The sequence below is a fragment of the Ursus americanus genome, chromosome 13 (assembly GCF_024610735.1).
Source record: "Ursus americanus isolate L20-20 chromosome 13, mUrsAme1.1.p, whole genome shotgun sequence".
NCBI lineage: Eukaryota > Metazoa > Chordata > Mammalia > Carnivora > Ursidae > Ursus > Ursus americanus.
Window position 1 is genome coordinate 51,974,319 of NC_142139.1, and position 288,358 is coordinate 52,262,676.

Genomic DNA, 288,358 nt, shown 5'->3' on the forward strand with positions numbered 1-288,358 from the left:
TCCATGGGTGTAAGAATTAAAAGGCTCTGAATTTGCATCCCCCTCTATTAGCTGCTAGCTTTGACTTTGAGCATGTTACCTAACCTCTGACCTTTATCTTTCTGCTCTAAAACGGCAACAGCAATGTCTGTGTCACAAGGTTATTGTGGAATTTGAAAGAAATGATGTATGTGAATATACCTGGAATACAAAGTACCCTCAATAAATTACCACTTTTGTTACTGTTCTCTGAACTTCCCAATCTCTTTATTGTAGGGAAATAAGTGAGCTGAGCTGCCGTATCTATATTTCCTTTCAGCTCTAAATGTCCAAGATTTAAAACAGTAATTTGACCCCTCCAATACATACACCTGTTCTGATTTAGAAAATATATCTACTGTGGTAGGACTCTAAGTCAGAAATGATAACCAACATTTACTGAGCACTTCCTGTATTCCAGGCACTATGCAAATGGCCTTACATACATATTATTTACCATCATAAACTCTTTTACAAAGGTACTAGATAAAACTTTGAGAAGTTAGCACACTGCTAATTGACAAAACCTGGTAAATCTGACACTATAGGGCATGTTTTTTTTGTTTTTTTTTTTTCATAGTGCATGTTCTTAAGAGTACTGGAGAAAGCGCAGCAGGTTTGGGCAGATGGAAAAGCGGACTGTAGATGCAGTCACACCCGCAACCTCAGCCAATAAGAGCTCTGGAGCTGGTGAGGGGCTGCGCCATTGTACTCCTGCATCAACCAGTCACTGGAGTCAGGCTGCCCCCAGGAAAGGGGGTGCGCCAGTGGGGAGAGGTGGCTCTTTGCCAACACTCAGTAGGTGAATGCCTGCTTCAGTCCTGAAGAAGGGGACCTGAGTGGTGCACTCCATGGCACCATTCACCGTCCTTCACAGGCCTCCTAAAGACAGGGTCCGACCACCCAAAGGGCAGATCCCATTTATTTTCATTTGATTTGACCTCACTGCCATGATACTTTACAGACATGTCTTTGTCAGACATGGGGCAGTTAGATGAGAGAGCAGAGGTCACTGAGCCTAATTAGAGACATACCTCAAGAGGGAACTTCCTCAAGCAGATGATAACCTGAATTGATAGGTGATGGGGAGGAGAGGGCTGATTATTTCAGACAGAAAAACCAGTTTGAGCATAGCCCTGAGAGAAACAACAGCATCCTGTTTCCTGAAACTACTGAATAGAAAGTGCCTTCCACTAGACCAAATTGTGCCTTTGTGCGAACTTTCAGAAGGTACTCTTAAGTTTAAATTCGTATGTTATTACACTGTACACGCTACCATTATTCCTCGTACACAAGTATTTTAGTGTTGGGAGATGGCTGAGATGAGGCCAACGCAGCACAGAGAAGTTGCAAGTGTGTGAAATTCTCTGTGCCCTGCACCGCGCCCCTCCCTGCCCCAGATCTTCTGGAGCTCCCTGTTCCCCTGGGGATTACACCACCTGGGCGCTCTCGCAGCCCACGCACCATCAGCCAGGTCAAGGCCTTAACCCCCCTCAGGGGAGCAGCCATCTGCCAGCTGTTACGTCAAATCATTTTCTAAACTTTTCCGAGCTTCCGGTTTTTTCATCTGCAAAATGGGGATAACGATAACTCTCTTGATGATCGCAGGATATATATTGCGTTGGAAATTCTCTCTCTCTCTCTCTCTATATATATATATATACATACATACATACATACTAGGAGTTTATTAAAGGATACTGGGGCCGGGGAAACAAGGAAGGAGAAGGATCTAAATCCAAGGTACACCAGAGAAAGGCGGAGCTATCTGTAAACACAAAACAGTCAAAACTGCATTTATGCTATTCTCTTCCCAGGTTTTGGCGAAGCGACTGCTACACAAATCACATCTAAAGTCGCGGGGAGGACGCCCTGGTACCCTCTTACAGGGACAGCGCTGGCACCACAGGACCTATGGAGGAACCCAGGTTGCCAAGGCAACTCGCTGCGGCGGCCTGCCCATAGTGGCCGTCCGGGTCCCGCCTCCTCACGCCGTCACGCGCCCTCGCGCTTCCCCGCCTCCAGGCCCGCTGCGTCGCTGGCTACTGGCTAGTCGCCTCGGTCTCACTATCCTCACTCCATCCGCAGAGCCAATGGCTGGGATCGCCAGGGATTCGTTCACGCGAGTCACACGATGCCAGCAACCTCGAGAACCAATCACAGTGCTGAGAAGGCGGGTTGGGAGCCCTCACAAGCCAATAACGGCAAAGGAAGCCGGCCTCGCGCTCTTGGCTCCACCCCCGACGCGGAGAGACAGGTTCCGAGGCTGCAGCACCTGGCCGGGTCCGGGTGACCGTGGCCCTCAGTTCCTGCGCGGCCGTCCAGGTGAAGGGTCTGGAAAAGAAGCCGGTAGGTCAGGAAGCGGGAGCGGCTGGCTCCGGGCAGCTGCTGTGTGGTGTTGAGGGGAGCGGGGTCCGGCGTGGATGCGCGCTCAGGGCTCCAGTGCCGGATGTGAGCACGGCAGCCAAGGGGAACAGGTGAAAGCGGTGTGAAACCTTAAATGATGGAATTGGGCTGGGGCATGTTTCCTGCCCTTAAAGAGTTTTATAGTCATCGAAGACGGGAGATATTAGGAGATAGTTAATAGCACAGGGTGAAAGAGTGATGACAAAGTTTTACAAAAACGGAAGCACTACCGGGGAGATAAGATCTGTTGTGTTTGTGCAGTGGAGGGTGGTGTGGTTGGGAAGGGCGTTTGTGAGGAGGTTACTGAAGGATGAATAGGAGTTGGATAGGGTGACATTACCGGCAAGGGAATGCTGTGTCCGTTACACGTGAGATATAAGAATATGGCGAGGTGGGAGATGCGAGAGAAGAGTGGGGAAGGCCTGGTAGGGCCTGTTGTGCGTGGCTGAGGGCCTTGGTCTTTGTCTTTAAGGGAGGCACTCCCTTGAAATTTGTTTAACGAAGGGGGTTAACTCACCTGTTTAGATAATATCCTGGCATTGTATCGATTCAGGAGGATAAGCGTAGAGATTGGGCAACTCCAGCAAATACGGGAACTTCTGCAGTTCGGGCTCAACTAGGGTATAGGGCCGAGGGACAGACACTGGCAGACCGTCCTCGGACAGCTAAACTTCAGGGTTTCTCAGAGAATCCACATATAACTAATTTTTTTTTTTCTGAGGATAGAGCAGGCTTTCAGTCAATCAGGTTGCACAAGGATGAGAAAAGGAAAAGAAACTTCACTCTTTATTTCCCCTCCCCTCTCCTCTCTAATTCCTAGGTTTTCCTTTTGCTCATTTGGCAAAGGTGTATCCACTTTCCTTTCTTGTGTTGGGAGAGTAAATGTTAATTAAACCAAGTATCTCTAAATTGGGCGGGAGTTTGAAGGCTTAATTTAGCCAGGAAAGACTTAGAACATTCTTTTGGAAATGACTAAATAGGTGATGGTGCAGTTTGCCAAATTAGAGGTTAAAGAAGAGAATTTGTCAAGGTTGCAGAGAGCAGTTGCTGAACTTTGGACCTGTTGATTTTGATGGGCTTCTGAACTGCCCGGTTGGAGATGGCCAGTAGAGTTTTAGATAATCAGAACCTGGAGTTTAGGAGAGTGGGCTAGGGATAGAAAGGTTGTGGAGATCAGTGTATTTTTAAAACAGGAAAGAGTTACCATCTCTGTAGGTACTCTGAAATAGTTAGAAAGGAGTAAGGAAAGCATTCTTGGGAAACTAGCCTCAATCTCAAGTCTTCCTTTCTCAAAAGCTGTAGCACAAACATACTAAATCAGAAAGTTGAGTTTTTGGATCTGATGTGCCTTCTGCTCAAAACGTTCCCTGTTCCTCCCACCCCACCCTACTTTACTCTCTTTTAATCAGGTCACCTCCCCCTTATGCTCCAGGTCTCAGTTTAGATGGCATCTTTGTTTAAGAACTCTTTCCTGGTCCTCTGTGTTCTAGCACTCTATATTTCCAACCTGTTATTGTTCTTTTTTTTTTTTTTTTTAAGATTTTATTTATTTGACAGAAATATAGACAGCCAGCGAGAGAGGGAACACAAGCAGGGGGAGTGGGAGAGGAAGAAGCAGGCTCATAGCGGAGGAGCCTGATGTGGGGCTCGATCCCAGAACGCCGGGATCACGCCCTGGGCCGAAGGCAGACACTTAACGACTGTGCCACCCAGGCGCCCCATCCAACCTGTTATTGTTCTTATCACATAATTGTATGATAGTCTGGTTATTGCTTTGTATTCCTCATTAGAGTTTGTAGTTTGAAGTCAGGTGAGGACAGCAGCTAGCACAGTAGCTGCATATAGTAGCACAAATTTCATCAGAGTGAATACATGGGAATCCCAGGAACCAAGGAAGGAGAGTATTTTAAGGAGAGAAGTATCAAATCTTCAGATTGGTCAAATAAAATAAAATGTAAAGAATGTTTGTTGGATTTGGCAGCTAGGAGATCCTTAGTGATTGTATTAGTAAGGGTAAATTCGGTGCAGTGATGAGAACAGAAAGCAGATTGTAATAGCTTGAGAGTCAATGGGAAATGTGAAAATGAAGACAGGCTATCTAGGATAATCTTTCAGGAGCCTTGAGAAAGCTGTAGGAATTATTCCCTTCTTACTGTAATATTTATTGTGTGCTTTATTATTTCTGATTACAGTAGGGCATAAGGGATGAGTGCATAGGCTCCGCCACTTAGTATTTTTGTAACTTGGGGTACAAAAGTTGTTTACTCTTTCTAAACCTCAGTTTTTCAGTTATAAAATAGAGATAATAAAATTACCTACTTCATGAAAGTGTGGTAAGGATTAAAGTCTTTGGAGAGAGAGCTCTCAGAACTCTTAAAACACAGTTCCTGGCATATAAGAAGTGCTCAAAATTGTTAGCTTCTTCTAGCTACTATGTGTCAGGTCCTGTGTTAAGTACTTCACATGTGCTAGGTCTTGGACCCATTAGAACTACTGTTTTTCTTTTTTCAGCTTTATGGAGGTGTAATTGACAGGTAAAGTTGTAAGATATTTAAAGTGTACATTGTGGTGATTTAATACACACACACACACACACACACACACATTGTGAAAAGATCCCCACCATCTAGTTACTGTTGTTATTCTGTACATTTTGCAGATGATAAAACTGAGGCTCAGGGAGGTTATATAACTTGCTCAAGGTCACACAGCTAGTAAGTGGTGTTGGTTCAACATTGCCAAGTTTGGCAATGACCTCATGAAAAATGAGGATTGGAATGACTGTTTTACCTTACAAGTGAGAAGACTGAAGATATCTTGGTGTGAGTGGGAGCTAGATTGCAAGTAGTTGAGTGAGTTGTATGGGTGAGAGCAAAGCAGGGGGAGGCTTTTTGTTGGTTTCTCCCTAGAGAAAGAAGTTGGTTCAAAGAAAAAGAGGAACAGTGGTTTGGGGAAGAGGAGATACAGGTTCGGAAAGCCTCACTAGAAATGAAGACTTGAGTATATTTTTTAACTTGAGGGGATGGACTTTGTGAAGAGAGGAAAAACGAAAGACGGGAAAGGATAAGTGACAGACAAGTTCTCAGGTAAGGTAAGAATATAAGACTAGTCACTCTCGGGGTGAGTGAGAAAACAATTTTGAGGTTGGCATGGCCCAGGATGTAACTGTAGCCTCCGTAGTATAAGTCATTTGAGAGTGAGTAGGACAAAAAAATAAGGATGCAGAGTGAATTCAGAGAGCTGAAGAAGCTGGCTAAGCTTCCCAGTATCCTCCATGAGCAACAGGTCGGAGGTCAATATGGGAAGTGGGGCATTTTAAGCACTATTAAGAGTGCGACCGAGGCTTAAAATAATTTTTTTAAAGTAGTCTATCATAGTTCATAGATTAGGAACAACAGTGAACATTTTTAGGAAAGTGACGTTCTTTTTAAACTTGTCTTTTTTGATTTGGTGTCGTATTACGCTTATTATAAAGGTAAAGCATACTTGTGAGAAAATGATAATTGTAGAAGGTATAAAATGGAAAGTAAAATTTTTCTCCTCTCCTCTCTAAACCCCCCCCCCCAACTGGGTGTGCACCTATGCAGAGGCGCGTTATTACCTCTTGATCTCTTTTCCCTAAAGGTCACCACTTTCAATTGTTCCCAGGATATCCTTCCATACCTTTTCTGTGTGTGTGTGTGTGTGTGTGTGTGTGTGTGTGTGTGTGTGTGTGTTGGGGGGGTTTGTCCATCTAGGCATGAAAGTGCACAATATATAACCTTTTCACAAAAACAAAAGGGGGGGGCACTCGTTATGTGCATTATTCTGCAACCTGCTGTTTCATTTACCATTGTATCTTGGACATCTTTCTCTGTAGAATGTAGAGATTTTCCTTTTCTTTTAAATGGCTGTATAATTGTCTATGGAAGAAGTTGACTTAGGTTTATTTAACTCCTTTCTTGTTGATGGACTTATTTCTGTTGTTTTTCTTTTTTCTTTGTTTTTGCTGCTGTTAGCAGTGTTTCTTTCAGTCTTAGTATGACTGAGAAAATTGCTGGGTCATAGGGTGTATTTATTTTGAATTGTGACAAATGTTGAATTTTTCTTCAAAGGCCTACTAATCCCTCCATCAACGATGTATAATGGTTTCTGTTCCCCCAAATTGTTACCCTTACCAGTGCCGGGTCCTGAACACTGAAACTTTTAAAGACTTTTGTTTTAGGGCATATTTCTTTATTTGAGTCAAACTGAGCTGCTTATTTGTTTAGTGAACATTTGTATTATATTTATCTTAACATGAACCCCTAGGGAATGGCCTTTGTCATTTTTCCATTGGGTTTTTAGTCTTTTTCTAAAGCACGCTTTGCAGCCTTTTGTCATAAATGTTGGAAATATTTTTTTCCGGTTTGCCATTTGATCTTTGACTTTATTTATAATTGTCTATTTATTCCCCAATTAGAAGTATTTCATTTTTATGTAGTCTTATCTGGCAGACTTTTTCTTTATACGTTTGTGTGTTTTGTTTGGTTTTGTTTGGTTTTAAGTGACACTCGAACTCCACAATTGCTAATTGAAATTACAAGTTTTTCCACGGAGACTACATTGAAAAATCTCTTTAAAGATAGTTTGAAATTCTTTTTTTTTTTTTTTAAGATTTTATTTATTTGACAGAGATAGAGACAGCCAGCGAAAGAGGGAACACAAGCAGGGGGAGTGGGAGAGGAAGAAGCAGGCTCCCAGCGGAGGAGCCTGATGTGGGGCTCGATCCCAGAACGCCGGGATCACGCCCTGAGCCGAAGGCAGACGCTTAACGACTGTGCCACCCAGGCGCTCTGATACTTTGAAATTCTTTTTCCACTTTTGTTCTTTTAGATCCTGCTCTTGAAAGTTAACGTGTGGCTTTTATTTTTTTTAGTTTTAGAAGAATTTATTTGTTTATTTATTTATTTATTGAGAGAGTTCCGTGCTCACGCCTGTGCCCTTGTAAGGGAGGGGGATTAGTGGGGAGGGAGGGCCAGGGAGGGAGAAAGAATCTCAAGTGAACTCTTAGTGCCTGTGGAGCAGAGGCTGGGCTAGATCTCATGACCCTGAGGTATGACCTGAGCGGCAACTAAGGGTCTGACACTTAACTGATTTAGCCACCCAGGTGCCCCAACTTGTGGCTTGCATATTTATTTATTTATTTAAATTCAGTTAATTAACCTATAATGTATTGTTTGTTTCAGGGGTACAGGTCAGTGATTCATCAGTCCTATATAATACCCAGTGTTCATTACAACACATAACCTCCCCATTGTCCATCACCCAGTTACTCCATCCTCCCACCCCCCTCCCCTGCAGCAACCCTCAGTTTGTTTCCTGATATTAAGAGTCTCTTAAATCAATGTCTTCAAATGGACATGGTGATGATATCCAGTAGACTTTTTTTTTTTTAAATCACATGTTTAGGACCTGAGAATTGGTACTTTAGTATTTGTTATTTTTTAAATGATCAGAAGATGAATTTAAAAAATTATGTTCTGGGAATTTCATTGTTTGGCTTACTTGGTTTGCTTGCTTGCTTATTTTTTTTTTATTTGCTTTTACAGAATTCTAAGGCTTTCTGCAGAGATTTGAAAAATGGCAACAAATGAAAGTATCAGCATCTTTAGTTCAGCATCCTTGGCTGTGGAGTATGTGGATTCACTTTTACCTGAGAACCCTCTACAAGAACCATTTAAAAATGCTTGGAACTATATGTTGAATAATTACACAAAGTTCCAGATTGCAACATGGGGATCCCTGATAGTTCATGAGGTCCTTTATTTCTTGTTCTGTTTACCTGGATTTTTGTTTCAATTTATACCTTACATGAAAAAGTATAAAATTCAAAAGGTGAGTGTGATGGACTTGCAATGAAATGTTATCATTCATGTTGAATATTTTAAAAGTAAATGTAACTTTGTTTTGAGAGAACCTAGATCAGGGTTGTGTAATAGAAATAGAAAGAAGAAACATGTAATTTTACATTTTCTGATAGAATACATAAAAAGATATAAAGAAATAGGGAAATTAATTTTAATAATTTATTTAATACAATAAATTGAAACATCATTTCAACAACTAATCGGAATTTAAAAGTACTTAATGGGATATTTTATGTTCACATTCTCACAAGAAGTCTTTGAAATCGGGTGTTTTACATTAATTTTAGTCCGTCTAGGTTTAGACTAGCCATATTTAAAGTGTTCAGTAGCCACATATTTCCAGTTCCTGCCACATTGGACAGCACTATATCATTATTGATAATGTTTCAAGAATAATTTGTTAAATTGTGCTTTCAGTAGATGTGGTATTTATCTAATTTAGGTTTATAATCTTTAAACTAGCTGGAAAGAGAAGTTATGGGGATTTGTAGCTACTTTGCAGTTCACTCCAACTCCTGATGTCTCAGCCACTAAGTGTATGTGGGCTATTAAAAGTTTTGTTTTTTCCTTAAATATATGATGGTGGTTCTGCAGGATTCATGTCATCCCAAATGAGGAGTCATGATGCTGCTAGATTCTAGATATTTGCTTCACTGCACTGAATTCCTTGAGATTCCCACCGTGCATGATAAAGTGTTGAGACAGACACACAGCCTCTTCTCAGGTGTAGTCACACAGAAAATAGTGAGCTCTACCACTATGAAGACTAGAGCTTGACAGGGTGCCCGGAACAGAATCTGGACTAGCTTATCAGAGGTGATTTATCAGCCCTTGGCAAACCCATGGTAGTGTCTAATACTTGCTCTAAAAAGTCATGCCAAACTAAAACTCAGGGGCGCATGGTCTTGGTAGAAAATGGACATCTTGAGCGCATTCACCTGTGGAGACTAATTTGTACTCACCAAGGGTGGCACTCATTGTGCACATTTTCTCCCATCAGTCTCTTAGCCCTCTTGCCTCTCCCAGGGAGTCTCACTTTAAGTGCTCACGCAGGTGCTGTTGTTGATCCACTCTGGGGATAGTGCACGGGGTCAGGCCACTAGACTCTAAGCCAAAGGAGAGAGGAGCAAAAGGAAAAGGAAAAGGGGAGGAAATAAAAAGGGACATGCCCAAAGGGGAGTATCCTGTTAACCCTAAATTAATAACAGGAGTTCCAAAATGTTTTTTATAACAGCCTGCTTTGAAAGGCAGAATTTAATTTGGATGTCTAAGTTCTCCTGTATGTTTGGGGTGATAAATAGGCGCCCCGAGACATCTCACTTTCTAAAGCATGTTAACTGACTGGTAGTTTATTCTGTTTGAAAGCTGCTATCCTCATCACCACTAGCAACTTCTTCCTGTGCTCTCAAGTGCTTCAAAATGCATAAACTTGTAATTAACTTTACTAATTTTGTTGCTTGTCTTTAAACCCTCTTGTTCTATGGGGCACCTGGGTGGCTCAGTTGTTAAGCGTCTGCCTTCGGCTCAGGGCGTGATCCCAGCGTTCTGGGATCGAGCCCCGCATCAGGCTCCTTGGCTGGGAGCCTGCTTCTTCCTCTCTCACTCCCCCTGCTTGTGTTCTCTCTCTTGCTGGTTGTCTCTCTCTGTCAAATAAATAAATAAAATCTTAAAAAATAATAATAATAATAAAAAAATAAACCCTCTTGTTTTGTGAAAACTTGTACTGATTTACACCACAATTCATTTTCGTATTGAAAAAGCTCAAAGCAAGGATTTTTAACAGTTGTGAAACTCGAAGAAAAAGACCTAGCTTTTAGTTAGTCCTGGTTCTAATCACTGCCTTTACGATCCTGGGCAAGGTAGTTGACTTCTTTGGGCTTCTGCCAATGAGCAGTAGTTTCCATACTTGGGATATTACATAATGTTTAGTAAAAAAAGTGTCACTGGCAGATGTTTGAATGTTTAAGTAAGGACATTTAAAACAAAACAATAACTATTATTTATTATCACCATCTTTTTGTAAAACCAAAAGTACTTTTTCTTATCTAACTGCAGCCATTTAAGGATTTATTATTTATTTGAGAGAGACCGCGCGTGCTCATTCGTGAGCACAAGAAAGAAGGGAGAGGGAGAAGCAGATTCCCCACTGAGCAGGGAGACATGTAGGGCTCAGTTTTTTATCTGCCTTGCTAAGCAAGTCGATATCCTGATGAGGTTTTTTGAACATTTACTACATTGATCTTACTTTTCTTGTTTTGGCTTTCATCTCTGAACATCGTTATCTGTGGGCAGTAACTGTCCATTCTTTGGGAACCACTGGACCCATTTCCCCATTTCTGAAGTTCTTCCAGCTCAGAGAGTTTATAATTCAATCATCAGATGCGAACAAAAATATGCTTATTTCTGGGAACAAGCACCGCTGAATGACTGGCAGCATCGATTTCCCTTTGTAGTAAAGGCTTCCGGCGCTGCCTGCAGCCTGCCGCAACAGTGGGGAGAACCCACCTGTGATCTTAGCATAACACACTGCTGCTCTGAAATTCCTGGGTGACGGAAGGAAATGGTCTGTGGGCCGCAAAGACTGGACAGTTACTCTGTAGTGTTTCTTTGGTTTGTTTGAGATCATTACGCCTGGGTTTGTCTGTTAACAGTTTCTTCACCTATTTAAACTAGTGATCACGTTGTCAAGAATTTAGAAGGGGAAGAGGCTGTGATTCCTGACTATGTGACAGTAACATAGTCACTGTAATATGGAATTCACATCATAAGATTAATTAAATAATGTAGAATTAAGGTCACCTAGAAATATTACAGAAACAATTAGGAATTCACTCTTAAGTTTCAAGTCAAACTACTGATAGCAGAGGCTAATACTAAATATTGTGATTTTTCTCCATAGGATAAACCAGAAACATGGGAAAACCAGTGGAAATGTTTTAAAGTAATTCTCTTTAATCACTTTTGTATCCAGCTTCCTTTGATCTGTGGAACTTATTATTTTACAGAGTATTTTAATATACCTTATGATTGGGAAAGAATGCCAAGATGGTATGTAGATAAAGATTTGATTTTGATACTCACTCATGGTTTATCGTCCAGTTAAAATATCCTTCATGTTTATCTTCTTTCTTCATTTGTTCTAAACTTTAGAAGTAAATAAAATGTAGAAAAGTAAGCCATAGTAGAAACTTAAAACATTCCCATTTTTCTTTCTGAGTTTTGATGTAATATTTTATTGGAAAGTTATATATTTATTTATTTGGGGTGTTTTTGGAAAGTAATTTGTTACCAGAAGTTTCAGTAGCATCCTTTATATGATTTTATACAGATACACCTGCTTATACCAAGAAAAACTATATTACATTTTAAGTCTGAAATGAATAAAAAGAAAAGAGAGTAATCTTGAGGTTTTTTGAAAGTTGTGTCTGTATAGACGCAAGGATATATAACCTGATCACTAGTAGTTTTGTTCAAATAATATTTGTATTCAACTATCTGCTCGTGACATAACCTGAATACAGATATACCAACATATAGGTGTATACTTTTTATTTGTAATATATATAATATAAAAGTTAGTGTATATGTTTATTTGTATATAAAATATATTTTGCCCATTGCACTTATGTCCCTCTCCGGTGGAAAAAAGTGATGATTTTACTATTGATAATCTCAGCTGAAGTCCCTCATCAATATTACTCTTTTCCTAGAAGCTTTGGACTTTGTTTCTTAACTTTGATTTTATACATGTGAAATTTTTTTGAGTTTTTGTTTTTGTTTTTGCTTTTTTTAAAGTAGGCTCCACACCAACATTCAGCTTGAACTCATGACCCTGAAGTCAAGAGTTGCATGTTCTACCTACTAGGCCAGCCAGGCGGCCCCTGTACATGTGAATTTTTAAAAAATTAATTAGAACTGGGTTAGTGGTCTATCTCTTTAACCCTGCCTCTGGAGGTATTCTCTAGCCACCTTGTACGTAGCGGTTGTGAGAGTCTGTTGATCTGTGTATCCAGGCCGGTCAAGCTGGTTAGTGCTTATTTGGTTTCATGTAATTCCTCAGTGATCCCAAGTAAAAGTTTAGATTGTTTAAGTAAAAGTTATTTTATACTCACTACAGTATTTTCATCCTAAAGGTGTACGCTTTTGGTAAGATGCTTTGGCTGTGCAGTGATCGAGGATACCTGGCACTATTTCCTGCACAGGCTCTTGCATCACAAAAGAATATATAAATATATTCATAAAGTTCATCATGAGTTTCAGGTATGTTAGAATTATTTTTAATACATTTTTTTTCTATTAGAAGCAAAATGCTTTTTTAAAATCTTCTGACGTTTTAAAAAAATTGTCAGTGATGTTTTTATTTCTCTCTCTTTGGCATAAACATGTGAAGAACATTTCACACACACACACACATGCACACGCACACGCACACACACACACGCAACCAGTTCTATACATTTTCAAGAAAAGTGTTACATGAAATAATTCAGTCTCTCATTTGGGCCCAGACCACTATCCTGTCACAGTTGGTACGTGGCAGATTAATAGAGACCATAGTGATGTTAAGGTCATTTAAATTGGACCCCAAAACAACCTTTCATCTTTCAATTTCTAAAACAATCACTGACTTGTTTGCTGAACACATTTCCACCTCATTCCGACTCCCATAAAAACCAATTTTATCAGAACTGCTTTGATGTACCTTTGGCAAACTGGTTATGTCGATATGTTCCACATTGCCCTGATTACATGGTATGCTAAATCAAATAGCCCTTTCTTGGCAGAACAAATTCAGAAGCATAAACCAAAATTAGAATTTAAGTCACTTGTTTAATGCCTTTAAGATCTTAAACCATCAAAGGCAGTTGCTAAGATTCTATTAAGGACATCCCTAGACCTTTTGATGTTTGGTAGGAACAAAAAGATGTTTTTATTGAGAATTACTGTTATTTGTTTATATATGTATGGCTAGATATATCTTATTTTATAAAACTGTATGCATAAATTAGAATATATGTATTTGTCACTGTTCTCCAGAGAAAATCAATAAGAGATACACACACACACACACACAGATTTATTTTAAGGAACTGGCTCATGTGATTATGGGGCTTGGCAAGTCTGAAATGCGTAGGACGGACCACAGACTGGAAATTCAAGCAGGGTTTCTATATTGCAGTTGTGAGAATTCTTTTTTCTTCGTGAAACCTCAGTCTTTGCTTTTAAGGCCTTCAGCTGGTTGGCTAAAGCCTCCCTGCGTTATCGAGGTGGTCTCCCTTACCCAGAGTCTACCGATTTAAATGTTAGGCACATCTACAAAATACCCCCACAGCAATGTCCAGACTGGTGTTTGACCAACGAAACAGTCGGGCACTGTTGCCTTGCTAAGCTGACGCATGAAATTCACAGCCACAATATATTAAGGAATTCTTACCTATTTATTTCAGGCTCCATTTGGAATGGAAGCTGAATATGCACATCCCTTGGAAACTCTGATTCTGGGAACTGGATTTTTCATTGGAATCGTGCTTTTATGTGATCACGTCATTCTCCTTTGGGCATGGGTGACTATTCGTTTGATAGAAACTATCGATGTCCATAGGTGAGTTATGGTTTCTAGTCAGGTGTAAGGTATCAAAATATAAAATATCTTTGTTTTCATGGTCACAAGACCATCTTTATTGCTAAGCAGACTATTAGGACAGCTTAACTGTAAAGGATGTCTCCTTCGTTCATTCTTTCCTTCCACGGTTGTCTTCTCCCTCCTGCCCTCTCAGCTTCCTGAGGAAGGGAGGAGGTGGGGGGTTCCGAGCTGTACGGTTGTGGCTATCAGAATCTAGATGTGTTGCTGGAAATAAAGGACACTCTAAAAGAGTTGCTACCTAGTGATTTTTAGGTTTAACCTTCTTAGTGCTCGATACTCATTTGACTTTTCCTAAAGGACATATACTGTTACAGGCATTACAAACGGTACTGAGAAAGCTCCTTTAAAACAGAAAAGAAAAATAATTCTTGAAAATCTTTGTCTAAAGATTCATTACTATAACTCCCCACTTTTCATCCCCTTTGTATAATAATTAAGTTTCGTAGTTCTTTCAAGGTTTTTATTTCAATTTCTTAAAATGGTTTCTAGAATATGTGCTGTTTTTCTGTGAGTTTTTGTCTTGTGTAAACCTGTCAGAAACAAAGTGACTTAGGTAACGTGGAATGTTATTTGAATTAGTTAATAGGCATATTACTGCCAATGCAAATGTCAGTTATCGGACATATATTTATTTCCTTAATAATCGTTATCATTTTTATTTCAGTGGTTATGATATTCCTCTCAACCCTTTAAATCTGATCCCTTTCTATGCCGGCTCTCGGCATCATGATTTCCACCACATGAACTTCATCGGAAACTATGCTTCAACATTTACGTGGTGGGATAGGATTTTTGGGACAGACTCTCAATTTACTGCCTACTGTGAAAAGATGAAGAAGATTGAGAAAAAGACTGAATAAGTATCTCATCTAAACCTTCCTGAAGATACACTTTCCTGAATTGAAGCGAGTGGCTAACATTGCTTCTGCGGAGCAGAAATAAACCTGTGTCTTGGCTGCTGAGTGATACAAAGAACGTTAACAACCTTTAATTATCTTCCTGGTGGGAACTTTTTCTACTTTACATAAAAGTCCTGTATGTGTAGAAATGAGTAAATATGTATTTAAGTACGATTTTCATGAGGAACTTGTAAAGGCCATGTTGCTAACCTTACGGAAAGGTTTTAAGTAATGGAAGAAGTATTAATCTAGGTCTCTCCCCACCCCATAGGCCTGAAGTTGAAATTGGTCTTTAAAATCTTTTAAATCTATAGTGGCCATTTCAGAACCTCTTAGTAGGGTGTTGGCCTCATATTGAACTTTAAACATTTTTTAGAATTTGCCTAAATATCAAAGTATCGTGGGTTGAACCATATCAAATGACAGTGTGAGTGAGGCTGCCGAATCAGGAACAGCCAGCACCGAGAACGTCCACTCTTGTCCTGAGCCGAACGGCTTGGGCTGATGCTTTCTTTGAGAAGTCCTTTGGGATTGCACTGTACTACCGGTATCTATGAATTAAAGCATTTCTGAATTGTTGTAAGTGGAATATTTTAGTCTGAAGGTTTTCAGGTTACTTGAATTTTTTAAAAAAATTGAGCTTTATTTCTGCTATTTACCCTTTCATTTTTGTATATCAAGTTTTCATTATACTTAAAACTGTATCTTGAAACGTGAACTGACTTGCTGTATTTGCACTTTGAACTATTGAAATAAATGTGATTTTTTTTGGTCTGATTATCCAGTTTCCAATTTTGAACATCAGTTGTTTTATTCTTGTAAGGAAAAGTACAGAAATCATTTAATTATTAAGTTTTGTAATAAAAGGAATAATTCTACTTTTTTTAAAGTGCTTCATTTGCCAAAATTTTGGGGCAGTTTTAACATCTATCTATCAGGCTATGATTGTGGGGAATTCCATTGACCTAGTGTTGAGACAGCTCTTTTCTCTGGTTAAAAGATGTATGCTTTCTGTACAGATGGAAGAGCATAGTTCAACTTTTTAAGGCTGATTTAAATCTGGTATCTAGATTCTAATTCAAATAAAGAGTTGATAATTCTAGCTTACTATATGATAGTACCAAATTGTTATTTATAATATGGAGCCATTTTCTGGTAAGTTTCTTTTCCTTCTTTTGAAAACACGGTAAAGAGATTCAAATAAGGATTCCGAAAATTAAACAGTCTTCTGCTAGATCATGTTTTCTAACTCGTACCTAGTCCGTACGACCTTTCCATTCTCCCTTCTGTCTTTCCCTACTTGCATGGGTGTGGGTTTAATATGTTAGCTCTTTATTCTCAAACCAATTTGGGGGCTGTGCTTAAAATCGTGTTGTTCAATTATAAGATAACCTATAGAAACTTATTTTCTACCTTTTGTTCTCTAATATTCATGGACTGCACAGACACCTGAATTAGTAAAAGGTGACTTTCAGTATTTGGGGGCAGGGTGACCTCTACTGTTGGGAATGGTGCTAAACAACTTGAATGCCTAATTCATTCTTTTCACACTAGTTAACTTACTGAGCACTTACTGTATACCCTGTATTCTGTGAGCTTTTTTTTTTTTTTTTTTTAAGATTTATTTATTATAGAGAGAACGCTGGCTATCAGGGGGAGGGATCAGGAGAAAAGCAGACTTCCTGCTGAGCATGGAGCCTGATGGTGGGGCTCAATCTCAGGACCCTGAGATCATGACCTGAACTGAAATCAAGAGTTGGATATTTGACTGAGCCACCCAGGCACCCCACTCCCATGAGATTTTATTTTATTTTATTTATTTTATTTATTTTAAGATTTTATTCATTTGACAGAAAGCCCACAAGCAGGGGGAGCAGCAGGCAGAGGGAGATGCAGGCTCCCTGCTGAGCAAGGAGCCCGATACAGGACTCCATCCCAGAACCCTGGGATCATGACCTGAGCCAAAGGCAGCCGCTTAACCACCTGAGCCACCCAGGTGCCCCTCCTATTAGCTTTTAATGCATGATCTCATTTAAATGTCTGAGGCAAATGCCATTTTGTCCATTTATATGTGAGGGATTTGTCTGAGTGGTTAAGTTACTCAAGATCCCAGCGGTAGCCTTTTGACTGAAGCCATGCTTGCAGCTACTATGTTCACAACACTGGAGACTTGCATCTTCTAGAAAAATCTCACAGAATAGGTTTCCGAATTTTCCCCCTCATTATGTGCAGTCTTCTGAGAAGAAAGTTCTAAACCAGTAGCTATCCAGAAAGTAAGGTTCATACACAACACTTTAGTACAAACAAATTTTAATATGATTTACTGGCCAGACCTCTTTTAAAATTATTTGGATTAAGCTTCTCTTTTCTATTTGTACTTGACAAAAATAAAACATGAAGACTAGAGTACAAATACAACACATAGCTCTGATTCTACTCTAGAAAATTGCAAAGTATTCTGTTTCTTGGATTATTGGACTTCACTGAAGTGGAAATTTGAAAGCTTAAGGTTAATATGGTAGCTAAAATAAACAGCAGAGTATAGATCTGTAATGTCACAATTAACTAGTATTTTACTCTTCTACATATTCTGGCTAAAGACATTTAGACCTTTAGAAAAGCCTCGGTTTGCAATATGTCACGAGAACTGCCCCTGTCTCGCAGCTCCCAATTCTCCTCACATAAAGCCTTGGGCTATGAAATCCATATTCAAGTCCCCTATCCCCCCTTGTTGGAGAACGACTAATCCATCCAGGAGCGGGTGGTCAGAGGGTTTTATGTTCATCTCTGAGGATTTAGCTCCTAATCCATTCATCCAAAAGGTTATAATCTCTGCCAGTATTCTGAAGAGTGACGTGCCTTTGGTCCCATGAATGGCAGGTGACTGTCCAATGCTGACATTCTTACCTAAAATCACAGGAGAACCATGTGAAATGTCTTTAGGATGTGTACTTAGAGGACTGTCGAGTTCCATGTGTCAAAAGGAAGGGGATGTGGGAGGCTAAAATCCAATATATGAAATTACCTTCAACCTACCAAGAAAATCACGAAACTCAGGGGACAAATGTTTGCTCACTGAGTACGAAAAGGAAAGCGCCGGTGGCAGAGAAGAAGGGCACAGGATAACCACCGAGCTGCTTGCTCATGGGAGACTGAAACCAGCACTGCAGGACGGTAACAGGAGAGACAAAGCCATGGATGCCGTGCCAGCAGCTCTCACTCCTTCCCTCCAGGTAACCGATGCACTTGCTAGAAAGCCTTTTCCCTGCCTCTTCCTCGAAACCCATTTCCTTACCTATGAAATGAGGCTAATCTTAATTCATAGGAGTTTTGCGAGGATTAAGATGCTCCATGTGAATATGTGCTGCCGTGTGCAACGAATGCTGGCTATTCTGTTAAAAATTCCCTACATTTCCTATTTTTAAGGAGCCGGCTCAAGCTTCGCCCCACCACCCCCACCTTCTTATTCCCCCGAAGGTCTTGTTCGCGCTTCAGGTGACCGCATCTCTCACCGCTATCCCCGCTCTGGCTTCTGCGACACTCCTATCACTGCGTGGCACACGCTACCGGGTACTGCTACCTCTTTTTAGCCAAAGATACCTATTTTGTACCACGTGCTTCCCCTCTGCGCCGTTGCTCACGCTAATCTCTCAGCCTGAAACAGAGGCTCAGTGAGGGGCATTAATAGGGTCCAAGGCATGCAGGTCAGGAGTGGCTAAGCTGCCTGCAGAGCTGGGGTTTTCCTCTTCTCTGTATTTTCCCCTGTATCCTTTGTGCATCTGATGTGATGCCTCGTACGGGATAGTTGAAGAATCCTCTACCGATTTAAAAAGGGAGAGCCTGTAACAGCATCTTAACGTAGGATTTAGCGATGGTGCTGCCATTGCAACAATCAGTTCGGAAAGTCTTAATAACAGCAAATGGTGGGGAGAGCAGAGGCGGAGAGGGGTTCTTGAAGTACACGCCGGAGGTTAGAAACCTGCGTCGGGGCTGCCTGGGTCCTCTGAGGTCTGGCTGCACTTTCACGCTTTGGCAGCTTAGAGTCTGACGTCATTAATGTGGATTCTTACGGAGTATGCAGCTAGATAGGTTCGGAGGGCTTGCATGTCTGTTGAACTTGACGAAAGACTGTGGCCACCTAATAACATTTAAAATTTGGTTTAGCCTTTTCGCAGATCTGAGTGAAACATCTTATATTCCACGAAGATTCAGTGAGGTTTCTTTTGCTATAAAATCGTTCATCTGCTGGGAATAGAAGAAGGAGAGAGTAAGAAGAACAAGGTCGCTGCTCAGGAGTAGATGATGGACTGTTAGCACACAGGGTCGCGTCTGAACTACTTGGCCCTTACACTTCCACGTCAAGGGAACACGATATGTCGCTGGGAAAGGAAGCAAGATTGCCCTGCTGAGAGAGAACTGAATCCCAGGAGAGAGGAGGAGATAGTTCATCAAGCGCCTAATAGCTTTAAATGCACTTTGAGATTTCCAAGTTCCTGAGCAGGGAAAGAATTGGCAAATGTGATGGCGAAACCTTTTTAGATAATCAGGCAGCAAGGAGTCATTGCAGACTTTGTCTTCTTCTGTAGGTTGGGTTCAGTTTCTCCAGAGAAGACTGTTCCAGTCTCTGTCTGGGGAAGAATATACCCTGATGCCCAGATTCGTTCTGGGAATCAAGTGTGGACAGGGCCTTTGGAGCCCTGGGGTCAGTAAGGGATTCACAGAATCCCTCTGTTCTCAGCCTCACACCCACCTCACCCACGACATCCTCAGTATCTGGGGATACCCAAGCCTCTTCTGCTCAATGTCCACTCATTTTCTCTAAGAGAATAAACCACTCTCTCAGGTCTCAGATTAGACATCATTTGTGGTGAACATTGTCTAACCTCTTCTCTTCAGGTCAGATGAACATACTTCTCCGAAGTACTCCCATAATACTGTTGACCGTTGACTTCACCTATCATGGAACTTAGCACACTGGATGCAAAGGGCAATGTGCTGGTCTGTGCCTCCCAACAGACCTAAACTCAGGGGTTGTCATAGTGGTTATCTTATCCAGAGTCGCCTTCCCAGTTCTTACACAGAGTCTGGGTGTTCCTAGGAATGCTAGATAAGGTTAAAATATGACTATTTTGGACTGAAGCCGGAATAGGCTGACAAAACTCTTCTAAAAAATGATTCATTGTAAATATGTATTAAGTGGATGAATATTTAATCAATCATTATTGACCAATATCAGGAATACCTGTAGGTATATAAAGTTTTTGAGAGAGTGAAAACACTTGACGGTGACCTGATAGCCTGAGTGAGAGAGAAAGAAGAGCAGTGTTTAAAATTCAGTAAAATGTGTTCTGTGAAACTGGTATTACCTGGATACCAAAACTAGACAATAATCTCAATAAAGAAAAGCTACAGAGCAATATCCCTTATGAGTGTAGATGTGAAAATCCATAAGAAAATACTAGCAAACCAAGTCCAGTATGATGTAAAGAAGGATTATTTATACATTATCAGATGGCATTTATCTCAGAAATGTAAGTTAGTTAGTTGTTAGTTTTAGTTGTTGTTAGTTTTGTTGTCACTGTTGTGTTTTTATTATATAAGTTTCAGGTGTATGTTTTAATGATTCAACATCTGTTGAATACACTACTACATAGTGATCCCCACCACAAGTCTAGTTACCACCCATCACCATACAGTTAACCAACCCCCTCACCCATTTCATCCACTCCCTGACTCCCTTCCCTTCTTGGTAACCACCAGTCTGTTCTTTATATCTGTAAGTTTGTTTTTGTTTTATTTTGTTTTCTTTATTCCACATATAAGTGAAATCATATGGTATTTGTCATTCTCTGTCTGATCTATTTCACTTAGCTTAATACCCTCAAGGTCCATCCATATTATTGCAAATGGCAAGATCTCTCTCCCTCCCTCCCTCTCTCTCTCTCTCATGGCGGAGTTATATTCCACTGTATAATTATACCATGACATCTTTATCCATTCATCTATTGATGGAGGCTTAGGTTGTTTCTATGTCCTAGCTACTGTAAATAATGCTGGAATGAATGTAGGAGCACATACGTCTTTCTGAAATAATGTTTTCATAGTCTTCAGATAAATACCCAGAATTGGAATAGCTGGGTCATATGGTAGTTCTAGTCTTAATTTTTTTGAAGAATCTCCATATTGTTTGCCATAGTGGCTACACCAATTTACAAGGGTGCATGAAGGTTCCCTTTTCTCTGCATCTTCTCGAACACCTGTTATTTCTTATCCTTTTGATAACAGCCATTCTAACAGGTGTTAGGAGATATCTCATTGTGGTCTTGATTTGCATTTCCCTGATTAGTGATGTTGAACATCTTTTCATGTGTCTGTTGGCCAACTGTATGTCTTCCTTTGAGAGATGTTCATTCAGGTCCTCTGCCCATTTTTAATTTTAGGTATATAGGTATGTATGTTTGTATGTATTTATTTTTATTTAAAGATTTTATTTATTTATTTATTTATTTATTTATTTATTTATTTATTTATTTGACAAAGAGAGAGAGAGAGAGCACAAGCAGGGGGAGCAGCAGGCAGAGGGAGAGGAAGAAGCAGGCTCCCTAATGAGTAAGGAGCTTGATGCAGGGCTCAATCCCAGGACCCTGGGATCATGACCTGAGCCGAAGGCAGATGCTTAACTGACTGAGCCACCCAGGCGCCCCATCTCTGCCCATTTTTTTAAATCAGAGTATTTATTTTTGTTGTTGTTGTTGAGTTGCATCAGTTTCTTACATATTTTGGATAATAACCCCTTATAGGATATAAGGTTTACAAATATCTTCTCCTGGGGGCGCCTGGGTAGTGCAGTCGTTAAGTGTCTGCCTTCGGCTCAGGGCGTGATCCTGGCGTTCTGGGATCGAGTCCCACATCGGGCTCCTCGGCTGGGAGCCTGCTTCTTCCTCTCCCTCTCCCCTGCTATGTTCCCTCTCTCGCTGGCTGTCTCTCTGTCACATAAATAAATAAAATCTTTAAAAAACAACAACAACAAAAAAAACCAAATATCTTCTCCCATTCAGTAGGTTGCCTTTTTGTTTTGATAATGGGTTTCCTGTGCTGTACAGAAGCTTTTTAGTTTGCTGTAGTCCCATTTGCTTATTTTGGCATTTGTTATCCTTGCCTCTGGAGTCAGATCCACAAAGTCGTTGCTGAGACTGATATCAAGGAGCTTACAGCCTATGTTTTCTGCTAGGAATTTTATGGTTTCAGGTATTACATTCAAGTCTTTAATCTATTTTTTTATTTTAATTTCTTAAGTATTTAATTTTAATGTGTGGTATAGAGTAGTGATCTAGTTTCATCCTTTTGCATGTGGCTGTCCAGTTTTCCAATTGCCATTATTGAAAAGACTGTCCTTTCTCTGTTGTCTGTTCTTGGCTCCTTGGTCATATATTAATTGTCCATGTATGTGTGGGTTTATTTCTTGGTTCTCAATTCTGTTCGATTGATCTGTGTGTCTGTTTTATATCAATACCACAGTGTTTTGATCACTATAGCTTTGAAGTGTAGTTTGAAATCAGGGAGATTGATGCCTCTAGCTTTGTTCTTCTTTCTCAAGATTGCTTTGGCTATTCAGGATCTTTTGTAGTTCCATACAAATTTTAGAATTTGTTCTAGTTCTTTAAAGGATAACATTGAAATTTTGACAGGTATTGCGTTGAGTCTGTAGATTGACCTAGGTAATATGGACATTTTAAGAATATTAATTCTTCTAATTCACGAACACAGAATACCTTCCCATTTATTTGTATCTTTTTCAGTTTCTTTCATTGGTGTCTTATAATTTTCAGGGTACAGGTCTTTCATAGTTGAGTACGATGTTAGCTGTAGGATTTTAATATATGACCTTTATTTTGTTGAGGTATATTCCCTCTATACCTACTTTGTTGTGAGTTTTCATCATGAATGGATGTTGACTTTGTCCAATGCTTTATCTGCATCTATTGAGACCAGGGATTGTTTTATCTTTTATTTTGTTAATGTGATGTATTAAGTTGATTGATTTGCAGATGTTGAACCATCCTTGCATCCCTGGAATAAATCCCACCTGCTTGTGGTATATAGTCCTTTTAATGTATGGTTGGATTCAGTTTGCTAATATTCTATTGAGGATTTTCTCATGTATATTCATCGGGTATATTGGCCTGTAATTTTCTTTTTTTGTTGCATCCTTATTTGGTTTTGGTATCAGGGTAATGCTGGCCATGTAAAATGGATTTGTAAGCTTTTCCTTCTCTTTAATTTTTTTGGAAAAGTTTGAGAAAGATAGGTATTAGCTATTCTTTAAATATTTGGTAGAATTCAACTGTGAAGTAACTTTTTTCTGAATATGCACCCCATCCCCTGCAAGGGAAACAAAACCAAAAATAAGCAAATGGGACTATAGCAAAGTAAAAAGCTTTTGCACAACAAAGGAAATCATCAAGAAAATGAAAAGGCAATCTAGTGAATGGGAGAAGAGATTCTCAAATGATATATGCAATGAGGGGTTAACATTCAAATCGTATGGAAAACTCCTACAACTCAACATCAAAAAACCAAATAGTCCAATTAAAACATGGGCAGAGGACCTGAATAGACGACTTTCCAAAGAAGACATACAGATGGCCAACAGGCACATGGAAAGGTGCTCAACATCACTAACCATCAGGGAAATGCAAATCAAAGCCACAATGAGACATCACCTCACGTATGTCAGAATGGCCATTATTACAAAAAAGAGGGTCACTTGGGTGGCTCAGCTGGTTAAGCATCTGACTCTTGATTTCCGCTCAGGTCCTGATCTCAGAGTCCTGGGATTGAGCCCTGTGTCAGGCTCCATGCTTAGTGAGGAGTCTGAGGATTTCTCTCCTTCTCCCTCTGCCACTCCCCCTGCTCATGCACTCTCTCTCTAAAATAAATAAATAAATCTTTAAAAAAGAAAAGAAAAGAAATAACAAGTGTTGGAGGACATGGAGAAAAGAGAACCCTCATACGCTGGTGTAGCCACCATGGAAAGCACTATAAAAATTCCTCAACACATTAAAAACAGAACTACCATACAATCCAGCAATTTTGCTTCTAGGTATTTATCTGAAGACAATGGAAACACTAATTCAAACTGACATATGCACACTTATGCTTATAGCAGCATTATTTACAAGAGCTAAGATATAGAAACAACCTAAGTATCCACCAATAGATGAATGGATAAAGAGGATGTGGTGTGTGTGTGTGTGTGTGCGTGCACGCACGTGCAATGGAATAATACTCAGCCACAAAAAAGAATGAAATCTTGCCATTTGCAACAACATGGCTGGACCTTGAAGGTATAATGCTAAGTGAAATAAGTCAGACAAATACTGTATGATCTCACTTATTTGTGGAATCTGAAAAACAAACAAACCAGCGTGGAAATAGACTCATAAATATAGAGAATAAACTGGTGGTTGCCAGAGACAGGGAAAGTGGGGGAAAGATGAAATAGGTGAAGGATTAAGAGGTACAATCTCCCAGTTATGAAGTAAATAAGACAAGGGATGTACAAGGGTACAGCATAGATCATAATCAATAATATTGTAAAAACTTTCTGTGGCACCACAGGCTTACTGTGGTGACCATTTCACAATGTATATAAATATTTAATCACTATGTTGTATACCTGATACTAATACAATATTGCGTGTCAATTATTCTTCAATAAAAAATCCCAGCATACTACGTGAAGTCATCCAGAATAAAAGATAAATGAATGAGCAAAAGAATGAATGATCTAGAGAATTCCATGGGTGTCATTCATTTCAGGGTTCTATGGAGCCCCAGAATGTGTGCTAAGCAGGGTGATGCTTGGATCCGTGGGAAATCACCACACACTGAACTAGGTGTTACTTCTCTTCCATCTCCTACTGAATCCACTTTTCCTTTTCTTCTTCTTTTTGTTAAAAGATTGATTGATTTGACAGAGAGAGAGCACAAGCAGGGGGAGCAGCAGGCAGACAGAAAGGAGGAAGCGGGCTCCTGGCTGAGCAGGGACCCTGATGTGGGGCTCAATCCCAAGACTCCAAGATCATGACCTAAGCTGAAGGCAGACACTTAACCAACTGAGCCACCAAGGTGCCCCCTGAATCCATTTTTCTTCTCATTTGCTGAGAGACAACTTTTCTATCAGATGAGAAGAATTAGGAAGGCAAAGATATGCCAGCACCCCCAAATACCAACTCCTTTTCTTCCCATAAAATAGGGTGCTAAACTCAGCACCTGGACGTCTGTCCAAGGATCATACTCAGCTGCTAAAACCTATGGGGTTCATCTGACCCGACTTCCTGGAAGTGCCCTCCAGGGATTCAGGGACACACCCAGGGCTTTGTTAAGTATTTTATTAAAAAAGAATGCTTCTGTGTGATTCAGTCACCTTAAAAGTTGTTTAATTTGATCATCTACCTAGACTCGAATCTCTTTTCTGTACTAGATAGCCACGAGAAAAAGCTTCGAGCTGAGAGCACGAGGGAGCCAACTCACCGTCCAGCAGTAGCTCCCTTGCCAGCGGGCGACACTATTTTGCTGGAAGGCATGAAGCCTGAGCAACGGATGGAGGAGCTGTGCCGACCTTAGCTTGAAGTCAGACTCTGGCTGTTTCCCTGGGATCTTGGACAGGTTGCTGGAGCGTCTGTTTCCTTGTCTGTAAAATGGCACTATTAATGCTTGCCTTACAAGGTTTTAAGGATTAAACACATTTAGCTCAGGTTGGGGGAAAAAAAAAGCAAATTGCCCAACACAAAATAGAAACAACAGCAACAAAAAGCTGAAAATTAAAGAAGACAACTGAGCCTTGATTTTCTGAATTAATTGACTAATATTTTTCAAATGAGCTATCAAGGAAATGGACAATTTGGAACTAATACTTATCCTTTTCATTGGAAGCTATTATTTTCCCCTATTTATACCAATGGATATACACAGCTTTAACAAATATCTTTCTATTAAATGTGGAGGGTAGATATATTCAATAAATTAAACTGAATCGATAGAAATACCAAATGCATATTTAAAATTCAAATAGTTATTAGTTCACTCTAACTTAGCAGATTTATTAAGAACAAAAACTTAAAAATTTTGTTTTCAACTCGATTGGAAGTTTTACATGAAAATTATATTTATCAGCCATCTTATCAGTTTTTCTTATTTTTGTCCAAATGAATCATGTTCTATTTTGCAGCATCTCTTACAAGACCTCTAAAATGAAGTGATTTCACTGCTGTGAGGAATGCTATGCTGGATTGAAAATGTAAAATCATTCTGGAACTGGATATCCAGGTGGCTATTGCCCCAGACAATTTTGTTTTACCAAAGCAAATGATCTTCTTAGGTCTTGCGGTTTATTTTTATCGTGTAGTCCGAGAATCGTCTACAGCCATCCTTTAGCTTATATATTAGCAATAATTTCTTTTTTAAAAAAGATTTTATTTATTTATTTGAGAGCAAGAGAGCGTGTGCACAGGCGGGGGGAGGGGCAGAGGGAGAAGCAGGCTCCCTGCTGAGCAAGGAGCCCAATGCAGAACTTGATCCCAGGACCCTGACATCACGACCTGAGCTGAAGGCAGACGCTTAACTGACTGAGCCACCCAGGTGTCCCTTAGCAAGAATTTCTCACACGAGACTGTGAGAACTGAGAAAAGAATGGCTTTCTAAAGTACTAATTCAGTGTAGTGAGCACAAGTCACGAGACGTCACTCCGAGACGTCACTATTCTGAGACTTCTACTAAAAAATACTCCCTTTTCACATGGCACCACGCCGGCTCTGCTGCTTTAATTGTTTACAGTCTGAAGAGTCCCAGACTGAGAACTTGGCGATGATTCCCATCTGATTCTGGCCAAGGGATGGTTGGGGAAAGTCTTCCAGAAACAAGGGTCGAGCTAGAAAAAAGTCACAAGAAGATCTTGACCTTAACTTAGATCATGAACATTATTTAAAGGCACAGCTCTATAGTCTATAAAGCCCCAAAACACAGACAATAATAATTTATTTTAATTACAGATCGAATATGTTTTGCATGACATAATGTATCTCTACCTGTAGTTTCTAGTCTTTATAGATACCCTGTTAGGGGCTTTACTTGTTACAGGCTTTTTAGATAAAAAAATTGTAGGTGTAACTTACCATAACGCCCCATTTGCTTATCTCCAGTGGTTAGCCTGAGAATAGGCACGTGACCCAAGTCGCAGGCTGATCCATCATCTTTCTTCGGGTATTTATGTATGGGCACTGACAGAGAGTGCTGACCGTGTCTGCAGAAATCCCTGCGGAAGTCCTTCTCGCTGGAGAGAGCGAAGCTAGCACAGAGGGGTGTGGCAAGGAAGGGACCCACAGGTGGATGGATAGCTAGATGGGGCTTCCTGGTGCTCGAGGAGTCCTTGGAAGAAGTTGGGAAAGAGGTGAGCTCTATTTTGTGAATTAGTTTTCCTCCTTCCTCCCTCCCCACCTTCCTCTGCCCTCCCTTCCTACCATCCTTCCTATTTACTTATGCCATTTTGAATTCAGTTTATTTTGGTTTCAACAAAGCGAGTCCTGACTAATTCAGCTACTCAGGACTTCAAAGTCAGTAGAGTTATAGTCCAGGTTCCACGTGAACTGGCAGAAGTAGGCAGTGGTGATGGGTTCTTCCTCAAGCTCAGGACAATACTTCCCTCAGATCTTTATACATTCATAACCGCGAGCTGTTTCCTGTAATTATGGAAATGGTCGCAGATTAAAGGATAGAGATTTTGAGCAAGTTATTTTTGGATGTTGAGGCTCAACTTAGATGGTGGAGTATCAGATGTCAACGGAGAAGCAGAGCTTGATCTCTTTGAGAATTTATGTATTGATCCAGTCAATAAATATTTGTTTAGTTTCAGTTTTGTAGCAAACTCTGCTAGGCCCTAGAAGACACTAGAAGGCACTAGAAGTCAACAGAGACATGATTCCTGCCTTCACAAAATTATGGCCAATTAAAGAATTAGTTATTAAGTTCTGAGAAGGGAGAGAGGCACAGGGAACTTTGGGATCACATAGACATGGGGCCTTCCCTGCCTGACGGAGGCTCTTAGGGAAGGTTCCCCCACAGGATGTTTAATCTGAGACCTGAATGACAACAGAAGTTACCCAGAAATGGAGTGGGGACAGAAAGCAGAGAACAATCCAAGTAAAGCAAACAACATGCCCTGTGATCTGGTGGTCAGAGAGTGTGGAATATTCCACATAACCGAGAGAAGGATAGAAGCGATGGGGGCGATGGTGAGTGAAGATGGAGAACAACGCTAGCTCACGATGTGCTTTGGAGTTTGTTTTTGAAGCACTTTAGACAAGGGAGCTTGCCTTGCTCTGAGGCGTGCCCAAGAGACAAGAAAGAATGGCCAAGGGGGCCTATGGCTTATTTCCCATCAGAGCACCTGCGTGTGACTCACTCTCACTTGCCCTCTATTTCCTCTCCTACATAATCCCATCAGTTCAAGGGACCACTTGAGCCCCTTCTCTACATGGTGCTGTTGTTCCGGCCCCGGCTGGCTGTCCAGCCAAGGGTGGGTTAGTCATAGACATCCTGGGACTGGTCACTGAAGTAGTGGATGGAACACCAGAGGTGTCGGGAGGCAACCTGAACACGATAAGGAGACAAGAAACTGCTCCCCAGCAAGAGTAGATTAAAAGAGGGGACAGTGGTTGGACTGTTGGGGTTTCTGCAAGTGTTAAGTAAAATTTAAACAAAGTCAAGGAGTCAACACATTCATGTGCTGAGGCAAGGAACCAGACAGAAAAAATAACACATTGAAACTTGAGAGAATCCTTCATGAAGCAATTTTGAGCAATGTGGCAGCTGAAACTAATTGTTTCACCCAACTAGGAAGGCTTAATGACTCAATGTGTTTGGTAACACTTCCTGCCACACGTGGGTTCCTAAGCAGCTGGGGTGTGGTGTGTTCTGAATCTGTGAATTAATTAGTTATTGGAATTTTTATTGTATATTATTTTCAAGGAGTTAAAAATACTCAACAAGTCAGTTCTTAACAGGACATGTTTTATCCAGATTTCAATTCTGCTACCTCCTAATTGAAATAAACTCTGATCGTTTCTAGCGAGAGAACACGTATATCGCTGGACAAAGCAGGCTTTTATCTCCACACTGGAGAGTGAGCTCTGAGCTCTTCTCTGGCAGGGACTACATGTTAATCCATTTACATTCCTCACTGACCACATCCCACCAAGTAACTACGAAGTACCTGACATAGAGTGGGTTCTAAATAAAAGTTTGTTGAATGAATGAATGAATGAATTGAAAGCCCATGCCTTGGAAATGATGCTCTCTTTCTCCATCAGCCTGACTTCATCACTTCTTGTTTATATAAACTAGTACTCATTATTTAACATCTCTAAATTTAGTCTTCTTATTTGTAAAATGTGGTACAAGGGGGAAGGTTCCAGCCAATAATTCGCATAGTGCTTAGTTTAGAGATTGTAGATATTGGGGTGCCTGGGTGGCTCAGGCAGTTAAGTGTCTCCCTTTGGCTCAGGTTATGATCCCAGGGTCCTCGGATGGACCTCTGCATGGGGATCCCAGCTCAGCGGGGAGTCTGCCTCTCACTCTCCCTCTGCCCCTCCCCCTGCTCATGCTCTCTCTCCCCTCCCCACCTCAAATAAATAAATAAATTCTTTAAAAAAAGATTGTAGATATTAAGTCTATTAGGGATGATATTCTTCTTTTAGAGGTAGATTGGTTATTTCCTTAAAATCATTGAAGTTTAAAAGGCGTAAAGTTCTTGTGGACATATATCTCATTGTTTTCAAAAAATATTTATTAAACCTCTTTATAGGTTAGACTCTGGTGGTAGGAACTTACCCTCACGGTGCTCATCTTCTCTAGGAGAGAAAAAAGAACATAAGTAAAGAAACAGCATTTGGTGATGAATGTGTTGAAGGCAGTGGACAAGAAGCTATGACGGATGGTCCCCGGGAGTGGCCACTGCGCATAGAGGTCCCAAGGGAGTGGCTCTGGAGGAGATGGGTGAGGTAGGCGGGAGATAGATTCTGCGGACTAGGAAAGTCGCGGTAAGGAGTTGGGAATTTATCCCAAGTACATTGGAAAGCTCCTGGGAAGTTTTAGCAGGAGGGTGATATAATCTGATTTACATTTTGAAAATGGACTACAGTATGAACAATAAATTTGGGGTGGGCAGGTACAGAAACAGGGGAATCAGGAGGCAATCGCAATTGTTGATGTGAGATAAGTTAGCGACTGAGATTAGGGTGGTGGCAGTGGTCATGGCAAGAAGGGGGGGATGCCATCTATCTGTCTATCTATCTATCTATCTATCTATCTATCTATCTATCTATCTATCTATCATCTACCTATCATCTGATGTATCTATACATATATATCTATACATATATATATATCTATATATCAAATAGAATTGATGGAAATTGTTGATGTGGAGCATGGGGAAAAAGGGAAGATCAAGGCTGTCAACTGGAATTTTATTGAACAAATAGAAAAAATTTCTTTATTTATTGATTTGAGAGAGATATCAAGGGTGTGAGTGGGGTGGAGGGAGAGGGAGAATCCCAAGCAGACTCCATGCTAAGTGTGGAGCCTGATGTGGGGCTGGATCTCACCACCCTGAGATCACAACCTGAGCCGAAACCAAGAGTTGGATGCCTAACTGACTGCAATACCCAGGTGCCCTGAAAATGAGGCCATTTCTGAGGTGAAATACACTGGGAGAAACACAGGGGTTTTGTGTGTGTGTGTGTGTGTGTGTGTGTGTGTGTGTGTGTGTGGTTGTGTGTCAGGAAGGGGTGTGGGGACCACACTTTGACCAGAGTATTAAAGATCCAAGTAGAAATGATTATCGATTATAATGAAAGAGTCGTGCACTGCTGTGGGCACCTGGGCAATGTTTAGAGTTACCACTGGAGATTCCTGAGCACCGTAACTTGATCCAGAATTAAAGACCTTATTTATTTACAAAATTTATTAACTTATAAATTTTAAAAATGTATAAGATGGCCAACATCTTACAGCTAAAGAGAAAACCAATCACCTTTTGTGACATTTGTCTCGTGAGAGCATGACACTTGATTTTCATTTTGGTAATTTCATTCCCAAACATGGGTATATAAGAGAAAATGCACTTTTGATTTTTTTTCTATGTATGATATTAGTGGAAAAATTAGAGGCTAAAAAGCAATACCTTCCCTTAGCTACTAGGGCTTACTATAACATATTATAAGCAAGTTATTATATTATCTTTTTTATTTCATTTTTGGTATTTTTAAAAAAGATTTTTAAAAATTTATTTGACGGAGAGAGAGAGAGAGCTCGAGCAGGGAGGACAGGGAGAGGGAGAAGCAGGCTCCTGGCTGAGCAGGGAGCCCAGTGTGGGGCTCCATCTCAGGACCCAGAGATCATGACCTGAGCCAAAGGCAGACACTTCACTGTCTGAGCCACACAGGCGCCTCATGGTATCTTTTTTTTTAAAGAGCAGAGTATGTCATTTATTTTTAAGATTTTATTTATTTATTCGACAGAGACAGAGACAGCCAGCGAGAGAGGGAACACAAGCAGGGGGAGTGGGAGAGGAAGAAGCAGGCTCCCAGCGGAGGAGCCTGACGCGGGGCTCGATCCCATAACGCCGGGATCACGCCCTGAGCCGAAGGCAGACGCTTAACCGCTATGCCACCCAGGCGCCCCCGAGTATGTCATTTTAATTTAAGTCTCATGAACACCACATTTTATAATTGTTAAAGGCACAGAAATAATAATTTTTTCATAGACGGGAGGAAAACACAGAAATTCAATTCGTTCTTGGCTCCCAGGAGCATGCTGAGACTTTGGATTTATGGTACATTTTCCTGAAGGAGAATCAGCTCAGGTCCAAAAAATTAAATGAAGGGGCGATTCTAAAATATAACTTTGAGTTAATAACATTTCTCTTTGATCTTGCGTATCCCTGCTTTTGAATTTATTCTCCATGACTTCAGGTGGCTTATCTGTGAAATGTGGATAATAAAATGAGGTCATCGTGAGAATCTAGCTGGAAAACGCAGGAGAAACACTTTGTAATCATTGAAATGCCTTATAAATGTTATGCTTTTGTTTTTGTTAGGCTACTGCGTGTCTTGCATTAGTTACAAAGATTCCTCAATTTGATTTAGGATTAATCATCCAAAAGGAAGGTAAATTTCCTACACTTTTCCTACTAAAGTAGATGAAGTTTATAAAGTTTCTGAGGCCCTTGAATAGAGATAGTACTGGATTTTCAACCACCTTACGTTTACTTTTTCTTCCCTTCTCTCTCTCTTTTTAAAGTAGACTCCACATCCAGCACGGAGCCCAATGTGAAGCTCGAACTCATGACCCTGAGATCAAGACCTGAACTGAAATCAAGAGTCCGAGGCTTAACTGACTGAGCCACCCAGCTGACCCTCTTCCTCTGTCTTCTTATTCTTTCTTATTCCCTTTCTCCCACTCCTCTTCTTCCTCTGCTTTTGTTCTCTCTTTCACTATTTCTTTCTCTCTCCATGATATACTCCCCACGCTTTGCCTACACAAATCTGAGCTAAGTTCTCATCTGAACTCTATTCTTTTGACCACAGGATTCCCACCAAAAGAGACAAGCTGTGAAGTCACTTGCGAGAAGGCAAACCTGGCCCCAAGACCTAGGCTCAGCCACCGATGGGACTCTGCTGGGAAGTGACCACTCCATGACTCCAGGCCCTTCATCTGCCCAGTGGAATGATCCATCCTCTCCTGAGCTACCTATCTGAGGATGCAGACCCCCGGAGTAAATCGGGCCACCACGTGGGGAGCAAACCAAGCCCCCTTCTTCAGTAACTCGGACTGACTCCACATATGGGTTACTTTTCAACAAAAGGGTCAATACAAGTGTTGTGTTCAGGGTGTAGGAGAATCCTGACTTAACTTCAAAGACCATAATCGGTCAGAACTGAGGTGCGTAACAGCAATAATTACATCATGGTACTCTATGGAAGCCATCGCTGTTGGTGAATATTGGTTGAGTGCCCACTTGATGAATGTGCTGTATATTTTTTTTCTTTTTTGCTAATAACACTATGACTGACCACTCACCCACCTACAGCCATCTGACCCAGGCTTCAGTGGAGCTGGGTTTGTTGTCACAAAACTTCTCTGAAATTAAGGGCGTAGTCTGGTCATGAATGAGAGGCTAGTTTGTTTTGCTCTCTGTGTACGTGATTAACCTCATTAATTTTGACTGAATTAGCATCTTGGTCAGTCCATCTATTAGCAGAGAGGCTTCCAAAATGTTGGGCAGGAGATATTCTATAGTCCTGTGAAGAAGTGAGCAGCTTTCACTAAATAAGAGACTGTTTCGCCCCAATGTCTTGTAAGTTGTATGAAACAAAGAGGTGAACCGCTTTCTTTTTCGGACACTTGAGATTTAAAAAGGTGCAAGAAATATGATGGATTGAAAAGTAACCCAATAGATAAGGCCTGGTTGTTGTTTATGGTGAAAGATTCCCGTACTTGTTCGTCCGTCTCTGTAATAGTTCGCATTCCTGAGCACCATAAAGTGTTAGCATCCCGTATCATCAAGTTATTCTGCATTGTTTGTACTGGTCAACTTCCAGCAGCTGAGGGGAAAACCAGTCATTCTTTGGCAATGGGAATTGGCAATCTGATTTTCATTCCAGCAGTTTGGTTTCCAAAGGTAAGAACCTAATAGAAAACCCACTTTTCTTTCCTGAGTATTGTATTTGTAGTGTGGTAGAATTGAAATTATAATACAGACAATAATAATGGAGAGAGAAATAGAAACTACATTGAATAAGTACACAGATCAAATGAGAAAATTGGCAAATGACTTATGTTTTATGCAAGCGACTTGGAAACTATGGTTGCTGAGTGAAGAGAAGGCTGTGGTGGTTGGGTCACACTGAGGAAAGGCTCCTGAAGGAGAAGGCGGGAATCCAGGAGCGTATTGAGTAAGCAGAACATTGCAAACAAGGGGAGAGGTCTGAGTGCCATAGTTAGGAAGGTACTAATGCCTTCATTCACATGCAATCATATTGACCTATGATTGTGGCTCCGCTGTGGTAGGCTGTGGAGACAAACATGCAAGGAAGGCAGACTCTATCTCTGAGTGGGGGGAATGGATATGGGACTCTGGATCTTGGGAGCAGGGAGGTGATAACTAAAACCGTGAGCATGGGTGAGACTACCCAGAGCCCGTGAAGCAGGAGAACACTAAGCCGAGTGTGGGGCCCTGTGGAAGCCCAGGAAAGGTCAATGAATGTTGAGTCTTATTAGATGCATAGAACCTCCAGAGTAGAATTGAGTGAAAGAGTGAATGAGATGTGACAAAGTTGAGGTGTTTGGGTGTTAGCTGGGGAAAGTGAACTCAAGTCGGAATTTCAGTTTTTTAAAAAAGAGGATAGGTGAGAATGGCGCAGAGGGGAAATGCAAGGAGAGAAAGAGGACCTGAAAGAATAGGAGAGGGGGACTGCCTGGTGGAGGAGAGGAGGATGGAAATAGGTTTAGGGGATAGGGTTGGCCATGGGGGGAGGGAAGACAGAGTAGGAGGTAAGGATGGTGTGTGTGTGTGTGTGTGTGTGTGTGTGTGTGTGTGTGTGTGTGTATAGTTGTAGTTTGGGGGATGGTGGTGCAGGAATTCAAAGTAATAGGTTGGGAGATAAAATGACCTAGTGAAAGAAGCAGCAGGAGATACACGAAGTTAAGATTTCCCAGGGCTCTCCAATAAAACTCTCTGAGGAAGGTGTTAACCTTAAAAATAAAGCTGCTAATTGTTTCACCAGCAAAAGAGGGGCGTATTCAGGAATAGCACCGAATTTTAATCCAGGACAAGCAAGCTAGGGCAAAGCCATAGGTAAGTCTGGAGAAGTAAAGAGAGGAATGCTCTTTTATGGAGAGGCAGGGGAGGTGTTGGGAGAGGCTGTTATAAACTGAAAGTTCATTGGAGTAAACCATGAGCTGGTAGTGTAGTGGCTTTTCATTGCCTGAGCTGTAACTGTCTCTCATTGGCTGGGCTGTTGCCAGGGCAGGAAGAAACCTTCCTTCCCTCTGCTGGGATGCAGGGTCTCTCTCTTCCTATTGCGTCTGCAATGGGCCAGGAGCGGTAGGGCTGCGAGCTCCCTCTGCTGGCCTCCTGACTCCATCCTAAGCAAGGTTCCCTTTTACTAATTTTCACAAAGGGGATGTCAGCTTTGGTTTTGATCCACTGAGTGATGGACATTGACAGGATGGTAGATAGTGTAATTAAGGTGAATGATGAAGCAGGTGGTTTTGGCAGCGAGATTTAAAAACTTGGATTAACCAGCGGTGGAGAAGAGTCCTATCCTGGGAAGGATGTTGCCGTAGTCCAGGCAAAGAAATAACCAGTGAGTGTTGGGACCACAGGATTAACCATGAAGATAAATCACAAGGAATAATTTTAGAAGATTGGAATGTAAGATCTGTCAGCTGTCCAATACAGTTGTCACTAACCACGAGTGGCTATTGAGCATTTTAAATATGGCTAGTTTGAATTGCACTGAAGTGCTATGATGTAAACCACACTGATTTCGAAGACTTGGTATGGAAAAATATTTCATTAATAGATTCTAAATTGATTGCAAGCTGAGATGATAATATTTGGGGTATATTGGGTTAAGCAAAATTTATTATTAAAATTAATTTCACCTGTTCCTTTTTGCTTTTTAAAAACATGGCTATTAGAACATTTAAAATTACACACATGGTTCACATTACGTTTTTGGACAATGCTGCTGCGAGGTCGGTAATTCTGGGGTGGCCTCTAGGATATAGTACAAGATAGAGCTGTAGAAAAACATTGATAAACCCTTTGGACTACGTTCAATTTGAGTCGGTAATTCGATATTTAGGTGGTGATAGTTGTAGAGGGAGTACTGTCAGTACTGATTGAAGAATGCATTTGGTTGTGACCCGTCTGCTCTGGTACACATCTACCTTCTTACCTAATGCAACTGGAACATTTAGTGCCTTGGTTAATGGGGAAAAATAATCAGTGAAAGAGGAAAATCATAAAAAAATGAAGCGTACAAGCACAATTTAAATAGTCTATTTAAATTTAGCATATAAGCATATGCTCACCCATTGGCTGGTTCTTGGTTGTTTTAGGAACAAGGCCTTTACAGGATAATGCTTTTCCTACTGTTATGGCGGTAACAGTGTCAGGTTCTTTATGGTAAAGTAACAGGTGTGGGGACAAATCTAAGAGTAGAAGTTTTAGAGATTTTTATAAGTTTTCCTCAGCCCTTCCCTGTTTCCTCATCCACGTCTAATTCCACTTTAAAAATTCAAGTGCATCCAAAGCTTTCAACTTTTTATTACTCTTGCGTTTATCCATTTGACACAACCACACGTGGAAGTGGCATGAAGTGATGTAGAAGTGATGCAGGAAACGGAGGCTTGGGTAGTTTAAGTATGCCCATACAGATGTTCACAAGTGACATGAAAAAGGATCTCTCTCTCTCTCTCTCTCGCACATACACAATTTTAAATGTAAGTTGCATACTAGACTGAACTCTGGCTACACAACGTCAAACACATTAGAGACTTAGCATGCAAGATTTTCTGTCTACCAGTGAGGATGAGTATGTAACCTTCTATATAACTGTCTACGAAGCCACAAACAAGTAATACACACTCCAGCGGGAGTGACCTACACCTAAAATAGCCCAGAAGTTCAAAGACCAAGTTTTAATGCCTTTGAACTGATTCCTTGGTGTTTGCGGTATGCTCCCAAATAGGCAAGGAGCTTTAACATCTATCAGATGAGCAGGGATTTTTTTTTCTAAAAAAACAAAAACAAAACAAAACAAAACAACCCTTCCAGAATCATAGTATTTTTAATTTTATTTTATCCTGTTTTATTTTAAAGATTTCACCCATTTGAAAGAGGGAGAGAGTGAGAGCATGGGGGGTGGGGGGCAGAGGGAGAAGCAGACTCCCTGCTGAGCAGGGATTCCCCATATGGGACTTGATCCTCGGTATCATGACCTGAGCCGAAGGCAGACGCTCAACGTACTAAGCCAGCCGGGTGCCCCAAGAATCACAGCATTTCAGATCTGAAAAAGGCCTTGGAAAACATGTAGGACAGTCTTTCTCAAAGTGCGGTTGTCAGTCAAACAGCAAAATCAGAAATACCTGGTGCTCCTGTTAAAACCTGGAGCCTCACTAATACAGGGAACACAGCTCAGAACTCCCGCGGTGATGGGGGCTTGGGAAGCTGCACATTTTACAAACTCGCGGCATGATTCTACTGCACCCAAATGAGTAATCCAGTCAAAACCTTTTGTTTTATACTTAAAGGAAACAAACTTCTAAGATGCAAAGAGATTCCCCCTTAAGTGAGTCTACATAGCTATTAAAATTCCATCCACTTAAAAAAAAAGCAAAACCGACCCATAAAATTGAAATTTGGGAAAAAATAGAAAGCACCCCCGTTGTTTAAAGAGATAGCTAGCTAAAGGGCAGCACAAGACTTCAATCGCTATTATGTTGCTCATGTGTGTAGTCACTAGTCCATATGCCCCACCTAGCCACAAATTCGTGTGGTTACCTTAAATTGCTAACATGAAAATCTTAACTTCCCACTTCTGAAGTTACTGGTTTTAGCTACTCTGTCTTCTTTTTCTGGGTTTCTAAGGTTGCTCTTTTGGGCATGATTTTAGAAATGTAATTATAACTCTGGTTTTATTCTTCTGGACTATGTAATCAAACACAGACGGGTCATAGTGGAACATATAACATTCTTAGCTCTGCTACATTGACAAGGAACGTGGCTGGCTTCAAATCTAACTGAGTGGCGTGTCTTCCTAGTGGCAGCTTCCTGCCCCCCCCAAAAATCCAGAAAAGATGCTGTAGGAAATGTAGGCAGAGGGGTGTGGAACCAGTTTTTCCAGAAACATTTTTCTTTTGATCCAATAAACTCATTTAAATGTCATTTTTCTGGGAGAAAATGTTTATTCAGTGTGATGCCTTGTTAGACAGGTGGAGAAAGAGCAAGTTAAGGAAAAAAAAAAGTCTCGGGGCGTCTGCCTTCAGCTCAGGGCATGATCTCGGAGTTCTGGGATCAAGCCCCGCATCAGGCTCCTCCGCTGGGAGCCTGCTTCTTTCTCTCCCACTCCCACTCCCCCGCTTGTGTTCCCTCTCTAGTTGGCTGTCTCTCCCTCTGTTAAATAAATAAATAAAATCTTAAAAGAAAAAAAAAGAAAAAAAGTCTAACACGGAAAATTACCCTCATGGTGTCCAATCTTTTTGCTTGATTGGAGTACTCGATGGATTATTTATTTATTTAGATTTGCACTGTTCTTAAATCCAAATGGCAACCTCTTCAGAATAACATGTTTCAGAATTGCTCCAGGAATAGAAATTTTGTCTAAAGGCTGGGCATTTAAAGCTCTAAGTGATTATATATTTTTACAATAACTTTAGGAGGGTTATGAAGGCATTATCCCTCATGATTGGAGTTTTCTTTCTATCACAGGATTTAATCTTTTTATTTTTGAATTTGTTCTTGAAAAAAATCAGCCCCAATCAAGCATTCAGATGACTGCAGTCCTGGCCAACATTCTGGTTACCATCTATTAAGAAACTCTAAGCCAGAACTACCCAGATAAACTGCTCCTGAAAGATTTAATCATAATTCAAACTAAATCCATTGTCCAGTGCATACCCAGTGTTGTACTTTGTTTTTCCAAGGGTTGCTACAGAAGGGGGTTGGCACAGGCACTGCCAAATGACAGCCTTATCGTTTTTTTCCCCCTGAAAGAATCCAGGAATGTGTGTTTAATACAATTAAAGACACTATCTGCAAAATGATAGAATGCATTTTTATTCTCTTAAACCTCTAAATCAAAGTGCACAATATTCTGTTTTCCATCCGGACCTTGCAATAAATGCAAACCCAACTTTTGGGTTTGTGTTTGGACTATCAATACCGTCATTAAAGATACGTCATAGGGAAAGGGTAAGTGGCTGCCAATCCTTCCTCCCCCCCCCCTTTTTTTCTGGAATATTCTCTAATTATTGGTGCATCCAAGATGGAAACCCTGGTCGGCTTAGAACAGATGTTACTTTAAAAGGCTCCCCCAGCAATCCAAGAGTATTTTTCCACACGCAATGTCTTGGGTCTGTCAATGACAATAACGTTCCCAAACGCTGCCCGTAGCTGTCACTTCACCTGGGTCGTCCCCGGCGCCATTTGGCTGTGGACGTGGTTCCGAGCCAAGCACGCAAGCCGCCCTCCCCATCCCCGCCGACTCCCGCCGGCGCGCGCCGGCCCCCTCCTCGCAGTGGTTTCTCCTGCAGCTCCCCTGGGCTCGGCGGCCAGTAGTGCGGCCCGCCCAGCCGCCGCTTCGCCCCTCTCCTCTGGGTGGCCCCCGCGCGCGCCGGCGCTCAGTCGGCCCGGGAAGGTGAGGCGTGCGGAGGCTGCTGCGGAACTTGGCGCCCGCCGCAGCGCCGGCCGGCAGAGTCCCGGAGTCCAGACAAAAGAGGCCGCGGGCGCAGGGAGGCACGGGCGGCGGCGGCGCGGGGCGATGGCCGCGCGAGGAGGCCGGGCGCTGCTGGCGCTGTGCGGGGCGCTGGCCGCCTGCGGGTGGCTGCTGGGCGCCGGAGCCCAGGAGCCCGGGGCGCCCGCGGCGGGCATGAGGCGGCGCCGGCGGCTGCAGCAGGAGGACGGCATCTCCTTCGAGTACCACCGTTACCCCGAGCTGCGCGAGGCGCTGGTGTCCGTGTGGCTGCAGTGCACCGCCATCAGCAGGATCTACACGGTGGGGCGCAGCTTCGAGGGCCGGGAGCTCCTGGTCATCGAGCTGTCCGACAACCCCGGTGTCCACGAGCCTGGTAAGGGCGCTGCACCCTGCCATCTCTGGGGGCGTCTCGGAGGGCCGCGGAGGCTTGGACCGCTGGCGGTGGGGGCAGGAGGGAAAGAGGTGGGCCCAGGGGTGCTTTTTGGGAAAGGGCGCCTGGGGTGGAAGGTGACAAGTGGAGGGAGGAATGGAGATGGACATGAACCTGACCTAGAGCGTTGCGGGTTGCCGGGTTCCCCATCTCTGCGGTCCTTCCTGCCCCCCCCCCCCAGTCTTGAGCCCACCCGCAGCCCTTAGTTCACCCCATAGTGAGCTTGGGCCCGGGGGGGGGGCGGGAGGGGTGGAGGTAGGAGCGCGAAGTACGCAAATCCGCACGCAAGCAAAATCCGGCGGTCACTCTCACTTCGCTTTATCAAAGACCGGAGGGAATGATTGAGAGTCCTCAGAGAGGAGGTCGACCTTCCTTGCAGCCAAGAGTAGAAAGATAAGGTGCAGAAGTCAGGGACTTAGAGGAAACGACAAAGAGTCCTTTCTCATTTGTTTCCTCATTTCCAGAGGACGAGCTTATTGGGTCCTGCAGGCTCTGCATACCCATCCCTACTTGTACGTGCGTATTAGGTATGCGCGCCTCTGTGGGCGCTCCAGGAGGGTGAAAGATACGGGCAACACTGGGTGGTGGTGGGTGCAGACGCATAGGTCTTCCTTCCAGGGTGGAAAAGTAGCCTCTGACTGGTATTTCCATTCTGAAACTGCATACGGCCTAAGGAAAAAAGGAATATCCCAATTTCTCTGCTTTAGCCAGTTGAGATGAGTAGTTCGTGACCAGGTTTTTATTTCAACTGATGTCGCCATATAGCCGTCGTACGCATCTTCCTTCTGAGTATGTCAAGGCACGTTTTATTTACGTTAAATGTGATTCATTTGGTATTAATAAATGGATTTAAAAATGTGCTTGGGGCTTTTTTCACTATGCTTCTGCTCTTTGGAAATGATGTAACTCTTCAAATGATATAAGGCCTGGTTTTAGTAAACGTACTGTTAAAATAATCTGGGCTAATAACATTAGCATAGGATGCTTGAGATATATATATATATATATATATATATATATTTTAATGACAGAGAAGGCTAAAAATTCTCAATGCAGGGCCAGAATAGTTTTGTAATGATATTTAGGAATCAAACTGAAGAATATTAAAATAAGTGAGTAATAGAGACACTTTGATCTTCAAAGGCAGAGCATATGGTTGATCAATAATAAATCTTCAAACAGGAAACTTTTCTTACCTTCAACTAATATGAGGGGAAAGGTTTGTATAAGCTTGCTGTCAAAACCCTAAAATGAGATCCTAGAAAACATTTTATGTAGTGAGGTCTAGCAGGTCTCAGCATGTAGACTTAGAAAGTTTGAAGATTAGTTTCATACCGTTCTCTGAACATAAAGACGAATTAGAAATGTGACAAGTCCATTTCAGTTATTTCAAATAACCAAAGCCATGGCATCATAGGCACAGATAAAGCTCACCTAAATGTTCGTGATTCTCCTACTGTCTGCTTACCTAGAACCTTCTGTTATTCTACTATTAGAGATGGCGCCTCAGAACGTGTTACACTGTCTCTTCAAGATTATAGGGAAGCGAATGTTAACTTTTATGTTGTTTTGTTTCAAGTTAAATACAACTCTAAAGAGGTGTTACTGTTAGGCTGCAGTGTGCTTTTGAAGATGAAAATAATAGTTCTTTTACTTCGATACCTGGAATGTACAGTCTTTCAAGATTTGCAGATTTCTCTTTTAGATTGCAAACTCTGTGAGGGGGAACTGTGCCTCCAGCACCCAGCCTGAATCAGGCACACCGCAGGCACTCAATACACATTACGGAGAAAACGAAATCAGTCATTAGCTGAATAAAACAGTGTTTTAAAATAAAATGTTTTATTCCTCATAAAGACACCCTCCCCCAGATTTAATTCATCTTACAGAAGTGAACTCGAATGTTTTGCATTATGTGCTTTATAGTTTCTTGTTAAATGAAGGGAACTTTAAGTTCATGGTTACTTAATAACAAAATACAAATGTCTATCCATTGTTTTTTTAATTTTTTTATCATTATTTTTAAGTAGGCTCCATACCCACTATGGGGCTTGAACTCATGACCCCCAAGATCAGGGGTTGCATGCTCCACTGACTGAGCCAGCCAGGTGCCCCTATCCATTGGATTTTTAAAAATTATTTATTTATTTATTTATTTATTTATTTATTTATTTATTTATTTTTAAAGATTTTACTTATTTGCTTGAAAGAGAACCAGAGAAAGCATGAGCAGAGGGGCAGAGGGAGAGGGAGAAGCAGACTCCCTGCTGAGCAGGGAGCCCTATATGGGGCTTGATTCCAGGTCCCTGGGCTCATGACCTGAGCCTAAGGCAGACACTTAACCTACCGAGCCAGCCAGGCACCCCTGTCCATTGTATTTTTAAAGGTAGAAATAAACTGTTATGAACCAACACTAAAAAGTCACAAGGGTGATTTTTCTCTCCACCACTTTATAAGAGGAGATTAAGTAAGTTAGAAATTTCAGTGAACTAGTGTTAACAAACAAAATTCAACTGACTAAATTTTAAAGATCTTCTTGGCTCTATTCACTGATTCATGAATGGTTCAGCATCCAATCTAGCAGGTAGAAAGGAGCTCCGAGGAGCTGTAAAAAAATGAAAGACTTTAATAGGCAGAAGGGAGTGGGAACAAGGAAGTTAATACTAGGCAAAAAAGCAGGTTGGTTATCGTGAGGTTACTTTCCTTTAGGCAATGCAAGGGTCTATCAGGCAGAATCCCTAACGAGTGCTGATCAGGTGATTCCTAATTGACTGGTTTAAGATTCCATTTCTGGGACAGATAAAACTGCAGGTAAGTTAAGTCTCAGTTTGGTGATGTGGGGCTTAGCACCAGTGACTCCACCGTGGGCCTGCTGTCTTATTTCTAACACTAGCGAACAGAGAGTTCTGATTAGTATGTAAGTTTGATAGTACTGTATGAATTAACTTTTTAGGACGTTGGAGAGTATTCACCATTCTTAAATGATTTTCAAATTCCTTCTACAGTAAAATATTTTAAGAAATGAAAAAGGAATATCCACCCTTATTCTGAGGTAGAAATAGATGAGTTAATGTTTTTTTGAGCACCCCACACTAGGTGGGCCAAGTTCGATGGGCTGTGCAGTGATACACAAGCTAGTCCTTGCCCTCTGGGGAATTGAGAAGTAGGAGTTGGAAGGACAGTATGAAGGCTGTAAGAACAGTGTGGGAGGACTGGAGAAAGGACACTGGGGACATTAGGTCACTGAAGATTGGATGACAAGAAGGCAGGAAACGGGCAGTGGAATTTACCGGTGCCAGTAGAGCTTGTACAGATGTGTGTTTTAACAGAGGCCCCTGCTCTAAGGGCAGTGTCTTAACTATTTTTCACTTGTAAGTATCTGTTTTTTGTTTGTTTGAAATAAAATTTCTGATTAAGCTACTAGGAAATAATATTTGGCTTAACAAAAGCATTTACTTGATTAAAACTTGGATCAACTAACCCGTATTCATTTTACCTTCCAGTAAGAGAGAGGTGTCAAGTTTGTTAGTTTTCCTAATCAAAAGTTCTTTTTTGGGGGGCGCCTGGTTGGCTCAGTGGATTAAGCATCTGCCTTCGGCTTAGGTCGCGGTTCCAGGGTCCTGGGATCGAGCCCCGCATGGGGCCCCCTGCTCAGGGAGGAGCCTGCTTCTCCCTCTCCCTCTGCTCTCCCCACCCTCTATGATGTGCTCTCTCACTCTTGCACTGTCTCTCAAATAAACAAATAAACAAAATCTTCATAAAAAACTCTTTTTTCTGAACTTTAAAAAGAAAGAGCTAATGCCTAAGGATTTAGTTATTATAATAGAAGAGCTCTCCCAAAACAAAACATCTCTACACAAAGCTTTCCCTGTGGTAGAACCGGCAAGTGAGAGGTTTACTTGGTTAAATTAGCAGGTTAGGGATGGAAGGTGTTCATTCACACCGCCAGCTCTCTTCCTGAGCAGGAAGAAGTGATCATAGTACTTTCGTGGTACTAGGCTGTGGCCTGAGCTGAAACTTTTCTACTGAAAATGATTCATTCCGTCAGATAGTCTACATTTGAATTTACCCAAAGGGAAAGAAGATTCCATTTTGAATTGATCGGCAAGGAATATCCGTGCCTCTTCTGTCCTGGCACCGTAGGAATCAATTTGATTCTTGACTCGCTGAAAGCTGGGTCTGTTATTATTTTGTATGACTTGGTGACCTGCAAAGCTGGATTGGAGGAGGGTTGTGGGTAGCGGCCAACCTCAGAAGAACAGCAAGTGGTCTTGGAACCGGTCTCATCTCCTCACACTCCGTGAGTCTGGACCCCAGATGCAGGAGTAGGATGAGGGCTGGGCTAATATTGAGTCTGTGTCAAACTGGGCTTTCGGCTGATTCTAGATGCTCAGATGTGTTCTCTTACTCATGACACCTGCCAGGCCTCATCCTGTTCCTTATTTTTCTTCCTGGTTTGCTTATATCTTATACTTTTAAAATATTTCTGCGCCTAGGGCCTCAAGTTCTCAAACGCAAACACACGCTCTCCTAGGAATGCATATCCATCATTGCAATACTCATAAAAGAAACCTATATTAATTTATGTCTAAACAATGGAATCTGTTTTCCCAGACCACTCCTCCCAGAATTAAATGGGAGTTAAGATTAGTTTATTTAAAACATGTAGTTTAAGATTGTTCTTGGGAAACAAATCTGATTTATAGCTAAAATGCTATCTTAGAAACATTCTTTAGAGCATAGATTTTTCTCTTTCAAAGGCTGGAATGATTATTTTGGACCTATTCCTTTCAAAATCTGTTAAAGTTTAAAGTGTATGAATACCAGTATGTATTTGCCAAATATTGTGATGGAACATTTAATGTTGGCAAAATTTCTATACAAATAAAAAAAGTGGGGATTTTGATTGTTTTGTATGACCTTTTTCATACCAGATTAGTATGTTATATATTAGTGGGAAATGCTTATAACTGAGTAGCACCTTACAGTTGGTGAACATAGATGTTAGATCCTGGAGAAGGATCTAGATGTGTACCACATATGGTCAAGAGTTATTTTTAGACCTGAGTGACTCATTGCAGCTCTTGCCAGAAATTGTGTATTTGATTGACTTGTGATTGGCGTATGGAAGACAGAAAATTGGACTGGCCTCTAACATTATATCCTGTGCTCAGGCAAAGTACCAGCTTTCTATGGAAACCGATTTAAGGGATGGCAAAGGAATCATCTGTCAGCATCTCCTTTATTGGCATAGCATGGGGGTGAAATCCCTACCTTTGCAGTCACTTCTTTTGGGAAAGATATTTTTGACAAATACAAAAATAACCCCTATAAGGGGTGACATATAACGCAGACTTTCCCAAAGTATATTCAAGGAACATTAGTTCAGCTTGGCTTGAGAAATATTAGGTAAGCAAAAATAAATAGGTTTGTTTATTGCACACCTTATCAGAGCCTTAAATAAGCAAACCTATATTTTAAATCTACAAGTTAGATATATACTATACAGTATTTTCCAATCTTTTTTCCCCATGGAACCCCCCCCCCCCCCTTTTCAAGGAACTTATTTTGGAACTAGTATTTCCTTAGTTTGAGAAACAGAGTATTAGCATATTGTCATTCATTAACATATTATGCAGGATTAATTGGGCAATTCTATAGCAGAGATTCATACAAGGAGTTCCTCAGGGGTGGAGAGCATGTGGTTTCCATCCCCTCCATAAACAGCTAGCATAGTGATTTGTGTAAAATCTTAAGATATGCTTATTGAATTGAGAACATGGTCCTGAGGCAATCAGGCACAGGACAGATCATTTTGGTAGGAAAGATGAAAGTAACAAGTGCATTCCAGTTCCTTCATTGGTAAGTTGCTTTATGCTTTTAACTCGTTTACCTGCTTTTCTTAGCTATAAAATAGAAATACTTAAAACCTCATACCTCACAGGGTTGCGATGAGGCCAAAGCAGTATAGTGTACAGAAAATAATTTCATGAAGTTGCTCGCATCTAGTTATTAAGAAGATGGGCTAATTTGTTAAAAAATTTTCTGCACCCTCAGTCGACCTGGAAAATGTTCTCCGTTGGCTTTGCCTACTTGGAGCGGGTCTCCTTGGCTGTGTGCTCCCATGAGAGCTGTGGATGCTTACCTGTGCTGATGGACAGCCCCGAAGGACTTTTTCTCTTTTACCACTGTTTCTTGTTCACAAATGTTTGCCTTTTCTCGATTTTTAGAATGTGAGGTGTTTCTGCTTCTCTTCAGTTTTACATCTTAATTTGCTTCCTTCAGTGGCAACAGTGAACGTGTTCATCGGTGTTTGAGAACGTCTTTACGGTTGTTTCTTCACGGAGCTAAATAAATCCAGGGCAATTCCAAGATTTACTTTGGCATACTAACTTATTTTCCCAAAAAATGTATAAGGAAACCGCTCAGGTCCTGACTCCTTCATTCTTCTACAGCGACGGTGTGAGTGAAAGCTCTTTAAAAGCTCCTTCCTCACCCCTCCCTAATTTTCTTAACTCCCTTTTCTTGGTTTTCCATAGTTCTTTGAAGAACTAGCACATAAAGGTTTCTACTATATGCATCGATGTCAGGGGGCTTTGGTTCAAACCCTGTCCCTTCCTATTTTTAATTAATTGCTCTTGGGTGAATTTAACTGCTCTGTAAGTCCTCAATTCGTCACCTATGAAATGACAATAATGTGATGATTAAATGAAGTAGTAGTTCAACATGTGTCGACAATTATTGTTACCTCTCTCATGGTCTTTCCCAATGTCCTGGTCTAAGTGCTCCCCAGTAGACTGTGAGCTTTTTGTGGTCACGGATGGTATTTATCCCAAGTGTTTAGTACTCTGTGTAGGACATTATGGCCACTCAGGGAATGTTTGTGGAATAAATGAAATTTCTCAAACAGGCCAAAAATGTGCATCACAAAACAAAGCTGTATTGAAGGCCAATGTTAATTTTATGCCTGTGAGCATACCGGAAGTATGATAATAAGAAAGGATAGAACTGGTGCTTTTCTTATGTATATACTTCTGTTTTATTGTGATGCATGCAGTTGTTTTGCATAACGGAAAGAAATCCTCCCACATGTCCCTGATGGCCTGCTGTGTTTGTTGTCTGCTATAACTGGACTCTTCCTCTTGAGACATTTTAGAAAATTAGGTGGCTTCTTAAGCATTTAATAAAAGTTCTAAAGATAACCAGTAAAAAATGTACTTAGTAAAATTTTTGACCTTTAAAACATCTGTATGAGTCCTTTAGAGTTGTGTCCTAAGAACTGTGTGCTCTTTTGAACCTAGAAGGCATACAGCCCACGTTTTAATTTTCCCTTCCCTCATGAAATGGCATTCAAATCATGCCCCTGAAAATGCCATAGGGAAGGTAGTTTATCTGAAAGCCAGCTGATGGGTCAAAAGAGCTCAAATTTGAAATACGTTTAAATTTACTCTTTCCTTCCCCTCTTGTTAATTACTGGAATTGCTGTCAGTCCATTCCTCTGAATGTTCCTCTTTCTTTCAAAATTCAGGATATGGTGCTTTGTAGGCAATCCAGCAGCCAGCTCTTTCTAATAAAATGTGGCTTCAGAGAAGATCCTGTTGTGTCACCCGTGCCTTTTATTATTTTCAAATGGTTACCTACATCTTTAAATGTCTTCAAATAGTCATCCCTGAAGGATAGGTGGCTCACGTAGACTGTTACAGAGCTGACTCTTAAATGAGAAATGAATGAGTTATAATGATAAACTCTGCAAAAATTCTCCACTGCCAGTAAGTATTTTGTGTTTTTTAATAGAAATCTGTTCACTATAAAGTCACTGCTGAGCATCAGTTCTATTATAATAATAACAATAATAATACCTCTCATTTTTAAGACATTTGCATTCAAACGAAGACTGATTATTTAAAAAATGGAAGCAGAGCACTCATTTTAAAAAATGAGACTAAATACAACCTTTAACTTAAATCCGGGTTCCTAAAAGAATCCCTTGCTGTGTTTATGTGCGTTCAGGGAATTGGGGAAAACAACAATGATCTCATGTATGTGCATTTGCAGGCAAGCACTCAGCTGTTCACCGCCCAGAGTGGTGCTGTCTGATTGGACTACCCAGTTTCTCTCACTACATTAAATTATTCAAAACCAGAAAGTCTTCACTTTACTACACAGCTGCTCTTCACTGCCGCTGTCCATTTTTTCCCCTCAAGAGATATTTTGTTTCTAGAGCTCAGCTCAACAGCTTGCACATGTCATCAGCTTGACCATGAGTTCAGGGTAGGAAAAGCTCAGTATAAATGTTGGACTGTCACCTCCCTGATCAAAATTCTGAAACCCTTTTTTCTTTCTCTAGCCAAGGGGTCATTTTAAAAGTGGCCTTTTCTCATAACCATTATAAAGAATTGCTGTGTTACATTCCAAGATGAAGGCAACTTTCCAAGATGAAAAGAGAATGTAGGCTTTTGTCAGTGTAGCTAATATATTTAATTTAATTTAGATAATATTTACAGAGTATCCACTATGTATATGCTATTTTATTTTCTCTGCCCGTCACTCTTTTTAGGCAGTGCCTTCGCATATCTTGAAATGAGTTATTTAGTTTCTTGACTTGGATTTACTTAAAAAAAAAGATTTATTTATTTGAGAGAGAGAGAGCGCGAGCACAAGTGGGGCAAGGGGCAGAGGGAGAAAGGGAGAGAGAAGCAGATTCCCTGCTGAGCACAGAGCCTGACTGACTGGGGGGGTGGGGTGGGGGGGGCTTGATCCCACGACCCTGAAATCATGACCTGAGCCGAAACCAAGAGTCGGACACTTAACCAAATGAGCCATCCAGGAGGGCCCGGTTTCACTCTTTCACACATGTTGAACTTAATTTACATGCTGTGTAACCAGTGGGCATGTTACTTTATTCTGTGTAAAATGTGTGATGCATAGAGATGCAAGGGTCCAAGAGTTCCCTATTCTGTTCTTGATGTAGCACGCGTGAAAACAGTCTCCGTAGGGGACACGACTGGAAATGTTAGACATTTGCAAAATAAAATGTCTTCTGTCCTTTTTTTGGTGTATTTAGTGTGGGATGTTTTAAAGTACGAACAGTCTTATTGAAATAGTTTCGTTTGTCTCAGACTGTGACATTGTTCAGCATAGATCCTTTTTTTTTTTTTTTTAAGTTTACTAGAAGAAACCAGTCTCATTCATTGTGGGAACTCAGTAAATGTTAAGCCAGATTCTTCCCATAATCAGCTTTATAGGAATTAAGTTAATGGACTTTTGGGAAACTGCACTAGCTCTACAGTCAGTAGGACCTTTCGGTGCTCACCCAAAGAGAAGCCTGCTTATTGTATTTTCTCAAGAGTCGAATTTAGTCTTTGGAGAATTCTAAAGCAATACAAAATATAGATAAATAATTCTCATGTGAATATTATATGGATGTGTAGTGAATGATACTATATAGATAAATAGACTAAAATACTATATAGACATATAGGTTTTGTCTAGATGATGGCAAGATAATCATGAATGCAGCAATCACTTTAAATTATTTTAACTTTCAAATTGACTTATTTCTATTTATAGATTTCAGTTACATCTGTAAAATAGCCTTCATTTTCCTTGTTTTTGCTCCTACCCATAGCTACTATCAGGAAATAAAGAGTCTTCTCTTTTATCTAAATGGCTTATTAAAAAAAAGTCTTGGGTGCCTCACTGGCTCAGTTGGTAGAGCTTGCAATGGTTGAGTTTGAGCCCCAGGTTTGGGGGTAGAGATTACTTAAAAATAAAATCTTGAAAAGACTTCTCTTAAAAGCTTTCTTCTTTCAGGAAGTTTTCTTGAGTTATTGTTGCTTTCTCTAAATCTGATCAGATATTCCACCAGGGTTTTAAATAGTTGGTCAAATTTGCCTTTACTTTTATGAGGATTCTAACTAGATCCCCTCTGAGATAGGTTTGGAGAACCTCACCGGTTAATGTGGTCCCACATTTTCTCCCCTTCCATTCTTCGGTGCATATTAAAATAGAGTAGTCATCTGAATAACACTTGAGAGGCTTTTGTCTGTTAACTTTGGGTTATAAACACGCAGGGATGTGTACAGGCTCATTTATGGCCACACATTTATTCCCTAGCTCCCCATGGCTTTGTAAACAACCTCCAGTTTGGTCCAAATGAGCCAATTTCCCATACCTGCTACAGGTGAGGAATTGGAGAATATTTATCTTTTTGGGAACTTCAAGATGCAGAAAAGTCTGCCTATTGTTGGAAAAAAAGAGCATTTAAAAGAAAAATTAAAAAAGTAAATTTGTTTTTTTTAAGAACTTGCCACAAGTGATCTTAATTAGTGCCCTGTAAAAATGCACGTTAATTGCTGTTATTTATGCATGAGGAAAGACTTAGCAAATATATTAAGAATAGTTACACTATAAAAAGGACAGGAGGAGTTTATTTTTTGAGATCAAGAGTCACATGCTCTATGGATTGAGCCAGCCAGACACCCCTCAGGGGGGTTATTTTTAAGCAGTGTAATGGGGCTGCAGAAGGAACAGTCTGAGTCTTTAGTAAGCACATTTGGGTTAAGTCTATCCTGCCTTTGTTTATCAAACAGGGACAGACTATGATCACCTATACAGAAAAGCCAAATTTTCCTGGCTGTGATGTCCTTAGCATTCTTTATTTCATTAATGACAAAAATCAGAGTTGTAAAATGAAGCCTCAAAAATATAGTTGTATATTCAGTCACAAGTTAATAATGTGAATCATTGCTTGTGCTAAGTTTTCCTTCTCTTGAGGACAAGCCTTCTTGCTAATTTCTTAATTTATTTGACAAATATACTAAAACTGTTAGAACGTTGTGATGACATCTAACCATTTATAAATTAAATTTTATAAAGTTATCTGGCATGTAAACACTATGAAAATGTCACTAAAATATCAATGAACAAATCCAACATCTAATGAAAATCATAGTTTCATTAAATTTAGGACTCATCGTATCATGTCAGTGCTTAATTTTCAAAGTGGCCAAATTATAAAGTGATGTGTCCTCCCCTTTTTAAAAGAGAGGTTTCCTAACTTGTCTGTCTTCTTCTGGACCCAGGATAGTGACTGCACCTTTCAGTGGGGACTGTTTGGTGTGTGTTGGGTCCGTAGTAGGTTCTCAATGCAGTGTTGAAAATGATGGATGAATGAATACTTCAGAATGAATAACACACATATTAGATACAGTTTTATACTCTTTGCCACACCATTGACTGTGGCCATGGAAGTACATCCTGCTTTCCACCACAGGGCAAATGTTATAGCAACGTACAATTCTGCCTTCTCTATGACCTTGAGGACATCTCTGCCAGGTTTACTGCTGTATCCACAGTGCCTGGGATTTGCATCTGATCACAGGCTGGATCTGAAGTTAATGCTGCACTCTAGTCTGGTCTTGTTTCTTGTTCTGGTCCTTTCTATATAGAGCCTTGACTTTGTGTTTCCTCCTGATTTGCTTCTTAGTAATATGCTGGTCCATGTTGTGTTGAGCCACATCATTCTGGCTGCTTTCTTGTATCAGAACCAAAGTGCTGCCTGCAAAGGGCTCATAGTCATTGGGAGGATGACCATGGAAGTTTTGACCAAAAGATCAAACAAAGCCACAAGTGGTATTTAGCATGCGATCGAATATTATTTCAGTATTTGTAAGAGCTCTTTGGTCCTGTCAAACAGGGTGATAATAAAAAGAAGGAAACTATCTCTGAAACAGGATGGAAATTACTTAATTATTTTAAGAGTCAAGGAGATACAAAGTCAAATTAGTGGTATAATCATCTGGGAGGGAATTACCAACTCCAATTTGTCTTGAAAATTAGATGAAGATGGGTTATAAAGCTAGGGATGTGGGTAAGTCATCGTTGCTCTCTTCTTTAAGTTCTGCAGTTCACAAAATAGAAATTATTACAGTGGTTCAACGTGGCAGTCAGGTGGTGAGAAAAATTGCCCCAAATATCTGCAGCTTTGAATGTCACATTTGACCAGAACTTCAGTCATCTGAGCTGGTATCCCCCAACATTACTTACATTTCTTTGGGAAGGTAACCTCAAAACTGTGTGGCTTGACATAGCTGTTACCCTTTGGAATAAGAATCTCACACCCTAAGAAAATGTATAAATAATTTATATATTATTGGGGTTTTAAGTGCTTTGGAAACTTAAAATATTTAATAAAATCTGGTAGATTCTGATGTCTAGATTAACCTTGTAATTCCAATAGGAAAATGTGTCAATTATGATTTTGAAGCTGAAATTTAACAAGTTTGTAAGCTGTATTAGAACACTGAGGGAACTTAAGAATCACCATGTATGGGGCAAGGGGTGGGAGAAATGGATGAACTGTTTTGTTGTGTTTTGTTTAGTTTAAATAAAATTAAAAGAAAGAATGACCATGTACATTTAATGTATTAGATTTACCACATTATTTAAGAAGTTAGGAATGTTTGTCAGTCAGTAGAACAGGGACTTAAAAAGGAAATTGAATATAGTATGTTTATTTTTACAGTTTGCATTTTTTAGGACAATTTAATGAGGTGACCAAATTTCCCTTTAAGGTAAGATTATAGAATCTGCTGGATTTGTAAATACAATCAATATGATTTGTAAACTGAACTTAAATGCTTATGGAATAAGTAGAATTTTGAATTTATAATTTGTACTTCTACTAAGTTGAATGTTGAATTTTAAAAACTAAATTCTAAATCTTTTCTATTCACATAAGTCACTCTCTAGGGCATCAGGAAGCTTGCATTAGCCTCAGTTTCTGCATGTCGTGGCTCAGAGCTCAGTCCCCTGAAAGAATTTTTGCTTCCAAATTCAGGAGCTGCAGGAGGCCTGGAGGTGTTGAGCATGTGCACAGTGTCTGATAAGATGCTTCCTTCTCTGTGTTACGGATTCTAGAAGCGCTCCCTAAATTAACTTTCTCCAAATTAGAACCACCTGTGGGCTGAGTGTTGCTTGGAAGAGTCTCCCCAATACACTTACCTGGTATTGGGTTGATTCCAGCGTTCCACTGTCCGCTCTCGTGTCTGGGATTAAAAAAGTTTCGTGTTTTCATATGTGTGAGTGATACACAATTTTACTGTACCTATCGAATCCATTTGAACAACTGATTTTCTCTCCACGGGTCACTGTGGACTGAACTGGAGAACCTTCATTAAAAGAGTATAATAATTTTACTCCTGTGCCTAAATTGGTGGTCTGTATGTTGAGGACAGCTCTAAGCTTGGCACGAACAGTAAACAACGTGAACTATGTGTCAATTATTTTTATTATTTCTGAGACCTTTTCCCCCATTACTTTTAGACTTCTGGGTATGCTTTTTTATTGTCGATTCAGATTGCTGGATAGAAGGGAGTTGGGGGTACTTGATACCGTTCTAATAAACATTTCTCCTTCTCTGACTCCTACTTCAGTTTGCACAAACAGTATCTTAAAAAGTTACATGTAACTTTCAGAAACATTAAGTATTTTTTCCTGAGTAGTTTTAAAACTCTTATCATTGGTGCTGTTGTTATTTTAACATAAAGCTAAGCCACTGATTGCTATCATTCAATGACCTGTGTGTACAGGGAGGGAGAATGAATGAGAGTGTGTTTCCTAAATGAATGTACAGAAAGGTGAGACTGGCTGGTTATTTCCCCCAGAATTCATAGACTAGAGCTAATGTATTTATGGATTCTGTAAAGACAGTAGCATAAGCAAAGCATTTATACCTCTGCCAACATTTCCAAGAGCCCAAGGCAGCTCTCCGTTGTAGACCATACCACATTTTCCATGATCTCAGTTCCCAGACCAAGGTAATAAGAACTTTATTATCAAAAAGGCCCTACTAACAACTTGCAGGTATAAATCACCCTAATTGGACAACTAAAGGCATTGATTCACTAGGCAAATTAGAAATACCCGATAGAAGTGCTTTTAAGCCACTTCTCATTTGGAAGTCAAACTCTGGGTAGTAGAGGACAGTAAATGATGTGCATCTTTTATTACTGTATTTTATTGTATTTGTATCTCTAATGGACCTAGTTAACGATAATAACCAGGTACTTGCTCTATGACTGACATTCTACAAATTGAAGAGATTCTTACAAGAGGGAGCAAGAAACAACAGTATTTTACCAAGTACTTAATGTGAAGGTATGGACTCAAATGCTACAAAGAGTTGAGAGAGCAATCATGAAGGGCTTTCAGACGGAGGGGGATTTGAGCAGGTCTTAAAGTGAATCACATCTGGAAAGTAGAAGATATATGCCAGTATAAGATTATTCCTGGGTCTTTTTCTTCAGTGCCCCTGTTAGGGGTGATATATAAACCTTCAATAACCGTTGTGACAGATAATTACATGCCATTAACATGTGAAATTTTCACCTTGTTGGAGAGAATATAATGTTCAGGGTGTTGTCCTGTGGAATTTCCTTCTTCAGGAGGTTAAAACTATTTGGGATGGAGCTGATGCTAACCTTCTGTATTATAACATAATGTATATGTATATATGTATATGTATATGTATGTATATGTATATGGGATGTATATGTATATAATATATACACATATGTATATGTATATAATATAACACATAATATGTAACATAGTATGTATACATTTATATATACATTATATATAATATTTATACATAAATTAGGCATGTAAAATGATATGGTTATATTAGATATTATATAATTATAGTAAGCATATAATATATATTATATTGTAATAAGCAACAATTGATTACCTATATTTTTTCACCTCTAGGTAGCTATTACTGGACACTGTCTAAAAGTTAATGGAGTAAAAAGATGTCAACTAATTTTGATTTTTTTAAGAAAGATTTTATTTATTCATTTGACAGATGGAGAGACAGTGAGACAGGGAACACAAGCTGGGGGAGTGGGAGAGGGAGAAGCCGGCTTCCCACTGAGCAGGGAGCCCAATGTGGGGCTCGATTCCAGGACCCTAGGATCACGACCCGAGTCGAAGGCAGACGCTTAACGACTGAGCCACCCAGGCACCCCGTGTAATTTTGACTTTGTCAGGCTGATTTCCTGCAGTTAGATCTAGCTCAATTATATTTGACTATACATTTCAAAAACTATCCTTAACAACAAAATAAAAGCAACACCAAAAAAATGATGTAGTTTGATATTGAAAGAGATTCAACCCATAGCTTTTCTCCATGCACTGGCAGACGTTCCAGAAATTTCATCCAGATGCATTTGTGTAACATTTGAATAATGATCATGTAATTTGTTGGATGCTTTTGGGAGAGAAATTCACTATGCAGAAATATTTACTATTTAACTAATTTCTCAAATTATAGGTTTTTGATTAGAGTAAAATTATTTTAAATTGCTCCTAATGTTAGACCCAGTCTTTATTAGTGTTACATAGAACTGTGAAGTGGAATCATATAATTTTTTTTTTTCCATTCTGGAAGGAACACTCTCATTTTGTAGATGATTACACTTTGCTCCAGAGAGAGATTAAACCACCTCCCCAAGCTTTTGTAGCCTAGGAGGCCTAGAACCCATTTCCTGATAGACAGTTGGGCTTTCTTTTTAGAGTATTTCCCATAACAATGTATACGGAAAGGGGAATCAATGTAACTATTTCTTATGTGGCCATTGAGGGACACGAGCTACCTGCATGGACTAAGTCTGGGAGGGAGTTTGCAGGAATGTAGCTTATCAGTGCTTTCAGTTCCTTAGAACAGAGTTTCCTGCCCTGTGTGCTATAAATGGGTATGGGTGTGCTGCAGGTGGATGGCCAGGGCTTGGGGTGGCCAGAGGGTGTGTTAAGTGGCAAAATCGGGAAAGGATTGAAATAAATCACTTTAACATACTCTAAGTATATGTAGACAATGTTTTTTGGGGGGCAGTAGAATCCACTCTCTAGGAAGAAATAGGCTTTTGTTGGAAGACTGCTTTAATGAACTCTTTGAAGGGCTGGGCCTTCAGTGCTGAGGAATGGGCTAATTGAATAAAAAGGAGAGGCACGTTTTCAGAGACTGTGTGGACAGTGGGAAAGGGAGAGAAAGACTTAATGGCTGGTGGCTTAAGAGAAACTTTGGGAATGACAGAAGTGTTGGATGGGGAAGTCAGCCGAATCTACTATGCTCTGTGATGCTTGGTGGAGGAGATTACTTTGGGAGATGAGACGAGATACAAGATGAGCACTGGCCAAACCAGAAGTTGTCCAAGAATGGACAGTTGCATATACAGTAAAATACACTTACGAGAAATTGTTAACAAAGGTCAGATATGCACTAAAATACATAAGGGCGGGGCACCTGGGTGGCTTAGTTGTTAAGCGTCTGCCTTCGGCTCAGGGCGTGATCCCAAGGTCCTGGGATTGAGCCCCGCATCAGGCTGCCTGCTCTGCTGCAAGCCTGCTTCTTCCTCTCCCACTTCCCCTGCTTGTGTTCCCTCTCTCGCTGGCTGTCTCTCTCTCTGTCAAATAAATAAATAAACAAAATCTTTAAAAAAATATACATAAAGGCAATTTTTTTGGGAATGTAATACAGACACCTCCCGTCTCACTGCCCATTTACAGTAAAGTCTTAAGATCCCTGAGTTGTATATTCCAAATTGGAATCCTAGTCCTGGGAGACTGTAAACATTGGGAGAGGGCCTTTGTGAGGGTATTGTGGTTCCTAAGCCACCTCAAGCTTTGTGCTCCGTGTGCAGAATGAATCATGTGTTGTTGGACGTTAGGGGTACGGAATATAAATAACTGATATTGGGTGAGGTTTCCTTTCAAAAATAGTACTGTGTCAGCCTGTTCATGTGTCTACATTAAATTTTAATGTGAAAAAAGTTACTTGTGCTAAAAAGGAGTACATATTTTTTGAGAATTTTTTCAAATAAACAGTCAGCACAGAGTTTCTTTCTTTTTTTTTTTTTAAAGATTTTATTTATTTATTTGACAGAGAGAGAGACAGCCAGCGAGAGAGGGAACACAAGCAGGGGGAGTGGGAGAGGAAGAAGCAGGCTCCCAGCAGAGGAGCCCGATGTGGGGCTCGATCCCAGAACGCCGGGATCACGCCCTGAGCTGAAGGCAGACGCTTAACCGCTGTGCCACCCAGGCGCCCCCAGCACAGAGTTTCTTAAAGAACTTTATTTCTATATTTGTGAGTGTTTTATAAAACATTACAGTGGTGGAAGAATTATTGATATTTTATTGCATATCTAATAAATAAGCTATATTAAAAGAATAAATATTTATAGGAACTATGGGAACTATACCTGGAAAAAAGTACCCCCTTAAATTATTGTACAGAAAATAACGGTATGCATTATTGTAAGAAGTTAAGCATATTTATGTAATACATATGGGTGAAACTTTTTTTGTTTTGTCTTTTGCTGTTTGTGAGATCCTACCAAGATGATTAGATGATAGATTCTGTTGGTAATTTACAGGCAGCATTTGGACAAGCAGCAACAATACCAGAATCTTTAGGACCATGTTTGAGTGACATCATGTGTTCTCATGAACAGGAATAGGGCTAATAATACAATGAAAAGACTTAAGATAATTTTGTAGTTAATTCAGGGTGAAATACTTTCCTTCTGATTATCATATTGTTTCAGGTGAAAGTATTTGGTCTGAATTATTCAGATCTGCTGTAATTCCCCATTTGATCTGTGCATGGTCATTGGGTATCGATAAGAGTGGGAGTCCAGAGCCCGGTGGGTGCAAGGCCAAGAAGAAGGGACGGGAGACAGTTCTCTGTGTGTCAAGGGTCAGTCAATAATACTGGTCCTGATTTGCTTGGACAGTTTTGTTAGCAGCTATTTCTTTGCCAAACGAATAAAAAAGTGACTTTTTAGGGTCATTTTCCAAGTTCTCCTGTAAAAATGGATTAGAATGAAGAGTGTGCACTAAATTTCATCTTGTTTCTTACTTTCTGTTAAGGATATACTTTGCTTAGAAGCTGGATAGACAACCGGGATGAAACTTGAAATCATAAATGCTGTGTATTCTATGTAGCTCAAAGGGTTTACATGTTATTTCACATGGAGAGTTGTGCAGACTCTTGGGAAATGTTTTTGTCAGAGAATGCTAACCGAGCACAAGGCCTGCTGATGACAGAAGTACTTCAGTGGTCGAATGACTAAAAAAATTTATAGTGAAAGGCTTGTGACAACCCAGTCTTGCACGTATGGCCCAGGGACCGGGCTAATTCTAATATAAAGAAGAGTCCCTCCTTGGCTTAAGTAAATAAACATTAGATTGACTTTTTATCCAGTCAGTTATTCTAACGTTGCAACTTTTTTCCTCCTCAAAAGAAGAAGAGCATTTTTTTCCTCATGAAAAGGAATTACCCCCCTACCAATGTTCTATTCCCCTCTCTTCAAAGGAAAAAAAAAAAGTGTGTGTGTGTGTTTATGTGTTTCTGTATGTTGAAATTTTAAATTGAGCATAGTTTTCATGAAAAAATACGTTTTAGTTAATCAAATGTGTTCTTTGTACTGAGGTTTTGGTTCCTGGGAGATATATTTATATCCCATTTCTGCATTAGTTTCTGGAGTCATCTGTAACTGGGCCGAGGAATCGCTCAGGTGAACGGCTGGAGTCAGACTCATCATGGTTTACGGGCTGGGGTCTCGCTGCGGTAGCTTAGAAGCTTTGAGGTTGGCTGAGCTACAGCCTGGCTTTGAGGTTGCTCTGAGAAAGTGAGGCATCAAATGTTCGATATGTCAGATAAGAAGGTAGTAAAGAGGATTAAAAAGATGATGTCAGACTGAAACATAACATTTAAAGTAAAAGAAGAAAGGGGAGCAAAGTTGAAAACAAAAAGCCCTGAACAGTGTAAATAAGGTAGAGTGAAATAGAAAACATAAGCAAAAATATTGAAATGTTGTGAAAATAATAGGAATTTATTTTATATTTTTGCTCATACTTATATAATGCTTAGTAAGTGCCAAACACTGTTTAGAGGCTTAACTCATTTAATCCTGAACCCCTATGGGATTGGTACTATTATTATCCCCATTCTACAAATTTGGAAACAGATGCAGAGAGGTAACATTTAACATCACAGGCTTGTGAGTGGCAAAATCAAGATTAGAATATACATGGATATATAGCTACATTGTTAAATAAATATACAAAATCAGTACATTAAGACCTGTTTGCTTTATCCCCTTCCCTTCTTCTGAGACCATTTCCTCTCTTCTTGCCTCTCTCTCTTTCCTTTTTAAGAAATTCTCCTTCTTCTTTTTTTTAATATTTTTTATTATCTTATGTTAGTCACCATACAGTACATCCCTGGTTTTTGATGTAAAGTTCAATGATTCATTAGTTGCGTATAACACCCAGTGCACCATGCAATACGTGCCCTCCCCACCACTCATCACTAGCCTATCCCATTCCCCCACCCCCCTCCCCTCTGAAGCCCTCAGTTTGTTTCTCAGAGACAGACGGAGTGAAGAGAAGGGCCTTATGCACCCCAGTGTTCGTAGCAGCATTGTCCACAATAGCTACATCGTGGAAGGAGCTGAGATGCCCTTCAACAGATGACTGGATTAAGAAGCTGTGGTCCATATATACAATGGAATATTACTCAGCTATCAGAAAGAACGATTTCTCAACATTTGCTGCAACATGGACGGCACTGGAAGAGATAATGCTAAGTGAAATAAGTCAAGCAGAGAAAGATAATTATCATATGGTTTCTCTTATCTATGGAACATAAGAACTAGGAAGATATGTAGGGGAAGAAGGGGATAAAGAAAGGGGGGGTAATCAGAAGGGGAAATGAAGCATGAGAGACTATGGACTCAGAAATTCTCCTTCTTATTATATGATTTGAGTGGAAGCTGCTGCCATATTACTATTATTATTTAAGATTTTATTTATTTGAGAGAGAGAGAGAGAGAGAAAGAGCACAAACAGGGGGAGCGGCAGAGGGAGAGAGAGCAGCAGACTCTTCACTGAGCAGGGAGCCCGATGTGGGGCTCGATCCCAGGACCCCAGGATCATAACCTGAGCCAAAAGCAGACACTTAACCTACTGAGCTACCCAGGCACCCCTGTGCCATGTTCTTAAACATGCTCTCTCTTTGCTTCCAAAGTCTCCTTGCTACCCCACCATCATATCTTGATTTTACAATATATTTCCAAACATTAGTTTCTCTGCATTTTCATCAGGTAAAACAAGATCATCTTCCTTGGGGCAAATTATCATTTCAACTTAAAAATGGAGCTATATTAAAAATAAGATTTAACTGTAATTTTAATCATTCATTTAAGAATATCATTCTGTTTTTTTCTTGATTAATCTGGATTAATCTCTTTAGTCAGACAAAAAATAACAGACTCATAAGAGTATGTACCAGTGTAAGTTTTCTAAGACATTAACACTTCTCATTTTATTTAGGACTGTCAGCATACAAGTGTATGCACACACACATATACACACACCTTTAAATGGAGTATGTTTAGGAAATCAAGAGAGTTAGAAACTGAGTATAGATAAATATTTTAAAATAGAAGGGCAAATGACTTTTCATAGGTAGACCTGGTGTGAGGTGACTCGAAAGACCTAGCCAGTTACTCTAGCTAAGCTGATCATTGTAGCTCGAATCATACTGGAGTTTTAAGATGCGTAGCTCATTTCATTGGAAAATTCAGTATTTTTTTCTGAAGTAGGTGTTGCCATGGTGACAGAATGGCTTAGCCACTGAAGACTAATTTCATTGGTTGAGTGTCTGCAGACTTGTTTGTTGAGTAACATTAATATGTTGCCTCCTGCTGTTTTTTATTGAGGAGACCATCTGGCATTAAGCCGTATTTAAAGGTACAGCTTTGAGAGACAAAGAATACTGGGTGACATACACTGAGGTGTTAAAAATAGGTTTTGCAGGAATTGGCTCTTTCAACTAATCGGTGACTAAGAAGTTCCACTCAAATCACTGCCTATTATAGCCAATTTTATTAATTCATAATTCTAGGCTTTGACACTAAGAATTAAAGACTTTACTTTTGAGCTTGCTTATATTACACAAATTTAATTGCCTAAATATACACCTTTAACATGATCATATTAATCTCGATGTGCCTAAAAATGAACCCACTTGATAAACTGTTCTCTCACATTGTATCTCCATAAGCCACATGTTAGAGCTATTTTGTAAAAATAATGATTACTGGAGATGTTTAACATTAGAACATAAATAGTTGTCAGTTTTCCTTTTATATTTGAAAGTGATAAAAATAATGGATTTTCAAGTACATAGTGAAAAGATGGCAAATGCATCTGTTATCTAAATGGTAACTATCCATTCTAAATAATAAATATCTGTTGTGTATATATTAAGAGACATACCTCTTAGTTTTGTTGACCGTTTCCTTTTCTGTGCAAAAGCTTTTTATCCTGATGAGGTCCCAGTAGTTCATTTTTGCCTTTGTTTCCCTTGCCTTTGGAGACGTGTCTTGCAAGAAGTTGCTGCAGCCAAGGTCACAGAGGTTGCTGACTGTGTTCTTCTCTAGGATTTTGATGGATTCCTGTCTCACATTTAGGACTTTCATCCATTTTGAGTTTTTCTTTGTGTATGGTGTAAGAAAGTGGTCTAGTTTCATTGTTTTTCAGTCTTCTACATGTGGCTGTCCAATTTTCCCAACACCATTTGCTGAAGAGACTGTCTTTTTTTCCCCCTCATTGGATATTCTTTCCTGTTTTGTCAAAGATTAGTTGACTGTGGAGTTGAGGGTCCATTTCTGGGTTCTCTATTCTGTTCCACTGATGTATGTGTCTGTGTTTGTGTCTTGATGATTACAGCTTTGTAGTAGAGCTTGAAGTCTGGCATTGTGATGCCACCAACTTTGGCTTTCTTTTTCAACATTCCTCTGGCTATTGGGGTCTCTTCTGGTTCCATACAAATTTTAGGATTATTAGGTTCCTCAAGAAGTTAACTCAGGAAGTTAAAAATAGAGCTACCCTACAAGCCAGGAATTACACTACCAGGTATTTACCCCAAAGATACAAATGTAGTGATCTGAAGGGGCACTGCTCCCCAATGTTTATACCAGCAATGTCTACAATAGCCAAACTGTGGAGGAAGCCCAGATGTCCATCGACAGATGAATGGATAAAGAAGATGTGGCACATATATATATATAATGGAATATTACTCAGCTGTCAAAAAGGATGAAATCTTAGCTTTTACATCAACGTGGATGGAACTGGAGGGTATTATGCTGAATGAAATAAGTCAATAGGAGAAAGACAATCATCATATGGTTTCACTCATAGGTGGAATATAAGAAATAGCACAGAAGATCATAGGGGAAGGGAGGGAAAACTGAATGGGAAGAAATCAGAGAGGAAGACAAACCATGAGAGACTCTTAACTATAGGAAACAAACTGAGCATTGCTGGAGGGGCAGTGGGTGGGGGGATAGTGTAACTGGATGATGGACATTAAGGAGGGTACATGATGTGATATGCACTGAGTGTTAATGTGCAACTGATTAATTACTGAACTCTATATCTGAAACTAATGATGTACTATATGTTGGCTAATTGAATTCAAATTAAAAAACTGGAAAAATAAAAAAAGAAAGAGACATACCCTCTTTTTAAGAAGCTTCCTAGTATAGTAGGAGGGGCTAAGATGCATATATATGATAATCAAGACAGAATATGGCAGATACCTTAAGAGAAATACAAAGTGAAATTTGAAATTAAAGGAAGGAGGAAGATATATTCAGTAACAATACCAAGATGTCTCTGTGAGAGAAGTGGTCCTGATAGGCCTGGATCCTAGCAAGTGGTGATGACGAGAGGATTCTAGAAGAAGAGCAGTACCACTCATTGAAATTATCACTCCAAGCTCTCTAAGAATGGGTTCCAAGGTAATTGATGTTCCGAGAATAACAACATCAGACTTTGTGTTCAGCGCTTACTGCACTTGGGAAAGAAGCAAAATCTTAACAGACAGGCTTTCGTCGTATTATGTGTCCTTGAGTAGAAATATATGAGCTGCTAATTTAAGAAAAAGGTAACGTGTGCTTTTGACAGGTTTAGTGAGGCGTGGTGGACCAACAACAAGGAGAGAGATGTATGGTCGTTAGTTTGAAATGAGGACCTATATTTCAGGGGAAAGCTTGAGGAGAGGAAGAGTTTTCAGAATCATCTGCAAGACTGGTGAAGGTGAAAGTGGTGATTGTGGATGGGACCAGTGAGGGAGAGAGAATAGACAGAGAAAAGAAGGTGTCCCAGGGCAGAGCCTTAGTAGATATATCAACATTTTTAAGATTAGAGGAGGTAGATAGAGCAGAGGAGTAGTCAGAGAAATAGAGACCATCGATGAAATTCAGTGCCATGGAAATCATGGGAAGAGAGTTTCAGGGGCCGGAGGTAGAGGGCAATGCCGTGGGCTGTGGTAGTTGATGAAACAGAGGTCTCAGGAAAAGTCACTTGCTTCCTGAACTGGCTGGAAATCACTGTGACGTGGGGTCAGGTTCAGTAGAACTTAGAAGAAGGACCAGACCAAGGAATAAGGAGTAAGTGGAGGATTGATTTCCCTCAAACACTATCCTTTTCTTATTCATCCATCAAACCAAGCATCTGGAAAGATTAATCTCTTTCTACCTCTTTATCACACTTATTCCAGATTCACAGCAATGTGGCTTCCTTGGCGTCATGCTGTTGAAACTGTTCTCGTGAAGGACACTAGTGATCTCCTCATAGGGTGACCTTGTGTCCTGGTGCAAAATGGGGCCATATTCTGTGCTCCTTGGGTATTTGTTACTAGAGCCCCCCTTCACTCTCAAAACTGTCCTGGTTTCAATGGAAGTTCTGAGTCACCCTGGCTCTTTTTTTTTTTTTTTTGAGTCACCCTGGCTCTTAACCACCAATTCCACTGAGCAGCTTTCAATCTTTATCGTACTCGAACTTATTTATTTATTTTTGCATCATACAGTTGATCACCTCGTTTATTGTGACTTGCAAATCTTCTTTGACTTGTGCTGGCTAAGTCTCCTGGTTCTCCTTGTATCTTCTCAGTCTTTTTTGAGACTCTGTCTACCCTTTAAGTGGTGGCATTGCCCAGACTTCTGTTATTGGTTTCTTCTCTTTGCATTACACACCTTCTCCCTGGACAAGCTCATTCACAGAAATAGGTGCAGCTAACTATAAGCCAATGCCCACAAAGCATAGCTCTAGTCTCTTCCCTTGGATTTTAGGTTTGCATGTCTATCTGCCTCGTGAACACCTTCACTGTAATGAAAACTTAACATATGGGCAAGAACTTGATGTAAGACCCTGGAGGGTTGCTGGCTCTGCCATTTAGCAGTTTAGAGAACTTGAAGAAGATCTTTAATTTCTCTGTGGCTCAATTTTCATTCTGTAAAATCAGAAAACCTATCACACAGGATTTATGTGGGTGTAAAATGAGATAGCACATGTGAAGTACTCTATATGGTTCATGGCACACGATGTGTGTTTCATAAATATTTTTATTCCCCAAACCTTATTCTTCTCCATATTTCCTGTTTTGATGTGGAACACCTGTTTGAGCAGAGGAAGGCCCATGTTTGGATATTAAGGAGGGCACACAAAATATTCTTTAAACAATTGGGTGGTACCTCAATATGGGAGACCCTGAAAGCTGGACAGAGGAGTTTAGATGTGATGACAGTAACAAGGGCTTCTGGAAACTTTTAAGCTAAGGGTGAATCTATGACAAGTGGTGTGTTCGTAAAATTAGTTATTTTAATATTAAGCCAGATGTCTTAAAAGTGGGGATGGGGTAGGGAGTCTGGCCAGGAGGCTGTTGAAGTAAGAGTAGGATAATTTGAGGAAGAAAAGATAGGTAAGGAAAGGTGATACATCTACAGATTGTTTTTTCCTGTTAGTTCTTCTTCAGAAGACTGCAACTTTATTTTCATTCACAAGATATGTTTAATAAAAACTGAGTAATTTTTTTTATAGATCAAGACATCACTATTGTTTTAAGCCAATCTCTTTGTGATGGAGAAGGAAAATGTGCCAATAATCATGATGGCAAACATTTTCAGCCTGATTGACTCAGTATTTACTTAGATGTTAACTTACCTCTTCAGAGCGTTGAATGAATTTTGTAAAGGCCTGGTCCCATTTGTGATAGGGTTATTATTCTTATAGATACAGTCTGTGCGTGATGCATAGCTCACTCTGGGAGGATGTTTGTACTTCAGGTGATTCTTGCCCGTTGCATGACACCGTGTGAATTAAAATATAAACTTTCAAATGTGTCACAGGAAAATTACTCTCTCTGAAGAGGAAAGAGTCAGTATGAGGACCCGAGAAATTTGGCAAGTTGAAAGTGGAAAGGAAAAAATACCCAAGTCTTTAAAAACATTTGTAAATTTCCCCCTTTTCTCTCTTTTTCTTTCTTTCTTTCTTTCTTTCTTTCTTTCTTTCTTTCTTTCTTTCTTTCTTTCTTTTTTTTCTTTCCCTTTCTTTCTTTCTTTCTTTCTTTCTTTCTTTCTTTCTTTCTTTTCTTCTTTCTCAATAATTATTGCTTTGAAATCTGGAATGTAAAAATGGCAGACTTTTTCTCCCCCTTTCGGGATTTGAAAGAACCAAACACTGGGAAATATTTGGTTCTGAACTGATAGCCCAAATTGAGCTCAGATTTAAAAAGTCAGCTCTTGGAAAAAACTAAGTTAATGGTGATTATGAAGAGTATTTAGGTGGCTACTTGATTCCTTCATAGCTCTGCCTAACTGTCCAGACAAGGTATTAAAAGGAAAAATTTGAATTGTGGACGGTTTATGTTGCATTTATATTACAAAGGAAACCATGCAACAAATGTTCAAGTCAACTAAGTATGAGAAAAGGACAGTGTAAGAAATTTAAGATAAAAAAAATTTAGGGGCACCTGGGTGTCTCAGTTGGTTGGGTGTCCAAAGGTTGGTTTTGGCTTGGGTCATGACCTCAGGGTTGTGGGATCCAGCTCCGCATTGGGCTCCATGCTCAGAGAGGGGTCTGCTGGAGATTCTCCCTCTGTTCCTCCCCTCATTCCCACTCTCTCTCTCTCCCCAAAATAAACAAACAATCAAACAACTACATTCTTGGGATCATGAAACCTATGTTCCAGAAGAGAGTTTATTAGAATTGAATTAAATAATGTTTGCACAGTGGTGGGGAAGAAGTGTGAAATGGAATGAAAAACGTGAGAGAAGTCTACTTTTGTAAAGTTTGGGATCTGAAATGGACAATCACTGAAGCCTCAGCTCTAAAATCCTGCCACCACTATTAAATGTGACAGTGATTTCACTGTTAAAATGTAAGTTACCACATATGCCACTGATATGTGTTTTCTGGCTTACTAGTAATATAAAAAGAAGAAATCTTACAATTCATATTTTTAATATTATTTTCGTCTTTTCTTTGTATTTCTTTTGATACATTATAACAAGGAGAATATAATTGAACTGACTTCACAGTTTATTCTTGAGATTTTAGAGTTACACTGCTGTCAAGCTCTGTCCTAAAACTTGCCTCTTTTAATGGCTGAAAGTCCTTGCTGTTTATTGTTTTTATTAGAGATCTATTGAGATAGACTTCACACACCAAACAATTCACACAGTTAAAGGATAAAATTCCGTGGGTTTTAGTATATTCATGGGGCGGCACAGCCACCATCACTTTCAATTATAGAACAATTTCATTCCCCGAAAAAGAAACTCCATCATCAAGTCACTCTCCATTTCCCAATTTCCTCCCCACATTTCCCCACCAGCCATAGGCAATCTTTTTTTTTGAGAAAGAGAGAGAGAACAAGAGAGCACATGCATGCACACCCGAGCTTGGTGGGGGGGGGGCAGAGGGAGAGGGAGAGAATCTTAAGCAGGCTCCATGCCTGGCATGGAGCTGGGCATGGGCTCTAACTGATGACCCTGAGATCATGACCTGAACTGAAATCAAGAGTCAAATGCTTAACCAACTGAGCCACCCAGGCACCCCTCCCCGGTAGCGTTTTAAATGACTTTCCTCCTCACCCATTACCTGTATCTATCAATGGTGTTGCTTGCAGGCACGTTATGGTTTGGTTCCCAATGGCTGTGCCTTTTCTTCTCATTTCATTCAGTTCATTTGCTTCAATTAAGTAAATAAATGTGAAGGACAAAGTATTTTCAGTGTTGACTAGATACCCGAGGTCGATGTTACAAAATACAGACGGAAGTGTAGATACAAAGACAGATGTTATTTGTCAGGCATTATTTAATATTCTTTCCATTTCATAGATGAGGTGGGGCCACTCAGAGATGTCAAATCACTTACTTCATGTCATCAATGGTACCGCAGGAATTAAACAAACAAACAAACAAACAAACTTAGATTATGTGCTTCCAAAACCCATAGTGATTCAAATATACCAGAGGCTCTCAAACTTGAGCCTGCATCAGAATCACCTGGAGGACTTGTTAAAACATAGGTTGCTGGGGCTCATCCCTAGAGTTTCTGACTCAATAGGTATGATGTGAGGCCTAAAAATTTGCATTTCTAACAACTTTCCAGGGATGCTGCTGCTGTTGGGAGCCACTGTAATACACTCTCATCATTCCCCCAGGTATGTGTGATTTCTGATCCTCAAAGGGCTATTAGGGTGGAAGGAGACTCAAGAGAGAATAATATAAAGTCAATAATAGTTACAAAGGGCTAAGAGTACATAGAGACAAAATCCCCCATCAATTCTGATCAGAGGGTTAGAACAAGTTTCTGCAGGAGACATTATGGGAATGGATTCATTTATGTTTATCTCAAGCTTTTACCTCCAACTGGTGAAATCACAGAGCAGCAACTGACCCTTCTTCTGATGTTCGTTTTGTCACAAACATGCCTAGAATGGCTCAGTACATGTAAGTGAGCTCATGGAAGGGGTGGTGGTTCTGGAGAAGTACAGGAAGCAGCCAGATTATGAAACTGAATACTGGAAAGTATGGTGGCCGAGGATGATTGGAAACCTCCTAGGCGCTCTTGTATCCCATGGTCAGTTTTGGTGACTTGATGCCATCTGTATGACAGAGTAAAAGTAAACTTAATTTGACGATTCTCTTTGGTTCTGAGTCTTTCAACGTACAAATGAAATCTTTTTTTTTAAATTCAATTAGCTAACATATAGTACATCATTAGTTTCAGATGTAGTGTTCAGTAATTCATCAGTTGCAAATAACACCCAGTGCTCATCACGTCACATGCCTTTCTTTATGCCCATCAAATGAAATCTTGATAAAGAAAATCTCAGGGCGCCTGTGTGGCTCAGTCGGTGAATTGTCTGTCTTCGGCTCAGGTCGGAATCCCAGGGTCCTGGGATCAAGCCCCGCATTAGGCTCTCTGCTCAGCAAGGAGCCTGCTTCTCCCTCTGCCCCTCCCCCCCAGCTTGTGCTTTCTCTCTCTCTCTCTCTCACTTTTTCTCTCTCAAATAAAATCTTAAAAAATGGGGGTACGTGGGTGACTCAGTCGGTTAAGCGTCTGCCTTCAGCTCAGGTCATGATCCCAGGGTCCTGGAGATCAAGCCCCACATCGGACTCCCTGCTCAGTGGGAGTTTGCTTGTCCCTCTCCGTCTGCCTGCTGCTCCCCGATTGTGTTCTCTCTCTCTCTCTGTCAAATGAATAAATAAAAATCATAAAGAAAAAATCTCAAAAATAGCAGTGTAACAATGCTTTTCTAAGAAGCTATGAAATACTGTGGTGATCTTCTCCTGCAGTGAACAGGGATAGGCCGGTCTTTATTGAATTGTTTTATGCTATAGTCTATTTAGGGTGTATGCTCACTCAGTAACCTTCGTATTGCTGAATTAATGTAATAATATAATAGTGCAGTATTAATGGGATATACATAATCTCAGGATTGTGTACCAGTTGCCCCTCTTCCTGAAGTAGTTTTGTCTGTTGACTATACAAGGCTTTTAAATTAATTAAAAAAAATCAGAGACCTTAATGTGTCAATTTGAACAGTATGAACAATTCACCCAGAAGAACAACTTCAGTTTATAAAGGATCAAAGAGAGTAATCATTGAAACCTAGTGCTATGAACTGACCCCTTTCTGATGCGGGCTGACTATTGATGGAACTGTTCACAGCTGTGCCCCAAGTAGAAATCACACCCGAGCTGGTGAGTAAATGAAAGGGACCAGTGACTCTCTCGGCTGCTAAAGACCCAGCTATTAATGGACATTTATTTTTATTGCACATTTGGAATCTTGTCATCCCAGAGGGTGCTGAAATAGAATCTCAGTACTACTCGATTTAAGAGGCAGAGGCTTTATACATGCAGTTACTAAAAAAAAAAAAAAAAAAAAAAAAAAAAAAGGAGGGGACCATATTTGTCTTTACATTTGTTCCTTTCTCATAAGGGAAAGTGAAATAATTTCTTAGAAGGTGTTTTAAAGGCCCAGCAGAAAACGTGGCATTAGTTTAGAGAATGGGAAAATCTTGCTCAGAATTAATTTTCTTTTCATTGATGGTGCTGCCATGTCTTGTGTGTGTGTGAGTGTGTGTGTGCCTGTGTAGGCGTATGGTTGGGGTTTCTGCGGATGCTGTAGGATCTGGGGCTAAAGGCCAACAGTTCCGCAGAAAGCCTGGTTTTGGGGGATGTCAAAGGTCCTTTCCTGGCGGCACTAGTAGAGGAATCCAGGACCAGAGAGAATGGTGAATGTAGGACATTATATCGTCTTTCCCATCTTCAAGGAATAGGGAAGTGATTCTTTTAATATTATCATATGGGATCTTGATCCCAGTATTATTTAAGATCAAAATCTAGCTCATTGTTTCTGAGAGTTGGTCTCTTTCTCCTCTCTAGGGGAAATATTCCCCCCCTTTATCTCCTCTATGGAAAGAAGTTATTAAAACAAAAAGACGCTATTGGAAAAGGAGGTTTTTCTTTTCTTTTCTTTTCTTTTCTTTTCTTTTCTTTTCTTTTCTTTTCTTTTCTTTTCTTTTCTTTTCGTTCCGTTCCTTTCCTTTCCTTTCCTTTCCTTTCCTTTCCTTTCCTTTCCTTTCCTTTCCTTTCCTTTCCTTTCCTTTCCTTTTCGTAGCATAAGAGACGTGCTATCAGTTCTTGTTATTTTAAAAATGGATTTTTTTGGACAACTTTTTTCTTTCATCCTTCCCTTTCTTTGCTGCCTTTCCCCCTCGCTCTTTTCCTTCCCCTCTCTGTCCTGTTCTTCTTTCCACTCCTTCCCTTCCGACTTCCCTTGGTTCCTTCTTTTCCTTGGTTTATCTCATTCTGTGGAACTCACAGTCCATCGGGTGGGGGATACTTGACATTCTGCACAGTTGGTAAATCAGTGCCATATACTTGCTAAATCATTGGCCAAGCACAGCCTTGATCAGTGAATCACTTCCCCTCCTCATTCTCTGTTGAATGAAGATGGAAACCAGCTTTCTTCTCTTTTGGCCACTTGAATTCTAGTTCTTTATAATACACAGTGGAAACTTTGTGATGTGCCTACAGTGATTTTCTCATGGGTGTCTAGATACTTGAAGAGTGTAGGCTACACGGCAAACATATTCTGTTTATCTGATCAAAGGATTAATGCAATGATTATTCAAAGTGAAGAGTGTGCACTCATTACAGTATGTGGTAAATCATTCCGTGGATTCTCGTGCTGCTGGTTGAAACTCTACACCTGTTGCTGATGATTTGAGGAGCAGATCTTTCTTTACCAGAAGTGGGGAGAAGAGCAGTGTGGCGGGGAGAGAGTGGGGCCCGAGTGTCTCTTAAGTCCATGAGGATGAAATCATCTCTTTAAATATGGAAGCTGTTTCTGAACACAAGGGAACCATCTTTTTTGTAATAATTTGTTACTTTTGGGACAGCAAGTGGCTGCTTTGCAGATCCCGTGGCTGAGCTAGTAATATGGCTTTTAAAGGTGTTGAACCTCCACCCAAGGGACAGCTTTTCCAGTGGAATAGCATCTGTCTATGTGCAGAGTGGGGTTCAGGATCTTAGAGCGCACTTGGGCCCTTGCCAGCCTGAAAGTTAGGGTTTCCAAACTCATTCAACAGAAGAAGTTTTGTTTGAAAGAGTAAAACACATTATGGAAAATGTAAGAAATAAACAAAAGAGAAGAATGTAAACTTTTATGTCTAAAAGAACAAATGTGTGTTGGAGCGCCTGGGTGGTGTAGTTGTTAAGCGTCTGCCTTTGGCTCAGGGCGTGATCCCAGCGTTCTGGGATCGAGCCCCACATCAGGCTCCTCTGCTGAGAGCCTGCTTCTTCCTCTCCCACTCCCCCTGCTCTGTTCCCTCTCTCGCTGGCTGTCTCTGTCAAATAAATAAAATAAAATCTTTAAAAAAAATAAAAAATAAATAAAAAAAAGAACAAATGTGTGGTTCACAGAGAGACTGCGAAGTTTTAAAAATATAGTTTGTTTGGTGGTGGGAAAATTTTAGGCAATTATAATTTACAGTTATGGGGACACCTGACAATGACATAGTCCTTTATACTTTTCAAATAATTACTAATATTCGTAAGCATTTTCTACTTACGAGGCATAATTCTAGATGCTGGAGATAAGACATTAAATAAAACAGGCATTGCTCCATGAAATCCTCTCCACAAACTCTATGAGTCAGGTTCCAATATTATCTCTTTTATGTGTTAGGAAACTGAGTCACAGACAGCTTACATGACTTGCCCCAAGTTTCAGTTAGGAAGTAGAGGACTCAGGATGAAACCCACAGCCTCTTCTTCCAGAGCCTGTGTTCTCCACCACCACACTGTCCCAACCCATGCCATCAGCTCTGTCACAGCACTTAATCTTAAACACAACCCTGTGAGGCAGGCAGTGTTTTTCTTCATGCTTAAAAAATGCAAAACTCAAAAAAACTTTAAAATGATTTATTGAAAGTTGTACGCCAGGAAGAAGTGGTAGGATCTTCTTCATCTCTTGCCTTGATTAATGCCTGCCTTCTCTTTGGCTCCCCAGCCTCTCCTCAGTCTCATCCCTCCTTTCCCCTTCCTCCCGATTGTAGCAGAATGATTTTTCTCAAACACAAACTCGATGTTGCTCCTTTGCTTAAAACCGTCCAGTGATACACTTGTACTCTTAGGATCAAACCCAAACCTTTCGGCATTCTCTCTCTCTCTCTCTCTCTCGTTTTTACAGTTGGACTGTAACTGATACATGACATTGCATAGGTTTGGGGTGTACAACGGGTTGATTTGGTACATTTATCTACTGCAGTAGGGTTACCCTGGTATCGTTAGCTACCACGTCATGTAATTGTCATTTCTTTCTCTTTTTTAAAATGAAGATCTAGTTTCTTAGCAGCTCTGACGTTTATGATGCATTCCTGGGGAGACTTCTTGACGGATCCCTGCTTACCTCTGCAGCTTCCTCACTTGCCACTCTCTTCTCCTGCTCAAGCTCTAGCCCTGCTGAACTTCGCTTATTTTTTTTTTCATTTTTTAAATCATTAACATATAATGTATTACTTGTTTCAGGGGTAGAGGTCTGTGATTCATCAAACTTACACAATACACAGCACTCACCACAACACATACCCTCCCCAGTGTCCATCACACAGCCACCCCCCCCACCCCTCTCCACTCCAGCAACCCTGTTTGTTTCCTGAGATTAAGAGTCTCTTATGGTTTGTCTCCCTCTCTGGTTTCTTCTTGTTTCATTTTTTCCTCTCTTCCCCTATGATCCCCTGCCTTGTTTCTCAGATTCCACATATCAATGAGATCATATGATAATTGTCTTTCTCTGATTGACTTATTTCACTTAGCATAATACCCTCTAGTTCCATCCACATCATTGCAAGTGGCAAGATTTCATTTTTTGATGGCTGCATAATATTCCATAGTATATATATACACCACATCTTCTTTATCCATTCATCTGACGGACATCTGGGCTCTTTCCATGATTTGGCTATTGTGAACATTGCTGCTATAAACACTGGGGTGCAGGTGCCCCTTTGGATAACTGCATTTGTATCTTTGGGGTAGACACCCAGTAGTGCAATTGCAGGGTCATTGGGTAGCTCTATTTTTAACTTTCTGAGGAACCTCCATACGGGGTGGCTGAACTTCGCTTATTTTGACAAGACATTCTCTTTCCTCCCCCTTCCACCTTACCGAATGCTGTTTCCTGTGCCTCAAACATTTTATCTTCCCTTCCTTCCTCTTACTCGGCCTTGCTTTTTAAAGTGGCTACATCCTATTTCTTTATCAATGTCCACCAAGATGCCACCTCTCCATGATGTGCCTGTATGCTCATCACTTCCTTCCCTGGCCTGGAAACTCCATGATGGTGGGGCCCACGTGGAGGGTGGGGTGACGCGGGATGGGGATCTTGTTCAGACAGTTCTAACATGGAATGTGATGCGTTAATGCGCTTAACCAATTAGCAGACATCTTCTGAACACCAGCTTGGCAGCTATGATGCTAGGTGTTGAGCAAAAGTGTAGTACGATGGAGAGTGAGGGTCTTTGGGATTGCGTAGCTCTTAATTGAATTCTAGGTTTCTTGCTTGCTACTTTTGAGACTTTAAACCAGTTACTGAACCTCTCAAATAGAAAGCAAGATCACTAAAATAGCTTGGGAACTTTTGTGTGGGAGACTGACCTGTCCACTGGTTATTATGGCACATGCTGTGGGTTAGGCATGGGCAGAGTGCTGTGGGATCACAGAGTAGGGGCAGCCCCACAGCTCAAGGGATCAGGGAAGATACCACTGAAGCCTTTCCTTTGTCTTCCTCAGAGCTTCCAGCATAGATGTGCCTCGAGATACCTGAAAATTGTCAAGCTGTTCATCTTTATGGAAAAATATAGTCCAAGGTCTTTTTGAGCAGGGGGAGAGAGCAAGTGATCTTGCATTCATGCATATTTATGATTCTATTCTAAGTTAAATTATTAATAGCATTTGGAGAAATATTCTATTTTTAATATGGACAAGTGGAATGTTCAGTTTGAGACATTTCCTGAGCTTGCTTATGGCATGCTGAGAAAAAAATGTCTTAGCTTTGTTATTTTTTTCGAGATATTTATATATTTTTCCTGCAATATAATAGCAGAATAAAATCCATGAAGGATTTAGAATATTTAAAGCTTGTGTAATTCAAATTTTAAGCTTTTATTGTTTTAGTAGTTTTCCTAAAATAACTTGAGGGATTACTACTTGGAGAGAGTTTTAATCTATCAAATTGACCAGATGAATGTATCTTGAAAATAGTTCTGCATGTTTGGATAAAATCTGTTTTATTCCAAAGAAAGCTTTTTTTAGTGACAAATGCAAGCAAAGCTATAATTTTTAAGAATCTTACGATGAACAGGCTGATATGCTTTAGAGAAGGGTGAGTTTAAATAATCCATCTCCGTGTATTCAATGCAACTTAAAGCCAGATGTTCTTCCTTGAAAAACAAAATTTGTTATGCTTCTAAGAATAGTTTTTGTGTAAGAAAAATGAAAACAGTGATGCAGTCAGGAAGCTCAGAACATTTTCTTACATAAATTGTGTGTGTGTATGTTAACGTCCTGAATGAACAGTGTTCCCTTGTAGGCTACCTGGCTCCGTCATTACAGTATTTGGTGAAAATCAACTGGTTTACACAGTTTGTCCAAAGAAATGTTGGACAAAAATACACAGACACATAAAGTCATTCAGAAGACTGCATCCAGAAATAAAATTGAGCTTGAAAAGTACCACCTCACATGAGGGAGGGGATAGCTGGTTATTTGCTTAGGATAATATTTGCATTTTGAAATGAACTCTAGTGAGTGCAAAGTGCCAGATTGGGAAAGCAGAAGCCAATTTTTTTTTTTAAACAAAATATAATCAACACTAGAAGACTGAGTTTTCCTATAACCACCTAATTATTGTAAATGAATTCCAAATGAAGATGTTGAATGAGATGTTGGCATGGAGTCTTTATTTCATTCTTAGCCCTTCGACTCACAAATCATAAACAGGCAATGAGTGAAGATGTCAACGGTGCCAATCCTGGAACTATCTGTGGGTCACTGACCTTCTGATTTGAGGAGAAGACTTCAAAGAAGGGTTCTTACAGGATTCCATAGCAAGGAGCTAATCTACTTCTCCCAGTGTGGGAGGCAGCAGACCTGACTGTGTTCCCTCCTATGTTACTTTGTAGGATTCTTTTGTTCTCTGGGGAGCTGTTGTGTAGGCACGGAGTTGAATTATCTTTTACAGCCACTGCTACCTGGAGGGTAATGTTAATAAATTCTTTTATCACGTGGATTAAATACAGCCAAATGAAAGAAGCATTATTCAGGGTAACAGTCACCGCAATCCTTAATATTTTCTCAGTATTACTTTCTAAGGAAGTATGTTTTGGGATAATTAACAATGAACTAATATTTAAATTTTCGCCCTGAGTACGGGCTTATTGGTGAACGTCTATTTTCTGTGGCGCTCTCTCGTACCCTGCCATCACCTCATTATTTTACAAATTGAAAGGGTGTATTTTCAATTATGTAGAATGTATAGATCAAAGTGAACACAAAAACATTTAGTTAGTGACCTACTACATGTTATCTTTGTCACATAGAGACCTGCCTCTGCTTTGTAGGTAAGCACTGGAGAGAGTAAGAACTGGACGATGAACCAAGCATTGTTACACTGTTACAGACACTCTTCAAAGGAGGGCGATCTTTTCGGTTGCTTGTTTAGTTCTGTTTAGGATTTAGACCCACCAAAGGTGAACACTAAATGCAAACTAAAGATTTTGAACTTGGCTTTGCTTTTCCAGTTCTAGGTACGGCATTAATGTTCTTTGGGAAATGTAGGTACTGGGCAAGGTAAGGGATGTTCGCATCTGTACTCTCCCGGCAGTTCAGCCACCATCCACGCTCCTGAGACAGCTCACTCCTCACTTACAAGGAGACCATATTAGTGCCTTTAGGTAAGGAAGGTGTAAGGAAAGTATTTGGCCTCCTTAATCAGGCTGAGCCGCACCTTCCATGCCCAGCTCCGGAGGGGGGAAGGTGCTTGGGGAGGATGCAGCCCAGCTGCTGGCCCTGACTCTGCTCACCTCCATCCACCTGCTGCTCTGGGCGCTGTCCTCCGCTCCACTGCCACTGCGTGGCCCGCTCTGTGGTGCGGCTCTTGCTCATGATTTGCCCCAAGTAGGGACACAAAATACTGTTTCAAATTTCCAATAACATAGTGAATGCAGGATGAAGTACTTATGCATAAGGGAGCTGGAGGCTTTTAGGTAACAGAATGGAAACCAGCAAGGGGAGAAGATACAGTAAACAATCTGGGTCCCTCCATGTAACTTGCTTGATCTCCAGAGCCCCAAAACTCTGTTCCACGCTAGGCTTTGCATATGCCTTTCCGCTGCTGAGGCTGCCCTTCTCCCTCACTGTCTGGCTGTCTATCTCTTTCACTAGGTTTCAGTGTCTGTGTGATGACATCCCCCACATCTCCTGGTCTGGCCTGGGTTGGTTTTCTCCGGATGCTCCGGCAACCTGACACATGACTCCTACTCGCCCTGTTTTGCCTGTATGTCCTGTTAGGGCCAAAACTCAGTGAGGTGGGAACTTTGTCTCAGACAGTCTCTTTCAGCACGGTATCCTCAGCACAGTGCTTGGCACACAGTGGCACTCAACAGATATTTTTGAATGAGTCAGCGAATGAATTTTCGAGATCTCAGAGATAAAGAGTCAGTTCCCTGACATTTCCCTTCCCTTCACTATATGGGATGCTTCCGGAACTTACTGTAGCCTTGCAGGATGGGGGTTGGGTTTTATTTAGAAAACTGGTGGGCTTCCTTACAAAAAATGCAAAATGGACCATTGAATTTAAGAGGTAGAGAGAAAAGACCATTTTCTTTTCCTTTATCTTTTTTTTTTAATTGAGATCTAATTGCCATAGAACATTCTATTGATTTCAGGTGTACAATATGATGATTTGATATCTGTGTTTATTGCAGAATGATCACGGTAGTAAGTCTAATTAACATCCTCATCACACATAGTCACAAAATTCTTTTTCTTCTGATGAGGACTTTTAAGATTTACTCTCTTAGCAACTTTCAAATATACACGACAGTATTATTAACTATAGTCACCATGCTGTACATCACATCCCCGTGAGTTATTTACTTGATAACTGGAAGTTTGTGCCTTTGACCCCCTTGACCTATTTTGCCCCTGCCTCTGGCAACTACCAATCTGTGCTCTGTATCTATGAGTTCAATTGGTTTGTTTGTTTTAGATTCTACGTATGAGTGAGATCATATGGTATTTGTCTTTCTGTCTGACTTATCTCACTTAGCATAATAGGGCCATTGTCTCAAACTAGAAACTAATGTGGAATGGAGTAGGAGGTGAAGAATCAGTAGCAGGTGTGGTGTTGATGGTTATGGAAATTGGGAAACTGTCCAATTCTCCTTAGTTTGGACATTTTTTTTTAATGAATGAATTTCCTAAAAATCAGATGTAGCAGCCCTATAAAAATATTTGGACTAAGTGAAATATGATTCCTTTGATATCATTGGGTAATATCTGATTTAGAGACAGAGCCATTATTGAGCAATATCTATAGGCCAGAACTTCATATGGATTATCTCCTGTAATACAACAATCTGATGAAGTGGAAATTGTACTTGCACTTTATAGATAAGGAAACAAGTTCAAGGGGATTCAGTAACTTTAGAGTTGTGAAACAGTAGACCTGCAGCTTTCATTTATTCGATCATTCATAAACAAATATTTATTGGCAGTAAATGTTTCTCGTCATTGGTTTTGTCTTTTTCGATGGTAACAATTGCATTTCCCTTAGAACCATGATTTTAATCCAGAGAGAGCTATAGAAACATGAATTTAAGTAGATCATGTCAGTATAACTGTAAAACTGTGCCTGGAACATGTTGGGTCTTTAGTAAATAATCAATAGTGGATGAGAGAAGTAAATCATTTTTTGTTAGTATTAACAAAGTCTGGCATATTTTGGTTTGGTCATGTGCAAGGAACATTTCAGCAAGCGTACATTATGAAGGACTTCAAGGATCAAATTCACGTGCCACTGTTACTACTTACACTCACATTGGAAATGAATTCTGAGGGGCTATGAGAATTTCTCATCCTCTAAAGCATCTACTTTAAGACAGATGACACCAATGTAGGTTGTCATGAAGAATAGCAGGTTCAAGGATTTAATAAATGGGTTGGTTTAAAACACAGATATCATCAGCAAGCAGGGAGGCAAACAGATTTTGTGTGAATGAGAACTTAGCCCACTGATTGACATTCCAGGCCCACTGGAAAAATGAGGAAACACAACAGTGGAAAGAGAACAGAGTCAATCAGATTGGAGCAGCTATCCAAAAATACAGAAGGCCAGAAGGTGGTGAGAAAAATGCCAGACAACAGACTGTGGAGAAAAATAAACAAGCCAAGAAATGTCCTTTTTGGCCTTAAAAGAGGCAGATGGTGACAGGAAGTATTCAGTGAGCGGTGATTGTGCTAAAAATCACAAAGACTGTAAAATTATCCATCTGTAGTTTGAGGTTTTGGGGAAAAACTAAAACTCTTTGCTAGTATTACAAGAAAGGATGATTGGTACAGAAACAGAATATTAAGTAAGAGTGTATTTGTGTCAGGATAATAGAAATGTGAAATGCATTATTCTATTAGGACAGGAGTTTTGTTTATTTAGAGATTGTGACCAAAATTATAACAAGTATTTTGTTTTGCATAAAAGAGTTGGATTTGTATTAAATCTGTTCCTTTCACATTTTTGATGTAAGAAAGAATTCTCCCAAGAATATTAATAGGTTACTAGGGTAGCAAAATAATTTTCTAATTGAAAGAGTATACAAAACACTCTCTGTCTCTCTCTCCCTTTCTTTCTTTCTTTCTTTCTTTCTTTCTTTCTTTCTTTCTTTCTTTCTTTCTTTCTTTCTTTCTTTCTTTCTTTCTTTCTTTCCTTTCCTTTCCTTTCCTTTCCTTTCCTTTCCTTTCCTTTCCTTTCTTTTCTTTTCTTTTCTTTTCTTTTTTCTCCTTAGAAGAATGGGATATAGAAAATGAGAAATAACAATGTTGAGGCTTAAAGTAAAGAATATTAATTTGAAAGTTGGGACTGTAGCAGAGAAAACTGATGGTACGAAATGGTATTGGGAGAATTTGAAAAAAAAAATTCATTGCCATTGTTTTAGGATTGACACTGTTGAATATTTAGATTTGGAAATAGTTTTTACATAAAGGACCCAAGTTTCTGTGCTTAAATTTATTTGAGAACTACCTATTCCATTTTCTTATAGCAGTCTCCAACTTAAGGTGTCAAATAAGTGTGGGTTTTTACAACCCTCTTCTGGATCTCTGAAGCATTTCTCCTGGGTGTTGGAATATGTCTTTGATTTCATGGATCAGAGATATTAGAAGCTTCACTTTCCTTCTTTAGAAACAGTTAATAATGTAATACATTGTATTCTTTTCATTGTTTTGCCCTTGTTTTTAACCATACCTACTTAAGGGTAAGTATTGGATTTTAAATTGGAATGAATCAAGTCAAAGACTGGGAAGTGGATTACATGATGATGCATCTGCCCTTTTCTTTGAGAACCAAGAGCAAAGAATTGAGTGTACTCTGAAATTTTGTTTTACTTTTAAAAACACGGTTTTCAGGGGCGCCTGGGTGGCACAGCGGTTGAGCGTCTGCCTTCGGCTCAGGGCGTGATCCCGGCGTTACGGGATTGAGCCCCACATCAGGCTCCTCTGCTATGAGCCTGCTTCTTCCTCTCCCACTCCCCCTGCTTGTGTTCCCTCTCTCGCTGGCTGTCTCTATCTCTGTCAAATAAATAAATAAATAAAATCTTAAAAAAAAAAAAACCACGGTTTTCAGAGAAACAAGCTTATATATCAGTATGCTTTTAAATGAACTCGAATTATGAAATCTAGACACTTTATATAAGCTATTTTAATTTAATCTTCAAAATAACATTTGAACATAGGTATTATCATCCTCATTTTATAATTGGGGAAGCAGAGGATCAAGTGTCCTAAAGTCACATACCTAATAAGTAATGGAGTGGATTTGAGCTCAGTTCTGTACGTCTTCCAACTCTTCCCATTATGTCAGTGCTTCTTAATAAGGGAAGGGTGTTGCACATCACATTACTTAATTCCATTGTCCATTAGACTGCACGTCTCTTGCACCTGTCCAAGGGTGGTGCCTAGGCATCCGTATATTGAAAAAATTTCAGAGGAGGTTCCGATTCCAACCTTTAGTTAGTAACTGCTGTATGCAACATTTCAAAAACCAGCCAACCAACCAACCAACCAACCAGCTAACCAACTCCCCCACCCGCTCTATTGCATGGTGGTGGGTGAATACCTAAGCATTATTTTCTTCAGGTTGCTATCCTGTTGATCCAATCTCCTTCACTGAATAATATTTTTTAACTCCAGATTTAGAATATTTTTATCAGTGATTAAGAGATAAAATAGGTTATTTATAATAGGTTATTATATATAGGGAGCTATATATACATATACACACATAATTATTTTTCTCTTCTTCTGCTTATACATAGATTTTTCACTTTTATGGCTTTATATGTATGGGTATCTCTTAATATCTGAAAGGATTAGTGCTACCCTCCTCCTCATTCTCAGATCGCATCTCTTTAATGATTTTCTTTGTTTCATTATTCTCATCATTTTTTGTTTTCTAAGAGGTCTGAAATTTTTTCATGTAACAAAAATATCCTCTTTTATTTTGACTGAAAATCCATCAAAGTATGAATCTGGGAAAAATGAAAATATTTTGTACCTTTTTCTCAGAACATTCTAGCAGATTTACTAATGTTGGTAATATACTTCCCATTAGAGTCATTACTATACAAACAATATTTTTCTTGCTACAGTGGATGAATTCTCTTTTGTTTTATTTGTAACTTGTGATTTCCGAAGTGAAAGAACTATTGACTATGTATTTTTTCATATATCTATATATTTATGTCTTCTTTTGGTCATTGTTGAGCTTTCATTTGTAATGGTTGTTCAGTTGATTCCTTTCAGTTTTTCTGAGTATACTGTATAATTTGTATGCAAAATTTGCATTATTTGTCAAAGTTTGTATGTCCCAATTTATTTACACACATGTATTAAAAGTGCAGAATTTCTAGTACATTGTTCCATAACACCCATAGCCATCTTTCCCTTCTGCCTTTCTTGGCAATGAATGGCTCTTCTGCTCACTGTGTTAGGAGGCCAGTGTGCACACTTGAGCATGTAAATGACGGTGCTTCTGCAGTTGCAGATAAGATACATTAGGCCTTTGCAATAATTAATTAGTTTTATCAAATGTCATTTTGATTTGAAATGAATACTTATTTAAGGGATACTAGGAATAAACAGATTGAGGCAGATTATTCTTTTAATGTATTTCCACTTTCTGATTTTGTATTAGATGTTAATATCTACATTCACGAAGGAGATTGGCCTGAACTTTTTTACGTTATATAATTTTTCTCAGATTTGGAGTTAGAGGTATAATTTCTTCTGAGAAAATTATTTCATTGAGGTCTCCCTATTTATTAATGTAATAAGGAATGGCTGGCTCTATTTAGGTCTGCATCATACAGGAAAATTATAGTCTTTAACACTCTGCCGGATTAACAGTTATTTCCCTTTAACTGCCTTGGACTGGTCAAATTGAGCATTCTCTTAAGGCATAAACTTATTGAGTGTGCAGTAGTAAAGTAGAACATATTTTACAATCCTCCTCGGATTTGAAGACTTTTTATTGCTGTGCTCTGTCAGCTAATGGTTTCTTTAGGGCAGAAAACAACAGATGTATTGAAAGGTGTACTTTTAGGGCCTCCATGCCTGGTTATAGCAACGTGTCCTCCAGTGGGCAGGGGATGTACTGAATCTTAATTTCGATGTCCCTTGTACGGTTGGTCAGTGAATTACCTCTGCTCTATGCCACCTTCTGGACTTGGCACCTTATAGTGGTGGTCCTCTGTGTCTTACTGTCAGAGATAGCGTTTGTTCCCAGAGTGCTGGATTTCTTGTTCTTCTCCAGGTTTGCCCAAAGAACTCACATTTGCCTAGCACACCCCCTTTCCTTCCTGCTTTTCCAACAGGGACCCTTGAAGTTTCTTTGTCTCCCTTCACATAGTCTAACTCTGTACTCAGGAAAGGATAATTTGTGTTGTAGTTATAAAATGCTTACTTAAAGTTTGATTTAAGCTAATATTTTGTGCTCAGATTTGCATCCATTTCATGATTTTAGTTAAAACCACATCCTGATTTAAAGCACAAGTTATATAAACGAGAAGGCGTATCTTGACAGTGACTGCTTCTTAAATCATGTTCTCCTGTTTTAATGTGTAATTGCTCATAGCATTCCATTTAACACATTATTTCCATTTTTTTTTGTTTCTAATCTATTTCTACTTTTTTCCTTAATAGACTTGCTAGAGTTTTGTCTAGTTCAGCATTTTGCAAAGCTCTTCTCGGAATACTAAAAAAATGGCAAGTGAGCTTGGGAAATTGTACTAAATACCCTTCTTGAGGATTCAAAGTACACATTAACATAAGAAAAGATCTGAGAAGTTTTAAAGTAAAAAAGAAAACTTGTGAAGTCTATTTCATGTTTTAAAGAACTTAAAAATAAAGAACTTATTTGTGTAGAGGAGGACTTTTTCTTGGCACAGTTAGTGATTTTTTTCCTTAACACCAGTTTGAGAAGTGCTAGCCTATTCCATCTTTATTATCGCTACAAATAAGGAGCTTTGGAATTTGTGTATTCAATTCATTGTTTTTCGTTCTTATTATTCTTGATTTATTTTTAAATTACTTTTTACTTCTTAAAGAAGTCTTCCCATCTTTATACAACTTAAAAATAGTCTTGTTCATTTATTTTAATATTTAAACATGAGTAAAAATTAAAGCTATGACAATGTCTCTGAGTATATGTTAGACCCATCCTACAGGTTTTGATATTTAGCAACCTCATTATTGTTATTTTATAAATACTTTTTTATTTTTAATTTTTTTCTTTCATCTCATTTTTTAAGGAAGAGTTTAATAATTTCAAATTGTATGCCACTTTTCAAACTTTTATTAATTTCCAGTTTCATTGCATGGTTATTGAAGAATGTGATCTATAGTCTTATTTGTAAAATTTGGGTTTTCAAAATGTACCAAATATTTTTCTATGACCAGTTATGTAATTAGCCATTATGTTTAATGCGTACGTTAGAAAGTGAATTCCCCATTTCTAGATTATCGAGTTGGATATTTTTTGGTTGATTTTATCTGTCTTTTAAAAATCTCCACTATCCTTCTTTTTATCTACTTGAACTACTGTAAACTGGTGAAGGCGTGTTGATTTCTTATGTAATTGTGCTTTGACTATTTTCTGCTTGTGTTTCCAAGGGTTTTTGTTGCATACGCTTTTCTTGATGCATTATTCAGAGTTACATACTCAGTAGGTATTGTAACTTTTCAAAATACTACTTTCTTTAAAAAAAAAAGCTAAAGTCAACTTGACATAACTAGTTTACTTCTCTTGTTTTTTATTTTTGGGCTTTCTTGATATGTTGTACATATTCTGGTTTTCTGTTTCTGTTTCTTTTAGTCTTTCCCTGTCATTTTATTTTAGGTATATTTATCAGAAACTGTAGAATCAATTATTTTCTTATCATGTCTTACACTTCTTTTCTTTTTCACAGTAAATATAAAAGACTTATATTGATCGCCATAATTATTATGTTTGATCCTATCATTTTTATGCTTTTGTTGTTTATTACTATTTGCTTTCTATTTTGCATCCTCCAATGAATGCCATCTTCTTTACTTTTGGTTTCTGTAACAATTTAAAAAGTAGAAACCTCTTTTTAATTCCACTGTTGCTCACCATAAAGATAACATAGATATGAATTTTCATAATAATAGAGATTATAATTCTATATTATTTATCTTTCAACATTTGTTGGTTCTTTGTATTTAAGTGAGGAGTTTTTACTCTGATTTTTAAGCCTCTAGATTTTTATCTTATTTTAAAAAACACTATAGGTCCTTCTTTACTACTTCTTCTAATTCTTAAATTAATTTCTTGAGTCTAAGGAATTTATGGGACTCTGCTCAAGCAATATTTTGGATCAATATTCCCTTTATGTACCTACAGACAGAAGATAGGATGGAAGGTTTGCCTACTTCCTATTTGGGAAAATAGAAAACTCCACCTGCCTATTTATTCATTGGATAAAGATGAGCAAGAAGTAAAAAATAATCTGACAGAGTTACTAATATATTGACAGCACAGTCAAATCATACAAAGATTGTTGAAGGTCAGATCTGTTTAAAAACAAAATATTTCTCCCAGAAGTGACTTACTACCAGTAAAGTCCAAGTAGACGTTTTAGATTAGTGGTTCTCAACGGGGGAGATTTTGCTCCTCAGGGAACATTTGGCAACGTATGGAGACATTTTTGGTTGCCACAACTCATGGAGAGGTGTTGCTGGTATCTCTTGGATAGAGGCTATAAATGCTGCGAAACATCCTGTAATGCATGGGACACTCTCTCATAACAAAGAGTGATTTGGTCCCAAAGGTCAATAATGCCATAGTTACACCTGCTTTGGCTTAGGTGACACCTACAATTAAGTGATTCCATACAACAGTGAATATAGATTTGTATAATATTGATATGCACTGTAAGACAGAATGTATTGTCTTTTCTAAGACAAAAGCAGACATCTAAATATCTGTCAGTGCCTGAAAGAATTGCTTGAAGACTTCAGTAATAAACTTTTCCGTATTATTCTCTGTATTTTGGATTTCAGGGCTGTCACTAACATTGATCTAGGGTCTTCAGCCAAATCAAAATAGGTGATAATTTTCCACACTCAAAAGAATTCTCTTGGGGAATGTCTTTCAACATTAGGATTTTTTTCTGAAGATTTTATTTATTTATTTGACACAGAGAGAGAGACAGCGCGCGATAGAGAGCATGAGCAGGGGGAGGGCAGAGGGAGAGGGAGAAGATGACTTCCCGCTGAGCAGGGAACCTGGCACAGGGCTCTATCCCAGGACCCTGGGTTCATGACCTGAGCCAAAGGCAGACACTTAACAGACTGAGCCACCCAGACACCCCTCAACATTACAATTTTTTAAGGCTCTATCTTTAGTGGTTCATCCAAACCTTATGTAAATCTATAAATGTTTCTTGAAGAGGGATGAAGCAAGCTTCTGTTCTGTATTTTTTTTTTAATTTATAAGGAATAGATTTTTAAAAAATGATTTTATTTATTTATTTGTCAGAGAGAGAGAGAGAGAGCACAAGCAGGGGGAACAGAAGGCAGAGGGAGAAGCAGACTCCCCACTGAACAAGGAGCTCAATATGGGAACTCTGGGATCATGACCTGAGCTGAAGGCAGATGCTTAACTGACTGAGCCACCCAGGCATCCTTTCTGTTCTGTATTTTTTAAAAAGTAAAATTGAAGGCCAGGTCCTTGGAGCATTTGTTTTTACTGGATTACAGTTTAAGGTTAGCCTTTGTTATGTATAGTGATTTATTCTGTTTAAACAGCTGGGAAAGATGCTAAATCCAGTCCAATTCTAGTGATTAAGTCATGTCAGGTGCTCCATGCCATCTGCTCCCTGTTTCTTCCCTTTTTGCTTAAAGTGTGGTGCCTGCCCATGCCCCTTCTACCAATGGCATCACAAACACATAGGTCTTGCTCAAAATGCAGGCCCCTTGGGTCTCAGACCAAGGTCATCAAACAGGATCTGGGTGTAAACAAGGTCCCCAGGTGATTAATATGCATAGGAAAGTTTGAGGCACACTTCTTTTGTTGGCCTTGGTTTTATTTTCCATTTCAGTGGTCTAGTTTATGTAATGTTAAATTGTGTAAGCTGCCTCAAATTCATTTAAAAGTAGGAAGTAGTAAAAGTTTTTTGTTTCTATCTGAGATGGTTCATAAAAGAACACACAGACACATTTGGGAAGCTTCAAAAAAAGTATAAATAGTTTAGCTGTAGCAATCCTTTGGCATACCTCCCTTTTTGTCGCTTTCTACATGTATGTGTATGCATATATAATTTTGTTCTGCCTTTTTAAAATATTGTATCATAAACATTTTCTCAACCATTTTCTACACTTATTTGGAGGACATATTAATGGTTGCATGATACTTTATTTTATTGATATGGCATAATTTACTTAGTTATTTTGTGGAGGATACTTTCTAAATTAAAAAAGAAAAAATAATATGGGCACTGGGTAAGAATCTACAAAAATTTTTGATTATTTCTTTCTGAATATTAGAGTCTAAAGAAGACCCTATCTTCTACAGTATGTTTAGAACTCCTTGTCTACGATGCTTTATTCCTATAAGACTGTATCAGAAATATCCCATTGTACTACTAGTCAGATGAATTAAAGTAGATATAATATTTCCCAATATTTTCCATGGAATTTCCTTTAGCAATAGAATAGTGATTTAGACCCTCCAGCAATGTCAGGGTGTAGTTCAAAGCACCCATATCTTACACATTTGATGTTTATTTTATATGTAATTTTCTTTTTGAAAAAAATTCATGTGAATTTGTATTGCATTCTACAAATACAAAAATAATGTTCTTTATTACTTACTAGTGAAATTGGCACTTTCCTTAAATTTTCCTTAAGATTATACATTTTATGCTATATATATATATATATATATATATATATACATATTTTTTTTTAAGTAGGCTCCACTCCCCGCATGGAGCCCAACAAGAGCCTTGAACTCATGACCCTGAGGTCAGACACTTAACCTACTGAGCCACTTAGGCGTTCCTATGCTGTATTTTCTTAAATTCCTTGGCAAGACTTAAATATTCCAATGTGAAAATACCCAAACATGACCTGCTGCTTGAAGAAAAAAGACTTGTCTATAATGGGCGGTAGTTTTTCCCTTGACATCACAACATAAAGACTGCCTGGTTTCTTCTCTGCATACATGATCCATTATATTAGTTTCTTGTGAGTTCTGTAACACATCACCACAAACCTGGTGGTTTAGAACAACAGAAATTTATTCTATATGGTTTTGGAGGCCAGAATTTCAAAATTAGTATTGCTGGGTTGAAATCAAGATGTTGGCAGGAACACTGCTCCCTCCAGGCCTCTTCCAGCTTCCCATTCCTTGGCTTGTAGTAGAATTGTGTTCTCCTCTTCTGTGTGGGAGAGCTCCCTTTTATAAGGACATGTGTGATTGCATTTAGGACCTACCCAGATAATCCAGCATATCTCCCCATCTCAAGATTCATAATGTAATCACATCATTACATTTCATTTTTGCTATCTAAGGCAACATTCACAAGCTCCAGGATTAGGACATGGATATCTGATAAGGAGTCTTTTTCAGCCTACTACACTGGTAAGAACAAGACAACAGGCCCCAAATGGAGTCACTTATGCTAAGCCTCACATCACCAAACCTAAGATTTATTTACAGTTTCACCTCTCCCAGAACTGTAATCTTAAATCAATCAGGAATCACCAGATCAGCACTAGTTAGGTAAGCTGCTTGATAGACCCCTGCCATCCTCTAAAGCAAAGTCACCTTGCAGTTACCAGTCCCCTTTTTTTTCTTTTCTTTTTTTTTGCTTAGTATAACTTCTTTGCTCCTGCTCCGTTCTGCCTATAAAAGTCTGTCATTTTGTACAGCTCCTTGGAACTGGTCTGTATCCAATAGATTGGATACTGCCCAATTCAGATTGATTTTTGCTCAAATGAACCCTTAAAATTTTTAATGTGCCTCAGTTTGCCTTTTAACAACACTAATCTTTATTCTTTCTCCTAACCAATTATCTATTGTTACATAACAACCCCTCCTCAAGCCCTTCAGTGGCTTAAAAACAATCATTTGTTTTTTTTTCATAAATCTGTGGCTCAGCAATTTGGGCTGCGCTCGGCTGGGCAGTTCTTGTGCTAGTTTGCTGTAGTTTACTTAGAAGCCGGCTGGTTCAAACGGCTTCAGTTATACCCGTCTGTGCACGTTCCGGATAACCAGCAGGCCAGAGGGGACTACACATGGGTGTGGGCTCAGGGGGTTGTGACTTGGAGGACCATTAATTTAACAATTTCTAATTCCCTGCAACTTCTATTTTTAATGCTTTTAAAAATCTAAATTTGAAAATAAAAAAATCCAAGTCTGTACAGAAGAATTCCCAGAATAAGTATGGTGGGAAGATTTTTTGTTCTTTTACACACATTTTATTATTATTTTATTTTTTTAAAGTTTTTATTTAAATTCTAGTTAACACACAGTGTAATATTAGTTTCGGGTGTACAATGTCGTGATTGAACCCTTCCATACGAGACCCAGTGCTCATCGCAGCAAGTGCCCTCCTGCACCCCCATCACCTATTTCCCCCATTCCCCCGCCCACCTCCCCTCTGGTGACCATCAGTTTGTTCCCTGTAGTTAAAGAGTCTTTTACACACATTTTAAAGATGATTCAGCTTCTGTCATGTTAATAACACTTCAAATTTATAAGAATAATCAAATATACATATATATAATGTAAGAGCAAAAATAAACAACCAAGACAAACCAGAAGGAGTTATTACAAGTCCTTGTTTATGCTCTGCTTGTGTTTTCTGGTGGTTTCTTCATGCTGTGTATATGACTCATCGATAGGTAAGAAAAATTTTATGCCTAACATCTAATCCCTAAGAAAGTCATAACCTCAGCTGGTATGAGGCTAGCCATGACTGTGCTGGGAGTCATTCTGCAGGTAATTTTTATATACCTGGAGAATCTGATTGTTTATAAGCTGAGTGGCAATATCAAGGAAAAATAGAAATAATGTTATTATTTTTGCTACTGTGCTTTTTAAAATGGATTGAATTTAGTCTCTTTATTTTCCTACCAGTTTTTAATAGCTACAGAAATCACATAGCCTAGAGGTAGTTTTCATTTAAAAAAAAAATTACTGCTTGCAAGTAACCATATGTGGCCAAATTGATTGCATGTGTTGACTCAATTTTTGGAAGAAATACTCTTAGCCATACTTACTACAAGACCTCCTTGTTCTCTGAGGAAAATGTCACTTTGGGGAGTTTGCATAAAAATTTTTGAAAGTAGTGCAAAACAACATGTGACAAAAATAACATTAAAAATATTTTTTTTGGCCTGATTACAAACTGAAGTACTTGTGTGGGATTTCAGAGTGATGTTTATAGATGTATTCTGCAGGATCCCATTTTAGTGACATTTTGAAGGTAACAGACTAAAAGTGTTGTCAATTAATATTCAAGCTTCATCATTTCTAGCACAAATCCCCAAAGGAAGATAAGGACTTTCTGCACAGTATGATTGATGGTTGAAATTGGATGGTAGTAAAATACATAATTTTCACTCCATGTTGAAGTTTGAAAAAAAATATAGATCTATATGAAAGTGATTTTTATTTATATCTAATATATGGCTCACAGAAGAAATATAAAAAAAAGTTACTAAAACAAAAAAGGATATATACTTTCCAGGCCTACTAAGAGAGAATGGAATTTAGAGTGAGGAAGTTATATCTGAGAAAAAGCAGAAAGAACAATCATAAAATGATTTGAGTTACATATTTGGACACCAAGGTTGAAGCATGCTGGCACAGTGCAGAGGACACCAAGGACTGATTGGAACCACGGCTAAGGCTGAGTGAGCCACCATCTTGTTTTTACAAATGCAGCCCCTTGCCTGACTAGAAAAAACTCTGGCCTTCATGGTTGTTCATGATTAGCTCTATCTTCTGGACTTTTCCGAATGAACCTGCTTCACCTGAGTGGAGACTTTGTGGTCGTTCCAAAGAGGGCTCTTCAGAATCTACTCCAGCTCCTTGCTGAGACTGCTCAGCCTGGAAGGGAGCCTGAGCCCTATTCCTGGTGTTTCCAATGTGTGCCCTGCCTTTTCCCTGCCTCCTGGCTTCCTTACCTTAGATGTCCTTATGTTGAGCTATGAGTCATATTTCTACTAAGCTTTAGGAGTTGTGGTGTTGAGTTGTCTCCATATTTCTCATTTCCTTTTCTGGTGGGACATCCTTGCCCTAATGTGGTACCTCTGTTTTCCACTGTTCGTGCTTACATTATGCCACCTGGGTTAGCTTCTGCATTTTTTTCATATCTGTTCCAAACCAGCCTGGCTATTGTTAAGGTGTGTCAGTGCTACGAAATCACCCTTATAAAAAAGGGGAAAGGGCTAGCAGAACTGACTATCTTTCTGTATCAGAGAGGGAAAGAGACAGGGAGAGAGGGAAGAAAATATGTTGAGGGTGCTAGACCAGGTACTTTCCATGCATAACACTATATTTAATTCCCATAGCTCTCTATGAAGAAATGTTAATATCCCCATTAAGTAAGAACACATAGTTATTAATAGGGGGAGTTTTTCTGACAAAGACCAAGCTTTTTTCAGCACAAGATGCTGCTTCCTCACAAGTTTGAAACAACTGAAATGGCAAGAATCTGCTTTTTCTGTATACCATCCAAGAGCAGTAACTGGAGTTAAGTATTAAAGAACTTGGAATTGGAGCAGAGATATGTGAAAGCTGATTAGATTTCTGTTTGAACACAAAAACACTAAACTATGGGAAAGGGTGATAAGGGTCCCAGAGAATAATAAGAATGTTTACATATATGAGAAGAGATCTGAGGGGAAGGGAGTGCTTTGAAGGCTTGATAGAGTCAAGTAGACATTCCTCTCCATTGCAGTGGCTACTTGAGAACACACGTAACAAAGGTAAGAGAGACGAATACAATAGAAAAACAAAACAAAAAGCACCACCTTTCTGTCCGGTTGACATACCACCCCCACCAAAGAAGATAGAAACAATCAATGTAAGGCAGACAGTGTAACCCTGACAATCAGGATGATGCCAGAGAAGAAGGTCCGGGAAGACACACACACCTCCCAGACACTGCAGGTACTTCAAAAATGGGAAGCTGATTGGAGTAGGCAGATTTGTTTGTGCCTGTCGTCCGTGCGGAGCCATATTCTAGTCATGGTGCTGGACACAGATGGCTGATTCACCACACATTTCCACGTTCCAGATGCGGTATTCTTATTTATGGCTATAGTTCAAGGCCCTTTCCTGATCTGCCCCCCTTAAACCCTGTTTGTTCTTTGTTTCCTAATTGCCTAAGTGGCACCGCCATGCCACTAGCTGCTCCTACCGGAAACTTGGGGGTTACTCTGGATGCCTCCTTTGACTCTCCTGGGCCATTGCTAAGCCCGGCCAGCTCTACTTCTTAATCTTTCTGCAATCGGTCCATGCTTCCCAGGACCCCCACCACTATCCTAGTCCAAGCCAATCCATCTCCAGCTCAGGCCACCACAGTGTCTCCTGACTTCTTACTACCTTCTCTGTCCTTCCAGTTCATTATCCCCACACCAGAGGTCGGCAAACTTTTTTGTTTGTAAAGGGCCCGATCTTAAATATTTCTAGCTTTGTTGGCCATGCAGTGTCTGTCTCAACCATTCAGTCTGCCACTGAAGGGGAAGTGGCCAGAGACAGCACGCAAACAAACAGTTGTGGTATTCCAGTAAAACTTTATTTCCCAGACAGAGAGCTGCGGGGTTGCTGTGCTAGCCACACTTGGCTGAGGGTCCCTGCTCTCCAGGGCGCCTAGTAATCCTTCTTAAATGCAAACTGAATGGCGTCAGACCCTTGCTTGAAGCTCTGTAATTGCTTCACTGCTCGGGAATAAGTTGGCAACGCGTTGCTTTTTCATTCTGCTTATGTTGAACCCCTTCCTTCTTGATCATTTTGAGCCAGTCCTATTGGCCCTATTTCATTCAGACCCATGAAAGCTTCCAGTTCCTTCCTGACTTGGGGCCTTTACACAAGCTGTTTTCCTCTCCCTAGAAAACTTCACTTTCCTGACTCCCACTCAACCTTCTGTTCTCAGCTTCAGTGGTTTCAGGGAAACCTTCCCTATCCTCCCAGACTAACTTAGATGCTTTCTCTTATATCCATATTATTTCATAACTTCTATCTCAATTTTAATTAAATGAATACTTGTGTGGTTGTTTGTCTGACATTCAGCTCCTTGCTAGACGATCAAGTTGGAGGGTCAGTTTTGACTGAATTCTCAGCGTCAGATCCTGTGCCCTGTATAGGAGGCAACTAGCAAATGTTGGCTAAACGATTACATCTCGATCTATCATTTCTATCTGCAGTGTGAACACTGATATTAGAGAAGCTGTGGCCAGCGGGAGAATCAAAGGGAGACAGAGATGTAGTAGTGTTTGAATAGTAGCCATGGAGGACACACAGGTTTTGCAGGAAAAGCTTTTAGGCCTAACCACATGAAACTGCCTACGTTTGGCGATTCCTGGCCTACAGAAAAGGCAATTGCATGTGCCTCAATCTGATATGAAATATTTTGTGTACCCTCTTTCTTAGAGCTACTTACTTGTAGCACCTGAAAAACTCAGTGGAACCCACGAACGCCAGTCTGGGGTCACAGTGCCCACCTGGCTTCTGTTGCATGGAACATTGTATTTCATAAGCTCTTGGGGAAGATGAGATGCTAGAAATAAGAATGGGGGGCTCTGTCCATTTGGTGTCAGCAAGAAAACTGGCAGTGACACCTCATAATTGAGTTCATGATAACAAAAGATCTTTGGAGCAAGTTGGTCGAAACTGTAGGAAAAGGTGAGACAACTATAGCCTCCAATAATTTATACAGACTCAATGAAATGAAAAGGGAGCATGATTTTGCATGTATGACTTTCTGGGAGAATTGAGATGCTAATGCTTTTCAGGCTATAGGAGAAATCATCCCTGGACAACAATTCAGAGAAGCAAAAGAAGAAAGGATGAAGGCTTGAGTCTGTGCTTACAATGAGCAGATAATTAATTAATTGACTAGTCAATTAATTAATTAGCAGAACATGTTATGGGTTGTTTAATAATAGGAAATGATTATAAATATGATGTAAAATATTAACAATCCCTGAAAGTTTTGGGAATACAAAGACTATAACCTTTCATGTTTCCTTTTAGGTTTATGATTCATAAAAGGTATAGAAGGAAGGCAAAAAATAATAATAAAGTTGAACATAGTTTATACATATGTGATATGTGTGCTGACATTTATTCACTATGATGTCAAGCTCCTCACAAATTTTAAATAACAGTCCTGTGCGGTTTTATTCCAAAACTTTTGTCTGTCAGCCTTTGCTGTCCTTGCTGTTTTGAATAAATTCCAATTAAGCTTTTGTTCCTACAACTCCGTTGAAGGTTATTATCTCCATCACTGTCAAGATCATCAGTGCCCACGTTGCTAGGTGTAAGAGTAACTGGATTAGCAGTTGATTTCGTTGGTCATTCCTTTCTTCTTAAAAAACAGACACTTTTTTACTCGGTTTCCAGAACTTGGTGGTTTTGTAGTTGTCCTCTCCCCCTAATGGCTGATTCTTCTCTACCCTTTTTATAGTTTCCTCTCCACTTCCCAAACTCAAATACTTAGACTACTCTAAGACTTTGTCCTTGATCTCTTCTTTGTCTGCATACATTTCCTAGGTCAGTGACTTTCAGACTTACTTTGATCCCTATGCAGTAAAAAACCACATTTTAGAACATTGCTGGGTGCACACACACACACACACAACTGAATCAAAGTCCTCACAAAACAATACATTTTGATATATTCTTCTGTATAATCTTTTCTTTTTAATAAAAAATCCTCTTCACACCCACTAACTTGATTTCACTACCCACTCAATGAGTCACAACTTACAGTGAAAAGACATTTTTCTAAGTAGGTCTCATATAGTCTCATGGTTTTAGATGCCACTTTTATGTAGATGATGGAATACCTGAGCAGTTTTCACTGTGCATGGGAGTGTTAGATCATAAAAATGACTGTGCCAACTGAAAGCATGCAAAGCCATCTTCATCATCAAGGGGACAAGTCACAGTCTTTGAAACTTTTTGTTAAAACATGAAAAACTCTTACTTCTGATTATAAATATATAAGGAAATGCAAAATATTAAGCTTAATATTATCTAATACACTGTAACTGAAAATTATAGAAATATTGAGAATTAGTGTTTTATTTCTTTGTAAAAAATGGATCAAGAGCAGTTTGAACAGTGCTTGCTTGCTTCTTCTCCTTGTATAACTTACCTTACAGAATGAACATCTTTTTCATGCCTCCATAAATCGTAGGACTGCTTTCTGAGTTTGGATCAGCTTGCAACGTTTTATTCTTTGCACTTTCAATGTTGTAAAATGTCTCCGAAAGTTCCTTTACGTTGTTTTTTGCCAGCATCACTTCTTCTGAGACATCTTTATCCTTTTCCTCACAACCACTTTCCTCACTTATGTCGATAAGTTCCGCTTCACTAAGTTCCTCTGGCCGCGTATCTAGAGTCTCTCAGATGGTAGTGGTGTCAATATTCCCACTACTAGCTATTTCTTCCAGAACTCCACTGGAGTTCAGGGGCGCCTGTATGGGTCAGTTGGTTGAGTGTCTGACTCCTGATTTCAGCTCAGGTCATGATCTCAGGGTCATGAGATCGAGCCCTGTGTTGGGCTCCACGCTCAGCTCAGTCTGCTTCTCTCTCTCCCCCTGCCCCTCCCCCTGCTTGTGCATGTGCTCTCTCTCTCTCTCTCAAATCAGTCAATCAATCAATCAATCAATCAATAAATATATGTATATAAAAAAGAACTCCACTGGAGTTCAATCTGAATTTTACTTCCTACATTGTTAACTTTCCATGTCTTTGGTGCAATTTCATCTTTGTTAGCCAATTCCCTTTTTTAATTGTCCAATTTGTGAAAAGTCATATGTTCTATCACTGAGAGATAAGAAGGCAACACAACTACACGCTTTACTGGGCATAAACAGAATGACAGATGTGCAGTGACCAATCACCAACAAACTGTAAAAGAAGTGACGTGATTGGTCAGTCATCATGATGCACATCTGTTATTTTAAGGAATGATCTATGGACAGAAGGGTTAGCAGTGACATTTGTACTTTCTACAAACACTCACACCTAATACACCTGGTAACTGAAATGTGAACCTTGTTGCTGGGGGACTGGTGTTATTTAGCTAAATGGTGGTGGCCGATTTTCATGCATATTGGATCCATGCAAAGTGAAGACTGCATGTCTAACCCCAGCTGGGACTTCTCGCTGAACCCCAGCATAATATATCTTAACTTTAATTTCTTATGGTAGTTTAAACTCAAGTTGTCCAAAACGGAATCTCCGAGAAACAGAAATTGACTAGTCAGTCCTCAAGAGAGGTAGCTAATATTCAGTTTGGGTCACTTTCATTCCTCTAATGGTCTCGTTTGCCTTTTCTTCTAAAGGACCAGATAATAATGATTGTTAGTCTTGTGGTAATGCAGAAGCCGCTGTCGACAATACATAAGTGAATAGGTGTGGCTTTTTCCCATAAAACTTTATTTACCAAGAACAGGTGGCCAGACCATGGACTGTAGTTTGCTAAGCCCTGATCTAGACTGTTCCAAAGACTTTTTGGCAGAATCATTCTTGAATCAGCTTAGACATAGAAAATATGTTTTTGAATAAATTTTTGAACCAAGGCAAGGGTTTTCATAATTCTTTTCAGAATATCTACCCTCATTTCACCAGCCCTATAATGATCTGAGTGTGTCACACATGTCCTGCCGATACAGCAGAAGCCCATTTCTTTTTACCCCCTTTTGGAAAAGATCTAGTTATTAACTTTTGCTTAATATTTCCTCTCGTCGTAATGGGTATTATTAAGTCAGACTCCTGGCTTTTGTCCTGAAGGAAAACAATTGTGTTCTTCTATTACTGCATTCTTTTTTCCAAACTAAAATATGCTTTGTGACTTTTTCTGATTTTAAATTCCTGCAGTGTTCTTTGATTTTGGAACCTTGGTTATGTGGCAATTGAAATGGTCATAATGTCTGCATATCTTGGATGAAAGGGATGCATTTGTATAGAGTCAGAATAAATGCTTTTTAGTTGTGTGGACACTGGGTATTTTTCAGAGCAGCAGTGTGGCGTGGTGAGGGTATCTACTTTTGGGGTAGGAGGGTACAAATCTGGATTGTAGTAGTGCAACTTGCTGGCAATATGATCTCGAGAAAATCACTTTATCCGGATTCTGTTTTCTCATCTGTTAAGTGAGATTATTAATACCGGGACTGCACAATCTCAGAGGCTTGTGGTAAGGTAAAGTGATGATCAAACATAACAATAATATATAAAAAACACTCCATAAATTGAAGAGCACTATATGAATATAATAAGTTTTTTTTTCCTACTTGCTTCCTTTAATCTATGTGTGCTATAGGCTTGGTGTACAAAAATTATCTCTTATTTTTCTGCAGTTGACCAATATTCTAGAACTTTCATTCTAAGCAAAACCAACTCAACTGCTTTGCTCGGTGTGAACTGCATTTGGGAGGGGTGTGCCAGTCCTATGTGCCAAGTTGGATGGCATGGTCACCACATAGAGCTGATTCTGGGTCTGAACTTTCTCATGTCCCAAGGGCTCACCTCCACCAGGGACCTCTCTCATGCCTGCTCCCTCAATAGCAGAGTTACTCTCCAGTTGGGGATGGCTGCCCTTTTTAAAAATTTTTATTTATTTATTTGAAGAGAGAGACAGCCAGCAAGAGAGGGAACCCACGCAGGGGGAGTGGGAGAAGAAGAAGCAGGCTCCCAGTGGAGCAGGGAGCCCAATGCGGGACTCGATCCCAGGACTCTGGGATCATGCCCTTAGCTGAAGGCAGACACTTAACGACTGAGCCACCTAGGTCCCCAGGGATGGCTGCCCTTGCTGCAGATGAGAACCTTGGAACAGTTCCTTTTCTTAAGCTGAGGGTGAGAGGCCCCCTTAACTTCCGGCCCAGACCCCTGCCCATCTGTGGATGGAGGTCAGAGATAGACCTTATACCAGTGGCCTCTACAAACCCTGCCACCAAAGACGCCTCTAATTTTTGTCGTCATGAAGGATTTCACCTTGTATTTGGGAGTTTTGTAGCGTCATGTAGCATTACCTTTAAAGCTCTGCCATCAAACAGTTTTTCCTCAGGTTAGCGTATGATGCTTTTGCTCTGCAAAATGACCCTTAAAATGACCCTAGACGTTTAGTCTGTTTCCTATCAAAACACACTTAAATAATAACATTACGTTATTATTGGGCCGGAGTTTTCCAAAGACCAGCCAATTTCTTATTTAGTCTATTTTAGAGAGAGTCCAATGTAAAACGGCTTTTAATAATTTATCTAATGGTCCTTTTTTTGCACCTCAGCTGAAGTGTTTTATAGAGAAATTCAGGGATTTAAAAAAAACCGTTAATTTTGACATACAGAAGAATTTTAACCTTCACTAGTGACTATTTTTATTACTTTTTGTATTCAAAATTGGTCTGGTTTTGGAACTTTGATATCTCAAGTGGCTATTTCAGTTGGACACTGTATAGAGATTCTTATAGTGAGTGACAGACAGCTCAACTCCAGGGAAAAAGAGAATATATTGGTTTATAGAAATGACAAACTGTAGGATAGATCTGGCTTTAGGCATGGTTGGATCAGAGAGAAAGTGAGATCTCAAGCACTTGGTTGGGGGGAATGCTCTTCTCTGTGTTGTCTCCTTTCTCAGACAGGGACTTCTCTTAGAAGGATAAGTTCCTACAAAAATTCTTGATTGGGTCTTATTGGTCTGGCTTGTGTCACATATTCATACCTGAAACAGTTGTAGTCAGAGACATGGAGTATGCTGATTGGCTGGGTCTGATTCGTATGAATTGAAAGTGGAGGAAATCATGGTGCTATTACTTAACAAAAGGAATATTAATTCTGGACCTGCAAAAGCATCAGATGTCCATTTTAGACACCATTTCAGTAACATTTTCAGGGGTATTTATTGGGGGGCTGGATTCTGAGTGAATCGGGTCTATTCTGCCAACCTCCCTGCGCTTGAATTTATTGTTTTCTAAGGGACAGGAGATGGGGGGGGGAGGATTAAAGTGAAACCCTGTTGGTCAATACTTGTTAAATAATAATTCAGGCAGTCTGTTAGATCCTGAAGATATAAATAGAGAAGGCACTGTTGTGGCTCTTGAAGTCATTGTGTCTAATAGAAGACATGTAAACATATGAATTCAAGACAATGTAAGACTTACTATGACGTCATCATGCACTGGGTATCATGGGAAGAAAGGCATGCAGCCAGTCTGGAAGCAGGGAGTGGGGTATGGAAGGAATTTAGGCAAGGTTTTCTGGAGGAGCTAACATCTGAGCTGAGTCTTGAAGTCTGAGTAAGAGCTTTTGGATGAGAAGGTGGGGAATGAGGTATCCGAGCAGATGGAATATAAAGTGCACATATGGAGATATGGTGGATATGATAGAGCGAAGGGTACGTGATGAGTGATGAATGATTCAGTGTTGCCTGAGGGTGAAGCAGGAGTCAGAGGCTGGAAGGGGTGGATGAGGGCCAGGTGTTGGACATCAACATAAGCTACCTAGAGTTTAGAGTAAGTTCAAATACAAAATAATTTGAACGCTATCCTGTGAGGGTTAAGGACATTTTAAAAGCGCTTAGTTAGGGAAAGGATAGTGTGATGTGCATTTCAGATCACTTGTGTGGAGGACGAATGAGGGGAGGGTCAGTTCTGGTAGGAAGTCACCTTAGGAGACTATTTTAATAAACTTAGTGAGAGATGATGAGGATAGTGAATGGAAGAGTATTCAGAAGGGAATGGATATAAGAAATATTGGCAAAGTTGAGTAATTGGATCTATGTGGGGGGGATTGTTTTGTGGTACATGTCTCCTCCGGATACTAGTCCTCAGGCTAGGGAGGCCATCTTGGTCTAGAAAAAGCAACAGGTATATTTGGAAGTACAAAAAAGCCTCTGAGGAAGGAGAAGGGGAAATAATTGGGCATCTATTCTTCTTTATTTGAGGCACAGTTATGCTGCATCACGTTCCCTCCTCTATTGATCATTTTATCAGCATGTATCTACTGAGCATTTTCTTTTATGAAGGTCACTGTTCTGGGATCCTAATAGCGAGCACAACAGTCATGATCCCTGCTCCCGTGCACCCTATAGGCTGCTGTGGAAGACAAATGGATAATTTGAACAGGCAATTTCAAACATTAGTGTTACAAAGTCACTAAAATAAATATGGTTTTAAAAAAATAAAATAGATATAATGCAGTGAAGGGATCCATTTTGGCCTTAAGGCTAACGTGTATTAAGAACTGTAAGGGTTCATGCCAGTGGCTGCAATGGGGGCAATTTATGGAATTGGTTTTGGATTTCTTGAAACTCATGGAAGGCAGAGCTCCTAACAGAGTTTCAAGGAGTGCTTGCTCAAAGGATGAGCACCACCAGCCAAAAGCAGAGGTGGGATCCTTAGACTGACCGACAGTGTGAAGACTGGTGCCTTTAACACAGGGCAGATTTTGTGCAAGGCCCTCCTGATTAATGTGTCCTGGTATCTTAAACTACTTAAAAGAGTGTGTGTAATTTTCAAAGACATCTGACTGGTAGTCAGGAAGAGGCTTAAATCTTTGGAGAATCTGGCTCTTACAATTCTGACTTAGAAAAAGGGGAATAATGAGGAACATTTCATTTGCCTGGTTCATAAAAGGTGTTTTTGGATAAATAGTCCAGCTTTATATTTGAAAAAACTAACCAATCATCCAACCAACCCAATATGAACAACAGCAACAAAAACAGTCCCGCCAGAACCCAAAACAAAAGCCCAAACCCCAAATAACACCATAAGTACCAGTTGTCTGGTAATTGCCAGAAGGTAGCGTTGGGTTGAGGCAACTTTAAAATTTGTAAGGCAACAGAACATGTGAAAAGGGAAATGGATAAGGTAGAAGATGAGGAGAAAACCATAGAATTAACTGGGGGAAGGATAGTAGACCATGTCTTTGTTGTTCATCATTCTGATTTATAAGTCAAGAGGAATTCGTTTCCTAGTTAAATTGTTAGAAATAAATTATTCATACAGGAGCCATCTGTGTTCTCTGTTGCCAACTTATTCACACAGAAGGAACAATATGTTGTGGCAGAAGTCTGTTGAAGCAATTTTTTTAATGTGACTCATAACACTTTGAAGATTTACTTCAGTTTCAAACTTTTATCTTATATCTCCGTGTGACAGAAAGTTCATGCTATATTTCTCACTCTTATAAAAAATTCAGAGACTACCAACAAAGGATACTGTTACTAATAAGAATGTATTTTTATAGTTTCTGCTAGAACTTTCTATATACCAAGAGATTGGGACAGCCATCTGATTAGAAAAGGGGAGCAGCTTTCTTAAGTTGTACATGTCAGTGTTCTAGATAAAAGAGTGTTGAGGGGCACCTGGGGGGTGTAGTCGGTTAAATCTCCAACTCTTGGTTTCGGCTCAGGTCATGATCTAGGGGTCCTGGGATTGAGCCGCAGTTGGGCTCCGTGCTCAGCGTGGAGTCTCCTTGAGATTTTCTCTCTCCATTTCCCTCTGCCCCTCCTGCTTGTGCTGTCTCTGTATCTCTCTCTAGAGTAAATAAATAAAATCTTTAAAAAAAAAGCATTGACGTGATGGGAACTGGTAGAATAATGAGAGTGAAACCATTCCCTAGATCAGCTCATAGCTTAATACATGCACAAAATGCAGTTCGTTTCTCTGCTTTCTAGAATTTTTTAGATTTTACTACCTTAGCTCCAAGCTTATCTTTTACATAATACAATTATGCTGTTATATAGCTTCACGTAACATTTCCACACCAGCCTTTCTTACTTTCCTTAGTTTTTCCTCCTAAAAACACTGTGTGTGTGTGTTTTTCTATTTTCACTCTCCATGTATCCTCTCCAAATTTTCAACATGCCTCTCATGCTGTGACGTCTTTAACCAGAAAGCCTCAGTGTTTTTGTCAGTGCTGAATCACTGGGAGGCAGGAAGAATGACGGTTTTAAGGTTAATCTTTGTCATTAGAGAAAATAACCTTGTTTCTTCTCCAGAAGTCGGATTGGTTTGAGCCACGTCCCTCTCATAATACAGATGTTGGCAAATGGAAGGGTACCAAGATATTCATTTGTAGCAGAAATGAACCAAGCATTTGTTTCAGAATTCCCCCAGCTACTGCCATCCACCTCCCAAGATATAGTTTCTGGAGCACTGGTATGATTGTCAGGGTTTTGGGAAATGTCACTGATTTCATGATTCATATGAGCATGAGGGAATAAACAAGAGTAACTGTCCATAATAATTTATATACTTTAAGCCTTATCCACTTATAAGATAGCCTCCTCCTACCCTCCCAGTTGCATTCCCTTATGGTGTCATGACAACCCACAGCCCTTAGTAAACATAAGCATCAGTGCTGGGAGAATTCCAAGCAGTGCCCAAGAGACTACTATCTCTGCCCCTATTTCTCAAATGGGGAAGTATTTGCCTGGAGGGATTTTCCTCAGTGTCATGTGAGACCTTAATAAGCACTGGCTAATTAGCCCTTGAAAATTCCTTCTGAGATTGGGACCTCTTGGTTCCCAGAGAGGCTCAGGTCCTCCTTATCTCATGGACAGCATCAGCAAATGTCAGTATGACATAAATCTTAAAAATGCAGCCCTGACAGTTTAATCTCAACCATAAAAAAAGAACATAAAATACTGTTACATTAAAGGGACTGCAGGATATCCCTGGATGGAAAATTCATCAGTACAAAGACACATCCCAAGGGAAACAAACTAGGGGAGTGCACGTGCTGAAACATCTTTTGGCTGCAAAACTGGGGCCTTCGAGCCAGTTACCAGGATTGCCAGGGTGACCGCATGACCTGAAGTGTTCTCGGTGGCCCAGTTTATGACTATTTTCCTGGAGTAATTAATTGCTGAGATCCCTCGCACTCTCAAGAGTCCTGATTTGGTTGGAGATCTGATGAATAGTGAAATTGTTTTTAATGGCTCAAATAGCGTAAAGAAACTTACGAGTATTGTATATCTGGAGAATTGAAGCAACTTGGAGAAGAAGGGCTCATATACTCCCTGAGTCCCAAAAGAGGCCTGATTTGGCAGCACTTGGTGGACCTTTCCTGTGACACAGGACATCACAATGACTCAGCCCCATTTTGCTAAAGAATGGTGCCATCATTTGAAAGTGTCTTCAAAGCCTGCCTCTGGAGCAGACCAGTGTGATCCTTGAGTTTTCAGGGCACTGTCAAGCCAGCTGTCTAGACGCGCTAGCCTGTTTTCCAGGTAGCAATCTAGAACCAATAATTAAAACTTTCAGGGTGGGCATTTTCCATGAGAGGCTGGTTTCAGTTACTCCCAGTCACTTAACCCATCCTATTTACGCTTCCTTTACAGATCTTTTTAATTTTCCTTTGGCTCTAAGGCCACTCAAAATTTTGGGTTTGCCCTTGGCTGCAGGCCATGGGTTATGGTTGGGGACCCATAGGCATTTTGACAAAACCCAAAATGACCACCATTGCTTCAGTTCTCTTGCTGCTGCCTCAGGTTGTGTATGCAGATGCATTCGAAGTGACTTTTGTACATGGTTCTAATCATGGCTCTCATCTCTCCTGCTAAAAAAGGGGAGTGAGGAATGCATTCCATATTTTGTATAAAATATAGCATTCTTTTGGTAAATTCTCATTATTTAAATCACATTTCTATTTGGCAGGACCTTCTAAAATTTTCCCCCTAAGGAAAGTTTTTTTTTTCTATAGCAAAACAATGAGTTTTTATTCCAAAACAGAATTATTTTATTCCAAAATAGTGTCATTCCAAAATGGAATTGTGCTGGTGGTACACAGTACTGCTTCCGAATTTTCTTCTGACATTCTTCAAACTTGTCTTTTTGCCATGTAAATATACTTAACATACAGGGAATTCATACAAAAGAATCAAATTAGGTTTCTGGATTGTAACAGAGAAAAAATATAAGGAGTTAGTACAGTGCTGTTCAACATACAGCTATTAAATTTAATTACAGTTAAGTATAGTTAGAAATCTAGTTCTCAGCCACACTCACCACACCGAATGTCAAGGGCTCTCCAGCAATTATGAGGAGGAGTAAGTCAGTCATTGGAAAAGTATTCTGTGTAGAAGTCAGGACAAAGAATAGAGCAAAGAGCATTTTCTGAGTGGTTCTTCCTTTTCCTTCTCTGCCTTCTCTTTCCTCTTCCCTCACCGTCACTGTTATCATGATCAAGTAGCTAACCTTTTGGACATTTATGACATGCATTTCACTAATTTAAATGCTTTTAATAGATTTTAAAAATGTAATCCTCCCAAGAATCCTATGGAGTAGGTATTCTTGTTGTGCCCACACCTGAGTTGAGGAAGTTGAGGTACAGAGGGTTAACAACTTGCCCAAGTCTGACAGCTGGTAAATGATGGAACGCAGACAGACACCCAGCCTGACTCCAGAGCTTGCACGGTGAACCACTAGGGAGAGCGACTACATCTTCCTCCTCTTCTTTTTTTTTTTTTTTAAAGATTTTATTTATTTATTCGACAGAGATAGAGACAGCCAGCGAGAGAGGGAACACAAGCAGGGGGAGTGGGAGAGGAAGAAGCAGGCTCCCAGCGGAGGAGCCCGAAGCGGGGCTCTAGCCCAGAACGCCAGGATCACGCCCTGAGCCGAAGGCAGACGCTCAACGACTGAGCCAACCAGGCGCCCTGGGCGACTGCATCTTCTTAAGTTGGCCACCCATTGGGATTTGAACCTAATTAGATAAAGACATAACTGCTGAGTGAGGTGCAGTATGGGGGGTGATGACAGCCAAGTGGGGAAGATGGGGCACAGATATTGTTGTCACTGTTATTGTTTGTTATACGTGTCAACTCTACTTCCCACAGAGTTTCTGCTACCCCAGCCATAGCCTCTCTTCCTACCCTCATTGCATTTCCCCCAGTTTTATTTGGAGAGTAGAGGGATTCAGCCTGGGCTGCCCCAGTGTTCAGTTGCACCATCCACATGAATTGCAGGATGGTGATAGCGACTGAAGAACAAGATCTTTGTTATGGAAATTGGATGGCATTCTTTAGTTACTTTGTTTTTTTTTTTTTTCATTATTGTGTAAGAACACAACATAAGATCTATCCTTTTAGCATATTTTTAAGTGTACAGTATTGTTCACTACAGATACGGTGTTGGACAATAGAGCTCTAGAATGCACTCATTTTGAATAATTGAATTTTTGTACACATTGATGTTCAGCTCCCCCCATTTCCCCTACCCCAGCCCTGGCAACCACAGTTCTCTTCTTGGCTTCTATGCGGTTAGATCATTTTGGATACCGTGTATATACCGGTGAAATCATGCAATATTTGTCCTTCTGAGACTAGGTTCTTTCACTTAGCATAATGTCCTCAAGGTTCATCCATGCTATCACATATTGCAGGATTTCCTTCCTTTTGAAGGCCGAATAATGTTCCTTTGTATGTGTATACCACATTTTCTTTATCCATTCATCTGTCTGTGTTTACTTACCTTGTTTCCATATCTTGGTTATTGTGAACAGTGCTCCAACAAACATGGGAGTGCAAATGTCTCTTTCTTATAGGCCATACCATAGCTGCATCTTCTGATGTGTGGGACAGGAAATACCTTACTTCTGTCTGGGAAAGGGAGCCATAAGAAGGAGACACTGCTGGCTCTGGCCCTGGTAGGAACTAACAAAGAATAAAGCAAAAGACCTGACCTCATTTATTACTGGGTGCACTATCACCATTCTTAACTGACCCCTTTGCTCTACCACACCTATAACAATGGGCTGCCACACTAAGACTTTTTGATCTTTCATCTACTGTTCAATGGATTATTGCATATTGGTAAACTAGAATTTGGATATTCAGGGCAAAGCAGAATGGAATATCAAAACTTGATTAAGTGAGGCTGGTAGCAGGGTAGTTAAATAATTTGGCTGTGGTGGTAGGTCAAGGGTGTTGAATCCCAGTATACTGCTATTAGTAAGTTGTATGGTATTGAGTACGTTATTTAGATTCCCAACGCCCTTGGTTTCTTCATCTGTAAAATGTAGATGAAAATAGTTCCTACCTCACAGTGTGTGTGTGTATGTGTGTGTGTGTGTGTGTGTGTGTGTGTATGTGATGAATTAATAAACAGAAAGCCCTTGAAACAGCCCCTGCTACAGGGTAAGCCCTTAGTACATGCAGACCATTGTTAATATCACCAACCCTCAGATTCTAGGTCTAATAAGATGGTATAGTTGTGACATGAGTAGTCTGTGCTTACCAGTGTCATAATAATAATGCCTACATGTATACCATGAGGTTAAAGAAGGACAAGATGAGATAGAAGTTGTAAACATTTGAACACTGCCATGTATGTTAATGTGTTCATGTGTGACACCAGAAATGTTGAGTTGCCATTTTGCTTTCAAGAATACCAGTTTAAGGGCACCTGGGTGGTGCAGTCAGTTAAGCATCAGACTCTTTTTTTTTTTTTAAAGATTTTATTTGATAGAGGGAGAGAAAGTACGAGCAGGGGGAGGGGCAGAGGGAGAAGCAGGCTCCCCACTGAGCAGGGAGGCCAATGCGGGCCTTGATCCCAATCATGACCTGAGCCGAAGGCACACGCATAACTGACTGAGCCACCCAGGCGTCCCCTAAGCATCGGACTCTTGATTTTAGCTCAGATCATGATCTCAGAGTCATGGGACTGAGCCCCACATTGGGCTCCACGCTCAGCTCAGAGTCTGCTTGAGATTCTCTCACCTTCCCCCTCTGCCCCTCCTGCTTGTGCTCTCTCTGTCTCAAATAAATAAATAAATAAATCTTTAAAGAAAAAAAAACCCAGCTTATTTAAGGAGGGATCTAATTCTTTTTGTGACTTCTGTTTGTTAATTTTCATGACTGCCCTTGTTGCTCTACTGAGTATGTTGTTTCATATTTTACATGTTGACCATCCATAGATCAGAGAAGTGAGTGTGAAGACAGGAAAGTGATTGGTGAGTGATGAAAAGAGAGTAGCAGAAATATGAAGAGAGTAACTGCATTTCCTACCTTGAAGTTGAGATACGTGATGAAACTGTGCAAGTAGAGCTGTAGAGGTTTTTGTTTGTTTGTTTGTTTTGGTGTCATGCAATTTCATGAGAGATTTTTTGGCTTGTTTTTTTGATATTTAATTATCTTACCAGAAAAGAAATTCTTTGCTGGGCTTGAGATGCAAGTTATTTATCTTTTTCTGAGCTGTTAAGCAGTTAGAAATCATTTTTAAATGGCAACTTTTGATATACATGGTGATTTTTACCATTAACCTTAAAAACAGGTAGCCATTTATTTTGTTCACAAAGAAATGTTTTAATAAGAATGTTTTGGACAAGGTATCTCAAACCATCCAAATACAGAATCTTAAATTACTTTAAGAGAATCATGAGCTTATTAGCAAGAAAAATGACAAAGTTCAATATAATATTTTATGTTGATGTTTTGGTATTGTAGATATTGTTTACTTGGGACCCATGAAATTAAAGATAATTAGTTAACATTTAGTAATTGTCTTTGGGTTTCATTGAAGCCAGGTGCCTTTATTTAGTAAAACATTTCAATATTATTTTTACTTTTGAATACTGGTAGAATATTTAAGTTAACATTAGAGAATTCTTATGGAAGGGGTGCTGTGGTGGCTCAGTCTGTTAAGCGTCCAACTCTTGATTTTGACTCAGGTCATGATCTCAGGGTCCTAGATCGAGCCCCACACTGGGCTCCATGCTGGACCTGGAGCCTGCTTAAGACTCTCTCTACCTCTCCCTCTGCCCACCCTCTCTAAAAAAATCCCTAAGGGAAGGGTCAGGTGAAATACTAATAGAAATTAATAAAATGTGTTATAAGATCAGAAATCTCTAGTCTTTGTTAGGGGCTGTGAGTATCTCTTTAGTTGCCTACTTGTCCTTGTATGAGGTTTTGTTCCTCATTGTACTACCCTCTCCTCTTCATTGCAGAAAGAAAAAAATCCCTGAAGTTCTTATCTTAGCCCCCAAAGAAATAAATAAAAGACTAGCAGAAGATGGGTGAGATGGAATGGGAGATAAAATTAGAATAGTTGGAATAAGTAAAAACCTGGAAAGTACTTTAGTGAGAGAATTATAAACAAAATATGATAGTACATAGCCTGTAAGAATCCATGATTATTCATAATTTATTCATAACTACATTAAAAATATAGAACTGTGCATAATTATCTAATGTATTTTTAAAATTTAAATATTGAATTTAAAATTAAGAAGAGCAATATACTTTCCTGTAATCTGAATAGTTCTAGAGCATTACAGGGATGTATCAAGAAGCCCCATAATATTCTACCATCTTCTTGCATCTAACGTTAAGTTCAGTATACATTAGCAGATAGTTTTTTGTCCATGCAGTTAAGCATTTGTAGTGCATCTTAGGCCTGAGACCTTGTAGTGACTTCCAGAATCATGCTGTGTGCCTTTGGCAGGGTGGGCACTCAAGTTGTTTGGAGTAAGCCAATATTAAGAAAAAGCACTTAAGTTTCTAAAGAGTCTTTTTTTATTATTTCAAAGTCAGTCTTTTGTTCTTTCTCTTTCTCTCTGTCGCCCACTCTTGATTTTGGAGGTCCCAAATAATCTTTCTATGCTCACCGTGGTCCACAGACCAGCACCAGGTATCCCCTGGGGGCTCATTAGAGTTTCAGGCTCTCAGGCCCCACTCCAGACCTGCTGAATTAGAATTTGCATTTTAACAGGATCTTCAGGTGATTCACGCACACATCCAAGTCTGAGGAGCCTGCCATATGGGATAGGTCAACACCAGGCTGATATTTTTATCTATACTCCTAGAAGGATTGGTCAGTTTTTCACACTCACTTAGGTTTCACAGCTCTTTGACAGATTCCGGATCACCTCATATTACTGTTGTAAGCTTCTAGCTTCTCTATCTGTTTCCAATATGGAAGATGGTTCATATTATGTTAACAGCATGAGTCATGGGCAACCATTTATTGATTACCTACTGGTTGTTGGACATGGCACAGAATGTCTCATCTTTATATTTTCTCATTTAATCTTCTCAACAACACAACGAAAGAGGTTTTAGTGAGCCAATTTATATGGAAAAGAATCCTGAGGCTTGGGGAAGAGGTTATTTGTAAAAGGTTAGATATACGATGTTAGAGCTGAAATTCAAACCCAAGTCTATTTTATCTAAGCCCATGCTCCCCACTCCCCTAACCTTCTTTCTCAATTACTGCCATGCTGCTGTGTTCCATTTGCAGTAAGGAAGGGCATGGCATAGTCCATTCATCTGGATCAGGAAATAAGTGTACGTAAGAAATGTATGTTGATATTTATGGAGGCTATGATTCCTCTCTTTCCATATTCTGACTTCTAAATGTCTAGTATAAGGTTCCTTAAGTCTGTAAGATCTTTGCATAATTTTGTGAATTTTCTTTTGCAAATGTGAAGGAAGAGAATTCATACTTTCCTTTAAATCAAATTCTCAAAAAAGCTAATGTCCCGTAAATTAAGAACTATCACCCTTCTTATCTGTATCCCACTGCCCCTTGGCCACTGGAATTCCCACCTGTCTACTGGCATCATTGAACTCCTCCCCATCACTAGATTTTCCCTGTACCTACTCCCAAATCATTCTTTCTCAATTCCAGAAAGGCATCAGAATCACCCCTAGATCTTTAAAAAAAATGTGCTCATGCCCTTTCTCAGACATTTTAAAGTATGATCTTTGTGAACGGAGCTCAGCAATCTGTATTCGTAAGAAGCCCACTCCTGATCCTGACCTAGAGAGCAGTAAGTCAGCACAATTTTCTTTAACGACTTTGAACAAAAGAGGATACTTCCTGCATGCCCAGTATGGAATAATCTCCTGGCTGGAGACCTAGAATGCACCCAGTCCTCCTACAAGGGAGTCATCCAGGTCATAAGGACTAGAATTTCTAAGGTGCTGAGGCATGTGAATGGCCGGGGACTCCATTTTGCCCTCTACTCTCCTGGAAAAGATCCTATCGTATTGCCACTGCTTCTGAGACTGGCGTATGTTTAGCGCTGCCAGCCTTTAGTTATGATTTTGAGAGAATAGCATCCTGAAGATGTTTTGACAAATTGGCTTGACTTTTGAGTTGTCTTCTTCCTGAGAGAATGAAAAAGAAAGTTCCAGGGAGTTTCTGGGAAGAGATTGTTCAGCTAAGTTTTGCCATTGCTGATGTTGTTTTAGGTTGTTAGTGTTGCTACCACTTCACCTGCTTCTTAGCAAACTGAAGTTTTCTCCATTCATCTGTGTCTGCTAGAAATGCTTGACATTTTCCACCCACATAGGTTTTAATGCCATCACTTTCACTCATCCTCTCATCTATTCACCTTTGGAGTAAGATGGGCTGTTTTTTCATGGGCATACGGAGTGGTGATTGGTGGATAGGGACTTGTGTTTTTCCATTACTTTCTGGAATCATGCCTTAAGTTCAACTATGATGATCTACCATTTTCTCTTTGTTCCAGAGAACTGTCAGAACTGTCAGCTAACATTTATTGAGAGCTATGATCAATATAGGGCAAGTTTAGAAGCTTGAATGCCAATAGTTTGTCAAAGAAAAGCTATCAGGCTCTGTTTCTATGGAATGCTAGGATGTCTGAGGTCGTCCAGCCCAGTATCTACAGCAGGACTTCCGGATACCTCTGTGCCTTCTAGGGGAGTTGATGACGTGTTCACAACAGCCATTCTGGCTTTCACCAGCTCGTGCTGAAAGAAAGTTTGTTTTTCAGCTATGCTAAATGCTCTCTCTCTGGACCTTCTAGTTAGGATTCTAGTTTTGTCCTCTGGAGTTTTGAAGAATCAGCCAAATTGTGCCTCACACAACAACCTCTGGGAAGCTGATGCACCTAAACTTCTCGTCCTGGCTGCGACATGACTCCTCCTGGGAATTATTCTCCCAGACAGACATACCAATCACAGCCAGATATGGTAACGAGAGAGCCCGCGAAGACCGACTCATAATCACGTGTCAGACACCAGGTCCATTCCTGTTTTGTTTACCCCTCTTCTGGTGCCCAGTCATTAAACTCTTGTGCCGTTCTTGGCCTCTTTTTTTTTTTTTTTAAAGATTTTTAAAAAATTTATTCATTTGACAGAGAGGCAGCCAGTGAGAGAGGAAACACAAGCAGGGGGAGTGGGAGAGGAAGGAGCAGGCTCCTAGCAGAGGAGCCTGATGTGGGGCTCGATCCCAGAACACTGGGATCACGCCCTGAGCTGAAGGCAGACGCTTAATGACTGTGCCACCCAGGCGCCCCTGTTCTTGGCCTCTTAGATAGATTTATCTTCATGTTTCATTTTATATGATCCCAATACTGTTGAAAGACAACAGAGTCTTCTAAGAAAGTTATCTAAAATAAAATTAATACCTTTAAAAGATGCTTTAAGGTCCAGAACCCATCCTCAAAGGCACAAATACTTGCACAAAGGCATTCTGATAACGATTTGATGTGACCCTTAACTATTAGAGTACTTTAAAAATAATTCTGTCTTTCCTGGTGATTCATATCTACAGAAAGATTTCAAATCATAAACTACATCATTAAAACAATCTCTGCCTTATCTGATTTCTATATTAAAACTTATTCCATGTTCATGTCATGATGCTCTTAAAACGCGTCAAAGATTCTTCTGACTCTAAGGCTTTTGTAGGCAGCCTCTCCTTGGAGAGTAGCTGTAAAGTGTTTCATGTTACTAATTTTAAGTAACCAATTTCTGTGATTATTAAACTATGAATTTCTGGGAGTGGGCGCAGAAATCGTATTGCCTTTTTCATCGCAAGGATAGCCTTGTAGATCAAGACTGCAGGAAGAACAGAAGGAAGTTTGAATACCTGGAATGATGAATATTTTATAAAAACTACTTAATAGGTTAAAGTAAAACTTTTTCATTGACTTATTATAATTAGCTTTAGAGAAGAGGTGATAGAATCCAGTCAATTGGTAACTGCTAGAATAATTCACTCAGCCAAAAGAAAAATTCCCTGCTCCTCTCTTCCTTTCCTTCCCACTAGAATGGATGGATAATGGTGCAGTGCTTTGGAAAACAGCTCTATCTCAATATGAGGGGAAAAAAAACCCCAAACAAACCTCTTTTAATTCTTATTGCATAAAAGAAACATGAAGAAAGGCAGTACGTTAGAGGCTAACCTGATTATACTTTTCATAACGTATTTGAAAATCCTTCAGGTTTCTTAGACCTCACATTTGCCTTCTGGAGAACCTGTGAAGAAACTGGAAGCTACGCATTTCAAATGCTCTCCACATGCGGTGGTGTGTTGGAGTAGGCTTGTACTGATTTATAAAACCTGTTTTTAATTATCAGGAAATTTGTGAGCTGACTGACCTCACATTGATATCTTCAGATTGGCCATAGTGGGCACATTTACACCATGGAAATTGGCCAACAGCTCAGAGCTGGTTGTTAAACGTTTACGCACTCATCGTATATGGTATTTGTAAAAAGTTTCTAGGATACTCGTGTAAAAACAAATATCTAAGTTTAAAAAGAATTAAAGGTATTCGTTGATATTGGAATTCTGACATTGTTTTTACAGACTTGCAAGGTTAGAAATATCTTCTGCTGTTTTGTTTATCCCTCTTTCTTCAGTTAGGATCTTACTAGATACATGCTAGATGTCATTTGTAAGAGAACTTTAAAATGGTACGTTATGGCTAATGCATAGTTAATATTTTGAAAAAGAATTTTGGAATGCGTCTCTGCAGAATAATTCTGTAATGTATTCTGTGTTGGCTGCCCATTAAAAATCAGATGATTAAAAATCAGATGAAGCGAGCTTTTACTTTCAAGATGCCGTGTAAATTTAGTTATTTTAAAATATGACTATGACGGAGAAAGGAAGGGAAGGTAATACAATCTTCTACACGCTGTATTGTCTTCTGCAACTGTTTTTTATTCTTTTGCCTTTCCTTGTTTTTTTTTTCTTTATTCTCTCCTCGTCTCTTTTGTAGAAGAAGAATCTATTTTCATATCCATACCCACCCTCTTCTATTATTTATTTGGCGCTTGGAGGTTTGGATTTCTTTTAGGAATACACTCAGCATTTTAGGCTGCTAAAATGTGCTAAAACACGAGCCAATGAATGACGTATTTATTGACAAGATTTCGGAAACTTGCAGGGTTCATTCTGCAAGAGTGATTTACAGGCTCTAATATGTTAGAATGTCAAACAAGTGGAAACAATTAGTAGCACTAATGTCTTAACCCCAGGTTTACCACTGAGAGAGGGAGATCACTGATGGAAAGGCCCATCTGTTCCAGAGATGTTTCCAACTTGCTTGCACAGCCATTTGTAAATCAAATCCGTTCAGTGATTGTGCTGCTTGGATAGCTATTTATATGTCTAGTTCTCAAAATCTTTGGTGAGGTGCACATTTTGCCATGATATTTTTGAGAAATAGGGTTTTATTTTTGGATGGTCTAGTTATTCAGCAATGTGTTTAGTATATTACATGGACCAGGGACATGTATTTTGAAATTGCCACCAGCTCTAAGAGCTGTGAGATCAGTAACTCATACCTTTAGAATGAGTTAGTGGACTTATATTTTGGCAATAATTTCATGTTGGAGGAAGAATAGATTCATCTCAGTAGGAGTTTCATCTCTATTTACAGAATGAAAGATGGAAAGGTTCTGTTACTATAAATCAAGTTCTTTCTTAAAATACCCTTAACCTACTTTTTTTCTGAATAATGATGCTATACTTCTTACCTAGAGTTTCACAGTTTACAACCTATTTTCACATTTATCTCATTTTCCATTCGATATTTGCCCTCTGCTCTTTTCTTCCCATATAAAGGTCATTGAATAATTGACTCTAAGGTTTGAAAGGGCTTTCCAAGTCATCTGATCAAGCCCTCTACCCAATGGTCAACCTGTCAGCTATTTCCAAGAGGAAAAAATATTAGAGACAGATCGGCTGACCCTTGGGTCAAATAAGGTAGTGAAAGTAAAATTTCCTTTTTGTGAGGAAGGCAGACAGTATTATTTTTTACTTTTTACCTCTTTATTTGATTTTTTTTTTCTTTTTTTAGGCTCAGCTTACTGGGCCTGTGAACTTCTGCTTTGGGGGCTCTCTGGTCACTTTAATAAAGGCCATTAATTCCCACCATTTGGGGGCTTTGCCAGTCTGCTGTCAGCTTTAGACTTCACCCATGTGCTAAGCCCAAGAGGTATGGGTTCTGGGGATGTAAAATATTTATGTTTTATTTTTGAAACAATAGATGTTTCTTTAAATTTTTTCTTTCTTTCTTTTTAATTTAAGATTTTATTTTTTTATTTGAGAGAGAGAGCATGCACAAGTGGCAAGGGAGGATCAGAGGGAGAGGGAGAAGCAAACTCCCTGCTGAGCAGAGAGCCCAGTTTGGGGCTCCATCCCAGGCCCTGGGATCATGACCTGAGCCGAAGGCAGATGCATAGCTCACTGAACCACCCAGGCGCCCTTTTACCCCTTCCCTTCCTCTTCCCTTCCCTTCCCTTCCCTCCCCTCCCCTCCCCTCCCCTCCCCTCCCCTCCCCCTTCCCCTTCCCCTTCCTCTTTCTTTCTTTCTTTCTTTCTTTCTTTCTTTCTTTCTTTCTTTCTTTCTTTCTTTCGACAGAGAGAGAGACAGCCAGCGAGAGAGGAAACACAAGCAGGGGGAGTGGGAGAGGAAGAAGCAGGCTCCCAGCAGAAGAGCCTGATGTGGGGCTCGATCCCAGAATGCCGGGATCGCCCCCTGAGCCGAAGGCAGATGCTTAACGACTGCACCACCCAGGCACCCCTCTTTTCTTTTTTCTTTCTTTCTTTCTCTCTTTCTTTCTTTCCTTGTGATTTAGTTATTTCAAATCACATTAATAAACAATGGGAGCAAATGAAGAGTTACACGTGTGGAACTTAAAATCATTTGTCTGTTCCAGTTTGGAATTTATTTATTTCTGACTTCAGTAAAGCTTTGGATCTGATTTTAAAATACCCATCAGTTATTCTTATGTAGCTCTGATGAGAATACAAATCCAATCAGGTACATTGATTGTTCTGTGACGCAGATGAAAAATATGGAAACTTGGCCCGGCCAGGCTGGGTTTGGTTTGTCAGGTGTTTATCTCAGTGGCTTGATTGATGATTGTGTGCTATGCGAAGTTAACTGGAAGACAGATGGTTACATGAAATTGCAGAAAAATGGGTGCAAAGGGGAGCTGTACTTCCTGAGCCAATGCCGTTGGCACTTTGGCCACCTGCGCAAATACGATGCCGTGGTCGCAGGATCAGGAACTCAGGGTAATCACTGTGTAAAGAGGAAGAGGAATTAGATGGTGAGTGCAGAGCGTAAGATGAATGTAAAACCACCATCCCCAAGTGGACCGAGAGTGGTTCTTGCTGCCCCTGCCTTTTCTTGCCGTTGCTAGGAGAGCGATGAGCTCGCGCCTGGGCGCGTGCGCTCTACCAGCTGTGTCCACGAGAGATGACACACCTGCTAAACCTGCGATTTGTTCTGTATCGACACCGTAAACGGGCACGCACACGTCATCCGTTGCACAGACAAGGAAGTTAAGTGTTGTTGAAAAGCAGTCAGTCCTGTTAAATAAATGGCAGGTAAACGGACACAGGCTCATTCAAAGTCCGAAGGCTTTCAGTTTATCTCTATTTCTAAATTAAGGATTCGGCAGGCAAAATCTCTTCAGAACTCTTTGTTTAGACTTTACAACAAAAATAGCCCTAGGGAGTTCTTGCCTAGAGGTTTTGTGGTTCTCTTGTGACCATGGAGATTAATCTTCTTCCCAGGAAATCAGCTGTTCACACAACACTGCTGCCTTCATTCCCAAAGAAGAATTTCCACTCCTGCCTGAGCATTGAGGTCTCTAAATATTGCCCCCAGTGTACGGACAGCCTGACCCTGCCTCAATCCCCCTCAGTTTATTCCTTTGTCCCCCTCACTGCGCCAGCAAGGCCACTTTGCACTGTCCGTCATGCCGATGGGAGGTGGGGAGTGGAAAGCACGACCCCTCATCTATTCATTTACTTGTGAATTTATTTAATCGATATTTATTGTGCTCGTGCTGTGTTTCAGGCTCTCCCTTGGGCAGGAGTGATGCACTAGTGAGCTCTAGTACATACCATCCCAACGCTGATAGACCACGCAGTCTGGGATGGAAGACCTCACAATCACGCTGAGGAATGTGTATATTCACACCGACGTCGTAAAAATAATAAAAGCACAGGACTCAGACTAAACGTGCTCTGAGGAAACCATAGTGTTCCGTGGTTAGGAGAATATTGAGGGCAAAATTGTGTGTGTGACAAGTAAAGAGCATCCGTCATAGGCCAGAGCCCTGTGGTGGCAAGACAGGGAGTGAAGGAGGTGCCTGGGGAGACTGGGGAGGTGGCCCAGACTGAACCACAGGGGGATTAAAGCTCTTGTAGAGAATTTTGGTCTTCATGGTGAAAGCAAATGGGAAGTTAGTTAGCTGATGGGTTTTAGATAAAGGCGAGCCAATGGGGGTTGTGTTGTAAAAAGATAAATTTGGCTTTAGGAGGGCAAAGGGCTGGAGAAGGGCCATAGGGGTGGTATGACTATTCCACTTTAGAACCCTGAAGCTGGTTGGTTCTGTATCCAGCATTCCTTCATCATTGCCTCACTGCCAAACCCTGCTCGTGCTCATGTCTGCGTCCTCCTCCAGACTGCACATTCCTTGAGTTTGAGAAGCCTGCTCTGTTGGCTTCTGGGTCTCCTGTAGTGTCGAACACCAAGGCTTGCATGTCTACATCCAACAACACTGTGGCTCTTCTTCATCTTACAAGACATGTCAGTAGGCTTAGAGCAGCTCTTCTGTATTCTGGTGAGAGCGTCATCTAGCAATCTAATTTATTCTAGAAGGCAGAGGAAGATAAAAAAAAAATCACTTGCCTTTTCTTTTGCTAAATCATACGTGGCTTGAATTTTATTTCCATATATTAATGTCTTCTATAAAATGACCTTTATAGTTCTATCTTTATGTCAAACTAAAGCGTTGCTATTGTTACTGTTATTACTATCTCCTCACAGATATAATAGACATTTTGGGGGAGATTAGCTTCTGAGAGCAATTTCTTTTTTTTTCTTCTTTTTTTAAAAGATTTTATTTATTCGACAGAGATAGAGACAGCCAGCGAGAGAGGGAACACAAGCAGGGGGAGTGGGAGAGGAAGAAGCAGGCTCATAGCAGAGGAGCCTGATGTGGGGCTCGATCCCATAACGTCAGGATCACGCCCTGAGCCGAAGGCAGACGCTTAACCGCTGTACCACCCAGGCGCCCCCTGAGAGCAATTTCTTACAGAGTTGAAGAAACGAAACCATATTGGAAATTTGGGAATTGCTGACTTTGAAAATCAGGTGTTGTCGCACTAGGGAGTGGTGTGGTTTGTGGCAGAACCGGGAGAACATTCAGATTCAAATACAAAATATACTGTGACCACCAAACAAACACTGGGGGGCTAAGTGAGTATGAGTTTGCTATTTCTCCTTTAATGATTAAATATGTATTTTTTAAATCTGGGGAAGTAATACAAAATTTCAGTGAGCTCATCTACTCTTACGGGTAATGGACCAAACTCTCTTGAGTGACCGAAGCCTCACACAAAGTTGTGTTGGGGTAATGGGCGGGACCAGCCTGCCTCCCACAGTGCAGTCTTCTCAAATAACTGCAAAATAGGCTTGTAATACTCCTCTGGCTACTCGATCTCTATTTTCTTTTGTAACGGACTGCTACTCTCTCTTCTGTGCCTCCATCAAATTAATATCCAGTAAGGGGAAGGCACAAAGGGCATGAGTTTGACAGAAAGGAAGAAGGTTTTTATGACTTTTGAAATCGGAAGCAAAGAAAACATCTCTTCTCACATACCTTGTGGGTAAGTCCCTAGGCACAGTTTTCTTAGCGACTTTCCCTCAACGTGAAAAACGAGGGGCCTATAAATAGCTCTGATCCTGCTCCTGCCTGATCCTTAGATTAAGATTAGCTTAGATGCGGGCTGAGAGGACACACAAGGACGTGGTTTTCTGTGATTAGCAGTCATTTAAATCACACACTCAGGAATCTCATGCAAAGGATATTTAGATAACATATTTCCAGGAAAAAAAAAATTCTGTTTTTTTTTTTTTTTTTTTTTTTTTTTACCAGAGGTGAGCAGTCCTAGCAATTTTTTAAGTGGGAAAATCCTTTCCACTGCAGAAATCGGGCCTGGGGGACGGATGAAGCAGAAGGGAGCAGAACAACAGGATTAATTAAGAGCATTTGCTGCTATGCTCTGCAATTTTCTTACCCCTAAATGCAATGGAGAGCAGCAGAAACAGGCAACAGTGATTTATGTCTGAATTCTGAGCCCTTCAGCAAAACGTATCCTCTTGGGGCTGCATTTGTACAATAATGACAATAAAAATATCTGTCTTCCCCATTTTAGTGGGCTGTTGTAAAGAGAAAATTAGATTATATGTGGTAAAGCACGTCACACTGATAAGGTAATGTGACAGAATAATAATAACGATAACAATAATAATAATAATTATAGCGAACAGGTAGCACTTGCTATTTGCCAGGCACTGTTCTAAGCATTTATACTTACTCTTTCACTTGGGTCTTATGCTAACCTTATGGGAAGAATCTATTCTCATTTTATAGATGGGAAAAGAGAGCCACAGTGAGCCGAAGTCACTTGCTCAAGGCTAGCCAATAAGACTTGGTGCGAGGATTTGAACCCGTGCAGTCTGGCTCCAGAAGTTCATGCTTTTAATCACTAGGATTAAAAAAAAGGGGAAAAAAAAAGCATAGACTTTTAATGGAAAGAGAAGAGCAGCATTTGAATCCTGGCTTCATGGGCTGTGTTACTGTGGTCAGATCTCTTAAGCAGTCTGAACCTCAGTTTGCTCATCATAAAATAATACCTACTTTTAGATGTTTGGTGAGGACTAAATAAGAAAAAATGCGAAGTTCAGTGTTTAATCAATAGAAGGCATGCAATGCATTATTATTATTATTATTATTATTATTATTATTATTATTTATTGAGGGTGAGATAGTATATTTGTCTGCTCAGGCTGCCCTAACAAAAACCACTGAGTGGGTGACTTAAACAAAAGAAATTTACTTTCTTACAGTTCTGAAAGCTGGAAGTCCAAGATGAAGGTACCAGTATGGAGGTTTTCTGAGACCCCTCTTGGCTTATAGGTGGTCTCCTTCCTGCCCTGTCCTCACATTGCCTTTTCTCCACACACCTGGGGAGAGAGGAGAGAGATCGCTGGTGTCTCTTCCTCTTCTTATAAGGATTAGGGTCCCACCCTTATGATCTTATTTAACCTTAATTATCTCCTCGTAAGGTCCTATCTCCAAACGCAGTCACACTGGAGGTTAGGGCTTCAACATATGAATTTGGGGGAGACACAGTTCAGTTCTTAACAAGTGGGTAGCTGGACAGGGAGAATTGGGAGGATAGAAATGTTTGGAATATTTTGACATACGTTTACGTATTTATTTTATTATTTTATTTTAAAAAATTATTTATTTTTTTGAGAGAGTGAGCTAGAGAAAGAGCACAGGCTGGGAAGAGGGGCAGAGGGAGAGGGAGAAATAGGCTCCCTGCTCAGCCCTGGAATATTTTGACATTTAAAGTAGATTTCTTGGGGCACCTGGGTGGCTCAGTCGTTAAGCATCCGCCTTTGGCCCAGGGCGTGATCTGGGATCGAGCCCCGCAAGGGGCTCCGTGCTCCACTGGGAGCCTGCTTCTTCCTCTCCCACTCCCCCTGCTTGTGTTCCCTCTCTCGCTGGCTGTCTCTCTCTCTGTCAAATAAATAAATAAAATCTTAAAAAAAAAATAAAGTAGATTTCTTGGGTATCCGTTCTGGAGGGAGAAGCAGCTGTCAGGTATGTGTAGTAAATGAGTAGATATACAACATACTCATAACCGTATGCCATTTGTCTTCTTTTCAGAGCTACAGAAAATGTCTCCATACTATTGATTTTTGGTCTTTTAGGTGAGCCTGAATTTAAATACATTGGGAATATGCACGGTAATGAGGCTGTTGGACGGGAACTGCTCATTTTCCTGGCCCAATACTTGTGCAACGAATACCAAAAGGGGAACCAGACGATCGTTAACCTAATCCACAACACTCGGATCCACATCATGCCTTCCCTCAACCCGGACGGCTTTGAGAAGGCTGCATCTCAGGTGAGTGACAGCCAGCCCAGAGCAGGGCACGCTGTCTTCATTTTGTTTGTACATATGTGCGTATCTGGAAGTAATGCTGCACTCACATGGATCTTACAGACAGGGCAGGGGAGGACGCAAGTGATACGCTCTTCAACTTGCTGGTAAGAAAAACTTTCGGAAGGTGAGGGATGGTGGGTGAGAGTTTCTTCAGCAGAGATTGCTAATGAGAAATTTGGTTAAGTCAATACTTAATTAATGTTTTGTTCTGTTGTTAAATAAATCATATTGATTCACCCACGTTTGTGATGAGGTAAATTTCCTTTCTTCTAAAAAGCTGAAAGTATGACTACTGCCAAGTGTTGAAGAGTAAATGCCATGCCTGTCTCTGAATGAGGTGATGTCATAGCGCCCTCTACTGACAACAAAGAAGAAAAATTTTGGCCAGATGAGTGTTTCACTGGTGTTTAATTCTTGTCTCTGTACGATGAGTAAAGTAAAAAAACCAACCAAACAAAAAACCAAAAACTCCTACCCTCCTACTTCTAAAATGAAATTAATATATTTTAACTGTTAGAGAAGCTGGAAAGTAATGACATTTTAAGAGAAGATAAATGGTATGTGTTCCCTTTTTGTTTGCATAGGCATGGAGAACATTGGTTTTCTACAGTTTGAAGCGGTTTTCTTATTTTATGGGAGTATTAGTATGTTTACTTATAGTTAGGAAGTCGATTTGTACCTTGAAAATAAAAAATCCGGTGACCTGACAGTTTGACATTGTAAGAAACCCAGAGAATTTCTGTAAATAACATTGATAAAATTTCTAAAGTAGAAAAATTCTAATAACATAGAGAATTAAATTGTTTACTATTTTAAGGTGATATTGGGAACTTTAAGACAGAATGGATGAAAAATTGTCATTGTTATTTCTGTTATAGATTTTAATTTTTTTAGGAGTCTAAATAAGGTATCTGAGCTTATATAACTTCAAGAATATGGGAATTAGCTCTATATCATAGATTATGTATAATTTAATAGTAAGACAAGAAAATATGCATTATGGAATATAGCTGAATGTCTTGGAAATTCATTATATTTTCAGATTATACCGTTACTGAAATGAAGGGTTTAAAATTGAACAGAAATTTCTCAACTTACAAAGCTCTTGAACTTTGTTCTAGAGCTCATATTTTTTCATGAAGACTGTAAGAGGGAGGTATCTTACTAATATGTACATAATTCATGTTAAACTCATTTTAAACCTCCAATCTTCTTTAGTAATTTAATCTTTTGAATATTTAAAAAATAGATTCCTGAGATTTACAGAGCCAATGAATATTTCACTTAAACCCAAATATAGACTGGCATGCTTTGAAAGGCATCATCTATTACTAATATATATAGATTTTTTTTGTAGCTTGATGATAATTATCTTTTAAATGTAATTATTATTACAATTTAAGATATTATTCATTGAAAATATTTTTGAAATAACCATAACAAATACTTTAAACCCTGATACCTTCATGTGTTTGTCATAGGAGTGAGAATACAGTTTTGAGAGGATACTGTTGAAATAAATAATTAATCCTAATAAATTATTTTTAAAATTATTAATGACGACCTTAACTAGATAGTAACAATAATAATAAATAACTTATTATTTTTCTCCTTGGTTTTTTTAGCCCGGTGAGCTCAAGGACTGGTTTGTGGGTAGAAGCAATGCCCAGGGAATAGATCTGAACCGGAACTTTCCAGACCTGGATAGGATAGTTTATGTTAATGAGAAAGAAGGTGGTCCAAATAATCATCTGTTGAAAAATCTGAAGAAGATTGTGGATCAAAACACAAAGGTAGGGAACAGGTATAGTTTTCTTGGGTTCTGTCCTCTAGCCTAAGGAAGTATGTTCTAATATGTTCATAATGGAGGACATAGCAGTAATGTTAAAGCTTGTGCGGGATAGTTAGCTGGCGCTGAGAAAGTCACCGCTGGAGCCCCTGAAATTGGGCAGGGGATTCAGGGAAACAGGAAGAGGAGAGGGGATCGGAGGAAGGAACCCCGTTGTGAGTGTCTTTGAAAGTCTTCATGGCTCTTTCAGAGGCCCTGTATCAGCACATCACAGCATTTCACACTGTTGATCTTTTTCTTCTTTTCCAGAACCTTCTCTTTCTTTGCACAACTCCACTTTCTCCTGCTCCTTCTACTACCTTTCCAGTTACTGCTCAGCTTCTTTCCCTGCTTCCCCTACCTTGGCTAAGTGCTGGCCTTCAAGATGCCATCTGCTACCCTTATCTCTTTCCCTACAGATCCATCTCTTCGGCTCCTGATCTCCCGTGGAATTCTTTCTCTATTTGACTTGCTCACTGAGTCCCTTCCTCTGGCGACATGCAGGGCCTCAAAACCAAACATTTTCCGTAAGAAAACAGTGTTTTCTCCTTTACCCTATCATCAAAGCCTTGATTTTTCCATCACTGTCACCACCAATAGCAATCAGTCGGCGGATCTCAAGGAGTTGAGGGCCCTAACACTTCTTCAGTCTCTCCTCTTCTGCAAACTCATTCCACTGCTTGGTTCAGGCCCCCATTGTCTCCTGCTCTGAGGAGTATAGCAGTCCTGTCGTCTTGTTTTGGGTTCAGCCTCTCCCAACTCTGTTCAGTCTTCTTGAATTCCTCCAGAGTGATCTTCATGCACAAATTATTGCTCCATTGCTTAAAAAACCTTGCCAGCTCTTCACCGTCCAGAGGATAAAGTAAAAACTCAGTATGTCAGAATTGTGTGATGGTTTAGTCTGGAGACTCTGGAGGCAGCCATCTTGGTTCATATCCTGGCTCCTTATTTGCTGCATGTGTTTTGGAAAGTTATTTAACCACTATGTGCTTCTGCTTCTTCAACTGCAATATGGAGATGATAATAGTATCCACCCCCTAAGGTGGTTATAAGGATTGAGTGAGTTAATATATATAAAGTGCTTGAAGTCAGGACCTACAACTATTATTACCGTTTCAGCAAAATTTCTCAGGACTCTGTTATGTACCTCAGAGTTAGTTGGGTGCATTGACATATCCACTAAACATGATGCTCCTTCAAACCAATATTGTTTGAACATTGTTTTCAATTACTTGGAAAGAGGTAGAGCCCATGGTGGAGGAAAGGTGGTGAAGAACTGCTGTTGGCAGCTCTCCATTCCTCTTCTATTTTTCCAGGCAATTCTGCTCTGGTTCATCAACTCCTTTTTGTATCTTTCCTAAGTGAGAACGTGGAAAGTACAATTTCTCCATTTTATTATAGTGCCAAGAATGTTCAAGTTTCCCTTGGCCCCTGGCAGCTGCTGGCTGACCCACTCCTTAATCTGGCTCTGATATTCCATAGACACCAGTCCACCAACTCCTTTGTGCTCCCTAAGCAAACCATTTCCTAATAATTTTATGTCTTTTTTTTTAAAAGATTTTATTTATTTATCTGACAGAGAACAGAGAGAGAGACAGCCAGCGAGAGAGGGAACACAAGCAGGGGGAGTGGGAGAGGAAGAAGCAGGCTCCCAGCAGAGGAGCCTGATGTGGGGCTCGATCCCAGAATGCCGGGATCATGCCCTGAGCCGAAGGCAGACACTTAATGACTGAGCCACCCAGGTGCCCCTAATTTTATATCTTTATATGTATTGCTCCAACTGTCTAGAATCCTCTTCCCTTTCCTTCCATGTCACCTCCTCTGTGAAGCCTTCTGCTCTTCCAGACAGATCCGGTTAAGCTTCCCTTCCATTCCTTAAAAATACTTCCAGCATGATGCTTATAGCTATATAGAACCTTGTATTTGTTATATTAAAATTATTTATATAGCTGTTTTTCTTTTTAATTCTAGATTTCAATCTTTTGGTTGCAAGAATTATGGCTTATATTTGAGTCTGACACATAGTAGGCTGAAAACCTGTCAGGAGCGAATGCAATCCAGCCTGGCAAGCAAATCACAGTATCTGAAAATCCACAGCTGGAGTTCTGGACAAGCGTTCATCATGTGGTTGGGCACGAGATAGAGGATCCAGGAGCTAGGGAGGGTCCTGGATTATTGGTGTAAAGTTCCTAAAACTTTCCTGCCTATATTTAGGATTCATTCCAGAAATTTAGGCTAAGCCTACAAGCGGAAACTTGTTTCCAAAAAGGGCTGCCATGGGCTGAGGATTCTAGTAGAACCTGATAAGTGAGTGACTTAAACATTCCTGCTTCTGAGTCACCGATACACTTGCAGTTTCTCAGCCCCCGGTCTGTCTTTCTTGGATGAAGGGAGAGCTGGGAAGACAGAGGTCTTTCTCTATTTCTTTTCTTTTCTTTTCTTTTCTTTTCTTTTCTTTTCTTTTCTTTTCTTTTCTTTTCTTTTCTTTTCTTTTCTCTTCTTTCCTTCTTTCTTTCCTTTCCACCAGAGGTAAAAAGAGGGCAGTCCTGTGTGATAAGCTGTGAGGGCTAAGGCAGAAATGAAAAACCACTGCTGAACCTCAGTGCTGATATCAGCTGGCCGATTCTCCCTGTTGCTTACATTAAGCTGCCTGCGCTGTCTTCATTAAATCTGAGAAATGGGCCAAGTAGTGCCTGTCACCTTGCATGGTAGAATCTACGTAATAAACTCATGTCCGTGGGATATCTGATAGGCAGCCTTTGAGAAACGCCATATACTTTCCGTCGGCATGACCTTCATCTTCCCCAACAGAACCTGGGTAATATTTGCATAATTGCTGTGTTAAGTGTTTTCTTATTTCTAGTGTAAGCAATACTTATTTAAAAGACATATGCTCATGGCACTTAAAAAAATAGAGCTTTTTAAAAGATTTATTTATTTATTTTACGGAGAGAGAGTGCAAGAGTGAGCAAATGGGAGGAGGGGCAGAGGCAGAGGGAGAGAGAGAATCTCAAGCAGACTCCCCGCTGAGCACGTAGCCTGCCTAGGGGATCCCAGGACCCAGAGATCATGACCTGAGCCAAAATAAAAAATCAGCTGCTTTAAGCGACTGAGCCACCCAGGGGCCCCGAAAAATTAGAGCCTTTATTAAAAAAATCTCAATGCCGGTACTTTTTCTGGGTAAAGGTAAATTAAAGAGAAATACATAAAAACTAAAATTTAGTCTCTTTTCTAGAACAGAAACAAGGTTTTTTTACATTAGACTAAATCTTCAGCAAACCTACCTAATAATCCTGGGATGATATTATTCATGGCTGGTCCATCTTCTCTTTTTTCCATCTTTGTGATTAAGACTGAGACCGTGTTTAGACGCTGCTGGTAGGAAACATGTAGTAGGCATTTCGTGAATGTTATGACACATCTTGCCTTTTCTTACTCCCCCTTCTCAGTTTCTATATCTCTCAAAGTAGCTTCTATGTTTGTTTTATTTTTATTGAGGTATAATTGACATATAACATACTATTATTTCAGATGTACAGCATAATGATTTGGTATTTATATACATCGTGAAATGATCACCACCGTAAGCCTAGTTACCATCAGTCACCATACATAGTTGTAATTTTGTCCTTGTGATTGAAGATTTAAGGTCTACTCTCTTAGTAACTTCAAATATAGAACATAGTATTATTAACCATGTTGTACATCACATCCCCATGACTTCTTTTATAACTGGACGTTTATACCTTTTGATCACCTTTACCCATTTCCCTCCTTATCCCCCTCGACACTGCCTCTGGCCACCACCAATCTGTCCTTATAGTGGTTTTTAAATTTCAAGCTTTGTAGGAATTAGGGATTAAAAATGCAGACTTTTATGAATGCTGATTCAGGAAGTCCGGGGTATGTATGCTGTGGAAATGGGCGATGGAAAGGAATCTGCATTTCTACCACGTGTTCAGATGCTTTCCTTGTTTTTCTGAACCTCTGAATAAAAGCTCTCTTGTGCTTTCCTGGAGTTCTTCCTGCTGTCTTTTCTCATCTGTTCTTGAGGAATTTGGGCTGGTTACCTCCACTGTTATCTGCGCTCAGTACATGAGCCCGGGCCTCAATTGCTTGAAAGCAGAGTGCATTAAAATAAATCAAACAATTTTATTAAATTTATACTTATCTCTAATGGCTAGAGTTATGAAGAAAAGGAAATAAATATAGCTTTAATATATTTTAAGAGCTAAAGCCACGTAATTATAGAACATAACATTTAAGCTATATTTGCAGTCTTTAAATGGAAATTTTAAAGATGGGTCATAATTGGTTTTAGGTTCTCTTGGGGTTCAATCTTAGAGATGTTCCAGAGGATTCTCTATGGATTACTTAAATACGTAATTACAATACCCAGGGGATCTCAGCATTTAATCAGCCTAAAAAATTCTATTAGTAGCCATAGACAAACTGAATTTAGTTTGTCAAATTGTGGAATTTACTCGCTTGCTTTTGAACATATTGGTAACGTGTATATTAGCAACAGTGTATGTATAAGAATTAGCAATAAGCTAAACCTAATGACCGAATATGACTTCGTGTATTCAGGACTGTATGTTTTATTTGTTCCAAAAAAGTTTCTTAAAAAATGTTCTATTACAAAATTAATATATTATTATGAACAGAAAGATAAAGTAAATATAAATGAGGAGAAAAATACCCCATTACTCTATGGTCTTAAATGACCACCATTCACATCTTGGTATGTAACCTTTAGAATTATTTTTTATACACATATCAATCTATAAATATATGGAAGCATACCATGCACACTGTTTTGAATCCTTTCAGGTGAGTAAGAAATCCAAAAGTACAGTCTGCCACTGTATAGCCTTGCCTCCTGAGCTCCCACTCAAACCAATCCTTTGCCCCAAACAGTGCTTGCTTGCTTCCCCCACGCGTACTCTTTTTTCTTTTTCTTCCTTCCTTCCTTCCTTCCTTCCTTCCTTCCTTCCTTCCTTCCTTCCTTCCTTTCTTTCTTTTCTTTCTCTTTCTTCCTTTCTTCCTTCCTTTCTTTCTTTCTTTCTTTCTTTCTTTCTTTCTTTCTTTCTCTCTCTTCTTCTTCTTTCTCTTTCTTTCTTTCTTTCTTTCTTTCTTTCTTTCTTTCTTTCTTTCTCTTTGTTTCTTCTTCTTCTTTTCTTTCTTTTTCTTTCTTCCCCTTCCTTCGTTCCTTCCTTCCTTCCTGCCTTCCTTCGTTCCTTCCTTCCTTCTTTTCTTTCTTTCTTTCTCCCTTCCTTCCTTCCTTCCTTCCTTCCTTCCTTCCTTCCTTCCTTCCTTCCTTCCTTTCTTTCTTTCTTTCTTTCTTTCTTTCTTTCTTTCTTTCTTTCTTTCTTTCTTTCTTTCTTTTCCTCCTATCCAAAGCCTACCTTTGGAGTTCTACCTCCTTCCTAAAGTCTTCCATGATTCTCCAAACCACAGAGATTTCTAGCTTTTCTGAACTCATCAAAATACTTGTCAGTACCAATCACTGGGTTTGAGTAAATAGGAGTAATGAAGGGCATGTATAAGGAAAGGGATTGGAAAGAAATTCAGCACTACAAGGAAAACTTTAAACAGAATATAAAAGAATGTGTTAAACTTACATCATATTATTGCCATTTTTTGAGTAGTTGAGCCTAATAAACCTTAAATTCATTGCAAAGAAAAGCATATGCATTTTTTTGGATTAAAGATTGTTTTTGATTAAATGTTCTGTATTAGTTATTTTAAGGTTGATTTAAATCAAAACTTAAATGATTTAATTTAAATTAATTCGAATTCTAGAAAGAAATTTAAGTATGCATAAGAATTTAGTATATAGTAAGGGAGTTTTTCAGATCATTGTGGAAAGAAAGGATAATTCAATAAATGAAATTGAGATGAACAATTTCCACAAATATCTCCACAAATATCAGCACAGATCAACATAAAATCTATATATAAAAAGTATGAACCTACAAAAAAAATCTTCGGTAAATATATAATTTTTGGAGGGGGATAGAACTTTCTAAATCCCTTATATAGAAAAATTGGCACATGGTGGCCACTAAATAGTTATTGAATGAATGAATAAAATACAAAAGCAAAGGAAGAGACCATAAAGAAAAGATCAGTAGATTTGACAACATAAATATCTTAATATTTTGTATTTTATTATTATTATTAAATTTGAAAAAACTGTCATTTGAAAGACAAATGACAAACTCAGAAAATACCTATAATATAAAGGGTTAGTGTTTTTACTAAATAACTCTTGCAAATTAGTAAGAGATCAACATTTCAATAGAAAAATCAGTTAAACCATGTATAAATATGTCACTGAAGAATAAACATAAATGGTTATTAAACATATAAAAATGGTTCTAGTTTTATTAGTTCACGAAAGAGTGCACATTTACACAAATTCTAATTTGTCATGTATCAAAGTGACAGATTTAAAAAAACACCACATATCCCATGTTGGTAAGAGTGATGAGAAATAGCAGGCTTAATATAATATTGCTGTATTTTATAGAGAGGCAGTTTGGAATACATTTTATAAAATTAAAAACTGAACTTAGCTTTTGGTTAGGTCATTCCATTTCTAGGAAAATTTCCCTAAGGGAAGTACAGATCTGCAAAAAGAGTAGCTACAATGGTGTTCATAGAATTTTTTTCTATAGTAAACAGTTCAATACCCAACACTTAGAGATCCTATCCCCCAGCTCTATTGAAGTATAACTGACAAATAAAAATTGTATGGATGTAAGGTGTACGACACGATGATTTGATAACCGTATACATTATGAAATGACTATGACAATCAAGCAATTTAACATATCCCCCACCTTAGTTTTCTTTTGTGGTGGTGAGAATGTTTATGATCCACTCTGGTAGCAATTTTCAAGTATATGATACAGTATTATTAAGTCACCATGCTGTGCATTAGCTCCCAGAATTTATTCACTTATAACCAAAAGTTTGTACCCTCAGACCAAGCCCTTCTCCCCAACCCCTTCCCACCAACTGGAGATTAGTTAATGCTGGTGTTCGTGCTCTGGAGCTTGAGTCCGGGCTCGGCTACTCACAACTGACTGGACTCATGCTATTGCCTAACTTCTCTGTGTCTCAGTTTACTCATCTGTAGAATGGGAGTACATGTAGTCCCTATCTCACAGGGTGGATGTGAGACTTCAATGTGTTCTGCAGAAAGTGTTTAATAAGTATTAGCTATCATTTTGTTCATGTTTAAGAATGATATATCCATATATTGGATACTATTCAGCCATTAACTTAGAAGGCTATTCAACCACATGCAAAAGTATTTGTTACCTGTTGTCAAACAAAAAAGGTCACATACAAAATTATACATAAATTATCACATTTAAAAAATTACATAAGTGCATTGGAAAAAAACTGAGAAAGAGACATGTAAATGATAGCAGTTTGTATCTTTAGATGGCAAAATTATGGGTCATGTTAATCTTCTTTCTTTGGGTTTGTCTCCTTTACATTTTCTACAATAAATATTTTTTATAGGGAGAATGAGATAAACCAATCAAATAAATAATAAAAACAATACCCTATGCTAAATCACACTTTTTCATGATTATAATTTGCCTACATGAAAAATAGGATAGTTTTGATACATTAAAGTATCAAACTGTATATCAATACTGACAAAAACATGGGCTTTATAGTTTTACAGACTGGATTTGAGTTCTGAGCTGTGTGAACTTGGACACGTTATTAATACACTTAACCCTTAGATTCTTCCCGTGAAAGGGGTATGAGTATCTTTGCCTATCCAATGGGGATGTTGTGAAGCTCGTTCATGAATTAAACAGGGATACAGAGATACAAGATCTTGCAGCCATCAAGCCCTACTGGTGCTGTTAGATTTTCTGTCCTGGAGATCACATCTCCAGGAATTTTTTCTTTTTTCTTTCTTTTTTTAATCAATGAGGTGCTTGGGAGTTTGAGAGTCTTCTTAGTTACTATTAAAAACTCATCATAGTAATCACTCATCTGGCTCCAGGTTAATTCTTTGGTATAAATTTCTTTCCTCTTTTGTTTTGCTACCAGGATAGGAGGGGCTGTGAGTCATTAAATTAAGGCAACTTGAATTTCTGAAAATTCTGTCTTTGTTTAAGATGGTTTTCCCAAAGTAAACTGCTATTTTACAGTGAGTTTTGAAAGAGACCCAGTTTAATATTTTTTTTTATAGGGACAATGTTAGAGGTAGCTGGAGGGAATTGGAAAAATAGTAAGCAATAAAGGAAAATAATAAATAATAATAATCAGTAATAAAAGAAATAAAATCTATAATACATTTCTAGAGTTTAACCACTGTAGAGAAAGAACCTTGTTCTTCAGTCCAACTATTTTCTTTTCTCTTTGTCTTACTCTTAGCTATTATTAACAAAGATCAGATGGAAGTGTCCCAGAATTTGTAAGTGATTTGCATGATGGTTTTTGAGTTTCAGAGAGAAAAAAGCTAAAAAAACAAAAATGAGAAAACACAAAGAAAAAAAGCTGGCAGCTCACAAAAGTAAAACTTTTGAGGAAATTCAAACACTATTGAAATATGTTTTATTATAAGTGAGAAAAATAGAGTTGGAAATGCTGCGCTTACTGGAATCTTTTTTATTTTTATGACAACAGCCACAAAGCGAATGAAAGATGACCTACGACCAGCTTTCGATTATTGTTGTTGTTTTTCCTTTTCTATGTCTTTCCTGTCAAGCGATTTCACCAATGATAACCAAATTTATAATCCTTCTAATCTCTAATCTTTAATATAGCTTGCTCCCGAGACCAAGGCAGTCATCCATTGGATCATGGATATTCCTTTCGTGCTCTCTGCCAATCTCCACGGAGGAGACCTTGTGGCCAATTACCCATATGACGAGACGCGGAGTGGTAGGTGTTCCTCCTGCTTCTCTAATGGTTCACTGTTCACAGTCGCTTTGTGAGGGTTTATAGGATGATTTCTATAATATTCTTTTAAGGAACTGGCCGTTAGGTGATTTTGCCTGTAGAAGGACGTATGTTTATTTCATGTGGCATTGGTATAAATATTTGGCAGAAAAGGACTGCAACTTTTTAATAAGTTTAGATGTGAAACGTGATCTTGACAGAATGCAAGAGAGAGGGCGAAAACAGACCTGATGAACTTGGGTCACTCTCGAACTGTGGTGGAATCGAGAGATACTGGAAATGACACATGTTTGTGTACAGATGAAAATGGAAGCAGTCTCTTTGGAGCTCGTTCAGGGCGGGTATGGATCTCTCTGTGTTTTACCATACACTCACGCTTTTGCGTTTGGAACTGTTTCTAGTGGTGTCAGGGAGGGGAAGTGGTGCTTTGACTTTCTCGAGCCAGTTTTAGTTAAATTTTAGGCACAGCAAGCTTTAGCCAGATAGCTATTTTCAACTTACTTTTTATTGCTCCAAGAAATTTCCTGCTTTGGATGGGTTCTCAGGGGCCTTTGAAGAATTCATTCTTTGCAAGCACACGATGATAATTTTAGATATTGGAAACTTTGAGCCTGGAAGAAAGTCTTTGGTGAAACATCATTAAAATTTAGAGATTTTGTAGTTTGTCGAGAGCTGTGAAATTTAAAAGCCTGGCATTTTGTATCATATATGAAGAAGACTACCGCTTATCAAAATATATATTATTTATTTCCATATTACACATAGGAATTTTTTTTAAACTTTAAAGTCAAATACTAAAAAATATGTGTGAGAATGGTTCATGGTGGCTATGAGGTTACATTTTTTAAACTAAAAATTTTAACAATGGACGTTTTCTTACTGTTTTCTCAAATCTAGTTTACTACAAGCTTATCACCTTTTCTCATGAGCTTTCAGTCCTTAAGTAGAAAGTTCGTTCTACCCAATTTCTACATTGTGCTGTGGAACGGAGTGGTATATAACTTCAACACTAAGTGTAATTGTTGAGCCCTTAGACCTTCACTCCTTTCCCATTGTGATGTTGCTAAAAAAACACATCAGCAAGAGACAACATTGAATCCCTCTTCGGAAAACACGCAGCGCTCTTTGGTCTATATTAATTTCTTTAATCTCGTGGGTTTATTTTGTAGGTAGTGCTCATGAATATAGCTCCTGCCCAGATGATGCCATTTTCCAAAGCTTAGCTCGGGCGTACTCCTCTTTTAACCCACCCATGTCTGACCCCAATCGGCCTCCGTGTCGCAAGAATGATGACGACAGCAGCTTCATAGATGGAACAACCAATGGTGCTGCTTGGTACAGTGTACCCGGCGGTGAGTTTCCGTTTCGCTTTGTGCTTAAGTGATCGTGAATTATTTATAATTGCCGTTTAGATGTAGAGAGCTTTCGGTCCTCCTCGAACATTAAGAAATTGACGGAACCTAGAGTTCATCTATTAAAATTAGTTTTCTGCGTGAATGGTTGCTAGGTATAGTTTTGTTTTTGTTATTTTTAAAAATTAAGATGCTAACTGAAGACATAAGAAATAAAGACGTCCATGGGGAAAATATAAATCGAATATTGGGAAATACCCTACTTTTCAAATTCTGGCTTTAGGCAATAAGATAGCTTCCTTATTATGTTAGTTAAGCTTTTACTGTAGACAGATGTATGCTTTGGAGGGCAGTGTATCTTGGTCCATATACCTTTTATTTTTCTTTTAAACGATGGGATAATGGAGACTATTCGATGTGGAACATTAGTTTATATTTACTACTGTAACAAGCGCTGTTAGATCATAAAGCTCTTCACCTTTTATGGGGTCTGAAAAGGGAGAAGGCAGCACAGCCGCTGGAGGAAGCATCTTCTAGGCGACCAGGGCAGCAATCCTGGCTGCCTTTGCCCGATGTAGACTTTATAGAACTCTTATTTTCATGGCTAGCCAGACCACCAACAGTTGTGTAACACTCTCTACCCAGGACGAAGAATGAAATGTAAAGACACTGATATGTTTTTTTTTTCCTGCCTCTTTGCCCAAGTACGATTCTCTGTGACCCACCTGGAAATGCAAGAGAATTAGGGCAGTTGCAGCACTAGCTAATTATAGGATTTGGGTTTGCTTAATATGCTTCTTTTATTGAATTATGCCCTGAGAACAGTATTCTTCCTGATTTTTTTCTTTCTGATATATGTTTGTTCGGTTTTAATTTATATTTTGCGTCAGGTCAGATCAGATTCAGCACTTTTTTCCCCCCATAGCCTGAGAAATCAAGTCAGATTTAGGATTTAGACTATGTTGAATACGTCAAACAGGAAGTAATTTTATAATTCAATTTTTATAAAAACTTTAATGATTCCTTTGGAATCATTAAATTAGGTCTATGGACAAATAGTGTATTGTCTACAGAATACCAAGAAATGTATATCTGTAAAATAATGACAATAATATTAATAATAATAATAATATTAATCTTAGTGATTATGAACCACAATAATCAAAGACAGCTTAGACTTTCTTTCGCTTTCTAGATAGTGAATGAAGTCAGTGTCTTAGGTCCATGTTTTCTAGAAGCAGAGCCTGAGACAGGGATTTGGATGCTCGTATTTTATTGAGGAAGTGCTCTTTAGGAAAAACCCTGTATGGAAGTTAGGGAAGCAGGGTAGGAAGGGCGATAGAGCTGAGCAAGGATGTGGTCATAGGGATAGTGTAGCTTTGGCCTAAACCATTGGGAGGAAGGCCTTAAGTGTAAATCACAGACAGGGTTATCCTGCCCTGAGGCAAGGGGACCAGCTTTTGGTGACTTCGTATCAGTCAGTTTTTGGTTGGGGATTGCCCGGGACGGTTTTGGAATGGGAGATAGAAGGGTGTAACCTCCCAAGCCAGGTGGTTTCTATCAGCAGCTCTCCCGGAAAATAGGGGCAGTTCTGAGCTCTTCATAGCCAAGGCTCAAGCAGCAATTTGGGGATGGGCCCCCTGGCTCAGTAAAAGCAATCTTGTGGGTACCGACAGCATTCACTACTAGCTTGAATCAGGTTCAAAGTAAAATTGTTCTGGATACAGAATCTTCTCTCTTGGTGCAGTTTGAAGTGTTCTTAATATGCTTCATATGTAGTAGATATTCAGTGGTTGTTAAATTAGTATGTAGTATATTATTAAGACTCCCAAGCCCTCAGGAATCTACTGTGCTATTGGTTGGACTTACAGAACAAAATAGTATGTCAGACCATCTTATATGACCGTCCAAGCTCTTCCCTGATAGAGAGGTAGGTTTAGAGGGATGCACATTTCTTTAGCTGGCCAGTAAGAGTTGGGGGTTTGACCCTATTGTCTTTTTTAAAAAAATTATTATAATTTAAAAATTTTATTTTCCCCCCAGCTTTACGGACATATAATTACGTATAACATCATGTAAGTCTAAGATGTATGATGTGATTTATTTTGTGTATGTATTGCATGAATGATTACCTAATAAGTTTAGTTAACACATCCATCACTTGACATAGTTACCATTTCTCTTTTTTTTTGTGGTGAGAACATTTAGGATCTACTCTCTCAGCAGCTTTCAAGTATATTATGCAGTATTGTAAACTATAGTCACCATGCTGTACATTAGTTTCCCAGAACTTACTTACCTTATAACTGGCAGTATGTACTCTTTGACCAACATCTCCTTATTTCCCTGTCCCCTTCTCGGCAACCACTACTCTACTCTCTGTTTCTACAAGTTTGGCTTTTTAAAATTTCTTATATAAGTGAGATCATTCAGCATTTGTCTTTCTTTGTCTGACTTATTTCACTTAGCATAATGCCTTCAGCGTCCATCCTTATTGTTGCAAATGGCAGGATTTCCTTAATTTTTATGGCTGAATAATATTCCATTATTTATATATGCCATATTTTCTTTATCCATCCATCTGTCCACGGACGCTTAGATTGTTTCCATGTCTTGGCTACTGTGAATAATGCTGCAGTGAACATGGGAGTGCAGATATCTCTTCTAGATAATGATTTCATTTGCTTTGGATATAGACCCAGAATTAGAATTGCTAGATCATATAGTGGTTCTATTTTTAATTCTTTCGGGAACCTCTGAACCTACCATTTTCCATAGTGAATGTACCAATTTACATTCTCACCAACAGTGCACAAAAGTTCTCTTTTCTTTGCATTTTTGCCAACACTTATCATCTCTTATGTTTTTGATAATAGCCATTCTAACAGGTATAAGGTGATATTTCACCGTGGCTTTGATTTGCATTTCCCCAATGATTGGTGATGTTGAGCATCTTCTTGTATGCCTGTTGGCCATCTCATGTCTTCTTTGGAAAAATGTCTAGTCAGGTTCTTTATCCATTTTTAATTGGATTATTTGGGATTTTTTTTGCTATTGAGTTGTATGAGTTCCTTGTATATTTTTTATATTAACCGCTCATCAGATAGTTTGCAAATATTTTCTCCTGTTCTATAGATTGATTGCCTTTTCATTTTTTGACTGTTTCTTTTTCTGTACTGAAGTTTTCAGTTTAATGTATTCCTGCTTGTTTATTTTTGCTTTTTTTCCTTGTGTTTTGTTGCCATATCCAAAAGCTGTTGCCAAGACCAATGACAGGGAGGTTTTCCCCTTATGTTTTCTTCTAGGAGCTTTATGATTTCAGGTCTTACATTTACTTTTTCAACCCATTTTGAGTTAATTTTTGTGTAAGGTAACATTCCAATGTCTTTCATTTGGATGTGAACACCCAGTTTTCCCAGTACCTTTCATTAAAGAGAGTAGTCTTTTCCCATTGAGTAGTCTCGGTTTCCTTGTCAAATATTAGTTAACTGTGTGTGCCAGGATTTATTTCTGGGCTCTTGATTCTGGACTTTTGATCCATGTTTCTGTTTTTATGCCAGTGTCATACCATTTTGATTACTATAGCTTTGTAGTGTAGACTGAAGTCAGAGAGTGTAAGGTTATCAGCTTTATTCTTATTTCTCAAGATTGCTTTGGCTGTTTGGTATCTTTTGTAGTTCCATATAAATTTTAGGATTTTTTTTCTGGCAATAAAGAATGCCATTGGAATTTCGATAGTGATTGCTTTGAATCTGTAGATCGTTTTGAGTAGTATGGGCATTTTAATAATATTAATTCTGATCTATGAACACAGGCTATCTTTTCATTTATTTGTATCTTCTTCAGTTTCTTTCATCAATGTCTTATAGTGTTCAATTTATAGATCTTTCACCTCCTTGGTTAAATATATTCCTGAGTATTTTATTGTTTTTGATACTGTTGTAAATGGGATTGCTTTCTTTCTTTGTTTTTTGGATAGTTCATTGTTAGTTATAGAATTGCAACTGATTTTTGTATGTTGATTTTGCAACCTGTAACTTTAATGAATTTATTTATTAGTTCCAAGAGTTTTTTGGTGCAATCTTTAGGACTTTCTATGTATAAGATCATATCATCTGCAAACAAAGGCAGTTTTACTTCGTTTTTTTTTTTTTTTTTTCTATTTGAATGTCTTATTTCTTTTTCTTGCCTGATTGCTTTGACTAGGACTTCTACTACTATGTTTAAAAGAAGTAGTGAGAGTGGGCACCCTTTTCTTGTTCCTGATCTTAGAAAAAAGCTTTCAGCCTTTCACCATTAAGTATGAAGTTAGCTGTGGGCTTGTCGTATATAGCCTTTATTATGTTGTGGCACATTCCTTTTACATCCAATTTGTTGAGTTTTTATCATGAAAAGATGTTGGATTTTGTCAAAATCTTTTTATGCAAATTTTGAGATGATTGTGATTTTTATCTTTCATTCTATCAATGTGGTGTGTCACATTTGTTGATGGAAGAATTCAGCAGTGAAACCATCTTGTCTTGAGCTTTTCTTTGTTGGGAAATTTTTGATTGCTGGTTCAATCTTCTTACTAGTAACTGGTCTGTTTCAGATTTTCTGTTTCTTCATAATTCATAATTCAGTCTTGGTAGGCTGTATGTCTTCAGCAATTTACCCATTTCTTCTAGGTTATCCCACTGTTGGTCTGTAATCATTCATAGTAGTCTCTTAAGATTTCTGTCATATCAGTTGTAATGTCTCCTCTTCCATTTCTGATTATTTTTTGAGTATTCTGTCTCTTAATTCTTAGTCTAGTTAAATATTTGTCAGTTTTGTTTATCTTAAAAAAAAAAAAAACCCAGCTGTCAGATTTGTTGATCTTTCCTTTTGTTTTTCTTGTCTGTATTTCATTTGTATCTGCTCTGATCTTTGTTATTTCCTTCTTTCTGCTAACTTTGGACTTAGTTTGTTCTTCTTTTTCGAGTTCCTTGATGTATCAAGTTAGATTGTTTATTCAAGATCTTTCTTTTTTCTTAATGCAAGCATTTACTATAATAAACTTTCCTCTTATAACTGCTTTTACTGTATCCCATAAGTTTTGGTATGCTGTGTTTCTATTTTTGTTTGTTTCATAATATTTTGGTTTCCCTTTTGATTTCCTTTTTGACCCATTTATTGGTCAGAGGTGTGTGTTGTTTTAATTTTCTACATAATTGTGAATCTATCCTGCATAATATTCCATTGGGGCTTGAGAAGAACGTGTAGTTCTGCTGTTGGATGGAATGTTCCATATATGTCTGTTAGGTACATTTAGTCTAACATATAGCTCAAGGGCAGTTTTTCCTTACTGATTTCTGACTGGATAATCTATCCATTGTTGAAACTGGGATATTGAAGTCTCCTATTATTATTGTATTTATGTTTATTTTTCCCCTCAGGTCTGTTAGTATTGGCTTAATATATTTAGATGCTCCAGTGTTGAGTGCATATATAATTTTCAAGAGTTATGTCCTTTGAGAAATTTACTCTTCTCTCATTTTATAATGACCGTTTTTGTCTCTTGTTACAGCTTTTTGGCTTAAAGTATATTTTGTCTGATAAAAGTATAGCTACCCCTACTCTTTTTAGGTTTCCACTTTCATGGAATATCTTTTTCCATTCCTTCACTCTAAGCTTTCATTGTCCTTAAAGATGATATGAGGCTCTGAGGCTCTGGTAGGCACCATATATTTGGGTCTTGGGTTTTTTTTTTTTTTTTTTTTTAATTTTAAAAAATCTGTTGAAATACTCACTGTCTTTATGGGGAACTTAAACCATTAACATTTAAAAGACATATTAATACCGTCTTATTGTTTTCTGGCTTGTTCTTTTCTTCCTCTCTTTCTGACCTCCTTTGCGAATTGATGATTTTCCCTAGTGATGTGCTTTGGTTCCTGTACCTTTATCTTTTGTGAATCTATTGCTTTGTGGTTAGCATGAGGCTTACATCTTATAGACTTAACAGTCCATTTTAAGCTGATAACAACTTAATTTTGATGGTTTACAAAAACATTTTTTATGCTATTCCCCACCAATATTTTGTTTTTGATGTCACAGTTTACATTTTTTTCATGTTACGTATTCATTAATGAATTATTGTGGCTATAGTATTTTTAATACTTTTGTCCTTTAATTTTCATACTAGAGTTAAGTGATTAACACATTACCATAATACAGTATTAGAGTATTTTGGATTTGACTCTATAACTACCTTTACCAGTGTGTTGCATATTTTTGTATGTTTCCATGTTAAAAATTAGTATCTTTTCATTTCAGCTTCAAGAACGCCTTGCAGTATTTCTTTTTTTTTTTTTTTTTTTAAAGATTTTATTTTATTTATTTGACAGAGATAGAGACAGCCAGCGAGAGAGGGAACACAAGCAGGGGGAGTGAGAGAGGAAGAAGCAGGCTCATAGCAGAGGAGCCTGATGTGGGGCTCGATCCCATAACGCCAGGATCACGCCCTGAGCCGAAGGCAGACGCCTAACCGCTGTGCCACCCAGGCGCCCCGCCTTGCAGTATTTCTTGTAAGATAGTCCCAATGGTGATGAACTCCTTCAGCTTTTGTTTGTTTGGGAAAGTCTTTATCTCCTTAATTTCTGAAGGACAACTTTGCTGAGTAAAGTTTTCGTGGTTAGAAGTTTTTTTTCTTTCACTTTGAACACAGCATCCCACTGTCTCCTGGCCTGTAAGATTTCTGCTGAGAAATCTGCTGATAGCCTTATGGGGTGGGGGAGTTCTTTTGTAAGTCATAAGCTTTTTCTTTCTTTCTTTCTTTTTTCCCTTTTAGCTCCTTTTAAGATTATCTCTTTTTTTTGATATATATTTTTTAAAGATTTTATTTATTTGACACAGAGAGAGGCAGCAAGAGAGGGAACACAAGCAGGGGGAGTGGGAGAGGGAGAAGCAGGCTTCCTGCTGAGCAGGGAGCCTGATGCAGGGTTCCATCCCTGAATGCTGGGATCATGACCTGAGCCCAAGGCAGACACTTAACGACTGGTCACCCAGGCGCCCCTGTCTTTGATTTTTTTTGACTGCTTTATTCTAATATGTCCTGGAAAAGATCTTTTTGAATTGAAATTTGTGGGGGACCTATGAACCTGGATGTCCAAATTTCTTCCTGGATTTAGGACATTCGCAGCCATTATTTCTTGATATTAGCTTTCTGCCTCTTCTCTCTTTCTTCTCCTTCTGGGACTCTAGTGATGTGTAGATTGTTTTCTTAATGGTATCCTGTAGTTATGCAAGCTTTCTTCACTCTTTTTCATTCTTTTTTCTTTGTTTTCCTATGACTGAATAATTAAAATTATGACCTGTTTCTGCCTCCTGATTCTTTCTTCTGCTTGATCCAGTCTGCTGTTAATGCTCCCTGTTGCATTTTCCCCCTTTTACTTCTTTGTATTTTGTTGTTGTTGTTGTTTAGCTCCTAAACTTCTGTTTGGTTCTTGTTATGAGTTCTATCTTTCTGTTAAACTTCTCATTTTGCTCATGTATAATTCTCCTGATTTCGTGAATTGTGTTTCTGCTTTTTCTTGTAGGTCACTGAGCTTCTTTAAAACAACTGTTTTGAATTTTTTATTGGGAAAATCACAGATCTCAATTTCTTCGGGGTTGGTTACTAGAAAATTATTGTGTTTGTTTGGTGGTGTCATGTTTCCTTGATTTTTCATGTTCCTTGAAGTCTTGTATTGCTGCCTTCCCATTTGAAGAAGCAGTCACCTCCTTCTGTCTTTACCAACTGGCTTTGGTAGAGTAATAATTTCTCTTAGCCCTGTTAGAAATTTTGAGGCTTTCCCAGAACTTTTACATGAGATACCTCCTCCTTCTTAAGGGGAGAATTCTTAAAATTGTATGCCTTCTTTTGATTCTGCAAGGTCAGGGCAATTGCAGATAGCCTCCTGTTTGCTTTCCCTAGGGCAGTGCTAAATGCTCAAATTTCTCTCAGCCCTGCAGATTTAGACCAGCTTTCTGTGTATGCTCATTAGGCATCTGTAAAGGCTCGCTGTTGCTCCTGTCAGTGGGATGCAGAGGGAGCTGGCCACAGGGTGAGATGTGTAGATGGGGTGTGTGGAATGTTAGGGGTGCCTATGGTCCAGTTGAGGGGATCTTCAGGCAAGGGGTACCCAGTGGCTAATGGGTAGGCTTCCTGATGGAGTCTGTGATATGGTTAGTAAGATCCATGTCCCTTTGATACACTCTGAAAGTCTTGGCTGCTGTCCTCTCAGCCATACCCTGCCCCTGGTCATGTAGTATACTTCCGTTTTCTGGATAGAGGGAGAAGGAAGCTGTGTCCAGCATGACTCACTCGCATGTTCCCTCTTTCCTTCCCAGGAGAAATCATGGACCAAAAGTTTTCTCTTGGCACTGAGCTGTGCCACCTCAGGGAAGGGGTGATGCAAGTAAAGCAAAACCATTACTCTTACTTTCTTCAGTGCCTCCAGTCTCTGATTTCTTTCCTCCAGTGGTGTGCTGGAACTTCTGCACTGGACTCCTGGCCTTCCACAAAGACACTCCATTCCATGGGTGATTGTCAAAATCAGCATTCTTTTTTGAGGAAGATGGTAGAAAACTCCTATTTGGTCATTTTGATGTCATTGTTCCCAGTTATCTTCTTTGAAGCCAATTCCAGCACTGCGGAACACGGTCGATGCCTGCTTTAGCACCCAACGGCAGCAATGTATTAAGCTAAGTGATTGCTTAAGAACCCGAGAAAGTTTCTGCTCTAAGGCAGTAACAGCCTCCCAGTTATGTTGTTCTGTCCCTTATGGTAGGTGATTTTCCTTGTGGTTTCCCACAGGCTACTCAAAATACACTGGTTGGTGTATCTTTTGCTTGGCTCTCAATTCAGCAGAACGGCTTGTGTAGAGTTTTAGTCTCCACATGTGTATTTTGACTTTCCATTTGGTGCCTTGGCAGGAATGCAAGACTTCAATTACCTCAGCAGCAACTGTTTCGAGATCACCGTGGAGCTTAGCTGTGAAAAGTTTCCACCTGAAGAGACTCTGAAGAGCTACTGGGAGGATAACAAAAACTCCCTTATTAGCTACCTCGAGCAGGTAAACACTGCCTCCAGCATAAAATGGGAGATCTGAGAGCATTTAAACCTGGCATACAATCATTTCCTACGAGGAGTCCAGTCTAGGGGAGTCCATTTGACTCAGAATGAGGATGCTACATTTGGAAAACATGTCAGTAGTGGTCCAAACAGGCTTTCATTTGTCATAGGTTTTGTGCCTCATGAATAAGCCCTGAAAACTGACTAAACCGAGATGTGTGGTAAGTGAGGTGATACCCTGTGTTCACTCATATTGCTCTAAGCCAGGCAGACCTAGGACCTGCTTCCACCCTGATTGTCTTTGGCCTGTAGGGCACCCAGGAAAAGGGTGAGGTAAGTAAGGCACCTACGGTCCAAAACTTAAGGAGGCACTTATTCGCAGGGGCTTTTGGGTAGAGGATCGGCACCTGTGTGAATGCCTTCTTAAATTCTGTGCCCCACTGGTCTCAGTGGGGTCTGAGGTAATCATAATAACTATAGCTTACCTTTGTTGGGCATTTACTGTTTCCCAGGCATTATTCTGAATGCCCTACATGTAATCATTAATGCATTTATTCTTCACAACAACCTTATGAGGGAAGTTGTACCATCATCATCATCGTCATCATCCCTGAATTAAAAATGAGGGATCAGAGACACAGACAAGTCAAACAGCTTGCCTGAAGTCACTCAGAAATTGAATCCAGGCTGTGTCCTTCCAGAATCACCATGCCATATTGCTCTGATGACGCAAGCCTAGATCTGTTCTAAAGGGGCACTTAGGTAGCCATTCCAGTGGGGTCTATACAGAATTTGGGGAATCTCATCATCTGCGAGAGTAAGATACCTTACCTACTGAGTTTGAACCCAGGCGGCCAGTCCCCTGCCAACCCCACATCTCTTACTAGGTTGACGTTGGCACCAGGGGCCACATTGGTGACCTAAAGGCTCTGATCCTTGCCTGCAGTGCCTTCACGGTCTTCAAATTCCATTCTGTATGAGGCTATTTACACCCAAAGCCAGGTAGGGTGATGCCAATTTCACATAACAGCAGATAGTCCAGACTAATTTAAAAACTAATTTGATATGAACAAATGCTGTTAAATAAACATGAAGCTATTTGTGTATACGTGGACGACATATACATAGGAAACCGATGCATTTAAAAAAACGTAAAATCAGCTTAAGTATTCCTTTATACATGTCAGCTGGCCATGTAATGCCTCACTGAAAGTGCTTCTCATGGAACAGATCCACTAAGTACAGAGATGGAAAATTACTCATTACGCAGGATTGTTTTCAGTCAGTGGAATCCTGCTGCATGTTAATATAAAAAGACATTTTCTTTTTTTCCCCTAAATTCACTATTTTTTAAAAAGATTTTATTTATTTGACACAGAGAGAGAGAGATAGAGAGAGACAGCGAGAGAGGGAACACAAGCAGGGGCAGAGGGAGAGGGAGAAGCAGGCTTCCCGCTGAGCAGGGAGCTGATGTGGGCTCGATCCCAGTCCTGGGATCATGACCTGAGCCAAAGGCAGACGCTTAACGACTGAGCCACCCAGGCGCCCTAAAAAGGCATTTTCAACAACAAAAGCTAAGGATAATCATCCATGTTGACCCTAGAACAACCTTGATAAGAACCCCTGAATGGTATCTCCCTTGAGAAGAGCTATAAATATATTTTTTGGGTAGAGGAAGTAAGACGGGGCTATTTGGTGTGTCCTCTGCTTCGATATCAAATAATGCCTCCTTAATGCAGTGCTTTTCATTTTGTTTACACGGTTCTTTCAACAAAAATGTATTCAGCTACTCTGGTGTCTTAGGCACACTGTGAAGCACCGGCGGTAGAAGTCTTCGTATTAGTGAGTTCAGAGACGTCAATACCTAATCACAAGAGAGGACGATAAATGCCAAAATAAAGGGCAGTTACAAAGAGCCATGGCAGCACACTGGGTCCCTAACCCAGTCCTGCTCATTAATTAAAAAAACAGGTTCAGCTGCTGCTCAAGTCTTAGTTCTTAGGAAAAAACTCAAGACAAAACAAAACAAAATGTGTACCATCAGGAAAGAGGAGAATATGTGTTATATTTATGGTGGCAAGTAGGCATGTGTCAACTCATCAATTTATATAGAAATAAGCTGGAAAGAAGAGGCAACAGGTAGTACACTCCTGTTTCATGCCACTTGGAATCAGAATTTGATCTGTCCACACACCCACAGGATCCACCCTGGTAGGACCTCCGTGTTATGGTACCAGCTGTGAAGAAGCAGTGAGGGTGATACTTACAATGGGCTCATCCAACCTCCTTCATAGAACGCTGAGTTTAGGGAATCAGAGGCTGATGACAGGTCAGTGAAGACTGCCAGAAGTTCTGTGTTGAAATTATTTTGTTGACAATGGGACAGAGTACGGTGGGGCTTAGTAATTGAACACCTCGATCTAAAGTCTAAGCGTGGACTAGTTTACGACTCGTGGAAAATAGGTGATTAGGAGGTCTAATTCTGTAATTGGTTGAGAGGAAATCTCTTGCAGGGCTTTGAAGGGATGTTTGCAGGAACTGGATTGTAAAGTTAATTACGATAGTTTGCTATGGTGGAGAGCCTCTCACTCAATAGCTTTGAACAGTCTAGTTCTCAAAATTCCCAAAGAAATTCACAAAGAATGGTTCGTGGCACCGACATCAGAATCACCTAGGTTCTTGTTAAAAATGAGTTTCCTGTTCCACCACTGAATCCCACTCCCTGCATGGTAGGACCCCAGAGTCTCCATTTCGGCAAGCTCTTTGGGTGATACTAAGTACGGGAGGGTTTAAGGGTTACTGATGTGAACGTTTCTAGTAACAGTGGAGAATCTTCCAGGTGTTTTTTTTTTCCCCCCAGCCATGGTTGATTGGTGTCCTAGAATCTGAGGAGAGAGCATTATAGGAGGGACAAGTGTAGTAAATAGCTTCTTCAGGCATGAGTGAAATTTGAACTTCTGTGATTTCCTTTGCAAAAGCCATAAAATGATAGCATTTTCCGGTCTGCATTCATGTGGGGTTGTAAGAGCCCGTAACACTTCCACTGAGATTTATTACGACAGTGGAATTTTTCAGAGAAGTTTGCTCCAAAATTGCCATATCAGAGATAGATATCTACTTATTTCACTATTTCTTAAATGGCATACTATATGTCTTGGGTTGCAGAGGCAGAAAAAAGGGAAGTCATGAATATTAACTGGATATATTTGTGCCTAATGCAGGCGAACTATATGTTTTTGAAATGATTGTTTGACTTATTTTCGAATGGCAGGGAAATTTAAAACTTTCATTTCTCTAAGGTTTATAATATTGATAATATCAGGATTAGAGTGCCTCAGTGAGCGTAAAGTACGTGTGGGTAAATAATGGCTTGTTCACAAGCTTTCTAAATTTCTTCGAAGAGCCCTCATATTAAGAAATTTAAGGTTTGTGGGTGATTGGGATAGGCCGGTGATGGGTAGTAAGGAGGGCACATATTGCATGGTGCACTGGGTGTTATATGCAAATAATGAATCATGGAACATTACATCAAAAACTAAGGATATCCTGTATGGTGACTAACATAACATAATAAAAAATTATTATAAAAAAATTTAAGGTTTGTATTTTTTTTCTGATTTTCTGCTATCTCTCTTCCTTTTCTCTAAAATTTTTCTGATCCCCAAATTGCTTTTAGAGAAAGGAAGTACATGTTATTTTTATAGAGTTTTAGGGGTTCTACTTTTTTTTAAAAAATAGGAAATGCAGAAAGATTTGCTGATTGGTAATCCAGGACATCTCTTTGATAGAACATGGTACTACTGCCAGATTTATTCCCCAAGGACAAAGGCAGACCGGAGACTTATTCTACCTTCTGTAGGAAATACCCCAGTACCCTCAGTAGCAGAAGAAAATTCACTTTCTAGGGCTAGATGGAGTGAGGAGCAAGCTAAGCCTCTGGGAGGTTCGGGCATTTTCTGTTAAGTAATTAAGCTTAACGAATCACCATTTGGTATTTCCAGAAGCAGCACGTCGGGAACCTGAAGTGACTCTGTCACTTGAAACACGTACTGATTTGGTTGAATTCTGTTTAAAAATGAAGGAGAAAGCTGCTTTCGTAGTTTGCATTTCATTAGTCGTTGACTGCCACTTAATTCAGGGACATTATTCTCGACAGCGCCTCTTCCGTTTCCTTTCTAAATCCAGTCTTCAGGGGCGTCTGGGGGGCTCAGATGCTTAAGTGGCCCGGGGTCCTGGGATGGAGCCTCTCGTTGGGCTCCCTGCTTGGCGGGCAGCCTGCTTCTCCCTCTCCCTCTCCTGTTCCCCCTGCTTGTGCTCTCACGCGCTCTCTGTCAAATAAATAAATAAAATCCTTAAAAAGAAATAATAAATCCAGTCTTCAGTTTTGAAGTTCACAGATCTTTCATGTCACTTATTTTCAACCAAAAGAATATTGTTAATGGGTTTACTGCAAGAGGAGTCACAGTAGATTTTTCCAGTCAACAGGAACAAGTATTAAAGGGCTGGAATGTGATTCTTGCTACTGGCAGTGGCCATCCAACCTATGCACAGGTGATCAAATGTAAGAGGGAGAAAGTAATGAAATATGCTAAGCCCAGAACTACTTTACAGATAGGACTTAGGTTTTTTTTTTTTTTTTTGTTTTGTTTTCCATTTTGGTGGCTTGGAAGGTATTTCAGTGTCTTTCTTTGGCACAGAACGAAATGTCAGTTTTCAGGCGATTACTTACCATTTGTTCACTTGAGAAAGAACAGTGTAGAGAACGTTCAAAAAAACTGAGCGGCCTTTTGAGCATATTTTGATCCTTAAACAGTGAGGATCTATAGGATTTTGCTAGAAGATAAGGAGATTCTTGATATGAGACGTGTTCTTAGAGCATTTCTAATTTGATATTGTTGGTTGTTCTTGGCCTCCACAGATACACCGAGGAGTTAAAGGCTTTGTCCGAGACCTTCAGGGGAACCCAATTGCCAATGCGACCATCTCCGTGGAAGGAATAGACCACGATGTTACATCTGGTGGGTGTTCTTTGTTATGATCTGGAGGCTAATACGAGCATGATTACTTGTTATTCTAGTTACAATTCTTACGCCATTCTTTTTTTTTTTTAAAGATTTTATTTATTGATTTGACAGAGATAGAGACAGCCAGTGAGAGAGGGAACACAAGCAGGGGGAGTCGGAGAGGAAGAAGCAGGCTCCCAGCGGAGGAGTCTGATGTGGGGCTCGATCCCAGAACGCCGGGATCACGCCCTGAGCTGAAGGCAGACGCTTAACGACTATGCTACCCAGGCGCCCCTCTTATGCCATTCTAAGCAAAACAATCGAATGCCTTCTGTCTCTTTACCTCCCTCTCTGCCAGTTTTGATCTAGTTAAATTTCCTCTGTGGGAGCAGGTCAGGCTGTTACTCGGGATGGTTGCTGGCTTAGAACTTGGGGTGCAGCAGATGGCGCCCTTTCCTCACGTCTCAGCCTGGAGCTGCCGGGTGGTGCCATCCCCTGGAGAAGTCTGTGTCCTTCTTGGAGATTCTGTGTCATTCTGGAGGCCAAGGCGAATGAACTAGCTGGAGTGGGAGTATTGGCGTCTTTCTGATCGCTCTGAAGCGCTGACAAACTGTTCATTGGAGGACCTCAGGAGAGAGTGGAAAGAATAGGAAAGAAAAATGCCAGTGTATTGTGTGTCTAGGATTTCTCACATGTTTCTTCATTTAATCTGTGCGAAAAATCCAAACTTCCTCAGGGTTAAACTAGATGTGAGCAGCATGGAGGTGGATGTTAGTTATTTCTAAGTTCAAAACCCCATTTCCATGTTCCCCGTATGGGGACGAGGGTGTATTTTCCTGGCTGACCGACCTACTCCTGTTAATCAACATTCATCCAGCTCGGTTTAGTTTGACTGTCATTTGTTGGGGTCTTTTCAACAACAACAACATGTTTTTAGGTATGAACTATTCATCTATTTCTAGACCTTATAATTAATGAGCATTTACCTTATTCCCCAAACCACTCTATACCATCACCTCTTTTTTAACCTCCTCATTTATAACTTGGATATTTTAAAAACTCCTTAACATTTGCCCCTTAAAGCCCCATTTATTTATCTATTCATCAAATATTTATCAACACCCCACCAAGTGCCAGCACATCTTGCTAACCAATATACCAGAATCTGTGCCAAGACATTGCTCCCTTAGCCCTCGGGGAGCTCGGAGAGAGCACCCCCGCCTCGGTCCCCTCTGGCCACGAGGAGCCTCTTCTGTCTGTTAACCTGAGTGCCAGAGAGATACGATTTTCTCTGCATTTCATGACGCAGGCATTTTAGGGAAATCTAATGTGAGAAATACATAAAGGTAGGAAGGAATGAAATCTGAGGAGATGCTCCATCTTTTCGAGGGCAGGGTAGGAAGGAGGAATGGAGCCCGAGGTAGAGAGAGAACTAAATGCATTGTCTGGGAAACCCAGAGGTGTTTCGAGAAGGAGGGCGTGAGCAGGAGTGCCAAGTAAGATGAGCCTTGTGAATGAACCAGTGTGGAGGATCCCGACAGAATCCGTTTCCTCCGGCCGGTGGGAGCCTCACTGGAGGGTCTAAGAGAGAATAGGAGAGATGCTAGAAATAGAGTATTGACAAATCTCTTCAGACATTCTGCACCCACTGAAAGGAGATGTGGGAGTCAGAGGAAGATCGGAAGAGATAGTCGCAGGGTCTTTTCTTTTTTCTGGTTTTATTTTTCACAGTGAAATAAGATGGAAAGCATCAACTGAGAGTGAGGATGAAAAGGATGTGTCACGGGTGTTAGGAAAAAGGAGGAAGTGTGAAATGGCCAGCCACTAGGGCCTTGCTACTCAAAGGGTGGCCCCGACCGGCAGCTGAACTCACCGGTGCCCTGGAGCTGGTTAGGAATGCGGAATCTCAGGCCGCACCCCAGGGCTAGCGAATTAGAATTTGCCCTGGACCAAGTTTCCCAGGTGATTGATGTTCACTGGTCTAGGAAGATGGGAGCGTGGAAGGACCAGGGAGGAAGGGACTAGAAGGAAGACAGGGCAGTTCCATACCCGAGGTGAGGTCGGCGTATATGCATCAGAGACTGCTGATGAGCATGGCGGGGTGTTTCCCCCAGCTCCATGGGGGCAGGTGGGGAGCTGGAAATGAGCCAGGGTGGGTGGCTTGCCAGGCATGTAGAACCAAGAGGGAAAAGCAAATGAGTTGAAGGCACATGCATGAGACTGATTACATAGGTGCGGCCAGGGATCCTCACCGAGAAGAGGAGGGAGCTGGGGACAGGTGGGGTGAGCAAGAGTATGAACCCTACCTCTACTTAAAAATTCTCCAGAGAACTTGTTGAAAATGCAGTCCCTCCAGACCAGCACTCCAGACCAACCTATTCTGAATCTTCAGAAATAGAAATTTCTGGCAAGTGCCTCAGGGTTTCTGATGAGGCTTGACACACTGATTAGACTCAGCCCATCAGGTCTTCATGGCAAGATCCTTGGCCAGACTCACAACAGCACCAGAGGCTCTGACACCACGACTGGGGGCTTTATGTATCTTTTCACCTGTGTCACCCCTGACATGATTATGAGGATCCGTTATCTTAGAAGATTTACTGACAATTTGACATTAATATCTGTAAAATTGCTATTAGAAATGACTTCCTCTAGGGGCACCTGGATAACTCAATTAGTTAAGCATCTGCCTTTGGCTCGGGTCATGATCCTGGGGTCCTGGGATCAAGCCCCACGTTGGGCGCCCTGCTCAGTGGGGAGTCTGCTTCTCCCTCTGCCCCTCCCCCCTGCTCGTGCTCTCGCTCATTCTTTCTCTCTCAAATGAATAAGTAAAGAATCTTTTTTTTTTTTAAATCACTTCCTCTAAGACAGTGTAACACTCATTTCAATGGAGTTTTATGAAATTCCGTAAACACTTACTTTAAAAATAGGGAATCAAAGAAGTTGAACTGAGGTATGCTGGGTATTCCTAAAATGGCATAATTATGTGATTTGATGTTTTGTTTCCCTGCAGCAAAGGATGGTGATTACTGGAGATTGCTTGTACCTGGAAACTATAAACTCACAGCCTCGGCTCCAGGCTATCTGGCAATAACAAAGAAAGTAGCAGTTCCTTATAACCCTGCTGTTGGGGTAAGAAATCACAAATGCTGAGATTTATCGAGCACTTCGTCTGTGTCACACATATGCAAGTGATTTATATTTAGTCTTCATAATAACCCTATGAAGTAGGTACCACTATTACCTCCATTTAACAGATGAGGAAACTGTGGCCCAGCAAAGTCAGGTGACTTGAGCAAGGGCTCCTTGGTTGATTTTATACCACTCGATGTGAAGCTCCCTTATTGTTTCTCAATTTTTGAAGACATCCACAAGAAAATCAAATACGGCTTAAAAACATTAAACTTTTATTTGCCACATTGATTTCAATCTAAAATGAGATTTCTGTTCCATTTATCTTTTTATTTCTAGCATCTTGTACAATACTCAGTGAGTATTGGGAAAAATTAATTGTGCCTGTCAGGTGATCTTAGGCATTAACCGAATATTTATTAAGCACGTATTATGAGAAAGACCCTCTACTAAGGGCTATCAAAAAGGGCATCTTATTTAAGTAGGTGCCACTTATTTCGCTAGGAAGGTGATGGTGATGAGACCAAAACTTCTCTTGGAGCAGGATTCTACTGCATTCTACAATCTTCGCATTACATTTTTGCAACCAGGGAACTGCCTGCAGGATTTCCCATCGAAAGGCTTACTTAAAAAGAACTTATTGCATTTTTGTGCATGCACCCAAAGTGTGGTACTTACAAGTGCTTGGTTTTGCAAACAGAATTATCTTGAGCTTTTAGCTGGTGCTTTGGTTTTCCTTGCATGTATGTGTACATTAGGCTGTAAATATGTATTAAAATCAGGAGGTAAGTTTGGGCAAGTGAAACCTAGCAAAAAGTAGCTCCAGAAACAGGTTGTTAAATGTTCAGTTATTTGGATCTTAGCCTTTCTGGCCAGTGTTACTTCAAGGAGGTAGTGAGTGTTATATTCCTAAATAACCAGGGGCTTAAGTGGTCAGATCAAGGAACTCTTACTTCTATTTGCAATGAGAGCAAGGGTATCTAGAGGGCCCGAGGAGGATTGAGGTTGGGAAGGACAGATTTCGAATAGCCTTTTGTGCAGAAGTGCGTGGATTTCCATAGACCTGCTGAGAACTGCCAGTTCACACAGAGTTGAGTTCCTGGGCCACTGGCCTCTGGTGGTTTGGAGATGTATATGCCTCCATTGGTTTCCTTAGCAGATTCAAGATTCTGGAAAGCAGGACCTGTGGTTTGGGACAACAGCACGCCGAACTACATTCTGCCATATTTCCCCCAGTATTAGGAGAAAATTCAAGGTTTATAGACGCTCAGCGAATACTCAAAGGAAAAAAACTAATTATAAATCACATCTTTTTACTGGGGGGGGGAACATTTCCTTTAAATAAGCTGCCTTTAAGTAATCTGCTTTTAAATAATCCTACAAGACTGTAAGATCAAAGTATATTTCAAACATAATGGCTTTTGACTGTTTTTTTTTTCCCCCTGAAAGTATCTTTTGTTTAACACAAGAGATTTTTAAGATATACTTTAATTCAGGTGGCTATACTGAGCTTATTCTATAAGCTCGAGAACTGCACTCATTTTTAAAATTTCAGCTTTTAAAAATACAGATGCAGTTTGGTAACAATATATTCTTGATTTTGTCCTTTAGGTTGATTTTGAACTGGAGTCATTTTCTGAAAGGAAAGAAGAGGAAAAGGAAGAATTGATGGAATGGTGGAAAATGATGTCAGAAACCTTAAATTTTTAAAAAGGCTTCTAATTAGCTGCTTTTAATCATTATCTACACAATATAGTATGATGTAACGTGGCCATTTTCTTTTAGATTTTGTGCAATATTTAACATTGATTTATTTTGTAATCATTTAAATATTAATAGATACTACTTAAAATAAATAACTAGACTTTTAGGTAAAAATATAAGAACTTGGTCTGTTTCTTCTCATATAATATTCATTTTCCTACATATATTAATTACATGGAGGCCTGTAGAAAAGGTTTAAGTGATCTTGCCATTTTAGACTTAAATGCAATATTCCACGTGTTATTTACACTACAGAAACTTTTTGAGTAACTCTAGCTTTTAAAAATTAATGAAGTACTTTTAATGTAATTGGTGACAATGCCACATAGTGAATGCCACTGAAAAGGTCAACAGCTACAGCGAGGAGTTGTGGGCACTATACTGCGAGACTTCAATAGTTCAGTATAAATTGTCATTTGTCTTGTGCTGACTAGCTATGTAAGCATGATCATGGTAATGCATTTTTTGGATGGGAAGGAAATGTAAATGTTTAGAAAGAGGTTTTATGATAGGAATGGAAATCGACTTCTTGCTTGTACATATGGGGGCTATACTCTTATATTATTCAGCCTGTTAACGCCACTTAAAAGTTTAAGGGTTTTCCCTTGGTTGTAGATTGATCTAGAATTGCATTCTGAATGAATAAAGGTAAAAAAAAAATCCCCATGGTCTTTAATTCTCTATGATTTTTGTCTAGAGTTGTGGTCTTGTGATGCAAAGTGCATTTCCTTGAAATGGGCTCTCACTTGTTAATCCTTGCGATTTTAAAATTAATTAATTAAGATTGTATTCATTAATTTGAGAGAAAGAGTGAGTGAGAGAATGCATGCATGAGCCGGGGGAGCAGCAGAGGGAGAAGGAGAAGCAGACTCCCCACTGAGCAGGGAGCCCGACATGGGGCTCGATTTCCAGACCACGAGATCACAATGTGAGCCAAAGTCAGCCACTTAACTGACTGAGCCCCCCCCAGGCACCTTGATCGTTGCCATTTTAAAATGTATCCAGTGGCTGCTGTTTGCCAAGCACAGCGCAGACTCTGTGCGTGTTATTGCGGTGGACAGAAGGTTCTGACTCCATACATCTTAAGGATCAGTTGTAGACGTAGCCTTTAAATAAATGTACACAGAATGAAAATGTACTTACCTCTCCTGATGAGTAAGATGGCAGGAGAGAATAGGGTGTTCAGGAAAAGAGAATGACAAAGGACCTTAAATTAGACTGGCTGAGGGGACTCAGAAATAGCCTCTCGATGCACGTAAGCCCAGGCCTAAAATAGGAGCAGGTGTGGGCGATGCAGTGGCTGAGTGTAGGGGTGTGTGTGTGTGTGTGTGTGTGTGTGTGTGGTGGTGGTATGGTTGATCAATATCCAGGTATAGGTTTTTGTTCACATAATGTTAACTGTTGTAATACCGAACCCCCAAGTATATAATGGCTTAAACATGATAGAAGTTTATTTTTGACTCAGATATCTGTAAGAGATGCCTGAAGTTGCTTCTGCCCAGGGCTCATTGCCCAGAGCTTGTCCCACAGCTCTGTTGAATCACCATCTTTGGTGAGCAACGCTGTCACTACTGGAGGTCTCCCTTCTGGTTGCCAACATAGGTTTGCTCGCCTTTTTCCAAATAGGGAATTTGCTTGACCCTCCACAAGTGATGCAACTTAAATTAAGGCTTTGAGCTTCAAGTCTGGGATTTTTTGAGGGATCCCACAATGGCCTCTAGATCAGATCAGCATGTGGCCCCCCTTGCTCCCCAAATCTACAAACCAAAAAAAAGACAGTTTATATGAGTCTTTCTCACCCCCATAGGGTCAGTACGATGTCAGTAAGCTCTCGTACTGGCAATGGTGAGGAACGAGCGGAGCACGGTGTTCACTGGTCTGCAGCAGTTCTGAAATCTTGCCAAGTGCGTATTCTATAGGCCTCTTCTGGGGATGGAGAATGGTCCTGGTTCGGAATCACTTCTGGACTCTGAAAAGTGCTCCCTGCTCTCGTCCTGCAAGGCCGTGACGTGGTGCACTTGAACCCCTTCTCTGCCATTCATTCAGGATGTAGATGGATGGAGGTGCGCCATTTGGAATGTGGGACCTCCCCGGTCACTGCAGAAGACCGAAGCAGAGACTGAAGAATCAAGAACGGACCTTTTATTGACAGCTGCGAATGACACATGTCCGCTCTTCTCGCAATCTCTTGGCCAGGACTAGTCACGTGGGTTTGCCTAACTGAGCAGGATGCAGGAAATGTGGAGGAGCAAGCAGAATATCTGCCTCTGGCACAAAGCCGTACAGACTAAGTCGGCGAGGCAGTCAGCTCCTGGAAGGCAGGGGTTAATTCCATGTACTCTTGCCCTTGCATCCATTTGTCAGGAGGCAGGGTTTCAAAGGTCCCCACTTTCCTGGTCCTGCTCTCAACGTGCTCTGATTTTATCAAATGTAGGGTCTAGAATTAAGTACCGTTGGGAGGGAAATTCCTCCTGGTCAGTGTTTCTGTGCTCAAAGACCTCCCCTGGAACAAAACTCCTGGCCTCTAGTCCTACTTCTCACTCCATTCTACAGAGAAGTCAGTCACTTAATTGTTAGGTGATGACAGGTGGGCTAATCTAATTGGGTGGAACAAATCTCTCAAAGGATTATACGCTTCCTCTTTTCCTTTCTTCTCTACCCTAGGCAGAGGCAACTCCAGACTATCCCTGGGGTACCGAGGTAGACTTTGGGGGTGCGTGTGGGGACAGAGGAAGGACTCGTCGGCCTAGAATATTAACAGACTGTCTGTTACAGTCTGTTTCTAATTGGAGAAAGACAGTCACTTTCTCCAATTAGTTTATCAATAATAAAGCTGACTGTTTTAACCTCTGTCTGTTGGTTTCCCATGTTTTACTTTTCAACTGGTCCTGAACTAAGGAATGTAAGAAATGGATATTACATGTTGAATCCCTAAAATCTTCAAAAGGTATAATACTTTAACACTTTAGGTGTTGTTGTGTTTTGTTTTTTTTTCCCCAAAAGTCAAGTGGGACCAGTCCCTCTCTCATTTTGAATATCTTACTTAATACAATCTAAGAAGGACTGACATTTTTTTGGAGGTTTTATGTCCCATTGTTACCTCATATAAACAGCATGCATGAAAACTGTGCATTAAAGTTTTTGATTCGGTTTGAAAGTCAGTGTTAGAGCAGGCAAGACTGTGGAGGCTCTGAGGGCTGAGGATTAAACAGAGCTGGGTTATGAACAACAGGGCTAAATTGTTGTAGGTAACAAGAGTCAGAATGGGAGGGGACTGGGGAGTTGACTTTCATGAAATAATGAACACATTTTAAACTTTGCCTTTTTTCCCCTCGTCGACAGTGAAAATCAGACACATTATTATGGAAGCTAATCTCCACTCACATTTTGATTTTCAATTCTTTGCATAAACAAAGATAAACATGACTTGTAGAAAGGGAACCATGAACTTTGATATTCATATTTTATTTGCACAACTCTGAAATCTTTCCATGATTTGGTGTTGTGGGAGGCTAAAAAAATCATCATTTGTTCCAACATATGACTCAACTTCTCTTTTCACAATTCTCATGAGGAATTTGTGGATAGAACTGGACGGCATTTGGAGGTTCTGTTCCAGAAATGTCAAGATAGAATGTACTCACTTATAAATACACCCCATCCTGGTTTTGCTGTTCTGACGCAAACCTCATTCTAGGTACTTACGAAAGTTCTGATTCTATACGCTTTGTTTCTTTCTACTAAACAGTCAGCCAACGAATCACTTCAATTATAACCTGGGTTTCTAGTGTAGAACATAACTTTAGTCTTACGTGATTAATTTAAATCATTGCAATTCCCCGAGAATCAGTTTTAAAAACAGGGCAAAGATGTAGCTTACCTGGGTTAAGAGTCATCAGTGAATACGATCTGTAATGGCTCAGAAAAGAAAAATCACCCTATTGGAAATTTTCGTGATGCCAGGGACCACAAGGCTAGTTTTGCAGGTTGCTGTACTTTCTTCTACTCCTAATTTTTAACCTATCTTAGCGCTCCTTTTTTTTTTTTAACTTTCCCCTCCTTTTCCTTTCTCCGTTCTTTTCCTTTGAAGATGCATTCAGCAATTACTAAATGCTCAATCTGTAATCTTGACCAGAGATTGAAATAGCACACCTCCATGGTCTATGGCCATGGCCATGACCATGCAAATCATCCCCATTATCAAGCAGATATCTTGTGCCACACTTGTGCCGGGCATTTGAATGAAATGCGGTGTTTTGAAACCCCACCACGAAACTGTGAGATAGGAAGTGTTGCAGCATTCCTGTCTAACAGATGAAGAAACAGATTCAGAATTTAAATTAAATTCCTTACCTCACAGAGCTAAGAGTAAGTGGCAGACCAAGGTTAAAACTCACCTCTGCCTGACCTCAAGTCTATCTGTTTTTACCTTACCTCGATTCTTCAGCATGACCCAGAAAGGGCTGTATTCATTTTTTTTTTAAAGATTTTATTTATTTATTGACAGAGAGAGAGACAGCCAGCGAGAGAGGGAACACAAGCAGGGGGAGTGGGAGAGGAAGAAGCAGGCTCCCCGTGGAGGAGCCTGATGTGGGGCTCGATCCCATAACGCCAGGATCACGCCCTGAGCCGAAGGCAGACGCTTAACTACTGAGCCACCCAGGCGCCCCAGAAAGGGCTGTATTCTTGATTAAACATATCTTTGTTTTATATTCCTTTGACTACTGCACATATGCTGATCACTATACTTGGGGTTTGTAGGCAGGATTTATTACCTACCCTTTAAAGATAATTTAAAAACATTTGCAAATAAATATAGCAAGCTCCTGTTTTATAGCTTTTTGCTGGGTGGAATTACTATGTATCCTGTTAGTGTGATCTGATTCCCAGGGGACCTGGTGATGCTTGGCACAGATATTATGCTTGACCAGAAATTAATGCTGCAAAGAGACACATTGCAGGATTTACCAGGGCATGGCCAGCAACCTACAGTGGAACAGGGCAGGTGAGGAGAGGCGGATGTGGCATTATAACCTCCTCCTTGTCCCTCACTCCTCCACGGAGAGTTCCTGAGAAGCTGACCAGAGCAGCTTCTGGTTGCAGAAGTTCTGTCTGTCCTGAAGTTGTAGTCAGGGTGGACTACAGCGAGGTGGAGTGGGAGGGGATAATATGAAATATTAGGGCTCCTGAAATCAGAAAATTGATGAAGACATGCTTTAATGAAGGAATAAATCAAGGGACACAGGCCCTTCGCTTGAAGGAGGCTACCCGTGGATAGTGAGGCTTCTGCTCCTGGTCATGGGTTCCTGGTCAGTCTGTAATCCAGTCTACAATCCTGGCAAGAAGGGGCCTGTGGCACACATATTCCATTAATTCATATGTGTAAAGCACTTAGAAAACTGCCTGGCATATAGCAAGTGCTCAAAAATGTAATTACGATTACTCGACACATTATTATTATTAAAAAACGTGTGGTTAGGGGTGCCTGGCTGGCTCAGTCAGCTGAGCATCCAACTCTTGGTTTTGGCTCAGGTTGGGATCTCAGGAGTCAGGGGCTCCAGCCCCATGTTGGGCTCCACTCTCAGCAGACAGTCTGCTTGATAGATTCTTTCCCTCTGTCCCTCCCCCCACTCTGTCTCTCTCTTTCTCTCTCTCTCAAATAAATAGATCTTAAAAAAACGTGCGGTTATTTTTATTACTATAACTACTGTTGAAAGATTAAGTTATGAGATTTCCTACTTAGAAACTGTGACCATGGAAGACTCCCAGGTTGAAGACCCACAGGTGGGACCAGAGCTTGGAAATGAGGTAAGACCTAGTTGTTATAAGAGTGATGGTGTAATATTGGGGTGTCAATAAGATAAAAATATACCCATGTTAGATCAGGATTGGTCTCGGCACCCACCGTTCACCCGAGTCTGCAGATGGTTTTCAGTTGACAGCAGAAATAAAGAGACAGGACGCCTGTGTGGCTCAGTCAGTTAAGCATCTGCCTTCAGCTTAGGTCATGGTCCCAGGGTCTTGGGATTGAGCCCTGCATCAGGCTCCTTGCTCAGTGGGCAGCCTGCCTCTCTTTCTGCCTGCAGCTCTCCCTACTTGTGCTCTCTCTTTCTCTCTGATAAATAAATAAATAAATAAAATCTTTAAAAAATATTTAAAAAAAAGAAATGAAGAGGCACAAAACTGGTTGGACCTCCTGCAAAGGGATATTCTTTAGCAATAATGTTAGCACCAACTCTAGTCGTGTGTTTGACTAACTGAAAAATGATTTAAAGAATTATTTGTATTGTTTCTGTTAACTGCTGCGTTTCATCAGTAATATGAAGGTCAGATGATACAATGAGAAAGATAAAACCATAATGAATTTATACTTCAGGATTTGTGAGGTTCGTGTCCAACTTACACTGTGAAAACTTAATGTTTCTGAAATGTTATCACCCAAGTGTCCCTCTGGTGATGACAGTGACGGAAGACGGAGAGACTGCCCGGAGGTTCTGGGTGATGGGATGTGCCCGTCTATCTGCAGGGACTTGTTGGAGGAATGAATGCGCGCTCAGAGAGGAGGGAGCACAGGGGCAGGCGGGCAGCATACACTTGAACTAAGATGTTCCAACATCAACCTAGAAATAACACCAGAGCCTTGTCAATAGCAAGCAACACGACCCGGTTAGAAATGCAGCAGGAAGAAAACACGTCACGAAGACACAAATAACCCTGCCCTTTACTCTGTAACCTTCATGAACACTTACACCTTTACCTACCACGGTGGCTGCAAAACAGGAAGAAATACAGTCGTTTTCTCATACTTTTTTTCTATACCAGTTTTCAAAATTAAACTTGCGGGCTGTGTCTTCAAGTCGACCTGGCTGGAGTCCTATTCATAGGCTTAAGAAAACCGACGCATGAAGAGGACAGTTGATGAATTACGAAGACGGCACGGTTGATCATTATAAGACAAAACAGAACACGTGCATAAAATCTGTAAACCAGAAAATGATACAATGACTTTTTTTGAATAGCTGAATCAGCCGTTGATTAGCCAAGTTTCAGGAATTTGAATATCATAAAAATGCATTCTTCTGATTGTCCTGATTACATGACTTACAGTTTTTTCAGTGAACCCGCTGGCTAAAACTATTTCTTCTTACCCACATTTACACTAATATTTATTCTAGAAATTCCTAAAAAAAAATCAGCCCTGACACTACCAGGCGCACTTCCATTCCCTGCCCTTGCAATGAAACAATTTCAAAGCAGCTGGCCACAGTCACTTGCCTACAGCTACCCTTTGCTCCAGAAACTTCGCGGCAGCGTTTCCTCTGTGTTTATTTTAAACCTTGCATTTGAAGAGCGAGATGGTGAGAAAATAGCAGTGAGTCTAACCAGAGCTTCGTAAATTTGTTGCCACGGCTTCTCTGGCTGCATGAACCACTGTGGTGGGATTTGGGGTCTGGTGAGGGAAGATTAAAGCGGTGGGTGGCGCAGCATTCTTCGCTTTAAACCTGAAATATATTTTCTTGCGCATTAAATACACAGAGGTATTTCAAAGCCAAGTATGTGTGTAATTAAAGTGAGAAAACGCCAGCTTGCGCGCACACCTCCAGCCCCGACGGCCACACGTGCTCTTTGTCAGTCCGTGGGAGGCGCCGGCAGAGCCGCGGAGCTGACAGGCAGACGTGAGAAGAGGGATTAGATGCTGGATTTCGGGCTGAGTCCCTCGCCAAGTTGAACAGGCCTGCAGGCTCCTGCCCGCACAAACTTGGTCGTGTTATCTCCTCTTGCTCTTACTCACCCACGCGGCCGCGAGAACGGGCCCCCGGCTATCTCGGCGGGGACTCCGCCTTCCTAACCCGAGCGGCTGTGAACCACCCAGGCGGGGAGGCCGGTGTGGCCCACGGAGGTGCTTGCATGGGTGCTCGTCACCGACAGATCCCTCGGGGTCGTAGCTCAACAAACAAACAACAAACAAAAAACAGAAAGGCAGAAAGTAATTTTTTCCCCACTTCGGATCACCTTCAAACCCAGTATCATTTTTGAGTTTTTGGAACCTGAAATATGGTGCCCATTTCTCTTGCATTTCTCCTTTTCTGTTTTCCTGATCTCTGGCTCCCAGATACATTTCCTCTGTCACAGGGTTTTCATAATTTCCCTTTGCCTGTCGTGTTTCCTTCTCTTCTGCCTTCTCTATCCTTCCTCTTTTGCTCCCTCTCCCTCTGCCTTTCTGGACCTCTGTGGGTCACAACTGCATTTGGCCCCCAAAGCCGCTGAGGGCAAGCTGCATAGACTGTCTTCTTCCTCCTCCTTTCCGTAAGCCTTCCCTCTGGAAGGGACCTTCCTCAGAAAGGGTCCTTCCCGGGGTGGCTTGCCTTCTAGAGAACCCCCCTCGACCTTCTCCACAACCATATAACTAACTCTCCTGACCCCGGCCCTGACCCCAAGAGCCCACATCCTAATTCTGGAGCCTGTCCTGGCTTATCTGAAACCAGGTCTCCTGGGTGACACCGAAATCCCACGAAGAGTTAGGTTGCTTCCTTCACTATTGACAGATAAGAGACACTGCAAGCAGACTCATGGACCCCTGGGTCGGATGAACTCAGAAGGGCCGGCCGTGTGGCGAAGACAGAGCCCTGGACCTGGCCCGACCACCCGAGCAGCAGCCTCAGCTTGTCTAGCGACAGGCTCAGGGAGTGGGCACCTCTGAGAACCTCGGTCTCCCCAGGTTGAACTAGAAGACTGTCTCACTGCTATTTACATATTTATTAAAGTTCTTTTCCTACTAATCTCATAAGTCTGTGACTAGGATATTTCCTATAGAATATAAGGGAAGGTCCTATAGAATAAAATGGAAGACACATGAAAATCTTTAGGTTGTGATTAGAATGTGCCATGGCTCGGAAATAGCTTTGAACTAACTGGCCAGCAAGATCTGGCCATAAAATATGATGGATGACCCCTAGGTGTTGATGATGTTGACTCCCTGAGCAAGAAAATCACTCACGTCTTTAGATGTACTCCCTGCATGGCCACACCCCCACAGAGCGAATCTTAGGAATGCACAGAAGGCTCTGGTCAGAGAAGTCCACGAACACTGGCGCGGATAGGGAGCCCAGGGGCAGGGGCAAGAAGGAGCAAGGCAGTGGGGCAGGGATGCTGCAGCTGGTGTCCAGTCTGAGCTGTGGGAGGATGCTCTGACTCCAGCCATAGCCTTCTGATGCAGGACCTAGCTCATCCCCTCCTCCCTCCCCCATCCTCTTCCTCTCCATCCCTATCTCTACCGCCACTGTGCCCAGGGGCCATCAGCCCCGCATTCAGTATCAGCCGCATACACCGGGTGGTTGAGGGGTACCAGAACTCTGAGGGGATCCTCTCCTGGAACCAGAGATATGGGAGAAGACACGGGTAGGCAGATGGTGCCGCTTCTGCTTTTGTCTGCTCTCTGTATTCAAAAGACCTGCTTCTTTTTCAATTTTAAGAACCTCAGGCTAAAATGTCCACTTCTTAAAGTGAGCCGAGATAAGTGGTCTTTCAACTTCTCTCCACAGCTCAGAGGGCATTTTGAAATAGTTTTCTTGCCTCCTTATCAGAACAGTGCTAAAGAACACTGAGCTTGTTTGGCAAAACTCTTGTGCTGTGGACGTGTATGCAATTATGATGATGTCTGTTTCTAGATGTGTGTGTGCCCAGTAAGAGCAAAGCCATCAAGATGCCCCTGGGGGAAAGTTGTGCAGAATTTCTTGGGGGAAAAAAGTATTTCTGAGTTTTGAAAGGGGTGTGACTTTTTTTCTTGCAGGAGGTTGTTTTGCTAAAAGACAAAAGCAGTGTGTAACAGTGTCCACGTGAGAAAAAGACATTCTGCGTCAAGCTGCTTTGTGGTCATGTAGCCACAAATATTTCTCAGGTATAAGCCCACTTCGTAGAGTTCAGCTCACACAAACTTTTAGTTTTAAAATACTGCAGTTTATGTGAACTTCTGATAATTATTGAATGTCAAACTTTGTCCTGGTCTGGCATATCTTTTCTACCTTCCCCTCCTTCCCCTTCTCTTCCTCCCCCTCCTCCTCCTTCCTCCCCCTCCCCCTCCCCCTTATTCTTCTTCCTCTTCCTCTCCTTCTTCTCCTTCTCCTTCTCCTTCTCCTTCTCCTTCTCCTTCTCCTTCTCCTTCTCCTTCTTCTTCCTCTTCTTCCTGTTCTTCCTCTTCTTCCTGTTCTTCCTCTTCTTCCTGTTCTTCCTCTTCTTCCTCCCCTCTTTAGAGACCATCATTTAGGATACAAGAATGAGACCAGGGCATGCTGGTTAGCTAGTGACTAAATATTTCAGGATGCCAATATTAACCTAAACTGAGATCAGTTCTCCACTGCTAGTAGGTGCTTCACGTTTACTGGAAGTCACACTTCAGAGGAATTTCTTTTACTCTTTTCTTTTCCCTCCACATGTACGTATCATCGAAGAGCCACTTAGCACAGCTCCTGGGTCATCATAAGTGCTCAAAAAATGCTACTTATTAAGTCTGCCTCTGCTTTATTTTGGCTTCCTTTACCAGTGAGTTACAGTACGTGTGAAAGTATGTATCACAGAATCTGTCAGGAAAACGTGCCTTGGCTGTATATCCAAGGCCTAGAAGAAATTATAATGGGGCAGGATGAGCTCAGGTTGAGGTTGTCTGAGAGCACGAGGGAAAGAAAATGGACGTTCCTGTACTCATTGCCCATCCCGACTGGGTTTGGTTTGGCATGGTTTTCTTTGGAATCTGCTTTTGGAGAACAAGAGTCCGTTTGCTCCAACAAGCATGTATGTCCCCTGAGCTCCAAATGGTATCTGGACTGAAGGGTGGGTGCAAGGAACACATTGCATGTGAAATAAAGGGGCAAAAGAGTTGTAGATTTGGTAGCCTGGTAAGGACTGGGATGTTTCAGAATTGTTTTTAACGCTGTTAGAGAGAATCTGGTAAGATCAATAGAAATGATCTAACTATAGAAGTGTTAGGTAGAAGCCTCCCCTAGGGGAAGACAGTGAACGGGGGCCATTCACTACAATTATCTTTCCGAATGCCCAGCAATGATCTCTGGTTGTTCTTCTCTCCATCACGAGGGAGAGCCCAGCGTGCATACTGCTGATTGGGAGCATGGTGAGTCCTGGGAAGGGCGCGGGCTTTGGAGCAGGGTATCTCTGGGTTCAAATCCAGGCTCAGTTCCCTAGAAACGGTGTGATGTTTGGCCAGTTACTTAACTGCTCAGAGTCTGAGTTTCATAATCCAAAAACAAAAATAAAAACACCACCTTTGGGTGGTTTTTATGAGAATTACTTGAGATAAAGTACACAAAACCTCTGCTAATAGAGACTGATTAATGCCTTTTTCCTTGAAAAATTCAGGATCTAGGGGAAGCAAAGTTCTGCCTTTTCCCCCAAGATTTTATTTATTTATTTGTCAGAGAAAGAAAGAGCGTACAAGCAGGGGGAGTGGCAGGCAGAGGGAGGAGCAGGCTCCCTGCTGCTGAGCAAGGAGCCTGATGTGGGGCTCGATCCCAGGATCCTGGGATCATGACCTGAGCCAAAGGTAGACGCTTAATGACTGAGCCACCCAGGCATCCCAATGTTGTACCTTTTAAAAATAACTATGATAAGTAAAAACAAACTTAAGTATATTTACAGAACTATGAAACCAGCTTAATTTACATAAAATAACAGAAATATTTCTTAGACATATAACTGAGAAGTGAAAAAGCTACAATTTTTATGACTAACCAAGAAAGAAACATGCACTCCTTTGCCTTTGGACTTGAGATTGGGTGACACCAGTGGAAGATGTCAAGGTTGGAGGTCAGGAGGAAGGTGCTTATTCCCTGGGCTATCTCCCTGCCCTGGCACTGTGGGTTGGCTGTGTTCTACCACATTCCACAGATCTTGTCAGATGACCCTTGTCATAGGGCTGCTCTCTCGCTGGTCCATCCCCTCACCCTGGGTGTGGGTTGTTAATAAGTGGCTCTGCTGCCTCTGGCTCTAGTGCTGAGTCATGCTTGTTGGTTACCCTCAAGTCCATCTTCTACCCTAGTTAACTGCCCCCTCCCCCAGAACCAGAGGGAGTGCGCCCTCTGGTCTCTGCCAGGGCCGACTGATTGCAATACTAAACACAGCAATCATTTGTTTAGAAATAATGTCTGTGCCTGCCTCTAAGTTACAGACCAAAACTATGTTCCAAAGTCATATTTTTCCTACCTCTTACATGAGCAGATGAAGTTTCCGACAGCTTGGCTCTGGGCCACATCAGATGAAGACATACAGTCTCCTCTGTTTAGTCTTCTGGAACAATCGTAGTAAAGCGGCACTGGCTTTTGCAGGGGAACAGTCTTCCCTTTCAGGAACAATTCATTGTTTGCATCTGTCCCCTCTTTTTCCGCTCATGAAACCTCATTTGCTCTTGGCTGCAGGAGAGCACAGGTGAGGAAAATTGTCTCCTTGTAATTTGGAACCAAACCACTCAAAGCTTATAAATCATTCATTATAATGGAAAGAAATTGGATTTCTGGGTTGGCCCATCACAGCCTGAGCCAAGTTAGGTGCCATGAAGCAGCTCTTCATGGAGGATAATGTAATATGAGAGCTGGGGCTCTGGGGCTCCCTCTCTCCCTTCCTCTGTGAATGGACATTACGGATGGACATCCTTTCCTCTGTGAATGGACCAGGTCTGGACTACATCTGACCCCACTCACTGGAGCCTTTCAGAAGTACTGGCAAGCAGGAAAGAATGTCACCCTGTTGATGGTAAAGGCAACACATAATAAATTCACCTTCTCTTTTCTTCCTCCTCTCCTCCCTTTCCCTAATTTTAAAGGCGAGTGGGAGAAGGGAGCTGGGGCAGAGCTGGAAGGGGGAACTTTGGAAGGAGAGAAAACACTGTAGGTCTTGGAGATGGAGAAGGGAGTGGTGGGATTGGGAGCTTTGCTGAAGCTTCGTTGGCTGTGGAATGTTTGCTTATAGATTTTTGGTTTGATGGTATCTGGGGGACCTTTGAGTGTGCTCTCCCTCCCCTTCTCATATCTATTTGGCTCTGTGGGTGTATGAGGTGCAGGACAGGGCCCGGTGGAAAAGAAGCAGGGGCTGGCTGCTAAGACTGCAGGGGAATCCTTCTCTCCTGTTTGCTCAGCCGGCTCACCAGGGCAAGAAAGGAAGCAGGGCGTGAGGGCGTTGTGTCCTGGCTGGGGCTGGGCTGTTTCTCCCAGGACTCCAGGGAGTGAGGAAGGGTGACCGAGCCCAGCATTGGGTTTCATAGACAAAGGGGTCTCAGAGTTCTTGAAAGGACAAAAAATTATGAGGGGAGTGGAATCTCACCCTTATCTGTCAAAGTATTATATATTGTAAAAAAAAATCTTTGAAGCTCTTACTGTCCAATTGGGTATTGATGATTGAATAAGTGCTACGGAGAGAGTATAGGAGCAAAATATCTTAAAGGCTACTTAATCAAGAAGTGGAGAACACATACAAGTACTGTGGGGAGATGGACGACAAAATTCAGCAATCCATTTCGAACTGTTCCATGTCTTTGGATGTGACCTAAAGGACACTTCACACTGTCACATCAACCACTTTGTTCAGCGCTTTAGGTCCAATCTCCTGGAGGATAGAAGTTCTAGCACCTGAGGGCTCGACTTCACCATTACACCCAATAGAATTTGCTTAACAAGCATTTTCATCTATATAAATTCATTCTATTTTACAACAACCCTGTAAGATAGACCAGACAGGTATGACATCACCATTTAAAACATTTTTATTTTATTTTATTTTTTTTAGAGAAAGAGGGGGTTGCTGAAGCAGAGGGAGAGGGAGAGAATCTTAAGCAGGCTCCATGCCCAGCACGGAGTCCGAGGTGGGGCTCGATCTCACAATGTTGAGATCATGACCTGAGCCAAAATAGACAGTTGGATGCTTAACCAACTGAGTCACCTAGGTGCGCTGACATCTCCATTTTTAGATGAGGATATTGAGATTTAGAGATGTTAAATCATACAGCTGATGAGTGCTAGGACCAGGCTCCTCTCCACCAATGCTCGATCCAATGCACTTCCCACCCCGGTGTGCTATTTCCTCTGACAATGAAGAGAGTGTATGCTCCCAAGGACATCGTGCGCTCAGAATTACCAAAGATCTTGTTGGAAGGAAGTTTTAATGGCACAAACTATTTGATGATATTTGAGTCAGAGATAAAAAAATTACCCCAGCTGAGCAGAAAACTCAAAGAATTCTTTTATAAGGTAGGGTTTTTGAATCTAGGGAATAGTTGCATTTTTTTTTGTATGTGTGTGAATTAAAGCTTACAAATCATGGGGCAGACATCATTATTCTCATTTTACAGATGAGAAAAAATGGCTCTCAGAGATGTTAAGTAATGTGTAGTAAAGAATTTAGCCTTGCCCAAAGAGAAGTCTGTCCTTTGCCCTTGATTTCTGGGAGGTGATCTATAGGATACCTGATAGAGTGTCTTTGTTTAGGGGGGAGACTGACCAAGTCTGACAGTCTTAGAGTGGCGGCCGGCTGTCCCGAAGAGACCAGCCATGTGGTTTAGTGTGGAAGTCATGAAGTTACAAAGTATCAGTCAGTCTGGAGGCTGAGTTCAACCATGAGGCCGATCAATTAATCCTGTCTATGTAATGGAGCCTCAATTAAGACTCTGAACATGGAAGCTTGAGCGTGCTTCCCTGGTGGCATAACTCCATGTATATTTTCACATACTGATGCTGAGAGGGTAACATGTCCCGAGGACAATGAAAACCTCCCACTTGGAATCCTTCTGGACTCTGCCCCATGCATCAATTGCTTTGCCGAGTTTAATTTGTGTTCTTGTCCTATAATAAACCATAACCTTGAATATAACAGGTTTTGGTGAGTTCTGAGTCCTCAAGAATTGTCATACTTGAGGTAGTTTTGGGAACCCCCTCAAACTTGTAGTTGGTGTGAGAAGTGAGGTTGATCCTGTATGGACTTGCCCCTCTAAGTCTGTAGTTGCACTCTAACTTCTTGCAGTTGGTGCCAGAAGTCTTAAGCAGACTTGGAAGCCCGCAGGATTATACCCTTGATCTTTGCAGTTTGGCTAACTCCAGGGAAGTAACCTGTCCAAAGTCACAAGAGGCAGAACCAGAAATGGAACTCAAATGTTTATAGCACAAATACATATAATCATATCGGTAAGTGTTAATGCCGCTAATCACTTACCGTACTGTGTCCTCCCAGGAGTATCTCGATGAGCGCAAACGTTGCAAGTCATTTTGTAGTACCAACAGTGGCAACCAGGGCATCTAGAAAGTGGGAGGAAATAGGGAGGAGTGAGTCCACCAGGTGGATAAGGCAAGCAGCACCGAGAGGAAGTAATTGGGAGATCTTGGAACTGGATCAGCCGGCATGTGGCAGGAGGCAGGGAGATGGCTCACAAGTCCTAACCTTTATGCCCTTACGGGCAGCCCCACAGGCGTACTGAGGTGGTGCTTTCATCCATCAACAGTGGAGGCGGCTAAGCCCTCTTTAGTCTTTCACGCAAGAGCTCTTAGGACAAGATAGGGAAGTCAGAGACTTCAGCTTTGGATTTTAATACGCATTCATAGAGGCTTCGGTTAAACCAGAGGGATAAGTTGTGAGATTAAAATATCACATGGGCCTTTTCTCTGTAGAACGTAAATTATTGCTGCTTTCTTCCTGAAACTTCAATATTCCAGAAAAGGAGGACAGCTGCAAGAATAACAGGGCTCCTACCTTGAAGCTAGTGTAGGATTTACAGAGTCAAGTACAGTGAAGCAGTCACCTTCAACAAACTTCCGGTTGCACAGTGCCCAGGAGCCTGGGGGGGGGGGGCGTTGTGTTCAGTCCTGCCATCTTTGCTTTTCAAAGAGAACCATAGAAACCATCGTAATCCTCCGTAAAATCTGCTATAATGTTCTGTTTAACTTTAAAGCTTTTTTAAATATAATTTTTATTTTGTTATATTAGTACTTTAAGGCTTTTTGATAAAGCTATCAGTTTAATCATTTTGACCAACGTGAAGAGACAATTTAGTCCAACAATCTGGCTTATTAAAATCAAACATTAGAATGGGTTATTCAACTATATTCTCAGGTGAAGAGCATCTTAAAGCTATCAAGGGGGCTGGGAATGTAGTTGTGGGAATTAGGGAAACGATGGAGGAAAAATGGATCACTGGGTGCCCACCTTTTACCAGCCACTTTTCCTACTTTATCCTCACACCAGCCTGCTATGAATGTAGTCATCTCCCTGTTTTACAGATGACAAATTGAGGCTCAGGGAGTTTAAGCAACTTGCCAAAGGTTATGAAAAAGTGGCAGCGACAGTACCGAAACCCAGACCTTTCTGCTACCAAGTCTCGACCTTCCCATTATTCTACACTGACTGCCTATTAGAAATATATTTCAGAAATACATTACACCCTCAGGTGAATGGGTTTCATTATCCCAGGGAAATATTAACTTAAGAGTCTAAGTAAGAAATTCTAAGGTATGCTCTAAATTTATTTCTTATTTATAGTGTGTGTGTGTGTGTGTGTGTATCTTTCCCCCTAATCTTGTCCAAATGCGTAGAATTCAAGAGAGTTCAACATCTACTCACTAAATATAATTTATCCAACCATTCTTTCTCCTTTTTGTCGGAAATATCGATTCCAGTTTATAAACTTCAGTGAAAGATACCAATACATTCACGTACATTTCCTTTGTATATTATATAGTTTACACCCAGAGGTGTGGCACTATCTTCTGAATATATCCATAGTATTATATGCTCACTGTTTCACTTTGAAGTGGTTTCTGCTTTGTGATATTTACAATATATATTAATTTGCAATCCGGAGTGGCATGTGAGATTTGGCACTGAATAATTCAACCACCTAGATCTTGAAGTTAGTAGGTTTCATCTTCCAGCCTCCATTCCTGAACCTCCCCTAACCCCTTCTCTCACCTAATAGGTACCTAATGAATCTCATACTATGTTTTGGTTGAAAACCGCTTCTCTCAAATGTTGGAGACTTCAGCTATTTATCGTATATCTCAGAAACTGTTTCCATATAAGGGCACAAGACTGAACCCAGTGGACCCAAATCCTGCCCTCAAGGAGCTTCTGCTCTAGTGAGACCCCATCAAAATTTTGCTATTGAGTATCTTGGCTGGGGGTGAGGCAATTTGATTATCTTATTATAAGATGCCAAGGTAGGATGTGAAGGAGTTTTTGCTTGAAAAAAACAATGGTTAGGGGCGCCTGGGTGGCACAGCGGTTAAGCGTCTGCCTTCGGCTCAGGGCGTGATCCCAGCGTTACGGGATCGAGCCCCACATCAGGCTCCTCCGCTATGAGCCTGCTTCTTCCTCTCCCACTCCCCCTGCTGTGTTCCCTCTCTCGCTGGCTGTCTCTATCTCTGTTAAATAAATAAATAAAATCTTAAAAAAAAAAAAAAACAACGATTAATTTAAATATCCCTCTGATGCATGACATGGAAGAGATATATCTACCTTTCCCCCTTTCCCTTCTGGTGAGATGGATTCTTTTAACTTATCAATACTGAGTTATAGAAAAAATGTTTTACAGGGATATTTAAAATTAGACTGTTACACTGTAATTCTAAAATTAAAGGCTATTCCCAGGAATGTGTTTCATTTTCCCTTTATTTAGGTACTTTGTATGTTTCCTGTGGATAGCACTGGGGATAAAGATAGTTGCTCCCCTAGCCAGCAAGGGAGTGAGTGGAAACTCAAACCCAGCCTAATTTGATTCTAAGACCAGTGTTCAGTTCTCTAAACTCTGGCTGCCTTTCTATACAACTATGCATAGTTTTAGCACAACCATTACCATTGACATAAAACCCTGAAACTTAGTACTGTCTTGTTTTGAAACTTGCAATGGCAAAAACGGAGACTACAAAAAGAAAGATTTCAATGTCATTGTTATTCTAAAATGGAAATGGCCTGATAGGGGTTTATACACATTTAAAATATATCTCAGTGGTTCACATGCAGACCTTTTGTGCTAGATGTTAGCCGTTCACAAGTCAAAGAGCAAATCAGTTAGGCCTGATGTTGCTGCTTAGAATAGAATTCTCTTTGGAAACAACTCCTCTCTGGTTATGTTAGCATTGGGCATTACACACACACACACACACACACACACACACACACACACACACACAAATCTCCATTACTTTATTTATTTATTTTTTTAAGATTTTATTATTTTATTTGACAGAGAGAGAGACAGCCAGCGAGAGAGGGAACATAAGCAGGGGGAGTGGGAGAGGAAGAAGCAGGCTCATAGTGGAGGAGCCTGATGTGGGACTCGATCCCAAAATGCTGGGATCACGCCCTGAGCCGAAGGCAGACGCTTAACGACTGTGCCACCCAGGCGCCCCCATTACTTTAACTTTTTACTGAATTAGACGTAGGAATTGGGCATCCAGAGGTAGCTGGCATGCAGATCCGCTGATGCCAAATGCAAATCTTTGCATAGCTGTGCATTTCAAAGAGAGAAAGCTAAAGCCTTAGGGACAACTTAATAAATTACTGCAATTTGTTTTTGTATGTATCTGTGCTCTTCTAATCTTATTAAGAAATAAAACAATCTCTTTAAAATTGCTGTTGGCAAATTTACAAATAATCAACAAAAGAGATTAAGTGAGCATAGGTATGTTTTCTCTTACTGAAGTGGTCTCAGAAACTTTCACTCTCCTTTTATTGAGTTTGGAAATTGTTAGCAGATCTTTATCATCTTTATCACACCATCTGTTTCTGAATGTTTTAATTGAAGAAACACTCTGTCTTGACTTGCCTAAAAAAAATTACAAATCGAAAAAGGAATTGGGGCAATATATCCCATGTTTTTCCCGGTGAAGATTACCCACACAGATGTTCAGGTAAAGGAAATTTGGCACGGCTCTCAAATGGCCATGGGTGAAACAAACCAGAATTTCCACTCTAGCCTGGAATTTGCGACCGACAGTGTTGCTTTTCCACGGATTGACATGTGGATTCACAACGTGCTCTCCTACTTCGTGCTGCCATTGTAGACTAATGGTTTTAGTGGATAAACCCAGACTACGAGATGTGAACACACTTGTGTAGTTTAATATTCTGGTCAAATGAAACTTGTGATAAAAATGTTATATTAATGATATACAACTCAACTGTATAATAATTAAGCAAAGCAGTAATCAATTTCCATACATGATGTAATGTGTGTTAACTTACTGAGATAAACTCCATTTCTACTTTTTCTGCTCATTTTATAAGACTTACTCTAATAATAATTATTCTCATATTTCCTATTAGCTCTAATATAGGTAATATTTTAGCATCATCTTTTTTTTTTAAAGATTTTATTTATCTATTTGACAGAGAGAGAGGTAGCGAGAGAGGGAACACAAGCAGGGGGAGCGGGAGAGGGAGAAGCAGGCTTCCCGCTGAGCAGGGAGCCTGATGGAGGGCTTGATCCCAGAACGCTGGGATCATGACCTGAGCCGAAGGCAGACACTTAAAGACTAAGTCACCCAGGTGCCCCTAGCATCATTATCTTAATCACAATGTTCATCGTCAGCAGAACACTTAACTGACACACATGAAAAGAGAGATATTCTGGATTTTACCTGGGAAGGGAGAGGAAATTGGTTGGTGTTATACAGAGGGGACAGGGAGGACATTGTCTGAACTCACAGGACTCTCTGGGGTGTCTCTTAGTGTTTCCACGTTCATTTATAAAAGTTGATGGAAAACTACAAAAACAAAAGCAGGGTACTGAGAATTCAGATCCTTTGCACATGAAGGTTTGGTCACCCTATCAGCTAAGAACCCCAACTAATTGAGGTCGCGGCTGAGTGCCAAAAAGAAAATCATACAATTAGAAATAAAAGAAGGAAAGTGGAAACATCAACCGTAGGGCCCCTCCCCTAAGTCTTTTAATAATTTCAACCTTCCCCTTCAGTCTTACAGAGGGTAATGGCTTCCTGCAGTTCCTACCTCTATGATGTCTCTTTTTAACCTTTTAATTACCTAGTTAACAGATTTCATCCTAGTAAACTATTCTGTAGATTAAATTATCTCCATTCAAACATCTGGTATAGTTCTGTCTTCTGCCCGGACCGTAACTGATAGAGTTCTCTCATTCACTGCTTTCTAAGTGCAACTCCATGGGCTTCAATCTTACAGTTCTTTCCTTTTCTTAAAATTCGAGGGGGCGTTGGGTGGTGAATTCCCATCTTCCTAGTTATCTCGCTAGGTCCCATAGCACTGTTCATAGATCAGGCTGTCTTCGTTTGTGCCTTAAATATCAGAATGTAGGACTTGGGGACCCTCACGGAGTGAGGTGAGAGAAATGCTGAGAAAACCGGCACAGGAATGGGTGGGGATCCCATCAGGCAGACTTGTCAGGGGTTGGTCGCAAGTTACGTACAGTGTGGTCACCCTCTGTCTGGGGATGGCCACAGTGGAATTCAAAATGAAGCTACTGAAGCAAGAGCAAGGGAAGTGAAGGAAGACTCTCTGGACAGAGGACTTTAGCAAAGGGGCCTGGCTCCCGCCTGCCAAGCGGCTGAGACAGGGTGAATGAGAGTCACCAATCAGCCTGGGCCCAAACACAAGCCGACCTCTGTGTTTGCACATAGGTGTTTTCTGAACAGCTTGCTAAATACATCATCAGTAAAGTCAGAACTCAAGAGTCAAATGTCTAGGCTGGCATCAGGAATTAGTTTATGATATTTCATTATGTAGGCCGTAGCACAGGCAGCACACTTGAAAGCATGATTAGAAATTCAGCGGAGTTAAGTTCGTTTGGAAGGCTGAAGATAAGATCTGAGGAGGCAGGTGGGAGAAAAGTCCCCGAGTCCAGGCTCCGAGATCATAACAAAGAGGCTGGTAAAGGCATTTCATTAATATGGTGTCGGGTTTGGGGAGCGTTCACGAATGCTTATAACACTTGATTGTATTTGCTTCTCCTTCTGTACCTAAGAAAGTCATAGGTCAAGGGAAACCCTTCAGTGAATGTTTTAAATGACAGCTTGCGTTTCTCCGTCTAGAGTATGAGCTTATGGTAATAAATCCTCTCCAAACATGTGTGCCAGCCCTCAACCATTAGCTGCCTGTATGTCTGTGCTCTCTAAGCTTCATTACTACCTTATTGACAAATACAGGAAAAGGGAAGGTAAAACTGACCTTTAACTGTATCATTTGTGGTAAATATTTGATGTGGAATGCGTTAGTTACATAAATTCCAGTCATGAAGTGTGTTGGGGGTAGGAAATAGGAACCATGCAAAAGTAGCCAATGGGTCTGTAAATTCCCATCATTTGTGACCTTAATAAGTCAAGCATTTGATTCACTCAAAGTCAAAAGATTTCTTAACATATTCTTCTTGCCACTACTTAGATTTTAGCAGCAAAGCAATGGTTTTATTATTTATTTATTTATTTAATTAAAAAAAATATTTTATTTCTTTATTTTACAGAGAAAGAGAGGGGGGAGGGGCAGAGGACGAGGGAGAGAGAGGATCTCAAGCAGACTCCCCACTGACCACGGAGCCTGACTAGGGGCTTAATCCCAGGACCCTGAGATCATGACCTGAGACGAAATCGAGAGTCAACCGCTTAACTGACAGAGCCACCCAGGCACCCACAAAGCAGTGGTTTTAGACAGTGGAGCAAAGAGGCCGGAAGTCTGCAAATCAGCCATCTGGTTTAGGAGCTCTTGAACACGTAAGGCTGTGAAAGTGTTCTGGAAAATATAAAGCTCTACAAAAGTTGGGAACTATCCCAGGAAGTGGAAAGAGGCTAGAGAGTCAAGAAGCTCTGAATGTAAATTCTGGTTCTGCTCAACACCTGTTTCATTCCACAAGGCATTGGTGACCCTCTGCATGAGCAGGCCTCATCTTTAGTCATTCTTGCCCTGGCTGGCTGCATTGCCGCCATTCCATCCTGTCAGTTCCTAGAATACACCAGGCTGCTTCCGGCCTGGGGACATTTGGGATTGCTGATTCCTCTGGTCAGAGACAGGCTCCCCCTTTCCTCACTAGTCACTTCTGTCTTTGCGTGGGGTTTTTCCTCATCCTTTAGATTTCAGTTTTATGTTACTTTCTGAGAGATGCCAGGCCTGGAGACAAATGTGAGCAGCTGATAAATATTTATAGAATGAATGAATGATTTGTGGTGGCTGACAGAATATATATGAAGAATATTCTGAAGAATAAAGTGGAATATTCTGAAGAATAAAGTAGGGGCTCCTGAGTTATTAGTTTCTTTAATGTTCAGTGATTCTGAAACAGTCTTTAACCACACATGAAGAGTTAGTTTTGATTGTAATCCCAACAATACCCATTAACCATTGAAAAGTTTTGCTATAAACCACACACACACACACACACACACACACACATTATGTTTAAAAACGAACCCATGAGAGAAAGAGAGCAGTGTTTACTATCTCTTTTAATCAAGATTTTCTTTGTATTATCTTACTTGGAGTCCTCTGAGCTTCTTCTGTGGTGTGTTTGTTTTTTATTAATTTTGGAAAATTGCTGCCCATTATGTTTTCAAATAGTTCTGCCTTTATTTCCTCTCTTCCTTTTCTGAGACTCCAATCACCCGTTTCTTTTAGACCATTTAATGTTGTTTCACAAGCCTTACATGCTCTTTTCCTTTTAACTTTCTTTTTTTCTTTATTCTGTTTCAGTTTAATCATTTTTACTGACCTATCTTCAGGTGCATTTTCTTTTCTTATGTTATGTCCAGCCTATTGAAGGAATTCTTCATCTTTGGAATGGTGTTTTTTCACTCATTGCATTTCCATTGGATATTTATCTGTCTATCTATCTATTTATTTATTTATTTATTTATTTATTTATTTATTTATTTATTTTGAGTTTCCATCTCTCTGCTGAAATTTCTCATCTTTTTATACAATTTGTCCACCTTTTCCACTAGATCATTTAAAAATTTAATAATAGTTATTTTAAAGTCTCAGTCTGATAATGCCAACAACCTAGGCCATTTTTGGGTTGGGTCTGATTCTCTTGGCTCTTTTATCTCTTGACAATGTAACTATTTTATATTTGACAATGGGTCATTTTTTTTCTCTTTTGAATGTTGTATAATTTGGCTATTGAATGCTGGAAATTATGTGAAAAGAGCAATAGAGATGAAGGTAAATAATTTGTATGCCCTGTAATGACATGCCTCTTCTTTTATAAAGCCATTAGTGTTTATGTGTGGGGTAGAAAGCAGGTTGGTATAGACTATAGTTGAGCTGGGTTTGGGTTTAATTGGTGCTTTAGTGCAGCCAAGTCTTTAACTTCATTTTGTGGGGGTACTGCTGCTGCCTGTGCTTAGGATGAGACCTGGAGCACCAGAGTTTCTCTCAGTATCTTTGTTTCACCCTCAGGTTTCAGCAGCTCTGGCATGACTGTGCCATGGAGAGGATCTCTCTTCATGCCTTCTGCTAAGAGTGGGTGATTATTCTTTAGTATTTAGCATAAGATTTGTAGTCATGAGAGGAAGGTTTCTTGGTTTTCCTGCTCCGGTCTTAGTCTTAGGGAGGCCCTGTGTGGCTGATCTTAGGGATAGGACATTTTCAAAATTTCTGATCCTCTCCAGTAGCAAACATACCCTGCCTCCCTACATGATACAGGGTCTGGAATACAGTTGTCTCTTCTCAGGGGCCTGGAATCAGTGCAGGGTTTTGGATAGGTGGTTTTCTTTCCTGTATCTCTCCCCCAAACAGCAGTAAATGGCTTCTGTCTGCTGTCATTGAAGGATCTGGAAAGAGTGGCTTTCCTGCTCTTCCTTCACTGACAGACAGTTTCTGTAATGGTACCATAATAATGGTATTTTGTAGTTTCAAGTTGTTGGTTTTTCCAGAGATATGTGTCTTCCACTCCAAGAGTTCCCCAAAGAAAACACTAAGATTTGGGTGCTGACTTTAAACTTATGGAAACAATTCATCTAAATCTTCCCCCCAGTCCTTGACACTTAGAATCTCCTTGTAGATTAATTACAGTTTATTTCATCTTTAGTTCTCACAGATCTGGCTTATTTTCTGGCCCCATTCTGCACTGTAGTTGAGTAAAGGAGTGTTAATCAACTTTTAAACTATTTAAATATAATATTCAGTAATTCTGAGAAAGTCAGGTGCATGAGGATAAAAAAATTTTTGTGTGCTTTTAGAAGTGCAATGGCAGTCCTTTTTGTCACTAGGGCTGACATATGGAAACTGCTTTACCACAAGCTCAGTTGCCTCTGATGCAGATAAATTTCCACCTGCAGAGTTCTGGGGCTTCCAAGGTTAAGATTTTAAGATCACTTAAGATTCTAACTGATTTCTTGGAATATTGACTTCTGGTCTGTGCTTTATCTCCTGTGGGTGGATATATACATGATCATCTGTATATGATCTTCAGGTGTGTTCTCACTTTTTCCTTTGAAGTACTTGCTTCTATGGCCTGGATCACACTAGTCTAGGTCACAGACTTATGAAAGGCTGATGCACGATCTCAGACTTAAAGGATGAAAAAGTTTTATATATCTTTTCAATTACTTTTTTAAAAAAGAAATCCAATTATCTTTCATTTTTTTATTTTTTAAATTTTTTATTTAAATTCAATTTAATTAACATATGATGTATTATTAGTTTCAGGGGTAGAATTTAGTGATTCATCAATTACATTTACATCCCAGTGTGTAAAACTTTTGAAATAAACACCATGTGTGAGAAATAAGAATATACCATTCTGAAGAAATAATATATACTCAGTCCTTTGTGCCTGTTTGTAAAGCAGAGATATCTGCATAACTCATCATCCTGGTTTCTATACGTCCCATGCTTACTTTATTCAGGGAAGTCCGTTATCCTATACGTAGTGTAAATTCACAAGCACAAATTTCAAAGTAAGTATCTTTATATTTTAAGTCATATTCATTTACTTTTTTCTTACTTCACTTAATAAGATCATAAATGATAAATGATAAAAAGAGAGAGATAGCATACTTTTAAAAATAAAATGAGTGTGTTCTGAAAATTTTCAAGATCCATATAAATGCAGTTATGGTTACTTGATTTGCACTGCTTTGGGCTTCACTCTGGGATCCCCTGACCTTCCAGAAGAACTGCTGTCTGACTGGGCCTTTGAGTTGGTATTAAGAGATCTCGAGAGTTCTCTCTGAACGACAGAGTACTACAGCACACTTGCATTTTGTTGTTGTTTCACTGTTGAACATGTATGTTTGTGAGGACGTGTAGTGTCCTGTGTGTGCACATACATGAGTACGCCAGAGCCATGGCATGCTATGAAGCCATTTGTCCTCCCCTCCTCTTTCTGAATTACTCAAAATGTCTGTATTCCCCCAGCCCTGTAGCTCTCTGAATGTATCATAGTTCATTAAATTTTCATTTATATTCTTATTTGGGATGTCCCAGACCACTCCCTGCTTTGCTTGTGTCCTTTGATTGCTTGTATCCTTAAAAGTTATTAGTAAAGTTCACATTGGGTGAGTTCTCTGAGTCATATGAATCTGATTCAATAATGTCATCTTTTATATTAGCTTTCTTCCTCAAGAAATTCTTGTGAGGATTAAATGATTTAACACTTGTCAAGGACTTAGTGTAACACCTAGTATGTATTAAGTGCTTAAGAGGTTTACTATTGGAAAAAAAAAGAGGTTTACTATTGTTATTATCACTAATCAGTAATAGTAGTAGTAAAATAGAGGTAGTAGGAGTTGATGTAGTAGCAGCACTGGTAACAGGTGTGGGCTGAAATGACGATGGTTCTTTACACTGTATGTGCATGTAAGTCTGTTTTATTATCTACAAAAATAGCTTCTGGATGTAACTTTGTTTCTAACTGCTCAAATCTATAATAAAACATCATTTTGTGATTCAACTATTATTTATTAAATGCTTGTGATACATCAGACACTCTTCTAAGCTCCAGAGACCACATAATAGAGAGGGAAGAATGAAAATTGTAAAAGGAATGAAAATATAAAAGAATGAAAATGATAGATCATTTCAGGCAGTGGTAGGTGATAGGAAGAAAATAAGACAAAGTATGGATATAGAAGGTAACAAGGGGAGAGTTTGGAATGAGAAAGTGTGTGATCTGAGGGGTAGGTTGAAAAGATCGCTCTGAGTTCTCTATGATGTGGTGTAATACAATGGAGTATTACACAGCCATCAAAAAGTGAAATCTTGGGGCGCCTGGGTGGCACAGCGGTTAAGCGTCTGCCTTCGGCTCAGGGCATGATCCCGGCGTTATGGGATCTAGCCCCACATCAGGCTCTTCCGCTATGAGCCTGCTTCTTCCTCTCCCACTCCCCCTGCTTGTGTTCCCTCTCTCGCTGGCTGTCTCTATCTCTGTCAAATAAATAAAATCTTTAAAAAAAAAAAAAGTGAAATCTTGCCATTTCAATGACCTGGATGGAACTAGAGGGTATTACGTTAAGCGAAATAAGTCAATCAGAGAAAGACTCTGTGATCTCACTGATATGTGGAATTTGAGAAACAAGGCAGAGGATCATAGAGGAAGAGAGGAAAAAATGAAACAAGAAGAAACCAGAGAGGGAGACAAACCCTAAGAGGCTCTTAACTATAGGAAATAAACAGGGTTGCTGGAGGGGAGGAGGGTAGGAGGGATCGAGTGGCTGGGTGATGGACATTGGGGAGGGTATGTGTTGTGGTGAGCACTGTGTATTGTGTAAGACTAATGAACCACAGACCTGTACCCCTGAAACAAATAATACATTGTGTATTAATAATAATAAAAAAGAAAATATTGCTCTGATTGTATTTAACATTTTATTCTTTATGATATATTTCAAAGTGTCCTTCTATCTTGAATCCTTCCCACATCTTACCATTTAGCAGTCAGTGAAGGATCCTAAAGTCACCTACACTTTTTTATTTTCACCTATATTAAAATATAATTGACAAATACAATTGTAAGATATTTAACGTGTACAGCATGATGATTTGATATACATATGCATTGTGAAAGAATCCCCTGTCTAGTTAATTAACACATCTTTTGCCTCAGTTATTTTTTTTCTTTTCTTTTTTTTTTTTGTGAGAACATTTAAGTTCTACTCTCAGCAAATTTCAGTTATACAATACAGTATTATCAACCAACATTATCATGCTATACATTAGATCCTCAGTTTCTATCACTTTGACCTTTTTTTTAAGATTACACATATAAATGATACCATGCAGCATTTATCTTTCTTTGTCTGGCTTATTTCAGTTAGCATAATGTCCTCAAGACCCACCCATGTTATTGCAAATGGAAGGATTTCCTTCTTTCTCATGGCTGGAGAACACTACAGTGTGTGTGTGTGTGTGTGTGTGTGTGTGTGTGTGTGTGTGTTTGTGTGTGTGTGTACATATCTCAAATCTTTATCCTTGAAATTAGAAAGCATGATGCCTCCAGCTTTGGTCTTTCTCAAGACTGCTATGACTGTTTGGAGTCTTCTGTGGTTCCATACAAATTTTAAGATTGTTTGTTCTATTTGTGAGAAAATCCATTAGAATTTTGATAGGGATTGCATTGAATCTATAGATTGCTTTGGGTAGTATGACCACTTAACAATGTCAATTCTTCCAATCCATGAACATGGAATGTCTTCTTATTTATTTGTCTTTTTCAATTTCTTTCATCAGTGTCTTATAGTTTTCAGTGTACAAATCTTCACCTGCTTGGTTAAATTTATTCCTAGGTATTGTATTCCTTTTGATATAATTATAAATGGGATTATTTTCTTATTTCTCTTTCTGATAGTTCATTGTTAGTGAATAGAAACACAACTGGGGGCGCCTGGGTGGCACAGCGGTTAAGCATCTGCCTTTGGCTCAGGGCGTGATCCCGGCGTTATGGGATCGAGCCCCACATCAGGCTCCTCCACTGTGAGCCTGCTTTTTCCTCTCCCACTGCCCCTGCTTGTGTTCCCTCTCTCGCTGGCTGTCTCTATCTCTGTCAAATAAATAAATAAAATCTTTAAAAAAAAAAAGAAACACAACTGATTTTTTAATTGAAGTATAATTAACAAACAGAATTATATTAGTTTCAGGTGTACATTGTGATTCAACAATTTGACATATTACTCAGTGCTCAGCATGGTAAGTATATGCACCATCTGTTGCTAAACAACATTATCACAATATTATTGACTATATTCTTTATGCTGTGCTTTTCATCTCTATGACTTATTTATTTTATAACTGGAAGTTCGTGTCTCTTACTCCCCTTTATCTATTTCAGCCATCTCCCCATCCACCTCCTCTGTGGCAACCACCAGTTTGTTCTTTGTATGTAAGAGTCATTTTGTTTGTTTGCTTCCTTTTTATTTCTTCATTTGTTTTGTTGTTTAGATTCCATATGTAAGTGCAATCATGGTATTTGTCTTTCTCTGACTAATTTTGTTTCAAATAATATTCTCTAAGTCCATCTATGTTGTTGCAAATGGCAAGATCTCGTTCTTTTTTTATGGCTGAATAATATTCCATTGTATAAATGTATACCAGCTCTCCTTTATCCATTCATTTATTGATGGACACTTAGGTTGTTTCTCTAACTTGGTTATTATAAATAATGTGAAACACAACTGATATTTGTATATTGATTTGTATCCTGAAATTTTAATGAATTTGTTCCAACAGTTTTTTTTTTGGTTGAGTGTTTAAGGTTTTATATATATATATATATATATATATATATATATATATATATATATATATATATATATATATATATAATTATGTCATCTGCAAAAAGAGACAATTTGACTTCTTTATTTCCAATTTGGATGCTTTTTCTTTTTCTTGTCTAATTGCTCTGACTAGAACTTCCAATACTATGTTGAATAAAAGTGGCAAGATGGGCATCCTTGATGTTAGAGGAACATCTTTCAGCTTTTCACCATTGAGAATGATGTTAGTTATGGGTTTGTCATATATAGCTTTTATTATGTAGAGGTGTGTTCCCCCTGTGTCCAATTTGTGGAGAGGGTTTTTTTTTTTTTTTTAAATCATGAATGGATGTTGAAGTTTATCAAGTGATTTTTTTTTTGCATCTATTGAGACGATTATGATTTTTATCCTTCATTTTGTTAACGTGGTGCATCACACTGATTGATTTGTGGATGTTGAGCCATTCCTGCATGCTCGGAATAAATCCCGCTTGATCATGGTGTGTGATCCTTTAAATGTTGAATTTGTTTTGCTAATATTTTGTTGAGGATTTTTACATCTACATTTATCAGGAATATTGGCCTATAATTTTCTTTTTTGGAGTGTCCTTGCCTGGTATTAAGGTAATGTTGGCCTTGATAAAATGAGTTTTTAAGTATTCCGTCCTCCCTTGGTTTTTGGAAGAGTTTGAGAAGGATTGGTATGAATTCCTTTTTTTTTTTTTTTTTTTTGTATTCTTCTTTAAGTGTTTGGTGGAATTTATCTGTGAAGCCATGTGTTCATGGACTTTTGCTTGTTGGGGGGGCTGATTATTGATTCACTCTCCTTACTAGTCATTGGTCTGTTCATATTCCCATTTCTTCATGATTCAGTCTTGGGAGGTTGTATGTTTTTGAGAATTGATCCATTTCCTCTAGGTTGTCCAATTTGTTGATAATTTAATGTATAATTGTCCTGAGACAACTCTTATGACCCCTTATGTTAGTATGGTAGGAGGTGCAAGGTGTCCTCTTTCATTTCCAATTTTATTTATTTGAATCCTCTCTCTTCTTTTCTTGGTGAGTTTAGTTAAAGATTTGTCTATTTTGTTTATCTTTTCAAAAAAGCACAGTTCTTAGTTTGTCCATCTTTTCTGTCATCTTTTTACTCTATTTTCATTTTGTTTCTACTCGGATTTTTGTTATTTCCTTACTTCTATTAACTTTGGGCTTAGTTTGTTCTTTTTTTTCTAGTTCTTTAAGGTGTAAAGCTAGGTTTCTAGCCACCAATTTTTTACCCATAAGTTAAATAATAGTTCTGCGGACCTTATTTTCAAGGTAGCTCTATGACAGCATTTCAGGCTTTTTGTTGTTATTGTTTTTTTTTTTCGGATACGCTCAGAGGAGAAACTGCTGATAAAATTAAACATTACTTGCACATTTTCTGGTGTTTATTCTGTTTTGGTGGAAAAGGCTCATTCTATCCAGGCTTTCATCAGTCTGTTTTCTTGGTTTAAGAGTCAGGCTTCCTATTTCACGATTTCACCATCCTACTGGACAGCATCTATTTCTGTTTTAACAATCTTCCTTCTTGGAAAGATCCCTTTGATGTGAAAACTAAGTCATTCCAGTTGATTTTAATCTCTCTTTTTTTCATCCCAGAAACATTTATTAGGTAGTGACCTCGTTTTGGATATGTCCATGTGCTAGACACCGTTGGTGGCCTCTAGGAGGTCATGGGGCATACAGGTGTCAAGCCAAGAAAGATAGAGGCTGGCGTTTTCTGTAGTTGATATTTGTGCAATGTACTCTGGGAACACACAGGGGTGATCATTCCCTGGAAAGATAGTGATTGCTCTATTGAGAGTGGAAATAGTTAATACTTTCTCCACTGTCTCACTGTCTGAGGCAAAGCTGGATATTCCAAAAGGTCATCACATTTGTATGGTGGGGAAGCTGGCCACTGTGTGCTTCTCTTCCCATTTTTCTTAACTTTTAATACCTGTAGAGATTTTAACATTGCCGCAAAAATGTGGTTAAAAAAGAATCATATATCATATACTAAGTACAATATGGGCTTAATCCTTGCATGTGTTTGGACCCGAAGAATCAAAATTAAACGCCTGAACTTTGACCATATTTTTAATTCTTACAACCCTCTCTTGTTCCTGTGGAGATAGTTGTAGAGAAATGCTCTGAAGATACATACTATATATAGCTACTTAACATTTCAATACTTTATTTCCAAAATTTATTTGATATTGTACCTATTTTTCACATAACACTTATTAACATCCATAGAACTATTTGGGAAATGCTAGTCTGGAATAATGAATTGACTTTTTCTTTGGGGATTAGTGCTCTTCCTTCTATGTGTGTCTGTCTGTGTGTCCTGGAGTGTGCATGCTGGGGACAGAATTGAGAAAAAAGGCTCCTATGGTGAACGCCATTTGATCAGGATGGCCTTTTAGATGCGATCCATGGTTAGAGGACACACCATGGATGGAGAGAAGACGTTCTGAAGTGAGAACATAGATTGCAGGAATGTAGGAGAGATCTCCCTACTGTTTTAGTCATAGCAGGGAATAAATCATGGAGAAAACAAATTATAAAAAAACCTATGTTCTCCTCACACAGGAAAAGGATATGGATGCTAATAATATTATGATGATATCCTTAGAAAACAATTAAGATCAATTTTATTTTAAAATTTTGCTATCAAGACAAGACAAAATAAAATCAGTTAATTACTTCTTATTTACTAATGAATACTTCCTTTTTTAATGAATTAGTTCTTTAAATACAAGAGGTTTAATCTCTGCTTTCGGAGTTTCTATTAACTCCTTGCTCACTGTCTCTTCTAATGAAAATATCTTGTACACATATGCTAGAGATGGGCTGTTTGTCCCCAACGTTTATATGTGAAATCCTAATGCCCAATGTGATGCTATTAGGAGGTGGGGCCTTTGGGAGGTGATTAGGTCATGAGGGTGGAGCCTTCATGGATAGGATTAGTGCCCTTATGAAAGAGGCCCCAGAGAAGTCCCCTGTCTCTTCTGTCATGTGAGGACACAGTGAGACGATGGCCATCTCTGAACCAGGAAGTGGGCTCCCACCAGACACTCAACGTCCTGGTATCTTGATCTGGGCCTTCAAGCCTCCAGAACTGTGAGAAATAATGTCTGTTGTTTATAAGTTACCTCATGTATGGGATTTTGTTATAGCAGCTTGAATGGACTGAGGCAGTAAGCTAGATATATTTATGCCGATGTTAGTCAGACAAGATGGTCTTACCAGTGCATACCAGTTCCTTTTGGTTTGCATGAAAATGGAGTAGATGTATTCTAAAACCTTCTGTGTCATATGTTTTTTTCTAAGTTATCTTTAGAAATGGATGTGGAAACTGTTGAGAAAAAGATAAAGCCAATCAAATGACAAGTCACCTTTATTATACAAAGTGAGTGTGGTGATGAATGGTAAATAAACCAGCAGCTTGGGCTCATTCGGCAAACAGAGAATAGTTCTCTAAAGACGTTGTGGTCTTTGGGGTGTGCTACAGTATCTTATAATCCTGAAGACTGTTTTTTTTTTAAATCCACAGAAGCCAAATAGTCATTTCCAGAGACTTTGTCAGTGAGTACAGTAACATATATTTTTTAGAAGATAAATACTTTTATAGAGCTCAGGCATTTTATCATAATGGCTGCCAGAAATATATGCAGAAATATTTGTGTTCACATACGTCTAGTTAGAAAGAGGCTGCCTTATGCCTGTCTTTTACCACAATAATCTCATAGCTTCTCCATATGGAAGTGGTTAGGAAAGTGTTTGAGGTTCACCTGATCTGAAACATCTCCTGATTGCTATGAAGTCAGAAGTGGAAGGGACATTAATAGATTATATAACCCAATAGGGCATTTCCTTTATGAGTCCAATTAAAGTGATTTATAAAGTATATAAAAGTTGCCTATTTGGTACACAGAAGATAATAAATATAAAAAAAATCATTTTCATGCTGGGACAGGTCAGGAGCAAGCATTAGTCTAGAGGGGCACTCTGATACAGTGGGCTGTCTGGGAAGGGACGCCTAATGGAAAGGGACCTTGACCAGCTCAATCAGCTACTTGGTGATTTGTCTTGGGCAGCTGTTGGAGCCGGTCAGTTGTACCAGTGAGTCATGCACTTTTTGGTCACTAGATGGCAGTATAACACCAATGAAAAAACCAGCAAAATCCATTTTTCTAAATTCAAAGCAAGTTTAATGTATTTTTATGCTATGATAGTTTAAAGAAAACTCTCAAGAGAGAGGTAATTGTGTACAAAAAGTAGAAAAAACATACGAATTCTTTTTTTAAAAATAAAAGTGCAAAACCAGGCTACTCTTAAAAGTGAAAAATTGTTTTATTTCTCTTCTTTTAGCCCTCAGACAATTCAGGTTTCTAAGTTGGTTTTTCTATTTGGAATAACCTGACATACGCTTGTAACACTCTTCTTTCTTATTCCCATAAGTTTTGATACCTCCCAGATACAAACCTTTGAAGAAAGATGATACTGTTTTAGGTATCACAAAGAAACAAAGAAAAAAAAACCCCACACCCCAACCCAGACAACCCCCTACACATACACAACGTGCTCGGCTGTACTTAGGTATAACCGTCTGCATACTTGCCTTACGTCTCTTGTCACCTACTTGGTTCTCATCTAGGTGTTCGTCTCTTCCTAACATACATAGCAACCGGGGCACCTGGGTGGCTCAGTTGGTTAAGCATCTGCCTTTGGCTTGGGTCATAATTGCAGGGTCCTGGGATCGAGTCCCACATCAGGCTCCCTGAGCAACTGAGAGCCTGCATCTCCCTCTGCCTGCTGCTCTCCCTGCTTGTGCTCACTCACTCTGTCAAATAAATAAGTAAAATCTTAAAAAAACAACAACAACAACAACAACAGAGAAACCCTCTATTGTCTCATCAGGGCACTTCTTGGAGCCGGTGATCTGTTTGTAATAGTGTCCGGAACAGGGAGCCTGCACAGAACCTAACGCTAACCGCAGCCTCGTCCAGTTCCTTACCTCAACAAATATTATCACCATCTACTAAGTAGCGGGCTGTCTGTTAATTGCTGGGCATAAAGACACAATCTCAGACCTCGCGTTACTTATAATCTAGCAGAGGAGAGAGACATTAAGTAAACACGCTCACAAGTAACAAAAACAATTGTAACTATGAGAAAGGTTACAAAAAGATGCAATGCTAAGTGATCGTACAATGGGTGGTCTGATTTGATTCACTCAGTAAATTCGTGTTGACTGCTTACTCAGTGCCTGGCACTATTCTTCATGCTCAGGATTCATTCATTAGTGAACTAAACAGAAAAAGATTTCTGTCTATATGTCAAAACTTTTTTGTGTTGAGGGACGCAGATAACAAACAACATAAGGTAACTTTATAGTACACTGGAAGCTAAGGGCTGTGGAGAAACATACAGCAGGGAAGAGAAAGAAGCAGCACTGAGGAGGAATCTACAAATCTGAATAGTGCAGTCAGAGAGCCTTACTAAGAGGGCGACCTATGCTGAAAGCTTGAAAGAAATGAGGGCAAGAGGTGTAGGTGGAGGGTAGCAAGTGCAAGGGCCTTGGAGCAGACACATGTCCGGTGAGTTCAAGGAACTGCACAGAGGCTAACATGCTGGAAGGGAATGTACACTGGCTTAGAGGACTTGGTCAGAGGTAATGAACAGGAGATCATGTTGGGTCTTGCAGGCCATTGTAATGTTGACTTGGACTGAGGCAGGGAGCAGTGGAGGGTTTTTAGCAGAGATAAAACATCATCTCATTTATGAGAAGATCATTCTGGCTCTTCTGTTAAAAAGACCTTTTAAGGGAGCAAACAGGGAAGGCAGGAGACCAGCAATCCAGGAGAAGATAATAGGAGGTTGGACCTGGTTGGTCATAGTAAGGATATTAAGAAGTGGTAGCAGTCAGTCAGACTGGAGTTGGAAGATAGATCCAACAGGATTTCCTGATAGACCGGAAGTGCTTTAAAGAGATAAAGACAGGACTTGTGGATGACTGCCAGGCATTTGGCCCGACCAACTGAAGGGTAGAGGAGCTACCGATTGAGATGGGGGAGGCTGAGAGTGGAGCAGGTTTGGGGCAAAGACTAGTTCAGTTTAGGATACGTCAAGCTTGGCGTATCTGTTAGTCATCTGAAGATGAATGTTTTGTTTCATTTGGTCTGGGTCGGAGGTATACATTTGGGATTGACCTTTAGATAGTACTGAAAGCTACAAGGCCTGATCGATGAATGAATGACGTAGTCAGGAGTGTGTGAGGTCTTCTCTGAAGAAGTGCCAATCCAGGAGGGATCTGAAGGATGAGTAAGTTCGCTGCGTGGACAGTGGGAGGAAGAACTCTCTTGCCTCAATGGTACCACTGATCCACTGATGCGGTGAAAAATGGAGGCACAGTCTAATTATGGAGACTCTATTAGGTGCTGGACAAGATCCTTGGGCTAAGAAGGTAGCTTCCTTTTAATAGTTTTGTGCACTTTCAAATGCAATATGAAAGTAGGTGGAAGCCTGGCATATTTCCTGATAGCTTCCCAAAAATCCCATGTAAAAATAAGGTGTGATCTTTATCATTGAACATGACTTTGTGATACCTGTGTTGAAGCAGTAGAGTTCTTAGGGCGCGTGTCACCAGGTGGTGACAGCATACGCTCTCTCCCTCATTTGGAACAAAAGCATTCTGGGAACTTAGTGTGTGGTTGTCAAAGCAGGTAGGCAGGAAGGCAATAGCCCCGGAGAGCATGGGCCCTTGCGCCAGACTGCCTGGGGCTGAGATCCGGGGCTGCCATTTAATTAGCTGTGCAACTTTAAGCAGGTGGTTTAAAGTTTTTGTGCTTTCGTTTCTGCCTTAGCACAACAAATACAAAGCCAGTTTTGCCATGAGGATCCAACGAGAATATGGTAAGTTATTCAAAGTGGTTGGAACACAGGCTTCAATAATAGTATGTGATTATACTTCTTATGGCTGTGAATCACCACAGAATCAGTTTTAAAGATGGGGAATACAGAAGCAGTCAGAAACATTTCTGATTGGGAAAGGTAGACCATATTAGATAATAAAATGCCTATTTGCTCTTTTTCATTTATCATTTAACCTAGACCCTTAAAGACTGAAAAATAGTGGCAGACGTTTATTACATTTACTTTTCGTCACAGTGCTGTCCATGTATCATCTCCCTTTATCTTTACCATCCTGGGTGGTCAGCAGAATTTACCCTGTTTTACAGATCAGGACCTTGAGGCCTGGAGTCTTAACTAAGGGCACAAAGCTAGTGAGTGGCAGATCCAGGAGGCGGAAGAAGCTGTCATCTTTCAAGTTCATCAAACCACTCTCCTTGCTGTCGCCCACTCCGGGGGCTATTGCTGGTGGCAGATCACACCTGAAGCCTATTGCTCACAATTCAAGGCTTTACCACAGCAATTCACTTTCGAGGAATAGGAAGAACAGAACCACAGGAAGAACATCTTTGTTCTGTTCTTTTAAATGCTAATCTCAATGGATACACTCCTTTTTTTTGGTTTTCCTTCTCCTCCTCCTCCTCTTCCTCCTTCTTCTTCTTCTCCCTCCTCTTCTTCCTCTTCCCCTTCTCCTTCCCTTTCTTCTTCTTCTTCTTCTGCTTCTGCTGCTTCTTCTTGCAGAAAACAAGATAATTATGTTTTCATATTTGTTTCCATAAAGATTTTGAAATCTAAACAATCCTGTCATATCCACTTGGATTTCTAAACACAGACAAATCTTTAAGATCACTAAGATATGAGAACTCGGTGACAGCACACTATTTGGCTAGAGTGTTGAGATGAGCTCAGCAATGGCTGGAGAAGCTGAACCAGATCCTTCCTTCTCTGCTTCACTCATACGGCCAGTCCGGTTATTTGCATACGAGGGTGGTATTGAACAAAGGCAAGAGGAACTCTTTTATTTATTTTTTATTTTTTATTTTTTGAAAGATTTTATTTATTTATTCGACAGAGATAGAGACAGCCAGCGAGAGAGGGAACACAAGCAGGGGGAGCGGGAGAGGAAGAAGCAGGCTCACAGCAGAGGAGCCTGATGTGGGGCTCGATCCCATAACGCCGGGATCACGCCCTGAGCCAAAGGCAAACGCCTAACCGCTGTGCCACCCAGGCGCCCCAAGAGGACCTCTTTTAATATTATGTTTCAGAAAGGTTGGCTTGGGATGCAATCTACATAGCTCCATTGGACTTCTATATTATTATTTTCTACAAATGCTTTTAGCTTCCTCCATTCTGAAACTAGCCAAAAGTCTGCATCTTTGAGCCCTCCCAGGCATTGTTGGAAACTGGTTTAAAGTAGGCTCTGCTGATGTTACTGTTTCTCTTTGTTTCAGCTGCACTCCCACTGCCTAAAGCTTACAGAACTTACCGAGACACTGTATTTGGTGGGGTATTGGTTCTGATGTAAAGACAAAATGTCAAAGTGTTTATTGCTTGTAAGATTAGAAACTCTGGGTAGACACTTATTGGTTAACTCTGTGTGTTCTCCAGGCAGGTTTCTAACCAACAGTTTTAGGGCAAAGGGGAACATTGCTCACATTTTTCTTCTGGAAATACATGTTTTGGGGTCCAAAAAGTCACATTTTGGAGTATATCCAAATCACCGTGCACATGTTCGTTTCTCGACCACAATTCCTCCAACACAAATCAAATTTAGAAGCTTCCTATAGTTCCAGATGGTCAGAATCCGAATATATCTAATTACCATTTCCCACTGGAATTCAGGCCAACTAGGGGCTGAGCTTCTGCCCAGATGACAACGACTTTCTCCCTAGTAAGTTCTGGTTCCTGCAACTTGCCCATTGCCACTTACTAAAAGGAAATAACAACATTCAGATTCTTTACCGAATTCTTGCCTTCATTTAATTTGCAGTATTCAGAGGAAGAAGCAGAGAAGGTTATCTAAATTTACATTGTTCGAAATGAAGGAATCTTCAAATAGAGAGCACGGTTAAGTCTTTCATGAATCTATTATTTCTGAAGTTACCCCATCCTTCTCTTTCCCCCCCTTATTCTGAATTAAATTCTGAATTTATGTTGTGAGACAGATTCTTGTACCAGGAATGACTTCCCACACATTTATTGAACATGTACTATGTTTACTGAACTTTGTTAGCTATTGCGAGAGATATATAAATGGACGAGACGGAATCCTACTCTCTAGGGATTCGTGATTTTGTACAATAGCAGATTCATTTAGAACAGAATATAAACTACCGGTCTGTGTCACAAGGACTGAAACAATGCTTTCAGGAAAGCATTGTCTCTGTAACTCGAATGTGCTTTTTTTCTTATGTAATTCCAAATAATCCCAATAAACTATTTCCGGAAACAAACAAATATCCCCATGGCATAAGGCAGAATGCATGCATTTTCATAGACTTCTAAACAGAATACTCAGGGGGAGCAGCAATAGAAGCATGAGTTCTACCTGGGGGCATCTGGGTGGTCTTTATAGAGGCAGCACCATCTGAACGAGCTTAATGGGTTGGGATGGGGGAGAAATCCCTGCAGGCAGAAAGCGAAGTGCATGTGGGGAAATTGAGGGTGATTGGGAGGTAGCAGGGTTTGAAGTTGGGCCAAGAGCTGAGTGGGTGAAAGCAGAATGCGACATTGGCAGGTGGGCAGAGCTGCGTTACTGAAGTCCTATAAAATCAAGCAGAGGAACTGAGATTTTATTCTCTAGGTCAGCAGTTCCCCCAGTCAGATCTGGAAATTACTGGTCTCATGAGATGCGCTGAGTGGGAAGATTCCTTATGGACATTAGAATATTTAATAGTCTAGGGCACCTAGGTGGCTCAGTTGGTTAAGCGACTGCCTTCAGCTCAGGTCATGATCCCGGAGTCCCAGGATGGAGTCGGCTTCTCCCTCTGACCCTCCCCCTCTCGTGCTCTCTCAGTCTCTCAAATAAATACACAAAATCTTTCAAAAAAAAAAAGAGTTAAGTTTTTTTAAAAAAGGAATATTTAATAACATAACGGGGATTCCTGCTTAACTTCATTTAACCTGGCATTTTCTAAAGGCTTTTGACCTAGAGAATCCTTTAAAATAATAATAATATGGAAAGAAATATGCTGGATTTACAGAGTTAACATCGATACAGCATAAATCTTCTAGGCACTGCTACATGTGTGTTACATGCATTTGCTCACTTAATCTTTATAACACTCTGTGAAGTAGGTACAGTTGTCCTCATTTCGTATATGTGGAAATTGAGGCACAAGGAGATTAAGAAATATGTCACAAGCTAACAAGTTGTAACTCCGGGACTTGAGCCCAAGTGGTCTGACTGCAGGTCTGTTTTTAATTAGTGTAAGCAGCACCACCAGCGCAGTGAGGTGAATGCGAGCTGTTGCAAGTTTTGAGCAGGAGATCGACGTGCTCACCATTAGGTTTGAGGAAGACACGGAAAGGTATATAGTCAACGGTACTGTAATAGGGTTGTATGGTGACAGATGGTGGCTGCACTTGGGGAAGCACAGCACAGAGAGAAGTTGCATCACCTCGTTGTACATCTGAAACTAATGTCACACTGTGTATCAATTATGCTGAAATAAAACAAAAATAAAAAAGACAATGCTGATGGCCTTGCAAAGACTTAGAGGATGAATAGGTTAAATCCATTAGGGAGTTATTTTTCCTTCTTTTACTGTGAAAATTTTCAAACAGAAACGTGAGAGAGCAGTACAGTGAAAACTTGTATACTTAGCCCTAGATTCAATTGTTAACATTTTGCTGTATTTGTTTTATGTATTTTTTCCCCCTAAACATTTGAAGGAGAGTTTCAGGCATCATGACTCTTCCCTTCCAAATATTTCAACACGTGAATCCTCAGAATAAGAACATTCCAGGAGGTTATGTTAAAGTCCAAGTGAGAGGTGGTGAGCTCCTAAGTTAGGGTAGTAGCAACACAAAGAAGGGCGAATTAAGAGAGGTCCACCTGTTGGAAAATTGCCATCAGAAAATATTCAGCTTGAGGTGGTTGTCCTTAAATCTTGATAAGATTCTGATACATTTTGCCTCCTGTTGGTCAGTGTGAACTCCAAGAAGGTGAGTTCGTTTTATAATGGGCTTAAGCAAAATATAACTTGGATGATAAAGTCATTATCAAAATATAATCTATGTAACCTGTATCATATCTAATATAACTTCAATGGTTCATATTGATATTTCTTTCTATTAGCAAGAATAATTTTCAATTATTGGGCACACACAATCCTAAACTTTGTTTGGGTGTGTTATGCATGTTAGGAGTGAACATAGAAGGAATTCATTGTTAATGTTATTTCTTCAGAAATTTGGGCCAGAATCATTACCTTCTTTTAAGTTTTGAAATTGCTCCACATCCTAGTGGAGTTCTATCTTTCATGCTCTCGGTTCATACTGGACGTCTCAGTGTGAACACCCCTAGCACCCATTATCCAGGGAAATGAATCAGGGTTCTTTGGTGAAATGGCTGACTCCAGGTCTGGGGTAGGAGAAGTCTGGGCTTAACCGGGAATATCTTATAGACCAGAAAACATGAAAATGCTCACAAAATGATGGAGATATGTCAACAAATCCATGAGCTGCCTGGAAAGGAATCCACTAACCAAATTTGGAACAGTATGAACTTCAAAAACGACAATAATGACAATGAAGCATAGCAAATATCGAAAGTCCTTGGTTCCATAATATTAGAAAGAGAGGGAGAGGGAGAGATAAAGTAAAATCTGTTCTTTAAAGCAGAATGCCAGCTAATACATGCAGAAAGAATGACAGAAAATTTCTCTTTTGTAAACTTCCAGGGTCATAACTGATTTCAGAGAACGTCTCCGAATACCAAAACCATTGGGTGCCCGGTCGTTGAGGGACAGTGTATTCCTGTGGTTGCAAAGCATCACACCACACATTGCTTACTGATTACAATGGAAGAAAAGACGTCTTTACAATGGGGAGGTCTGACAGTGACCACTGTATCAGATGGTGGAGCTCAGCATTACAGCAAGGGCCAGCCTGGCATCAGTTGCCTTCAAGTGTGATAGCGCGGGAGGTATCCAGCATCACTTAAGTGGGGTTTTTGCCAGACACGCTTTGTCTAAATCAAATCATGAGGAAACTGTCAAACACGTTCAAAAGGTGGGCTACTCTGTAGAACGACTGGCCTGGACTCACATGAACATCGGGGGGGGGGGCTGACGGGGGCTACAGAGACAGGACGGCTACATGTAATTTGCGTTTGGTTAGGTTCCGAATTAAAAAAAACCTATAAAAACATTTTTTTAGGGACAATTTGAGTATGGCTTAGTTGTTGGAAGATCTTATTCAATTCAGTTTTTTGAAGGCCTGGTAAGGGTGTCAGATTGTGGGGGAGAATGTCCTTGCTTGTGGGAGGTAAGCACTAGAGTATTTAGGGGTGAAGTGTCCTACTGTTCACGACCACCTTTTGGATGGCTTGGCAGAAGGAAGTGTCTGAACATATCTATGGAAAGACGAAGCAGGTGCAACAAGATGGCTAATGGTTGGTGTCTACAGGTAAGGGGTAGACCAATGTTCATTGTGCTGTTCTTTAATTTTTGTGTGGGCTTAGATTTTTTCCGCAGTAAAAACGACATTATATATGGGAGTCATTGGAAGAAAATATTTTTTCCATCCACTTTTCATGCCTCTTGTCCTCCTACACTTAGTTATCCTCCCAGGAAGTAAAAATTCTGCTTTGATTTGTTAGTTTTGTCCCTAGCGTGGAATTTAGCTCTGAGGACTTAGCCCCACCCTACTTCCCAGCAGTGCTGAGGGTGCTGCAGAGACAGCGAGTTTAGATTTTTAGGATACACTTTCTTTAGGGACTCTTCTTTGATTAATATTCAAAATGACAGCAAAGGACCTTGAGAAGGCCTTTTGCTATGCTGTTATCCCTGCAGCTGCAAGAGTGGGTTCCAAAAGGCCAGTGAAGAAATGCGATAAAATACATGCACATTCCTTATGGTTCAGGGGAAGACTTGAAAGATCTCTGGAACGGGTAGGAGAGAAATACCTTGAGACCTTCTACATGCATGTCTGCTAAAGCCATCACGTTAGTGCCTTTTACTGCATTTTGTCTGTCTCCTTTCGTTGACAGATTTTGGCAGCCTTACAAAGGTAGTCATGCATTTTGAACTTGCTTGGGATACTTGCAAGTGATGTTGTTGGGTGCCTTTTGTCTAAGAAAAGATGGTAGACAGAAGAAGAAAGGGGGGGTTATTTTCTCATGAATTTTATTTCTCCAAAGCTAAGATGGAACTCAAGTCACAGCTTTACAGTTGTCATAGATCTTGTGAAAAACTGACTGACTGGTAAGTTACAGAATTTCATTATCAATTGGGGGATGAAGCAGGAGGTGTAGTGTGATGGGATTCTTTGCCAGATGGAGTTTTTGTATTAAAATGCCAGGTACGAAAAACGAGTGACCTTAATTGAATGCCTGCTATTGTGCTTCCTTTTAATACCAGAATTTGGCATTACTTTACTAGCTTTTCTTCACCAAGAGTACTTTAATGACTCTATCTAGACCTTTTAAGTGTTTCTTTAAAGGGAGAATGTCTGACTTTTACTTTATTACTGAGTTTAAGAAGTATTTGAGGGGTTGTACTTCTGATAAGGTCTTTGGCTTTCAGGTTTTTTTTTTCTCCCTAAGAGCAATGACACAGCAGATTGAAAATTAATGATGGTTCAGAGGGTGCTGGGATATACAGATTGCGCTTCAAGTCATTGAGCAAATGTATCCATTTGAGTATCCACCATGTACCAGGCACTATGCCAGTTCAGGTAAAAACACAAGAAATGGTATTACATTGAGTCCATTTTATGACTGTCAGCGGCACAAGAACATGTGTTGGGAGGAGCTTGGCTGTTTCCTGCTCTGATGGTCTTCATGGACTGACATTACTACCCTCTTTTTATAATATATTAAATCCATGGGCAAAAGAGCTCTAACCAATCTCTTCCTAAGCTATTCCATTTTTGTGTCACACTATTTATTGGGGGAAATGAGTTCCATATGTTTAGTAAATTGTTCCAGAACTACCTCCTTTCTGGCTCGTTTTTAGTATTTTGGGATTTGGTGGTTTGTGTTTATGGTCAACAAATGCATGCTCTTCATGACTTTAATGTCTTTTTTTAACACACAGAACCTCTTCAACCATTCTGTCTTTCAGATGTGAAAATCTTTGCCTTCTTAGTCCATGATAATTTTCTCTTTACACATGTGTGAGAGGGGTTGACAATTGCGAATATCATTAGCTTTCCATCCCAACCCTGTTTTCTATGGAAAAGAATGTGCAAACTTCCACTAGGAAGCAGGAGAGCAAAGCTTTTCTTTTCTTTGAATAAAATGCATACATATTTAGAATTACCCAACACTAAGTTTTAGATCAATCACCCAGGGCTAATGCATCACTTATGGAGATTGGCTAGTGCCATTTTCATGAATGATCATCTGTGATTACAGAGCTGTGCCCATCCCAGGATTTTGCTCACCCTGTGGGATTCAGCATTATTGATCATTTTAGTCTTTTACATCAGCCATGCTCAGAAGGTCTTGGTGGGATAGCATGCAAAGTACATTCTCATTAAATTTCTCCTTCCATTATCAATGACTTGAGGTTATTTGAATATTTTAAATAATTTATTACTCAATTGTATGTACTTTATGGGAACATAATTTATCTTTCATTAAGAAATTGTTTTGGAAAAAGAAGTTAGACTTTATTTTGAGCCATTCAACCAAGACTGGGCTTAGGCAACTGGTGAGGCTTTCCATTTTCTCTGTCAATCCTATTTCAAATATTATTTCCTTCTTGCTTCATTCCTTCAAACCTTTATTTTAAGCCAACTATCTGACAATAAGTATGTATGAATTTTAAAAATTATTTATTTTTCCACTTAGCATATTTTAATTTTTGATGTTACTTTCTATTCTTTATTATCATTTAAAAGAGTATCATTCCACCCAATAAGCGTTCCACACTTAATCCCATGTAGTAGGACATTTCTTTCCATTGTTAAACTGCTACTCCAGGGAACACACAACCAATAGAAAAGCGAAACAGTCTTACTGCTGATGTGGAGAAAGTTTGAGTGGTCTGGATAGAAGATCAAACCAGCCACAACATTGCCTTAAGCCAAAGGCTGATCCAGAGTAAGGCCCTGACTCTCTTTAATTCTGTGGAGGCTGGGTGAGGTGAGGAAGTTACAGAAGAAAAGCTGGAAGCTAGCAGAGGTTGGGTTATGAGGTTTAAAGATGGAAAGAAGTCATCTCCGTAACGGAAAGGTGCAAAGTGAAGCAGCAAGTGCTGACGTGGAAGCTGCAGCAAATTCTCCAGAAGCTCCAGCTCAGAGAATTCATGAAGGTGGCTGCACTGAACCACAGATTTTCACTGTAGATGAAAAAGCGTTCTATTGGAAGACTTTCACAGCTAGAGAGAAAGTCAATTCTTGGTTTCAAAGCTTTAAAAGACAAATCGACTCTCTTGTTAGGGACTAATGCTGCTGGTGACTGTAAGTTGAAGCCAACACTCATTTGCCATTCCCCAAATCCTAGGGCTCTTAACACGTATGCTATGTCCTCTGCCTATACTCTACCAGCAGGATAGCAAAGACTGGATGACAACACATCTGTTTATAACATGTTTACTGAATATTTTTGGCCCACTGTTGAGATCTTCTGCTTAGAAAAAAAGATTCCTTTCACAATATTACTGGTTGTTGACAATGTACCTGGTCACCAAGAGCTCTGATGAAGGTGGACAATAAGACAAGTGTTTTCATACCTGCTAAGAAAATATCCATTCTGCAGCCCACGGGTCAAGGACTCACTGCTATTTTTAAATGTTATTTAAGACATACATTTCATATGGCTGTAGTTGCCATAGATAGTAGATTCCTCTGATGGACCTGGGTAAAGTAAATTGAAAACCTTCTGGAAGGAATTCACCATTCTAGTTGCCATTAAGAACATTCATGACTCATGAGAAGAGGTCAAAATATCAACATGAACAGGAGTTAGGAAGAAGTTGATTCCAATCCTCATGGATACCTTGAGGGGTTCAAAACTTTAGTGGAGGAAGTAACTGCAGATGTGGTGGGAATAGCAAGAGAACTAGAGTTAGAAGTGGAGCTTGAAGTAGCTGAATTGCTGTGATCTCACGATCAAACTTGAACTGATGAGAAGTCGCTTATAACGGCTGAGCAGAAAGTGGTTTCTCGAGATGGAATCTACTCCTGGTGAAGATGCTGTGAAGATTGTTGAAATGACAACAAAGGATTTAGAATATGACATAAACTTAATTGACAAAGCACAGCAGGAATTGAGAGGATTAACTCCAATTTGGAAAGAAGTTCTACTGTGGATAAAATGCTATCTAACAGCACTGCATGCTACAGAGAAATCATTTGTGAAGGGAAAAGTCAGTTGGTAAACTTCATTGTTGTCTTATTTTAAGAAGTTGCTGCAGCCACCTTAACCTTCAGCAACCGCTACCCTGAGGAGTTGGCAGCCGTCGATAGGGAGACAAGACCCTCCACCAGCATACAGATTGCAACCCACTGAAACGTCAGATGATTGTTAACATTTTTTTAGCAGTAAATTATTTTTTTAATGAAGGTATATACATTGTTTTTTAGACATAAGGCTATTGCACACTTGATAGATTGCAGTAGAGTGTAAACATATCTTTTATTTGCGCTGAAAACTAAAAAATTCATTGGACTCACTTTATCACAATATTTGCTTCATTGCAGTGGTCTGGAACCAAACCCATAATATCTCTGAGGTATGTCTGAGAGGAATATAATGGCACTTAGAGAAAAACTTGGTAATAATAAAAAACTTAGATATTAGCCATTATCATTATTATTACTATTGTTACTATATTCTTCAGTGACTCAAGGCCCCATGTAATGGTAATGCATGTAACTATAGTTTATTTACTGTCCCTGGCATACAGTATTCCACCATATATATATACACCATAATTGATGTGTCCATTTTAATGCTGATGGACATTTGGGCTGTTTTCAGATTTTAGCTGTTATGTGTATTACTGGTAGGAATATTTCTGTACAGGTCTTATTGCACAAGAGCAAGAGTTGCTCTAGGATTTTAGGATATATTCCTAAGAGAATTGCTAGGTCATAGGATATGTGCACATTCAGTTTTACTAGATAATGTGAAATAATTTTCAGAAATGAACATAGAAATTTACCCTCCCACCAAAGTGTGGAAGAGTTGCTTCATATCTTTTCCAATACTTGGAATTGTTTTACCAATCCCTGGTGTGAAATGCTATCTCTTTTTGGTTTTTCATTTCATTTCTTTGATTATAAGTGAGATTGATTCATAGGAGTTGTTTACACATTCTGGGTAGTAATCCTTACGTGTCACTTATGTTGCAATTGTCCTTTCTTAACTTGTGGCTTGTTTCTCAGATTGTTTACGGTATCTTTTGATGAGAAGAAGTGCTTAATTTTAATGTGGTTGAATTTATCAAGCTTTTGTTTTGTGGTTATGTGATGGTTAATTTTCTATGTCACTGACTGGGCCGTGGGATGTCCTGACTAATAGAGATGTTGGTACCAAGAGAGGTTCTACAGGAATGAAATTTTAAGGATGAGTTTCCTGAATTGGTTCTGATAAAAATTCAAGTTTTCTTGAATTGGTTTCTGGAATTGACTCTCTAAAAGCTGATTAGACTTAAAGACGCTAATGGCTCTATTTCCAGCAGTGAAGAGAGTACGGAAAGTCCATGATGTAATCTGGCAATACAGATATTCAAAATATCACCATTGGATGCTCCTAACCAGACACATAAAAAGCAAGGAGCTGAGTGACTGTGTATATAAAACTTTCAAACATTTTCATCAACCTAATGAATATAACGAGATTGGCTCATTGATCCTAATGTCACTGGATAAAGTAGTGGAAAAAAAAAGATGAGCTCAGAGATTTGAATTCTCAGCTCAAGAACCACATAAATGACTTGAATGCTTCTATGTGTGCCTTGTAAGAGACCCTTATTTTCTATAGCCACAGGGCTGGGGCTGCTGAAAATCAAACCTACAATCTCATCTTGCAGCAGGCTGAATTATAACACAGGATGAAATCCCAGCTTTATAGAGGGTTTACTGTTAAGGTGGGGGCAAGGTTCCCCAGAAGGCTGTCTATGCTCTAAATCAGCACCCAATGCATGACATTTTTCTCTTAGAGCCAGGATTCATAGGCCCAGAAATGGTGAAAATCAGAGTGGCACCTCTTATTATTATCCCTAGTGACCTGTTCCCATGACCTTAAGCTCTGTTGGGCTATAGAAAGAGTATGTCTGGAATACAGAGATTCCCTAGAATATCTCTTCGTTTTATCTTGCCCTGTGATTAAGGTCAATGGAAAAGTACAACAACCCAATCCAGGTAGGGCTGCTCATGGCTCAGACCCTTCAGGAATGAAGGTTTGACTCATTCCACCAGGTAAAGCACCATAACCAGCTGAGGTTCTTGCTCTGAGGTCAAAGGGAATATGTCATGAATAGTGGAAGAAAGTTGCTATTAACACCAGCTACAACCATGGGTCTATTTACAGAAACAAAGACTGTAAGAATATTCCCTCCTTATTTTATTGTGAATACGTTTATGTGTGCATACTACATATGATACATTAATACATATATAATATCCATGTAATATTTTTGTTTAGTTCCCTGTCTTATTCCCTCATCATGTAACATAAGATGTATAGACTCTATATCATAGTATTTAAGCAATGTTAATTTTATATCATAGTATTTAAGTCCTAGAATATCAAGAAGAGTAAACATCACTCAAGGATTTTAACTCCTCTTTTGGGAAAGGGGCTAGTGTATTTTTGGTTGTAGGCAGGCCAGTTGTATTATGTTAAGTTGAATTATAACGTTGTTATTGTCTTTATTTAGAGATTAAGTATGATTTAAGGAGATCTATGAAGGTGCTAGGTTGACAAGGGGTGGACACGTAATAGTTAAGTTTATGTATCAGTTTGACTGGCAACAGGATGCCCAAACATTTGACCAAGGATTATTCTGAGTGTGTCTATGGGATGTTTTTGGATGGCATGAACACTGAATAAGTGGACTGAGTAAAGTAGATTGCCCTCCCTAATGGTAATGGACTTTATCTAATTAGCTGAGGGTTTGAATAGAACAAAAGGTTGACACTCCCATAAGTAAGAAGGAACTCCTGCCTGATTGCCTTGAGATGGCACATTGGTTCTTTCCTCCCTATCAACTTGAACTGAAACATTAGCTCTTTCTGGGTCTCATGCCTACTGACATTCAGACTGGAACTTACAGGATCAGTTCTCCTGGGTATCCAGTTTGCTGATTGCAGAACTCGGAACTTGTTGGCCTCCTTGATTGGGTGAGACAATTCCTTATAATAAATCTCTCTCTTTGTATATGTACATCCTATTGGTTCTGTTTCTCTGAAGAACACTGACTAATGCAAGTAACCTTTGTTTTGTTTTAAGAAATTATTTGTTCTATCAAAGTCTTGCAGATAGTTTTCTACATTGCTTTCTAAAAGTTTTTTTTCCCTTTCAAACAGATTTTAATCTGGCTTAAATACATTTTTGTGAATGTTGGGAAGTGTAGATCAAATTTTATTCTTTTCCATGTGATAACCAATTAATCTAGAATCTTTATTGAAAAGTTGATCCTTTCCTCACTAATCTGCACAGTATGCTCTTTCATAAATTAAATTTACTTCTACTTGTGGGACTCTTTCTGCATTCTGTAACACTTAAATGTGGTCAGTTTGCCTATCTCAATTACTATAGTTTTATGATAGAACGTGATAACTGCTTTGTTTTTCTTCATATTATTTATCCCATTGAGTACATTACATATTTTATTATTTATTTGTTAATTGTTTATCTCTTCTCCTTCGAATTTGAGCTCCATAAGGACAAATACTTCCTACGCTTTATTAAGCTTTATATCCCCATAGTCTAGTAGAGTACCTGAAGCATAATAGGGACTCAGTAAGAGTTTGTTCACTGATGTCAGAATTGTGCTAAAGGTTTGACATAAATTTCATCATTTAATTTTCTCAATAGTGCTTTGTTTGTTCAATTACTATTGATCAAGTATCGTTATATCCATCTATCAGATGGGAAAATTGAGGATTAAAGATGTTAAATTACTTATCTATAATCATGAAGCTAGTAAGCAACAACAAGTATTTGATTCTATCTTACATCAGTGTTATTACTAAATATTTGACTTTTATTGTCATCTCATGGAAGTAATTCAGTATTATATGACTCATTTATAAGACTGTCCCTTAACTTCATTCAAATTTATCAGAATGATCTGATCTCTAAAAATTATGCATAATATGTATTTAGAAACTATCCAATTGTTTGAAGAAAGCAGCTTACTAGAGCGCAGCCTGAAGTATGACCAGAGAAACATAAAATATAAGTGTTGGAGGAAGTCTAAGGGATCTTGTAGTCTAACAACCATTGGCCAACTTCTAAATTTGTCTGGATATAAGAAGGGGTTACTTGTATAGCATAAGTTCTGCTGTGTAGATTTATATCCATAGAAAGTGTAGGAAAGAGTAAAGAATTTGAAGATTAAGCTGTAGGTGAAAAATAATAGACTGTGATAATGACCAAAAGAAACAGAGAAATGTTCCCATAAGCAGTGGTGGACTAGTAGCCGACTACGGTAAATAGCAAATGCAAATAAAGTATTATTGAGGCTGAGAGGAGCATAAGATGAATTGAAGGGGTTAGAAAAGGCACAATGACTGTCAACTCACAAAAGAAGTGAACAGTCCAAACACACATATGGAAAAATTTTGATTATTGAGGGTGAGTTAAAATGAGATGCCATTTTCCATCTATCAAAATGCCAACTATTTCACCAGGTGAAGAAAGTAATGGGTCGGTAAGAGCATAGAGTGATGGACATTCTCATTCATGGCTGATAGAGTTTAAATTATTATAACCTTTCCGAAGGAAAATTTGGTATCAAAAGCTCTAAAAATGCTTTTACCATTTAGTCTCATAGTTTCACTTCTCGGAATTCATTCTAAGGTATAAGCTGATATGTGGGCAAATGTTTGTATCAATGGGTGTTTACGATGGGATTATACGTAATATAAAAATGTTTGAAATAATCTAACTAAGATAGGGAACTGGATGAATAAATTATTGTATATACATATGATAGAAGAAACTTGGTCATTAAAAATATAGGAGATTACAATTTTGTTATTATCCAATATATACATTTCTGAATAACATGTATTTTACAGTATCTCTCACAAAATAAGAGGGTTTAGAAAAAGTAGCAGCAGGGCCAACTATTCGAAGCCTATTGTGTCAGCTGGGGTCAAATCAGGAATACAGAAAGCACACCAGCTATTTTACAGGAGGAATTTATTATGAGCAATTGCTTAAGCAAGTATAGGAGAAATGAAAAAGTAAAAAAGGGAAATTGAGGTGATACAAAAAAGTAACAGAAAGACACTGCTCTGAACCTAGGTTGGGGTAAAAGAAGAGAAAATGGGTTCATCAGAAACTAGATGGGACAAATTGAGGCTGGTACTAAAACCTTGGAGTTCGGGTGCCAGCTCACTCGTGATGGGCTCTCAGGTGCTCAGAAGAGGTGTCCCATGGAACAGAGTTTCAGATCTCTGAAAAAACCAGAGGTTGTTTTTGCTGAAAAACTGAAGGCTGAACCCAACTGCTGTCTCAGAGAAGGCTGTTGCTGAGGCAATGCTGACAGGAACAGCGAGCAAATAAAGAATAAGACCTTCCTCTTCCCCAGCCTTGCTGTCTCCCTTCATGCCCCTCACTGGCAGAAACTAACAGAGCCAGATGGCAAGGCAGAAATGTGGTTTGTAGGGTTTCAGCTCCAACATCACAAAGCAGAGTACAGAAGGACAGTGTGATCAGCAGATTTCTAAGATGGGCTCCAAGATTCCCACTTCCCGATGTACACGACCTGTATACAACAACTACCTTAGAGTGTGGGCAGAACCTGTGAATATAATGGGACAGTGGCCCTTGATTAGGTTATGTTATATGGCAAAGAGTGATGGGGTAGTCACTTCTCTGAGCGCGGTACAACCATATAAAACTCTGTCATAGCCAACTGGAGAGGGACTAAAAGTCAGAGAGGTGCTCCCCTGTGGGCCTGGAAGAAAGCAAGTATCCATGTTGTGAGCTGCCTAAAGGGGCCACATAGTAAGGAACTGGAGGCAGCCTACAGGAGCTGAGCGTGTTCCCTGGCTAACAGCTAGAAAAAAATAGGGGTCTCAGTCTCTGAAAGGCAACCTGCCAACACCCTGAATGAGATTGGAAGAAGACTCTGAGCTCCCAATGAGAAGCATAGCGGTGCTGACTCCTTGACAACAGCCTTGCGAGATCCTGAGCAGAGGGTCTAGTTCTGCCCAGACACTTAGCATGTGGAAAATGTGAAATAATAAATGAGTGATGTTTTAAGGCACTGAGCTTGTGGTTATTTGTTACACTGCTTTAGGAAACAGATGCAGGTGGGTCTGGAGCTGAAAGACAATAGCGTAATAACCTGCACACCTCTTCAATTTCTAACCAGAGAATTAAGGACCACCACAAAATATTGGTATTTCAGATGATATCCTGAACAGAGATGGCTGATTCAGTGTGACTGGAGGCTGCTTTAGGGGTATTCAGAAGGTAAAAACTGGCAAAATGTTAACACTTGCTCGTGGTGCCAAGATACTGGAGATGGGAGTGGAGTTCCACAGAGCAGAACTGCTGGGAAGGCGCACCTGGGAGGAAGGGTAAATCTGCCACAGGTGTGAGGTGTAGAGATGGGGTGAGGCTCCCTGGGAAGGCAACTGTGAGGATAATTAGTCATTTTAAAGTTTCTTACAGTAGAGTTGGAGAGGACTTTAAGCACTAGCAGAGTGGACAACTCTTTCTTTTCTAGTTGAAGGTTATCCAATCTCAGGAAAAATTGCATATAAATCACCACAATGTCCAACTTATACTAACGTCATTGCCCAATTTACCAAATGCTTCTGAGCTCATTGGTATTATAGGATAAAGGTGAGAGGAAGCAGAAGGAATAGGAGAGGAAGTCTTCGGACCACGATGTTGATGTGACACCTGTAACAAGAGGAAGGAAGGAAGTTTGGGTAGGTGGAGTTTCAGACTGCAGTGTAGCTCTCAGAGTGGGCTGATGGAAAGACTCTCTGTCAGGGAAGTCCTGAGTTGAAGAGTAAAAACCCAACTCTACTGGCCCAGCTGTGCTCAATAATTGACTGATAGCAGCTTGAGGAGAAGGTGGCTTCAGGTGACAATTCCAGCTGGTTGGAAGATGTGGCAGTTGGAGGTTGTCTGCCCAATTACCTCCATCCCAGTAGGCTACCGTGAAGGGATGTGAAAGCAGAAGACTTCCATAGCTAACACAAATATCATTTGTATCTTTGGGAAAATAACTTAACACCCAGTTTCCCATGGGAGGACTAAGATAGCTGGTGACAGTTTCTAAAGGAACCGATGTCCACGACTTGGGACAAAAGGTCACGTAGAAAATAAAAGAAACACACATCTGACTTTGACTAGTGGAATTTTCTGGAAAGAAGGGCATCTTAGGCTACATCTTGATGATTCAAACCACACAGTGGGGGGTGACAGAGCAAGAGTCTTAATCCATCTGGTAAAAACCTAATTAAAAATTAGAGCCAAGAGCAAATGCCTATTTTTAGTTCAGTCAAATAAATAGAATTGCTCTTGATATTGCTGGGGTTTCTAACAAGCTGAAGCAGAAAAGCCTGCTGATGCAGTAAATTTTCACCATTAAGCTAAAATGCAGCTGCCCTGAGACCAAAGTGATCACAGTCCTTTCTGACCTTAAGAAAAGAAGTAAGACATGGTCCTGTTCTCAGACTGGTGAACTAATCCAAAGGAAAATTAAGTTAATAGCTGTGGCTTTAAGTGAGACATTGCGTCTCTGAAAATTAAAAAAATTACCATTTCTCCGATTTTACCTTTAGCAAAAAATCATTTTCCCTGGATTCTATAGTTATGCAGAGTGCTGAAAAATAACCTCTTTTTCCTGATTCTTTCAAATAGGTGATATAGAAAGACACCCAGAATAGAGGCAACTATTTAATAAAGACTTTACCACTGACCTACATCTTGGGAATGTGTAAAAGAAGGTGATGAATGCTGTTTGGAAAGATGGGCAGGAGAGATTGGAGAAGACTGTTATACATAAAGGATCGTGTATTCTAATGTACCTTTTCCCTTTGAATTTAGAAAATGTTATACTTAATAGTTACTTATTTTTACATGGTTCCATAAAATTGGCCCCTTGATACTCAAAGAACAAGTAACCAAATCACATTCTAAGTTAGCTCTGTGAGCACAGATGTCCCATTGCCCCTGCTTTTAAGGGTTTCGCTGATATTCAGATTTGTGAAAGATAATATTAAAAACACACCCGGCGAAGGCCTATCATTTTGAAATATCAAGTATCCAAGTGAAAAGAACACATTTAAACTCAGACTTCAATAGACATTTGTTGCTTTTTTGCTGTTCAGTATTCCTCTTCCTAATAATATTTTGAATTTCCTTTGGGGAAACCACCTTCCTCATTCTCAGCTGTGTGGTTTGTGTGACACTAATCCACCATTTTCAGCTCAAGTGGGTTCTTACCAGCTCCTCAGTCAGCATTTCCCATAGTCCCTGACCACAGCATTTGATTGGTGCAGGGACGAACCTGTAACTCAATCAGATACAAGCAGTTGTTTCCTGACAAGATCCATATTCTCCTGGATGGTCTGATTTCAGAATGTGAGCTCTGGGATGGGAAGTCATTGTGCATCCAAAGAGCTGGTCCCGGTGTGGATGTAAGAGAGAAGCCTTGCATAAGTCCTAGGATAATGGTAATATGATAGAAAAGGAGTGGAGAGATCAAGAAACTTGTGTCCTCACTGACATGATTTGAATTGCTGGATCAGGATTCTTCTAAAGACAGAACTACCTCTGGGACACTATTTGAACATCGTGGCTTTAACACTAGGAATTAGTATTTCTCTGTTTCATAGAAAAGACAACTATGGGGTAGAAGAGAGACATAATATAGATGTAAAAGAAAGAAAGATTGGTTAATTATTAAAGAGAATATATAAAACAGTTATTAAAACATTTGGAAGGAATATGCAAAATGCTGTCGTGACATTTCACTCTAAATTAAAGAAGGCGAAGCAGCACAACCCCGAGGAAAGCAAACTGTTATGTATTTATTCATTTTTTAAAAAACAACAAACTTTTTGCTTCCATATTTTGGGACAGCAGCGATTAAAAGGGGCTGCTGATAAATCTTTGCAATTCCTATGTTCTATGAGTCCTGAAACTAACCATCACTCCTAATAGGGTTTGTGAAGTTTGTATCTTAAAAAGCATTGTTTGAATAGTGCACGTGATGACTCAAGATCGTAAATAATCTTTGCCTAAGAAAAACAGGGTAAATAAAAAGCTATTTTCTTTTCCCTTTAAATTATTTTACTTTCCTGAAATGAAGAATAAAGTCTCACATGTGAATCTTCAGTTAAACATGGCGGGCTGTATGTACTTATTTACTTCCCTTTCTTTCTTTGGCAAAGAATTAGAGAAACAGTACCGAGACGCCAGCCAACCCTTGACCTCCCCCTGCCCTCTCAGGCCAGAGATTAGATAATTTCCTGGGAGAATTCGATCAGCCTAAGGGAAAAGTTTTGGTGGTGCTGATATTCAGGAGCCCCTACTAACAGAGGGATTTTAGCCTGAAAACCCTTCAGTGACATCTACCTGTTGACAAGCCAAAGAGCCTCCATTGAGTTTTAGCATCTCACTGTTAATGTAAGTTCTCAATAGACTGTCAGTGGTACCAGGGATCTGAGTAAAGGTTCTTACAGAAAGATAGGAACCAAAACAACAGAAAAAAATGAAACAAAACAAAACAAAACAAAACAGGGCTTACAGAAAAGGGAGATAATGCAAGTAACTGAACGGAACTAAAAGTGAGAAAAACCACACAAAACAAAGAAGCTATTCTCAGAGAGATAAAAGAATGTAGCATTCATAAATGAGAACAGAACAGATAGCAAGTTTAGAAGCAGAACCTGAGGAAATCTTCCAAGACATAGGCAAAGAACTGAAATACAGGGTGGGGGGAAATGTAAGAATATTCGAGAATCAGTACATGAGGTTGAACATTTAAAATGGAGACAAAGTGAAAGGAGAAAATGGAAAGGAGAAAATCATCAAAGAAATAATATAAGAAAATTTCCTAGGACCTAAAAACATGTTTGTTTGTTTTTCATTTTGAAAGGGTGCGTGGAGTGCCATTGCAAAGAAAGCTCACAAAAAAGTGACAATGTTATAAAATTTTTAACCTGGGGAAAAAAGAGAATGTTCTAAAAGCTTTCATAGGGAGAGAAAAAGACAGAGACTCAGAGAGGAATGTCAAATATGAAGGACCAGGAGTCTTTCTCAACAGCATACTGGAAGCTCACCCACCATGAAGACATATACTACACAGTAGAAAGTCAGTTGATGAGGTAAAAAATAGAAAACAATAATAATATAGCATTAGAAACAAGGAAGTAAGCAATGTAAAAGTAGGTTTGCCAGCGGTTGCCTGAGAGAGTAGACTCAGGTAGGAGAAGAGAAGGCAGCTCTGAGAACTGTCTTGTTATTGGTCAAATTGTAGATATGTGTTACTGTGCTAAATATTAAACTATAAAAAAGAACAATATGAAAGATTTCTTCCTGAAATTGACTCCTTTTTAATGACCATTTTATTTCATTAAATTTAAACTTTTAGACCCATTTAAAATATTTTCTTCAGTAATCCTTTCCTTTATCAAGCATCACATCATCCATCCGGACATCTATTTGAATGCTGTGAGATTACTACCTAATAATTTAGATAAAGAGGTTGGTTTCCTATCTCAAAAATCGTGTTTTTCTTTTTTAGAATATTTTCATGTAGTGGTTAAGTGGGAGATGGAGACTGGCTAGGTTAGATTCTCACCACGTCACATATCTGCTGTGTGACTTGGGAAAGAGACCTGATCTCTCCTGGGCTTCTGTTTCTTCATCTGTACAGTGAAGATCTGAGTGGCACCTAGCTCACAGGCTTGTTGTAATACACTGAGCTAATGTATGTAAAGTTTAGAATAGTACCTGGCATGTAGTGTCCTCTCTATAAATGCTAATTTTGATTGTTATTACAGGCTACTTTTAATTCAAGCTTAGTAGTGATTTCTGTCTTCATGAAACATGGGTATGCATTTAAAGTAAGAATACTAATCGCACACACACACAAAGCCCTGGGATATATCTATTAGGGGTACAATGTAGTTTTCTTGGCATTACCAAGTCTTTGCTTAGGTAATATGGATGTCCACACTTTACCATCTGATTTTAATAGTGTTTGTAACACAGGCAAGATTCTTTATGCTTCATTACAAATCCTCTTAGTTTGGCTTTGAGATCTAATGTTGAAATATTTGAAATAGTTCTAGTTAACATTTTGGTTTAAAACTATTTTTTTTTTTCTGAGATACAAAATGAAGGTGTGAAGATATCTGTTATTCTCAAAGCTTTCCTGTCCTTTCTGGTTGGAAAGCTGATTTCCAGCTTTGGGCTCTGAAGAAAACCCATTATAGTTTTATTGTATGTCTTTTCAATCAACAACATTCTTTCGTTACTTGTTGATTTTAAGAAATTTTATGATGCCCATGAGGAATCCAAAGAAGTTTAAGAGAAGTGCTTAACTCTTACTAAATTCATGGTCAAAGAGAAGAAAAGCAAATGTATCAAATTAAAAGCAATTATAGAAATGCCACTAGAAAGAATATGCTTAATTTCCAGTTGAGAAGGTGGCTGGTAATGAGATAGTCATTTCGTTTTGTAATGTGGATTTATAATTATGTCAGAGGAAAAAGCACTCAGTGTAGAAGATCATATCTTAAGATGGAGGGTTACAAAAAAGCTTGGTATTTTGCTTAAAATGTAAAATGGTTGGATTTTGGTTCGAGGCTAACAATTTTCTAAAAATCTGAAAATCTTATGTGTGAGTAGGGAGGGGAAAGTTTGGGCAAGGGAAGGCGAAACACTGAAGCCTAGTGCTAATGCATTGCTTCAGAGACTGGAAATCGGTTTAATCAAGATCTCCTGTGTTGTCCAATGACTTAAAAAGATGCATTTCTCCAACAGATCCCCAATATATTTGGTCAATATGGTTAGCGGACTTTTTTGGGACCCTGTTTGAGAAACTTGGAGCTCCCCAGGCTCAAAACACCATCTTTCTGGCTTCTAGGAATTGCATGGGCTGTTTCTTTTCCCTGAAATGTTCACCTTCACAGTCCTCTTGACCTTCTGGTCTTGAGATAGACATCACTTCTTTTTTTATTTATTTGTTTATTGAGAGAGACATAGTGAGAGAGAACATGAGAGGGGGGTGAGGAAAGGGAGAAATAGGGAGAAGGAGAAGCAGGCTGGAGAGAGGGAGAAGAGACGTGGGGCCAATCCCAGGACCCTAGGATCATGACCTGAGCAGAAGGCAGATGCTTAACTGACTGAACCACCCAGGCACCCCGACATCACTTCTTTTAAAGAGCCTTTACTAACTTTTCCATTCCCCAACCATAATCCTCATAGCAACTGTGACTTGGCTCTATTAGAACTTTTAATTGCTCTTCTTAAATCGCCTTTTGACCTCTCCTGTGCGTTCCCTCCAGACACATCTACTCAGGCATAGCACGTCTTGTTGAGACATTCTGATACGTTTAGGAAACTTTATCTAAGTAACAAAGGACTGGTCTTTCATACAGTGGTTCCCCACATGGGCTCTGTAACAATTTTTAAGCTTTATATATACATTTTAAATTTACAGAATGTGTTAGTCTGATAAATATTCAGAATCTTCCCATTTTCTTCTTTCTTTGCTCTCTCCTTACACAGCGCAGTGAAGAGCTTGAAATTGGGGCATGTTAGTCATGTCTGTGTAGAAGATATATTATTACCTTGACTCAAAGTTCTGAGAGGATTGAAAATCAACTGGCAATCCTCTCAAGTTGGAGACATGCTTAGTAAGAAAATACTGTCAGCAACCTTTAGATGTTGTTTAGACTTCTATTCTTTGAGTTGGTTATGTTTAGTACTCTCAAAGACTAAACAGTTGTGTTGGACATAATGAATTAACTTAATGGGTTTGTTGCGAGTCCAGGCACAAACCTCTAGGGACCCCATGTCTGGTTGACCATGGCCGCTCTCCTCTTTCCTGGCTCACGACCAGCACAATGCAATCATGCTGTCATCACGTAAAACGGCCTTGCCACCGATTTCCCCCAATCCTTACAGCTTGTTTAGAGACATAGGTTAAAAAAAAAAAAAGAAAGAAAAGAAAAAGGAGTCTCAGTGTCTCAATGGTCCTTGGTGAGTTGTCTATGAATGTGCCTGCAGGACATTTGCAGCCTCTGAGTCATGTCTGAGGACCCAGAAATGTCTGACTGTATCATCCATGCAGCAAGAAGTAAACTCAGCAATTTACCAGTTGAGCTTTATTAGCTGGCTGACTAACCTACTGTTTTTCCTAGAACAGTCTGGCATGCGTGTTGTAACAGGGCCCTGATTAAAATATGATTAATTAAGTTTTGGTGGAAAATGCTCACGATGTTCTGTTCAAAAAGTGAAATGACTCAAAGATGACTTTTTAGTGTGGATAAAACCAGTGACATTGCCCTAGTAATGTACTAAACCAGTGGTAGACTCACAGCCATAAGTTTATCACGCCGTTAAGAGTTGAAGCCTGCAATCAGTGACAGCAGCGTGATCTACGATTAGCTTCAAGATGACGTGTTTCAGAGTCCATGTTCCAAGACAGGGTAACATTATTTATAGGTATGCGCAATAGTGAAATTTTAAGAGCACAGGGAAAAAGATCAACAGCCATTGTCCAAGTTAATGAAACGTAAACCCTTCGCACATAAAACTAGTTGGCACACATGTACGGCTCACATAAAATAAAGACAATGGTAGCTATGGTTGCTGAAAGGAATGGTCAGTTTTTCCCAATTAAGAGTCATTAGAGGCAATAAACAATTCTGAAACAAACTGTCAAAAACACAGTGAGTGACTTTCCTTTGGATTCCCTGTTACCAGTAAATGTAATTCTTCAGATTTTTTTTTGTTGCATCCAAATGCATTGAAGAAGTATTATTGATATTTATTTTTTGAAGAATAAAGAAAAACCATTGATCTGCAACATTTGATTTTGTTCTCCAAAGTGTATTGTAAGCTTCTTAAAGTCAATATAGGATCTTTTACTTTGTTTTGTGTTCTTCTATCTCATTCATCTATCTCCTGTATTTACCACAGTGTGTGGAATAATGTAACCACTTTATTCGTTAATTTTTTTAAATAAGCTGTTACTGAACACCTACTACATGCAAGTGTAATGGTAAGTGCTGATGACTCACTGGTCAACGAGATATTGACTTGAATGAGTTTGGGGGCAGACAGGCAAAATAAAGAGTCTATTTCGAGAGCATGAATTCAGGGTCTGAATAGAGCCAATAATGGGTGCTGTGAGGATTATGGTTGGGGGATGGCAGAGATTAGGAAAGACTCCTTGAAGAGACTGATACCTATAACTTGAGGTCAGAAGTGAAGAAGATGTCAGAGAAAGGGGGTAGTCACGGAATGCCTAGAGGCCTGGGAGACTGTTTTGAGCCTGGTAAGTTCCATGTTGAGGACAATGTGACATGGGACTTGAGAGTAATTTGTTGGATTTCTTTTTGCTTACAACAGAGATGTTAAAATTGATGTGACATAAAGGAAAGTGTCGTTCAACCCTTAAGATACCATGACTTGACTGTATATTCGAGGTGCTCAAAGATCTTTATTCATATTAAGTGGGATGAAATTTTTAGTTATGATTAAGTTAATTTGATCTTGATCACGTATATTATTTTTCTACTTAAACCTCCAAATAAGGTGTGTGAATAAATCAGTATTCTTGAAAAGGCACAGTATGGCTAACATAGGGCATGTTGGATTTATCTCCTAGGGGAGATTAGTCATGAGGAATTGGGCTGGAGAGTTATACAGCGTTCAAATAATGGAAGCTGTTACCACAAGGAGTTCAGACTTAACCGAGGAAAGATGTTACATTGGTGGTTTTTGCTTTTTTGTTTTTTGTTCTTGTTTTTGCTGTTGTCGTTTTAGCAAGATCATTCTCAGAGGAGTTGGTAAATGGAGAGGAAGGAGAGAGATTGGTGGTAGTGCAAAAGAGTAGAAGATTATCATGTATGCGAAATGAGGGAAGTCCAAATTCAGGACGTGGGAGAGTAAATGGAGAGGAGAGGAAGAATATGGGATACCTAATGCGGGAAGAATTGCATGCATGGGGTGAGCACAAAGAGAGTGAAAACACCAGGGATTTTGGCTTGGGAGACAAGGTGAATGACAGAGACATTAAAGTCGGGAATAGGAGGTCAGAGCCAGGGCAAAGATGTGAATTCGGTTCTGGACAGTGTTTGAAGTGCTAGGGCAGATCTGTCCCAGAAGTGCAGACGCAGTTGTGTCATTAGAAGAGAGATGGCATTTGATGTAGCAGATTGAGCATGCAGGAGAAGGGACAGAATTTGGGTTAATGCTAGCGCTGAGGCTGTAGTTGAGTGGCGTAGAACATTGCTCTTCCCGCAGAGTTTGAAACCAACATGGAGCTGGACACGGGGGTCAGACACTTAGAGATGGAACTATTACCCTAATTGCTGATAAAGTTGATTAGAGAACATGGATCTACTTCTGAGGCCAAGAGCCTTTGTGAGAATTTCACCCAGCAGTTAGCCATACTTACTTTCCTCTGGCTTTGGAAAGGGGAGTAAATCAGAGCGTAGGCTATCTGCATGCAGGTGGGTTAGATAAAAGGAGGGTTCCGCTCACTGTCAAATAAGCTGCTCTCTCTCTCTCTCTTTTTTATGGGGAAGGGTTAAAAAGGGCTGAAAAGAACTGGAAGTGTTGCTCTAGGTGATGTCCCTTCACATGAAAATTTTGAGGTCAGGGTAAATGGCCTACATCTGAGAGGAAAGCATGGCATGATGATGATGATGACTATATGAAAATTGCTGACATACATTGAGTAGTTACCATGTGCCAGGCATGGTTCCAAGTTCTCTATAAGCATTGACTTCTTAAATCCTTACAACAAGCGTGAGAGATAGGTCAGGAAATGGAAACACAAGTAAGTGACAGATCCAGGACTTGAATCCAGGCAGAATGGTTCAGAAATGGGTCTCTTGACAAGTAATATTCAGAGAAGGTGGAGGAGGAGAATAACGAATAGAAGAGTGAGGTGGCATGAGCCAAGACAGGAGGGGGGTCAGGTGGTCAGCGTCAGGGGCAGTCAGGGCTATAACGGCACAGTTTCAGCTCCATGCTGTGACTTATGTACTGTTATCACGATGAGCTTCAAAATATAAGGAAACAAAACAAAACAGTTGTTTGTCCTGAGACTTCAACAAGGAGAGCAAATTAATGGGAGCATTAAGGTAAACACGTTAAGATCTTGAATGAATCAATTTCCTGTATTTTAAGTTTCTTTATTATTATTATTTAAGTCTAAGTGTAGTGGTTTCTTCTCTGTAGACATAGCCTTTAACACTCAATTTGACCTGGATGGTATTAAATGGACATTCAAGTAAAAAAAAAAATCTAATTTGGTTGCCTACCAAGATCAAATGAATCATATAGCCCTCTTTTCCACTGAGCTTTGTACAACCAATGTGAGAATGTGAGTTGATACTTAGATATCAAGAGATTGGGATTTGTCTCCTGCCTTTGCCTTAAAGAATTAAATAGCATTTGTAACCCAGTTCTTCTATCATGGTGCGAATAATGCATACATCCCCCATGGTATCCTGTGGTGCTATTAGAAGGATGCAAGAATGGATCATGAACCTTTGAACTAGGTTTGGAAGCTCCCTGAGTTTCATCTTTGCTGTCATTGTCAGTTGGGGATGCCAGTAAAAGCACCATCTCGTGAACGAGATTTCTTGGATCTTTCTGCTGTGAAAAATTGGGAAATCAGTCAGACATCCCTATTACTTTTGTGAAATACCTGTTTTGAAGAACCCTGCTGCTTAAATTATAGGGCTCCAGGGTGAGATCTAGACATCTCCACATTGAACTGTGTGCTAAGGCAAACATGTTGAAATCTCCTGACTTATTGAAAACACGATTCTAAATTATACTCAGTGAGGTAATAGTTTCCTTCGTTGTGATGCAGCGTGTGCTGCTCTTAGGACGCTGCACCTGGGCCATCTGTCTGCAGTTTCTTCTGCTAGTCTCATTTGGAGAGTTCAAGATGGTGTATATCTCCTTAATTGTTTCTTGACAGACAAGTTAAGAATACAGCAGCAGGCTCCGATCTCCCAGAACAGGCAAAAATGGTCTTGCAGGCATTTGTAATTTGTAGCATACCACACCTCTGAAGATCTTTGATACCAACATCTGTAGATTTTGAAATTTCTGTCCTTTCTCTTACCTGCCAGATTTTAATCCACAGGCAGTAGATGCTTCTGACTGTACAGAAAATTAGCAACAGTATACTGTCCGGTTTTCAAGAATATGCTTGAAAACATGCTGATGGCTCTGGTAATGAAATCAGAGGGAAAAACTGCTTACTCATCCATTTTATGTGCTCTCTACCACTCTGTGCTCCCAGGTAAACACAACAGAGCACTTGGCTTTTATTGGATGGCTTGGTTTGTCATTAAATATACAATACTATTAAGTATTCCTTCACTAGTCAACACAATCCAAATGCAACAGGCCTCCTGCATAGCAATAGTGCTCAACCACATGCATAGTTACAGAAAAGGGGTTGTTTCTGAATATGAAGACCCCTTAAGAAAGAACAATATCAAGTTTTAAATGACCCAATGTAAGAAAAATGCTAACTATCATTGTGATAATGATGAGCCTACTTTTGGCTCCCAAATTCCAGAGGGTACTTATATGTACGTATATATCCCCCACCTCACATTCCCATGCAGTTCACCACCGTGGTCATCTAAGTTGGCCCAGAGGCAGACTTTCTGGATAACAAACCAGAGGCAGGGCGCCTGGGTGGCTCAGCTGGTTAAACGTCTGCCTTTAGCTCAGGTCATGATCCCAGGGTCCTGGGATGGAGTCCTGTGCTCCCTGCTCAGTGGGGAGTCTGCTACTCCCTCTCTCTCTCTCTCTCTCTCTCCCTCCACCCGCTTGTGCTCCCTTTCTCTCTCTCTCTCTCTCAAATAAATAAAATCTTAAAAAAAAAATCCAGAGGTCACAGAGCTTTGTCTTTTTCCCAAGCTCAGCAGTAAAATAGTCCATGCTGCTTCTCCTGGGGAAGAGTGAGGAGGCGCTGAAGAGACAGTGTGGCTCTAGGTGGAGTTCCTTCACTTGGAATCTTGAAGACAGAGTAAGTGTGCCCTTCAATGACCAAAGTTTAAGAGCAAGGCTGAAAAAGAAAAAGAACATTAATATGATGATGATGTGCTCTGGAGGTAGCTTGTCCAAAGTGAGGAACAATCAAGATTTTTCCCCCAGTTCCTTTATCCTCTCCTTTCTGAGCTCTGCCTTGGTGCAGTTGGAGGAGGAACAGTCTCCTCTCATATTTTCTGGCATGAGAATCATAAACCTATCTTGGTGTTTCTAGCATCTTTTGGAAACTTCAAACCCAATCTGGAGGAAGGGAACAGGCCCTGTACTATTATCTCAACTCTCTCTAGCTCCTTTTCAGCACCTTTCCCTAATCCAAGAAGAGCTTTTTCTCCTCCCAGTGGTTGGTAAATTGCTATTTTGTATTATCCAGCATCTTTTCATGTGGTTAACTTTTTAAATCTGCATATTCTAGTCTTTCATCTTGGTTCCTTGGGTTACACAAATTCTTTCTGGAGCAAAGCTTAGCTTTCCCAAGTGAAAGCGTTGTCTCTAAATTAGGCTTTTAGAGCTTGTTTTATAAATCCAAAAGATGAACATTTCTCCTTTTGGTTCTGGGTTCTGCCTTTCCCTAAATGATGGATACCTCCCTTAGTCCTATTGAGAAGACAACTGTCTATTAGCAAGAGTTACCACGATGAAATACTCAGATGCTATTTCACAATGTATGTGTGATAGGACTACGTAAACAACAACATTCCCTCCCTCCCATTCCCTATACAGAAGGTGTTAACTCTGTTAACTTCTAGATCACATCACTGCATCATTACTTCTTTCCTGATCTAACTCCCACTCTAGCCCCTATGAGTAGCCTTGATGATATGATATACATTTGTCTCAGAACTAAGCAGCCCCAGGGAGAAAAGACTTCCTTGTCCTACATATGAAACTAAAGTAAGTTCAGGACCTCCAAGCCTTGTGGTAATTTCTGTTCTGGTTCCTCTGGCTCAATTATATCATGTACCCAAGACTCTTGACACACCTTCAGAAGGATAAAGGAAAATTCTTTCTTTATTTAGGCCCATCTCCAGTGCCCACTGGGACTAAACAGAGTAGGCTGAAGGCTATGTCACTTAGCAAGACCCAAAAGTTCAGTAATAAAATTACTGAAGATGAAGCTCTCTAATTCAGGGAGGGCTTCAGAGAACGTCTTTGATTTTCTGAAGCTTCTGAGATAACATCCTGGCTATGTGACCAGCACTTACTAGCATAATTAATTCTCCTGGCAAGGAGTTAGTGAAAGTGGTGATTTTACATCTGAAATCTGCATTAAGGAAAGAGATTTAGGAGTGAAGCGTGTAAAATATCACGCAGAACAGGCTTTCCTTTTGCCCTTCTGGACACACACCTGTCAGCTGTAAGCCTGGGCTCTGTTCCAGCTTTAAATGCTGGGTCACAGATCCATTGGGTCCAGGCAGGGACATTCCAAACCCAAAGGCCACTCCCCCTTTTTCTGCTCAACCTCTCTGAGGAGCTGAGGAGGCAAAAGCTATTTCTGTTTGGTTGTAGGCAAGGATTTGATCTTTATAGATGACGTTTCTTTTCCTAGCATATCTATTTGCTTTTGAGGCACTCATTTCTCTATAATCACCCTCCAGTACCCTTAGAATAGGTGCCCCAGCTGGGTGCTGTCATATCATCATATATCTGTCTTCAAAGCTTGTGGTTAATTGTACGTGCTTATCTCATGCTTGTCTTCTCCTTTGGGTCATGAACTTCATGTGGAGTCACCTTAATATCCCTAATCCTTAGCCCAGAGTCTGGCACCATGTGCAGATGAGGCTGAGAGGATAGTGGGATTTTTTTTCCACTTACCCTCCATAATACTCTTGGAAATAGTCCCTATCACCACACACAAAAATTGGATACTAAAATTTCATGTCTTCCTGACTAGATATGACCTTAGGTTGGCATTTTGTCTTTGTTTCATAACCCATCAGAACATTTAAGATAGTTGTTGGTTTTAAAAGGCTAATTGTCTAAACATCTAACATGTCCTTCAATATACTCCAATATTGGCCAACTGGGACTTGTTCTCCAGTGAGTTTAATAGGACAAAGACACATTTCTTGTCATATTCCTTGAGAAGGAAATAAATGAGCATCTCCTGTAGTACTTATGCCCTTAGGAAACAAAAGAAGCAATGATTTTACTCCATGGGCTCAGCAGTTTATAATTATCAATAAGGTTAATGACTACATGATTAAAGAAGACTTCAAAGTCCTTTAGTAAAGGATTTTCTTTTAGAATTCTCTTAACTGGCATCCCTGAAAATTATCCTTTCAACCATAGAGTGTGGCTCTTATTTTGCTGAATTTCTCCCTAGATAGTTATTATCTTTTCTTCCCTTCATCTTCTCCTTCTTTGCCTTTCCCTTCCCCTTCTCTTGTCCCTTCTTCTTCTCTTCTATTATTGTTAAGTCTGAGGGCCCTTATTCCCTTTACTCATTGCAAAGCCACACTGTAGTTACTTTCTGGCACACCTGTGCACCACACTCGTGGGCTGCTTGCAGCCTTGCTAATGTTTCCATTTTTTTCCTTTGTAAGCATAAATATCCCTTGTCCTTTACAGAGGGCTTCACTGCCGGCAGAAACCTCATCCCCGTAATTCTAGGAGCCTTTTAATTCCCTGGGTATTTCTGACCTGAATTTTGGCCAACTATGTCTTACAAAGTCAGCAGGTTTTCCCAAAATATTATCATTCAGTGTTTCCTATGTGAAATCCTGTCCTTTCCAATGTACTTGCAAGAAGGAAATAGAAAAAACAACGTGGGTATTTATATAGGATTTTTCTCTTTACAGCCAACTGCTTGTGAATCCTTAGACAATTTCAGTGAGAGAAAAGTAAACTGCTGAAAGGGACCAGACAAATAGAGGTTAAGATGGTTGAAGTCCTTTCTAATGTTCCATAGGGAGCGATCAGGCTTGTGTAACCTCCAAAAAGCTGCTTGAGGTAATTCCCTTGATGTCAGGGAATCTGAATAAATTTCTAGAATTCAAGGCATTACTATGCCCTTTGTACAGAGGAGAAGTACAAAGCACGCAGATTGCTTCCCAGGTCTTTAGGCAAGGGTCCAGTAAGTTCTGTAGAGTAGCTTAGTCCTGGGAAGGGTTGAGGTGGGAATGGAAACTGACAACTCACACCTTGAATATGGGATATAAAAGTAATTTTGAGTCTTGCTGAAACTTAAGCTTTAGAAGACTCAAGAAAAAAATCTTCGGGTTCATTGCATTTCCATGAAAATATTAGATAATTTTCTATCGTTTCTCAAAACTTTAACTTAATGAGTCAACAGGATATATTTATTAAGGTATATTTACTAGGTAATTTTTTTTGCCTTCTCTCTGAAATTTTGTTCACAAATAACTTTGAAAATCATTAACTTGCTTGACTTTTCTCTATTCTGAGTACTGATTTTTGCCCTAATTGTCTCCAGATATCTATTCACCTAAGGGGATTTATGATGGGAGAAATGTAAATAGAATAAATGTGAAATCATTAAGCTTTTGACATGCAAAATAACATTATGCTGTGAGATAATATCCTTTCCAATTAGATCATTTTCTTGAATTTTTTTGAACTTCTTTATTTTTCCCTTTAGAATATCAACATCTAATCCTTGAAGAATAATCTCATGGAGTTCTCCAACCGTGTAGAGAAAACACTCCTATATGCCAAGAGGTTGGATTCAATAAGAGGGGAATGTAATGTAGGGGAAAGCCCATCCCTTCTAGGCCCGGGCACGGTGAAAATGGGGGAGGAGAAGAGGGAAGAATGTACAGTTTCTAGGTATGTATGTCCTGATTTTTCTCCCCATGCATAGCATGTTATGAGAGATTCCAAGGGAATGGAGCTGCTGTGGTCATCTTACCTTAGGACTCTGGAAAAGAGGCTGCTTCTTGTGGGATAGCCAACTACAACTTGGTTTTTGGGTGACATAGTGGATCTTAGAAATAGCTGAGGGTGTGGATGGGGACATTACCAGGGGTGTTGCTCTTTCTGGGGGAAGTACCTGTAAGTTAGGGCTGCAGAGCAGACTGCCTCACCCTGGTCTGAATGCAAGGCTTAGCCTTTAGAGAGGCCTAATGAATCAGTGCGAGCCAAGACGTGTCTTAGTGCAGGAGCTCTTCAGGAGCATTTCACGGACAGAAAGAGTGGATCATGTGATCTCCATGCCTAGAGGCTAGCATGGTATCTGGCAGCCTTGCTGTAGAGACTACAGAAGCAAGAGGATACTAATGCCCAATCCTCTCCATCCCACCAGGAAGTTACAGGAGCTATACACCTCCTGTTTACACACTTGGATGCTGGCTACTTGGGAGCCTGTGTGTGTGTGTGTGTGTGTGTGTGTGTGTGTGTGTGCATGTGTGTGTGTGCGCACATGTGTTTTCCTAAGAGATAATGAGCACCACCAAGGGGTCTATTAAATTACTAGGTTGGGTTAAATTTAATCTATATCGGATCTTTCTTTCTTTCCTTCTTTCTTTTCCTCCCTTTCTTCCCTCCCTTCTTCCCTTCCTTCCTTCCTTCCTTCCTTCCTTCCTTCCTTCCTTCCTTCCTTCCTTCCTTCCTTCCTTTCTCCAATTAACAAGTGGTAGGAGCTTTGGAGGAAGACTAAATTTATTTTTTGCATTCCTGATTTCCTTTTTCTGCGTTAGCACTTGCACCTTTTTTAAGGTATAAACCTTTCTCTCTTAAGGTGTCCTAATGCCATCTTTATGCCTTCTGTCATATGAAAAATCTGATAAACTAGTCAGTAGTAAAGTGATACTATCAAAACTTTATTTCTTTCAGAAATACTTACATTTAAGGTAAGTCCAGGAAAAGTTCAATGCTAAAATCAAAGAAAGGGAGGCAATAGTAAACTTTCAGGCTTCTTGGGTCAATTGAACAAAGAATTTAAGCAGTGATTTTTCTCTCAAAGCTCAATGCATATGTATATGCTGGGATGGGGAATGAAGTACCTACAAAATGACTGTTATCTATTCCAGACCACAGGAATCCCTATTATTTGAAAAGTTTTCTTTTTCCATAAAATGGAAGGTGTTTGTTTAGGCAGTTATCAGGAGCAGCTCGCTGTTAGCCAGCTGTCTGGGAACAGGTGCCAAGTGCAAAGCAGGGAAGGAAAGGACCTGATCAGAAGAGACAGAACTGGCCCTGGCCTTCACCACAGGGGTTTGCAGTGCATCTCATAGGAGGTGTCAGCAACATTGTCTATTGTTGTCTCCCTGCTGAGAAGCAAAAATCAATGTCCTCAGTCTGGGGGTGGGTGAAGGGAGGTGAGGGGGTTGGAATATTTTTGGGACACATTTTTATATATCTTTAGCTATTTCCCAAATAAAGTCTGGAGAAATTTATGATGGTGTGAATCACAGTTCACTGTCACAAAGTGCAGCTGTCTGTTGTTCAGCCTTTGTTGGTGGTGAAAGATGAACCTCAGCTTCAATTAATTCTGAGCATCATAAGCACAGTAGAAAGAGTAAAGCAGGTTGTTAAGGTAAATAAAAATTTGTTGTGTTGAAAGTGTAAACAGTTCTGTCTAGAATGGATGGAATTTCTAGGTTATAATTACAAAGGATTGCATATTATGGGAAAAGGCCAAAGAGGTTGCATTATAGACTATGTGTGAAAGCAGGTATAGGCAAAATAACTTTTAGTTATATTGCCTTTCCATGGATGTTATATGTTACATAATTAACACAGTTTTAGGACAGTGTGGCCTGGAAAAGTGATTTTGTCTGTGAGCTTTGGGGTCAGAAAGTCCTGGGTTGAAACTGTGGCTCAGCCTTCTTTACCGGCTGAATGACCTTAGGCAAGTCACTTAAAGTTTCTGTGAGACAGTCTCACCTGCAAAAACAGTGGTAACAATTATTATTACAAACTATTTCTTAGACTTCCGGATTTTTTGTCTTTGACTAGGGAATCATGAAAGACTCAGAAGTAAGTCTATCATTCTATTCTGCTTGCATTCAGATTAGAGAACTGGATCCAGTGTGGTCTGTTCCCTTCTCACACACATGTGCACACGCACACGCACCCATGCACACACATACACACACATGCACAGATATAAAGGAGTTGAAGAAACTCCAGAGAAGTGAATTCAGAAATGATTAAAGTTTGTAAATGCTATGGAGAAAAATAATGCAAAAAAGAGGTGCAGGGAATGGTGTGTGGGAAAAGAGGTTATAATTTTAAACAGCATTTGAAAAAAGTCCTGAAAAAGATAAAGGATTGAGCCATGTGCATAGTTGGGGAAAGAGTACAGTAGGAGAAGGAATTATATGTACAAAGGTACATACATGCTTGGCATGTTCCAGAAACAACGAGGGACCCATACGTTGGAATGGAGTGAACAAGGCAAGACTTTGGACGTAGCAGGATATGAGATCAGAGCACTAAAAAGGCCACATCACCTAAGACCTTGCAGACCATTCTACAGATTTTGGCTTTCCCTATTACTGAAATGGAATGCTATTAGAGAGTTTGATGGGACCACTTATGTTTTGTTTTAACAGGGTCATTTCGGCTGCTGCATTGAGAAAAGACTGTAAAGGGGCAAAGATAAGGACAAAAAGACCCCAAAGGATGCTATTGCAATAATCTGTACAGGAAATGATAGTAGCTTGTAGAGAAAGAGGAAGCCTGGCAGTCTGTACACAGTTGGTAGCAGCATGACATGCTGAGATTGAATGTGTGGTATAAGAGAAAGAAAGACTTCAGCCTGGGCTCCTGGAAGGGGGAAGTTGATATGTACTGAAATGCAGAAGTCTTTAAGAGGAGAAGGTTTGAGAGGGAAGATCAAGAGCGCAGGTTTGAACATGTTAAGTTTTAAATGCTTATCAGACATCTAAGAGAAGCGATTGAGTAGGTGTGTTCGGGTGTGTGACTCTGGAGATCAGAGATGTCCTGCCTAAGGGTATAAATCTGAGAATTATCAGTAGAGAGATGCTATGTAAAGCCATGAAGCCAGATGAGATCATCACAGCGAGGGTCAAAGAAGAGAAATGGTCTCAGGACTCAACCCTAGAGTACATCAATATTAATAGATTGGAGAGAAGAGGAAGAACAGGTAAGGGAGACTGAGATTGAGGGCCAGAGAGATAAGAAGAGAAGGAGTTGAGTGTGGTTTGCCAGACATTAAATAAATCAAATGTTAACAAGGCGATGGAGTAAAGAACTGTTGTAAATACTGCCGAAGTCAGGTGAAAGACAGCTAAGAACTGAGCAGTGGATTTTTACAACTTGGAGGTAACTTGTGAATGAGGTAAGAGCAGTTTTGTGGAGACTGTAGTTGTGAAATAATAGAACAAATATATATGGGTCTCTGCCTCTCTCTTCTGGCACAGACTCCTAAATCCTTGGTAACTTCCTAAATTATAAGAGCATGAGGATCATCCTTTGTTCTAATATTTGGTCTTCAACCCTGGTTCCTGACACTGAGCCCCTAAATCCCATGGGATTTTTCTGGGTGATAGGAGCATCTCTTGTTCTAATGAGGTGACTCTGGGTGGCCTCCTGAATGGCGGCTGGTCACCAGAAAGACCAGGTCATGATTAGAAGCTTGGAACTTTCAGCCATCCCACACCTGCCCCTTTTCCTTCAAGAAGGGGAAAAGGGCTAGAAGTGGAGTTAGTGATCAATGATGCCTATGTGAGGAAGCCTCCATAAAAGTCCCCAAAGCATGGGGTTCAGAGAGTTTGTGAGTTGGTGAAAACATTTAAATGCTAAGCATATGGCACATCCCAATTCCATGAGAACAAAAGCTTCTGTACTTGGGACCTTTCCAGAAATGTCCTATGTATCTCTTCATTTGGCTGTTCATCTGTATCCTTTATCATATCCCTTAATAAACTGGTCAATGTAAGGAAGTGTTTCCTTGAGTTCTGTGGGCTGTTCCAGCAAGTAGCAGAACCCGAGGAGAAGGGTTATGGGAATGCCAATTTATCGGTGGTTGTCAGAAACACAGGTGACCACCTGGAGACTTGTAATTGGTGTCTGAAGAGGAGGAAGGCAGTCATGTGGGACTGACCCCATAACCTATGGGATCTAATGTTATCTCCAGGTAGGTATGTTTAGAATTAATTTAGATTGTAGGACACTCAGTTGGTGTTAGGGTATTGCTTGGGAATAAAACCCTACTCATCTGATATCAGAAGTGTTGTGAATGTGGGGGTCATGTGAGAGTGAGAGAAACACACTAAAGGAGTGTGTTTTCCCTACTCAGTAGTTATAAAAGCTGATCAGAGTGGGCTCAAAGATTGAAAAGAGGAATATTGAATACTGAACTCTTTTGAGGTATTTTGTTATAAAAAGAAGAGAAATAGAGCAATAACTAGAGGAGCACATGAGATCAAACAAAATTTTTTTGTTTAAGATGGGGGAAATAATTACACATTTATGTGCTACTGGAAAAGATCCAGTACAGAAAGAAAATTTGATGGTATTGGAAATAAGTGGGAGAGTCATGAAGCAATGTTTCTTAGTAGATCAGAGGAAATGGGATCTAATGCATAAATGTAGTGTTTGTTTGCTTTGCTGAAATCATGGACAGTTTATCCAAAGTTATTAGAAAAGGCAGAACATATAGGCATAGATGCAGGTAGCTTGGTGGATATAATGATGGAAGGTTATGAAGATTTTCTGAATGCTTCTATTTTCTCAGAGAAATAGGATGCCTGGGTCTTATTTGAGAGATTGGAGGAATGAGAAAGGGAATGGGCCAAAGAAACACTGCAGGGTTGCCAGGCAGCACTAACAGTCTTCTTGATGCTAGAAGAATCATTAGTTTGAGCACTGTGCTTTTCTCTGGTCCCATTCGTTTGTGTGGATGCAGATATGGTATAACAATTGAGTCAGACTTAACCAAGAAGAGAAGTTTGCCAAGTAAATATGAGGTAGTAAGAGAAGAAGAAGGGATTTGGAAGTATATCCAAAAGAATGATTGAAATTATTGACCATAGATTTGGATGGTGGATGGGGAGATGATGGAGGGGAAAGACAGTGAAAGATGCTAAGATCTATAGATTGTAGACCTTGGTGGGTCAAATATTAGCAGAACTGGGAACCAGAGGGAGTTAGCTAGAAATAGTGGTGGTTAGTGATGATTTAAATGCTTGTGATGGATATCAGGATAAGGATTTTAGATTTCATTATTAAATAGAAAGAAGAGGAATGAAATGATCTGAGATCTTCTTCTCCTTTACTTTTTTCTTCTTTCTTTTCTTTTTAACTCACTCTAGGGGCTCTATAGGGAATGGGTTATCGTTGCAGCTGGGGAACATAAGCAAGAGCAAGAAGTGATGAGAACCAGAATGATGTATGATAGAATGAAGTTAACAGAACTTCCTAATAAATTGGATATAGAGGTGTGGAAAAAGAAAGAATCAGATATTATTCCTAAACCTTTTGGTCAAGCCACATGGTGACAGTTGGTACTGTAATATTGGGGGTGAAAAGAAGCATTTCCTTTAGGAGGAAAACAAGAGCTCTCTCTTGAAGATATTCAGCTTGAGATGCTTATTAGATATCCAAGAAATATCAAATAGTGTGCATAGAATTCTAAAGCTCAAGAGAGAGGTAAAGGCTGCAGTCTGAGGGTAAACAAGAGGATGGTACTTAAATTAGTGGGTGTGCATGAGCTCACTCTGGGCATGAGACTAGGAAGAGGAAAACAGTACTGTGTGTTTATGAGTGAGCACATGGATGAGTATAAAGAATAAATATATTTATCATGCTGTCTTGATGATCACTACTTTGTAATATAGCCTGAAATCAGGCAACATGATGCCCCTAGCTTTGTTTTCCTTTTTCAGTATTTCTTTGGAGATTGGGTGTCTTTTCTGGTCTCATATGAATTTTAGGATTGTTTGTTCCAGCTTTTGAAAAATGCCATTGGTATTTTGATCGGGATGGAGTTGAAAGTATAGATTGCTCTGGGCAGTGCAGACATTTTAACAATGTTTATTCTTCCAATCCATAAGCATGGGATGTTTTTCCATCTTTTTGTGTCTTCTTCAATGTCTTTCATAAGTGTTCTGTAGTTCCTAGAGTATAGGTCATTTACCTCTTTTTTATTTTATAAATAAAAAAAAAGTTGGTTTATTCCAAGGTATCTTATGGTTTTTGGTGCTATTGAAAATGGAATCGATTCCCTAATTTCTCTTTCTACAGTTACATTGTTAGGTAGCAACTGATTTCTGTGCATTGATTTTGTATCCTGCCACGTTACTGAATTGCTCTATGAGTTCTAGTAATTTGGGAGTAGAGTCTTTTGAGTTTTTCACATGAAGTATCATGTCATCTGTGAAAAAAGAGAGTTTGACTTCTTTTTCACCAATTTGAATGCCTTTTATTTCTTTTTTGTTGTCTGATTGTTGATGCTAGGTCTTCTAGTACTATGTTGAACAATAGTGGGAAGAGTGGGCATCCTTATTGTGTTCCTGATCTTAAGGGGAAAGCTCTCAGCTTTTCCCCATTGAGAATGATACTCCCTGCGGGCTTTTCATAGATGGTTTTCATGAATTTGAAGAATGTTCCCTCTATCCCTACACTCTGAAGAGTTTTAATCAGGAAAGGATGCTGTATTTTGTCAAATGCTTTTTCTGCATCAATTGAGAGGATCATACGGTTCTTGTCTCTTTTCTTATTAACGTGTTCTATCACATTGATTTGCAAATGTTGAACCACACTTGCATCCCAGGAATAAATCCAAACTGTGGAAGGAGTGGAGATGCCCTTCAACAGACGAATGGATAAAGAAGATGTGGTCCATATATACAATGAATATTACTCAGCCTTCAGAAAGGATGAATGCCCACCATTTGCATTGATGTGGATGGAACTGGAGGGGATTATGCTAAGTGAAATAAGTCAAGCAGAGAGAGACAATTATCATATGGTTTCACTTATATGTGGAACATAAGGAATAGCATGGAGGACATTAGGAGATGGAAGGAAAAAATGAAGGGAGGGAAGTCAAAGGGGGAGATGAAACATGAGAGACTATGGACTCTGGGAAACAAACTGAGGGTTTCATAGGTGAAGGGGGGAAGTTAGCTCAATGATGGGTATTAAGAAGGGCACATATTGCAATGAGCACTGGGTGTTATACACAATGAATCATGGAACATTACATCAAAAATTAATGAAGTACTGTATGGTGACTAACACAATAAAAACTTAAAAAAAGAATAAATATGTTTAAACAAATAAAAAGCAAGGTTAATACACAATGAATTTGACTTATAAAAAAGACAATCTCTTCTTTAATTCCCTCAGGAAGAGAAAACAAAACCACGTTCTGGAATGTTGGGCAGCTGGGAAGTTGAGGAGTTGGGAAAAACAACATTCCTGCCTCTATAAGTTTTCCAATCCTCTATAACGCCAGTAACACCTGCTTTACCCAGGTCAGACCATTATCAGAACCACTAAGGAAGCTATTCCTCTTTACCCCAATAATTTTCATAATAGAACAGTTACCAAATACTCCCAACATATTCTGGTATTTGATGAACCAATTGACTTTTTTTTTTTTTTTGTATTGATGAGTTTGATACTTTGACCAACCACATAGAACCATGAAGACGAGAGTCCAAGTTATCTGCCAATTTTAAAAAAAGTGAGTCACTAAATGCAGCCCAGACTTAAATAAAGGGGATTCCATAAGGATATGAATACCAGGAGATGGCCATCTCAGAGGCTGCCTACCACGATGACTTATGACATATGTATACACCATGAAACCATCACCACAATCGAGATAAATTGCCGTTTCCATCATCCCCCCATATTTTTCTTATGTCCCTTTATAATTCATTCCTCCTTCTACCTCCAACCTCTGGAAAGTACTGTTCCACTTTTTACTGACACTATAGATCAGTTTGAATTTTCTTGAATATCATTAAATGGAATTATACAGTGTATATTCTTTTTTTCCTTGGCTTTTTATTCAACATAATGATTTTGCAATTCATCCATATTGCTTATATCAATAGTTTGTCCTTGTTATTACTAAGCAATATTTCATAGTATGAATATACCACAATCTATTCATTTACCTACTGATGGATATTTTGGGTCATTTCCAGCTTGAAATTATTATGAATAAAGCTGATATGAACATTTGTGGACATGTTTTTGTGTGGAGGTGATGGTTAATTTTATGTGTCAACTTGGTTAGGCTGTGGTGCCCAGAGCTCTGATCAAACAGCAGTTCTAGATCTAAGTGTGAAGGTACTTTTTAGATGTGATTAACATTTAAATCAGTAAACTTTAAGCAAAGCAGATTACATTCTGTAATGTGGGTGGGCCTCATCCTATCAGTTGAAGGCTTTAAGAGCAAAGATAAGTCCCCAAAGAAGGTATTTGTCTCAAAACTGTAACCTAGAAGCCTTGCTTGAGTTTCTAGCCCTTTGCCTTATGGAATTCAGACTCAAGACTACAGCATCAATTCTTGCCTAAATTTCCAGCCTGCCAGCCTGCCATACAGAATTCCAACTTGCTGGCTCCTACAATTGAATGAGAAAATGTCTTAAAATACATCTTTCTCTTTCTATTTTAGTACTGAGAGTGGTTCTAGAGAAGCAGAATATTATAGATGAATTTTCTGAATTGGTTCTTAGGTTTCTTGAGTTGATTCTCTACTTTTATTAGATTTAAAGGCACTAATGATCCTATTTCCAGCAGTAAAGAGAGCACGGATAGTCCACGGCATGATCTGGCAGTAGAGATATACAAAAATCACCATTGAGACTGCTCATCAAATACTTATAATAGGTAAGGTTCTGGATGACTACGTATTTGAAACTTAGGTAGAGCTGCCACAGCAAAATATCCTAGACTGGTGGCTTAAGCAACAGAAATTTATTTCTCACAACTCTGAAGACTGGAAGTCCAAGATCAAACTGCTGGCGGGTTTGGTGTCTGGTGAGAGCTCTCTCCTTGGGTTGCAGATGGCTGCCTTCTTGTGGTGTCCTCACATGGCCTTTCCTTGGTGGTTGTAGGTAAAGAGAGAGAGAGAAAAAACTTGCTCATGTTTCTTCTTATAAGAGCACTAATCCCATCAGAGCAGAGTCCTGCCCTCAAGACCTCAACTAACCCTAATTACTTCTCAGAGACCCCATCTCCAAACACCATTACATTAAGGGTTAGGGCTTCAATACATGGATTTGGGGGGGGGTGGAGGTGGGACACAAACATTCAGTCCATAACAACTTAAGAACACTTCTGTCAAAATAATTAGTATAATAAGATTTTATAATTGTTCTTAAATATGCTACCTGCACAAAGTCTTAAGGGTCTTAAAATGTTATCAGAAATCTTTTCCTTTTATTACCTTTCTTTTGTTTTTTTTCTGTTGGCTCTTTAATTAATTTATTAATTACTCTTTGGTTGTCTTCATTATTAGGCAGTCTCTTCTCTTGTGCTGGCAGAGAGAACCCCTGCAGCCAAGGCTTGCTTGGTGCTGCCATATGACATTTATAAAAGAGAAAGTGGCTCTTCTTGCTACTCAGAGTTAAACAATATTCTGAGGAGGATTTTGATTGGTCTGGACTGGGTGACATGCCCATTCCCAGATTAATCACTGGCAGATGTATTCTTCTGATTGGCTGGCCCAGGGTCCTATACCTATCTTGGAGCTGGAGAGCTTGGTCAATCTGATCAAATCACGTGGACTTGGTGGGGTGCGGTGATTCTGCAAAAGCATTATAAGAGTTCAATTAACACGAGAAAGAGACAGTGGACACATGACACCTTCTATAACTCGCCCAGGCATTCTTTGTTTCCTTCTCCTCTATTATAATTGATACATGCCTTGATTAAAGTCATTATTGCATTGTAATTGTGTGTTAGTCCTATCTGATTCTCCCTGTGATTATAAATTCTGTGGGGGCAGAAACTGTTTATTTTCTTCTTCATATCTCCATTGCTTAGCATAGTTTTCAGTTCATAATAGTGTTTAACAAATATTCATTACTGGATTAGATCTATTTAATTTTATCTAGTTAATTGCTCTCTTGCTGGAGCCTTCATTGTCCCTGAACACTAGGTTTTCCCCCATCAAGTAAATCCTTCTCAGGTGTCCTTTTTGAGATACAAAGCCTTTTAAGAAAAAAAAAAATTTCATTATTTACCTCTTACCAAAGAGTCTTTCTTTTTCCTTTTTCTTTCAAGTTTCTTGAAACAGGAGTAAAGACTTTCTGTCATCCAGTGTTTAAACACTTATTTTTCTCTTTACCTTCTTGCTGTAAAGTCCGTTGGCCATTTTCCAGCCGTGGTCCTTCTTTACCCTGCCATGGCAGGGTTGTTCTGTGGGTGTTCCTGATTCAGTTCCTAAATCTTTGCTTACTAGAAAAACATTTTGTGTCTTTATATTATGTGCTGGGTGCCATGGATAGAAAGAGTACTGATCTTGCCATCGGCAGCTTTTAAACTAGTTGTTCGCTTCTCATTTCCAATAACATTTATATCTAGATGGCTAGAACGTTCTGCTAGCTGAATTTTGTAGCTCTGTGTGCCAATCCATTCAAAGCACTGTTAAAACTTTATTGTACTGAAGTTGCTCCTGTGCTCAAGAGCCTTCACCGGCTCTTCCTTTCCCGCTGTTTCCCCTCCAGTGGGAAGAGCATGGTCTCCTTTGTTAGTCCCCACCCACTTTGACAGTGTAATCTCTTTGGCATTCTTCACAGAGTCCAGCCTCGTAGGCAACCTTAACTGGCTCCTACCTAAACATTTGCTTTCCAGACATGGCACTTCTGATTATTACGGTCATTCTCCACGTAATATGCTAGCATTAGTTTCTTTCACATCTCTACCTTTTGAGGTACTTTCAACCAATTCCATCTCTAGTTCTTCCACGATACCTGCACTTTCCGTTTTAGAGGTGGTTACTCGTCTCTCTAAATGTCAGTGGGGGTTAGATGACCCTCACTTTAGTTTCAGGAACTCAGAGGAGCTGCACTTAGAATTTACCCCCGAGCCCAGGTGGGCAGGGAAAACTGCTCAGTATCCGCCAGATCATAGGTTTTAACTCAATAAATATGAGACGAGTGAATGAATAAATTACTGCTGTAAAACCAGCCCTGCAGGGGTATAAAATATTTGCCCAGGAATGCTTCCATTGGCTGTACAGAACCCAGTATGGAACTTTTCCATGTTGTTCTCAGTGTCATGCCAGAAATAATACACAGCCTGTCAGCTACCAGTGAGCAATCCTTGATTGACTCTAACAGACAAGATAAGGGAAATCTGGAACAGAGTGAAGCAGGAATAAGCAGCCTGCCCCGCCTCTGAGTGCTTGAGAATTCATTACCTTCCACAGAAGGGAGGTTATCAAGTGAAAGAAAAAAAAAAATACTGCCGGGTAAGCATCCATTTTGGGGTGCTGGTTATTTAACCATCTGTCCTTTGATCTCTAATAAGTAGGTAAGAGTGTAAACAGAATGAATCAACCGAGGTTGGTTATGTACTGACATCGCTTCCACCGACAGGTCCACCCAAGGAATTTTACTTGAGATTGTAAATTGAATAGAGGTTTTAAACAATGCTTTAATTGAAGGGGATGATTTGGCAGTCATCAAGTTGACTAAGAGTTCCACTTAAATATATGAGTAAATTAGAAGCATACTTTAGGGGTGTTGGTGTAGTTTTAAATCACCGATCCCATCTCATCAGGGAATTTATAGCAGTTCTCTAGCTGCTATTATTTATTAATGGAATAAACCCCGTGGGCTATGCCAACATCTCAAAGTTGCTTTTGTGACTTGTGTATCTTATCTATTGTTACTGCCTTCTCTGTGATAGAGGGTGCTTTCAGGCGCCTTTTGAGGTTCCTTCAATCTCTATTCAACCTCAGTTCTTTAACACAGCTTTGCTGTCTTTGCTGTGACTCCTCATACATTCATGATGCCTTTGTCCTGTACTTTTTATTTCTGGTTGACGTTTTCTCTTTGGAGCGCTCCCTTTCTTATAGTCCCTTCATGCTCCGTGTCCGGCACCACAATAAAATCCCTGCGCATTTCTTTTCCCCACAGGCTGCCCTCTCCAAGCTTTGCACTACACACTGTTTTGTCTTTTTATTTTCTCATCCGCTTTTCAGTTCGAAGCCTGCAAATAACTCTGTCTTTCTGGTGCTACTGCTGTTTGTCTTCTAGGAGCCACACGTAATTTATGCTGACAGCATTCATCTTGAAGCTACGTACTCCACGCATCTCTTGTCATCCTTCCGTTTGCTCGCGGCTCTGCGGGTGAGAAGATTTACTTCTTTTCCGCCCCCCGAGGAAACCCTGTTTTTTTGGAAGCAAGATTGGTCTTTGACAGACCTCATGGAGCTCGTGCTCCCAGGAGACACGCAACCAAGCAAGCAAGTAAATAAAGAGACACATGCAAACGTTCTTCTAGGAGGTGTTTTAAGTTTCTTCTTTTCCTGTATTTACAGCATTCCAAGGTTGCAACAAAACCATTATCAACATATATCACAGAAAAGATGTGGACCTCCTTCTTCTGGGGCTTGCAAAGTTCCCTCGAGGCTCTTCACAGGGCTTATACTAGAGTTCTTCCAATGGCATAATATTCAAGTAAAAACGTGACACGAGGTTGTAATATCTTACGTTTATACGCAGCTATGTGGTGTGTAATGTAGGCAATGCTTGCTCCTCAATTATGTTTTTAAATGTACAGAACTTCTTTTGTCTTCGACAAACCATTCACCTGTGAAGTTTTATATTTAAACCCATCCATTTAGAGTTATGTCAATGTCTTTAAAACATTTATGTGGAAAAAATAGTCCCCTTTCATTATGAGCGTGGACTGTTCAGACAGATTCCTCCTAGTCAAAAACCGCAGGAAACTGTCCTAAGGTATAGTGAATAAATGAATAAATGAGTAAATGCTAATATGCATGGAGTAAAGCTGCCCGTGCATTTCATTCTGATCTTTGGGGTAATTTAGGACCTGCTCTTTTTTTCTTTTTGAGACAAACTGTCCATCAAGTTCAAATATACAATGGTTAATGTGGATAAAAGACCATCAGGCATTTATATGAAACTACAAGACATCTTTTCACAAGCCATCTCAATTTGGGATTTAAATCCAAACTCACCAAAGGAAATTAAAAAAAAAAAACCCTATTAACACATTACACATTCTTTAAAGAAGAAAATCAGTATTTTACTTTTTTGACAGTTGAATGAAAGGGTTTAGACATATTTCAAATGCGGGAAAAAAGGCTTTAGTCCCTTTGTGGAATAGGAAGACAGACGTACTATACTGGGAAGACTGCACAGAAAACCGGGAGAGAAACCACAAAATATGTGGCCTCAGTCCCATCAGATCAGAACATAGCAGCAGCTCGTCTGTTAATTTCTTTTCTCTCTGCCTGAGTCACCTCCCACAAGCTTTGCAAGAGCAGGGAATCTAAAACCAGCTTCGGAGCAGTTGCTTCCTTGAGACATGTGCTAATTTTTTGGAGATGATTTTGAAGTTATAACATGGAGGAGATGACATATTACTTTAACCAGATTGCAAAACTGAAACACAACAATGAGCCTCACATTGGTTAAATAAATAAGGAGGGTAAGCAGACAGGGCAAGGGACTTGGAGAAGAGTCATTTTGTCATATACGATGTGCCACATTGTACTTGCTGTTGGTGAATATATATTTTAACAAATGCCCTTTTATGGGCACATGGAATATAGTAGGCATTCAACTATTTGTTGAATGAAAATACAGTATATTATGTATATAGTATATAATACCGTACAAATACAATATGTTATATAGAAAGAAAAACTTGGTTTAGTGTCATCAGAAACAGAGTTTATCAACCAGTGCTTTTGACATTTTGGGCCAAATGAATCTTTGTTGTTGGGGCTTGAGCTGTGTATCGTGGCGTGTTTGGCAGCATCCTTGGCCTTTAGACCCACCAATGCCGGCAGCAATCCCCCCTGTTGTGACAAAGGTCACCAGGTGTTGGCAAATGTCCCCCGGATGGCATGTCTCCTGGTTGAGAACCACTGATGAGAACGGAAGCTACAATTTGCACAATTGAGGTTTATCTACATAGTTTTCTATTCTTTCTCTTTTCAAGGCTAATTTGTGGTTAGGTAGGAGGGATGGGTTCATTTTAACCATTAGTAAATTAGTGTGTATATACTAGCTTTGCAGGGCTGCTGTAACAAAGTTTGGCAAATCGGGTGGTTTCCACACCAGAAACGTGCTCTGGAAGCTGGAAGACTGAGATCAAGGTGTCGGCGGGGTTGGTTTCTTCTGAGTGCTGGGAGGAGGATCTCTAGTAGGCTTCTCTCCTAGCTTCTGGCAGCCTCGGGCACCCCTTTCCTCAGAGATGGTGTTCTCCCAGTGTCTTCACATTGTCTTCTTTTAATATGTGCCAGTCTCTGTGTACAAATTTCCCTTTTTTATAAGGATGCCAGCATGTCAGACAAGGCCCACCCTAATGACCTCATTTTAACTTGATCACTCTGTAAAGACCCTACCTCCAAATAAGGTCACATTCTGAGGCTCTGGGGGTTAGGATGCCAATTTATCTTTTCTAGGGGGGATGCAATTCAACTCATAACAGCATGATTCCAACTATTGTGCATTTTGTGCCAGAAATGACTCTCTGGCATTTAACCATTGGCTGCTTTAACTTCTACTATTTGGTTGATATGTCTGTCACGTCTCTGCTTCCTGGGGGACGAAAACGGTATGATGTCTTTTGTGTGAATACCCAGAAGAGTGCTTGGCAAGGTTTTGTTTGTATGAAGAAGAAATGCTCCTTTCTGCAGAAGGGGATGTGGTTTGTCACGTTAGCTCTAACTGAGGTCGAGTCACATCACTGAACTTGTCTATTCTCTTCTTAAACCAACAGTATTCATTTGAGTATTCATTATTTTTTACTTTCATTTTCATTTTTTAAAATAAGATTTTATTCATTTATTTGAGAGAGAGAGAGCACACAAGCAGGGTGAGGGGCAGAAGGAGAGGGAGAAGCAGACTCTGCTCTATAGGAGGCCCAACGTGGGGCTCAATCCCAGGACCCTGGGATCATGACCTGAGCTGAAGGCAGGTGCTTAACTGACTGAGCCACCCAAGTGCTCCTCATTTTCATTTTTAATTGAAAAAATTAAATGCACAAACATTAATAAAATGAATAAGTAGAACACATTCAAATATAATATATAATCAAATCAATAATCAGGGTGTATAATCGATAATCTCTCCAATCCTCTGGTCTTCTTCAAAGGTGACAATTGTTGACAGTTTCTTATATATTCTTCTGGAATATTCTTATATCTAGAAAACATGTTTATATTATTTTCTATGTCCTCTGATTTCTCCCTCTTCAATTCTAAACATGAACTGCCAACTGCCCCCGCTTAGTCCCCCACGTCCCACATGCACACTAGAAAAATAGCAAAAAACTAGATATGGATAACACATTCTCAAAGACAAAGATCCAGGCCTGTGATCTGTATAGGTGTGAAATAAAAGCCATGAACTGAGGATTTGCATATAACCAAACACTTGCTAAGAGCAATCTAAAGGCATGTTTTGGATCTGCCATGATCCAGAGCCACAGACATCCCAGACTGCTGAGAACACAGTGAGAGCAGTGAGACTGGCTGCACAGGTCCTCAGGAGGCCTGGATATAATTGGATGCTGCTTGAGAATGCTGGACACTGTTGAGAAGTTCCTGAAGAGCCAAGAACAATGCCAGCAAGGCAGGCTCTTCTTAGAGCCAGCATCATCCCCGGCTCATGTGTCCCCATAGAACTTGCCTGGAATAAGATGCTTTACAGTGAAAGATCCCACGGTGCAGAAAGAGCCTCCAAAACCCAAGAAGAGGAGGAGAAAAACTGCCAGAATTCTTAGTTCTAACTGAATTGGCACAAGTTGTGCAAACTGAAAACACTAATGAAAAGAAACCTGTAGCATCCGATTTAAGGTTCAAATGTGAATGTGGTGCCTTCATTTTCAAAGATGAAGAAACTGCTCTGGGATCTATTGAATAGATGCATTGAGTTATTTCTTCGTAGCGCAGAGTGGATTTGTGCTGAATCAGCCTCTTCTTACCATGTTCCTGTGCATGTTGTGGTAGGCATGGATTGGCAGTTGGCAGAAAGAGAACTCCCTGGGTCTGCATCCCGGAGAAAGCTGATTACAATTGACGTAAACAACCTCACAACCTAGGGAGACAACATTAGCTCGGTGTTTGAATTGACTTAGCTGGCGCTAGCAAACCATACCAGTTTAAAGCTCAAAATAGAAGTACTGTGGGAAAAATAAAGTCTTTTACTCTAGTAAGGTTTGTGGGAAGTTTTATCTAATAAGTTAAAAAAAAAATTAAACAGGAGCAATGCTACATTTTACTGAATGTGGTTAAACATTACAAATAAGATATGTTGCCCTGGCACATTTTTATTAATTTTTTTCATGCATGTTATCCTAGACTGAGTGATTGTCAGCTTTCCTAGCCTGCAGTTTTGGAATACTAATGAGGAAGACTATTATTATTTTGCTTTCTTTCAAACATCATAATTTCTTAGGCTACGCTTAAAATTTTTATGGGAAAGGGTTTATGGCAGGCTATTGATAATTCATGCCCGAAACAGCCTTAAAAGCACTAGACTATTTGAAGGTTTATCTTCTGAATTTTCTCCCCATAGCTTATCTAGAATTATCAGCACACAGAATCCCCCATGCTCAAAAGCTTTAAAATGAAAATACTTAGTGCCCATTCATAAGTTATTGAATTTTTTTATCTTGTAGACTTCCAGAGGGGTGGTGGATTTGCAAACAACAGTCCCTTACCCTCTCACAGCCAGTTGAACATCCTACTAGGGTCACAGTGTTGAGAAAATGCCCACTGACAACAGCAATCGCTGCATCGGTGACTTACCTAACTCAACTAATCGTCCTCTGTGATAACCTCAGAAAAAATGGGTGACTCATGTCTCTTGAGGAAGCAACTCCTGTCTGAGTTTTGGTGGGCAGAATTCTAAAGTGGGCTTTGAGACAAATCCTCCCTGCTCTGCCCCAGCAGGTGAACCTATCCTATACAATCTCCTCGGCTTGATTGTGGGCAGGACCTGTGAATATGATGGGCTAGTAACTTCCATGATTATATTACATAAGACTTTGTCTTAGAATTCTAGAGGAGAGATTCAAAGCAAGAAACGCTATGTCCTGGGGCGCCTGGGTGGCACAGCGGTTAAGCGTCTGCCTTCGGCTCAGGGCGTGATCCCGGCGTTATGGGATCGAGCCCCACATCAGGCTCCTCCACTGTGAGCCTGCTTCTTCCTCTCCCACTCTCCCTGCTGTGTTCCCTCTCTCGCTGGCTGTCTCTATCTCTGTTAAATAAATAAATAAAATCTTAAAAAAAAAAAAAAAAGAAAAGAAAAGAAACGCTATGTCCTACTGGCCTTGAAAATGTAACCTGCCATAATGTAGGGAAGGCCACATGGCAGCAAACCATGCATAGCCTCCAGGAGCTGAGAATGGGCCTCAGGTAGAAGCCAGAAATAAAGAGAGTATCTCAGTTCTATCACCACAAGGAGCTGAATTCTGCCAACAACCAAGAAGCCTAGAAAACCCTAGGCCTCAGATAAAGTCCCACTCTGGCTGACAGTTTGCCACTTTGTGAGACCATAAACAGAGGACCCAACAGAAATGTGCTGGATTCCTGGCCCTAGGAAACTCTGAGGTAATAAAGTCGTCCTCTTTTGAGCAGCTAGGTTTGTGATCATTTGTTCCACAGCAATGGAAAACTAATACAAAGTATTCTTATCTAGAAATCCAAATTCTTTCATATATTCTGAAAGTTTTCAGGTTACACATGCACAGTGAAGGACACTGTCAGATAGACTATCTGCAATGAAATCTTGCTTAAGCAAGATGTTATCGGATACTAGTCATCATTTTGCCTAAGGAAATATGAAGTTGACTACCTAAAGCAGAACAATATAAGCATGGCTCAGCACTGTGTAAAGCAGGACACTGATTGTCTCCAACTATTTGAAAGATCTCTAAGTGAAATACTTTTTTTCTGACTTTTTTACAAGTTATTTTTAATGGAAAAGGGAGAAGTGGAGATTAAGAAGAGGACGATCTCCTCATGTTGAAGACAAAATAATAGGAAAGATGTGCCTTTCAAGCAACTCTGGAGAAGATGATATTCCCATTCACAAGGACCTGGGGATAGGCTGGATGCTTGAGTTCTGGAGAGGGAGGCTTGGAGTATGTGGCCTCAGGTTTTGTATCATTCTCTGGCCTGGGCTCTTTGGGATGGAGTTAAACCTATATAAATGTCTGCGCTTAGATGGGGAGGAGACCAGCAGAAAATCAGGCATGTGTTCACCTAAATTCTTGGTAAAATACATTCACAAGATGTTATCTAGGAGTTTCTGTTTTGAACACATCAATGTTACTTTCATGAATACAGTGAGTCACCACCAGACTTGTCTAGTCTACCATCTTAGGTAATTAACTATCTTGTCAAGACCTCAATTTTCCTACCTGTCAAGTGTGGGATGGTCATACTTACTATGTTGCTCCCAGAGCTCCTAAAGCAAATAGTGAAGGAATGGGTGGTGGGTAGGTGGGAAAAGAGTTGATCTGATTGATGGCCAGTGAGAGGTTGAAGGAAGCATCCATGATGCAGTAGTTGAACTTCGTATTTTGGCTGAAAAAACCATAAAGAGTTGAATGAGGAGACACACTTTTTGTAGGATGTGGTGCAAATAGAAAACAAGTGTTGGATGATTATAGCAGAGTAATGGCAAGATGTGACTCAGCAAATTACAGACAGGAAACTGGTTTCCTCCAGGTAACAATGTCTTTATCTGGTGGAAGATAGTGTTGGCAGAAGGGAAGAAGGCTCACTGGGGACATGAGGAAGGAATTGCTGCAATCAGTAAATATTTTGGTGACAGGGTCCTTCTGTGGATATTTATAAGGAAGGAAAGGTGAAGAAGCCCGGGCCACAGCCTAGTCATTAGAGAAGTACTCCTTGTTTTGGAAAAAGGAAAGTGGTAATGATAAATGGAGATCTGCAAGGAGGATTAGAAACATGGAAAAAAATATGCTGTGATAATACAGGTTTGAGACCCTAGTGCTGGGCCTATTTTCCAAAGAGAAAATGGAGGTAATCTAAGAAGAAAATTAGCAAGGTAAATGAAAAGAATTTGGTCAGTGTGGAAGGTTGCTTAATTAATATTTGCTAGCTGACTTTCTGAAGGACAAAGAACATAGGTACAGCTTTTATAGGAGGTCAGAAGGTGCTTACTATGTTGCTCCCAGAGCTCCTAAAGCAAATAGTGAAGGAATGCGGTGGTGGGTATCATTCTCTGCACAAATACATTTGTGCTGAAGACAGCCTATGGGGCCAAATCTGCACATTTGGCCTTCCTCTACTCCTGGCTGCTTGTCTTTTTGGTGAGGAGATAAGACTTATAGCCAAATTATTTTGCTAGTCATAGGAACTCATATAAAAGACTTGTTGAAGAGGAAGTTAAAATGATTGTCGAAAACGAGGTTTGTGGGTAGAATTGTCCATGCTAGTATCATCCCCCATCATCATCATCATTGGAAATTAGCTGACCCCCTTTTGTAAGAAAGACACATAGAAAAACTCAAACCAGACTGGGGTGTGCATATCAGATATAAAGGATAATATACAATACCCAGTTTTAGTCATTCTGATGACATTTTCTTGACACTTGAATAGGAGGTAAAGAGAATTTCCCAAATACAGAATCATCAAAAAGTGGAATTAAACATTCCAAAAAAGAGTGTGATTTTAGAAACAATTTTAGTCTAGCGCAAGTATCTAAGGGACTTTGAAAGCCAGGACCAATAAAAAAAAAAAAAAAAAAAGAAGTGAGGAAAGGAATGAAGACTATACATTACATATATCCACGAATGTAAATAGTTACAGGGCATATTTCAACTTCCCATAATGTATTGTGTTGTTGAACAAATTTATTCATTTATTCTGTCTCATTTCTTCCTGTTTGATCAACTCATTAGTCTTTTTCTGGCTGTACTTCTCACCCAAGAGGTACTCCCATGACCAGGATGTCAACTTTATGATTATCTTAAAATTTCTTGTTTCCACGTTGACCAGCCTCAGACCTGGGCCACTCACACAATGTGCTTTCCCTTTTCTTCCTCCTACTCCGTAGAACCTTAGTAGGGAAAGACCCCAATCTGTGAGATGCTAGCTGACTTTAATGCCATATCCCTAAATGGCTTCTTCATGGATGCACAACATCCTCTTTTTTTAAAAAATTTATTTATTTTATTTTTTATTATTATCTTTAAAGTTCCTAGCTCAGTTCTGAGAAAGTCTGTTCCAAAACTCTCTATGTTGCTTAGGTCCTCAGCCCCACCTCCACATCCCAATCTCAGCAGATGTTCCTTAACTAGATGGAAGTTGGTTGTAAGGATAATTTCAAAGCTACCAAAAAGGTTGAAGATAATCTTATCTACCTCTCAATCTACAGATAAAGAAATTGTGAGTTAATTCCCTGGGTAACATAGAACACTTTTGTTGAGAAAGAATTAATATTGTGGTCATTCCTACAGCTTGTTGTAATTGATTGTACTATATCAAAAAGCTGTTGTATTGACCTGGTAATTCATTTTCTGTACTACCTCTTAAATAGAGAAAATAGCAATAGTCCAGATTTTTTCCCTGTTCCCCAATTCCACCTCCTAATCAAAAATCACAATATTACTTCCAATATCTTGAATCCCAAGTTCTGCTCCCCAAATTTACTTTGCTGGTTGTTTGTTTTGAGATGATAAAATAGCATTCTAAAATCATGGTTCGAAAAATGCTTTCTACTGCCATGTACTATAGTTCTGAAAAAAAAAAAAAGAGCTTGAAAAGCGTTTTTGGGGTGCCTGGGTGGCTCAGTTGGTCAAGTGTCCAACTCTTGATTTTGCTCAGGTCATGATCTCAGGGTTGTGAGATTGAATCAGCACCTGGCACCTGGCTCTGTGCTCAGTAGGGAGTCTGCTGGAGATTCTCTCTTTCCCCCTCTCTCTGCTGCTCCCCCATTCTCTCTCTAAAATAAATAAATAAATCTTAAAAAAAAAAAAGAAAAGTGTTTTTAAATATCTGATTATTGGCTGTTAGGCTCTCATTTGATTCCAAAAAGCAGAACTTGGATCAGTGGGTAAAAGATACAGGGATACCCATTTAAGCTCGATATTCAATCAGTCGGCAACTATTTCTGGCACCTACTATATACCAAGTGTTATTCCAGAAGCTGGGAATACAGTGGTAATAAAATACAGTCCCTGTTTTCTTGGGGCTTATTTTCTGCACTGCATCAGATAATCAATGAAAACCCAAGTAGATCTATAGTTTAATGTCCGGTGACAGTAAGTATTGTGAAGAAAAATAAAGATGGGTAAGAGAATAGAGAGTGACTGGTGAGCCTCTCTGAGAAGGTGACATTCAAGCAGACACTTGAATGTAGTTAGGGAGCAAGTCATGCAAAGGCCTGCAGGGATGTTGTTCTCATCAGGCATTGGGAAGGGCAAGTAGTCTTAATTTGGGAATATAAGAAATTGTCTTCTTTGTGATTTTTTTGGTTTGCTATCCTAGAACTATTTAGTGTCTGGATTACCTTCCAGAGAATTTAAGAAGATATTCCTGCATTATTAGGTGGTTGAAACTAACCTTGAGATTTTTTTTCCAGCTTCAAGATTCTGTATATTTACCTGACAAAACCATATGGCTTAGAACTTAAAATAAGAAAAACTTAGGAGAACAAAAGATGCAAAAATGTCTTTGGAGGGAGTGAACAATAAATCTATAGGTTGGAGACTATTTATGTACGACCTTGCTCCTTGTTGACATTCCCATTTGGGGATCAAATACAGCTAAATATAAAATAGGATGGGGGCGTGATGAATCAGAAGTTAAAGTCATTTAGGTCATTCAGTTATGCACAGATGCATAACCACTCACCAACGGACTCAGAAATCATAGGAAATGACTTATAAGAGCTGATACCAGGCTTTGTATGGGAAGTAATTTTATAAGAAACAATTGTTTATAACTCTTGCATGATGCATCATTTTAAATTAGAAAGCCAGAAATGGTTGAGAAAGTATTTATAAATTTCTTTGAGCTCTTCTGAAGACAAGCTTTGCCACAGATTTTCATTTTTTTTTCATTAAAATTTTTACTTTAATTTTTTACAAGTCAGGCGGCACATAAAGATGATTAGAATCACAATTCATTTACTGTTGGAGCTTAAAAAAATGGACTTATCTATGTTTTTGTGTTTGAGCCTTACAAAAGGAAATATACTTGAAAAATTAAATTGAAGGATGTTGATATTGCCTAGAAAACTTTTAGAATTATAACATTTTATCTTTTGGAGTAGAAAGTACATACCATTAGTGATAGGTAAAAATGGGAGCGTATTTTAGCATCAGAACTTGGCATTAAAAATAGACTTACATGGCCAATATTTGTACTTCATGCCTTAACTTAAATCAGTAGTTTTGCAAACCAGAAAGAACTCTATTTTTTTTTCATGCACGTGTGTCTCCTTTCTCCCTCTAAACACCTATCAAAATCAGTGAAAACTATACACAGAAATTGGGAAGTACACATGGTGGGAGGGAGAATAGAGACCAGTAGAAATTACAGAGAAGGAAAATTGAGTGCCAAAAGGGGAAAATATTTGTGAAGCATCACATTGGCAGTCAAAAGAAAGTGCCAGGAATTGAACACACAAGAGTTTCTCATCTCTGGGCCAACTCCAAGCTAATTCTCCCCCTTAACTGACATTTATGGAGAACAGATGTGGTGCCACTGTGGTGTATGTGAAATTAGTTCTGCCTACTTCTTTTCTGAACACATATGTGTATTACACATGTATATTTAGCTAAAGAAGGACCATATTTTGCCAAGTTCTCATCCAACATATTTTTCTAGTAGCTTAGGGGATGACTGGAAGAACTTGGGAATGAGGCCAAGGGGTGATAAATGAGAGGGGTCAGGCCAAAGTGGAGGTGGGGAGATGTCATGCTTTTAGCACGCATGGTTGATAGCATTGTTCCTGCTTTGCATTTGCGTTTTCAAACGAAGATACAATTCAGGGAGATCAATGAACCTGAATTGTATGAAATATAAAAGATTACAGAAGAGAAACAGCTGCTCAAAGCCAAGTTTCCTTTCAGGACATGTCTTTCATGGAGACCACGGGCCTTCAGTCTAATGAAGAGTGAGAACAATTTGAACAGCAAGTGAAATAAACAATTAACAGAGCCACATGGGGCCAGGCATTATAGGTTAGGGAAGAATACTGCGCTTAGGGATAGCAATTCACAAAATGATATGTATATCATCCCACTTTAGTTTGTGTAGGCTTGTTTCTTGTTTCCTGTAATTGGCTTGGGCACAGGAAACTTGTGAAATTTAGGAGAACCTGGGGGAAAAACTCATCTTGAGAACTCATCTCAAATTCACCCAAGATAACTGGCACTTAGATACCATTGACAAGTTGAAGCTGGGGATAAGCTAAAGAATGTTTGTCATGTTTTCAAGGAATTTCTGACCTCCTACCATTTGCACAGGCTGTTCCCTCTGTAAGGAAAGCTTATGCATACAACCTCAGTTGCCTAACCCTTATTTACCTTTCAGATGTTGCTCTGGATGTTTTTCCTAGAAAGCCGTCTCTGACCCCCAAACCGGGTCAAGTATCTCGTGTTTGTATACATGTAGCTCTTGTACTTACCGTAGCTCTCGTTGATCTCCTTGAAGACAGGAATGACTGTGACCTAACACCCAGCATCGTGGCTCCAGACCTGGAAGGCTTCAGATTTGCTGGAGCTCAGGGTCAAGGGGAGGAGTAGGGAAAACATGAAAGCTGTTCGAAGGGGTCCAGTTATAAAGGATCTTAAAAACTCACTTAAGGAGTTTCTGATTGTAGCCCAAACATCTACTCAGTGTAAAGTAGAGCTCGTCAACATCTTAAAGCATGTTGTAATTTAGCCAAAGCAGAAATAAAAAAAAAATCAATCGATTAAAAAATATGTTTTATAGCAGATATCAGAAACCTGAGGGGCCCCATTTAGTTCTACTGGCACTTTACCTTTTCAGGCATTTACATTGACATTTTATGGGACAAGGGCCAGCTGTTGTTCGTTCTCATAAAATGGACCCTTAGGTGCTTGAGAGATGGAGACTGTGGTGCCGAGGTGTGTACTTGCTCTGCGGAACACCCTGTCCTGTCATTTCGCTCTTCACTGCATGTTCTTGGAGCAGGGGACTCCAAGGCAGGGGGCACGATTTACCTTAAGGGTTCCCTTGGCCTTGCCCCTGTCAACACAATCATACGGACTCAAGTATCTGCGCTCAGAGGTTCACTGCTAAAACACCCACTTCGCTGAATGATGACAACTCTCCCTGTTCGCATACGATGTAAAAAACTGCAGCTGAAAAGTTGTCCTTCAGGCTCCGTCAGGCTCTGCTTCAGGCTCCCCATGAAAATAACCATCTGATGACCTTCTGAAAACTTTGTCATGTTTCTGTTTTAAAGAACAAAGACATTTCTCTGACTTCTGGGATTCTAAGCCACGTGTATCCCTTTTGTTTATCTCAGTCTCAAACGCTAAGCAGTGTCGCTTTGGTTTTAATTCTCATAGGATTTGTAATCTGGCCTGGTAGGTTTTATAGGCAGCAAATTATGGCCAGCTCTATAATTTCCTTAAAAGGATATGATTGTCTCTTTAAAGGTTCTTACTACTGTGGCTCAGGACCATTGAATTAGCCATAAATCTTACGCGCCCTTTAGATGACAACGTACAACAATACAGTTGGTAGGGAACAATAGCCCATAAAGGGTAAGTAATACTGGAACCCTGCTGGCCTTGACATTCTGACAGAGCAGGATACCCTGAGGAAGCCCGGATGGAGCCAACCTTTACTGGTCTGTAGGCAGGAAAAGAAAGCAGGAATGGCAAAGTCTGAAGGAGCCATTTCATATACGACAAGAAATATTAGGGAGGAATAAATAGTCAGTCTTGAGTCCAACTTGTAAAGTCGCGGGTGAGATCACCTCATTTATGGCAAGTGTAGGATTGAATTTGCACTTCGTTCTTTGATGATTTTTTTTTTAAAGATTTTATTTATTTATTTGACAGAGATAGAGACAGCCAGCGAGAGAGGGAACACAAGCAGGGGGTGTGGGAGAGGGAGAAGCAGGCTCATAGTGGAAGAGCCTGATGTGGGGCTCGATCCCAGAACGCTGGGATCACGCCCTGAGCCAAAGGCAGACGCTTAACCGCTGCGCCACCCAGGCGCGCCCATTCTTTGATGATTTTTAAGAGAATGTAAAATACTGTACATATAAATTTTAAAAAAGCAATTAGATTATCACATTTTGTAAAACGTGAAGGCTAAATTGAGACTAACACACATAGTATTTTGAAAAAAGTTATTTTATAAAGTCTATTTAACTTTGAACTTTAAGATGACTTTTAAATGAACTTTAACCTCAAAAATATTTAAATGGGAGAACAATGATAAAATAGAGGTGGATAAAGACATCTTCTATTCTTAAGATTGAACTTTTTCCCCAAATTAAGACTCTTAGGAGAATTATTAATTTTTTAGCACCATTGTTACACACTATTTACAATCAATTCAGCACTGTGTTAAATTGAGATCCAGTAGTAAGGGAATTCATTTGTCTGCCTACAGGTTAAACCTTCATCAATGGACTTAGGCACTGGAGTGGATCGTGTCCCTTGTGTTTCTTGTGACTGCCGTAACAAATTGTCACAAACAGAACAGGAATTTCTTCTCTCACGGTTCTGGAGGCCAGAAGTCTGAAATCAAGGTGTTGGCAGAGCCGCACTCTCCTCTGAAGGCTGTAGGGAAGAATCCTTCCTCGCCTCTCTAGCTGTTGGTGGCTCCTGGCCTTCCTTAGTTTGAGGCAATGTAACTAATCTCCGTCTTCGCATGATCTTTTCCCTCTGTCTGTATCCTTTTCTGACTCTTGCAAGGACATTTTTATTGGGTTTAGGGTTAACCCTAGTCCAGTGTGATTTTGTCTTGATCCTTAGATTACGTCTGCAGAGATCCCATTTCCAAATAAGGTCACAGTGTGAGGTTCTGGGTGGACAAGAATTTTGAGGACAAACTAAGGATATACTGTATGGTGACTAACATAACATAATAAAAAATTATTATAAAAAAAGAATTTTGAGGACAATACTATCCAACCCATCATAATAATCATAAATTAAATCTGTCAAAAGGGAAATTAGAATCTTTTGGAGGGCTCTAGAGTTTCAGGACTGCAGGTCACTGTTTAATAAATGTTCACCCCATTATACTTGAGGGGTTCTCAGGATCAGGAGGAAAATCAGTTTTGTTTTTTTTCTTTTTTTTAAAATAATATTTTTTTATTATATTATGTTAGTCACCATACAGTACATCCCTGGTTTTTGATGTAAAGTTCGATGATTCATTAGTTGCATATAACACCCAGTGCACCATGCAATACGTGCCCTCCTTACTACCCATCACCTGTCTATCCCATTCCCCCACCCCCTCCCCTCTGAAGCCCTCAGCTTGTTTCTCAGAGTCCATAGTCTCTCATGCTTCATTCCCCCTTCTGATTACCCCCCTTTCTTTATCCCTTTCTTCTCCTACCGATCTCAATTTTGAAGTGCAAATATTAAAAACTTTAGAAACAAACATTCCCTAAGGTAATAGATGCCCCAAATCTCTAAAATTACACCAGAACTTATTCATAAAGAGATCATCTATACATATTTTTTTTCCTATTGACTTTTTTCTGGATCTTTATGTGAATTTTTAATTTTGATTTTAGGGAGACTTTGGAGCAGATGTTTGAAGCCTTTTTCTGTACTTAAGAAGATAGAGTAGAAAAATGACCCTGTGCAGATTTTAGCTTAAACCTATGTCTGACCATCCGAATGTTTTTCAACACAATTATCAAAGTAGATAAGACTATTTATACAGTTCTTAAATACTATATTCTATTCCTTAATACAGTTTGAATAGCACACTAGTATTTTCTAATGTTGATGTTTAAAAAATATTTTATAATTATTATAAGTGTACTACACAGTGTCCAGAGCCATAAGTATATTTTCCAAAGAGGAATGTCGGTAATTTCTGTCCTGTAGTTTGTTAGTGCAGTCTGTGTATGTCATAGAGATCTTTATGAGGTCAGGAATGTCTGATCTGTGAGTCTATTTTCTCACTCATTTTTCTCTCTTCACTTACTGTTGCCCTCACTTGGTTCCATTGAATTACTACCAACCCACATGGATGGTCTTTATTTAGGTAATTGATAATTGTGTAGTTAACAAAACAGAAAATTGTTTACAAGTTCTGTTCTGATGAATTCTAATATGCTGTCTGTGTGAGAGTGTGTGTAAGGATGGGTCATCATCTTTGCTGTATTTCTCAGATTGTCAGAATATTTCTCAGACATCAGAACTAAATACATTATCATTCCTAGATATTAAATTTAGGTGCAGGTTTGTACCTAAAATAAATCTTTGTATTTCTATAAAACTTTCAAACTACTTTGCTACCTCTACCCATGAACAGAAGGAAATGGTGAGCTCTGTGCGCCTTGTATATTCTGGTAGCCTACACAGTGCTGAACATAAGAGTTTTATGACAAATGCACAGTCTTTCAATACTTGATGAATGAAAATCAGAAACATCATTTTAGACAGGGCAAGCACACAGACATCAATGGATAGTGATGAGTTTGAAATCTCTCAGAAAGGAATCCTCTCCTTCAGTCTGCTGAATGGAAGCAATGAGGCAAAGCCAGCGCGGGCTCAAGCTCTGATTTAGGACTAGGATTGCCAGGACCTGCATCCAGCTAGAGGACAACGTTTCGGACTCCCAGAAAAAGCACCAACAGTCGGCCGTGGGTGATTTCTGGTCATGAATGAACTTCTTGATGTGTTCTGTGGGAGGAAAGCCCACTTCGGAGACCGGAAGCCCACGTCTGCTACGGGGTCTTGGAGGGCAGCCCTCTTGCGCTAACTTGAGCGCGGTGCACACACGCCCGTGGTATTCCCGCCGTGGGGCTAGCGGTGTCGGCCGTGGTGCAGCCAAAACCGCTTACGCTCCATGCAGTGAGCTCTGATGAGTCTTAGATCCTGGCTGTGTTCCCTACAAATGGCACGATCTTTGCGTTTTAGGGGTTGGGGCCTTGATTGCCAAGGCATGTCCGGAGGTTCGGGGAGTCAGTGTGGGTGTGGCACGGAGGGGGCCAGAATCCAGGCAACTATCTCACAGCCGGTACCAGAGAGGCTGAGGGAAGACACGGAATTTATTTGGTGAGGTGTGTTATTAAAAGCCCTGGGCAGGGAGTCAGAACACCTGTGGCACCGACCGCCCTGATGCTTCTACTTAGGAGCTGTGATTTTTTGCAAACCGTATGTGAATGTTCTGAGCTTCAGGTTTCGGGTCTGAAAGTCAGATCTGGGGGCATTAAGTGAGATGGATTCTGCATTTCTGAGATGCTGCATTTACAGTATGAAAAGTCCTCTGTTGCCTCACAAGGGGTGGATGGAGCACCTGGCAAGGGATAGTGAGCTATTTCTTCATGATAGACCTTCTAGTGTAACAGAAAGAGGAGCAAGCCCCATTCAAGCTGCATTCTCTATGCTACAGATTTGCTTGCCTAACCTGACACAGGAATGTAGCGTTTGCATCATCGGTGACGTTCAGCGCTGGAAGCAGATCTGTATCAGCCACTTCTTTTGCACCACTTGGCATCCTTTGACCTCCCGTTTCTGGATCCTTTCCCTGCCGGTGTTGTTCCAGCTGCCACTGTGGCAACCAGCTCTGCACAGACTTGTTGGACTCTCGGGACTCAGTTAATGTGGTTCTCTTGCTCCTGCTGAGGTTCAGTGGTTTCATGGCCGTGGATGTATGGGGCTAGTTTGTGTCCGTTCAAGCGCACTATTCTTTCCTGTTTTATTATCAGTGTATCAGAGGAATGACCACCCACCAAAGCTAAATTCTCTAGACATCATGATGCTATGCCACGAGGAGACAAACAGGTTCTGACCTCACCATTTCTAATGCAGTATTTAGGAACAAGTTCCCTTCATTGCAACATTTATTCTTATATCCAGGTATCCCTTACTTTTCGAAAGATCGCATTAGGCCCCTTTGCTTTTGTGAAAGACCTCTCTTGGTACCTGTTTTCATTAACTGAAAAAAATCCGAGGAGGATTTTTGCTTTTATGAAATAGGCAAAGAGTGAAAATAGCGTTGACGTTTGTTTCCCAGTGAGTCATTAGGGAGGCAGCGTGCACCGGAGAGTGTCGAGAGCGTGGCCCGCAAGCTCCCTCCCTGGGAGTTACACTCTGCGTCAAGCCGCCAGAGCTTTGAATCGTGTCTGTGAGCATCTGTGCTTTATCTCAATTTAGTTCGTGCATCCGTTAGCAAGATGTCTCCTAAGGTATCGGAAAAGCTTAAGACAGGTTACTTCTTGAATCTGGCAATGCTGGAAACATTTTCCATGTGAATGAATGATCAGGTCAGTGTGTCTTTGCTTCGGGTCAGTTTGGTTCATGAAAACATTCACAGAAACGCTCTACTTCCGGAGAGTGGGGGGAAACTGCAGTTAGGATAATGGCAGGGTAAGCAACTTGATTTCATTTTGGCTATCGGATGTTAATATTATTATGTTACTAAAATAATATAATATTTGTATTTTAATATAGTTGTGTTTGTCAATGGCTCCGTGGGGCTTTGTACAAATTCAGGGTAAGGTGGAATTGTTGAAGACCAGGCCTAGTAGTGTCCCCCGGACCCTGTCGATGAATACAGTGGTCACTGTCAAGATAGGTAACATCTGTGTGTGGACAAGGGCAAATGAAAATCCAGAGAGAGAGAGAGAGAGAGAGAAACAATCATAGGAAGGAAGAAATATTTGTACAGAAATAATTAGAAATCAGAGGACTCTATTATATTGAAATAAACTTGTATATAACATCAAGAAAATTAAAAATAATGTGACCATTTTCCCTGGGATCTGTACACGGTCACAGGACATAAACCATTACTAAACTCGTATAACAGAGTAAAGCAAAAACACCTAAAGACTTGAAAAAGACAATCTAATCTAAGGTTATCTGAGACGAATGAATCCCTGTCCACTCATGATTCAGCCTACCTCAAGAAAGACTTACTGAACCCCTACCACATACCACAGGCTAAGCTTCATAGAATGGGTGATGCGGATTAAATAAAGAATTGCAGACCTCAGCAGATTTACACTTTAAAGATAAGACAAGCAAAAAATATTTCAAATCCTAGGTAGAGTATGGTAAGCACACAAGAGACACAAATACAGTTTTATTTAACGTCCAAGTCAGATTAAATCAATTTTGGTTGGGGATCAAACAGGACTTCGTCATAGACAGCAGCCCCCCTCCCCCACCCCGCCACATTCACACACATATTAATAGTTATTGCCAAGAAACATATGGAAACACATTTAACCTCACTAATAATTGAAGGAATATGAATTAAAATAAATGTAGTGGGAAGAATTTTTTTTAAACGCTTCAATTTATCTCTCCCTATGTCAGGTTTCTGTCCCAGTAAGGCCTACCTTGGCCACCCATATAAAATATGAGTCCACATTACTCTCTTTTTCCTTACCCTAAATTACTTTCTTCACAGTCCTAACACTATAAGGAATTGTATATACATACTATATATATCTACTACACTTCATGTATACTATATATCATATTTATAATATTAAATTATTAAATATTTAATTATTATTAATATAATAATAAACAAATAATTTTGTTTATTTCACGGGTAAAATAAGCTATAAACAAAGAAATAATAATGTTTATCTCGTCTGTGAAATGTGAGCTCAATAAGGGGAAGGACTTCAATATATTCCATTCACTGCTGTATCCGTAGCTCCTAGAGCAAACCTGGCAGAAGGTACATGCTTAATAAATTTCTGGAATGAATGAAAAAATTGAATGACTGAAAGCAAGTCTTCAATTTTTTTCCTCCATGTGGAGAGCCAAAAGATCATAAGACCTCAAGATTAGAAATCCAATTAGTGGGAAAAGGATTCTTGCTTAGATCTCTGGCATTTTCTAAGCCCTAATTATCAGAACAAGGGCACAGAGGGTTCTTGGGCAGTGGCTTGAGAAGTAAGAAAATGATACTCTGCTTCTCACTCAGTATTATTCCTGAGGAACCTTCTCCTCAGAAACCTTCCATGGAGGAGGGTGCTGCCAGCAGAAGAGGACTCAGGCATTTCTCAAAGCTGCTAAGACACTATCTGAATCATTAAAACCTCCAACAAGCAACCCTCACAACAGGTATGTTTTTCACTATCCAACTGGCTACGGTTATTTTAACAATGCCCACGTATGAGCCAGTAGACAGCATCACACTTGGCTGGTGGGAGTATAACTTGGCCTAGAGTTTTAAAAGTATCATTTTATAACATTTATCAAACATCAATACTTTTCATTTTTGAAATTCCTTTTTCAGGAATGTATGTTTGTCAGGAATCTGAGAAGGCAGTGTGGTGAAATGGTTATAAGCAGAGACTTTGTAGGTCAGAGCAACTGAGTCTGAGCCCTGCCTTCTGCACTTACCAGTTGGCAAGAGGCAAGTGACTCACCTTCTCTTGGCTGTTCTCTCCTCACATATGGAATGGGACTCATGGTAATGAGGGTTAAATGAGGTAATGCAGGTATTTACAGTGACAGGCCTAGAGTAAGCAGTAAATAAATGATGGCGATTATGATTGTTAGATATACACAAAGATATTAATTTCAGTATTATTTATAGTTGTGGGAAATTAGAATCAAACTAAATATCAACTAGCAGGGAACAGGGTAAATACCTTTTGTCATTCATGCTATGGAAAACTATAAAGCAATTAATAGTAATATTTTAAGAATATTTAGTGACATAAAAATGTCCAATGGGGGGGCAAACCTAACATGTGTTCCATGCTTACTATATGATAGCTTATGTTGGTTTTAATATTTTTGAAAAATCAACACAATAAATCTACAATATAGGTACAGTTTTCTCTTTATAATTAAAGAAACTGAGCCCATTGAGATTACATAGTTGGTAATTGGCAGAATTTGTTGTTGAACTGTACTTATAGAGAAAACAGATCGGAATTTTGTATCTATATGTATCTATATATGTATAAATATATATATACCTTTATGTGTATAGGTATGTATGTATATGCATATGTGTATGTGTGTGTGAACAAAGTTCTGGATGCTAAGATTTCAGGCAAGTTAAATTTGTTTTTTTCTTGAAGAGGAAAAGAGGGAGGAGAAGAGGGAGAGAAAGAATCCCAAGCAGACTCCACGCCCAGTGTGGAACCTGATGCGGGGCTCCATTTCACAATCCTGAGATCATGACCTGAGTGAAAATCAAGAGTCAGACACGTAACTGACTGAGCCACCAAGGCACCCCAAATTTAATTATTTTAAAAATGCTTTTGTATTTTCCAAATTTTATGCAATATATTTATATTAGTTTTGATAAAAGAAAAAATATGAATAGGTCAAAGTAATAGAAAAGCCTTTTTTAAAGGAGGTAGTATGGAGAGACTGACAGGAGAGAACAAGGAAAACACAGAAAAGTTGGGAATCCCCGGTGTATCTGGTTAATCAGAGGAGTCTCGTGTTACTCGATCAGCGTGTAAGTAGAGGTTAAGGGGCTTTGAGTGCCTAGATCAAGTTTATGCACAAACAGTTCAGTTAAATATTTTCAAGGAGAAGAGTAATTTTCTCTGAGGTTAATCCGATACAGGTTATAGAGAATGACTTTCATTTTGTCTATATTGGGTTTGAGGTTTCAGGATGACGTATAGAGCATTTATAAGGAAAGTGGAAATACCGGGGAAAGTAGCTTTTGATAAAGAGGAGCAACTGAAGTTATTGTTGAAATGTAGTGAGTGCGTGCGATCTCTGAGTGAGAAAGACATGCCGTCTTGGTGAAAACATCAGTATTCAGGGGAAATGAAAAGGAAAATGAGTCAGAGAAGGAAACCCAAAAGTAACTTTCATGGGATCAAGAAAGATATTGTATTCGAGAAAATAAGGAAAACATAATATGCTGTTGAGAGGTCAAGGAGGACGAAGAATGAGAAAAGGTAATTGGATTTGGTGCTTAGGATTCATGCACAATTTCACAACACTGGTGGCAACAGAAGCCGGGTTGGAAGCTGTTAGATGGTGTCGATGTGAATCAAGGTTAAGAGGAGACTATTATTCGAGAGGTTTGACGACTGGAAGGGTTATTTCTATGGTGAAGGGATAAGGGTGTGAGGTACAGGGAAATAAATCAGCAGTAAGGAAGTTGTATGAGGGAGAAAGGCAAAAAGGGCTGGAAAATTCCCAAGGGATATTTCACAGAGTGAGATCAAAAGTGAATAGAGTGAGTGAACTTTGGCAAAGAGAAGAGGTATTATCTTTTCCCCCTCAGAGAGCAAAGAGAACAAGAAGAGAATTGCAAATACCCAGTGGAGTTTTATAGATACAGTGAGAGATAGGAAAATTGAGGGACCTTGTTTCATAGGGTCTCAATTTTCTTGGTCAAACGGGAAATGAGGTCATCTGTCTAGAATAAAGGATAATGGGTGGGATTGGTTACTTAAGGATAGCAAAAAGGATGTGTGAAAATCATTGTGGGAAGACGATATAGTTCATCACACCAAGATAGATGAAACGATTTCTGGGTAGCAATGTGCCCATGTGATCTTGGAGAGCACGGTTTTCCAGTTCAGGCTAGTCAGTGTCTCTGGAAGCACTCAGGAGCCTGGGACCATGCTCAAGAAATAATATCACTAGGGAGCGTTTACGGGGTGATCTACAGTTTATAAAATGCATTGACACATGTCCTCTCATACAGAGTAAACTGGTAGTTGGACTTGATCAAGACAGGCAAGGGGCAAGGCGGGAGTTTTCCTGTACTGTTAGGGTGGGCTGCCTTGAAATTGTTTCTCCCAAATGCACAGAGAAGCCAATGAAACCATGCCAGTGTGTGGGATGAGGAGACGAGGGATCATTGTGAGGTTAAAGGGCATGTTCTGTAGCAACAGCAGGAAGTGTGGGAAGTTAGGATTTTGTGGTCAGAGAGAATTGCATTGTGTTTTATGACATATATTACAGAAAAAAAAAATCTCCCAAACTTCTAGCTAGTTAACTCAATTAATGAAATAAAAAAAAGACTTCTTTCATTGATTTCTGCAGATATTTTATCATATAATAAATTATTATATTTAGTCAGATTTATTTTTAGGCTTTGAAATATTATTAAAATATCTTTCAGTTTTTCTTTTATATAATAACCTGATATTTCTTGCTTCTCTCTTATCAAATAAATTATATCTGTACTACATCTTTATTTGAATACATCCATGTCTGTAGTTAGGTCTATGTCTGTATCACTGTCTATATATCTATTTTTTGATTGATTGGTCTTGCATTAAACCTATACAATAACTTAGCTGATATTTCATTGTATATAACATTCATATCCAGAAATAAAGTATGCATTCTTTACTTCTCCAAATAAAAAAGAAAAATCCCTTAATATTTCAGGTCATATGAATCATATTTGATGTGTGTTATGTTTTTAAAAAATCTTAACACTTTATTAAATTCTTAAAATAATTCTAATAATTTATTTTATTTTTAAAGATCTTATTTATTTGAGAGAGAGAAAGAGAGCATGAGCAGGAGGGAGGGACAGAGAGAGAAGAAAAGCAGACTCCCCGCTGAGCAGGGAGCCTGATGTGGGCTCCATCCTAGGACCCTGAGATCATGACCTGAGCCAAATGCAGACGCTTAACTGACTGAGCCACCCAGGTGCCCCTCTAGTAATTTGTTTTGGTTGATTTTGGGGGTTTTATAGATAAAATTGTAATAAAAATGATTGATTTTCTCTCCATATTTACAGGATTTTTAAATTCATTTTCTTTATTTTATAACCAGAACTTTCATTTCTTCATTTATTGCAAAACCAGAATTTTAAACACAATATTCATAAATTTAAGCTGACATTTTTATTTAAAAGAAATACCTTTAAAATGCCATTTCAGTATTTAACATAGGTATTCTTTATCATGTTACCGAACACTGGGAATGATGTTTTGGAACTTATTAGATAACTTCTCTGGCATAGTTCAGTAATTTCAGGAAGCCACTTCTAGCCTAGTAAAGCCTGCAAGACCACATGAGAGGAAAAACCTGAGTGACCTAGGCCTGTGTCTGCAGATCTGGCTTCTCTGTCTCCTCACCCTTACTTTGTTTCCATCACCCATCTCATAAATAGTAATTCTCATGTTCTGGTTCCTCTTGGTACCAACTTCCTTTAGCACAATCTGCTATTGGCCATTATCCCAGCTCTAATCAGCCGCCTTTATTCACAGACTCTGCAATTGTTTCTTCTTAGTTCCTGTGCTCAGAAACAAACACATGTCTGCAACCTCTTCTTCAGGGTCCTTGGAACACTCCCATCAGTCTTCTGCTCTCTGGGGCTTCTTGATGGGGCCTGGGCAAGTCTCAGTCTGTTCCTAAATCTTTTCAGCATCTACGAAATTTATTATATTTTTTTCTTGGGTTGAGCTAAAGTGTTATTTAAAATTACTTCTTCATATTGGGAAATTCTTGAATTTCTGAGATAACCACACTTAGTTATAGTGGGTTATTTTATATAGCATAACTAAATTCTGTATGTTAGTCCATCATTTTAAAAATAGATTTTTCACACCTATGTTCATAAGTGAGATAGAGTGCTTTGGCATTAAACAGATTTGAGTGGGAAAGACCACATTCGTTTTGGAATATAAATTAAGTAATTTCAGAATTTTTTCCTAGGCTTTTAAATGTGAATTACAAGGAAATGATCAATTTGAAAGCTTGAAAGATTTCTCCATAGGGCTTGTTGGGTTAACTGACCTCCTTCCGCAACTGTGGTTAAGAGTAGTTCTTGGTTGACTTTTTCACTTTGTTACTGAAATAGTTCCTTGTAAGGTTTCTAGCTTAATTCTGGAGATTTCATATTAAAATTTACCAGAAACTTCTTATTCTCATTTTGATTTTCAAATTTATTACATTTTTGTTCATATGCTTTAAATTTTAAATCTCAGGTTTTTTTTATAACTTTGGTTGAATTGTCTATTAAATAATAAGAGAATGAAAATTAAAAAATTATTTTTAATAAATATGTTTTAACAACATTTGTTGTATTTATATTCAGTATTTTCATTTTTTTCTAAATATTCTGATTTTTCTTCAATTACTTTATCAGGAAATACTTCTAAACATTTATAAGTATTTTATTTTAACTTATAAATTGATATATTGTAGTCAATGCATTAAAAGTAAGAATTAATACACCCGTATATTATTTTTAGTTAGACTTTTTTTGTGGCTTAGTAAATGGTTATATCATGAATATTGATGTACCCTTGAAAATAAGATGTGTATTGTATATATATTATAGTATAAATAAAACTGTGATAAAGTATTCTTTTATAAGCATATAGAGTATACATTTAATAAAGTATAAAGTAGTACTCATGAAACACCACACATTTTCTTCTTTGATGAGAATTGTTTAAAAACTGTGTAAAACGTATCAGACTTCCTGGGTTGTGGGGCATAAACCTGTATAGCTGTCCTACCAATAGTGAACATGTCAATGTGTGAAGGCTCATTGTTTCTGCAGCCTAACCATCATGAATAAAATAACAAATATCCACCAACCACACTGGAAGAAAGACTGAATTATCTTTCTCTTCTATGGAAATGATAGTAAAAAACATTGCTGTACTAGAAGAGTTCTATATCTGTCAGAGAAGTTGAATTCATGAACACCTCCAACAAAGAAAGCTTTGGGCCTAGATGGCTTCAATGGCAAATTTTACCAAACACTTAAAGAAGAAATAATATCGTGCATACACAAGCCCTTCTAGAAAAACGAGCATCAACTCATTAAATGAGTTCAGCATTACCCTGATTCTAAAACCAAAGATATTGTAAGAGAAAATAAAAAGCTAAAGACCATTACCTGTTGTGATCACAGATGCAAACATCTTTAGCAAAATGCTAGCAAGTCAAATTCAATAGTATAAAATATGATAATACAGCATGACCGATGGGTTTATCTTGAGAATGCAGGACTAGTTAAACATGAAAGAAATCAATCAATACAATGTATATCAACAAACTAAAGAAGAGAAATCATATAGTCATGTCAAAAACATGCAGAAGAAGATTTGACACAATTTGACATCCTTTCAATGAAAAAACTCTCGGCAAACTAGGAATAGCAAGGAATTTCCTCAATCTGATGAAGGACCTCGTTAGAGGAACAGGAATTTCGGACACACAGAGAAAAAGGCATGAGAGGACACAGTGACAAGGCAGCTATGTGCAAGGCGAGGAAAGAGGCCTCAGAAGAAATCAAACTTTCTGCCATTCTGATCTTGGACTTCTACCTTTCAGAGCTGTGAGAAATACACTCCTCTGGCTTATGTCATCTAGCCCGTGGTACTTTGTTATGGCAGTCTGAGCAAACTAACACAGGTATTCACCAACAAACACACACAACACAACACAGCACAACACAACACAACAACAGCTAACATCAAACTTAACGGTGAAAGATTGAGTTACTAAGATTGGGAGCAAAGCAAGGATGTCCCCTTTTACCACTACTGTTCAAAATCACAGCAAAAGTCCTAGGCAGTTCAATAATATAAGAAAAATAAATAAGTAGTATACAGTTTAGAAAGGGAGAAATGATACTATCTCTATTTATACATGCCAGAATTATGTACATATCCTTAAAGAATCTATAAAAAAGCTCTTATAACTAATGAGTATTAGAAAGTCACAGGACACATGGTAAATATACAAAAATAAATTATATTTCTATATATTAGCAATAACAATTGAAAATTGAATTAAAATGGTACTCCAAAATCTCAAAAAATACAATGCCAAAAATTAAAATACTTAGGTATAAAATCTATCAAAATATATACAGAATCTGTATGCTGAAAACCACAAAAGACTGATGGAAAAAAATCGAAAAAGATGAAAATAAATAGAAAGAAATCTATGTTCGTGGATTGAAGATTCAATATTGTTAACATGTCAATTTTCTTCAAGAGAACTTATAGAACTAATGCACTCCCAATCAAAATCCTAAACAATGGTATTTTTTTGCACATAGTAACAAAGTGATTCTAAAATTTATATGGAAAAGGAAAAGAACTAGAATAGCCAAAACAGCTTTGAATGTGAAGGAAAATACTAGGAAAACTCACCCAATGTTAAGACTCACTAAGAAGTTAGAGAAATCAAGAGTGCGTGGTATTAGGGTAGATAGATCAGAATAGAGAATCCAGAAATAGACTCAGACTGATATGGTCAAATGGCTTTTAACCAAGGTGCAAAGCAATTCAATGGAGAAGAGAGTCTTTTCAACAAATAGTGCTAAAATAACTAAACAACCACAGGCAAAAAACGAAAACGAAAACAGAAAAACACAACACACTCGAAAACAAACCCTCAACAGACCCGTGCCCTGCACTCAATACAAAAATTAACGCCAAACAGATCATAGACTTAAATGTGAAACCTAAAATTGTTTCTAGGAGAAAACATCAGAGAAAGTCTCTGTGATCTTGGATTATTTAAAGAGTTCTTAGAATCAATTATTTGGTGTCTTTGTGATGACAAAAGCACAATTAAAAAATGGATGAGTTAAACTTCATCAAAATTAAAAATTTCTTTGCAAAAGTCCCTTTCAAGAAAATGATAAGACAAACCAAAGACAGGGTGAAAATAATTCAAATCACACATTTCATAAAGATGTATTAAGTATATACGAAAACTCTCAAAAGTAATAGTAAGAAAGCAAACACTCAATTAAAAATGGGTAAAAGATCAGATTAGACACCTCACCAAAGAACACACACAGCTGACAAATAAATGCATACAAAGATTAGTCATTAGAAAAATGCAGATTAAAATGATCAGTTATCATCACATACATATAAGGATGAGAAAAACAAACAGATGAACAAAAAACCCAGACACGTGCTGGTGAGAATATACAAGGGGAGCTCCCATATAATGCTAGTGGAAATGCAAAATGAGAGACAGACATTTCAGAAAATAGTTTAGAAGTTCCGTGTAAAGGTCAGTATACACCTACTACATGACCTAGAAACTATCCCGCAGTATTACACTCAAAAGAAATAACTTGTGTTCCCACAAAAAACTTTACAGGTATTTTATTCATGATTTTCCCAACTGGAAATAACCCAAATACTCTTCAAAGGGGGAATTTATAAACATTTATGGAACTTCCACACATTGGAATGCTATTGAGCAATAAGAAGGAAAAAATAAGAAGGAAAAAAAATTACTGCTCAATGAAACAGCATGGATGAACTTCAAATACATTATATTGAATGAAAGTAGCAAGACTAAGACAACATACTCTGTGATTCCAATTTCTGGAAAAGGTAAAATTATGGGAAGAGAAAAATTGTGAGTGGTTTTGAGGAGCTTTACTTGGGGGCAATGGACCTATTCTGTACCCTGATTGTTGTAGTGTCAAACTCATAGAACTGTACATTTAATTTACATACATTGTACTGTATGTAAATTAAAAATGAATAAAGCAAAACAAAAATCATCTGTGAAGAGATGATCAAGAATATCAGATATTAAAAAAGAATATCGGATATAAGAAAGTGTTCTGGAGGTGTGTTAAGTAATTAATAGAATTTTACGGCTTTTTTTTTTTTGAGGTTTTTGGTGTTGATTTTTAAAATTTGCTAAGTTAAGGTTTCCTTTTTTTCCACAAAAGAAAACTTGGATCAACCTCTTGGTATTCAAAATATTCTTATTTTAAAAAACAAAGATAATGATCTGCAATGTAACACTTAATATTAACTTGTGATACTTAAAAAAAATTGCCAAACATATTGAATTTTATGAATATCCCAATTTAATTTTAACTTTAATTTTTTATTTTTTTACATTAAACCCCTCGTAATTGAAGTATTTTCTTTTTACATACAGTGAGTTAGCATTAAGGTAGCTATGCTGGACATCTACAGTTAAGGTAGGTCTCTTGGGTGACCCGTTCAAGGAAGTTCACTTAAGCCAACTTAATCCTTTGCGCACTGACGGAAACGCTGGCGGCCCTTACGGAGGCTGTATTTCTGCATCAGACTGTGTGGTTTGAGCAGACGTGTCAAGAACGAGCACCTGGCCAGATTTCCTCAGATGGCTCCAGGAGCGAAGCTGGTGGACCCATCATCTTGCTCTCTCGGATGCAACGAGGCAAAAGGCCAATTTAATTTTTAGATTGAGGACAATTTTGCCACTAACAGGGGTTCTGTAAATGGAAATAAGTAAAGTAAAAAATCATGTACTTAGGTTTGGCTTTCTTTTTTTATTTGTGTCTGACGCTTCTCATATATATGAATCTAACACTCTGCAGCCGTGTTCTTCTATGACTTCATTTTAACACACGAAGTTTCATAATTCTATTTGTTAGCAATATTTCTCCTCATATCAATCTTCTCATCCTGCGGAGTTTCAGTTCAAGAATCATTATATATCTGTATTATAGTAGTGTCTTCACATGTGTGTTCTTTCTTAAATTCAGTCACTAGCTCTCTGGAATGCACATTCATGAGTTTTATAGAAAAGTTAATCAGTAAATTTTCCAAGGCTTTGTTAAACCTGGAAATGTCTTTCTGTTGTGCAAACAGATGAATGATAATTTGTCTATATTCAGTCAATATGGGTGATATGTTATCCCATATGAACAAATGTGATATAATTTTTAATTAACAAATGTGCTATGACTTTTGTGCTCTAAACTTATATAATTAGATTTTTTATTTAAATCCATAGTTCTTTCTTTTTTTTTTTTTAAAAGACTTTATTTATTATTTACTTGTCAGAGAGAGAGAGCACAAGCAGGGGGAGCAGCAGGCAGAGGGAGAAGCAGGCTTCCTGCTGAGCAGGGAGCCCAATGTGGGACTCGATTCCAGGACCCTGGGATTATGACCTGAGCCGAAGGCAGACGCTTAACCGACTGAGCCACCCAGGCATCCCCAAATCAGTATTTCCTATATATGCTTGATTTCAGTGCTCTTATTACTCAATAATCTTACTGTTCTTCTGGGTTTAGTTTTACCTCATTCATTTGGATTATTTGGGAACGTCTATTACTTATTGGCAATGTGCATATGGTAGAGTTGGGTCCAAGCTGCTGGAGTCCTCAGCAGTGCCTTAACGTCCAGTGGATAGGCTGGGGTCAGGCAGCAGTGGTGGCCAGAGCCAGTAGCGTGCGCACACTCTGCTGTGGGGGCCAGCTGCAGGTTCCTGTGAGTTGGTGGGGGCTGGTTGCAGACTCACATGTAGTGCTGGGGCCCAGGTCAGAAAGCCAACGGGTGGGGGCCAAATGTGGGTAGCCCGGCAGCTGCAGGAGCCCTGGTAGGCAGTGTGCATTCCTCTGTTCGCTGGGTCTTGCCACATGTGTGGCAGTGGAGAGTGACAGAAGACAGGGCTTGGTCTGGACCCATATGCAGCTGTGAAGGTCCTGGGTGTCATCCGTGTGCTTTCCTGTAGTTGCACAGTCTCCCTGAAGGTGTGTGCACTGCCATGGACGGTGGCGACAGGTGTCAGGTCAGTGTCATGAAAGTGCACAGCTGGAAGGGCTAGTCCTGAGTACATGCATGGTGGTGGGGGGTCAGCTGCAGTAATCCAGCATGGTGTCCTGCACTCATGAAGCTGGGGAGGCCGGGGCTGGCTGCCAGGGCAGTTCCTGGGCCCCAGCAGGGCTGGGGGGCAGGAGTGGGAGGTACTCAGATGGCTAACATCAGCAATTGCTAATACCTGTGGGGCAGAAGCTGGGGAAATCTGCAGGGTGTCTGCAGTGGTTGCGCTGCCCGTTGGTTTTTTCACTGGCAAAGGCTGCTGGGTTTGTCTGCGGAGCAGGTCACTGTGAATCATGATCACTCCTGCTGGGTGGCTGCTACTGGAAACCCCCGCTTTTCTTCCTCATTTCTCTTTGCCTCTATAGGCCTCAGCTTTGCCAGTCTGAGCGGAGTGAAGCTTAAGTGGGACCTTCGTGCAGTGCCCTGAATGGCTGGGGAAGCTAGTTGCATACCCCCCTCTTCTTTTCCAAGTGAGGGCAACTCTTCCTAGCTGGGAAGCTGCCTTTTGGCTCTGATCGATGTTGGCGTGGGGGATGGGATGATGCAGGCAAAACGAAGCTGTTTTCCTTCTTCTCTTGTTCCGTTATTCTTAGACTTTTTGTTTTAATGTGTTGCTGGGGTTTCTTAAGTGGACTCCAGAGGCCCCCCCTTCCCCGCCGCCCTGCCCCGGTACTGTTTTTGTTCATGGAAGGCTCTCTAATTGCTGCTTTTTGTGGGGGGAGGCAGGCTGTCTGCTTAGGGGTCTCCTAAGTTGTTGTTTTGGAGATGTTCAGCTATCTCCCCCCTCCATCACCTACTTTATAATTCAAGTCTTTTTTTCACCCAGAAGTTCTTATTATTTTTATTGCTTTTATTCTTAGGTTTTTTACTGCTGAAGAATATTTACAAAGATCCATGGTTAGTTTTGTTCAATAATATATATTTGAATATAATTTGTTAATCTTTTTGAATGATGAATATTTTCTTATTTAAATTATTTTGTATGGATTTAGTGGAAGAAAACTTTGGTCACCGCTACTCATTCAACCATCATTTGCTAAAGCTGCAAAATCACGTGTGTCAAATATTAATTTTTCTTGTTAGTGTGAAGTCATAATGATGAATATTAATTATAATTCTGAGCCATAAAGTAGTGAAAATTTCAAGGCTTGTTGACTTGCTAGCACTTACTAAATGGCCATAGGCTGGCATGCTCTTGTGAAGTGGTGCTTCTGTCTGTCATTTGTCTGTTTTCTTCCCCTTGCTTTCAATATGCATGTTATTAAAACCATCCTCTTCCCTAAACAATGCATTCCTTTAGATGTCGTGAGTTTCATTTGTTAGGAACCAAGAACAAGTTAACCCAACTTACCATAATAATGCCTAAAATAGTAGTAAAATGCTTCGGAGTAAGAATATGAAGTCCTATTCTAAAGGTGATGTATGCAACTTAACAGCACATGAACATTGTGATATTTAGTGCTGCTGGTCAGGCACCTTATTTTCTTATTTACCTATTATTTGCTGCTCCTTAGATGTTTGGGATTTCCACTGTAAATATAATGTTATATAATATTTTTCAAATGTGTCCTCTCAGGCCTGTCTGTGACTCCTTGGTTGATCTCACTACACAAAAAAACAAATCTCCTTTGACAGAGAAGCTGTATCTTCTTCTCATCTCTTGAGTGTTGAAGGGATAATGAATGTCGCATTTCATGCTAATTCATCCTGACAGTCCTACTCAAATCTTGGAGATGAGCATTCCCCAGGGAGCAGGGTCCCGTGCCCCATGAAACATGCTGGGACTTCTGCAAGTTCACATGATGTATCAAAGTGACTCAGCTAACTGGTTTCCAGGACCGTTTGGCATCTTCTGGATGAAAATCACAAGTCCCACACTTAAAGTTGAAGACATTTTGTGTAAGGCCCAAAAGGAACTGATAGTGAATCACTGACTGATTTTACATGGGAAAAAAAAGAGTGAAGAAGCTCAAGGTCACTTAGAAAAGACTCCAGTGCCAGCATGGAGTGTCACAGACCGTTTCTCCTAAGGGAGCGCCTTCGTCTGCAGGCATCCACCCCCCCATGTTTTGCATGAAAAAAGGTCCAGTTGAATAAGAAGATGCCAGTTGTTCTAGTCACTACTAGTTAGTGAGGTCATTAAAGATCAGTGATGTGGTTTGTCTAACACAAAATGAAAAGAAGAAATATTAATGAATATATCAATAAAGGAAAACTGACAACTGGTTACACATATACCCTATTGGACCCTATTAATATAAAAAATTGAAGGAATGGAAGGTAGGTAAGGGAAAAAAAGAGTGACAAGATCCACTTATAGGAACCGAGGAAGATGAAAACATTTGAACTGTTTGTATCAAATGTATTATTAGCAAATCAATTTAATATGACATTTAAGAACATGAGTTTTGAAATCAGACAAAGTTGTATTTTAATCACAGATCTACAACTCATAAATTTTGTTATGTTAGGGTGTTAGGGGTATTGGGGAATTAAATGGAGTCCTGTTTTTTGTAACGGTCAGGATTAAAAAAATCTGTACACAGAAAATTCCATCATAAGTACCTTAAACATTAGGGAAAATTTTATATAACAAGAATATTGGAGACTGGGTCATTCCAGGGTTGATTAATTCAGTGGCGTAACAGATCATCAAATTCTCTGGTTCTCTCTGTCTTTTTGCTCTGCCATTCTCATCCTTTTGGCTTATTATCATAAACTGACTGTCACCACAATCCCAAGAGGCTATTGCAGATCTAAGAGTTGAATAAAGGTAAAATAATGACCAGATGAGGGAATGGTTCTTACTAAGTTCTTATTATCAGTGAGGAGCATCTTTTCCAGAATCCCCACAGCAGATCCCCTTTTATCTTATTGGCTAGGACTATGTCAAATGCCATTTCCTGGCTGGGTGGATGAGATTGCTTCAATGAGCTGTGAACCAGTCATGATATTGCTCCTGTGCTTGCAGCAGAACCCAGCACCATATGCACATGGTGATGGTGAGCCGATATTCAAATGGGTCCTGTTTCTATGGAAGAAAGTGGCTGTCAGGCAGCAACGAGTGTCTGTCAAAGTATATGACACTTTACTATATGATGTTCTATTATGTGATACTCTACGAAAGTGCCTGGCATAATCAATGTGAAAAAATTACTAGATATTATTATAACTTTGGAAAACATTTTTAATGAATGTTTGTTGTATTAAGAATATTCAAATCTGATATAGAAAATAAGAAATACTCCAGGAAGATAAATGAAACTCAGTATTGGTAATAAGTAAGGAAGTCATTTCTGAGGCATGCTAGACATAGAATAAACCAAAGGAGTTAGTAAAGAGAGCATAGATGTATGGGACATAGATACAAAGAAAGGGGAAGGACCCAATAAGGTTACTGAATATTTACGACTTACAGGTTATATCACCTTGGACATCCATTGGTAGCACCCATTCAGAACCTATGTATCCTTTCCTGAAACAAACAAATCAAAGCTATGGCTGCTCAGCTGGTTATTCGTGAGTTAGAATGGTGGCAAGTTCTTGTTTCTGAGAAAAAGAGTGTGTTTATTCCAGACATCTTTCATCTGCTAAGCTCTGTTATTCAACTTCAATTCTGGTATTTATAACACTGCTGACTGCTGAGGGGTGAATGGATGAAGAGGGGAAGAAGGAGAGAGAGAGAAGAGTGTACATATACATTGTCTAATAAAGAACTTAGGTAGTGTGGTCTTTCTACTCCACTTGCACCCTGTCTTGTGTGTGTGTGTGTGTGTGTGTGTGTGTGTGTATGCATGTGTGTATGTTTTATTGAAGTATAATTGACATATAGCATTATATTAGTCTCAGGTGTACAACATAACAGTTCAGTATTTGTATATATTATGAAATGATCACCACAATAAGTCTAGTTAACATCTGGTTCTAAGTATTTTAACCTACCCCATCTCCTTCTCCTTGGTTCTCACTGTATGTTTTAAATCAATTCAATAAGTTGTGATTTGAGCATTTTAATTTGGTTAGTGACTCTTTCTGGAACAGTTTGCCTGTAGTAATAAACTCAAAGGCTACCATAACATCATAGTAATTTCCTGTTGAGACAGTAAGTTTATGTGGAGAACAGGAGAGGTGGAAGAGAGAGTAGAAATTACTTATTTTGGCTCCAGCATTTTATACCTGGAGAATATGTAGCAGTGGACAGATTTTAAAATTTATGCCTACCCATGTTGAAACATAAATCATATGAGAGTAATTCTAACCAATACTTCATTTTTTTCACTGATGTTAGTTCATTGTGAGTACAGAAAGGAAGGAGACAACTTAAAAAAAACAAAAGTGATAGTGTTTTGAAGTTTAAAACTTTAGTTACAATTCATGTGATGATTCTATTCCTTTTATATAGAGGGTATTACTTTCTGATGAGGACATACTCTCTGATGATTTATTATTTTTTCTGATTCTTTTATACAAGGTTTTTTTTTTTTTTTTTAAAGATTTTATTTATTTATTTGACAGAGAGACAGCCAGCGAGAGAGGGAACACAAGCAGGGGGAGTGGGAGAGAAAGAAGCAGGCTCATAGCGGAAGAGCCTGATGTGGGGCTCGATCCCAGAACGCCGGGATCACGCCCTGAGCCGAAGGCAGACGCTTAACCGCTGTACCACCCAGGCGCCCCTATATAAGGTTTTTTTTACTCTATAAAATCAGAACTGCTTATTGTGTTATAGGATCTTCAGAGAGAGGAGTCTACTTGGTAGTTAGAAGTATATTCTGGTCAAGATGGCTCAGTGATTTCATGTTTTTCACCAAGTACAGAGCAATAATAGAAAAATTATAAGAGTTAACCAAAAACTAGGTAAATCTTACTATTGACCGTGATGGAAGGGGCTGACCTATTAGGCTTTAGATCCGCAGTTATGTAATAGTAGCTTTGAGTTCTGTTCCCGCATGTAAAGGGCACTAAAGGATTACTGAGGACAGTGATGAAGGCTTTCCACACTGTCGGGATTTGGCAAATAGGAGAATGTTAAGGTACCCACACAGATCGCTGTGGTCGGGAATGAATGAATGTACCCAAATGCTCTGCGTCCAGATTTGATATATCACTACAGGACAGGGGATCCAAAATACCTTTACAAGATCTGGTACTGAAAAGACAGCTTTAGGGCTAGATAGAAGAAACATAGAGGAAACAAAAGTAAGATCAAAGTAACAAAAATTCTCTGATTCACAATAAACCTAGTAACCTAATTTTTAAAATGTATGAAGAAACCATTATAATATTAAGCAAGATAACAAAAATACAGTAATGTTTTTGTTTGTGCAAGCATGCAAAAATACAGTTGATACATAGACTCATTCTAGATAAAATTAATTTTAAGGAACATTTTTACAATAGGTCTGTTTAAATGCTCTCCATAATAGGGTTAATTGGCCCCAGACGAGGCACCCACCATGAATGATTATAAAACGGGACAAATTATATGAAATTATTCTTTTCAGACTCTGGATAAAAGGTGCGAGAGTGCGATTCCTCAGTTGTGGGTAACAGACAATGTGAGGTGTATTGCGGTCCCGACTTTCTTTGGAGATACTTTCTAATCTACTGGTTCAAGTAGGGGGAACCCAAATAAAGCCCAGTGGTCTTGCTGAGCTGGTGCAGCAGAGATCAGAGTTTGGGATAGTGAAGGAGCTAGTTTGTCTGAGGAAAGTTACCAGAATGGAGGACATTACAAAGAAAAGGAGTTCATAACACTTAAGTTGTACATGGTCAGGACAAAACTCCACAATAATAGGCAAACAAACAAATAAACAATTATTGAGAATGGAAACTGCTGGGGAGTTGGGAAGGCAGCTGTTTCTGTAGCTTGCAAAGGTCTGGGAGATTTCTGATTTCTGACTAATCAGAAAGAGTGGAGAGATCTCAGTGAACACTCAGGATTTCAGTGGAGTTCTCAGTCAGGCCACCCTTTTGGAATAGAGCCAATCTATCTCTAGTGTAAAGATGACTCTAGTCCACCCTAACAAAGTTTATAAACAAGCCTTTTAAAGGATTTGTCAGAGTTACAAAAATTAACTGCCTGGCAGAACAAATCTTAAAACTCTAGGAAGACAACAAAATTCAGACATGCAACAATGTACTCCCATAGTGTCCAGCATACAATAAAAAATTACCATATAGGTGAGGAAGCAAAAAAATGTGCCCCATATCTAGAAAAAAAATTAGCAAGAAAAACAAAATAGATGCAGCGTTACAGAAATAACGTACTTAGTAGACAAGGACTTTAAAACAGCCCTTATAGAGATGCCTGGGTGGCTCAGTCAGTTAAAAGTCTGCCTTAGGCTCAGGTCATGAGCCCAGGTTCCTGGAATCGAGTCCCACATCGGGCTCCTTGCTCAGCGGGGACCCTGCTTCTCCCTCTGCCTGCTGCTTCCCCCTGCTTGTGCTCTCTTTCTCTCTGACAAATAAACAAATAAAATCTTTAAAAATAAAATAAAATAGCTCTTACAAACATATTTAGGAAATTAAAGGCAAGAATGGATATAATTAGGGAACAAAAAAGAAATCTCAACAGAAAAATGGAAATTATAGGCAAGAAGGAAACGAAATTTTTGAACTGAAAAATATGATGTATAAAATGAAAAATACCATCATTTCTACAGCTATAAACTTCAGTGTCCTTTCAGTTCTAAATAAAAAATAACACAATCTCTTTTACGTGAGCTTAAAAATAAAGAGGAAATATAAATATCCAGGAGTTAATCATACCATGAAGGCCTCGGAATCAAGAATTAGAAAACCATCAAAAACTAAGGCAACTATCTCTCAGCCACTCTGTGATCTAATGGCCTTGGGTCTCTTTTTCCTTTTGTATATGTCTTTAAAACTCACTCTCTGTGTAGTATGGTTTTCTCCACAAATATGGCTGTCCCATACCACCCAAGTTCAAATATTCAGTTCCATCTACAAACTGAGAAAACTATTTTCTCTTGGTCTCAGTTCCAAATTCCTATGAAAGAGAATCTAAGTCAGATGTCTATCCCTGGCATAATCTCCTAGGGCTGTGGGAGCCAATTAGTGTTGCCTGAACAAACATGATCATCAAGGCCACCCCCAGAGGATTTTTCTTTTTCCTTTTTTTTTTTTTTAAAGATTTATTTATTTATTTATTTATTTATTTATTTATTTATTTGACAGAGAGAGACAGCCAGCGAGAGAGGGAACACAAGCAGGGGGAGTGGGAGAGGAAGAGCAGACTCCCAGAAGAGCAGCGAGCCCAATGTGGGGCTCGATCCCAAGACTCTGGGATCACGCCCTGAGCCAAAGGCAGACTCTTAATGACTGCGCCACCCAGGCGCCCCCCAGAGGATTTTTCTAAGAGGAGGAACACTCAGTAAAGGAGCCTACACCCAAGGCCAGTATTTTGTACATATCGAATAGATTTTGGTAATTTAGCTATGAGAAGTTAAATATGCATTTCACACCTTTTAAAAATGACATTCAGTAAATGCCATAGTATTAGCGAATTTTGAAATAAACCTTTTATAAAGTATAAAAAGTCCTTTAAATGTTTAAAAATAATTTGTGCAATTGATAAAATCAATAACCAGTCTTTGGGTTATTAAGAAGTTAGAGAGTGCCACCTTCTCCTGGGGAAAATGACTATGCATATCACTTAATACATTTGCATGTCAAATGATCCTGCCCATTAGATCAACCAGAAAATTAGGGATCATGAAACTAAATCACACTAGTCTGAGGATAGGCAATTTTCTTGAATGGGCATATTTGTCTACATTTTGTCTACAGGGCAGGGAGCTGAACCACAATCCTCTGCTGTATGACTTTTGAACTAATAGTAAGAGCCATTAAGCCCCCTGTGTTTCAAGGAAAAAGTTATTCTGAAACATGGAGAAATAAAGGAGATATACTGCTGACTTTGTGATTTTTCTCTTCTTATTTCATCGATTTGAAAAAAAAAACAAGAAAACTGTTCATGGCTGTGAAGAGCATGTAAGAGCAACCTGTAAGGAGAAATCGTAAGAATCAGGGTTTAGAGATAATACGTAGATATTTAAGAAACTAATAGCAGTAAGTAATAGTAGTAAGTAACTAATAACAGTAAGGTGGGCATAATGAACAAAGACTGACAACTAGATTAGTTTAAGTGAAACACAAGTCCTTTAGGTAAGAAAGGAGCACATTCTTCAGATCTTCACTGGCTGGAGAGATGTACTGTGGCAGAATTAGAATAGAATTAACATGATTCAGTTGTAATTGTAGGATCAGACACTCAGATGAGTGGAGACTCAGGGCTACCGTTTTAGAGGAGAGGTGAGATTCAGTCATGTGGGCCTCGCTGTTTGGTCACACTTACCATGTGAGATCACTTCCCCGTTTTCACTTTTGTTTTGCTGTGTTTTGCTTTGTTTGCATGTTCAGCAGCGCCGTGCATGGGCACTTCGTTGGGCACTAACTATGACCATCAACTGTAAACTGAGTATGACACTGCCCTTTTGTGAGTCGGGTTGAGCTGCCCTTGTTTTGCAGATAGAAAAAGAGTATTGACTTCTAATAAAACTTAGGAAATCCTTAGTAAGGGCTTTATCGTCTCATTAAAACTCCAGTAATTAGGGAAATCGGTCAGCCATCATCTCACTTTTGTGTGTGTGCTCTCCCACTATGCCAATTTGTCCATTCACTCATGCATTTGACGTGTTCACAGGAATTTCTGCCTAAAGCAGTGAGAAAGTAGAAGCATGGATTCTTATTAGACTGATAAAATTAGACAGGACAAACCACTCAGAAAAATTCATTAGGAAACAACACTAAGAAAAAAATGGGTAGTTATTCTATAGTCATTCTGTTAGTCTATAGAAAACTTAGCTGATTGTTTAGACATCAGAGCATTTATTTTCAAATAAGTTATTTTCTCTAGTAAGTTATTTTCTCTAGTAATTCATATATTAATGTCTGACATGGCCATCTTTTCAGAGTGGAAGATAATACTCAGGTTATACTATAATTTTCCTGGGGCTATTATGGTGGCAATCATGTTAATTTTTATTTATATACTTGTAAGTGGTCTATAGTTTCAAAACATTCTCAAATAACCCAAATGGTTAATAATAATGGGAAAAAAATAAAATTTTGATTATTCAGTTAAAAGTTGTTTCTAAAGATGCTTATTGATAGAAAAGATGCCTTTTATGGAATTTCAATTAAAAATGAGTACAGCTAATATATAATTGGCATAATGCTAGCATAATATATTATTCACATCAAGCTCATTATACATATGAATATATCTACTACTATCCTATCCTAGTTTCTATAGGTATATTAATTTCTTTCTATAAGTATATATAGTCTAGAAGGGTATATATCAAAATGTTAAAGATTAACCCTTAGTACATGTTTTGTTATATTTTTTATTATCAACAAATATTTATTTTATACAGTATTACTTATCTAACTGTTGTACTTGTCTAATTTAATGGTTGAAAAGAGCAAGGGAGTCTTGAGATCTTCCACCAAGTCAGGAGAGTGGGTACCTGAGTGGGATGCATTTGAGCTAGGCAGTAAGATATGTGATGCTATTCATACCCCTCACATGTGGAGCAGTAGAAGAGTGGAGAGTATAAAGGCCCACTGTGGAAATAAAAAAACTAGGTGATACCATTAAGATGGTGACATAGGTCATTTCCAGTTTCAGTCCCCCTCACCAGAGGACCAACTGGCAACTATTCATAGACAAGACACAACTGTGAAAAATCCCAGAATCTAGGGGTAAGGCTGAAGTATCCTCCTGGAGCACAGAGATGGACAAAGACCTCATTAGAAGTGTAAGAGTAACTATTTCACTTTGACCGTATTGTCCCTCCCCCAGGCTGGCATAGCATACTGGCATTGCACTGAGGGGTGTGCCCTGGGTCTATAGTTTCTCCAGTGGAAAAGAGAGCCCAAGGTGGACAACTAGCTTCCTCAACACTGGCACATGCTTCCTGGGGTGCCTGTTCAAGTCTCGCCTCACAGGGATCACAGGGGAATCTGCAGGGCTTGACCACTTAGGATCAGATAGAGATGGAGAAGGGGATCAGGGCTTTCAGCAATCAGCAATCAGATCTTGGCTGACTCAATTCCTACTTACAATGGTGTCTGGGCAGAGATCCCAAACAGTGTCTTAGGCCATCTGCAGAGCTGAGCTGGTGGCCCCATCTAGCCAGAGAGCTCAGCTAGCAGTACTGCCTGATTTGGTACCCACCAAATGGGTCACATTGATCAAGAAGTCCATTTTATGGCCCTACACAGTCAGAGAAGCAAATTCAAAGCCACACTCAACTTCCCTGCATAATGTCTGGTCTTCCCCTGTAGGAAGCATGGCCACAGGTGCCCATCATCATGGAAGACATCCTATAGCCTAAATGAATTCAAAGCCCAGTCTGCAGCCCTACCCAGCTTTGGGCTATAGCCTGTGGCCTGCCTAATCCCAGAGCATAATCTGAGCCCCATCCAACCACAAAGCCCTGCCTGCACCCTGTCTGAACATGGAGTGTAGCCACAGACACTGTCTGGTTGGGGAACACAGGCTGAAGTCCAACCCAACCAGGAGTAACTGCAGAGACCAGCTGCAGTCCTGCTGAATTGTAAAGTTCAGCCAGTGGCTCAGGCCTGCCAGGTAAAAGAGCCTGGTAGACTCCCTCGGCCAGAGGGGACTTCGGAAAGAAATTGAAGAAGACACAAATATGTGGAAAGGTATCCTGTGTTCATGAATCAGAAGCATTAAAATTGTTAAAATGTTCATACTACTACACCTCCTGATTCCGAACTATATTACAAAGCTATATTATCAAAGCAGCATGGTACTGACAAAAACAGATACATAGACCAATGGAACAGAATGGAGAGCCCAGAAATAACCCCACATATATATGGTCAACTAATATTTGACAAGTATTCTCAGTACTCAATGGGGATAGGATAGTTTCTTAAGTAAATGGTGTTGGGGAAACTGAATATGCACATGCAAATGAATGAAACTCTACCTCTATCTTACGCCACTCACAAAATATACTCAAAGTGGATTAAAGACTTGAACATAAACCTGAAACCATAAAACTCCTAGAAGAAAGCTCCTTGACATTGGTCTTGACAATGATTTTTTGGCTATGACACCTAAAGTATAGGCAACAAGAGCAAAAACAAGCAAGTGGGACTATATCTAACTCAAAAGTCTCTACACAGCAAAAGAAATAATTAACAAAATGAAAAGGCAATCCATGGATTGGGAAAACTTATTTGCAAACATGTATCTCATAAAAGGTTAATATCCAAAATATATAAGGAACTCATGCAACTCAATCATATAAAAATAATCTGGTTAAAAATGGGTAGAGGACCTGAATGGACAATTTTCGAAAGAAGACATACAAATGGCCAACAGTTACATGAAAATGTATACAACATCACTAATCACCAGGGGTATGCAAATCAAAACCGCAATGAGATATCACCTGCCTGACCTCTGTTAGAATGGCTATCATCAAAAAGACAAGAGGTAACAAATGCTGACAAGGATGTGGAGAAAGGGAACACTTACACGTTATTGGTGGGAATATGAATTGGGCAGCCACTAAAAAAACTAAAAAAATAGAATTACCATATGATTCAGCCACTCTAGTCCTTGGTACATATCCAAAGGAAATGAAAACAGGATCTTGAAGAAACATCTGCACTCCATGTTCATTGCAGCATTATTTACAATAGCCAAGATATGAAAACAACTTACGTGATTATCAATGGATGAATGAACAAAAAAATGTGAGATATATGCACAATGGAATATTATTTAGTCATAAAAGAAGGAAATCTTGCTATTAGCAGCAAAATTGACAGACCTTGAGGGCATTATGCTAATTGAAATAAGTTAAACAGAGAAAGACAAAAACTAAATGAAATAACTTACATGTGGAATCTAAAAAAACAAACTCATAGAAACAGGATAGATGGGTGGGTGGGGGTGGTTACCAGGAGTGGAGGTTAGGAGAAATGGTTGAAGGTGGTCAAAAGGTGGAACAAACTTCCAGTTATAAGATGAATAGTTTCTGGGGATACACTGTATAGAAAGATTATCACAGTTAACATGCATCTTAAAATTCTTTCCCAACACACACCCATTTACAACAGATCACTATAGTGGTAATCATTTTGCAATATATACGTGTAGCAAACCATCATGTTGTAAACCTTAAACTTATGCAATGTTATATGTCAGTTATATTTAAATAAAGTTGGAAAAAAATGGGGGAGTGTTAGGAAAAATAAGCTGGATCTCAACGTCGATCTGTTGCTATGCGAAGGTTGCTCAGAGCTCTGCCTCTGGTGTTTGGAACAAGTAGTCTCCTTTTTATTTTTACCAATGGTCTGCTCTTAAATTTAAACCAATGTTACTTGATTTGGATTTATCAAATGTCGGGCTCATTCTCCTAATGACGGATACCATGAGGACTGCTGGTTTTGAGAGCCATAGCTAATTGGAATGTGGAAGATGCTACTCAGGCTTCAATCAAATTCAATCTTGTTATAAAGTTCTCATTACCCTGGAAAAACCAGGTATAATAAATTAGAGTAGGAAGATCTGAACTAAACATTAAAACTGATCATGAGGATGTTCTGTAGCATGAATTTGGAGTGTGAGATCAAGGGCACCCAAAGTCCAGTTGGGATATGCAAGCATTTTATTGCCCAGCTGTGGAATCCCTTGTTGCCCTTCCCCTCTCCCCCCTGAATCCTGGAAATAGTCCTTTATCCAGTTAGCTGATTTAAAAACAATCTAAAGTGTTATTTGAAGATATTCTGAATCAGAACTATTAGGTTTATATTATAAAGACACAATATCATTTCTGAGTAAACGAGGCATACCTCCAACTCTACCTGCACTCCAGTCTACAGAACTAAGAGGTTTCCTTCAGTTCACGATATCATCGTTATCACTGTACACACAAGAATGGCTAGAAGACAATTTAGTATTTGTAAAAAGAAGAAGAAGAAGAAGAATTAAGTTCAACTATTCCAAAATCAAAATTATGATTTTCAAGAGATGTCTTCCAACATTTACTTGGTATATATTGAATCAGTTTCATTCATTCAACTCTACGGGGCTACATTTAGCAATTTGGAGTGTCTAGGACTTATGAGGCAGATACATTGCTTACAGTTAAGTATTCTCTGAGTGCTTTAGTTAAATATGTTGTTTCTGGCTATGATGAGAGACTAGTAATAACTACTAAAGTTGTATGCATATAGTTTTGTGCATTGGAGAACATTTGGCCATAATATCCCAACTAAATTTTGTGAGAAATTGTCTTGATCTGTCTTCAGATGGAGGTAAGGTCTGTTTTACTTTGGTTTGGTTTCTTAATTTGAGCAAGAAGACGTTCCCCAGTTGATCAAGTAAGTAAATGGAATTTCTCACAACCAGAAACTTTATAAAATGCCTGCCATCTAAATTTTTTTCAGAGGTACAATCTCAAATTTTCTGCTGCCTAGTTCTTACTAAAGGTTTGATTTCAAGAAATAATATTCATGAAGCCTTGCTCAAAGGATGCATAAATCTTCAGTTTTTCTAGATCAGTTGTTTTCTGTGTATGATGTGAAACTCTTGGAATTCCCCAAGACACTTTCTGGAGGCCTGCAATGTCAGACTGTTTCTCTAACGCTATGGCATTATTGGTCATTTTCCTCTCATTCTCTCATGAGTGTACCATGAAGTTTTCCAGAGCCTACATAGCATGTGAAAATAGCATCAGTCTGATGTATTCTTGTGTTTTAAAAATTTCTCAGTTTTAATTTTCAACGTGTTTAATATTGATATATATAACCCTGGTATACAAAAACCCCTTGGGGCTACAATAATTTTCAAAAATGTAAAGGGACCCCAAGACCCAAATGTTTGAGATCTTGTGCTCTAGGTAAATACATTTATATGTGTTCACACCATCCAGTAAAAAGCCGTGTACCTGCACCACATCTTTTTTTTATACACAAAAGTTGCTTCTGTTAAACTATGATTTGACATTATAATTCTGTGTTGGCCTATGCTAACTATTCATGACATAACTATTCATGACAATAAATAGCCCTGGGATATTTATCATCTTACTGATCCAAGGAAATAGTTGGGAGGACATTGGTGATTTTTATTTTTATAGTGCACCCTTTTTTTAAGGTCTCACTAGAGAAATTTCTCTATTTGAGTATCATAAAGAATTTGGTCTCATCTCCATCACTATTTTGTTTCATGGATGGTCATCATAAATCCTGCAATTTCTCTCATTTTTCTGCCTTGGCTTTGATGTGTTGGAATCTAACCATCTTTCCACCAAATGCGCACCCTTCTCTTGCTACCATTTTGCATATTTTTTGGCATGCATTTTCACATGCCAATCTGCTGGCTTTTTCTGACTTTGGTACTCACATTTTGTCTGAATTTCTACATTTTTTTATTGCCCACACATATACACAGAAATCCTTTCAAGCCCACATATATACCCAGAAATCCTTTCAATCCTATGTACATGCATATGCAGATAGATAGATACATCTAAACATAGCATTTTTTACTTGATTCTCACAATTTTGTGAGAGAAATGTGGTTGGTATTGTCTCTGATTTGCTGATGAAGAAACTGTGTACTGACTGATTTAACCAAGGTCTCCTGGCTGGTAAAAATAGCTAGGGTTAGAATAGATTCTAGATTTTCTGACTTCAATTCCACATTTTTGAAATGACCATATTACCTTTTTCTGCCACTGCTTTCCAAGGAACCATCCAATGAAGCCTCTTAACTTTTTAAGAGGACCAGCCAGCTTCTCTGTTGTAAGATGGACCCTACTGGCTTAACAGAGTAAATCCAGCTCCCTAAATTGCCAAAATTTGAGGAATGGAAAATTCCAACATTTTGTGGAAGGCATCTATTCAGCATTAGAAAAATCCTCAATTTTACGTTTATTTTATAATTATATAAATGATGGTATAAAAATCTTGAAAATATTCCTTGAAGACTCTAATTCTCCAGTAGCATAGTTACTGTTACTAAAAGTAAATTGCTTCCATGATATCAATATGTCCTGTATCAATTTATCACTTGCCGTCTGGCAGATTGAAACACAGGGACTAAGACATGTTTTCAAGACTAAAAAAGTGTAAAGTGGGCAACTTGTAGCTTCTTTTATTTAGAACAAATACTTAGGTAGAGTAGATAATCATTTTTTCCCATTTATTTTTTCTTTGACATGAGATAACATACCTGCTAAGAGGGCTTTTTTTTTTTTTTCTTAATCTGTAACCTATTGAACAAGTAATTTGTTGTAAACAATATTAAAACTCTTCTCTACTGGTAGCAAAAATTGGAAAAAAGAGAAGGGTGAGGCACTCTAAACTGAATTAGCAAAGAGAAGGAAAGTGAGCTCACTGCAGAAACCATGTGGTAGCTTTTCTACTACCGTGTTGGGAGATGGTCTGATAGCTTTCCTGGAATAGCAATACATCATTATTTTCCCTAGAACTCCTAGGCAACGTTCATTAAACAAACAGTATAATTTATTTATTTATGTTGGTGGAGTTTGGACCATCTCAAGCCTTCACAAAGAATTCATAAGTCTTATCACAGAGCACCCAAATGACTCAAATTGAATTCAAGATATCACAGGTGGGTGGGAAGTAGCATACGAACCAAATGCCTTCTATTGACTTTGGATACCCATTAATAAATTTCTCTCCGAAGAGTCAGCAAAATATATCAAAGTCTGACTTTATTGGGTTAAATTGTAGAACTCTTTCCCTAAAGTTTGGAAACCAATTGCTAGAAGGTCAGCTGGGGCTGCCCAGCACATAACATTTTCCGTATTTGCATTGCTTTGGCTTTGTCACTTTCAATATTGGCATGGGAACCTGTTCTTTGTGGTTTACGGGGTTTTTTTTAGTTGCTTATTTCTCAACTTAAGTAATAATCCTCTTTTGCTGACAGCTCTTTAGTTACTGTAGAAATGATTGTGTTGTCATGAACACAGCTTTAGGATTTCAGGTTGAGGTGGGGGAGGATCAGAGGGTGTTCAAAAAAGAGCTCATGTTTCCACCCAAACACACCCACCTAAGTACTTTCAGAAGGCTCAAGAAACAGAAGCAAAATTTTTTCCCCTGTTCCACTTTCAAAGTTCCTTATGTGGAATCAGATGCTTTTAATACATGCTTCAAAAGAGTATTCCATTTAACCTCTAAAAATAAACAAACCACAATTCTGCTCCCCATTTTTTTATTCTCAATTTAATCATTTGTTCCAATTTTCCTACCTTTGAAATCAGATGATTCAGCTCTCCTTTCTGCCTTAAAAGTTTGGTTTGATTCAAATTTCAGAAGCTAATGCTTGATTCTTCAATCTTCCTTATTTTTCTGTCTTAATAGTCTTCATATGTTTCCTATCATTTAATTTCTTTTCTGATTTGGATCTCTTCTCTTTAAATTTCCATTAGGCCTATTCTCTCTTTTGTCTGTTTTCTTCTTTGTGTCTATTGCACTCCCCATTTTTGTTCTGAAAAAATGAACCTTCTCTCCCATAAGTTCACCCTCCCTTTTTGCTTCACTGCCTGTGTTGCATTTTATTCTTCTAAGTCAGTAAAGACATCTTTTTTAAAGCATAGCTCAGATCTCATCTTTTAAAAGCACTTCTCCACTTAAGCTGGCTTCTGACTCAACTCCAGTAATATCTCCAGTTCTTCCCATTCTAATCTACTTGCTTGGGTGGCTTCCTTCCTCCACTGTCTGATTTTTATGGTTTCCTAATGTAGTACTGACAAAAGATAATGGGCTCCAGGTCCACAACTGTGTGGGTTTGACACTCAGTTCTTCCACAGCTGTATGACCTTGAACAAATTACTTTTCTTCTGAATTTCCTTCCCTGCAAAATGGGGATGATAATGGCTATCACAAAATTTTTGGAATGATTAAATGAGAGCATGCAGTATAGAATTGGATTCATACTAAGTGTTCAATATTACAGTGTAGTTTTTCAGTTTTCAGAAAAATCTGACGTTGTTTTGCTGATAAATAGATTACTAGGAAATCAGAACGATGTGTATAAGTTGTCAGTTTCCAAGAGAAAATGCATTAGGAGTAACATGCTTTCTTCCTTTGTTTTATTTTTCCCCCATCATACACCTATTCATTCATTTTTTAAATTAAAATTATAAAATATTTTAATATAATAGTATAACAATTTATGAAACAAATATATACATTTGGTCATCCAAATTTAGTTTGAACAAATCTTCACATTTTGTTATAATTATATCAGATCTTTTTTTTTTTTTAAAGAAGTTATGTTTCTTAGATTTGGTTAAAGCCCTCTCTGTGTCCCTTCCATTATGTCATTCATCCTTTTCCCTTTCTAGAAATAAGCTATGCTGAATTTGCTTCTGATCATTCTTAACTATATTTTCATACTTCTACTATATATGTATATATAGATAATATAAAATATCATTGTATACATTTTAAATGACATATACAAAACATAATGTATATATTCTGCAACTTGCCATTTCGTTCAACATTTTTTTGTTGAATTTATCACGTGTGCCATATCTTGTTGCTCTGTTCTGTTTATTTCTATTGCATTTCCATTCATACTATGCCATCATATAGATGTGTAATAGAGTAATAGTGCAATCACAAAACTAAGTGGAGTGGGTGATTCTAATCTTCTCTGAGGATAAAATCTGATTCAACGCCAGTGATACACTCAGCCCAATTGCTTGTTCTAGAGATACCTTGGGACCTTAGGGGAATTTGGGTCTCTTTTCTAGTGAGGCACATTGCTTCAACTAGGAACAACCTAGGAAAGTCACATAATATCCTGATATCTGGACCTAGGACCTCATTAATGAGGGATGATTTGTTCTGTCAGTAACTCTGGAGTTCAAGGATGACACTTAGACTTCTTTAAGAACTTTCTCCCTAAGGGCTGCTAAGGGGAGTAAAATCAGATAATACATGCAAAATAGCTTATATCTAGCTGTTTAGAAAATCACAAATGTTTCACAAATTAAAGAATTTTAAGATGAATCTGCCACAGGTCCCTACCTAATGGAAATGTATAAATGTGATTCTTTATATCATTTTTTCCACTATTAGATTAAGAGTAAAACTGTTACCATTTTATGCTGTTTAACAGGTTACACAACCCTTTACATATCTTTATTGGGCAAATAGTATTTAGTTGAAATTAAATGTAGAGATTGAATTGGACCCACATGGTAACTCTAGGAGGTAAGATTTATTGTCCTTATTTCACAAAGTATTGTATTCAATATAGGCAAAATTAGTTATAAATGCAAAAAGCCCCAGGTTGGCTTTTAAATTAGAGCTTAACCATGTTAGTATAGCAGTTGAATAACTGGGAAAAATGGTGAAAACATTTTCAGCAGGAGGGTCTGTCCTGTTTAGAAGTTAGAATTTAGAGAGAATCTGAGGTATGATTGGCTGTTATTATGTTAAAAGACATACTTAACATTTTGCCCCAAGAGTTTTTTCTCTACAGATTTGGACCAAGCGTAAGTAACTCTCTTATGGAATTAATGGGGAATGCTTTGAAGATTTTCATCTCTTGAGTGTAAAATGTCATTTAATAAGGATTTGTTCTTTTTAATTTAGATATAATTGACATATAACATTATATTAGTTTCAGGTATACAACATAATGATTCAATATTTGTATATGTTGTGAAGTGAGCACCACAATAAGTCTACACATAGTTACAGTTCTTTTTCTTGCGATGAAAACTTTTAAGATCTACTTTCTTATCAATTTTCAAATATACTATGTGGTATTATTAACTATAGTTTCTATGCTGTATATTATGTCCTCATGACTTATTTATTTTATAGCTGAGAGTTTGTATTTTTTAACTCTTAAAATTTTATTCAATAAGGATTTGGTTTCGATCAATAGTCTCTGGATAAGTACGGAGTATTACCCTAGTTTCTTCTTCTTTTTTAAAACCAGCCTTGTTACTGGATTAGAAATTTGGTTGGAAATCTCATATTTGGAAGAGGGGAATTTTTTGGGGAAAATGTTGAAGTAAGGCTTAAATGTGTATTATTTAGTTATTCATTTTAAGAATCATTTAATTATGAAGAATCTTCCAAGAATCTTCCAGGGTCTTTCTTTTTTCCTGTTAGAAGTGGTTGATAAGAGAAAACCTTGGTAATCAAAATTACGTCAACATTACAGTAACATCATTAGAAAGCCTGCAATTTAGTTCCTAATTTAACTCAATTATTGACTTTACAAATGTATGGGTGATAGCTGTTGGGTATGGCTATATAAAGTGTCAGTTTTGTTTTTGGTGATAAACAACTTATGCAGCAATAAAAAGTAATATTTTTAGGAATCTTACTAGTCCTTGGTCCTGGGAAAGGAATTGCATTTCATGTAAGTGCTACCCTTGGCGAATTATCTCATCATACAGAATTGTGCTTTATAAGTAAAAGGACCTGGATATTTGTTTGCTGAAAGGGAGAAAAGGAAGAAAGGAAAGAAGGAAGGAGAGAAGGGAAGAAACTTCTCGAGTTCCAAATTGGATAATAATGATAATAATATAAAATATAACAATTGAAAAACATATGCTTAACACTTGCTGTATGTGAGGTTCTGTGATAAGGGTCTAAGTGTTCTATATATAAGGGCTTTTTGTCTATGATTCTAAAAACCAAAAATTTTGTTTTAAGTTCAATTAGCAGCAAGAACTTTTAATGGCAAGAACTGTCCTGAATGGGCAATTTTTAATTTATAATCTTCACCCCGTCAAGGTAAATACTACAGGCTGTGCAGAAATACTGTGATTGATTACAGTGTCACATAACACATGGTATATGTACTATGTTATCTCTCTAAAAGAAAAGTTAAAATTCTAAATTCTGAGATACATCGGTCTATGAGAATTTGTAGTCATATACCAATTCGTTTAATTTTCACAATGACCTTATGAAGTTGACATTATTACTACCTCCATTTTACAGAGAAAGACATCGAAACAAAGAGGCCAATAAAGGAATAGTCACCAATGGTGGCTGTTCTAAAGTCTGCAATTATCTGGTTATAAATTCTTTGAAAAAAAATTTTTTTAAAGCGTTATCAGTCTTCATGACACTTTTTTTTAGATTTACCAGAGGAAAAAAGGGATTACGATGAATACTTACATGTGAAAACTTCTGGGATTTATAATATTACTGCTACTATTTCTAGGAAGTTCCAAGTAGATTAAAAAAAGTTTAGAAATCTGTTTCTTTTGGGTGGATCCTACTACTAAAGTATAATGGCTTTCTGCCATGTGGAGTTTCATAATATGGTAATAGAGAAATAACAAGGGAAGAGATAGACAGCTCACACTGGGATAATTTCACTGACATCTGGCTTTATTTTTGCTCGTTGCATCGTCCAGACCCCACCCTCAGTCACTTTATGTAATATGCATTATACATATCTTACTACACTGTGAAAAGGTTAAGAAAAATTGCTTTTGACAACTAATTAGTGTTTATGAAATGCATAGTATAATATTAGCATTTACTCAATGCATGACTACAGTATTAGTCTCATTTAAGGCTACACATCCAGTAATTATTATGGGCTTTTAAATATAGGTATTTACTGAGATTTAAGTTTAAATTGCAATGTAGTCATGTTTTTACATCAATTTCAAACATCTTTCTACATGCAATGAATACCATATTTGACAGTTCTATCAGTTTCTTTCAGATTTTTCCCACTTTTTTCAATTTTTTAATTTTTTAAATTATTTTTATTTTCTTATATTAGTCACCATACAGTACATCCCTAGTTTTTGATGCAATGTTCCATGATTCATTATTTGCGTATAACACCCAGTGCACCATGCAATATGTGCCCTCCTTAATACCCATCACTGGCCTATCCCAATCGCCCACCTCCTTCCCCTCTGAAAGTTTGTGTTTAAATAAACATAACCCAGTAATTAATTCCCCACAAACTCTCGTGATTTGTTGCATGACTTGCTGGTCTTTGTGCACTGACATGTTTCATAGATGCTGGCGGTGCACTCATAATTGTTTTGAAGAGAAACTAGCAATACCAAATGATGCTGTGCTATGGCCCTTGTCAAAGCTGTTGCCTTTGGCACTTTTGCTAATTGTGAATGCAATAGGATCCTGCCTTTGCCTTCAGAGGATATCCACACAAAATTAATGCAAAACATCTTACCAATTGTTGGAGCAGAGGTAGTCTCCAATCACACTACTGCATGGGAAGAAGCCAGTTGTCCATTTGAAGGGTGATACTGTTTATAATGCACATGGTTGCTGTTGTGATAAGCCTCCCAGGAATGCGTGGAGGAAGGAGAATGTAGTTTAATTCAGATTGCTTTGGAATGTTGCAATTTGCCCCTGGTTATCAATGTTATTTAACATATTTTGATTGAATCACTTTAGATCCATCTGAAAACTGCCTGTGTTTGGAGAAAAACTTTTGGCCTACTATGATTATTTGGCTCACACTTTGCATGTGGACTCCTACTTCCTCCCTGCGTGCCTACACTCATCTATCACCTTCACGTTGTCATAAGTTCACGTTCACATACCTGTAAGGAATATAAATATCTTTGTTCTCTCTTAATTCTCTCCTGTGCATGCATGCAGGTATGCACAAGCGTGCACACACACACACACACACACACACACACACACACACACAAACACACTCTTAGGCGTATTCATAGGCATCCAGGATTCTTCTCTAGTTAAGTTGTATTATTTGACACCTTTCCTTATATTTTGTGAAGAATCATTATCCTTTAAAAATATTTTATTTTCAAGAGTCTAACTTGATGAGGAACATAAGCTAGAAGAAACCATGATCTCTTTATATTAGTCAAGGTTGTTGAAATCTTCCAACATATGTTAAAACATATGAAGAAACCACATGTGAATGACAAGCTATTTGTGTGGTGAGGGATTATTAACTTAGAAATATCTTGACCAGTTAGGATAATCATTGAGATTTTTCAATGAAGGAATGTATTCAGAATGGAGAAAATAAATCTGCATCTGTTTCATCAGCTTTGCTTCTGGGGAAAAATGGGAACAATTGTGACCTTCATGGGGCAAACGCAGCTTTTTCCTAGATCGATTGTGTGTAGTCAGTTGAGACTCTCCCATTGAAGAAGAAAGAGGGCTAGATGGGTAGTGTCTAAGAGAATTTCTTTGTCTAAGAGGCTTTCTTTGAAACCTCAAAGTCGAGTCAGTTTCAAGTTTATATACTTTTTTAAACCTGAAGAAATGATCAATTTATGATTGAGCAGAGAATGAGACAGTTAAATTGCTAGCTTCTAGTATTGTGTGACTAAATTGGGATGAGAGATTAGGTACAAAATCATTCCCAGATTTGCTCTAAAGCCATGGTTTCTGAACCATGTACTCAGGCATCCCAGCGTTGCATCAAACTCAGAGCAATGCCATTGGGATATTTTAAAATTTCAGGGGAAAGATAGTTGATCACCACATGGATCTTGAGGTAGTTCACAGTGTCAACATTGGATCATTTTACCTCCATTTGCTGCTGTCTTATCTTCGTGAAGCTGGGCTTTTAGTAATTCTTGACTAGATAAAACATGGAATTATTAGCCATTTCTTTTGGCGTAGCGGTGCCATGAGAAAGTTACTAAAATACTAAGGATTCCATGAATAGAGTAAGTTTGGGAAACTTTGCTCTCAACTCTCTATATATGTATATACATTACATATATATATATACACACACGCATACATAATAACATATAATGTATATATAATATTATATAATATATTGTATATGATATACAAATATATTACATTAGTGGCAATTAATATTTATACATTTATTCTAATACATAGTTTTGTAAGACATTACTGTTAATTTGGGGGATTAGACTATATTCCCCTTGAATCCATAAATCCTGTTTACAGAAAGCCATTCTATTTAGATTTTAAGAACTTAGACTAAGCATTACTGTTCACTTAGTGGCACCTTAACCAAAGTACATGTCCTGTGCTTTGGATGAAAGTTATAGAGCAGTACCTGCTGTCATGGATCAGAAGTAAGGCTATACCTGTATTCCTTTGATTTTCTCATTCAATTCTTGAGATTCAGTGAAGTTTAAACTTGTCCAATTGAGTAGAGTTCTGTTTTCAGGGAGTCACATTTAGGGGCTTCTCTACCTCTAGATCTTTTGTTTTCATTCTTGCTATAAGGTCAATAAATGTTAAGTTAGTGAGTGAAGTACGAACCAAAGATGAATAGAGAGCATGAAAATGAAAGTTAGGGAGATCATAAAAATGTGTTTACTCACCTGGTAAGGTTTTTAAAAAAATTCTTTAAAAGAATTTATTATTGAAGTATAGTTGACACACAATGTTACATTAGTTTCAGGTGTGCAACATAGGGATTCAACAATTCTGTACATTACTTAATGCTCACCACAGTGTTAGTAACCATCTGTCACCACACAATGTTTTTATAGTATTATTGACTATATTCCTTGTACTGTAATTCTTATCTTCATGACTATTTATTTTATAACTGGAAGTTTGTACCTCCTAATCTTTTTTACCTATTTTACCCATCCCTTCACCCGTCTCTCCTCTGGCAACCACCAATTTGTTCTCTGTACTTATGAGTCTGTTTCTGTTTTGTTTGTTCATTTTGTTTTTTTAGATTCCATGTATAAATGAAATCATAAGGTATTTGTCTTTCTCTGTCTGACTTATTTCATTTAGTATAATACCCTCAAGGTCCATCCACGTTGTCACAAATGTATATATACATTTGTGTGTATGTGTATATATAATGGAATATATATAGTATATATATACACGACATATTCTTTATTCATTATATACATATATCCATTTTATATATGTCCATTATATATAATATACATTATCTATATAATGCATACATATTATACCACATCTTCTTTATCCATTCATCTATTAATGCACACTTGGGTTGCTTCCATTATCTTAGCTATTGTAAATAATTCTACAAAAAACATAGGGTGTATATATATGTTTCTGAATAAGTGTTTTCATTTTCTTTGGGTAAATACCCAGTAATGGAATTACTGGATCGTATGGTATTTTTATTTTTATTTTTTTGAGGAATCTCCATACTGTTTTACAGAGTCAGGGTATCAGTGCTGTAATTCTCTTCCAAACCTCCCGAGTTACAGAGCTGGTCAGTGAGTGAACAATTTTATATATTGTAATCTAACTAAAAGTATTTTATTTGCCTCAAATTCTACTAAATATATCAATTCTTCTTTTAAAAGGGAGAATTTGTATCCTAAATTCCAATTCTTGTTGCATTGTGGCCTTTGGACAATAGTCACCTTTGGAGATCTGTCACAATGATAATAGTAACCTCAGTTTCTAGATCAGAAGGGTATTTGAAACTCAATATACACCTACCAGTTTCACATCATTGTCAATGAGAATCATCTCTAAGTACTTGCTCAGCTCTCCCTCTGTCTGCATGGCCCATTACCCTCTTCTCAGCACCCCTTTTGCTTACTCAATTATGGCTGTCACATGTGATCTGAGCATTGCTGAAAGGCTGCAGCCTTTGCTCCATGATGCCTATAAAAATCTATGTCTGAAAGGCTTAAGGTGGAAAACTCCTCACAAGCCAGCATTGCAAGCACTCGGGTGACTGTGTCCTTATATTGACACTGCTAGCATCTGTCTTCTGTTGTTATTATTCAGTGCTCTAGGTTTCTTATTAGGACGCTGGACAAGTACATAGGTCTTCATTTCACCATAAATAGTGATTTCTTAAAGTTTCCTATACACAAGATTCACTTCACACTTGAGGCGCCTGTCCCTTTGCTCTTAAGACATACACAGTTGACCCTTGAACAATGTCGGAGTTAGGGACAATGACCCCCTATGCAGTTGAAAACCCACATATAACTTTTGATTCTCCCAAAACTTAATTACTAGTAACCTACCACTGACTGGAAGCCTTACTGTTAACATAAACCATTGATTGCCACATATTTTGTATGTTTTTTTTTGTATTCTATACCATACTCTTAGAATAAAGTAAGATAAAGGAAGATATTATTAAGAAAATCATAAGGAAAACAAAATACATTTACAGTACTGTACTGTAAAAAATCCGTGTATAAGTGGACCCGTGCAATGCCAGCCTTTGTTGTTCAAGGTTCAAAAGTATACAGTCTTAAGTGGCAAATAGGGCTGGAGCTACCTTACACAAATAATTTAGAGCAGTGGTTTCCCAATCTTTCTGAGTTGAGTCAGTCTTTCTCCCTTTCTTTCTTCCTTCCTTTCTTTCTTTCTTTCTTTCTTTCTTTCTTTCTTTCTTTCTTTCTTTCTTTCTTTCTTTCTTCCTTCCTTCCTTCCTTCCTTCCTTCCTTCCTTCCTTTCTTTCTTTCTTCTTTCTTTCTTTCTCTTTTCAAAAGGGAGAGAGTGAAGGGCCGTGGGAGGGCAGAGGGAGAGGGAGAGAGACAGTCTTAAGCAGGCTCAATGTCCAGTGCAGAGCCCGAGGTGGGGCTCAATCTCACAACCCTGAGATCATGACCTGAGACGAAATCAAGAGCCAGTAGCTTAACAGATGCGGCCACCCAGGCACACGAGTAGAGTATTTTTTAATGAGATTTTTGCACAACTCAAATATACGAAGTAGACAAAAGCAGAATTGGTCTGCTTCGGATCAGATCATGATCAATCATGCTCATTTTCTTCACCAAAAATATTTTCTCTCCTTCTCTACTTAAGAAAACTAAGGCTTCGGGGAGTACCTTTTGGGAAAAAAATAGATTAAAACATATTATTGGTAAATTTAGAAAGAGAATTCATCCAATTCTAAGGAAAATACTTCTACTTATTAAACATATAAACTACACTTATTATTCTTTGTAGCTTACATAACAATTTAGAATTTGGCATAGAGAGGAAGTTGACAAAGTACAACCTGTGGGCCAACTCTGGCCCATTACCTGATTTTATAAATAAAGTTTTATTGGAACATACACATTTGTGAATTGTTTATGGATGTTTTCATGTTACATCATAGAGTTTAGAAGAGTTTGGATGCCCCACAGAGCATAAAATATTTATTATCTGGCGATCTATATAAAAAGTTTGCCCGAAAAGAATCCTTTGGGAGTCATATGCTTAGCACTCTGTAAGTAAACAGATAACTAATTACAAATAACTAATCAAAAGTACTCAAGTTATTGATATGTCCTAAATTCAGTTTTTCACTCTTTATATTTTAGAATATATTGACATTTAAAATTTATGTTTATTCTTATTTTCTTTGAAATTCACTTTATTTTTATTCTATTACTTTTTGTTCTCATTAAACTTTGTCTCCATGTTTCCAGTTTACCTCAGAAAAGGTGAAATTTCCCCACTGACATTCTTGATTTAAAAAGAGCTTTGCAGATTTTCGAAGGTATTGATATGATATGATAGTTACTCTGTACCAAGGAAGGAAATTCTGTCTTCCCCAACTCAGTCTTTCAACGACTCCAGATCAATGTGTATACACAGTGTCCTTGCTTTTATCTAATATGAAGAAAGCCAGTGTGCTGATGGCCTCTGAAAGGCTTTCCAAGTTGGCTCAAGATGAAATAAACTCTCCTTAAAGGAAAATAAATGGTATCCCACAATGCTATTGATACAATACATGCCATCAACAATGTCTTTCCATTTTTAATAATACATCATAGCAGAGGGAAAGAGGTTCATAGAAGAACCAGCTTTTACTACTGAAAAAGATCTAAAAGAGATTTTACTCTATTTCTCTTTTAAAGGAACGCTCCCCTTAGGCCCTATTCTTTAAGAAATGCCAGTAATAGATAATCTAAGGAAGGTGAAATCATTTGTTGGCTTTCTTCAAAAGAAAGTGCTTATTTAGTTGACGTAGCAAAATATTTCAAATTGACTAAGGGCTTGAACAAATTTTTTTTTTGGATCAATGATTATTTCCATTCTGTAAGCTTCAGCATGTAAAAGCTGTCAAATCACAAAATACTGTAAAAATTTGGATTCATTGCTTTGTAAAAATCGTAAAGTCTAGAAGAAGCTATACAGGACAATAAAAAATTAGAAGGGAGGAAAAATTCAAGCATTATATTATTGTTTGTCAACCAGTTGCACTTGTAGGATGAACAACTCTATGTAGTGCTCTTGTTAAGCTACATTAGGGCAATACTCTGACCTGTGTGCGTGCGTGTGCGTACAAATAGAGATATGTGGTGGATGATGGTCGCATGTTTGACACACTCGAAAAATGCAGTCCCAGTCATGTGATTGATTTAAGGTTATTTGGAGTTTTACATTTTTCCCATTCATGAAAATATATCTAGAAAGTAGGAATGACATTATTATAGTAATAACTTGAATATATTCTATTGTATCATCCTTGTATTAATAGTACTTTTTTAGTTGCAATTGATGGAAATCCAACCCCAAGTGGAACTTTATTACCTCCATGTAATGGAAAAATACCGGGGTGAAACTGGGAGCCCTCTCTCTCCGTCTCTCAGCTCTGTTTTCCCCTGTGTTGCCTTATACTTCAGCAGATTTTTTTTCCCTTTGGTAGCTAAAAATGGCTCTGATATCACCAAGTTTGTATAGTCCTTAGCAACAATGATCCTGGAAGGAAAAGAAATCCTCCTTCAAACCCCAGCATTTATTTCAATCCTGAAAATGGTTCTTGTTGAACTTGTTTAAGCAGTTGTCCATCCCTACACTGATTAGTGTGTCCAGGCATTTGGAGTACTCCAAGAAGCACGAGTCACACGCCCCCTCCTGGGAGGGGAGAACAGAGGACCCAAGCAAAGCAGGAGGTAGTTTATAAAACAAAAAAGAAGGATTTTGCACTAGAAGAGTGAGAAGGGATGGTGGCGGGCAGAAAGCACAAATTGTTTCTCCCAACGATGTGACCATGACACATCAATTTGTCTTGACACTACCGCTGAGGATAGATATTTTAGTGAGATTTAAAATAAGTGAAAGGTGGTTCTTGCCCATAAAAGTAATGGGTCAATTCTTGGGACAAGTCTTTAGATTATTCTCATGCTTCTCTGGTGACTTAGAAATGTCAAGGAAGGAAGAGAACTAATCATACACAGAATCCAATGACTCCTGTGTTTTAGACTGCAGGAAGTCTTGTATGTAGCATTAGTAAATATTGACATTTTATGAGGGCTGAAGAGATCACTGAACTTGACTTTTTCCTTTGTCTATACATTCTAAACTACTACATGGTTGAAGTGTGATTTTGTTGGAAGATATTTTGTTAGAGATGTGACTTGTTGGGAGCTTTTTATGCAAGTATCACACTATTGAACTGTTTGCTTCTTGAGCATGTGAACCAGAATTAGTCTACAATGACCCAAAAGAAGTAACCCAAGACCTTTTATATAATTTATACCCATATTTAAATGGATATGATACATATGCCATATAATTTATATTCATGTAAAATTCAGATATCTGGAAACTATAGACTTAAAGATCTGTGCTTTTACAAGAAAAAAGTGATTAAGTTATTACAACTTTGAGTAAATCAAGGCCTTCAAGTTCTTCTGATCATGCATCTATATAAATAAAAACATCATGAGCATATATCTCAATAAACACATTTTTAACTTATAAATTATAGAGACACTATCTATATTTTAAATGTAAGTAAAGCTTGATTTCTTTCTTATGCTTTAAGATTAAAAAGAAGTGTAAGTAGGTATTCTTTTTTACCCCCGTTTCTTGCATACCCTGCTATAGATACCATTGATGTGAACGACTAGGAAGTAAGAAAAGAAATAGATGTTATGTACTTTATTTCACTTGAAATTATATTAAATTGGTCATATAGTAAATTTTCTTTGACTTGTCAGATTATAGATTTCCACGGGCTGACTTGGTTTCAGGTCAGTATGGCTACTTCATGGAACTGACTTTCAAAGATTTTTAAATACGGGATATGACCCTGTGTGCACATATATGTGCTGACTTTTTTGCTTTTTA

General features: G+C 39.4%; 2 protein-coding genes across 2 annotated transcripts; both read left to right on the forward strand.

Annotated features, from left to right (window-relative positions):
* Positions 1-2,228: 2,228 nt before the first annotated feature.
* Positions 2,229-15,187, forward strand: MSMO1 (methylsterol monooxygenase 1). The gene is made up of 6 exons (XM_045798695.2): positions 2,229-2,367; positions 7,995-8,280; positions 11,212-11,360; positions 12,446-12,572; positions 13,760-13,914; positions 14,621-15,187. Exons 2-6 carry the CDS (start codon positions 8,026-8,028, stop codon positions 14,814-14,816), a joined length of 882 nt encoding a protein of 293 aa, XP_045654651.1. The 5' UTR covers positions 2,229-2,367; positions 7,995-8,025; the 3' UTR covers positions 14,817-15,187.
* Positions 15,188-39,286: 24,099 nt separating this feature from the next.
* Positions 39,287-150,799, forward strand: CPE (carboxypeptidase E). Its single transcript, XM_045798694.2, has 9 exons — positions 39,287-39,773; positions 118,810-119,006; positions 120,671-120,838; positions 129,678-129,795; positions 130,983-131,165; positions 140,100-140,239; positions 145,157-145,256; positions 148,255-148,373; positions 149,985-150,799. The coding sequence occupies exons 1-9, from the start codon at positions 39,467-39,469 to the stop codon at positions 150,081-150,083; spliced, it is 1,431 nt and encodes a 476-aa protein (XP_045654650.1). The 5' UTR covers positions 39,287-39,466; the 3' UTR covers positions 150,084-150,799.
* Positions 150,800-288,358: the final 137,559 nt, after the last annotated feature.

What these genes read in the sequence shown, in the direction of transcription:
- CPE (XM_045798694.2), top strand. Translation starts at nt 39,467, where the DNA reads ATGGCCGCGCGAGGAGGCCGGGCGCTGCTGGCGCTGTGCGGGGCGCTG. An exon ending in ATATGACGAGACGCGGAGTG is followed by an intron (nt 129,796 to 130,982) that starts GTAGGTGTTCCT and finishes TTTATTTTGTAG; the next exon opens with GTAGTGCTCATGAATATAGC. An exon ending in TTATTAGCTACCTCGAGCAG is followed by an intron (nt 140,240 to 145,156) that starts GTAAACACTGCC and finishes TGGCCTCCACAG; the next exon opens with ATACACCGAGGAGTTAAAGG.
- MSMO1 (XM_045798695.2), top strand. Translation starts at nt 8,026, where the DNA reads ATGGCAACAAATGAAAGTATCAGCATCTTTAGTTCAGCATCCTTGGCT. An exon ending in TGGGAAAGAATGCCAAGATG is followed by an intron (nt 11,361 to 12,445) that starts GTATGTAGATAA and finishes TTCATCCTAAAG; the next exon opens with GTGTACGCTTTTGGTAAGAT. An exon ending in AAGTTCATCATGAGTTTCAG is followed by an intron (nt 12,573 to 13,759) that starts GTATGTTAGAAT and finishes TATTTATTTCAG; the next exon opens with GCTCCATTTGGAATGGAAGC.